We start from the raw sequence: 288,358 nt of genomic DNA, 5'->3' as shown, positions 1-288,358 counted from the left end.
ATCAGTCTCTATCCTGAGCAAGATTAATCCAGTCCTTAACATCATCGATGGCCCAGAACCAGACTGTTCCAAGTCCATTTTACATTTTTTTTTTTTTCCAGGAGAGCTATTTTAAGCTCCTGACATTCAAAGCTTCATGAAACAATTTGGAATAGCTTCATAGCAACCTTATGGAGGGGAATATTTACAATTTTGTTCGATTCATATATGCAGATAAGAACTGGAACACAATGAAACACACGATTTCTTTCTTATAAAAAGTTGGACTTAGAACAGTTTGGTTCTCAGCCATCGATATGTTGTTCCATTTGGTTATGGAAAGAAAACGCCATCTGAAATCTGATTAGTGTAATATGTAGCTAGTCGGTGATGATGCAATGGAGGGGGAAAGGAACTGGGCACTCTACCTCATCTCTGGTCTAGTTGCCTCATGAGTGGTGCTTGTTGATATCACTTGTGAGGTTCACACCTGTCTTTGGACAGTTAACTAAACAACAATGCACGACAATGCTCATCTGCATCTCTCAATTTCTGGACACTGTGGGTGTTCAATGCATGGTCTGGCCAGCTTTCAGCCCTGATCTCAACCCCATTGAACAAATATGGAACACATTGGAGAAAAAAATTCGTGCTCGATATCTGCCAGAGCTTCAAAGGGCACTTCTCTATGAATGGGGAGAAATTGACCAACAGGTGGTCAGAAACCTCATTCAGAGTATGCCAAGAAGGATACAGGCAGTAATTGACACCAGGGGCATGTTTCTCAAAAATACTAGTTTAGTAGTTCACCAGTTACTAGTTACCAGAGTATATTTCACCAGCTCTAGTAGATTCTGTTTCTCAAACTATTTTACCAGTCTAGTAACTTGTGACAATTTTTCACTAGTCACATGATCTCTTTCACTAGCCAGCTGTGAGTTCATTTGTTTATAGTAATTGGTAGGTATTGTTATTTGAGGTTAGAAGGCTAAGTTTTTTGTGTTTTGGTTTTGATTTCTCTTTTCGGTTAAAATTCTATCAATTGAAAGCAAATTAACTATACTCAATATGATTAATGAATCAAAAGATATACTATTCGGTGCTTTTTCAAGCACAATAAGAAAAATTATAAAGCAAACGAATGGACAAAAAATGTTGTAATGTGTGAGGCTGTGGAACTGATACCTCAGAACAAAGATTATGCATATATTAGGGACACTTACTGGCCCAACATTAAGAAAGCAACTTTGATGAGTACTAATTCAAGTTCACAATATCATCACAGTCTAGTATATACAGTCACGAAGCTTGAGTTGTGAGGGTGCTAGGAACAATAGACTGAGCGGGTACTATTTTGCATGGTATGTAATGAGGCAATATTAGCGACCCTAGTGGTTAGCAACTATCTATGGATGCATATTTACTACATATTGAGCTTCGTGACTGTATATACTAGACTGTGGTATCATAATATAAACATATTATGTAGTTAGTGGGTCTACTGCCGACATGAATGCCACTTATAACTTAATGAAAAATTCAGTTTTACATTTGATCTATTCATAAATTAGTGTAGTTTTATATTTAATTGACAATGCCAGAAGAACTGGCAGTGGAGGAGAAAAGCCAGCAAAATTTACTGCAGTTGATGAATTGGTATTAGATGAATTGCTGGTCTAGGACAGAAAGACCTGATGGCATTGGAAAATAATCAACATCCCAATTTGTAGAGCAATTTGTATTTGAAGCTTTGCTGATAATGCATGACTTCTATTATATGTCTTGTTATAGCAGGTTCCACTATATTTAACAACTCTCCAAGCTTTTCAAAATTCAAATTATGGTTTATTTAACGATGCTCGCAACTGCAGAGGTTATATCAGCATTGCCGGTGTGCCGGAATTTTGTCCCGCAGCAGTTCTTTTACATGCCAGTAAATCTACTGACATGAGCCTGTCGCATTTAAACACATTTAAATGCCATCGACCTAGCTTGGGATCGAACCCGCAACCTCGAGTATAGAAGGCCAGCGCTATACCAAGTACGCTACCGAGGCTGACTCCAAGCTTTTCAGCACTTTACCTAAACTGTTCATTATATTTAAATAAATGCTCCCGTAAAGGAATAATAATTGTTCTTTCTCGATATAGTTTTAGCTCTTCTCACAACAGCTTCATCACTTCAATCGGAATCACTAAACCACATGTATTAAAAAAATAAATACAATATTTGTTTTGATTATCTGAGAAAGTTTGTCACTGGTAACTGATAATATAGAAATCACCAGTCTTTAGAGTCTTGTAGGAATATTCCTGTTGAATACTAGTATAATCAACTAGATTAGCATTTTGAGAAACAGAATCACTTATGAACTGGTGAAATCGACCAATATTACTAGTCTGTGAACTGGTAACTACTACTTTACCCTTGTAGTTTCTAGAAACACAGACTTGTAAAATAAACTAATATTACTACTGTACAGACTAGTATTACTAGTCCATGAGTTTTGAGAAACAGGCCCCAGAGGAGGAAATACCGGTACTATTTGATGTCAAAGGAGGAAATACATGGTACTAAGTGCTGTATTGTTCCACACAGTTAACATAACAGTTCATGTTTCTGTTGTTGCAATGGTAGCACCAAAGTTTTGTTTCCCCTCTCCCAAAAAAGGGGATTTCAACAGCTCTAAAACTTCACAATTGTAATTGAGATTGTAAAGAGTGTAAAATAATTAATTATTGTAATGTAAAATAATTAATTATTGTAATGTAAAATAATTTACTAAGATTCTTATTATAATTGTTAAAAAATTATTCATCATTCTAATTTTTTTTTTTTTTTTTTTTTTTTTTTGCATCTTAGTATATATTCAACAAAGACATGAAGGAAAAAATAATAATAGTACAGCACATAAATTACATTAAATTATTTCACCCTCAATCATATTCACACTCCTTATAAATAAGACTCAATTCATTAAAAATCTAAATATCACAATAACATCTAACTCAGATCGTAAATGAATACTACTGTGGAATAAGGATATATTATGTATCTGAATAGAGAAACAATGTACTTTATATATTTATTCCAGGGATGGGGGTATTCAAATGAAGGGTTTGTGGGAAAAACGATGTCACATTCCTGTTAAGGATAAGATAATGATCTAATTGAGTCTATAACTGCAAGATGTATTGCTGTTTCTATAGAAAATAAAGGAAAGGATTACTGTATTCGTGGTGGTAATTCTCCTTTTTACCAGTTTTCATAACAACACTAAATTTCGTAGTGATCCATTGAATTAGATAATTACATCAACCTTAACAGAATTGTGACATTCATTGTTTTTCCCGCAAACCCTTCAAATGTTTCACACAATTACAGGGATCCTATGAATCTCTTGTCACTTTATTTATTTGCTATATTTTAAGTGGACAACGAAAATCGACGAGGAAACATGGGATAAGAAATTGGGATGAAGGATTAGTAAAATTACAGAAGAAAAGCAAATAGCTTTTAGACAATTTCTAAACACAGGGAAAATTGAGGGTGAGATAACCTGTAAATACAAACACGAAAGAAGTTAGAGAGTAAGTTTGTTTCAGATTAGGTTAACAAGATCTAATCCTAAAACATACAGATATCACATTAAAAAAATTTCAATGTAAACTGTTTATGCTCGAAGGTTAATTGGGAAAAAAAAAAAAAATGTTAATAGAAAATTCAACATCTGATGTCACTCTCTTAGAAACAGCAATGAGTTACATCCACTGCCTGCTGGGTCACATCCTGTGGCTGCTTACACTGCCTACTCAATCAATGCTTATGTGCAAGTAGCCACTGGGTGGCAGGTAGTGCAAACCGTTATTAACATTATCAGTATATGCATGTATTTTAGGGATGTTAAGTGGTGTGCACTATCTGCCACCTAGTGGCAAAATAACTTTGATTGAGCAGACAGTTTATGTAGCCATAGGATGCGATCCAGCAGGCAGAGTTTACATCACACTGTTCTAATGTACTTGCTTAGCAACAGATAGGACTCTTACATTAATATTGTTTTCAGTAGAGGGATAAACTTACTTTCTTGCTTAAATTATATTTCTTATTTCTCTTATCCATTTTGACCATATTAATGACTTTCCAACGAAACACAGTAATTCCATTGTAAATATTTGTAAAGATATATGATACAGTCTATTCAAATAAAGAAATAAAGGAAATATAATCAATAATACAACACAAATTATATTGAATTTATTTCGCTCTCAATCATATTCACAATCCTTATAAAAAAAAGAACCATTTTCTTAAAATCTACATATCACAATAACACCCAACCGAGAACATAAATATTTCACGCAACTGCAGGAATCCTATGAATTCCTTGCCACCTTTTAATTCTGATGCTAGAGAGACAGTCGAAACTGAGGTAATCGATAAAATCATCTGGATAGATTATTTGAGCAATTTTATTATGGAAAAGTGAGACTTCAGTTGATAATTGTAAAGTGTTCACAATATCAAATAATGATACTGTGAACACTTTACAATGAACGAGTTAAATAGTTTTCTGAAGCTATGCAAGAATACTAAAGCACCAGGTATTGGTGTGGTCAACATGAAACTTCGTAGATACTAGTAATGAATTCAAAACACAACTTTTGACATTCTATAACAACATTTTTTATGGCAAAAGCCTTCTTGTTACTTGACATAAGGCTCTAGTGGCCCCAATTTATAAAAAAGGAGATAAAAACTGTGAAAATTACAGAGTATCAGGCTCTTAAATTCTGAATATAAAATTTACACAAAACTCTTAAAACAAAAGTTATGTTCATTCCATAAAAACAAATTAATGGAAGAGCAAAATGGATTCTATACAGGAAGATCATGTGCAGATGGGTACCTTACACTAAAAATGCTAATTAAAAATACAGAATTTAATACGGAAACATATCTGGCATTTATCGACTTTATAAAGGCATTTTATGAAGGTAATAGGAAAAATTTACTAGGAATTCTGACAGAGGATGATGTTCCAAATCAGTTAATAGAAGAAATTTAGAAATTATATTGTGAAAATTACATTTCAGTGTGTGTACCAAACATTCAAATCAGAATGGAAGTCAATAAATCATGGTCTTTGCCAAGGTAATACTCCATCTCCATCGTTGTTTATTATATATATATATATATATATATATATATATCTCATATAATAAAAAGAAAGGTGGAAATCAAAAAGACATGGAAACATGAGCATCAACAAGAGTTTAAAGATACATACATACAGCAGCCTATTTATGTTTGCAGGATGTTGATATTACTGGCAAATACTGAAGATAGATTCCAATATTCGGCTTTTCAATTATAACTTATTTATGAGGAATATGGGATGGAAATTTCAATTGATAAGACTAAAGTAAAGGGGTTTTATAAGAAAAAAATCATCATCATAGTAAAATCTGTATTTACAATAAACCTTTAGAACAAGTGTCATGTTTTAAATATTTAGGCTACCATTTGATTTATGAATTGAAAAAGTATACATCAATAAAACTAAATAGTTTTAATTATGAATTGAATGCTATTAATAACATTTTCAAGCTCACACTTATTCAAAAACATACTAGAATTAAAGCATACAAAACATTGGCCAGACCAATTCTCATTGATGGTACTGAAGCTTGGATCATACATAAATGTGATGAATACCGAATCATTGACAATGAAATGATGTCTTTAAGAACTGCAGGCTATGATAAATTAGACACAAAGAAAAATTCTGACAATTTGGAAGAATTAAAAATCAATCCAATTTTAGAAAACATTCAAAATCATAGAACTGAAGTCCTTAGAATGACTTCTAAAGATACCATGCGAAATGCTAAACTATCGTCATCATTCAGGAAGAAAAAAAACTTTGGATTGTCCTCTAAAATGGTGGAATGAGATTGTAACAGGGCATTAGGCCTAAAACATGGAAGGAAAAAGAAATAATAAGTGTAATTTAATAGGATAGTCGGTTATTGTATGGTATAAGAATATGAACTTTTATTGTAACATACAGTTCACACGTTGTGCATATGTTGGCATGCGTTCATGTATAAAATTAAGAAGAAAATATGGTCTATATCACACTTATATTTGTTGTATGAAACTCTATTGTGACAAATGTACAAAACTAATATAGGCCTACTGAAGCAGAAGTGAAATAATGTAAGATCTTTGTTATTCATGCCCAGCTTTAGATCACTTAATTCTCGCTAGAGGGGTAGCCAGATTTTAATTTCCAGAAGACCTATTGCATGCACAGTGACTATAAGCAGCTTTCCTACAAGTTCTTCAGATTACTTCATTCCAATTTCAATATTACGTTCACTGTATCATCTCAAAGACTTAAAGAATCTAAGTTTAAATGGGTAGTTAAGTAATAACCAGTCCTGAAATATAGTATAGTGGTGAAGTATTTTTATTATTACAAGATTTTCTCCGGACAAAATTTGCGTGGCAATTGCATCACTTTCTAAAGACTCACAACATTTGTGGGAGAGAAAAATGAACATGTAACTATTGTGAGAAGTAATTCACTACATTCTCTTATTTCTATTAAAATATAATTAAATATCAATATATAATACGATGTTTAGCTTGGAAGATAGTTTAATAATTTTGTGGGAATAACATACACATGAGCGTACACACACACATCTGCACACACAAAAAAATTAAATATCGATTTTAAGTTCACCGAATTGTGCGTATGAGTTATTCCATATCAAATCACACAAAATTATACAAATTTTGACCTTCATATTTCTGACTGCGTTTATATTTTTTTACCAACTGTATGGGTCTAATAAACCAACAAGTATATTTTTATTTCCTCCTAAGTCTATATGTTTTTAAAATATTGCATGTTAAAATTCGTTAAAAATGTTGCACAATGCAACATTTAAAGTGTCATATTTCTGAGGATGTTGATGTTAAAATTTTTTTTGAAAAAAAAAAATGCATTTAAAAGCTTAAAGTACTATCTTTTGTTAAATATTTACTAACTAATTTTAATATAATTATTACAAATATTTTTTTTTTATGATTCAATTTTTAAAAGTTAGATATCAATGTGAATTAGCCGTATTAAAAAATAAAAAAAAAAATGCCTACTAGGTGCACTGCACACAATGGAATCTCCAATAGTTTAATGGAAATTTAATTACTTACACGCGCTGGGAGGTTTACTGGCACTGGATGATCGAGTGAACGTTGCAACATTACATCCAGTACGGATCAAGTCACTTGAGAAAACACTGCTAATTTACTTATTATGATATCTTCAAATATTTGTACATTATGCTTTTTAAATGTTTGTTTTCATTCACACTACACTATAATTTTCATTCACCTATCTTCTTTCTAGAAAGAAAATTGTTTTACTAAATCTTCAGTTTTTGACAATGAAATGAAAGAATGTAATTTTAATGTACCAGTTATTGGTTTTAAATTGTGATATCTGGCCTGCAAATTTTCATTGTGGTTTTTGTGCTTATTCAATGGACAAAATATAAATGACACATTAGAAATGTTTTTTGTGACCAATCAAACACTTTTTTTCTTGGTGTTGTTATACGATCTTGTATAGGCTGGCTCTCGTGGCATGTCTTTTAACAGTTCCTCCAATGCCATCACATGGACCTTTACCATGTGACATTGCAAAGAAGTGTCATTCAGCGCTAATTCCATGATTGTCTTCATGTAAGCAATTATTTTTGTTTTTGTATTGTGAACTTGAACCATTGGAAATGTAGATGATTTTTTTCATATCATTGAATTCTTGCTTTAAGAAATTGATTGCTTCGGATTGAAAAAAGTGAAAGGAATCAGTGTCATGTTTCATGCTTTATGAGATGACAACAAAACTTTTGTGACGAATTTCTGTATCTTTTTTGAAATATACTATGAAAGGATGTATTGTGGCTTGGCATTTGTTCCAATGCACACCTTGTACTGAATCTTGTATTACAAATGAATAATTTTCAGAAAAGTTTGCAATAACTATGTAATTTTCAGGTTGTACATTTTCTTTGCATTCCTCAAAAATAAAATATGGCTGACTTTTGAAGGGATGATGATGATGATGATGCATCTTCTACATAAAAAAACTTTACTTGCTAGGGAGCCTTTTACTTTTTTAAACTTCTCACGGGAGTATCGTTCTTGTTGTAGTTTTCTTTTCTTGATAGGGGATTCTATTGACATCAAATTTTTGTTTAATTCCTCAATATTACTGATTTCTAGCGCTGTATCCATAGAACTGCTAGAAGAAGAACTGGGATAATCACTTTCTCTGTCTGCACTATCATTTGATTCATGTTTATTAATATCACAAGAACTACCAGCTTCACATATAATTTCACCTGACTTATCCGGAAGTTGATAGATTTTTTACGGAACGAATCACATATTTGCACATTCAAAGACTCCTTTAAATTGAGCTTTATCAATAAATCGCGACTTATGCATCTTAGTATACTTTTCTTTTTAAAATCGTGATTAGGAAGGTCAAATGGATTTAAACACAATTATGCGATCTTTACCGTCACTCATGTTGTATAGAAGTCACGTCACTCCATGAAATTCAAATCCTGACTGATTATTTTTCTCTTCTATATTTTGTCTCTTGCCATCTGTTTACTGCCTTACCCAGCCTTGCTATGTTAAACACTTGGCTATATTACAGTATAAACATAGAGCATTGTGAAGCGCTCCCCCTCTTAGCTGAGCTGACAATAATAAAATAACTTTAGATAAGATATTTACCAGGGGCGTATTTTGCGGACTACCAGGGCTACCGGCGGTAGCCCAAGAAAATTACAAAAGAAAAAGTTTATAATATAACATAATGTAATAATTTTGTATTATTAGTTTTACCATAGTAATTAAAATTAAAGTAATTGTTAGATTTATATGCACTCTCTGCTCTCAAAAAGAAACAAGTTGTCAAGGCGGCATCGCTGGAGAAACCGCTTGCTACGTGAGGTAGCCTGTGACCATTTCGCTCACGCTGTTCTGTAGCACAACTGCCCGTCCCCCCCGCTCCCTACTGTTTCTATCGTGCAGTGTAGGCCGTGAGTTGCCGCTCTCGTGATCGGTTTCTTCGCAGGCGCGAAGCAACAATGCGCTTAGTACGCTAGCTCTGAATGTGATTGTGTTCTTGCAGTGCATTATTTTAAATCTGTGATTTGTTCGAGTGTCTAAGAGTTATATTAATTGTGAATTATTAAGTTTTTAATTTCCCAATTAAGTGATATTGGGAAAAATATGGCAGATCAAGTTTCTGGAGAGGTTTGTGTTGAAAATGACTGTGTAATAAAAGGTTTATTAAAAGTGCCTTTTAACCGTCGTACATAACAACGAGAAAGTTGAAATGTGAAAATGGAAAGACCAACTCCTGAGTTAAATTTGTCCATGGACGTAAAAGAAAAACAGCGTGAGTACACACGCCATTTCACTTCAACATCATATGGTAAATGGAATTGGTTGTGTGGTACTTCTAAACTGTCTAAACTATTTTGCTGGCCATGTTTGTTATTTAGCCGCGAAACTAATGTGTGGTCAAAAGAGGGGTTTTCTAATATGAACTCCCTTCGAACAGCAGTCCTAGAATACGACAAATCAAAAGCTCATATTTGTAGTAGCATGAAATTTGCAAACTTTGGAAAGACAAGAATTGATTTACAGCTAGATAAGCAAAAAGCTCTCACATCAACCAACACAATGCTCTTGTGAAAAAAAAATTGGGAGATTTTACTGCGTCTTATTAACACAGTCTGCTTTCTAGGAAAACAAGAATTGGCTTTTCAGGGTCATAACGAGAGTGTGAAATCAGACAATATAGGAAATTATATTGAATATTTAAGTTCCTTAAGTGAATTTGACCATTTACTGGCCAATCATCTTGAGAGTTCAACAGTATTTCGTGGTACTTCTCCCGCAATTCAGAATGACTTAATATTTGCTATAAGTGGGGTTATGATGAAGAAAATAAAACCTTTTGTGGCCATTGTTGTTGATGAAACAAGTTACTGCTCTAATCAGAGTCAATTGTCCACTGTTTTAAGATACGTCGACAGTACTGCCAATGTTCAAGAATGGTTTATAGGATTCACAAATGTCAGTTCGGACAAAACTGCTGCTCCTTTGTTTCAGCATGTGGAAGGTGTTACAGCAGAATACAATGTCGGCAATAAGTTAATTGCACAGACATACGATGGTGCTTCAGTTATGGCGGGAAATATTAATGGCTTGAAAACAAAAGTTCACGAAAAATACCCTCAAGCACTATTTGTCCATTGTTACAGCCATGTTCTCAATTTAGTTTTGCAACAAACTACTTCATCCATTCCAGAATGCCGCATTTTTTTCAAAACACTGTCGGGTTTAGCTGCATTTTTCTCATCATCACCTAAAAGATCAGAAAACTTAAGGAATTTATGAACAAGAAACTCCCAAAAGTAGCACCAACTAGATTGAATTTTACATCTCGGCTTGTAAATACAGTAAAGGAATACAGAGAAAAACGGACTGCTTTCTTTAAAAATATAATTTGTAATGACTCTGAAGAAAACTTGGATGATGCTGTAATTGTGCAGGCTCAAGGATATTAGAATTTTTTCACACAGTTTCAGAATATATTTCTTCTTGAAGTCTATGCTAGAGTGTTCCCACATACAGATGTGCTCTACAATATACTTCAGACAAAAAGTCTAGACATAGCATACTACTTGCAATACTTGCAAGAGGTATCAAAGTTAAAAAAATACTATATCCGAGTTCAGACGTAGTGGGTTTCCGTCCATATGGAGTAATATGGAAAATGAAAATTCTTCAGCCAATACAATGGAACCACCATTAAAGCGAAGAAAAGGAGATGATGAATTGAAATACAGGCAGCTGTACTACAGCATACTAGATCGTATGCACATGGAAATTACTGACAGATTTTCTGATTATGGAAAGCTTCAGTTCACACATCTTCTAGATTCTCAAAAATTTTCTGCTTATAGAGAAAACTTCCCGAATGAGGCACTAAACAAATTATTTCAGTCCTATAACAGTCACTTTGATCAAATACGTTTGAAAAATGAATTAAGTGTAATATATTCAGCAGAAGTCTTTGATTTTTCGAACAAACCTATCCATGAAATATTATCTGCCATATATGAAAACCAGCTGAACCAAGTTATTCCTGAAGTCCTTAAATTGGCAACATTAATTGTGACAATACCAGCTACGTCAGCATCGGTAGAAAGAACATTTTCTGCGTTGAAGAGAATAAAATCCTACTGTAGATCAACTCATACACAAGAACGTTTATCCGGCTTGGCACTGATGTCCATTGAAAAGTCATTTCTACAGAAACTTTGCAAGTGGCCCAACTGTAATTTCAATGACGAAGTCATGAAAGTATTTTCGTCCCAATCAAGACGTCTGGAATTCACATATAAATAGGTAAGGAATTTTATTATAGGGATTTTAAAATATATTTTGTGTAATAATAGGGTCAGTGGTAGCCCAAACCCTTTAACCAGTATACGCCACTGATATTTACTGATCCTTAAGGTATTAATCATTTGATGAATGAATGCATTTGTTTCGTAGTGTGGCGGCATCAGTTATTATATGCAACAGGGGATTTCGTAAAACTTTTCACGGGCAGCCTTCTAGCCTATGGCTGCAAGCAGTTCATTAGCTGGGAATCGCGAGCGCATACATGCGTCTGGAAAATAAATTGTTACAAATGTATGGGTGCAGATCCTACATTTCTAAATGTAGTAGTTTACAGATAATACATCAGGAAACAAGTCTATATTTTTTTCAGCTTTTTAACTTGGCTAATTTAATATAATAATTTTGCTTTGAAAAAGAAATTATAAAAAAATTAGGCCAAATTTTAAATTTATTTGTGATAGGCCTAAAATAATAAAAAGTGTTGTATCTGGTCTTTCAAATGCGCCAAACTGCAAATCTCAATTATATGTACACACAGAGTTCCAAGTGAGTTTATGTAACAGTGCGCGTATAATTTGCGTAATTTCAAATAGTAATAACTACACAAAGTCTGAAATTCATGAAAAAAATTCGACCATTTACGAGAAGGTCGTGTTTTATTGCTCTGCGATTTGACATGGAATGACTCTTATGTATCTTGTATTTTTAGAGTATAAGCTGCACTCTGAAAGCATATGAACATATCTATTAACTATTAATGTAAACAAATTTATCCAGTACTGTAAGCACTACATTGATTGCATTTTCCCATAAAATCATATGTAGTCAAATCTCCATGTTATAAAGACTGATATAAATTAAGCTCAGGTAATGCAATAATTTCCCAGTCTCGGTGTATTTCCCATCTGTCTGATGTTAAAACCTTTCAGTATGGTGACAAAGCAATTTTAGAAACACTCTTACAATCACATGAATTTTCCAGTCCCACATGTACATGTTTGTTACATTTTGGTGGAAACTAATGAAATTTCTACAGGAATAATGTGAGCTGCTGAAAAACTCTTCATTTCGCCACTTTGCTTGTGAGTTCTAATTTTACAGCAAATCGAGGAAAGATATGATAACGTCTACAAAGTGGCAGCTGGGAAAGACGAACTGCTCTCATTGTGTTACTAATTCTTGGCTTATAAATACTGTAAAGTGAAATAAATCTTGAAAAATAAAGTCCTAATAAGATCTTAAATGCTGAAAAAAAGAGGATTATTTTTACCAAATAGTGACAGGGAAAAATATGACTTAATGGGAGGAAAAGTGCAATTGAGAAAATTAAGTTGCACTTTACAATTCTACACTGCATAAATCTATGTGGACCAAGAAGTTTACTATTAGTTACTGGCTCATTATCAAAACCTAGATGTTTAAAATCTGTCAAGGGCTTACCAAATCAGGAACATTTTAAATGCATATTAAATAATGTTAATTATTCTACTTCCTTATTGAGTATTGTTTCTCCACATATAATTTAAAGTTTTCAATCTGTTATGTTGTTTCAGTTGATTATGAGAGAGACAAATGTAAATAACTGAACCTATTTAGAAGAATTTTTATTGCTACTATTATGTTCAACACAAAATCGTTTAAACATATTACATTAATTTTCTTCTCCGTGTAATCACGTTCAATTATGCTGTATTAAACGTGAAAATTACCTGAAATATCGTAACCTCTCCCAATACAATAACCTTCCTATAGGGACATCATTGTATCTAGTCCCCATAACATCGTTCTAGGGATGTTTGATTGTATAGAAGTTCCCGAGGTAAACTCAAAACTGGATTTAAAAAAAATTAAAATCTCTTTATACCTGCGAGAAATTTGCAGTGATGTCTCAAATATAGTACCGTATTTACTCCAGCTGTAAGACCTCACTTTTTCCTCTATTTGTAGTTCCGAAATTGGGGAGGGTCTTATAGGTTTTGAGGAGGATTAAAAAGACGTTATTTTATTTTCATATGATATTTATTTAAAGCAAAAGTTAAATCTTTAATATTAAAATTCACTGCTCTCATCGCAAAAGTCTGCTGGAGTCTGGTAACATCCTGTGGAAGAAGCTTTCGTCATGTGACCAGTAGATCAAGGATCATATACATTATAGCAGTGGATGCTAGTCTGTGTGGTTACATGCTGGTTAAATACAAAAAATGGCTACCAGAAACACGAAAATCTTTGTTTTCAATATTAGTATCTGTTCATGTTTCACCAAAATAAATTAAAAAAAACTCTTTCTGTAGTTAGAATCACAGGCTATTTTTATTTTTGTCTTCACTGCTGTCATTGTTGCTAGACAGGTCTGGGTCTTCAATTTGTTCATGTTCTTCCCATATAATACTGTCTTCAGAGACATCAAATGCACACGAGATTCCAGTCTTCTTAAAACTTTTTTCAACTATTTCAGGAGTGATCAGTCCCCAAGCATGCATGATCTAACCGTAAATAAATTTTAGCAATGGTTGCTTGACTTTTTTGGTTTTTGTTGTCTAATGCACATTGTCCAGCATCTCAGTCAGTATAAAACATTTTCGATATGAATCTTAAAGGGTTTGTGCTTATGGAGAATCTATACTACTATACGGAAGTGAAACTCTGATCACCACCATAATAATAATATCTTGCAAAAATTATAAATAACTCAAAATAACTCTCTTCGACTCATAACAGGTGTAGTCAAATCTACTCCCATAACTGTATTGCACATCCTTACTGAAAATAATCCAACAGCCCTGTTACAATATGAAAAATTAGTAAGATTCCCACATGATAATTACTGTTAAATTATCAGTATAAAGAGAGAAACCTTGAAACCCAACATGGCTTCATAAAGAAAGCAATCAAGCTACAAGAACAATATAACTCAAATCAAAAGCCAAAAAAACTTCTCTTATCAATATCACCCATGAAATGTTAAAGTTAAATGTTATTTAACAACGCTCGCAACTGCAGAGGTTATATCAGTGTCGCCGGATGTGCCGGAATTTTGTCCTGCAGGAGTTCTTTTACATGCCAGTAAATCTACTGACATGAGCACACTTAAATGCCATCGACCTGGCCCGGGATTGAACCCGCAACCTTGGGCATAGAGGGCCAGCGCTATACCAACTCGCCAACCAGGTCGACTCACCCATGAAAAAGACTGATATCATCTATAATACAAATTTAATTGAACATATCCTAAAAAATAATAAGACTCCTAATGAATTAGAATAAATTACATTGGAAATGATTCACAGTCTATACTCTGAACCACAATGACTACATATTTATACAGATGGAGCCAGACTGGAAGTAGAGGATGCAGCTGGAGCTGGAATTTACTCAAAATTATTTAGCTTCAATGTCGCAGTTGGAAAAAACTCCATCCACTTTGATGGTGAAATTCAGGCAATAGAGATGGCACTAACACATCTTCTCTATAGAATAAATTCATTTCAGTGCGCAGTTATTTTAAATGATTCAACTTCAGCTATACAACAAATAATTCTCCAACTAACAAGTAATTCTCCAGTCTCCAGTAAGGTGTTAGAAATAAAAAAGATTATCAGATTATTGTTCAAACAAAATAAAATTATCCATTTTCAATGGATACCCTCCCATTGAGGGATCCACGGTAATCATATTGCTAATTTTTTTAGCAAAAAAGGCACCAAAATTTTACAGAAACCAAATCAAACTTTACCCCATCATTCTGAAAAAATTACAATTAAAAGAAACTTCCAGAAAGAACCGTTGGAGCACTTCAAAATTCAGTGTATTGACAAATCATGGACAGCTATATTGCAAAATAAATACTTAATTCCCAAACATTCAAGACATGATGCTGAAGGAACATTTAGATTGGTAACAGGTAATGACTACTAGGCTGCACACCTTTATAAAGTTGGAATCTTCAACTCTTCAAATTGTATTCTATGTCGTGAAGACAATTCTACAATGAATAAGGATCACCTTTTGAGTTGTTTAGCTCTCAAGACATCACCTTCAAGAACGCTGATTGGACTTTATTGGAAAACAAGAATACAAATTAAATATATCCAAGGATTTGGGCATTAGATTAGTACTACTATTTATTTATGGAGACATCTAATGATTGCAAAACTGACATAAACCCTCCTGGAATAACCACTGAACAGGTTTTTGTTAGTGCCTTAGTGCCATTTCTTTTATTTTTTTACATCATCAACAAGTATCAGAGAAAGTTTTCCAATAGAGGCATGGATTTCTTATTAACCAGGGCTCCTGAATGTTGTTCTCATATAGTTTTGAAGCAGTCTTTCTTCAGATCCGCTTCCATCCACCATTTTTCATGTACACGAAAGTCTCCTTTAGGCAGAGTTTTTCTTTCAAATACACAATATGGCAGAAGTTTTCTGCCATCTGCAGTCACAGCATGACTGTATACTATAGCTTCCCAGGTCCACAGGCTTTCACTAAAATACTTGATGCACCCACTGCATTTATCATCGGGTTTGTTGACATGTTGAGGAAAATGGGTGCTTAGTCAGCAATACCCATTAATCTTCTTTTCTGAGTCTTATCACAAAATTGTACAATTCTAATTCTATCACTTTAAGGTATATGTACACCCACAAAATGCAAAAAATGATGAAAAATTAGAATTTTCAAAATATAACTATTTTAATAGAGAATTTTCTCCCCTTTAATTTGATATAAGGATTTTCGATTTATGCCTTATTATTAATTTTCCAAAATTCTGCATCATCAGCCGCGGTCACTTCTACGAAGATCACTCCAAGAGTAACGCACAACATTTTTTTTTAATTTATTTTTTATTCTAAATCTTTGCAATTTATGGAGGTCATAGATACATCCTTCCCCTTTATATTCAAATTTAATTTAAGTTGTTCCCGTGAGTGGCGCCATGATGGTACTTCTTCGAGATAGCCGCTGTACTTGGATGGACAACACTGAAACATCCGCTTTACAGTCCTGATCTGGCACCATGCGATTACCATCTCTTTGGTAAACTGAAGGAACGAGGTTTGAAGATGATGACTCCCTCGTGCACACTACTAAAGATAGGCTCAGACGTGTTGGTCCAGACTTTTATCGTGCAGGTATACAGGCCCTCATTCCAAGGTGGCGTAAGGCAGTTGAAAGGTGCGGGGATTATGTGGAAAAGTGACGTATTGTTCCTGAAGGATGTATCTACATTCTATGAAAATAGCAACGCTGTAGGATAAAAATGTAATTTTTAAATAAATATTTTGGATTACTTTTGGAGTGATCCTCGTAGCAGTCAATCCCCTCATCCAGCATTGCTTGTAAAATGAACTTCTTTCTAGTATCAAAATAGATGCATAGATATCAGGGCATGATCACTAGATTGAAAACACGTTTTTACATAATGAAGTAATTTATAATCTTTTACTGTTGTTCATAAAACTGTAAATTTGTGTGTTAGTGATGTTGTATGTCATTTTAATAAGAGTCCAAAAGTAGAAATTAAAATTCTGAGGAGGATGGGCATAAAACCTGGGACAAACACCATCACAGGATTTGTTGCATCAATGGAAAATAAGGACAAAAATGCCAAAAAAACACATTCAACACGTGAAGTTAAAACAAGGAGGAGGTATTTGAGAGGCAGAAAGAAGCTGAAACTGAACCTACATGAAGCTGCTGAAGGGGTGACATATGATGATAGAATCTTCTAGGCTCTGAAAGTTTGTGGCTCATTTCCTGTAAATAGTAATTTTAGAATATTTAATTCTTTTAAACATGATATCTCAGCCAACTATGGTGATACCAAGAAGATATTGGTGTCATTTTGAAGCTTGAAATGTCTCCTAGTGCCTGACAATGAGTAAAATAACATTAATATAGTTAATAATTATCTATGGATTTTTTAAATGACATATGCAACATAAAATATTAGTATAAGTTACATATATGGTAATATTTAATTAATATAAATGAAAATAAAAAAATAGCTCTATGTCAGGCACTAAAGAGTAGTTTTAGCTATAAAACAGTGAAAAAAAATGTGGCTCTATCTTAAAAACTGCATGAGCTATCATGTTTCAAGTTGTATGTCAAATTATAAACAAAATAATTTTTATAAACAATTTAGACATAATTTCATGGGACCTGTTCACTTCATTCTCTTTCTCAATTGTATAAAAATTTTAAAGAGCAAAATTATGCAAAACAAAATTTTTTGTATGTTAAGGTGTACATATACCTTAACTGTGAAGTCAGCAGGAAGTCATTGACACAGTGAAGTTCTGTTCCTCAAACTTAACATGTTTCGGAGCATAAATCATACTGCTCAGCCTCTACTTGCTTTAAATTCAGTTATTGAAATCCCTTGATTTTTTGCAGTTTCACGTGCTTTGCATTGTAGCCACTTCATGTACCACAGTGTAACTATTGTTTGTTTCAACAATCCACTTTTTATCCACAGTTTCATATTTTGCTTTCTGCTTTCCATGAAAAGAGTTACAGTCTTTCTTTGCTGACATTAGTTGGTCCTTGTGTTTATGTAGATAATGAATAATTTTAGGTTGTATGTAGAATTTATGAGCCGCCACTCTCACGCCATTTTCGATTGCAAATGCAACTGTAATTATTTTAAAGAAGGCCATAAAACTCATTCTTCAATTGCCGATACTCATTTTTTTGCTTTTGACAGTACACATCTAGGTTAAAGACTGAATGTATGAATAAAAGATGCAAACTAAATGATGAATGAATAAGTGGGTGGGTGGAGGTAGTCACCCTTTGTGAAGTATGTCCAAAATCTGGAACTGGGGAGGTGATGGGCTTTACTATTATCTTGTAAGAATTTTGTCACAAAAGCCAAGGACAGGCAGTGTAGCCAGATTTAGCATACCAGTAACAGTAAAAAGGAATTCGTCAATTTTTACTTTAAAAAATTAAGGCAGATACCAATACTACAGGATAGGTAATGATCCTACAGCCGAATAAATATGGTTTTTCAAAAACATTCCACCATGTATTGTAACGGGGACACATGCTTAACTATTTGTCATCATTATATAAAACTAAATTAAATCAGATATACAGAAATATATTCCATAAATTCCGTAACACCAATTTCATCAAAGGAATTGGGACATATGGAACATACTACTACTGTATGTACAATTTTTTAAATGTACTTATTAACATTTGTATATCACCTTACCGTTTGCAAACGCAGTAAAAGGCAAAGAGAACAGAACACGAGATATGAATTCTTCTGTATGTTGAAAAATTTTTTCAATATCAGATTAAATTGATAGTACAAAGACATCAAATTTAAATAAATTAAGATGTTGTTTGTAGTTCGCTTAATGGATCCAGAAACCTGTCGCACAGATATTACGTGAAGCACAACGTAACTACTTTCACTATAACAGTAACACTTCCGCATGCATGACGGCATGTATGTAAATGCGTATACTAACGTGTATGTCCAATAATTGCTGAACATATTATATAGCATTCACTGTCTTTGGTTTTAAAAAATGTTCAATGGCATGTATCTGTATACTACTATTAACAAAAGGATAAAAAAATGGTATATATACAAATATACTTCATATCACATAAAAAGTTGATTTCAAATCCCTTGTTAAATGGACGATGAGACAGAAAAGTAATGTGTACTTCCAATTAAATAGCATTAAACGTGATGATGGTGATGATGCAGAAATTTAATGTACTTATATTTTTGTCTACATCCACATCAATAGTTCAGAATGCTTTTTTATTTCGTTGTGGAAGAATAGAATCTTTAGCGTAGTTGAACAGAGAGAGCAATCCATACTTTTTGCCTCTCCTTGAAAAGTAATTGCTTACGACATCGTTGTCATCTGTAATAAAGGAAAGGTATTATTACTAGCATTATTTAAACGGGAGAAGAGTTTGGGGCAGAAGAAGATATCAGATGATAGACAACATTATGATATAAGGATCATGTGAGAAGACAAAGAGGAAGGCAGAAAATAGGGAAACTGGGCTTGCAGTGAAAGACCTGCCCTTGGGCAGAACACTGAATGAATGAATGAATGAATGAATGAATGAATGAATGAATGCATTATTAACACTATCATATAATTTCCTGTGTAATTAATTAATTAATAACCTTGTTCAAACATTATTCATAAATCAGACCTCTATGGAAGTTGTATTAATGAGATTACGATAATAACAGGAGCTATGCTCGACATTGGATGTCAAGCTCAAAGACAAATTAATGTGAATATTAATAACAAAAGCAATGTAATGTAGTAAGGAGAAAAATGTATTTATAATAAAAAAAAAAAATTAGCAAGTAATCTATACTAAAAAGAGTGCATGGCACTTCAGCAAATGAAGAACTTTTAGCAGGAGGCACTGAAACTGAAAGTACTGCCACACGATAACTGAGATTTCAGTGGAAGAAAACTTGCAGAAGAAAAGTATTTCTGGTGACATTTCAATGTGAAAACATAGATTTCTGAGGGAATTTCAACAATGTGATTCTGACCAAATAATTTGGCTTGGCAAGACTGGGTGAATACTAGCTATTGTCCAACAAAAGACTGGACAGATGGGACACCAGAAGAAACAATGGAATTGGCAGTTTGGAAAGGAAGGTATTTAATATTGCATGTTGGATCTTATGCTGGTTTTGTACTGAAAACTTTCATTGTTTCAGTTAAAATAGACATAAGATTATTATGAGATGTCTAAACAGAGATTTCTGAAATGGTTTAAAATGCAACAAATCTCCAGAGTTCTTGAAAACACTGTCATTGTTTTGGATAGTGTATCAAACTGAATAAGGCTCTCAGTACCTACTCAAGGAAAGACACTACTATTCAATGGTTTCACTAAAACAATGTTTCAGATTGAAAACAAGGAATGTCAAAATCAGAGTTGATCATCATTAGTGAAAATGGTAAATTTAAAGAATCAATTTAAATTATGATATATTGGTGACATAAGTTATTATGTTATAAGCTAGCGGTAATTAATATGATCGATAGACCAATAGGTGGAGTCATGCAGTATATCGCAGTCGTTTTTACATTTGTAAGTTCTTTGGTTCAGAGTTCGACATGGTATGTGATTGACCAATTACTTGGTTCAGTTTAACTCATTATTACAGAAGTGTGGAGAGTGTTTTACTTTTTGAAGGCTCTATGGAATTATTGCATGGTAGTATGTGAAGGCTTTTGTAGTTTGTGGAATGAAGTGTAAAGTAAAGATCTGCAATTAATCTGAGAAATTTATTATTCCTACCGATTTGTGTTGTTTGTGGAAAGAGGACAGTCATTACGAAAAATATATGGTTTGGTTGTTGGATGTTTTCTATTCAATAGAATATTACATTGATTTATGCGTAGGTGCATGGCTTAGTGTACGTTGGAAGTTGCATGTTCTGAAGTTGTTTTAAATATTAATGCAGTTTGTGATTATGCCTATGATTTTGAATTTTGCTGTGGCTGAATAATTTTTCTTTATTTGTGTTCCTTTTAGCTATTGTGTCGTGTAAAATGGATAGCCGTGACTTTATTGTTGACATTGCGAACGTTTTTGTACCCTATACGGTAGTCATATTTGATTAATTCGATATGGTCGCTATTTTCATACGAAATTTTACGAAAACCACAGGATTTTTTTTTTTGTGTGTGTGATGTATGATTTTTTTTATTATGTTGTGGTATATGATGTTTGGAAGTTTCGTTGGTGGAGTGACCATTTGAGGATTTAGGGTAAATTGGGTAAATCTGTATATTTTATATCCCGTGATTTTCATAAAATTTATTACGAACATGGCGATTATATTTAACCCAATATGACTGCCGTATTAGTTACAAGTACGTTCGTGATGTCATCAATGATGTCATGACTCTTCCATTGATTCTTTAAAACTACCGTGAAAATGTATAAATTGAAGACAGTGTAGGCCTAATATAAAAACGAAATTGTAAAAGAGTACAGATATAAAGTAATAACAATATCACCTTATCATTGCCATTTCAACTGTATAAAACTGATAAGGCCAAGTATTAAAGGGGCTGGGACATCGAGTGAGACTGGTGAAAGGTGATGAATTACACTTGGAGGGTAATTGAGGAAAAATGGGAAGTAGAAGGAATCATTGAAAATACAGTGAAAAATCCTAAAGCAAGAGTGAAAGCAATGATAATGAAACTGATGACACAGTTGAAGAATTTGATAATGATATTGGAACTATGGTGGATCAAATGATCGAGGATTCTGGTGATGCCTTTATGAAGGAAGAAGAATGTTGAGGTACAACAGAAACAGTAATTTCATTGAACAATAATATTGACCTTTCTGTTGCAAAAAATACGAGCATGTTACACATAGTACAAGTCGTATTGAGTATTACAATATGCTGTTTAACATTATTTAGTAATAAAATAATTTTTTTTGTGTTAAATTCTATTTCTCCATTTTAATCTCGTTACAAACTATAGCTAATAGGTTACATTCTCAGTTATTAAAAAGTAAGAATACAAGATTACAGAAATGGGTGTAAGGAAAAACTTTGCTACATGAAGATGATTTAGATAGAACATGCATGTTAAACATGGGCCCTTTCTCCTACCACATGGGTTATGAATGTTTGTTTTTTTATCATTTTATTTTATGTATGTTCTCTTTTGAATATTTGCCATTTTAAATGTAATTAGAAATTGAAATGTGCAACTTATTATGAGGTAAATTTTTGTTCACTCAATTTCTACAGAGTGTGACAGAAACATTGACTCATTTTAAACATTAAATTTCAGCAGTACATATTATAACTAATTTTTTATTACTATACACTGTTAAGAAGAACACTTATATATACACATACATAAGTATTCTGTCCATGGGCAGGTCTTTCACTGCAAACCAGCATTCTGCAATGTTTCCTATTTTTTGTCTTCCTCTTTGTCTCTGCTTATGATCCACATATCTTAATGTCGTCTATCACTGATATCTTCTTCTGCCCCGAACTCTTCTCCTGTTCACCATTCCTTCCAGTGCATCCTTCAGTAGGCAGTTTCTTCTCAGTCAGTGGTCCAACCAATTCCTTTTTCTCTTTCTTATCAGTTTCAGCATCATTCTTTCTTCACCCACTCTTTCCAACACAACTTCATTTCTTATTCTGTCTGTCCACTTCACATGTTCCATTCTTTTCCATATCCACATTTCAAATGCTTCTATTCGTTTCTCTTCATTTCGTCGTAATGTCCATGTTTCTGCTCCATACAATGCCACACTCCGCACAAAGCACTTCCTCAGTTCTTTTTCCAAAGGTGCTCCTTTTTCTATTAAATGCTTCCTTGGCCATTGCTGTCTTCCTTTTGACTTCCCAGCTGCAGCTCATGTTATTGCTTATAGTACATTCCAAGTATTTAAAGCTGTTCACTTGCTCTACTGCCTCATTTAGAATTCGCAAGTTTATCTTCTTTATTTTTCCGTGACAACCATGGTCTTCGTCTTGTTTGCATTTATCTTCATCCCATACTGCTCACAGCTGTCATTTAGTTCCAGTAGTATATCCCTTAGTATCACCTCCTCTTCTGCTAACAACACCATATCATCAGCAAATCTTATCCACTTTTTTCTTCTTCCTCCTACTTTTACCCCTCCCATGTTCTGAAAACAGTTCTTCACCAAATCCTCCAAGTAGATATTCAACGAGGTATATGATAAGGGGCATCCTTGTCGTACTCCTCTCCCTATTTCGCTTTCTTCAGACATTTCTTCTCCTATCCTGACTTTGACTCGTTTCATATATAGGTTACTGAACAGCCTCCTGTGTTTTCAATCCACACTTATTTTCTTCAGGATGTCCACCAGTTTGTTCCAATCCACTCTGTCAAACGGCTTTTCTAGGTCCACAAATACTGTATACACTTCTTTATTCTTCCCTAGGTATCTTTCGCTGATTGTTCATAATATCCAATTGCATTCCTTGTACCTTTTCCTTTTGTATAGCCAAACTGCTCTTCTTCCAATTGTCCTTCCATCTTAGAATACAAACGTCGATTCAGTATTCGCAAGAGAATCTACACCAAATGCGATATCAGGCTGATAGTCCTGAACTCCTTACATTTCTTGTTATTATTTTTCTTTGGTATTGACAGCAACACTGTCTCTGTAAAATCTTCAGACCATTCGCCTTTCTCATATATTTCGATGCATAACAATAGAATTTCCTTCTTGTCTTCACCCAAGCATATCACTAACTCAGTGGGGATTCCATCAACTCCTTTTGCTTACACTTGAAACAACTTTTTACAATAGTCACTTTTTGTAAATTGCGTCCTTCAGACGACCAACATTGGCAATGCAATCTTCTGCATGGACTTCCACATTCTCCATAACCTTTTGCAGAGTTTCTTGTGTTATTGCCTCAATTTCGGTTTGAATATTGTTATTCAATTATCGGATGTTTGCTGGTCTATTTCAATAGACTTTGGATTTAAGAAAGCCCCACAGAAAAAGTCACAGGCTGATAAATCAGGAACCAGAAAACATTGTTGTGCGGAAACATTTTCTTAAAGTCATCAAGGACGTTCTTGATGTGTGAATTGTTGCAGCATTCTATTGAAACCATATTGATTCCATACTGATATCTATTCGTCACAGTTCTATTCATATGAATTGTTGTAACATAGCCTCATATCGATCTGCTATGACTGTGACAGTCCTACTGGCATCATTAAAAAAAATAGGGACCAACAATATCCTGAGAACACACTCCACACCAAGCAGTTACTTGTTGATTATGAAGTGGTCTTTCGTGAAAGTGACGAGGATATTGCGGAGCCAAATTCCTGAAATTCTATTTCTTGACATAGCCATTTAAATGGAAGTGTGCCCTGCCCATTATCACAGATGGTTAAGAAAATTTAATTGTTAGTTTATCATCACCAGAAGTGAATACAGAAAAATGTTTCAACAGCAAGCACACGATGTTCATTCGACCATTGCTCCATGCTGACTGCAATGCTTTGAACTGCACTACCCAATGGAACAAACATTAGCACTGTAGGACACAGTAATCGAGAATGGTGCGAAGTTTATATTGATCATTGTTTCTGTTGCACCTTGCAGAAGAACAGATTTTGGAATGATAATTAAAATATAGGCTTACTTATTATGCAAATACATATGAATGAACTATCATAATCTTCTTTTATATCGTACACAGCATAAATACAAGAGCAAAAGGAATTTATATTATTAAAATAAAGCAACCATGTAACTTACCTAATAATGGTTTAGTTTCAGCAACAGTTGGTAAAATGTTTTCATTTGCTGACAGAGACACAAAAAGTGCAAATGGAACCAGCCATAGGCAGAGAGTGAAATATGAAATTACCTGGAATATAAATTCAAATATATTTAAGGACATTCACATAACTCTAAAGAAAGCAGAAATAATTTACAAGCATCAAAATAACACTCATTATGCTCGATATTATATTATTTCCAAATTAATATTTATAACATCTACAATTAACATTTCTTACAATGTACGAGGGATGTTCCATATTGAATTACACTTTATTTTTTTTACACTGACCCAGAACCTCTATGGCCCGGCAGATACATCCACTTTCTCAATATAGCCCCCATTAAGCTATACACACTTGCGCCACCGATCTGGCAACTTCTCTAAGCCCTCCTGGAGCCATTTTTCAGAGTTTGTTGCACCGACTCAGGACAGCTGCTTTCAGTTCCTGCAAGTCAGTGAAATGAAGTCTGCTCAGAGGTTTCTTCAAAGCCTCGAATAAGTGGTAATCAGAAGGGGCCAAGTCAGGAGAATACAGTGGGTTTGGCAGCACCTGGAACCCAATCTCAGTGATAGTAATTGTGGTTGCCCGACTCATGTGGGGACGAGTTTTGTCATATTGCAAGAGTACACCTTTCACTTATTTTCCTGGCTGTTTCTTTTGAATTGCATGGCGCAAGCTCCAATGGGTTGCCACATATGCCATGCTGTTAATGGTGGTCCCTGGTTTCAGTCAGTCAGTGATGATGATTCCATCATTGTCCCAAAAGACTGTAGCCATGCATTTGCCTACTGATGGCACTGTTCTAAACTTCTTCGGTGTGGGGGTGTTTTTATGCTTCCACTGTATTGATTGGGCTTTGGTCTCTGGCTCATGGTAATCGAGCGAAGTCTCATCGCCAGTCACGAGTTTGGACATGAAGCCTTCTGGATTCGGACTGTGTCGTTGAAGGAGATCACTGCTCACATCCTTGCGCTGTTTGTGTGCTGCAGTCAGGGACTAGGACCCACCTGGCAGACACCTTCCCCTTCTTAAGATGTTCATGCACTGTATAGTGCAATGAGATTCTGGCAAGTCCTGTGGCCATCTCCAGTTCCGAGAATGCGATGCATCTGTTCTCCAGAATATGCGTCGCTACACTCTAGAGATGTTGACTGGCTTTGTCACAGTCAATTTCCTTCCAGAACTGGTTCTCTTCTCCGTTGATGTGCGGTCACATTTCCAGCCATCCACCCAGTTGTACATTGTTTTTCGTGACAGTGCATGTTCACCACACACTGCCACCAATCGCATGTGAATATCTGCAATGTTTACACCCTCTTTCCACAGAAACCACGTCGTCCAGCGCTGTTCACAATGATCACTCTTCATGCTGTCCACTCATGTAAAATGACAGAAGTTGGGGAAATGCGCTGTAGTTTTCAGGAATTACATTCCTCTGTACTACACTGCCACCTGCGAGCGGACTAACGTACTACATGCTTGCAACTGTAATGACAAGCCAAATGCAGACCATAAATGGTGAAAAATTTGAAATCAATAAATGTAAATCAATATGGAAAGCTCTCTCGTACAAAGTTAATCTTTACAAAAATTCCTCACGAACACGTTGTATGAATAGTGTTTATTATAATAATTATACATGACAAACTTACCTCTGAAAAGGAATAGTATACGGCTGCAAAGTACTGAAATGCTAAATAATGATTTATAAGCAGCATAATTACTGCTATAATGAAGGCAGGTGATGCAATCATTACATATGGAAAAGTCTTAAGAATTAACAAATGTGCCACCTGACTAATGATGCCACATATGATTATTGAAGTTGGAAAGTCTTCAAACAAGAAAAATCCTATGTAAAATGATAAGGTCATCTGAAATACAAAGAGAAGCAGACATGAAATCAAATTACTGGTCAGATGTCTTTGACATTAGGTACAGGAAATCTTTACTTACTCCATGACCTTGTGATAACACTAATTTAATAGATTTCAGATTGTGGGAGAGATGGGGAAGAATAAAATTCTCCATAGAAATTGTAATCTGTTTTTGTTACTCAGTGGAAAGGGGGAGTTAACATGTTGAGAACACTTCAGTTAATCTTCATAGGTTTATAATGTTTACTTTAATCTAATGAAAACCTAATACCAATAAAGCCCGAAATTAAGACAGATCAGATTGGAGAAAGCTGGGTTTGCAGTGAAAGATCTGCCCTTGGGCAGAACATTAAATGAATGAATGAGATCACTTCATTCTCTTGAACCTTATTTGATTCTGATCATGAAGAAATGTAGCTATCCATTGTTACTTATTTTCAATTAACATTAGGCCTACAGTCTTCAGGAGTAGCTCCGGTATTTTTCTTTAGCACATGCAGTATACGAATTCACCCCTCCCCTGCCCCTGTGATCTCTGCTGTGCATACATTGAGAAAAGCACTGTTTTCTGTGATAATCGCAACTATATGAGTAATATCCATATAGGGTATTTGGGGCTCTTGGGCGTCGCTGCCACAGTGGTCTAGTGGCTAGAGAGTTGGACTTATAATCCTGTGGACCCAAGTTCGATCCTCCATGTACCCCTGATTTTAACTTGTGTTGGGCAAGCCCATGGTCCAGGTAACACAGGGGTTTTCTCCAGGAGCTCTGGTTCCCCTGTGGCATCCCAACAAATCTCCATCATTACTTCATCTCATCGCAGGTGTAGTATAGACCAGCCTCCTATGGCACACCTTGGACAATGACTCTGTTGGTAAATTAGTTTACACAACTGGCTTCACATGGGTGAATGATGAACATTCAAGTACCCACCATTAGTTAAAAGAAAATTATACAGTATGTACAGTATATTTGAAGGTCAGAAGCAGAAATTTGAATTTGCTAAATAAATCCAAGCTTAACTAGAGCCTAAACATATGCAATCTTCGTATAAAAAGATTAGAATAGGCCTAATTAAAACCAGAATTTATATCTAACAAGCTATTACTGGAATATTAATAACAGTAATAATATTACTTGACTGTTCGTCATTCACCCATATGAAGGCAGTTATATAGACCAATTTGCTGACAGGGTTGATATTAAAATATTAGACTGCACAAAATGTTAAATTGCCTGAATGAGAACTATTTAAGATAATTTTAAATCATAAGGATACTTGTCAAATACAGTGCTACATGGACTTAAGTGGAATATTGTTTAGAATAGATATATACTGACTGGCAAAAAAAGTGGATCACTTCGTAAAAACCAAATCATTGTCAATAAACTACCACTTTAGAGAGAGTAAGTAGGTTTTATGACTAAGGAAAGACGTAATCAACATTTTTCTGGAGATGGTTATGATGTTAAGACGTCATAAAATGCCAGCACATGAGCCACTTCTAGCCCTAAGCGCCAGGTTATAAAACCTTTTAAGTTTACAATTGTGTAGTGGCCGCTATTGATGAATTATCAATGTCTGGTACATTTTCTGCCATAAGTAAATATTTTTCTTCAGTTTCTGTTTTGAATTTGATAAGTTAAGATGCCTCTTAATGTTCGCGTTGGTTGAGGGTGGACGAATCTTTTGTTTTGCGGCTAATGACATGGGAGTGTCTTTTGGAAGCATCCAATGTGCCTTACAGCGATTCTGTGTACTGGGTACCTACCACAGATGACCGGAATCAGGCCGACGTACGTCTACATCCACCAGGGATGACAAGTTTCTGATTCTCTATGTCTTACGATATCTCCACATGACTGCAGTTTAGGCCAGAAATCGTCTCGAAACAGTGAGGAAGGTCATTGCGAGAGGAATGTTAGACGAAGACTCCGGAAGCCAATTTGACCTCAAGAAGATCTGCAATTACTCCATAGCTCACCTCCAGCACTGGGTAGTGTGATTACAGTTCACACGTCAATACCGGAATTGGACTGTGGACCAGTGGTCAATGGTGCTGTTCAAGGATGAGACGCAACTTTGCTTCTGTCACTTGATGGTAGGGACAGAGTTCGCCCTGCAACTGTTCCTTAAGAATGCTGTTTGGAGATGACTCTGTCATGATATGGGGCAATATCATTTTGTAGCCCAAACGAAGGTTTTTTTCGTCGATGGACGTACTCTGAATGTGCACCGATACATATGTGAAAGTGTTAGCAGATTATGTAATACCCTTCACTACATTCTTATGCATGTCAACACACACCCTCATGTTGCTCGCTGCATGACAGACAACTTTCGCGACATAGGGATACCAACTCTGGGCACGCAGCCCAGACTTAAATCCTATTGAACATCTATGTGATATGCTCAGTTGAAGCATCTGACTTCGCAACTTTGACACCCTGAACAAAATGCAGGCAGTATTGTAGGATAAGTGGAATCTCACCCCTCAGAAAACGTTGCAGGACCTGGTGGTCAGCATGGCATGACGAACGAAGGACATCCTCACCACTAGGGATGGTAACACACAATATTAGGGCACGATAGTGCAGTAATAGTTTCAGTAGCATAATCATGTGTTAATTTCAGTCATTGCCTCAATAACTCTATGAATGCATTAGTTGAAATTTTACATAAATTACAACACTTTAGTCTTTAAAATAAATTGCAGACAAAAAGCATTTTGGTGACGGGAATGAAATGACAGAATACATGCTTATTTTATTTTACAATATGCCTTTGTCAGAATGTGGAAAAAATAAAGAATAAGCTATAAAATTACATATTAGGTCTATAGTTCTTAAAAAAATTAAGTGATCCACTTTTTTTTTGCTGATCAGTGTAGATTGGACTTCCACCACATTTCTAAGATTGGCTCTATCTTCGTCTTGTCTATTTTTGTCTTCAGGTGAATAAAAAATGGAATGAGAAAGATATATATTGGGGTTTTTACAAACTTTGCTTGCCTAACTATAGCCTAGTAATTAGTCAACATTTAACCGTTGATAACACAATCTCAAGGGAAAAATGGAACTCTCTGCATCATAATCCACAGTTAATTCCCGATTTACCACGAAAATCGTCTGTAGCTGCATTTAGATTGGCAACAGGCCATGATTGTTTAGCCAAACACCTGCATAGAATTGGAATATATCAGTCCCCTAACTGCCCATTGTGCAACTCAAACCAAGAAATGGATTCGGAACACCTCAAAATCTGTGCTTCAGTGGCTGACCATGATAATATCTTTGAAAAATATTGGAGTGCAAGAGGTCAAATGACTTTATTGTCAAATGCCTGGCATTAGAAAACAACAACAACATTTAACCGTTTGTAGCAACTCCAATGAGCAGGACACTTTCCTTCTTCACTTGGTTATTTAAAGACGGTATATCAACTACTAGGTTATTTAGTGATTGATGATAGAGAAATGGTATTTGACGAGATGAGGCCAAGGACTCGCCATAGATTACCTGACAATCATCTTATGGCTGGGAAAACTTCAGGGAAAAAAACAAGTAATCAGCTCAAGCAGAAATCGAATCCATGATTGAACACAGCCCCAGATCAGCAGGCAATCGCGCTAACTGCCTGAGTTACGTCGGTGGCTGATACCTTTTAACCCAATATTACTGTTCACCTCAAAAAGAAGATACAGCCAATCTTCGAAACGTTGTGATTTCCATTATTCCTTACCAGCAATGGGAGAAGTCCAATCTACACCTCTTCTAAATAGACCACCAATGTTTTACCAATGCTTTCTCTCTCATTTTGAACGTAGCTATACAGTGTTCACCTGTTGGACAATGAATGTAATGCAGTAGGTATATTAGGGTCATTTACTAATATTACTCTTTGAGAAAGAGAAATGTGTCTAGACAATTCTCAACGTTATTTCTATTCCGTGTAGTGATATAATGTAAAGCACCCTCAATTAGAATAAAGCAGAGGCGATTCTAGGCCAGCGCCGGGAGGCCCAGGTCCCCCCAGTTTTAATCAGATATAATTATTTTAAAATTCCTTAATTACTTATTGCTGAATAAATCGCATTTACTTGAAATAAAGCAAACTAATGAAATTAATGAACTTAATTTCACGTTAATTTTAAAGTTTTATTTATTCTACATATCATTACCTTAACTTCAAAACCTCGTAACTCGCTTGGATAACCATTTTCACTTTTTTCAGGTTCTGAAAGTGTATTCACAGAGAAAGAAATTAAGTGATTTCGTGGTAACCCAATATTAGCGCTGGTATTTTAAATTAAGCTTCACTGCTTTGTCAGTAGATGGATCTGTGGATATACTTTCAAAATGCACAAAAAGTGAAAATCGACACCCAAGCGAGTTACGAGGTTTTGGAATTAAGATAACGATATGCTACTTTTAACATACAGTTTATTTATTCTGTTTAAAAATATGACAAATGAAATAAAGTTTAAACATAATATTTTTAACATGCATAGTGCATCCAGTACAATCAACATTTTTAGATAGTTCTATACAACCAACAATGCTGTCTGCTTTTTTTTTTTTTTTTTTGGGTGTCTTGTCAGTCTATTTGAGTTGTGTTTATATAAAATGAAGAATTGTGACGGTGTCGTGTATAATTCCTGGGGTAGCTCAGACAGTAGAGCATTCATGCACTAAGTGAAGGATCCCGGGATCGATACCCGGCCCCGGAACAATTTTTCCCTTGAAATTATTCAAGCCTGCTTCACAGGGAGCTTCTATCTGAAAGCCAGATTTGCATAATATAGTCGTTACTGTAGGTACGTTAACAGAAAGCCACAATTTAAGTCACACAGAATATTGTGTGCACTCAAAGTTGGGTTTCTGGAGTCTTGTCAGCCCATTTGAGTTGTGTGGATATAAAGGGAAGAATTGTGACGGTGTCGTGTATAGTTCCTGGAGTAGCTCAGTCGGTAGAGCATTCGTGTGCTAAGTGAAGGGTCCTGGGATCGATACCCAGTCCCAGAACAAATTTTCCCTTGAAATTATTCAAGCCTGTTTCACAGAGAGCTTCTACTGAAAGCCAGATTGCAATGCTGTCTGCATTCAAAATATGGCATCTGACAGTGTAGACTGTCAGTTACTCTAACAATCACAGAAAGAATTCGTTTCGCAACAGTTTTCAATAGCAAATGATTAGTCGCTGATGCTAGTAGTGTTCTTATATTAGTTGCGTTTTGTCTAAACAATGTACTGTAATATTTTGAAGCACAGGTGCGATGAAAGTGTTTGTGAATCAAGTGAACCGAAATGTCTTAAACTCCCTCAAATTTTGTGACATAAATGCAAGTTCAAATGTTCCTAATGTAGACAAACCTCCATGTGGTATAAATGCATCAATATCTTTCCAACTCCGTGACGTAAAGGTGAGTGCAAATGTTTCTAATATAGACGAACTATTTGATATCAGTGCATCGATATACAAATGGTCCATGCAACCACGTAAGCCAGTTTACAAACAAACGTTACTTTATAGGCCTAATAAGAACATAAGTTTTAATAGTAAACGATTTGATAGGTATAAATTCATTGAATACTCTTGCTGCCATTTCGTTCAATCTGATTCTAGGAATGATGAATATGTTTTCACAAAATCTTGATTTTGCAATTGGAAAAAAAAAATTGCAAAGCATGCTGACAGTGAATGTCATAAATCTTCAATGGTAAAATGGAACAGTTTTCTGGAAAGTGAAAATAGCGGAACAGTGATTTCAAAGCTAAGCGAGAAACACAAAGATGGCATAATTGCGTAACTGCTCAGCTGTGGCAACAATGGCCCCACTTTGTGTTCGGCAAGACATTCAGCTTAGAGGCCATTGCGAAACTGTTTCAGATGATGATAATGACAGATAATAATAAAGCGAATATTGTTGAAATTTTACAACTTATTAACCCTCACAACTTCGCTGCTCTAGAATTTCATGCTACTTATATGGGGTCTTTCTGACCCCAAGAATATTTGTTGTTAATAATCTTATTAGAGATGGTAGATTTTCGCAGTCGCGATAAATGCGAAAAGTTTCCAAATGCTACGTAATCACGTTAATTGTGCCTTAGAGAAGGAATTTCATGTCTTACGGTGGTTTTCCAATCCGCGATAAATTGCGAAATTGAGTACAAAATGCGAAAGTTCCTGAAAGTGCGAAATTATAATTTCATGATTTTTTTAAATTTTACATGCACTTTGACCAGACTTTAAATTTTTCTTGCACTTGGACATCTTTTGCTTTCTGTTCCAATCCGCCCCCCCCCCCCCGGGTTTTAAGCATCTAGAACCGCCACTAGAATAAAGATCGTTAGATTAATGGATACATCTCGAGAGTAGGTTTAATACTGACCAAACTCAGTAGTAGTTTTCAAATAAGATAATCATCATAATGTTGGTGAGATTCATATGCAATTCCTAAAAAAAATCACAAGCGAATTGCTGCTTGTCGAAATAATTTCACTCCACGATTCAGACGCTTCTGCCACCGGAAGGGGAAACTTAAAAATGTATGTATGTATGCACAGTGTTCTGCCCAAGAGCAGGTCTTTAACTGCAAACCCAGCATTTCCCTTTCTTGCTTTCCTCTTAATCTCCCCATATAATACTTTAATGCTGTCTATCAACTGATATCTTTTACCCCGAACTCTTGTCCCGTTCACCATTCCTTAAGCATCCCAAATTAACAAATTAGGCCTAGGCCTACACCAAAATAATTAAAACAAAAAAAAAAAAAAAGTAAAAAATAAAATAAAATAAAATAAATAAAAAGCCAATCACCGCACTCACACACCTACTGGCACTTATGCCAGAAATAGTGTATAAGGATGTAAATATATATTTATTGTTATTTATGTACAATGGCTGGAGAGGGCATCCTGCGCGTATAAGACCCTAAAACGGCCTCTGGCTCAAAGCCAGTAAAGTCAATAAACATCAACATCCTCAGTCTTTAAAACGAAGTGGATCTACTGGTAACATGCAATGTTAAATAGTTTGTTTCTACAGTGCTTACGGATGTTAGAAAATACATAAGCAAATCTATCTAAATGCTTAAGTTTGAAAGCACTAAACAATTTTAAATACTTTTATTTACCACAGTCATCCACCATATCACCCGCTTTGTCATGACAGTGTATTCTTCTACCAATTCTGCTAGGTAATACAAACCGGCAGCTGAAAAATAAAATCAATGTAGGTGAACATACTTCAGATTAAACAACCTGGCATAGTAGAATAAATAAATAAATTAATTAACTTACCTACTGCTATGGTTATAAAGCATACTTGTATCAGTAATGCTATCCAACTAAGTATATACAAAAACCACATTTCAAGATTTTATCTTATACTATATGAGCTACAGAAAGTGTTGTTGGGCAATAAACGTGAGAGTTTTTATTTATTTATCATTCTTTGCCTCTTTTTAACAAGTAATTTGTTCGAATAATATTATCATTATAGATCACTGGGAATTCTTAACACCGAATACGTCCATTACCGCTCAGTAGTGCCTACAGCGGCAGACTGCAATCGACCAGTGTTGCCAGGTTTGGTAAAATTTCACCAGATTTGGTGATTTAACTACTCATTTAAAATCTGGGAAAGCTTTTCTAAAATGAATATTATCTGGTGACTTTTAATGTTAATTATTGAGTTTTCCATAGAACAATTACCAATGACAGTACAATTTGTCGGTTACAATCAGTGTTGCCAATGCAACGGTTTTCTCGCTAAACCTAGCTTTTTTTTGGATAACCGTCTCGAGGGTAAAATTATATTATCCCACTTAGGGGGGGGGGAGGAATACTAGCGGTTTTTAATCTTTGAAGTTTGTGAAATGAAATTCATATTAGCATTATTGTTGTCTTTGCAAATTTAATACCGGTCGATTCTAACAATAATAATAAGAAGAAAAGCGCACAATGTCCAACATTTATCGTGTAGGGACAAGACAGTCCGATTCAGTCACCGTTGCAAAATTTTGTCAATGACACAGCTCTGCGTTTGCACGTCATTACGTGATATCGGTCACACAATTCACCGCAAAGTTCACACACACACACACACACACAGTCGGCGTCTGGTTGGTGGGATTCTAACAATCGGACAGTAATAAAATGTAAGTGCGGCGGTATTCTAATCAAACGTTAAAAATCGAACATCGGCTGCCGCCGTGCACTAGTACTTCACATGACCAACAAAGACATGACATATATATATATATATATATATATATATGACAGATTAAATTCATTTTGAATCTTGCGTACTCTTGAATATAAGTAATTTATTAACTAGTGGACTTACTCGTGTTATTTATATGTCTGTGCGGCTTACAGTTGTTTCAGTGTATCATCACACCATCTTCAGAGCCTACTAGATCTCGGCGTCATCTCGAACTTCTCTGCCTGTTATGTGGGTGCGTTTGATTGTTGATTCAACCCCTTTCAACAATCAAACGCACAGACAGAGAAGTTCGAGATGACGTCGAGATCTAGTAGGCTCTGAAGATGGTGTGATTATACACCGAAACAGCTGTAAGCCGCACAGACTTACATAATTAACACGAGTAAGTCCACTAGTTAATCAATTAGATTAAATTAAATTGCTTAAAGAATAATATTTGTGTAAGACGTGTACTATGACAGTGTTAACTATTACTCGTTTTATAAATATACCGGTACAATATCGTTAAATCTTTTTCTGTGTTATTTATCCGTAATTAATTGAGATATGGGACCGCAATATCAGCAACGATTTCGTAAAGAGTGGCTACGTGAAGTGCAACTTAAAGACAAACACAATTGAATTCTGGAATGAAGTAGCCAGTTATAGGGACGCATCTAATATAAATCCTTTTCAAGATTTGGTTGATTTTATTGTGTTGTCTTGGTCTAATGCTCAAGTGAAGAGAATACAGTATTTAGTATGATGAATGTTGTGAAGTATACGAAAACAGATGGGGACAGAATTAATGAATGCAATTCTGACAATACGGGCAGGTCTGGGTTGGGTGAACAAGTGTTGCAAGAATTATCAGGTATTACCAGAGGTTTGTGAGAAATTAGGTACCTTGACTACATACAGAAATGAAAGTGGACAGACTATAATAGGAATAACTTACTCTACCCCGGGACCTCACAGTCACAGCATTATATTCCTGCATTAGAAGATTCGGATGGAGATGATCCGGAGGAGCTGCTAATTTGAGTGAGTGAGTTTTAAATTACATGTTTCTTATCAATACTAATTGCATGCATATAAAATTGAATGTCTTACATTGTGCCGAAACGAAAAACTTCATTGACCAGCATCTGCGAAAGTTGGCCTAAACTTGTGCGCTATACGCTATACCACTTATTTTATTATTATTATTATTATTATTATTATTATTATTATTATTATTATTATTATTATTAGTATTGTGAACGTTACTTATGTACCTGACACTAACTGACATTGCTAAAATACCTTGCAAATACCTTAAATTCAAAGTATGGAGTACTGGAAATTACATGTGATTACTGGGAGAGCTATATGTCCACCCAACTCGCTCCAAATACATACCTTACTTCAGGGTGCGAATTAAGATTTCTGATGAGGGTGGGGATAAAATCCTAGACAGAGAATACCATACATAAAATTATTATTATTATTATTATTATTATTATTATTATTATTATTATTATTATTATCCTCATTCAATACAGCTCAACGCTTGGTCACACTGAGTTGCAGTGGCGCGTGGTGGTATTTTATACTGGGTAAGCAGTAAGCAACGAGAAATTAAAACATTAATTTACGGTACAAATAAATAAGAGTACAGTAATAAATGCAAGTTTTGTGTAGTACAAAATTGAATGTTCCTAATCTTTAATGAATAATAATAATAATAATAATAATAATAATAATAATAATAATAATAATAATAAAAGAAGCGAAATTTCTCTCTATGGAGGCACTTGTAACTGGAATTGATAGAATAAGTTCACAGAGTTTCACTACATTTCCGAATGCTGTATTCAGATGGTTTGATTTGATGAAAACTATAGTTTATTAACATTTTTTACGCAGGTCGTCGGAAATATGTGTGACCGTTTATTGGAATCGAAGGGCAGGAAAGTCAAACATGTTGGGATAACTGTCTTTAAGGGAATCGAAACCGATCTCGGGGACGGGGAACATACTTTTATTCTGATCTGAATTAACGGGATTAATGAGTTCCAAGAAGCGTAGGGAATCGAGATTGTTGAGCTGTTGCAAAATAAAATTGTATCAGTATAATCTAACAAAACAGGTATTTATAGGATGTCTTAATAAGTTATCAAGTATTATACACTTGCTCTTTTTTATCTGGTTCACTTACATCTCCTCTTAATTCTATCGCGCCCCATATTTCTTAAAAGTTCTCACGGGTGGGCCAGGTGGGCCCAGGCCCATCCAAAGAATTTGCGAACTTTTGCGTTTTTTAGAGAAAACACTCAACATTAAAAATAAACCATGAATTCAGAACAATAGTTACAATCGATAGATTAAGGTAAGAAGTCAAAAATGCGTTGAAAAGTGTAATTTTGTTTTGTAGATTGTCGTTTCCAAACTCCCGATACAAGGAGCCCGATTAACTATCATCCACTATTTAAACCTTGTTTTATTTAAGTGATAAGCTATGAGTCACTGACTAACCGATTTTATTTAACTTGGTTTGCTGCATGCGGTCGACAATCGCTAACGTCAGACGGTCAAACCAACACATTGTTGATGCATATTCTCTTTCTCTTTTGTACAGTAGTGTGCTACAAAAACATTAATATCTTCCTTTAATGTTATTTCTTCATAATTATGCTATATGTATTATATATATACAGGGCCGCCGACAGAATTTATGGGCCCCTATCCAATACTGTACTCGGACCCCCGTTGAAAAAAGTGACAATTGCAAGTTACCAGTTATTCTAACCATAATAATTATTTGGAAAATAAATAGAAGATAACCCCATACACAGATAGGAATCTAAAAATATGTACTTTTATTACGTTGAAAACTTTTAGCAAATCTTTACATTAGCACAATATATTATATTCATAAAACATTATTCTTAAACACCTGTATTTTCTAACTTGCAGTCCAACATCAACAAACAACTCTCCTTGACTTCATTGATCCAAAATCATCAATTATATCATCAACATTTAAAGACCTAGCAAGATCGCTCTCCAGACTAAGGCGGCCAAAGTTACTCAGTCATTCTAAACACAATGTTTATCTGAAAACATTTTTTATTTCCTTCATTTTGCTGAAGAAGCTTTCAGCATCAGCAACTGTCACAGGAATTGTATAGAATATTCTAATGGTTATACAAATATTTGGAAATAAAATATCCAGTTTTAATTCCCTGAGACTATTTAGGAGATTCATAGGTTTCAGTGGGTTGGCACTAAATTAGAGGTATGAAATGATTTTAAATATTTCGGCTCATCACTGATCTCTTTATTAATATCTTCATAATATTTTTCACGCAGTCTAGCACCCATATTAATATATTCCAATTTTTTCTGCCTCTCCTTGTGCTTCTCAGCTCCCGACTTATGCCTGTACTCAATAGCGGCCGGTGATCCAAATCCTCGGTGAGGCCAGATGCAACTAGTTTAAGTGCTTCCGATAGAAAATGTTTATTTATGATATTAATTATTATTGTTATATTATTAATATCATTATTACTATATTATTATTATTATTATTATTATTATTATTATTATTATTATTACTAGTAATGAAAAATAATAATTTCACTCACCAAATAAGCTGTTATGCTGCGAGTTTCAGTGATTGTTTCAGTGTGATGAAGCAACCCATATTATGTGTTGAAATTTCCCTTTCTTTCTTTCCTTTTTATTTTTTTTCTTTGACAGCAACAAACAAGGCCAACAAAGAAGTTCATTTTGCACCACATTACCACTTAACCATTTATGTTGCCCATACCAGGATGCAGGGGCGATTTCTTCGGGCATTCTATGCTTGCTGCGCAAGCCCAATATTTTCGTAGAATGTATATTTCTCAAAATGGCGTTACGTATACTAAAATTTATTTTGATTTTTGGAATACTGTATAGGCATAATACCATCCGCAGGTTGCAAACCGCAAGTATCGCAACGCTTGCTCGTTTCTTGGAGCTATAGGAAAGACGTAGAAATAGCGAGAATATGATGCGCGCGCAAGTGCCTTCCTCCTTAGTCCGTCCTAGGCGCACATGCTTCTGTTATATGTTGTTTGAAGCTCTGGTCCGAGAGCTACACCAACGACTATTTAACGTTACACAGACCAGTATTGACAGCGGGAATGTGCTGTGATTTGCGAGTGCAATGTAATATTGTATAGGCGGAATGCATATGTTAGCTGCTGCATGTATTATTAACTCTTAAACATTAATTTGAAGTATTGCAATGAGTTCGGAATTGTGTGTTATTGAAACCTTATTATTAAATCCATTTTCCCGAAGGACTATTCAAGAGAAGACAGACATTATAGAGAATATGTGCTCAATACAACAATATGCATTGGTTGGCAGGGTCGAAAAAACTAAATAAAATGTTTTGTTGGCCATGTTTGTTATATTATATCGAACTTCTACATCTGATAAGCGAATGTGATCCATGACTCATAATGATTTCATAATTATAAAATAAATTATTTATGTGGGTCTAATAATTTTTATTAATTATGAATTACGATATCCTCCCATCTTCCCCTGTGAATAAAAGAGCAAGCTTAACTTTCGTGACTAGCATTCGCCCCTGCTAAATAGCACTGTAACAGTAAACAGTATTACATATTTAATTTTAACACTGTATATAAGTTCACTTTTCGTGAGTACTACAGTGGCGTATACTGGTTTAAGGGTCTGGGCTACCACTGACCCTATTATTACACAAAATATATTTTCAAAAAACACTATAATAAAATTCCTTACCTATTTATATGTGAATTCCAGACGTCTTGATTGGGACGAAAATACTTTCATGACTTCGTCATTGAAATTACAGTTGGGCCGCTTGCGAAGTTTCTGTAGAAATGACTTTTCAATTGACATCAGTGCCAAGCCGGATAAACGTTCTTGTGTATGAGTTGATCTACAGTAGGATTTTATTCTCTCCAACGCAGAAAATGTTCTTTCTACCGATGCTGACGTAGCTGGTATTGTCACAATTAATGTTGCCAATTTAAGGACTTCAGGAATAACTTGGTTCAGCTGGTTTTCATATATGGCAGATAATATTTCATGGATAGGTTTGTTCAAAAAATCAAAGACTTCTGCTGAATATATTACACTTAATTCATTTTTCAAACGTACTTGATCAAAGTGACTGTTATAGGACTGAAATAATTTGTTTAGTGCCTCATTCGGGAAGTTTTCTCTATAAGCAGAAAATTTTTGAGAATCTAGAAGATGTGTGAACTGAAGCTTTCCATAATCAGAAAATCTGTCAGTAATTTCCATGTGCATACGATCTAGTATGCTGTAGTACAGCTGCCTGTATTTCAATTCATCATCTCCTTTTCTTCGCTTTAATGGTGGTTCCATTGTATTGGCTGAAGAATTTTCATTTTCCATATTACTCCATATGGACGGAAACCCACTACGTCTGAACTCGGATATAGTATGTTTTAACTTTGATACCTCTTGCAAGCAGTATGCTATGTCTAGACTTTTTGTCTGAAGAATATTGTAGAGCACATCTGTATGTGGGAACACTCTAGCATAGACTTCAAGAAGAAATATATTCTGAAACTGTGTGAAAAAATACAAATATCCTTGAGCCTGCACAATTACATTATCATCCCAGTTTTCTTCAGAGCCATTACAAATGATATTTTCAAAGAAAGCAGTCCGTTTTTCTCTGTATTCCTTTACTGTATTTACAAGCCGAGGTGTAAAATTCCATCTAGTTGGTGCTACTTTTGGGAGTTTCTTTTTCATAAATTCCTTGAGTTTTTCTGATCTTTTAGGAGATGATGAGAAAAATGCAGCTAAACCCGACAGTGTTTTGAAAAAAATGCGGCATTCTGGAATGGATGAAGTAGTTTGTTGCAAAACTAAATTGAGAACATGGCTGTAACAATGGACAAATAGTGCTTGAGGATACTTTTCTTGAACTTTTGTTTTCAAGTCATTAATATTTCCCGCCATAACTGAAGCACCATCGTATGTCTGTGCAATTAACTTATTGCCGACATTATATTCTGCTATAACACCTTCCACATGCTGAAACAAAGGAGCAGCAGTTTTGCCCGAACTGACATTTGTGAATCCTATAAACCGTTCTTGAACATTGGCAGTACTGTCGACGTATCTTAAAACAGTGGACAATTGACTCTGATTAGAGCAGTGACTTGTTTCATCAACAACAATGGCCACAAAAGGTGCTTCTTCTATTTCAGATTTTATGTTCTTTATCATAACCCCACTTATAGCAAATATTAAGTCATTCTGAATTGCGGGAGAAGTACCACGGAATACTGTTGAACTCTCAAGATGATTGGCCAGTATATGTTCAAATTCACTTAAGGAACTTAAATATTCAATATAATTTCCTCTATTGTCTGATTCCACACTCTCATTATGACACCGAAAAGCCAATTCTTGTTTTCCTAGAAAGCAGATTGCGTTAATAAGACGCAGTAAAATCTCCCGATTTTTTTTCATAAGAGCATTGTGTTGGTTGATGTGTAGAAGTCTTTGCTTATCTAGCTGTAAATCAATTCTTGTCTTTCCAAAGTTTGCAAAGTTCATGCTACTATAAATATGAGCTTTTGATTTGTCGTGTTTTAGGACTGCCGTTCGAAGGGAGTTCATATTAGAAAACCCCTCTTTTGACCACACATTAGTTTCGCGGCTAAGTAACAAACATGGCCAGCAAAATAGTTTAGACATTTTAGAACTACCACACAACCAATTTCACTTACTATATGATGTTGAAGTGAAATGGCGTGTGTACTCACGCTGTTTTTCTTTTACGTCCATGGACAAATTTAACTCAGGAGTTGGTCTTTCCATTTTCACAATTTCAACTTTCTCGTTGTATGTACGACGGTTAAAAGGCACTTTTAATAAACCTTCTATTACACAGTCATTTTCAACACAAACCTCTCCAGAAACTTGATCTGCCATATTTTTCACAATATCACTTAATTGGGAAATTAAAAACTTAATAATTCACAATTAATATAACTCTTAGACACTCGAACAAATCACAAATTTAAAATACTGCACTGCAAGAAGACAATCACATTCAGAGCTAGCGTACTAAGCGTATTGTTGCTTCGCGCCTGCGAAGAAACCGATCACGAGAGCGGCAACTCACGGCCTACACTGCACGATAGAAACAGCAGGGAGCGGGGGGGACGGGCAGTTGTGCTACAGAACAGCGTGAGGGGAACGGTCACATGCTACCTCACGTAGCAAGCGGTTTCTCTAGCGATGCCGCCTTGACAATTTGTTTCTTTTCGAGAGCAGAGAGCGCATATAAATCTAACAATTACTTTAATTTTAATTACTATGGTAAAACTAATAATACAAAATTATTACATTACGTTATATTATAAACTTTTTCTTTTGTAATTTTCTTGGGCTACCGCCGGTAGCCCCGGTAGTCCGCAAAATACGCCCCTGCAAAATACCACTTCATTATGTAAATGTTTAACTTTTATGTAATAGAATATCGGTTTCCCACGTTAACAATCATCGACACGACACTTGAGGACTCCGGGATTTGCCTCAAATATGTTCCAGTCTCTTGTACCGAACACGTTCAATTGGCTTGTCCTCTTAACTAACAATCCTTGCCGGCCCACCACAATATGCTAGTGGACTCTCCCAAATCCAAGCCGGAGGATTTTGTTTCCTTTTCAGTAGGGCCTACATAGCTTGTTTCGTGACGAAACTTTCGTCTTTTCGTTGTTGTTTTTCTAGTAAATTCTGTTCATTAGTGTTACCAGTGGACAATGGACAAGTAGAAGCATAAGTCGGGAGCTAAGAAGCGCAAGGAGAGACAGAAAAATTGGAAGATATTAAGAAAGGGAGTAGAACTTTCTTTGAAGTTAGTGTGAAATTGAGCGATCTTGGAAAACTAAAAAGTAGCAAACAAATTGTGTCATTGAATGTGTTGTTCGAAAACAAGAACCTTTCCAACAACAGTAATACAGTATTTTCAAAACTCAAGAATGGAGAATGTGTTCCCAGAGACTGGAGTGAAACAAATGAGGGAAAACAGTGCAGTGACTGATTTGTTTCACTCCACACTAGCCAGTCTCTGGGAACATATTCTTCATTCTTGAGTTTTGAAAATAATAGGCCTACTGGAAAGTCTCTTGCTCCGTCACTTAGAAGGTTATTAGGCAGGTTGGGGGTAGTTTTTCGAACAACATATTCAATAACACAAATTGTCTGCCACTTTTTAGTTTTCCAAGGTCGCAAGTTACTTGTCCTGACTCAGAGTTAGGAACTGGTGCGTGTAAATTTGTTTCACTTGCACATATGAACACATCAATTTTACTATTGTTTGCTTGTTCTGATTCAATACTACTGTTATCAGTATTTTTTATAGACAGCCACAACCATCAGTATTCACTTCTAAGTATGAACTGTTTTCATTTTTGACAACCTGAACAGACGGCCTTGAGATTGGTTTATTTTCTGCACCTTCACTAGCAACGCTCAATTTCACAGCAAATTCAAACAAAATGAAGGAAATAAAAATGTATTCAAATCGTTGCTTACGAGATTATACAAGCTGGCGCATAGCGCTTGAAATATGGGTCTGAAGTGGTTCCCTCGTAATGCCAATTCCGCCGCTCGTAGCGCTGTTCCATCCTAAATATTCATAGCAGAACACTTAAATGACATTGACATTTGGGACATTTGAAGGACACACCATTGCTTATTAAATGCTTCGTACAATATTTTACGAATAATAGACGTAATTTTCAAACTTCTACGTCTCAATTATATTACAAAAAAAGGGTGTCATTCTTGATATTAAAAGATATTACATATTATAAACTAAGGTACTACCTTCCTGTTGTTCAATTCATACGCCCGCCGTACCTTTTCGAAAATAATGAAAGAAACTTAATATATTTTACATGAACACTGTAGTCTATCCTTTTCACGTATTTATTATTATTATTATTATTAGTATTATTATTATTATTATTATTCCAGTGAATTAAGGTACTGTATTATCTTCCATTTCCCTGACTTCATAATTTAATCATTTGTAAGGGGGCCTAACTTATCCTTTTCTTTTTTAAAAATATATTGACGTTGAAATGTTATGATTTTTACTAATGCAAACAGCAGTCACAATACATGATTAGTACAATTGTGCGATTTTTCTTGCACGCCTTGCAGTGGTGAAATAAATATCTAACAGGCCTGCTGATTAACCTGTTGCTTACTTATAAATGGCTTTTAAGGAACCCGCAGGTTCATTGTCGCCCTCACATAAGCCCGCCATCGGTCCCTATCTTGTGCAAGATTAATCCAATAGTGGGTAGTAATAGCAAATGTTATGATATTTTAGTGTGTGTAAACAGTTTTTAAATTAGGAGTTAGAATTAAATTAATTAGGAAGTTAGACTGCAATATATGTGATTAGGAATGGTTTTCAAATTTGACCATTTCCCAAAACATAAACAAATATCTTAGGAATCTCAGGGATGATATTTTTTTAGAATTTGCCGCCTATAGGCACACGCGCATCTGCTCTCCCCGATCCCCATTTCATTTTTAGAAATGTCTGAATCTCGCTCCCCCGAGCTGTTTTCTGTCGTCACTCATGACATGTCAATTTAATGAAAACATAAAGTAAAATTTTCGGTACACCATGCAGTGGTAATTGAACTTTATCACAACGATTAATTGTAGTAATTATTTATTTATTTATTACTCGTAATGTCGTAATAATATTTGATTTGGCTTGGAGGATGAGGGGAGTACGTTACACTAAACTCTGCATTCTCAACATTAAAATCGCATTGCTGTGTATGTTGTATCCTAAATAATGCAAATCGTATATGTGTCAATATTCAGCAGTAATAATTAACCATTCTCGTGGAATATTTCGCCACTATAAATGATGATGGTAAATCATACTCTTTTCCTCGAATAACGCTACTGATTGCCTTAAGGCAAGACAAACCTAAGAACTATATTAGTTTGATTTTGATGATGATGATGATAATAATAATAATAACAATAATAATAATAATAATAATAACAATAATAATAATAATAATAATAATAATAATAATAATAATACTAATAATAATAATAATGTCTGGAAGTATCAGAAACTGTAGTTCACTTTCAGCAATGATAACAATTTAGAGGAAAAGAAATCTGAAGGAAAAACACGGAATTGAAAACAATCAACTCGCCAAAGTAAATGAACCAGATGAACAATGTAGTTTAGAAGCAAACTTTTTAATTCAACAAATTCAGACTTTCGGGAAACAGAATTGTAAATTCCATTAAATGACGTTGAAAGTCTGCATACTGATTTAACAAGTCATCAATAAATCTCAAATAAGACTGTAATATACTTGTTATATTTATAATCTTCGTACTCTATCAGTAACGCAAAATTAATCAAAGAATTTTCACGATACACAATGCTCAGTAATGGAACTATCATCATTTAATAGGATTGCGAGGCGAACCTAGCGGCAGAAATTGTCATGACGCTCAGAGACCCACTCTCGATCGTGCTATGCGGCAGCTTGTATAATGTCGTAAGCAACGATTCAAATTAACAGTGTGTCAAGAAAGACTGAGTAACCTTGATCTCTTAGTCTGGACAGCAATCTTGCTAGGTATTTAAAGTAGTCAAGGAGAAGAGTTTGTTGTTGTTGGTCTGCAAGTCAGAAATTACAGCTGTTTAAGAATAGTGAAGGCGAAACGAAACAAACGACAACGAAAAGACGAAAGTTTCATCACGAAATATACTATGCCTAGGTCCTACTGAAAAAGAAGAGTGATGAATATAATATATTGTGCTAATACGAAGTTTTGCTGAAAGTTTTCAATGTGACAAAAATGTATATGTTTAGATTCGTATCTGTGTATGGGGTTATGTTTTATTTATTTTTAAAATATTTATTATGGCCAGAATAATTGGTAACTTGTCATTTTTAACTTTTTTGTTCAACGGGGCCCGAGCACAATATTGCACAGGGGCCCATAAAACCTGTCGGCGGCCCTGTCTGTATGTGTTGTAGCAGTGCAACTTCAAGTTCAGAAACATAAACTGTTTCGATGTATAAAATTAATTACTTCTAGCGTGTTTTGAACTTTGTTCATAGTTTTTGTTACAGATTCAAAAATATCTCCTCCTCCTCGAGTTCGATCCTTTAGTGAAATGCCATCTACAAGATATCAATGAACATTGAAATCTGAATCGACACTTCTTATGAATATACTGTAGCTAGCTGCACCGTATCTTTCCGGTCGGTACTTTCATCAAGAGCTAGTGAGTAATAAGTGAAAGTTTTTATTCTTGCTATCAGTTGTTCCTCCAAGTTATCTCCCATTTATGATACGCGCTTTGCAACAATATTACGAGACAAACATATAGATTTAAAATCATTAACATATTCCGGACATATCCCTTTTGCAACAGCTATGAGAGAGCCTTTCACAAATTCTCCGTTAGTAAATAGCTTTGAAGCCGTTGCAATAATTTCACAAATTTTGTAGCTAGCACGAATCAAGCTTATTCTACAGTTTAATACATACAGTCACGAAACTTCAACACTTTTTCTGTCAACATTCGCGACACTAGCGCCCAAGCGGCAGGCAAGGCACTGGTCATAGTCTCGTTCAGCCAGCACGTGCTTTAAAGGGATGAGATATGTTATAATAACGTTTTAATCATGCATCGGAATAAAGGCAATGTGTGCAATGACGAAAATTGCAGTAACAAGTTTAAATCTCCGAATTTGTCGTTCTTCAGATTCCCTAAAGACCAAGAGAAAATCATAACTCAGGAATAACTAATAATTCACGTTGTAGGTAGCCTACGTATTGTGTTCTATAAAACGTTTATTAGTTATCAGTTACCTATTTGTATGTCAAGAAGGAGAGTTTAAATAAAAACAAAGTAAATACCTGTTACAGTATGTGTAAATGTGTAACAATTCCGATTTTGGATAATGTATCTACAGTTTTTAATGCAAGTAATTCCATACTTTTTGTATTCGTGTTTTTTTTCTATATATTTTTCAAAAGTTGAACGTTATATTGCATTCAAGTAGGGATTATTGTGTTAATTTTTCAAGAATTCAGGGAGTTTTGTAATCCTTTCGCAAAATATTCACTTCTTCAATAAATCCAGACTGTGTCGATAAATTTATGATGTGTTGGTGTAGATTCATGTGGCAGACGTATTAAGTTCTCAAGAGCCTTTTTAAATTTAATATAAAAAGCAATCTTTTCTGTAATGATTTGCATGACTGTTATTGGTGTTGATTTTACATTCCCAGTGATTATTTGAGCCGTTCAGAGCAGAAGTGGTGTAAGCCAAAATTAGGTAATGAGATTTAAAGTAAATATTCTGTAAAATATAGCGCAAAGTAGCAATTAATATATCCTTCGTGCTATTCACTGACTACTAATAGTTTAAATAAATTCAATATTAACTGCTACTTTGCGCTGTATTTTAAAGAATGTTTACTTTGACCCTCATTACCCATTTTGACTTACACCACTTCTGCTCTGAAAATAAAATTAGGCCTACATTTTCTGAGTTAATTGAAGTCACAATTTTTTCAACGAAATTGTGTGTTCATTTATTTGTTCTCACCTACGTCATATTAACAGTAAGGGCATGTAAATTACGTATTATATAGGTAGGATAAGTTAAAATTAAACTTATGTGTGAAAACTGGAAATGTAATGTAAAATGCGGTGAACTTGCCATAAACATTTAAACCATAATATCAGCACTATTTGTGACTCAAAATAATAAAGGAAATACCGGTTCTTAAGAAATGAAAAATAATGAACTGCATAAGTCAATGTCTGTCATATTAAGGTTTAAATCTTCCCCTTTCTTTTATTTTCAAGTTTACCTCAGCGGCCGAGTTTACCCCAATTTGCGGTATGGAAAATAGTTAATTACTCAGGAAATAGGGAGAGGAGTTCACCACGCAATGTACCCTACAATTTTGAAGCTACTAATTTTGACTCTTCTCAAAGGAAATATAGAGATCTAATGATTCACAAATATATTCAGGAATGAATTTAATTAAGCATCCACGTACGAACAATTATATTATTTCAAACCATGATACGTGAACAGTTCCATGATTCAGTTGTAAGGAGCAGAAAGAATTACGTTTATTCTCAGCTTCTGAAACTTGTAGATTAACTGCATGTGAAATTCTTCTTGGGTTCTAAAGTAAAATTAATAAGAATCATATACACTTACTGTATAGCATAAAAATATAAAACAAATTACCCAAAACCCGTTTTCTGATGTGTTATCATATGTCGTGTGCACACTTTTAACTTACCTGCCGCTAGAGGGCTACTGTCGCGCCAGCTGTCAAATGTTGGCATATTTTATACGTATGAGTTGCGTGACTGTAAGTATTAGACTGTGCTTATTCTACTAACACCCGATGATGATGGAAGGTTTTCTGAATTCAATCTTGATTTTAATTCTTCTACAGCCTGTTCACGAGTGAAACCGGATAACTTTTCTGTTCATAAGCTTCAGCAGGACGTGTAGAATTAAAATGCCTTTTAATATATTATGGTGTCTAATGTATCCAAGTTCTTTTCTACATATTAAGCAAAGTGCCTTTCCGTCCTTTAAGATAAATAAATATTTATCTATCCACTCACTATTGAATCGTCGTTCCATATCCATACCAGCCGCCTGAGTTAATAAACACACTGCGTACAGAACACTGCTACAGCGAGCTGACTGACTGTCTTTTCAGCTCAGCTAAGGTAGGAAGCAGTATTAATCGTTTCACAGTTTGAGAGCGCTGTTCGACATCCCTGGTATAAGACAAGCACAAATAACAAAAATGTCGATCAATTTATGAATATATTATTATTTAACCGAATTTCGGAAAATATCTATTCATTGCCCACGAGATATATATTATCCTAGATCATATATAAAACAGATCAGCCAAGCTTATATTAAATTTGGACGCAACTGGAAAATAACGGACGCTATGCGTCGCTAGTGTCGAGAAATGAGCTTGCGATAACAAACACTAGATGGCAGAGTACCTGAATAGTACATAGAGTAATACGACTGTGGGATGACTTTTTTACGTAATGCCACCTCCAAATTTCTTTCTCATTGTAATGTGAGGTTATGTTACAATAAGACTTTGATGTGTCGCTAAATTGTAGCATACAGAAGCTTGTTTTACCCAAATTCATCAACACACATAGATGACATTTTGGTACATGGCTGATATAATGTTGTTTGCGTTCAATATATAATCTGTCATCATTTGATGTACTAAATCTAATTGTTTTTAATTTTCAGTATACAATACCTCACTAGCAACAATGAACACAAAATACTAAAAAGAGCAGATTTGTCTGCGTTTGTTGAATGCACATCATGATGCTCACGAAAAGGCACTAATTTATTTTGTGTGCACAAGATTACAATTTTTTAATATGAAGGAAAAGCAGGTATTCCTCTTCTGAAATTTATCCGATAGGGGAAGAATTACAACTCCCTCCCCCCCAAACATGTTTCCTCTTTGCTAGGCCTACATGTTTTCATTTTACAGGTGTATTATATGATGCGATATGGAAGCAGATAAATAATAACTGTCCGTTTCTCGTCCACATTAAATTCAAAGTGTTCATAACGTAGGCCTGATATCATAGAAAAATAAATAGAAAGACCCCCAACTCAATGCATTACCTTCGACACGCTATTGACGCGACGTCGAGACACTTGGCGGCAAAACATCGGAACTACATCTCGTTACACATAGCGGCAGAATGCGGAACTACATCCCTTGTTACACGGCCCGATCGGTATTACAGGTATCCGTTATGCCAACATTAGAGCACGATCGGTACTGCAGATACCTATTATACCAACACATACTGGTATTTTTCATATCGCCCAAAGGAGTGACTAATGGTTTATCAGTTTAAATAACATGTTTAACCACAATATTTATATCACATTTTTGTTTTAACATGTGAATATAAATATAATGGTTGAAGATGAAACTGAAAACCTTTAACACACTCCCTCTTTTAACACCGTCATTTAACCCTTTTATTAAATTAATTTATCAAATTTGACTAATAAAAGTTTTTGCATCTTCTAGATCAAATATGTAATTGAGATACAGGATGCGAATAGGATAGGATACTTCTCTCCAAAACACCTTAAGCACTATTTTTAAATAATGTTATGTATCATGTATTGGAAGATAAAAACAAAGATTGACTTTGGAATATTGAATTCGAAGTCATTATTGGTCAGTTATATAATTATAATTCGCTCTTAATTTTTTTATGTCAAACATTAGCTTGAAAATAGTCATAAGATGTTTTGCTGTGACATAGTACAACGCACGTTCATAAACATTTATAAAACACCACTTTATTTGTTTTACACAGTCAGAGCTAAACATCCATTTTTAAAAGTAACTGCCATTAGTTTAATATATGGATATTAAAAATCTAAGTAATCAATAATCACCACTGATAAAGAATACAAACAAAACTATTTGTCTACAACAGACATAAAATTAACTTAGACTTTTAATAAAAACACCATTAAGAAATACAAGTAAAAATTATTTTTAATTCTCTGATGTATAGTTGATTAAAAACACTGAACATATTAGAAAAAGTGCAATACAATTTATTAGAGATAAGTCTATACTTCGCAACATTTCCTAATTTTGAGCTTTGATACTGAGTGTTTGATTTGGTTGTGGCCCCATTGCTCAAAATATGTTGTTGTATTCTAATGCCAGGGGTTTGACAAAGTCATTTGACCTCTTGCACTCCAATATTTTTCAAAGATATTATCATGGCCAGCCACTGAAGCACAGATTTTGAGGTGTTCCGAATCCATTTCTTGGTTTGAGTTGCACAATGGGCAGTTAGGGGACTGATATATTCCAATTCTATGCAGGTGTTTGGCCAAACAATCATGGCCTGTTGCCAATCTAAATGCAGCTACAGACGATTTTCGTGGTAAATCGGGAATTAACTGTGGATTTTGATGCAGGGAGTTCCATTTTTTACCTTGGGATTGAGTTATCAAATTTTGTTTGTTGAAGTCTAAGTATGTAGATTTAATAAATCTCTTCACAGAGTAATACTTACATTTAGTAACAGATCTGTAAGTAGCAGCGCTGCCCTTCTTTGCTAAAGCATCCGCATTCTCGTTTCCCAGGATTCCACAATGGGATGGTATCCATTGGAATACAATTCTTTTATTGAGTGATATTAATTGAGAGAGCATTTTAGTTATTTCTGCTGTTTGAGATGAAGGTGTGAGTTTAGAGACGATTGATAGAATAGCTGCTTTGGAGTCTGACAATATAACTGCATTCCTAAATTTATTGATGTGGCATAGAAGATTCCTGAGACTTTCACTTATTGCAATGATTTCACCATCAAAACTTGTTGTTCCATATCCAAGAGATCTATAAAGTGAGAAGAGACAAAATATTGTACCATATTTACTCTCTTCTTAGCTGCTGTTATACAAGCATTCCATTATAAAAAATTTAGTTGCTTCTGTACCATTAAAGTAGTCGCGCCACAAATCCGATTGGGGGACTATTTTGCTGCATACAATTGGAATATATCAATCTCCTAACTGTCCATTGTGCTACTCAAACCAAGAAATGGATTCGGAACACCTCAAAATCTGTGCTTCAGTGGCTGACCATGACAATAATTTTGAAAAATACTAGAGTGCAAGAGGTCCAAATGACTTTATTGTCAAATGCCTGGCATTAGAAAAAAATCAACATATTTACTTTGGTCATGATAATATCTTTGAAAAATATTGGAGTGCAAGAGGTCAAATGACTTTATCGTCAAACGCCTGACATTAGAAAACAACAACATATTTACTCTCTAAAAATTCTAAATAATGCACCCAAATCTCACCAGTTGCAGAAGCTGCAGATTCGTATCGCTGCCACTGGACTCCCTCCTATGCCCTATAGATGACACAGCTGAAATGCTCATTGTACTAGTAATTATTATTTGTATTTATATTACTATGTAATGTTAACTTAGGGTCTTAAAGATCGTTAGATTTATCATTGCCCTATATATTACAAAAATTATATTGCTCATAATGTAGAAGTCAAGTACTCTACTTTTTTTTTCAGACGAATGAATGAATTCCCCTTATTTTCCTTCAATTAACTGAAGAAATCAACACAATAAACGAAATGAGATAACAATGATAATAATAATAATAATTCATTCTAGTACCGAGGTCATGGAAAGCATGAGGCTCTACCTCCATGCCCCCAAATGCCTTCTTGGCATGTTACGGGGATACCTTTACCTTTCACCTTTAATAATAATAATAATAATAATAATAATAATAATAATAATAATGAATGAAGTCCATTACCATCCACTTGTCAACAAAATTAAACACAATTTTGTTAAAAGATAAAGACAATGAATGAATCACTTAATGAAAGAGAATACAGGTTCAAATTGATGCCACAGTGAAGTGCAATGAATGAAGCAATTATGTTAGGTGGTGAAAAAGGTTAATGTAAGTAGGCTGGTGATGAAGTGGGTCGTAGTTCTTGAGTGGGATACCAAGCATCCCTTGAGGGAATGGCCCCTCTTAGTAAGTTATATCTGAAGTCACCGTTATACTGATTACTGCGAAAATGACTTGCACATATATAGGCCCTTCTGTAAGGATGAGGATTTTCTGCCACAGCTGCCCACATGTGGTACCTGTTACAATCAAAATTCTATTATTATCTTAAAAAAAATACACAAACCAGGGTTGGTATTAATTTAAATTAATGATTTAATCATGATGTAAATAAAATAATTTTCGTTTTATTTACATCAAATAATTGTTACTACTTAAATCACAGATTAAAATTATATGCACCTAACATGATTAAGATGAGAAATTAACTTCCTGAAAAATAAATAAATAAAATAAAATAAACGTTTTTACATATGACTGTTCTGCTGCTTCTTAAAATTATTAGCAATATATATGAGTAGCAAACTTGCATCTCTGCAATGAACAAAATATTTTCTATGGTGAAATATATTTTTATTCCTATGAATTCATATAAAATTTCACCACAGAAAAATCTTTGTTTATTACAGACATATAATTCTAGCATTTTCTGAAGAAACGGACAGGTTTTGAAAGTTTGCTTCTCATATGTCTTTTCCCAACTCCTAATTAAGGAGCAACAGAACACATGGTACAGGTAGTCAAGTAGAGCCTACTTTCGGAATCACCACCTAATTAAAGCACAGTATGATGCTGAGGATTGAAATGAATAGTTGTAGCTCATAACAATATTCAAAGCAAAAGTTGCACAATGCCAAATGGACTACGTATTTATTCTGAAAACACACAATGCTAAGCTCTTCTGATAAATTTATTTGTAAATATTAATCTCCCTAAATAGTTTTCTTTTCTAATGAATAACAAACTGAGCATAATATCTTGCCTAAGTCTAAGCTAATTATTATTATCAAAAAGTGCAGGTTATTAGTGCTGTATCTCTTCATGTATTAATAATGAGGCCTATGTGTAAACATAGTAAATTATTTTTGAAGCGATGTTGTTAATTACTTAAAATAACACATTAAAAAAATACACAATTATGTAGGAACTAATGCACAAATTAAGTTTAAATGAATTACAAAAGAAGGCAAAAACTCATTTTAATAAAAAATATGAATTTGACAAATAATTCTCACTTAAATTTAAAAATTACTACAGTTTATCAACCCTGATTATTTACTGATGATATATAAGGATATCTTTGCATTGAGCTTATGCCAATGCCATTGCTTACCTTTTAAGCTGTGCTGCATTACTTGGCGCAGGAAACAGGAATAACCAGGTCTTCTCATTACTATCCGATTTCTGACAGTACACTGCAGCACATTCACAGTGTAAAACTCCGCCATTTGTCTTTCTATTTACTGAAACAAACCAGCAGTAGCCTAGTATCATATAATGCATTAATAACACTACATTTCATAGAACAATTGAAGGATTGCAGTATAATCAACGTTTGTGAAATATTCCTGGAAGAATTCTATCCACGAGTCTATAAAAATAATAAATATCTCCGGCAATTTAACTCTTTTTATTTTATCAAAATTATTCCAGTAAAGGTACTACTGTTAACTGTAAAGTCAAATTTCTAAAATATATCTTTTCGGGAACAACACTTCTTTACTATTGCGTTACCAAGTTAAGATACCCCGCCATCCTTTGGTAACGCAACTGTAAAGAATTACACCGGGAACAACATATTTAGTCATATCAGATTCTGTCCCACGAATTTTAAGATGTCTCACCAACTTAACTTAGCTATATACAAAAATAAGATGTTCGTTCATACCCAAAGTGTATATTAACTCTGTTAGCTTACCTTTAAAGCTCTTGGGGTAATTGCAGTTAGGCCTAATACACTGTTGTAATTCAACACAGAAGTCAGTTCATCATGTGGTAGTGGTAGAACGAAGGTAATCGCGTTCTGAAATTTATCCCTGAAAACAATTACAGATCTCAGTTTAATAAACGTTTAAGATATGATGGAAGAATTCAGTTTAAATTAGAAAACATGACGGTGCAGTTAAGCTGCTCTACACGGTTCAGTTTTTTATGCTCGTACGCACGCAGTCTGGGAAGAATATTGAAAGAATCAAGTTTAAAGCGCATGTTGAATTAAGATACATTAAGATTTTCTATCTACAAGGTACGCCATATTAATATTAAAATACCATGTGATGGAGTGTAAAAACCGATTATAGTTTCACTGACCAAGTTCTGCAGCAGCGAAAGCTAAAATAATATATTATCCTGCACATTGTGTGCACTTCCGTTATTATTAAATACCAATCTTGCAGGCATTGCTTGAATGTGTGAAGTTGAAAGAAAAGTTGAACCGTGTAGATGTAATCTCAAACATATTTCTTTCTTACCTTTAACATTGCGAATTATTTCTTGTTGCAGGAAAGCGCCAGTAACTTCTCAATTAACTCGAGCTGTTCAAATTTCTTCCTTAAGGAGCCATGTTCGTCCATTCCATAATTTATACAAGATTTAAACAGAATAGGAATGCCAACATCCAACAATTGATCAACTGAACAAATGAGATCAATAGGTCATACACAGTACACTAATATGGCTACTTTGACCTCGAATGAAAATGCAAATTAGCTATATAGTATTAGTAATAATAATTCGAATATTATGAAACTGACACATTCTGCAAATAATGGATATTAATAATATCTGTTTAAAACTGTCATATTGGCAAAACTTATAACCAAAGAAGTTTCGAAACCAAAGAGTTTTGTACTGCTAATTTTACAAACTCTGTGAACGAAATACAGCCAGCGCTGTCCTGACCACATGCGGCAAACTATGGAACATCTATGAGCATCCAACATCTATCATTTGAGTTAAACCCCCCTGCCTGATATATTGCTTCATGTAAGCTACACAGCTGGCAGTGTTCTTTTTACGAATAAGCGGTGGTACTAATCATTTTCTTTTCATCTGAACTATTGCTAGAATATGCGTTTGTGTTTTTATTTGCTCTGTATGTTGTTAAATAACTACTGAACATCGTCTTTGGTTAACAAATTGTTCTAGTATTCGTTTCATATCAGTCTTACGGTATTGAATTATGTCCATAACGTGGGCGAGATGATATCAGTCTGGAAAATTCGCTCTGAATGCATTTTTTTTACATAATTTTCTAATTTTCAGCAGATTTACGATACCCTGTGCGGTTTCTCTGCCAATGCAGAGTTAATTGCAATATACGGTAATTCTGTTATTTTCCTGACACTTTTATATCCGTTCTCATAAATGTACTGATTTAGATTCTTTACCCTACTGTAGGTATTTTGCTCTCTACAAATCATCGTTAGTCAAATGAAATAGTCTATAATAGTTGTTTGTAACGAATTAGTAGACAACCTCAATCCCTCCTGATCGCCTCCCTTACGAATTTCTTTCTCACTTTAATCAAATTTCATTTATACTGGTCCTTAAATTACATAAACTAGTGCTGAGGTAGTTACGGTGATTTCTGAAGTGAAAATCGTTCAATTTATAAGGCTGAAATCAAAAATAATTTTTGTAGCCTTTCCTTGTCCTTAATTGAAAATTTGAGTAACTTCATATTACGACAATATTTCTTCCTTCTTCTGCAGTTAACACAATCGCAGATGGACATTTCTAAATGAAGTTTGTTACACAGAAACCTTTGAGACAATATTGACACTTGAAGTTCTTTATATATATATATATATATATATATATATATATATATATATATAGAGAGAGAGAGAGAGAGAGAGTTCATCTATAAGAGTTAAACTAGCGCTGTACCATGCCATGCACCCCACCCCTTGTTTTCTCCCTTGAAATATATCGGTGCCGGGTAGAGTTCCTGGGTAGCTCAGTTGGTAGAGCGTTGGTATATTAAACCAAAGGTCCCAGGTTCGATGCCCGGCCCCGGAATAATTTTTCCCTAGAAATTATTCAAATCAACTTTGCAGGGAGTTATACCTGAAAATCTTGATTAGCGCTGAGGTAGTTTCCTTCATACTCAGCTTCTTCAACTTGCATACATGAGTCTGTAACAGGTTAGGTTTGGTCAGTGCTGTCATGGTAATTTTTTTCTTGGCCATGCACCCCACCCCTTGTTTTCTCCCTTGAAATATATTTTACTCTCCTCTCTCTATCTCTCCAATTGTCATTTAATTTTTTTTTAATATTAAAGAAGAAGTAAAATTGTTTTGCTTTACAATTTAATTGTACAAGTTTGATTTAAAGAATACACCATGTAGCACCACCATTGATGCACACTTGTCTCGATGAGTCCTGGAGTGTATATTTGCAGCACTTCTCGTTTTTCAACCATTATTTTATATAATTCTGGATTCCAGTGCTGAAAAGATGTGGATAATTTTTTGTTTCTGAACATCAAACAAAATACCGGTAGGTACAGTAGGAACAGCAAGAGATGATCTAAGATCTGTATAGATCTCCACGTACAAAACTTAGGCACCCATATGCCGTATGGCTCCTTACAGACAAAATTTTCATTTCCCCATACGATTAATTAAAACAAATTGTAGGTTCCATACGATATATGGCCTCGTGTGGCCTCCATGACAGCACTGGGGTCAGTTAGTTTAGGCACTTTTACACCTTGCATATACAATCAACTGTATCTCCACAAAAAATTCCTTATAAATTGAACGGTTTTCACTTCAGAAATCACAGGAACCGCTTCAGTGCTACTTTCACCCAGGTAGTAGTTAGCAGTTAATCATTTCAAAGCTCTTGTTATATTATGAAATAGCATCACACAATGCTACCAAAATAAATGTTCCCAGTGTTAAAATTACAGAGTGTAAATTTCGCTTAGGACAGTTTTTGCTCTGGAAAATTAAAGGAAACAAACAGTATATCAATGGCAAAATTTGGAATCCCTAGAAAGTTAATTGCCTTAATCAAGATGACCTTAATGAATACACAAAATAAAGTTAAAATACAGAATAAATTATCAGAAAAGTTCATAACTCATAATGGAATTAGACTGGGTGACTCCTTATCAACACTCTTATTTAATATTGGTCTAGAGCGAGTTATTAGAAAGATTGCCATTAATCCAGGGGGCACCATATTTCATAGAATGTTTCAATACTTTGCTTTTTCTGATGATGTAGCTGTATTTGCACGGAATGTGTCATCCTTAGATGATGTCATCAATCAGATACATAATGAGACAAATGCTTCGAATTTAAATATTAACAGAACAAAGACCAAGTATATGAATAACATAACCACGAGAGACAATACTGTAAAAACTGTTGTCTTAAATGAGGTTACTTTTGAGAAAGTGTCAAGGTTCCGATATCTCGGCTCGATAGTCACCGAGGATAACAACATATTAACTGAGATCAAGGATAAAATAGCCATTGGCAATCTAAGCCTCAGAGCATTAGATAAAATTATAAGAACCAGATATATCTCCAAAAAAATGAAGGTGAGGATTTATAAAATAATTATTAAACCTACAGTGACTTTTGGAAGCGAAACCTGGACTCTACCTGAACGAGCAATAACTATCTTAAATACGTGGGAAAGGAAAATTTTAAGAAAAATTTATGGCCCTATTTATGATAAGGGAGAGTGGAGAATTCGGACCAATTCTGAACTACAAAAACTATATAAAGATTCAAGTATTGTCACTGATATAAAAATTAGACGGCTGGAGTGGCTGGGCCACATTATCAGAATGGACAATAATAATATTCCTAAAAGATTACTAGATGCCACGCTAAGTGGTAAAAGAAGAGCAGGAAGACCTAAACTACGATGGTTGGATGATGTTCAGGATGATCTAGTTAAAGCAGGAATTAAGAGCTGGAGACGGAGAGCCCTAGAGAGGGAAGATTGGGCGGTAATTCTTAAGGAGGTCAAGAATAAACTAAAAGGGCTGTATGACCACAGATGATGATGATGATGATGATGATGAACAGTATATCAAACCAGCAGCTGAGACACAAAGCACCTGAAATTCGAAAGTGGTTAAAAATTTTTATATTTCGTTCTTTCTTATTTACCAGCAACAGAAGTACCGGTATCAGATTTTTTGCAGAGCTAATATCAGAGGCCCCTCCTATTAGAGAATGTTTTGAATATTATTATATTCTGGAAAACTACATTGGCACATCAACCTCCCCTCCCCCCGAATGAATTCTGAGCTGAAGCACGAAATTTCAAAATGTACAAACTAGAGATGCGGCAGAATGTTACCACAGTGGTCTTCAGCAAGAATTTTGTAAGACATATCCAAATAACTTCATGGTCATTATATGTATTAAAGTAAAACATATACTACATGTGAAGTACCTACTAAAAATGAGAGAAATAGAAATGGGAAGGACAATAAAAAAAGTGGAATGGACAAACACTAAGAAACTATTCATCTTGAATCAGTATGAACAATAGGACACTTTTTTTTTTTGGTGCCAGTGGTATAGAATATGAAATTAAGTTGCATCAATAAGTTTTCGAGTTTAGCATTACTTTAAGTATTTATTGTCCCCCTATTGGAAAGATGGAATTACTTTGTTTGAAACTTGATGAAATTTTATTGTACCTTAACTCAATTTATTAAGGTACAATAAATTTCAAAATAATAACTGCAGGCCATTTTAAAATAAATCTGTTGGATGTAAATTATTTCTTAATTTATTAGGACCATAAAGGTATTTTTACAAGCAATAGATTGAATCATTTTTATCTTAATAATTTAATGTAGGATGATTATTTCGGGAATTGTTATGCTCTAAATTGTGAGGATATTTTAATACTTTTTTAAAATATAAATTTGGAATATGTTTCCAGTTAGTAAAGAGTAATTCAGAGAGACAGAGGTCTCAAGCATATTTATTGACACATGCCAGAATTATTAAATATGAAAAAAAGAGTTCTTGCACTAACATACTGTTTATAAAGTAACCAAATCTTAAGAAATACAGTATATGTACTGGCATTCTATATAAAGGCATAGGAGTGAATATAAATCTGTTTTAAGGAATTCCTATTTAATATTCCTGCTATAGGAACATGACAAAATAAATACAACGCAGCATGGAAGCTAATTCAACTCTTTATCGAGTATTGTTGATGAGATGTGTTATGAAGGTAGACCGAATCATTCAATATAAATGTATAAATAGGACGAATAATAATAGATTAATTTCAATGTATGTAGTATCAAAACTGAAAGCGGTAACTAGTCTATGAATGATGTCTTAACAAGTATAAATAAAATGGACTCTTGACAAGAGACACACGTTTGGCTTCAGTAATAACTAGGACTTCAAGGAATTTATGGTAGCTCACCTGTCAGGCAAAACTCTGAATAGTCAGCATTGTCGAACTATAGAAGCGAGATTAAAAAGTATTTTTTTCCCCACCCATTACATATGATTGCTTTTTTCAAGTCCCGGTAATAACATTATTAAATTAATTATCCCACATATTTGGGTGGTGCCTTTCTTTGTTTCTGACATAATTTATGAGAGTTTCTCTTTTACACTTCAATAGAGAAATACAACTTTCAGTGGACAATGAACGTGTAACTCTAATGGAACTCTAAGAACCACAGCATTAATGTTTTCTTCTTTTCTTTCTTACCCTTTAGTTTTTGTTGCAGATAACATCATGCTATTGGATAATTATACATGCACCTTTGTAATAAAATTGGCATATATTTCACTGGTCTCAGAAGTAAAATTAAATGTATAATAGCTTCTCGTGAAAAATATTTACTGAAAATTATTGTAGGATTTGAATAGAAATGCCACTTCTCAGGCAAGGTTATTCGTGGATGACTGTATGATATATAGAAGAAATTAGTGATAAATCTTATATCACCACCTTGGAAAACTAGCTTGACGTTATTGAAAACTGGACTACAACAAATAAAATTAAAATCAATGTGAGCAAAAGTAAATCAATATGTATCCTTCTGTAAAACACAAAATTAAATTCGTCTCACATACCAATTAAATGGATCACCAGTGCCACAAGTAAACACTTAGGTACTGTATATATTTTAGTAACAAACTGGTTGAAATAAGTCACTAATATTACAAGGATAGCCTGGAAAACACTACATTTCTTTATGAGTATTCTTAAGAAAGCTAACCGAAAGTCAAAAGAATTAATGTACAGTTTCCCTGGAAAAGGATGAGGCGATTGAATATTCCCCCTCCAAGTGTCAGATGTAAGAAACTGCGCATGATCGGAGACCAGAGCACTGATACACAAGATAACGAATATTGAGTTACTTAAATGCAGGCTATTTGGTTTGTTACTACCATCGTTCCGAAATTCACTTCAAATACTGCAAAACATATTATAATATTACGTAAATAAAATATAAATATATACGTAAATCGTGTAGTAAAATCGACAATGGACCTTCATGACTAGATCGACACTCCACAAAGAAAGGAAAGCTTTCGTGTCGTTTCAATAGCTCAGACGCTAAGACTTCTGCCTGTTGTGTAGAAGAGAGCGAGTTCGATTCTTAGTCTACGTCAACGATTTTTTTTTGTCTAAATAATGTTGAAATAGTTAAGTAACGTTAAAATAGAGTTTTACAAAGTCCTGAAATTAAAACTGATCACAGACAATACAAAATTACAAGTTATAATATTATAAACGTTAATCTAGTGAATGCATTTACATACACACACATATACAATGTAAATCCATATTGTGAATTTTATTAGTAACAACAATGTAATTTATTCGTCACAACAATGATTTCTTTCTACAATTCGCCTTGAACGCTCTCGTCAACAATTGGATTTTCACTCAACACAGTATTCGTTATAGCACTCCACCGACGACAATGACAATTTACTTGGACTAGTACGAACAACAATGAACTGTTAATCTTAACTAATATTTACAAATCACTATTTACAAATCAGAACTATCAGTTCACAGTTCTTCTAGCTCAGTCACTCGAGTTCACAGTATCTCGAACCACAGACCTTCAGAGACAGTCCACTGTACTCGAACTCAGGTCCCTCCAACTGCGGTCCACTGCACTCGAACTCAGGTCCCTCCAACTGCGGTCCACTGCACTCGAACTCAGGCCTTCGGTTGCTGACGCAGACGCGGACGCACACTCGAGTCGAACTCCGGTTTGCTTGACTGGCTTGCTTGCTCTGGCTTACTCACTGACTGAATAACTGAAAAACTGCTCGAGTTCGCTGGCGCTTCTTCTTTTATAGCAAAATCATAGTTGCGAGAAATTTCTACAGGTGTGTAGAGAATTATCTGGATATCTCCACTTCGACGCACTTCTGGAATAGTCGGGAAGGTCCGTTCCCCATTCACTGCGTTAAGTAGCAGATGCGCGCGCAGCTTCCCCTCGCGTGTAGGCCCCTTTCCCCGTGAAGCCCGCGCGATATGCTCTCTCGCGGGACGCTGGTCGTGAGTTCGAATCTCACGTCGCTGTCACAATATATATTAAAAACTAACAATTAAAATGAAATTTAAAAATATTCCTAAGCCACACAGACAAACTTTTACAAAGGTTTAGAGTCCTAGGCTATGTCATTTGCTGAGTAATTATTACAATATTTTATTAGTAGCTTTCCCATATGTGTAAGAAATGCACTCGCACAAAACACTTTTTGTTAAAAGTGTGGTTTTGGATTATTTCACTCTCACCCCTTCAGTTGATTTTAACTATTTTATCTACGTGTTTCCAATAGTGTTTAATTTAATGTGCATTCAAGTTTATTCATGTTATGATTGAATGAAAAAGCAATGTTGCAGTTATTGACTAATTACATATATTAATACTAATTATTAAATGCAACTGTTAAGTAACCAATTGCAGTATCTTTTGCAAAATCTTTAATGTTTAAGTTGTCAATAATATTGCTGTACCATATACTATAAGACGTTAAAAGAGTTTGCAATAGATTTGGAATCCTCTACTTTATAATCACTTGTTTTAATGAAAAAATATTTTCTTTCTTAGAATATCTACAAGTTTAACTTTAATAATATTATGAATAGCTTTAATTGCATTATCTGAATTTTGTACTTTTCTATTCAAATATATTCTATTTCCCTCTTTCATTATTTTTGATAAATTACACTGTACTTCTTGTAGTATTTAAGAACACGAGGATCATTACATTTCAGCTCATTACATAGAGATCCTTCTTTTTAATACATTAGATTTTTAAGTCCCTGCGTTATCTACATTTTTTTACTTTTGAATTTTTTCACAACATTCGGTGGAGAACATCCACTGAAGTGATTCTGAAATTAAGTGAAAGATACAATACATTTACCCTTAATACCAGTAGTACCAGTATCATATACGTTTTTCCAAGATTCATGTTGTAGACATAAATGTAAATAATCACTAGATACTTGAAATTGCTCAGTGACATTGGAAACACTTAGGATTTGTTTATCATATTCAGAAAAGCCATTGATTATAGATTCTGTCGAATAGAAATTCAGTCTAATTCTATGTACAAAAGTTTTATCAATGGCTGTGCTACTTCAGCTTGTATGCTGGTAGGAAAATTACGCTACAACTAAGGTTGTCAGTTTCAAGGAGTGAATTTAATTTACTTTTACGGAAAAGTTCCGAGAGATAATCTATGTTTATGTCACTACAGAGTAGCCACCTATGCCCACCGACGCCCTCGAAATCGAGACGAATTGTGGAATCAAGTTGTTGACACCTGGGAAGATCTCGCCGAGGATCAGAACCTGTTCCACAATCTCGTGACATCCATGCCGAATTGACTTAGAGCTGTAATAGAAGCTGATGGCATGTGGACAAGATTTTAAGTTAACAGGTCTCGTTTTGTTTCTTATGATTATTGTTTCAGGAAGAATACTTTTAACTTCCAAGTAAGATTTTTTTTTTGACGAGGTTCAGCCCACTTGTAAGACCCAGAATTTGGGCATAAATTATTCCATATTTTTCGACAAATTAGACAGTCGAGGAACTGTGAACAAATTAATTACACCTCAATAAAAAAAAGTTTTATCCGGGATCGAACACGAGACGTTTCGGTTATATAGTAGAACCGACACGCTACTATATGAGCTACCGAGACAAGACAGTGACAGCAGCAGTCCAGAATGTAGATCCCATAGCAGGCATTTGCCATTCGGTACAGAGGAGCAATGATATTTTGTGACTCGAGTTATGTTGTGAAATCGTGGCCTTAAATCGCTATCTTCTTCGTGATTCTTATTCTGGTCCTTGTCCTTGTTGTGGTCCTTGTAACAGTTCTTGTTGTATATGTCATGGTATTTATTGTTACGTCGATATCGGGTGAACCGCGCTGTAGAACTTTAACTTCCGACGACCAAGAGTCGTCTCATTCCTTTTAAGGGTAACTGTACATAACCCATGTGCGGTCCACTGCTGTGGAGTAATGGTAGGCACATCTGACCGTGAAATGAGTGGGCCCGGGTTCAAATCCTGATTGGGACAAGTTACTTGGTTGAGGTTTTTTCCGAGGTTTTCCCCAATTGTAAGGCGAATGTCATGTAATCTATGGCGAATCCTCAACCTCATCTCGCCAAATATCATTTCACTATCACCAATCCCATCGAGGCTAAATAACCTAGTAGTTGATGCAACATCGTTAAATAATCAATTTAAAAAATACGTTAGATAAGCAGAGGAAGTTACAAAAGCTTGTGGTGGCGAAGAATTTAAAGTTTCCGTGATGTTCAAGAAAGGAAAGTACTACAAATGGGAGGAAAAGTAGATAACCTATATTGGTGTATTCATCACATGATATTACACAGGAGATATCACCACATATGGTTATAAATAACCAAGCACATTTTAAATCTGAATGTGTATTTTAGTGTAATCAAGTGTTGCTTTGTATAATAAGAACTGTAGGCACTGCGTATAAATCTCGATATGCATCTGAAAAAAATAGTAATCAACTTGGCAGAAATGTTCGTGTGTCACAATATAATTCGTAATATTTTATTTGTTAATGGCACTGTTATTTTTATTAAAGTACGTCAGCAGTTACATGTACTACACAAGTGTCTTAATTGTTTCGAAAACAACTAAATGCATTTATGACATTTGGCACAATAATATGAACATTTTCCATTTTGGTAATAAATTAAGTGGCAAGAAAATGTTTATATGTCACACCATATAATATTTCATATTTTTTACATTATTAATTATTCCTTTTCATTAAGATTTACTGTTAATATTTTGGAATGCTTACGTTAAAAGACAGTGATGTCTCTTTCATAAACTCTTAAGTATTTAATTAAATATCCTGTGACGATCATAGTTACTTCGAAAATGTTATGTGTGTCACTATGGAATGACCCATCAGTATTGATAGTATTGTTACAAATTACAAAACCTGAAACTGTTAGAATGGGATCAGGAGTAGTGACAAAAAAATGTAATGTTGTAGGCCTACATGAACATGACTATTTTAATCCAGTGTCTAATAAGGTGTGAAGGTAAACATTATTGAAAATGTGAGGGAAGGGGTATTCCTTGGTAATGGATTAGGCCTGTATATTTTATAATATTATTAACTATATATTGTTAAAGTACATAGTAAATATCGTAATATGTATATTATATAGTACTGTAAACGAGACATCACAGGCTGCAAACTAGATTATTCTTGTGTTTGTATAATTATACGAACATGTATGAAATAAACAAGACTACTAATGCTTAGGTTAGGATAGTATTATTTATATATTGTAATCAGGCTATATGCACAAATTTTCCAATATACTACTATCATAACTAAATAGGTAATGTTAACATTAATTTTCATACGCTTTTGTGGTACAAGTTAAAATAAATCAAAGTAAAGTATAACAAAACTCCGACAACATTATAATCATGAACGTCAAATTCTCTTATTTTATTTATTTTTCAGTGTTTAGTCCCTTATTTCCCATTGTTCTTTGGATTTATCATTAATAAATTATCAATTAACGGATAAATTATGTTATACACTCAGTTGATAATATAAATAATATTCACGACAAATATATAAAAACAGAAGAGATAACGAATCATATTATTGCGACCCGATACAACATGGTCTACATATTCTGTTTACCGGTACATTGCTTTGCCTGGCAGACTGGCAGAGATTCTGAATTATATTCAATACAAAGGCGTACTTTATCTTATCTCTTCGCTTCGCCCACGTGACAACTATAAATAGCTGCCTCGTTCCGAACTTGCCAAGTTGCCAAGGTCATATAGGCCAATAATATTTATCACTGCCGTCGTGATCTAATACAGGCCGTAAGGAAGACCACGTGACTCGCTTAAGGGGGTACTGTGGTGAAATATGGCCATTTTTGTTAAAAAAAAATTTTTTTCTTACATTAAAATATTCTCCATGTCCTTTTTAACAAGTGTGGTAAGTTTGGTGACCTTTGCGCAACTCGAACACCTGTTATTACAGCCATTTTTAAATGCCTGCATTGCTCAAGAGCCACACCCCCGTCCTTTTAAATCTCCTGCTCCCTCCTGGAGCAGGAACACAGTTTAGGGATGGAATTCTCTACGTTTTTCATTGAACTTTGTGTTTCATTATCTACTGAGACACTGCAGTTGTTCAAATAGTTCCAAACTATTCCCTAGATGTCTCTGAATCCGACTTTCAATTTTTTTAGAACCTTTCATAAACTCTTTCTTGAAAACATGTTTTCATGGTGACCACAACAAATGCAGTAGGAAATATTAGTACAGAAAGCTACTCATTCCGTTTGTAAACATTGCCATGTGCTATTTTCTGTCTGGAGGCTATATGTTTTGCAAAGTAGTTTAGTTTAGTTCTCAATTCTAGAACTTTTATTTCCTAGTTTTTACATTTATACAGTTTAGTTATTTCGTATTGCGCATTATATTTTAGGTAGAATAGATATACTTTAGTTAGGGTATTTTTTTAGTGTAGACCATCATTAATAATGCCTAGGAAGAAGCTGCATACAATTAAAAGTGCAGGTGTTTCAAAACTGCAAAAAAAGAAGTTGGCTAAGGCAAGGATTCAGGCAAGATGGAAAAAAAGTGATGTGGTAAGTACAGCTGAATCTGTTCAAGAGGAACATCCAGTGTTAGATACTATGCCTACATCACAACCAGGTCCATTTGGTGACTGTGACGATACAAATGTAAGATTACGTTCCCTGGAAGACAATGTAGATGGTGTATGTTGTGAACCAGACAATTCTCCAAGTTACGTTATAGTAAATCTGAAGTGTTTAGATGAACTTTTGCATAATATATCTTGTGACATGTGTGGGAACAAGACACTAGCTTTCCGTACAAGAGATTTCCAAGGTTTTGCTTGCAGAATTTCCATGAAATGTACAACTTGTGATGGTGAGAAAAGTTCAGTATTGACATCGAATAGAGTGGTAAATAGTGAATCATCGACTAAGGCACCATTTGACATAAACAGGAGAGTAGTCCAGGCATTTACAAATATTGGGAGAGGGCATTCAGCAATTGAACAGTTTTCAGCAGTGCTAAATGTGAACAGTATATCACTGTCTTCTTACAATGATCACTTAAAAATTATTACTGCAACAAACACTACAGTAGCCCAAAATTCAATGCATGCAATTAGGGAAGAGGTAAAAACTGTATATAGGGAGAAAAACATAACAGATGACAATAGAAATGAGCCAGTGGATATTGCTGTAAGCTTCGATGGCTCTTGGCACAAGAGGGGACACACATCCTTGTATGGTGTCGGTTTTGTAATAGATATTCTCACTGGTTATGTTGTTGACTATGCTGTAATATCTAAATACTGCCATGCATGTCAACTAGCTACAAAAGATCTTGGTGTTGATTCCCCTGAGTTCAGTATATGGAAACTAGGTCATAAATCAGAGTGTCAACAAAATTATAGTGGATCATCTGGTGGTATGGAGGCATTTGCTGCAGAGTTACTGTGGAAGAGATCTACAGATTATGGACTGAGATACACCACCCTGTTGTCAGATGGCGACAGCAAAACTTTCAACCATCTTCAAAATCTAAAGATTTATGGCCCTATTAAATTGGTGAAGGAGGAGTGTGTGAATCATGTGTCAAAACGACTAGGTACAGGGCTGAGACAAGTTGCCAAAGAATTTAAATTGGGAGGTAAAAAGCCAGGGAGTCTTACAAATGTTACAATTCAGAAACTCACCCGCTATTATGGAAATGCCATACGAGAAAACACTAATGATGTTACAGCAATGAGAACAGCAGTACTGGCCACTTTACACCACTGTTCCTCAACTGATGCTAATCCCTTCCACTCAAAATGCCCTGCTGGCCCTGAAAGTTGGTGCTTTTACAACAAAGCTGTGGCTATGGGAACACAACCCGGCACGCACCGACAACATATTCACACACCAATCTCTCCATTTGTCTTGGAGAAAATTATTCCTCTTTATCAGAAGCTGGCATCAACTGACCTCCTGGAAAGGTGTATGAGAGGAAAAACACAGAATGCCAATGAATGTCTCCACAGCATGGTGTGGAACAAGTGCCCAAAGGAACATTTTGTATCGAAAAGGAAAATTGACATAGCTGTAGCCATTGCAGTCAGTGAATTTAATCATGGATACAGCAAAACTATGACAAGAACTCTTCAGCAAGCTGGTGTTTCTCCTGGTCATCAAGGGATGAAGACTAGTATTGCTCGGGACAGGAGACGCGTCAGGAACAGAATCCTACGTTCGACTCAGAAGTTCCAGCACTACCGAAAACAGGTGAAGATGGCCAAAATAAGAGCAGAAGGAGCTCTTAAGCAGCAGGAAGGATGTAGTTTTGCTTCAGGAGGATTCTAGCAAGGTCAGACTTCAAAACATAACCTTCTAGCTATTTCTGATGAGATAATCACTAACTAAACGTTCAACTTGGATTATCTGTAAATTTAATTTTTCTCATTTTTCAATATTGGGATTCATTTTATTCTTTATTGCCTTGGACTAGATGCATGAAATTTGGCACACACGTTCAATATTATGTTATGCAATAACTCAAGTATTCATTTTGTTCTGTCTGATTATTTTAGTATTGTATGTAATTTTTAATTCGAATATTTGTACTGTAATGAAAGATAAAAATTTTTTCTGGCTAAAAAAAGTGATGTTAACGAACAATAATCAAGGAGTGCATAGACCCATGTTGTCTCTATATTTTGAGCTCAAAAACATGTCATCACAATTTCAGATACACATGCAAAATGATTCCCAAGATTTTATATAATTTATATGAAAATATTTTTTTAACGGCACAATTCTTAACCAATCAATCTGAAAATTTAAACACATAAGTAAGTCTATGAGAGTTGTTTGTGGTAAAAAAATGGAACGAAAATATCCATAGGTTTCTGAGATATAAATTTCACCGCAGTATCCCCTTCACTTAACCACATAAGGGCGCAATATTTAATCGAAATAAAGGCAGGTATTACACATACGAACTTTGCCTGCAACAACGTAATTTTCACACCAAAAATAATATTATACCTTAAATTGCAAGTAAATTGTGTCTCAAGCGTCTCACAATCACTGTTTAAATTTTACTGACGCAATTACACTGCATTTCAGAGAAATATATGTTATTCTTCATGCACTGCAACTAATTCATATGGTTGAAAGACCGCCTTTCGCGATCAGCTGTTATGCGAGTCACGTGGTCTGCCTTACGGCCTGTATTAGATCACGATGGCAGTGGTTAGAAAGAGAAAGTATAGAGTGGTCATTGCGCCGCCATGTTTGAAGAAAATTGAACGACCGTCGGTAATGAACTTATGCGCCCAAAACAAAGTGGGCGTGGTGATAACTGACATTAGAATCGTCAACTGTCTTAATTTCGTTTGCATAAATCAGTTAAACTGAAGTGGAAAAACCTAGTATTTCGTCAAATACGTGCTAGGAACTTAATCTAAACTTATGTACGCTAAATTTAAAACACTTGAGCTATTCCTAGAAGGAATGCTTAAAAGATTAACCTAAGCAAAATTGTCATGTAGTATGACAAGAAGTCCTAGCAAATATAGTGAAGAAAATGTTAATATTCCTAGGTTCTTTTAAATGCGACCTGCAAGATTGCCTATAAAATGAACGAGTATGATTCGGATGATTTTATTAAATTGTTTTCCCAGTCTCTACACGTTGCAAAACTATTTACTATACCATAAGATATAGAATGAAAGTAGGCCCTAACTGTAGTAAACAACCTTTACTCCAAGCTTGTAACGTGGGTGAAACATGACAAAACACGCTTTCAGTTTTTTGTTACAGTAAAGTATAATTATTATCGAAATGTGAACGTGAGGCCAACAGCCGGCTGGTCTGTCTGAGTCTTTCAAGGGCTGTGGCACCACAGATAATTATTAGTATGTAATTGAGCACCCACCTACAATAATGGGGTAAGTAGTTACGAAATATATTCATACTTACACCATTATTGCACGTGTGTGCTCAATTATGTTCTTTCATGTCCTTCCAGTCAAAATACTAACAACAATACGACCTACCCCAGAGTTTTGCGTTATTTTGGATGCGAGTGTCGAAATACAATTTTAATATTTCATTGCTATTACTAGGTTTGAAACGGAATTGTAGCGGTTTTATCCGTATTTAGTTTAACTTTATTACTAGTGAACTATTTATTTGATTAATCGTTTGTCTTCGAAATAGGCCTACTTATAAGCTACAGCTCATCGTCTTCTTCTATAAGCAGTAAGGGCAGAAAGAGCAGAAATAAAGTATGCCGGTGTCGAAATACAGTTTTAATATTGTATTGCTATTTGTTTTTCACTGGGTCTGAAACGGAATTGTATTGGTTTTATCCGTATTTAATGTAAGTACATTACCAGTGAACCATTTATTTTGTTTATGCCGGGCGTTGTTACACATTTATGCATGAAAAAAAATGCTGCTAATTAACAAAACTATGGACTTAACTTCATAAAATTTACATGAAATATGATATATCAGTTGTCTTTTTCCTTTTGACATTGCAGTTATATGCAGCACACACAACAGGCATGTTTTTTCTTCGTTTTTCTTGTACTTCTTACCTCCGTTATACAACATTGTAAGCAGACGAATTTTTACAAAGGTGGGCGCTTAGCTCAGATCTGCCGTGTTTCGCGGTGGCACCGCAAAGAGCGCTGTACAGGACAACATGGCCACTCTATAGTCTTCTCTTTCTAACTCGTTGGTGTCAACCAACCAACCAACCAACATCTTGTTGCACTGAAAGTTTATATGACCGGAGATCAAGCTGACTTGCTTTTGACTCCTCCTTTAATTTATAACACTTTGAAATTGTTCAGTCTAGTTCTTCAGTCCCTGATGTTAAACCATGATGAATTTGTAAAAGATATGGCTGGTATAACTTGGATTTTATTATTTATGTTTGATGATTAAACTTCTGTAGCAGAGTATTTGGATGATTTTTCAATGTTTGTATAAATTTGAATTTTAAATTTTCCGAAAACTCTTCAATTGATGCTATGTCCAAAACTTCATGTAAAAATTTATTGGATGTTGTGTAATCAGCTCCAGCAATTGTACGCAGAACTGTTCTTTGTACACCACGCAGTCTTCTCAGTAGAGACCCATTGACAGATGACCAAGCTGGATATGCATATAGGAGGCTAGCTCTGATTATTGTTATATAGAAAGTTTTCTTAGTCCACAAACTTAGCGATGGCGACTTGAATAGAGGATACAAACGTTGAAACATAGCATATCCTTTGGCAGCAATTTTATTCATGTGAGGCTTAAAAGAAAGTCTATGGTCCAAAAGTATTCGCAAATAAGTTGTTTCTTTTTGATTTGGAATTACTACATCAAAAAGTTTCACTTCAAATGGTTCTTGCGGTCTTCTTTTAGTGAAAATTACTACAGAACTCTTAGAGGCATTGATTTTTATTTTCCAATTTATGAGCCAATTTTCTATCTTGTTTAAGTAATCCTGTAAATTATTATATGCAATGTGAATATCCATGTCTGAAGTGAATATAACTGTGTCATCAGCATACTGGGCGAAGCGACAGTTTTTGTGGCGAGGGAAATCTGCTGTATAGATATTAAAAAGTGTAGGTGATAAAACTGCACCTTGAGGAACACCTGCATTTATTGTTTTTTCGGAAGTAAATGTGTTATTGATTTTCACTTTGAAGGTTCTTTCTGTTAGGAAGCTCTTTATGATATGCACATAGGTATCAGGTAGGTCAGACGTTATCAGTTTTATAAGCAAACCTTGAGGCCATACAGTATCGAATGCTTTTTCAACATCTAGGAAGACACAAACTGTGTGTTGACCACTAATTATAGTGGAATTTATGTGATTACATAAACGATAGAGTTGATGTGTTGTACTGTGGTGTTCTATGAATCCAAACTGTTCATTAGGTATGTAACATTTTTGTTGTGAAATAAATTTTAAGATGATTCTTTCCAGGATTTTACTCATAGTATTTAATAAAGTAATTGGTCTTAAATTTTCCGGATATAATGGGCTCTTTCCTGGTTTTGAGAGTGCAATAATAATTCCTTTCTTCCATTCATAGGGAAAATAATTTAATCGAAGACAAGAGTTGAAAATCTTTGTGAGATATGTTACAGCTGGTAAAGGAAGATTTTGTAATAACTGATTATGAACATGATCAGGACCAGGTGATTTCGTAGGGTTTAGGTCTTTTATTATGTTTCTTACTTCTGAAGGACAACTAATTTCTGGTGAACTTTCTGGACGTTTACTGAAATAGTTTTGAAGTATGAATTCTACATCACGAGTGAAATTATCATTACATTTTGCAAGACTGTTTGTTTGAAACCGTGATTGTAAATCTCTGGCAATAATATCTGCTTTGCCTTGATCGCTATACACAACTGTTCCATCACAGTTCTTCAGCGCATGGTTTTCAGGTCTGGTTCTTTTCCCTGTCAAGGCACGACTAATTTTCCACAATTTTGAAGGTTCTGATTCACAAAGAAGAAGTTTTTCATCAAAATTATCCTGTCTGAGTTCTGTAAGTAAGTTCTTGACTTCTTTTTGAATTTTGTTCAGTGCAGTTTTATCTGCACGAATCTTGTATTTCTGCCATCTTCTTCTGAGTACCCTTTTACAACTTAGAAGTGATTCAAGTTCTATATTTTTCTATTGCACTTGTTTATATGACTTGTAATCTGTAACTCTTTCGATGGCATCTTTAATTGAATCATTTGTTTCAGAAACAGCACTTCTCCCTCCAGTAACATTTTTCAGGAAATTGAAAAAACGTTCTGTAAGGCATATTTTATTGTTCACACTTGTGGTATTTTTTTCATTTGATCATTTACTAAATACAAACATCCTGACATCTTGGTTATTTGAATGAGTTCAATACCCACATCTACAGAATTTGTTTAATTTGGAGGAGATGTGCTGTTTCTGAAACAAACAGTAGGAATAACAAGAACAACAAGTAGATTCTCAATGTTAATAACCTTAAATTAATATAGAAATGCTAATATAAGTTAGAGAACATGTTTTAAACCCATTCATTCAAACTTCACAGCATAACCTGCCTAATAATCACAACTTAAAGTGCAGAAAATATTACTTGCAAAGAAAAAGAAGTTCACTAAGATTCTGTCAAAGAGGACATTTTTAATTATGTCAATAATAAATTCATGATGGCATCAAAGCATACACACAACATTACTCTTCCTTAGTACGTTTTCTTGCATCACCATGATTAGTCATCAGTTGATGTCGTTGGCCAAGTATATAGTTCATTATAAAAATCATGATATTCTGTTGGAATGTATGGTTCCAATTTCTTAATGTCTGATAATTTCTTTTCATTTAAAGCCACATAGCCATGTGGATAAGCAGGAACACTGGGCAGCATAGGAAGCACACTTCTAGAAAGGAACAACTTGAAAGTATGAACAGTCAATCCATCAATAAAATTCCTTCCTGAGATATGATCCACTTCATATTGGAACTCCATAAAGTCATTCACATGAAAAGTTACTTTCTGATCTCTTTTTTTTCCTCTTCCCATGGACTCAATGGACAGAACAGACTTCTTGAAATAGGTCTTCCACCAATGGTTAAAGTCCAAAATGTCTGCAGTTTGTATCATTTGAGCAGAGAATCTGTTGTTCTTATTTGATGCAACTATTAACTCTATGTATTCTTTTATTGAATAGATTCTGTCTGATGTGCGAATCTTCCCCTTTATAACACCAAAATCTCGATCACAGGGCATGAAGGAATGCCCACGAATCGGAAAATAATGGTATATTTTTTTTCAATCTGCCAGTAGTAACAAGAGTTTGGAGAAATCGAACAACTGTGTTATTCCTATTCTGACCTGGGCAGCTATCAGAGAAAATGTGTAGGTATTTTGTTGTGTTTGGTAACTCGATGCTTATGTAATCTAAGATAAATTAACAGACTTCATCTGGATCTTTTTTTAGCCAGTCCCTCGTGATATATGTACAATTTTGCTGTGTTATCCCTCAAGTTATGTATATTAAATACATTAACATTAAGTTACCTGAGATAGAATGCTTCCTGCATAGGTATCTCTGGCAGATGCAAATTCTGCATATAATATATACATATTGAAGCAGTTTCATTGTCTTCTTTGCAGAGATTAGAACAATATTCCATTTTTTGGTGAACTTTTTGGCTCTTCTTTTAAGGACAATAAACTCTACTCCTGCTACACGTTTGGCGTTATCATTCAGCGATGGACTTTTCATCCTTACCGATAGTTGTTCGCATGTACAGCAGGTATCAATTTGTGGCCTCCCAAATGATAGACTGAATCGCTCCTTAAAAATTTTGCGGTATAACCAGTAGGATACCTGTTGGTCAGGATACTTCTCCATAAAGGAGGCATGCATTAATGTGATATTTAACCTCTCGCTCAAATATTCTATTTCTCTTGATGAGTAGTGAGATTTTTTGGTTGGAATGAGCGTATGTGATCTTCCACTAATATACACACCTCCCCAGAAGTTGCATTTCCAGAAGTGTTTTTACCCCTCAAATCCTTTGGAGATCTTCCAAGCAGTAACAAAGATGTTAGACGACGAATGCGACCCTTTGTCACACCAGGCAAGTTTAGAAATGCTTTGGCACACACTTGTTGTCGTCCAGAACTACATGTCACATAATACTTGAAATTACGCGAACGTGGCTTCTTTGGTTCATCTCCCTGCTGACGTCTCCTTTTAACTTGCACTACTTCCACTAATGCTTGTAAATACGAATCCTGTTCGTCTTTAGTTTCTTTGGCATAAAAGTTTATAAATATTTCTTCTCGATCCCCCTCCAATAACCTTCCAAAGCACTTCAATTTACACCTGAAGGAAAGAGAGATTATGTTATGTGACGAAAAGTATAACAGGAGTAAATATGGATTTAAAATATTATGAATCATGTTACATTGCCAAGTATGATTTTCATAACAGCAACGCTATTGAACAGGTAAACATTAATACTGTGGCATACTCACTTGCAATCATTTCCAATTTTCTTCTTTGCGACCACCTTAGGAGCATAGTTGATATGTTCTAACCCCTTTACTCTTCCTCTTTTCACATGTTCTCGTTTGTATTCAACACTTTTTAATCCTTTCTTTCGTTTTTTCACTACGGACAAAACAGCTCCCTCATCACTACTAGACGCCATGTTGGAATAGTACTATTGGGGGGAAAATAGCAGCGCTCCTTGTGGAGAACAGAAACAGCACCTCTCCAGGATAAGTGTTGTTACTGCACAAAACGGAAACTTTCGACTAAGTTTGCAAGCAGCAGTTATGTGATGGAAGTGTTGTTTCTGCACAAAACTGTAGCATTTCAGTCGGTAATTGCGATTGTGCTAACAACTCATATACCGTCAAACAGTGGAGAAGTGTTGTTTCTGAAACAAACGATTCAATTGTATATGTGTATATTTGTATAGCTGTATCTATATCACTTTTAGTTTGAATTGTTGGATTTCCAGGGATATTGGTAAGAATTTCTTTGTATAAATCCCAATCCGTAATTCTTTCACTCCTCGTGAAGAGTGTGTGACCTTCGCTCGAATTAATGGTTAGTAGTACAGGATTGTGATCAGAATTTAAGTCAGCTGTTGTTGTAACAGACAGTATGTTTGCAGTATGATGAAATAGGGCCACATCTAGAATATGAGGTGCAGATCTAGCATTATGAGGGTAAAATGTTGGGATGTCAGGAGTTACAATTGCATAATTATTTTGAGTACTGTGAATCTGTAAGACTTTCCCTCTTGAGTTCTGAGTTAAAGAGTTCCAACTTTGTTGTTTAGCGTTTAAATCTCCTAAAATAATGAAATTTTTGGTAGTATGTATGAGCTTATCTAAGTCTGATAAGAGCAAAGGTTTTGTAGGTTGGTTGTACACAGCTGCTATTGTTGTTTCACGATGATTGAGCAATATAGTTATGGCAGTACATTCAACATTTTCCAGGTTCGATATTTTAATAGGATTGTGAGAAATAGTTTTCTTAATTAGTATTGCAGTTCCACCACCTATCCCTATCAGTTCTGTAAATTTTATAATTCTTGATTTTTATATTGTCTGTTCGATTTAAATGTTTCATTTACACAAGCAATGTCAACAGTGTTGTCTTGCAAGAACTTTGTAAATTCTAATAGTTGATTTTTCAGTCCGTTTGCATTGAAGTTTAAAATAATAAGTGGTTTTGAAATTACTGATTTAGGGTGAGCAGCCATCTGCAGTTGAGAAGGTCAGTACACTTTCTATCAGAATAATAATTTTAGACCATGTGTCATTACATTGTCCAAGCTTTTGTGAAACTTCACTTAATTTCTTTAAAATTTGTTGCAGGTTTATGTTTTTTGAAAATATTCAGAATGGATTTCAAATCCTCCATGGTGGACGAAGTATTTGATGTATACATGTTTTGTTGGCTTTGAGGGAACCTTCTCTTTGGCAGTGGAGGAAATTCTTTATTATTGAGTGTAGGTGGTATTGATTGTTGTACAGGCTTACTTGATAATCTCATGTTGAAAAGGTCAATATGTTTTTTAAAAACTGGACATTCTCTGTAGTTTGAGGTGTGCTCTCCCTGACAATTTGCACATTTAGGGGTATAATCAGGCCCTTTGAATGGACAATGAGCTATTAAATGTTTATCCCCACATTTTAAGCATCTTGGTTCTCGTTTACAAACTGAAAATACATGTCCAAAAGATTGGCAATTATGACATTGACGTAAACGAGGTTGAGGATTATAAGCCTCGACTTTAATGATGATGTTGTTTATGCTGTTTAATTGCAATATTTCTCTTGATTTTGGATTATTTTCCAATGTAATTTGAAAGATGGGTAATCTGTAAGAATAATTCTCATCATTTTTGTTTTGTATCCATTGTTGAACATTCAATACTGGAAAGTTGAGAGACTTAAGTTCGTCTGAAATTTCCGCTTCTGTGATATTGGGTGGAATATTTTTAATCAGAACTCTTATCGGACGATTGTTGGTCGAAGTAAAAGAATAAAATTCATATTTGTTAGCACTGAAAATATCCACGAGTCTATTGTAATCTTTATCGTTATCGCACAAATATTTGATACCTTCATTGGAATAAACAATTCTTAGGTTGCCCTGTAGGTTGGTGCGGAATTTCTGATTTTCGGAGAAGAAATTGGGTAGTTTTGTAGTTTAAACAATGGGTGGAGGTTTCTTTGTTTTTGATTGTACAGAGTTTGACGTTGTAGACATTTGTGGATTGGAATTGACATTTAGTGAATTTGTCTCTGTTGTTTTTACTACATCTATACTATCAGAGTTTGACGCCATTGAAGAAGCAGTGGCTAGTACTTGAGATTTATTGTTAGTGGGTATGCTTGTTTTTACCATTGATTTAGCTATTTTGTTTGCTGAATAAAATCGTAATGGTCTTTTTGGATGTGAATACTCATCATCATCGCTGTCATTTGGTTCTTTCCTCACCTTCAATTGTTTTATTGTTGATTCTGCAGATATGTGTTGAAAATTATTTATTGCATTATTCGAAGTTTGAGAGGTTTCCATTTCTTCATTTATAGTTTCACTTGGATAGAGGGATTTCTGATTCTGAATTGAGATGCGTGGTAAGTCTGTGTGTAAATCAAATTGTTCATTAACTAATGTAGTGTCCATGCTTGAGGATCAAGATCACTCGAAACACTCGCACAAAATACGAAAATATATATACTGTTCACAAAGAAAATAAGTATTAGTATCAATAATAAAATGTAAAATAGTAACACTAAGTATTAACACAATTGGAACACTTCACTTTAACACGTTAAAATCTGACAAACTATTTGTATACTCATCAAATTACACCAACACAATCACGTAATTCGAATCGTCCGCCATTCCTGAGTTCGTGTCTCGTGATGGTGTTGGTCATTGTGCCATCTGTTGACGATTATTGAACTATATCAAGCCGGCCTCGCCTGCAAACCCTAAAGCCTATATAAAAGGGCTATCTGTTAGTATATATGATCTAGGATATTATGCACGCCATGGTCTAGCTGCTGGTCTAGCACACTCTATCTTTCTGATGTTGGCAACGTAGAACGTTTTTTTTTTTTTTACTACAACATGTTGAGATCATTCACTGCCATCGGATCACTGCAAGAAAGTCAGATGAAAAATTATAAGAGTGAAGGTGAAGGGAAATTCAATATGGTGGATGGAAGGAGGGACAAACCTGGCAAAAAGAGATCCCTCTTGTCCCTCCTTCCCTCTGAAAGTGGAATTTACGATATTTCAACCCATATTAATAACTATAACATGGGTAAATATAATGATTCAACCGTGACTATAATTTTAAAAGCAGCTTTATATTTTAATAATTTTAACATCGATTCATTTGGACGTTTTGTTATGTTTGAGGGAAATTCGAAGTGCCGAGACTGGCAGCACTGTAAAACAGCTGAAGTGCAAGAGAGTAGGAGACGAAGAGGCGTTTCGTTTTGAGCTTGTTTGTGTATGTGAACTGTGTTGTGTGGTGTGTAATTTGAATGAAATAGGTATTGTAGTTGTTTTTAGTATATGTAACATTTTACAGCAATCTGAAAAAGAAGCTGTAGCATATGTGCTGTTTTTTACATTTACAGTGCGACATAATCATATGACGCACTTACATAGGCCTACCTATATTTAGTTTTTAACTATATCAGAAACGAACAAAACCTAACCTAATTATTGTTGTATTAGTTTAGGAATCTATCGAAATTGTCTTTCCTATTCACTGCGCTCTGGGTAAGTGACATTGAGGATTCCCGACATTGATATTTTTGTCAAGCGAAACCCTTTGCAAAATGCCGGTTCTCACTGTTGAATATCTGATAACTTTGTGTTCAATGTTGAACACCGTTGTTTGGGGGTAAATTATGTGAAATGCCATGAGGGTTTCAGCCTCAACCCGAAAGGGGGAGTGGGGTGAGTCCACAGTCCAATTAACACTTCCATTGCTGCATTTTTCCAAGTTAATCTCTTGTCCAGAATGATAGGCTAGACCTATTTAACTTGTGAAGAGTTGGATGTTTTCTCATCAAATAGAGTAGATTCCTTCTAGTTCCCTTTAGACCTCATTCTAGTGAAAGGTACCTACTGTTTTGTTCTGAATAACAGAGTTTAGTTCTTTTGCACCAGGCCTTCAATCTTTTTCAGTGCACCTCGAAGGATGTATTAGAAAATTTTTCTGTGACAATTACAGCCATATCATTTGCAAATCCAATAGTCAAAAAGCTCAATATAGGGCATCCACCAGCCACTGAATGAATATTGCACACTTTTATCACTGCCAATGTGGCGCTATAAACCAATTTTCAATACATTTATGGCACCCACACATTTCACCCATTTCAATTCTTATTGTGCTCTCTCTCTCTCTCTCTCTCTCTCTCTCTCTCTCTCTCTCTATATTTGTGTCGGTTGCCATTTAGTGGAAGTGAATCGTATTAATTCCAGGAAGTAAATATGGCGACTTTCATAATAATTACATTTTACATGTTTCGTGATATATTAAATGCGTTAATGCAGTAATAATTATATATATATATCAGGGGCGTATATTGTGGGTGTTCAAGGTGTGCGCTGGACACCCTGTAAATTCGATAATCTCATTTTTTTTATTTTAAGTTGTTTTATATAATGCAACAATAATTTTAATTTATCACAATTTGAATGGGTGGTAATCCCATTGGAAGTTGACGTATATAGTTCAAGACAAATTTTAATTTATTACCATTTAAATATTTTAAATGCCTGCTGGTTGAATGTGCACACCATCCCCAGAACAGCTTTCATTTCATAACGTAGACTACGCTCTACCTGACGAAGTGGGATGAGGTCTGGTCTGGTTGTGCAGCCCGGAGAAAAGAACAGAGAGTTACTGCTACAATTCTCTGCGCGCGCACAGTGGCATGGTGGGGATACTCGAATCTCTCAAGCTTGCAGGTTGTCCTGTATACCGGCAGCTGAACTTGTCAATTGTAGCATTACAAAATATTGTGTTTGACGTGTGTGTGTTTACTGTTTGTGTGAGTGAATTTACTGTGTTTAGGTTTTACTAGTGTTCATAGCTGTGTGCCAGCACAGGTTAACAATTTAAATTACTTATTTAATGATAATAGCACTTGGAAATGTACACTGTAAAAGATCTTTTGCAAAAGCCATTCTCTTCTCGCCCACTAGGAGAGAAATTACATATAATGAATAAGGGTAGACCTACCCCCGCCACTTCCGAATTTAGTGCAACAATATAAAACAAAAAGCGAACAATACACTAGACATTTTTCTATTTCACAATATGGAAATGTAGAATAGTTAGCGGGTTGTGGAACTTCAAACAGGTTATTTTGCTGGCCATGGTTATTGTTTGATTATAAGTAATGCAATTTTGAATAACGTTATTTGTAGTTGCCTCCTTTCTCCAGCATTTGCAGAGCAGTCATTGAAACAAAGTGATTAATTTTTAAGAAGTTGTGGTGCGAGTACTTTGAATAATATTTAAATGTCGTTTTCTTTTAATTTTATATCATTTTTCCACTAGTTTAAGGGCATTTTAATGATCATTTTAAGTAGATTTTTAGGTCATCAACATCCGCCCCATAGTCATTAAATATAAATAATACTAAATTATATTTAAAAAATGGCAGTTAATGTTGACCCGATATTTCACCTTGGCCTATAATAATTGTGCGAGATAGACCTAACTATATATTTTTAACAGAACACCCAAACTCCAGGTTCAGCATACGCCACTGATATATATATATATATATATATATATATATATATATATATAATTATTACTGCATTAACGCATTTAATATATCACGAAACATGTAAAATGTAATTATTATGAAAGTCGCCATATTTACTTCCTGGAATTAATACGATTCACTTCCACTAAATGGCAACCGACACAAATGGCAGGGTTGGCAATACATGAAAACGAAATGATACTAAATGTGAGGAATGTTACTACAGATGTGTAGTATTACGTGACAGGTTAGGTTAGGTTTGATTAGGTGTGTAGTATTATGAGAGAGGCTAGGTTAGGTTTTATTAGGTATGTAGTATTATTACTATGTTGGCGACACTGAAATCTACTGTTACATTAACGAAATATGGCCGAATTCTTCGTTCACGCATGACGATTTTGGTATGTAAGTATGGTATGTATTTAGGGCGGGTCGGGTGAGTTTTACAGCTCTCTCAGTGATCACATCAATTTCTACTAATCAATACAGTAAATCCAAGGCATTTTCAAGATATTTTATCAAGTTTTTATAGTGGCTGGGAATAAGAACTATACACCATGAATATAACTTAATTGTTTTATTTTCCTATGTCGCGTTGAGAAGTTACACAAGGATTTAGCTGAAGGTGTGACGTGATGTTGCTTCTACACGCTATTCCCTCTCCCAGCCAGCCAAGATAATTATAGAAGCTTGTATCATGCAGTCAGCATTGTTGTGTGGCGCTGTGCTGATATTCTTCACTCCATATTCTATGTTAATTTAATAAGAGTTTTCTTAATTAAAATGCCTTGTTGCAGTGCTTACGGTTGTACCAATTCAAGTATAAAGGAGGAAGAAAACAAGAAGCTAGGTATATCTTTCCACAAATTTCCTGATAGATCGACATCGCCTAAAAGGTTTAAAATCTGGACAGAATTCTGCAAGAGAAAACAGTTTATACCCTCATCTAATGCTGTGTTATGTTGCTCACATTTTAGTGAAAAAGATTTTGAGGTGTCTCAAAAAAAAAAAAAAAACAATGAAAGACGAGAAGTTTAAGGGTCCTAGACTAAAATCAGGGGCAATTTCTACTGAAAAAATAGGAGTAATTGCTGGTCCATCTTCTTCAAAACAATCGCGTATTGAGAGATATGAAATGAAGAAAACGAAAGAACTTTGTTCGAGACATATTGGCAACACATGAAACAAGTAGTAATATACCGGAAGAAACTGTAATAGAAATGACACATGAACACAACACACAACATTTTAGTGTAGGCCTAGAAGTACAATGTGAAATTGGGGTGCACTTCCAAACAGGGGCAGTGGCATTTCCCCTAAGGTTAGAGCCTAGTTTAGGTGTGTGTGTATTAATCGAAAAGAATGTCATATAAACATACGTCTTAATCTCAATATTTTCTAGCCCCTAATTTTCGATAAATACACACACACCTAAACTGGGCTCTAACCTTAGACGAAATCCTGTTGCCCTGTTCGGAAGGGTTCCCTGAAATTGTACTGAGGTGTTCAGAAATTATTCTTCATTGCCCATGCTGCAGTCTGTTAGTGATTCAGATTTCAATGGTGATGACGAAGATGACAGCTTTCATCTTGAAACTTCGCAAGAAGAAAGCTATAGTGAGCGTGGTGATGATGATGTAGAGAGTGACGTTGAAAAAAATTATGACTACTTTATTGTAACATGAACTAGTTTATTATAATTATATAAGTTTGTGCTGCATGTAGAAATAGGGTTAAAACTATTAACCATTATGCATAGGGTACAATACTTCATATTAAAGCAGTTTGTGTGTGTGGTGAAGTGTTTTCTTGGTCTTCATAAGCAATGGTAGGAAAGCGATCACATACTAGTTGCATTGGCATTGTTACTTTCTGGCATCATATTTACATCGTTTCATTCATTATGTAGAACATTGAACATCACAATGATGTGCAGAACAGTGTTTGATCAAATTGTGAAAATATTTATTGCCCCATTATTAAAGCACCATTGGAAAAATGAGAGACAGGAGAAAATAAAATGTGTAGAAAATTCTGGAAAGGATGTTATGGTGGCTGGAGATGGACAGTGTGATTCTCTGGCATATTCTGCAAAATATTTTGCTTATTTAGTCATGACTTACATACGGGTGCCATAACAGATTTTGAAATACTACAGAAAGGAATGGTAAAAGAGGAACTGGAGAGGCCAACTTGTGAGAAATTACTGAATAGATCATGAAAGAAGAAAAATCTGATATAAAAGTGTTTCTTTCGGACAGATACAGAGGTGTTCGTTATTTTCTCATGACACAATACCCTCATATAGGACATGTTTTTGATGTGTGGCATTTATCTAAAACTCTAATGAAAAAAATTAAAGCTGTGGGAAAAAGGAACCCTGAATTAGAATAATGGAAAAACAGCATAAACAATCATTTATTGTGGACAGTCAAATCATGTAATGGAAATGCCTTCATATTGATTGAAAATTTCATTTATTTCATCGCATAAAAAACGAACACAAATGGATGGAAGATGACAAGGAGAAAAAATGTCAACATGATCCGCTTATTGAGGAAGAAAAGAGAAGAAAAGCCTTGTTCAAACCACAAAGTGATTCCTATGCAGTTTTGAAAAAAATATCCTACACAAGTATTTTTCGAATGATTTGGAGCATGCAAAATATTATATTCATACAGGCAATCTTGAAAGCTATCACAACCTTTGCCTTAAATATACTAAAAGAATTCATTTTCCATACAGTGGTATGCTATTTAGATCGATAGTTGCTATTCTTGACCATAACTCGAATTTAAACAAACAAAAATCAAGGTTCAAAACACACTACTCAAAGACATCAGGTTCTTGGATCATGAAACAAAAGTACTCATCTAATGATAACAGCTGGAAGCTGAATGTAATGAAAAACATATTTGACTATTTTGAAAAGCATAGGCCTACACCTGAATTACCTGAAGAAGAAGAAGAAGAAGAAGAAGAAGAAGAAGGTCAAGTTGAAAACTCAAACTGATAAGGTTTTATGTCATAGAAAACCATTTCATATACGTGAAGGAACTGTCAATCCCCAGTGTAATAATGTGCTCTCATGACAAGGGAGTGAGTGAAGGAGCATTGTGACATCACTGACTGTTTTGTTTTCCTTGCATAGCGCACACCCCGTTTGATCAGTTTACCTCGCACTTGACCAGAAGAGCATTGTATTTCATAATCCACCATAATCTACTCCCAACTAAATTTCGATTTTTGTGTTCTGATCCCCTTTAAAGCAAAACATGAAGCACTGCAGCAAGACTGTTCTTTTATTACATTTGCTTTATCTTCGCTGTAGCAGCACTGCAGCAACCATGCAGCAAATCCAAACACTGCTTTATGAGTTTGCTGCATGATCCATCATTTCAGAATATGTGTTTTGGTCTTTTGCAACATCATCTAGTAATAGTAATTTCATGTCATTATCATGAAAGTCCAAACTATTTAACATGTTCGTTTCTTTTAAGGTTAAATTTATTACTGAAATAATAGAAGCCTATATTAATTGTCCACCATTTTGCAGTCATCTGGCTGAATTGAATTTTTTCGACTCTCATTTTGCTGCAGCAAAGTCTTGAAGCACTTTACTGTAGCACTTAAAAAAAAACGCAAGGTACTTTGCGGACAGTCCCTGGTTGTAGCCGCCTTTAGCATTTCCCCAAATAGGCTCTTGATAATTTGCCTTTTCTCTAGCATAAAATGTATCCATCTACCATCTGGTATATTATCGTCTCAAAGGGCTTTCGACACCACTTCACATGAAGTTTATCAAATGCACCTTCAGTGGCTAAAAATGCTCCAATGGCAATTTCTTTCAAAGTCAGCGTCTTCTCAATAGATGAGACAACATGGTGAAGCACTGCTTCTGTGGATTTACAAGGTAGATAGGCAAATTGATACATGTGGAAAGGAAAATCCTTCAATACTTTGTCTCTAATGTACCTATTCACTAATCTCTCCATTGCTTTAAGAAGAAAGGAAGAGGGGCTTATTGTACGATATGTCTTGGCATAGCTAGGTTGCCCAGGTTTGAGTATAAATGTCACTTTGGTCTATCTCCAAGGCAGTAGAACTTTACCAGAGGCTAAGCAGACCTTGTACATACTGCAAGGTAGAGGATTTATGGTTCAAAGAAATTAATGGCCTATCTTGTTTTAGTCACATTCATCAGATTCCAATCCTCTTTTCCGGTTTAGTTACCTCTGATCAGTCAATTAATCATTGTCTGCTACTTTTGAGTTCGAGAAATGTACTCTTACTAGTTGAATCAGTGTTTCCTTACTGGACTGTGTGTGACTACCATCATGTAGTTTAATTATGCTTACTAAGGTGAGCTCCTTGGCCAATAGCTTCATAAGTCTTGCAGTGCTAGGAATGTTTTCCATCCCCTGGCAGTGCTGCCTACATGACTGTCTTTTGGCTTTATGGATGGCTTTATCATTACTGGTGAGTAATTTTCAGTAGGTGGTCCAACCACCAATTCTTATTTGCAAGTTTAAAAAGTTTTCTTGTTTTTTGCCTAAGTGTAATTAGGTCTTCAGACCAACAAGAAACTTCCCTTGGTGAGCCAACAGCCTTAGCTTGGCAATTATTGTGGTAGGCTAGGAGAGTGAACTGTTGCAACTGGTCAACTGCCCCTCTATGTCTACTCTAGAACGAATATTCCTGGAAATACCTGATACCAATCACTGGATTAGTAATCTGTGATTTGATTCTAAAATAGACGTACCAATGATCGTAAGCTGAAGTATCCAATGATACATGCCAGTTTGAAACTAGATCCTCAGCTAATCTAGTTCCTGGCATTATGTTGATAACTTCCCTTCTCTGCGAAGTAGCAAAAGTTGATTCGCTACCTTTGTTAAGAATATTTAGGTTAGTACTAACCTAAATATTCTGCCAAGTGTTCGCCTCTTGGACTGATGTCAGAAATTAAAAATGTCTTAATTATAATATAAACAACAAGAATACTTTTAACACAAATAAATCACTTCACAGCACATGGTGAGCATTGACATCAGTTATTCCCATCTCTTTGCAATGTGCAGTTAATCTTCTCACCATCTCCAGATGAGAACAATTAAGTCTTCTGTCTGCCCCTTCCATTATCGATGTTTCAATTGTTGTCATATCCCTGGAACAGAACTTCACTTGGAGCAAAGCATTAATCCAATTTCTAACACAAATGCAAATTCTTAAATTTTCAGTAGTGTTGTTGTTGTTGTTGTTTTCTAATGCCAGGCGTTTGACAATAACCTCTTGACAATTGACAATTGACCTCTTGCACTCCAATATTATTTTCAGTAGTGTGATTATGGAGTAAACCCCATAGTGCAGTTAACTCCCCTGTGTATCCAAGTTCTTGAATAAGAGCTATGTATATATTTTCCTTAGCTAGCTTTTTGCTCAATAAGGCAGATGCTCCCTTACAATATTGTAAATTAATTTGAACTATTTCATAGTTATTAAATTAAAGTATTTACCTTACACAGCCTCTTGAGAGGTCCCGACAACCATGGACTCTGGAGAATTTCTCTTCCTCAAGTGCTGCCTCCTGTTCTTTTTAAGCTGCCGTTTTACTGGGGTCAGATAGGATCTTAGGGAGATCTCTGTCCATCTCAGTAAAGGCAATCAGACCACTTCTAATGATTTTGGCAGCTGATTCTTGGTCAATCAATAAGATTAGTCGCTGTCTCATAGAATCAGTTTGCCTCTACTTAAGCAGTTGTATATGTTTAAGGAGCACTTTCAGATCACCAGTTGTTAAGTCCTGGGTTCTAAATGCCACCTTAACTGGCTTAGAATGGTCTTTTGCCTCCACCACCTTCAAGACAAGGTTGTTCTTAAGTTGAACTCCATTGAGATGTCTCTGGAGCCAGTTTCAGTACTAATTCTCACAGAAATAGATCAGGACCCTATCCTGAAGTGGAAACATCCTAAGAAGAGATAGAGATTCACCAGAGTGTGCCTCATATATTCCCATCAAGATCGCTGCCTGAATATGCTTGATGTCATTGACAACAAACTTGTCATGATAAGAAACCCTAATAATATCCATTTTGTATGAAGCTAAGACTTCCCTGTAAGAGACTCCAGGTTCAGTGCCCCTGTGTCTCTTAACAGGTCTAGTTTTAACCAAAGGTCATGTGTCTGTACTGGTCCTAGTTCTTTTGGAAGTCCCTGGCCCAGCTTAGGTCACACCACTGCTAGGTTGAGGAAAGGGGTCCGGTTGTATAGTGCATTCAGTTCCTTTCTCTTTAGCTCTAGCCCTTTGTAACATTCAGTAATTATAAAGATATGATGGAAAGGTATGATGTCATTGATGACATCACAAGTTAGTTATAATACATATACACCGCCATGTTTTTTAATTCACGATTTGATTATATATTATAGAGTTAATGAGATTAAATTGAGTGTATATAATATTTAGTACTCACCATTCTGTTTTATTCATCATTCATTTCGACTATTCCTCGAGTAGTATAAGCACGTATAAGCCGTTGTACTTCATTTCTGCTTGCCATATCCTGAGTACACTTTGGGATTGTCTTGTAAGAAACTCAGTAAAATTTGAGGAGGCGTATTCAAATCATATGATCATAAGGAGTCGAATTATTTGTATCTCTTACATAACAAACGTCTCTACTAAAACCGAAATATTCACATACAGTAGCTATGCTTAAGTTAGTTTCACTACTAGCTATTTCTAAAGTCATTCCATGAAGCCAATAATATAGTCTTTAAGAACGATGCTCTGCAAAATTGAAAATTTACACTCTTCCAATCAAGTATTTTTTGTGATAACAGTCTTTTCCTTACATTTACTGCAATGTAGTTCGAAAGGAAAATTCACTTTTTACGTTCATTTGTGAATTTTAACTGTTTTTCACAACACACATGATTCTTTGGTTCTTCTGATGGAAGTAAGGTGTATTCTCTACAAAACTGAACACTTTTTTCTACACTTTCTAGTGATGATATAATATTACCTATCCATGTTAAATTCTGTAGTATATTTTCCTCGTGTTGCACTATTCTACTATCACTCGCTTCCATACTGGTACTCGAAATAATGTCTGCTATGTATGTCAACCTTTTTAGTACTACGTATTCTGCCATCTATTGTTTTGTTTATAGACTATTATCATAGAGATAGAAATAGTCGTTATAATTTTACAGATAGATGATTTTGACCATTGATTTGTAACTTGTCTTTTTGGCTTAATGACTAAGGTGTCGGACATATAATGAGATGTAAAGGTTCTTGGATTGAATCCGACTGTTGGCAATGGTGAGTAAATAAATTGTAGAATTGTAATGTAATGTATATAGAGTGTAATTATAAAATTGTAAACATGTAGGGCCTAAGATATGTAAAGCCGAAGAACAGAAAAGAGAAAGATAGGAGTAAAGAGAAGGAAGAGAGACAAAGAGAGAGGAGATAAGAGAATAATTTTAATTAAATACTAATGTTTTGGTAGTAGTGACGTCATCAATGACATACATTTCCATCGTGTCTTTAAATTTACCTAATTTTCTTCTTTTCTGATAACTTTTTAGTGCTCAGGTGCAACTGGTTTATAGAAGAGGCAGTGATGTCCATTTCCTTGTCAGGTGATAGGTTTCTCTCAACTGGAGAGTGCCAGTCACCCATCTTTGTTTTAGTTTCTTTAGAGTGTAGTTCGTCCATTTGGGTCCATGAGTAGCGGGGAAATAAAGGTCACCCAACTCAGAGTACCGATTGTATTGAGAAGGCTAAATACTATAGGGTTTCGCCTGGTGCCCTGTAGAGATTATTAGTGACACTCTCATTTTACTACTCCAGTGTTATACAGCCCTCAGCACGATGCTTTTACACCTTTGATTTGGCAGACCAGAGCCCATATAGTAGCAGTGCTCCTACTGGAAGTTTCTCTGAAGTTCTCCAACTGGGACTTCTTCTAGTTGGTAAGCTGCTTCTTTGTCTGGTATCTCCACCGTGACTTCTCTGATATGAGTATCTCTGCCAGTACAGCTCCTGGTTTCATAGGATACAAACAAGCCCCTGCCACACCAACTTCAAGGTCATGAGGCTTCTATGAGTGTTACAGACTAAAGTACCTTCTTAGAATTCTCCAAACTGTACTATAACTCATTTGAAGATACTTAGGCACCTGACTAACACTCCTAATTTGATTATAATTGTTTTTACTTCATTACTTGTCTGAAGTATTTCAGCATCAGTGACATAATTTATCACCTTTGGTCTTTAAGATTTCTTCTTATCAGCAACAGAACTAGTTTCCTCAAACCTCCTGTTTAAATCTCTTCTCTTAACTTGTGAAGTGTTCAGACCTTGAGAAAAACTGCTCTTTCTCTCATAATAGCACTAGGAATGACTCTAGAATACAAGTAAGTAGGCCTAACTAAAAGCTGTGCCATGACTGTGCCAACTGTCCTGAAAAGTCTCTGAAGTAATTGTGCAAGATTCCAATATTCAGGTAGGTGCGGAAGGTCAAGTTGTGGAAATTGATGAAATGAAGTTCGAGAAAAGAAAATACCATAAAGAAAAACGTGTTGAAGGTCAGTTGATGTTTGGTGGATTGACACTACCAATAAACAATTTTTTTCGCCCAAGGAAAATGCTCGCCTTTCATTTTTTTTTGTAAGGAACTATACAACTTTTTGGTCCAAGAAATATTCGCCTTGGATTTGGTGATTGTTTTGGTGCAAGGGAAAGTATAATTTTTTGTTCCAGGGAAAATACTCGTCTTTATTCGCCAGTCAAACATGCTACTCATTTCAACATGATGTTAGTCATCTTTAAATTATCTTCTTGTTACTGGAAAAAAAAATAATAATAAAATCACGTGCCACTCTTTTTTTCTTTCTCTACTGATCAGCATTTCTTTTTGTTCCAACTCAATATGAAATGGTCATTAATGTTAAACAGTTTGCTTATCTAAAATCTAGCCTTAGCATTGGATGCGCTGTAGCTTAGCATTTGATGATAGAACCATGGCTTTAAACTTCAACATTTTTGTAGCAGCAGGCTACTGATAAAATCATTAATGTTTCAATCAGAAAAATGTAACTATGGAAATGCAAAAAATTGCAAATGAAAAACCCCAATGTTTAAGCAGCACAGTGATTTTTTTCTACCTCAAATATTATAATATTTGTGATGCTTTGAAGTTTGAAGGACTTTTGAATTATCTTATTAGTAAGGCATACAAGTACGTGAATGCATTTTATATGAAATAGCAAAAGCTATGTTTAATTTCCGTCCATATAGGAACAGATCATTGAGTCATCCAAAGAAGGAGTGAGCTGAAAATTCAGCACTGAGGCCATCAGAAACAGACCATTGGTACTTACTCTTAATTGGACGATGATGATGCACGTCTATCCAGTCATTCTTTGTAAACATGTGATGAAAATAATGACTAGTTAGATCGTAAATCCTAACTAAAATCTCTAAGCTAATAACTGATACTTCTTAGCCACTTGAAAAATTAAGCTCTAGCTTAATTCTAAGCTAACCAAATTTAACCTAATGTAATAATAATAATAATAATAATAATAATAATAATAATAATAATAATAATAATAATTTATTTAACCTGGCAGAGTTAAGGCCATATGGCCTTCTCTAACACTCAACCAGGAGTAGAAAAATTAGTATGCTTACAGTAAGAATAATGTTACTTGCACCTGATCATGTGATGTCGAACATAAGTTTATGGCGGAATAATGTTGCCAACAATGTATGGTCCACTGTTGTGGAGTAACAGCATGTCTGATCATGAAACAAGCGGGCTCGAGATCAGATTCTGATAGGGAGAAGTTACCTGGTTGAGATTTTTTCCGAGGTTTTCCCCCAACCCATAAGAGCAAATGCTTGGTAACTTTCGGCGCTGGACCCTGGACTCATTTCGCCGGCATTATCACCTTCATATCATTCAGATGCTAGATAACTACAGCAGTTGATAAAGCATCGTAAAATAACCCACTATAAAAACAATGTATGGGGTGCATTGTCAATTCATAACATTGGAAGGGTCTTGGACTGCATTGGAGATCTAAGCGAAAAATTAGTTTTCATATGATGTGACTGAGTATTTTTTGTAATTTGTTTTTAAGAGAAAATGCTGAGTAACTTTCGGAGCTGGACCCTGGACTCATTTCACTGACATCACCTTCATCCCATTCAGATACTGGATAATCATAACAGTTGATAAAGCGTCATAAAATAACCAATTAAAAAAAGAGTAGTTTTTCACTCTTGATGTTCCTGGAGCCTGAAGTGTAATCTTTGGTATTATATTTGTAAGAATAAAGTGCAGCTGACTTTCGAATTTACAGTTTGGATTGTGTATTGTGTGATTTAAATATATATATATTTTTTTATTTCAGATTACATTGTTTCATTATGTCAGATGATGAAGATATATTGTATATAAAAAAACAAAGGACAATTCATTATGGATCCTTGGAGGAACAAGAAAGAACACGTTTGTCAACCTTGGCTGTTAAATCTGGAGATAGTGACGATGAGGGACCATCAGTTAGTGCTGGACAGCAGGTTTCTGAAGCAGGAAATGTTAACATTTCTGATGGTATATATTAGTAAATGTATTTTTAGGAAGATTACTTGCTGTTATATTAAAAGTAGAAATGGACTGGCTTTCTCTTGATATCGTTTACGTTTAGCAGAAGTTAAAAAAATTGCACAGTATTCTTATAATAAAGGAAATTTATTAATAATGGACTTTCTTTTATTTAGTAGTAGTGTTTTGATATTTACTGTCTTCAACTTTTCGAAGTTACTTACTGATTTCATCTTTAGAGGCGTGTCGCTTGAATATGGAATGTTTGTCTGCTTAGTTCGAGTAACTAAATAATTGTAGCCTTTAAACTATTCGTCAAATTTTATTCATATTACTTGAATACATATCTGTTTCCTAGAATACTGTAAACAGTATTTGTGGGCAGGCCCCCCAATCAAATTCTGGGCCTACGTACCAAATCCAATAATGGGCCTCCCATACCTTGTCATGGTCAAAATCGTATGTTCTTGGATGATCGTGTAAACTAGTAAACACCACATATGTTTTCTCCCTTTTAAACGTGCAACTCAGTTTTCAGCATTAATTTAAAAATGAATTCATTTAACTCTGACATTAAATTATTCCAGCTTTACGAAGAAGTTTAGATTAATAGTATTTTATCAACTGACATCTTCAGCTTTCTTCATGGCTGCATTTTCATAGAGGGTAGTGCTGGCTATACTTTATGTATAATATAAACATATTACCGATACACTACACTTACAGTAGCCAGTATACTGTATAGAAAACTTTTCCTATAATTTTTTATTGTATCCTATGTTTAGAATATATGGAACTGGAGGAAGAGATGAATCGTGACCGTCAGGCTCTGTTGGAAGAATTTGAAAGACGGAAAAGGGCACGACAAATAAATGTTTCAACAGATGATGAAGAAGTAAAACGGAATCTAAGACAATTGGGAGAACCAATTTGCCTGTTTGGTGAAGGACCAGCTGACAGACGGAGTCGCCTTAGAGATTTACTAGCAAGGTAATACTTTGTTATACTGAAGTTTGTTGTAGGCTTAAAAACAAATTTACAATAATTTTTTCTGTGTTTAAAATTAAACTTTTACAGAATAGAAGAAAATGTTGTTGTTTGTTTGTTAATGCTGAATTTCTGACAATGAAATCATTAATTCTCTCGCTCTCCAGTATTTTTCACTCAAGGACACCAAGTTAATAGTGGCTGGGCAGTGTTGAAGATGATTTTGATCCATTTCCTCTTGAAGATCACGCAAGGGGCAGAGTGGTGAAGGAGATATTCCAATCCTGTAGAGATGCTTGGCCAAGCAGTTGTGGCCCGTAAATAGTCTAAAAATTACAACTGCATTCTTCCTTGGATATCCAGGGACGTTTTGGATTGAGGCAGATTCCCACCTTTTATTTTTGGAAATTTGGAGATGATAATTTGTTATAATTTTGTGGTATTGTGAAGTAATTAGTCTTTTTGTTGTATAATAGGATAATTGTATAGCAGGTTTTTGAATAGTACCACAGCCCTTTTTGGCAAGATAATCAGCAGCATCGTTGCCAGTCAATCTGCAATGTGTTGGTACCTATTGAAAAACTATTTTTTTTTCTTTAGGTTGTTGAAGTGAAATAGACATTTCCAGCACTCAAGAATTTGTTGAATTTTTGGTGTTAAAATGGATGTTATAGCTAAAATGGCTGCTTTTGAGTCAGAAAGAATTACTACTTGCTGGAATTGAGCTGTTCTGTATAGAAGATTTTGAAGTGTCGTACATATGGCCTCGTCATATCCATCAAAATTTGTAGTACCAAATCCAAGGGGTTTGTAAAAGGAGAACAGATGGCATGTAGCTCTAGCACCTGCTCCAATTTGATTTGTTAGCAAGGAGCCGTCAATAAAAATATGGAGCCATTGTTGTTCTAGGAAAATGTATTTCTATGAAGTGTTAACTATCTAGATTACAGAACTAGTGAGAATATTTCAACAGGATAACTTTGCATTGAAAAATTAGATCTAAAACTTTGATTCGTGACCAGGGCTGTATGCAGTTTACGACAAATAATATTCAAATTGATTTTACATTACACATACAGTTTATGCAGAGATTAAGGGTGTTTGAGAATAAGATTCTTAAGAAAATATTTGGGGCTAAAAGGGATGAAGTTATAGGAGAATGGAGAAAGTTACACAATGCAGAACTGCATGCATTGTACTCTTCACCTGACATTAGAAACATTAAATCCAGATGGGCGAATCCAGAAATGCATATAGAGTGTTAGTTGGGAGGTCGGAGGGAAAAAAAACCTTTGGGAAGGCCGAGACATAGATGGGAGGATAATATTGAAATGGATTTGAAGGAGGTGGGATATGATGATAGAGACTGGATTAATCTTGCACAGGATAGGGACCAATGGTGGGCTTATGTGAGGGCGGCAATGAACCTGCAGGTTCCTTAAAAGCCATTTGTAAGTTTTGTAAACATACAGTTTATGACAAATAATATTCAATTTGATTTTACATTACTAATGCAGTTTATAACAAATAATATTCAAATTGATTTTACAGTACACATACAGTGTATGCCAAATAATATTCAAATTGATTTTACATTACACATACAGTTCATGACAATATTCAAATTGATTTTACATTACACATACAGTTTATGGCAAATAATATTCAAATTGATTTTTTGTTCACAGTAAGAAAGAATATCCATGATGCAATTGCAATATCTTGTACCACACTTTTATTAATAGTTAAGATCGCAAAACTGATTTAAAATGCAGTAAATATTTAAAATTGTATTGAAAGGAGCATATAAGCAATAATTGGTTATTCTCAGTTATTTTCAATACACTTTGTTGACAAAGACGTAGTTTTGGTAAATTTACTGTGGTAATGCTCAAATGTCACTGTGTAATGTTATTCCAAGTACATCATCGATTTAAAAATGTGTCACATTAATAGCATTATTGATAAATGAATAACATGCAATATATATATATATATATATATATATATATATATATATATAATATAATATAATATATAAACTGCATGTACACACAACAGCTGTTTGTTTTGTTCTTCGAGGACTGCAGCGTGAATTAGCGTGCCGCTGCTGCTTCCCAAGTGACGACATATGCAGTAGAAAACGAGTTTGAGACAACCGTCTGCTACACCATTATATTCCCACCAGTCCACACCTGTGGAGTAACGGTCAGCACATCTGGCCGCGAAACTAGGTGGCCTGGGTTCGATTCCCGGTCGGGGCAAGTTACCTGGTTGAGGTTTTTTCCGGGGTTTTCCCTCAACCCAATATGAGCAAATGCTGGGTAACTTTCGGTGCTGGACCCCGGACTCATTTCACCAGCATTATCACCTTCATCTCATTCAGACGCTAAATAACCTAAGCTGTTGATAAAGCGTCGTAAAATAACCTACTAAAAAAAAAAAAAATTCCCACCACGGATTTACCAATGACAACTAGGTCATCTGCAAAGGCTGATACAGTAAGACTGTCTAAATCTGAATTAATTTGGTGAAGTGGTGGCAGCAGTAGTAGTGGGAGTATTACTTACTTACTTACTTACTTATGACTTTTAGAAAACTGGAGGTTCATTGCCGCCCTCACATAAGCCGGCCATCAGTCCTTATCCCAGTCTCTATCATCATATCTCAGCTCCCTTAAATCCATTTTTATACTATCCTCTCATCTACATCTCGGCCTCCCCATAGGACTTTTTCCCTCTGGCCTCCCAACTAACACCCTAACTACAGTAGAACCCTGATTATCCGTCATCCTATTAATCGATTGGCGGATTATCCAACTGTCTTTCTCTTGCTCTTTTTTTTTTTTTTTTTTTTTTTTTTTTTTTTTTTTTTTTTTTTGCTAAAGAAACATACGAAGTAGATTCTATTGTACGTTGTATTGATATATATATATATATTTTTTTTTTTCTAGAGAGTGTTATTACAAGCATTTACACTTACACAGTTTGGTGTACTGTTTGAGTTGCCGTACTCTACAACTTCTATATAAAATGTATTCCACGAGCGTTAAAAGAAATGTGTTGTGCTAAGTAGCCTGTCGAACAAAATGCAAATAATTAAGTGGTTTGGTTGGTGAAAGAAACTGTGGGTCATCTCACATCAGAATATGAGACTGTTGTTACAACTGTGAGCAATTGAATAAAAATCAAAGATAAAGTGTATACAGTATGTAAATCTACAAGATGAGACCTCTACTATTTATATCTTTCCACTGACAGCAATTAAAAGGAGTTTTCTTACCCCTTAAAAATACGTTGTTGACAACCGAACTTAAATTAATGAACTTCTGACTCACTACCAAACGTGTTAAACATAAGACCATGGAGGAAATGACGAAAATTCAAATGTTATTCACTTAATTTAGGAAAATATTTTATGGTATGGATTATCCGATTTTTTCGATTAACAGTTCCGTCAACCCCCTTCATTACCACGGATAATAGAGGTTCTACTGTAAAAGCATTTCTGGGTTCGCCCATATGTGCTACATGCCCTGCCCATCTCAAACATCTGGATTTAATGTTCCTAATTATGTCAGGTGAAGAATACAATGCGTGCAGTTCTGTGTTGTGTAACTTTCTCCATTCTCCTGTAACTTCATCCCTCTTAGCCCCAAATATTTCCTTAAGCATCTTATTCTCAAACACCTGCAATCTCTGGTCCTCTCTCAAAGTGAGAGTCCAAGTTTCACAACCATAGAGAACAACCAGTAATAGAACTGTTTTATAAATTCTAACTTTCAGCTTTTTTGAGGGCGGACTGGATCTTCTTCTCTTAATGCTGAACTGTTTTTTTCCTAATTTCTTCTTGATACATGAATCCAGCTATATTTGCGGACATCTCTTGCATATTTCAGCAGCCGATGTTCAGAAGATTTTGTTAGTCAAAAGTTTTGTACATTACACTCTGCTGATTCATATTGTTGTTCAATTTTGCAATTAATTTATTTCGGTCATCTTGTTCAGATATGCAGTTTAGAAGAATATGAGTTAAGGTGTCTGGTTCATGTTGACACAGCTTAACAAATGGGTGACTTATGTTGAGCTTATGGTTATAACTTCTTTGACTATGTGTCTTGCACCAAACTCTGTTCTGAGTCTGGAAGTTCAAGATCTAATGCTGATATCATTTGTAGTTTTATAAATTTGCAGTTAATTTTCATTTAACAAATTTATGGGTCGAATTATGGCTTTCTTCTGATAAAGGCCAAATACTTCAAAACATTCAAAAGAAACCTAATGATTTACAAATGTTCTGCAACATTCCCAGACACATACAAACTTTCTTAGCAAGAGCCAGGAGAGGCCATATTATCACTCAGAAGTATCTTCACTGCTTTATTCTTGTTGACTCTAGTAGTTGTTGCTGGTGCAGCAATAACAAAGAAGATTTGGAACATATTGTGACAGCGACGTGAGATTCGAACTCACGACCAGCGTCCCGCAAGAGAGCAGGTTGCGCGTGAGTCGACACGGGCTCCACGGAGCACTGGGGGACGGCACACGGTGGGGAGAGGAGAGAGGAGGTTGCGACATGCTGTTCCGCAGCGCGAAGTGAAGGGGAAGAATAGCAGCGTGATAGGTTATTCTCGAATTGTCCAGTAACGGAAATGTCGGGAAGGCCCGCGAAGCATTGCCTAGCAAATAAAAAGGAAGCCAGCCTCCGAGAGGAGGGCAGATTTGGACAGTAAGCGAGTTAGTCTGGTGTAGCAGTGAAGCCAGCTTCGAGACCAGAGCGCGACTTGAGTTGTGTCTGTAACTGTGGAGCCTGAAGCCCGGAGTTTCTTGTGCAGTGGACCGCAGTTGGGGGACCTGAGTTCGAGGCTCAGCGGGTCGTCTCTGAAGGTCTGGAGTTCGAGATTCTGTGAACGCGAGTGACTGAGCTAGAAGAACTAGCCAAGACAAACGAGCTGTGAACTGAGAACTGACAGTTCTGTGTTGTAAATAGTGCTTTGTGAATATTAGTTAAGATTAACAGTTCATTGTTGTTCGTAATAGTCCAAGTAAATTGACATTGTTGTCTGTGGAGTGCACTAACGAATACTGTGTTACTGTGTGGAGAGCAAATCCTATTGTTGAGATAATAAAATTACATTTTTGTTCAGTATAAAAAGTTTACAATATCCTCTTAAACTGCCCTGTCACAAACATCCATAGAACTAATCTAAAATCTGCAATCCCTGTAACCTTGGACAATTCTCTCCAATATATACTGAATACACCTCATCTTTGGAATGTGGCTGCTGAAATATACAACCAGCATCGTGCTTTTTATCCATTATTTGTAAGAAGAGGAAGTTCATAGTGAAATACAGTGGAACATGTGTTGTCAGCAAATAGCTGGATACACTATGAAGATAGATAAATTTTCCTTAGTGTGTTTCCTGTTCTTTTGTTTCTGCTTTTCTAAACAATGTTGTGGCACTATGTGGTATGGCTGGTTCAATGGAATTGTTTCTTTTGGTTTTGAATCTAATTTGGAATAGTCAGTAGAATTTGGTTTATATGTGCAGTCTGACGGAAGTAGTGCTTTGGTGTATAATTTACAATTGTTTCCATTGATTTACTGTCTGTAAAGATGCAAAGGTTTTTTGGCGCATAATTCTGTATCAATGCTTGAGCTGAAAATATATGTTGAGAAAGGTATTCCTCGCCAGTTTGTGCAATGAAGCATGCTGCTCTAGATTCGTTTTCTGGTTGAGACAGGAAGCCATCAATGTATACTCGTATGTGGACATAGTCTGAGTAGTCCTCTCTGAGCTGTCTCTCTATTTTTTATAGATTGGGAGAAGATGCTATTAAAAAGAAACAAGAGGAAGAGGAAGAGAGAATGCAACAAGAAAAAGATCAGGAAACCACATGGTATCATGAGGGACCAGAAGCTCTTAAAGTATCACGATTGTGGATTGCAGGTATGAATATGTATATTTCGTATTGTGAGTGCAGTTGTGTGTAGTTATTGTTAATATTGGACATAGATTAGACCAGTGGTTCCCAAATGTTTTTGATTGCAGGTCCCTTTCGACTCGAAAAAAATTCACGGATCTTCAAATTAAATTAATTTAATTTAATCTCTAGATTAATCTATAAAACTGAGTACCGGGTCTTTCCTGGGGGTAAAAGGCGGTCAGAGCGTGGTGCCGACCACACCACCTCATTCTAGTGCCGAGGTCATGGAAAGCATGGGGCTCTACCTCCATGCCCCCCAAGTGCCTTCATGGCATGTTACGGGGATACCTTTACCTTTTTACCTTTAATATACTGTGACCCGTGGAATCACTACCATAAAGAAATATAAATATCTCGTCACTCAGTGAATTTAGAAATATGTTTTTCATCTTGTCTTATGTAGAAACTCTCCAAGTTTGGTAACAATTAAAATTATGACTCTAGTGCGCATGCACGGAGTATGACAACACATAGAGTTAAAATGACAGAATTCACAGTACAGCAGAAAGTGAAATGTTGTTATGGTTAGCCGAATTGAAGTTCCCAATTGCAGTGCAAAGACGATTTAGGCAGGAATAATGGTGCAAATGCTCTAGAGCGTCATATCATTGTGAAATGGTATAATCAGCTGTGTGTTAAGGAAGAAGGGAAGCAGCAAAAAAAGCAGTGTCTGCAGTTAAGTTGAAGATGTTAGGCAGGCATTTCAGCGTGGCCCAAGGAAATCAATTTGACGGGCCAGTTCAGAGCTGGGTATTTCGAAGTCGATTGTTCACAACATTGTCCATAAAAGATAGCGACTTAGAGCATACAAAATCCAACTTGTGCAAAAGCTGCAGCGAAATGATAAATTCAGACGGACCAAGTTCGCTAATGCTGTGTTATCCTGGATTGATGATGACAATGGATTCCTCAACTACGTCACATTCTCAGATGAAGCAACCTTTCACATGTGTGGTAAAGTGCACTGCCATAACTGTAGAATATGAGGAGAAGAAAACTCACGTGTCATAATGGAATATGAACGTGGTAGCCCCAAAGTTAATGTGTGATGTGCTTTGATTTGTTGTGATACTATGAGATAGTGTTGACAATGAAGACATTTCATAATTAAATTGACATTTTCTTTGTCCACACTCCCATATGTTACATATTTGTTCACTTCCTCCACAAACCCTTGTGTCTTCTGACGAATACTATGATCTTCTTGTATGTCCTTACGTGTGACGAACGTAGTAATATGCCTGGAAGAAATGCCATATCCAGCCTTAAGTTTGTTAATAAAATTAATCAAAGCTGTGAAATTGTCCAAGCATTGTCCCTTGAAGTGAGCACTTTATAGATGCTTCTAGTGCCCACATTTGCAGATTCCAATAGTGAACTGCAGATCTATATGCTCTTGACCTATCAGATTGTGACAGTACATATTTTTTTTTAAGTTTTTAATTGTGACAGCCTGTTTCCCTTGAAGTGAGCTCGACCTCGCCTTTTGCTAGTCACATAATCTAATATTAACTTGCAATTTGATTTACTTCGAATGCACTTACAGCGCCTCATAAGTTTGCTATAGGAGTTGAAGCCACGGTTGTAATATTTAATCTTCATAAATGTTCTCCAGTATGTCATCATCAATATCTTGTAATACACTGGACCTCGACATTTTGCGTGGAGATAGTTCATACTCACTTTGACTTGAAGGTTCCTGTTGGAGATGAAAGTGTTGTACTGCTGGAAGAGTCAACTTCAGGTACGGGCTCTTCCTGTCCTTCAAAATCACTATACTTATCCAGCATATCTTATTGCATTTCTGTGTCATCCCCATTGTATTTGTATATTATTATGCTCATATTCGCAAACTCCATATCCTATATTCAGCATGTCGCAACTTTGCCTCTAACATTTTGACAACATTCATGGGATTAATTTGTTTCATGATACCGATGCACACTGTTTACACTCTAACCCACAACTGAACACTCCAAAAGATGGCCTCATACTGCAGCTATACTATTCACACTAGAGTAAGTACTTTCAGTGCAGGTACAACATACCACCGTCGAATGGTGCTAGCAGACAACAGCTGAGTTTTGCATGGTAATGACTCATACCACTGTTTTTGGGATGAGTGATTTATATTCTGAGCACATTTTCGTGCGGTTCTGAGCGTTGAGGTCATGCACATCCCTTGTCAGAAGGTGAAACATTGTATTTTAGACCCTTATCCTGGAGGGATATTCATTTGGTTTCTGGTTGAATTTAAAAAAGGAGCTCCAAGTGCTAGTGAATAAAGCCATTATACCTTTGTTTTCTTACGCATATTTGTGCGAGAAATTCTTTTCTTCATGTGTCTACTAAAAAAAAAATACATGCAACTAGTGTAGCTCAGTCAACAGGCGTATATGCCTACTGATTCAAAGCTTCGCTCAGGTGTGGATTCGATTCCTGCTTGGGCTGATTACATTGTTGGTTTTTTTTTCGAGGTTTTCTCCAACCATAAGAGAGTATTGGGTAGACTGTGGCGAATCCTTGGTCTCATCTTGCCAAATACTATCTCACTATCATTAGTTATATTAATGCTAAATAATTTAGTAGTTGATGCAACATCGTTAAAGCTAAGAAAAAAATTAATAGAGAAACAAAAAAGAGTGTTGTCCCCATTTCTGACACCAACTTTTTGTTATACTATATTAATTCTGACACCAATATTTATTATACCATTTCTGACACCATAATTTATTGTTAAGCTCTATCATATCTGACACCAGTAATTTGTCGTGGCGCTTGCCGCGACAAGGGCGGATGGCTTATCTTCGAGATAATCGCGAGTTATAATCTCTATCAAAATAACACAAATGAATCAGACACTGCGTTATACTTTATAAACTGTTCTTTCTTACGGATAGGAAGGATTCCTACTTAGAATGTGATCTCAGATTTTCGAAATAATCACAAGTGTAGAAATTCACTATTACTAAGTTTATTAATAAAAATATCAATTTACTACAAATAAAATATTGAGTATTGAACGATTTGGAAAGTATGAAAATTTCTGTTTATTCTGAAGTACCAAGATAACTAGTTAAATGAAAAGTTTAAAGAATGATCTGATGATTTTACTTACAATAAATAGTAGGGCGAACCCTAATGCTGGTCCCAGTTGATGCCATATTCTGGATTTCTTCCTGGACGTCGGGAGCGCTACTCCATGACCACTGTCTTGACCAATAAGTAATGACCGCGTTTTGTACATTTCATGTCCTTTTATAAATTCTCGAACTGCGTCCTTTGTGACATAACAGAGTGACGCTATTTTACCCGCGAATCTTCTGAAAAAACAGTATTGCATTCACTAAACACCACGCTTCTGATTCTTAACCATCCTTTCAAATCGGCGTTTCCGGTCATTACTTAAAACAATATGGATTCAAGGAACTTTCACGACTGAATCTGTTTTTGACTTGACCAATGGAAATTCAGAATTTCGGAATCATCGCCAACTAAAATGTCTCACGAGAGACGCTATATCTTCGCTATAAGTCAGCTGTTACTAAGTTGAGTTCGCGATAAAAATGCAAAATGCAAGCGTACGCATTTCTGCATGTTCAAGGACTGGACTGTGCTGAGTTGCTGACGAACTGTGCTCTGTAATCTGTCGAAACAGGAAGCGAGCTCTTTCGCATTTAAAGCATGTATACATGTATTAATAATACGATTTCATTACTTTAAAATAAAGTGAAAATATATTACTTATGGTCATAATCCCTGGGCACAACAAGAGGAAAATCTTTTGTGCGCCTCTGGAAAAAGAAGTAAGAAAGAGGCTAGTGAAGTGCTTTGTGGGGCATGAGTCATTGTATGCGGCAGAAACATTGATATTATGATGCAGTAAAGAGAAACGACTGGAAACATTTGAAATGTGAATGTGGAGAAGAGTGGCGCATGAGAAATGGACAGACAGAGTAAGAGATGGAGCTGTGCTAGAAGAAGTGGATGGAGAAAGAATAATGCTGAAACTGATCAGGAAGAGAAAAAGAAATTGGCTGGATCACTGGCTAAGAAGAAACTGTCTACTGAAGGATGCACTGGAAGGAATGGTATGGAAAGACTAAGAGGAAAAGGGAAAAGAGATTGGAGTATGCTGGATATGCAGTGAAAGATCTGACCTTGGGCAGAAAACTATGAGTGAATACTCAGTGCTGAAAGTGTTTTATAATTTTAAATTATCTTTTGTGGTTCCTAACTTTAAAGTGTCATTCAAACCAAGTACATGCCTCACACTGAAGTCAGGTGAAGAGGTGAGGAACTATTTAAACTTGTAGGTTGAGAGATTAAAAATTTTGAGACTACACAGTAATATAAAAGTGCATGGAATCTTGTGTTTACAGAAAATATTTCAGCGAGGTCAAAGCAGTTATTTTAAATATATAACATGACAATATTGTGGCATTAAAAATAAGAAAATGTTACTCATGTACTATTTTGCTTATTTAATTACAGTTTTAATTTATAAAATAAATGTGTAATCACTTGAACTTTTACTTAAATAGTTGCAATATTTAAGCATTCTTGCATTATTTTTGTTGGGATATCCCAAAGTACTTACCGTAACTATAGTAATTTTAGGTTAATTACAATTATCAAACAATCTTCTTAATGTATCCAACTGTTTGCTGACAACATAAAGTCCACTATAGTCCACTGTAGTCTATTCAGTTGTTGTTTTTCACGAGAAATGAGGGGTATTTTGATCGGTGTTCATTATAGATGCCTGTTGCTAGTAGCCATAGTTGGGGTGTAGTCAATATATACTGTAGGGCTGTGTCTTCTGCAACTAGTACTGATGATTTTAATTTACTTCTGTTTGGTTTATGGATGGACAGTATAGAAGAAAGTGTTCCAGATCTTCATCATGATTATTGCACCACAGACAAGTAGGATTATCAGAAATGTGAAATCGTGTAGGTACAATTGAGTGACAATGTGACCTGTTCTGGCTCTTGTTAAAAATGTTTGAACATGTCTGGGCAAGTTTTTGTACATTTTCAGGTCATTTGGTTTCTTTTGTACAGACTGTAAAATTTTTCCTTTGTCAGAAGAGAGCCAATTGTTGATACATAGGTTTGTAAAATGAGACTTTACTGAAGCAAAAGCACTGGATAGAGATATTACTTGAAAAGGTCTTGGTTGCAAATATGTTGCCTCTTTTGCAATATTATCGACTTTCTCGTTTTCAGGTATACCACAATGACTAGGTATCCATTGAAATGTTATTTCCTTTTGGAGTTCTTTTAGTTTACTTAGTTGTTTCTGAATTGGAATAATTCTATGTGCATATAGGTTTGGTACATACTTAATTATACTAAATATAGCCCCCTTGGAGTCTGTAAATATGCAAATAGATTTTTCAGAAATTTGAGTAACACACTGAAGAGCAGCATCAATAGCTAGCAATTCAGTGTCAAGACTGGAGGAGGATGAACATGGTATGAAATAACTTTCTTGATATTTTGGAATATAATACCCTGCTACTGATGTCCCATTATTAGGATTTAGAGAGCCATCTGTATAAATTTGAAGATGATCCTCATATGGGCTGCAGAGTAGTTCCATGACATCTAACTTAAGAATGTATGGAGGATCATTTTTGGAATGATTTCCTGGAATTTGTGTGCTATGTTCTGGAATCACCCATTTCCATGGAGTAATTTCGTTCACAACTGGAGTTTTAGCAATGAGTGTGTCTGTGATATAGATTGGTATTTCTTCTTTTTTTATTTTATAGAAATTACACAGGATATCATCTGACAATTTGAAGAACATCTGAGATCTGGATGAGGTTTGCAATTTTAAATGTATTTTTAGATCCTTTTGTAATATATAGTGTCTGATTGGTTGAATATTGCATTCAATTTGTAGGGCAACAGTTGATGTGGTTTTTGATATTCCTAGGCATAATCTTAAGGCTGAGTTTTGAAGAACAGAAATTTTTTTGTAGATGAGTTGCTGATGCTCCTCCCCATATTTCACATCCATAGGTCAATTTTGATCATATATAAGCATTATAAAACAGACGCATCGTCGAGATATCTGATCCCCATTTCTTTTATTAAAATTCTAAAGGTATTAAACCTCATGATTGCAATTAATTACTAAATTTTCTAAAAATCAGGTGTGAACTTATGTGTGTGGCTATGGATGTTTATAAATGGTTCACTTACTTGATCTTTGTGAATGGGACTTGTGAGTCGAGTTTGGGAATCACTTGAATAAGAAAATATTTTGAGCTACATTCTATAATTGGATATTTTATAAGTAATCTTGCATTATTTTTGGTGAGATATCCCAAAGTACTCACCGTAACTATAGTAATTTTAGGTTAATTTAAATTATAAAAGTATTAAACCTCATGATTGCAATTAATGACTTTCCTAAAAATCAGATGTGAAATTGTGTTTAGAAATGGATGTTTAGGATGTTTAGAAATGGTTTGCTTACTTAAATCTTTGTGAATGGGCCTTATGAGCCGAGTTTGGGAACCACTGGAATAAAATATTTTCAGCTACATTCTATAATTGGATATTTTATAAGTGTATGTGTATCTAATGTCTACCCACTTCACTTGCGTGATTCGGGTTCCGCATATTGCAGATAGATGGCACAACTGACCCATTTTCAAGTTGTACACCACTTCAGTGGGCCATGTTATGCACGGTGTGTATTTGTGAAGAGTTATGTCACATATTAGGGTGAGTGTAAGTGTAGTGTAGGGAATGGGTGAGGATGAGGAAGGGAGAGGGGGAAACCCGGTGCCGGCATGTAGCCTACTCCTGTCAAATAGCACCAAGGATGCTGCCAGGCTTAATGTCTCATCCGACAGATGAATCATTATCGATAGTGACATATGCTTTCTCATCATATACACTGTGAAGAGTTTTGGGGTTTAACCCAGGCATATTGGTGCACAATTTAGCGATTGAAGTTGTGCACCACCATGTCTCCTAGTCCCGAGGTAGAAATTTTACATGAAAGTTTCTGACCTCACCAGGAATCGAACCTGGGCCGGCTAGTCTGGAGGCAGACATGCTACCACAGAACTGACTTGGCAGACCTTATTTTATAAGTAATCTGGCATTATTTTTTGTGGGGTATTCCAAAGTACTTACCATTACTATAGTAATTTTAGATTAATTTAAATTGTAAAGGTATTAAACCTTTTGATTGTAATAATTGATGACTAAAGTTCCTAAAAATTATGTATGAAATTATATGTGTGGCTATGGATGTTTATAAGTGGTTCACTCAATTTAAGTCTTTTTGAATGGACCTTGCAAGTTGAGTTTGGAAACCACTGGAATAAGAAATATTTTCAGCCACATTATGTATTATTCATTGTATCAGCAAGTGAATTGCAGTCACATGACTGGGAAAATGCCATATTTCATATTCTGAATGAATTTTGTTTGTGTTGCAGCTTATTCTTTACCACATGCAAAGCAACGTTTAGAAGAAGCTCGAATAGAACAGGAACTTCCTGAAGCAACTCGTACAGCTAGAAGACAGGAATTACAGAAGAAATTACAAGCTGTGTCAATATACTGTAGTCAGATTGGTGATACAAGACCCATTTCTTATTGTCACTTCAGTCCTGATTCTAAAATGCTAGCCACAGCATCTTGGTAAGTATTCTGCTCCTAAAATTTTATGAATGGTCTGGGAGAAAGAAATTATATATGCAAAGACATTGAAATGTATAATATAATACAAGGAAAAGAGCATGTTAAAGAAGTGGCAATGTAAGAAACAGAACAAACAAAATTATTACGATATTTGTGTTAGTGTTCACTTTCCTTTTCTGAAATATACTCCTTGATGGACTTCTTTCCCATAACTTTGTGTTTGAAAGAAAACAGTACTCTTTCCACTTTCACAACACTGTGTCTTTTGTGTCGCTCATATGTTATATGTGCAGAAGACTTCACTTTCTCGAATGTAGCATAAGCTTTTAGGCTTAGGTTTGTACTCTTTGTTTTCTTTACTGCTTCAAAATCCATCTTGTTCATCAGTCATCACAGAAGTTGTTGATACTCTAAATATTACAGGTGAAAAGATTATTGTTTACGGATGCATATATAGTTCATTTAACAATAAATTTTATTCTGGAACAGAATGCATTTCAAACCCATCCTATGCACATGCACTGCATGCTTGTCAGTTGTCTTGCTTAATCGGCTGTTTAAACGATATCCTGCAACATTAATAGCACACATCAGTAAATTAACTACCTTTATTTTATTATGATACCACGTGGGTTCCATTGTTCTTTAATAACAGTTCCTTCTTTTTCTTCCAGTTTCAGATGCAACTTTCACTTACATCAAATTTATAGGCTGTAGTATGATTTCCATGTTCCTCCATATCTTTGATAATTTTAAGTTTTTTTTGCTACAAGTAAAGGATTGCAATCTCATACCTTTAGTGGTACTCATTTTCAGAATTGAAAATATAAGACGCACAACTTATACACTAATCACACTTGAACTTTATTCTGCTACATGTACTGCTTATTGCTAATCTAAATGCCATTTAACAACATTAGCAATTGAAATACCTGTGCAGGAAGATACTGGCATGTGCTACCACCTTAGTAGTTGTGCAGGAGGAAAATCAGGTAATGTTGCCAACTTCATTTTGAATAAGCCACGCACCTGTAGTTTTTACTTTTATATTTCAGAAAATAAGTGCGTGGGGTCTTTGACAAAATACAGTATCTTCAGAACATACATTTTGACACTCACATTCTTCCCAGAGTTTGTAAGAAGACATTGAAACCATGATTTCAATCAAACACTTTTTCCCTCATGTGTGGGATTTACTTGAATATCTGATCTTGTCGACCTGGTTGGCGCATTGGTATAGCGCTGGCCTTCTATGCCTAAGGTTTGCGGGTTCGATCCCGGGGCAGGTCGATGGCATTTAAGTGTGCTTAAATGCTACAGGCTCATGTCAGTAGATTTACTAGCATGTAAAAGAACTCCTGCGGGACAAAATTCCGGCACATCTGGCGACGCTGATATAACCTCTGCAGTTGCGAGCGTCGTTAAATAAAACATGACATTTATCTGACCTTGATGCTCTTTGATGTGGGGCAGTCATTCATGCTATGCTGGGAATTTTCAATTGCCATTCTGGTGACTGTTTTCTATACTTTTTCTTGCAAGGTATTGTTATCTATTGACATGTTTATGTCTAGGCTATGCTTGCTGGTATCAAGAGAAAAGTATACTTTGAAGATCACTGTATGTAGATTTCGTTCCTTTCTTTTATTCCTTGCTAGACTTGCACAACTTGTTAGTTTTATCTTCAATTTCACTCTTCTCCGCCATAATGAAGTTCATCTACTAATTTTCAATGCATTATTTTTGAGTCATTGGAAAAGTTTCATAGACTTGATCAGTCATAAAAGGGCAGTATTATCTAATATTCGTCGTCATTTTCTCTCACAAATAATTTTTCATCATATATGTGGTTTGTGAATTTAAAAATATGATTTCTTATTTGAGTGTGAATGGTGTTACAGGATTTTCGAGCAGTATTTAAGTTTTTCATAGTCACCCCTCATTTTTATTACTTTGATTCTTCACACTTCTCTTCTAATGCAGAAGGTAAATTATTATTCTTGCCTGTGTGGATTTGTCTTCCCTCCACTTACAGATCCTTCAAATAGACATTCACCTGTGAGTGCAGCTGGGTGTGGCAGCTGGAGGCATGCTGTTTGCTGGCAGAGTTGGATATCTTAGCCCCTTAAGTCAAGCACATAGATTGGTCATGCAAATTACGATTATAATAACTATTTATCTTTGTCATAAAATATATTGGAAATGATGTCCTTGTGCTGCCACACATCTCTAACACTTTTAAGAAAATTTGCATTAACATGTATTAGTTCTTCTTCTCAAATTGAATTGTCAAATTGAATATTGTCTTTCACATCTTCTAACTATTCAGGTGATTACAATACACTTCATTTGATTTATTTTTTAAGTTCCCCCATAAATAGAAGTCGCATACTATATTACAAGAATATTCACTGTAAGATCTCGAAATTAGTGTATCTTATAAAAAAATAGCTAAGTACTGGTACTACTTTATTTGTTCAGGAATTGCAGCCACGTGATAATGTGAGTAGAGTAAATTTCTGCAATTGAGTGTTGGATAACATTAATAATGGCTCTATTGATCCACATTTAGTTTTTTTTTTTTTTTCTTCATGGATGAAGCATGATTTTATGTACATGTTCATGTAGGAACACAGAACAACAGATACTGGAATGCAGAAAAACCCGATCTTATACACTAAATGCCATTGCATGACCAAAGAATTTCTGTATGGTGCGCAGTGAATGCTTGCAGGATTATAGGACCTATGTTTTATCAAAATACTGTGAATGCGCAGAGGTACAGGGATAACATAATCACCTTATTCCTAGAAGAATTATCAGACATTGAATGTACACAGGCATTTTTTCAACAAGACTCTGCTACAGTGCATCTCATGTTAGCATAAATTGCGGAAATTTTTTAAGATACGGTCATCAGTAAGGAAATGTGGCCAGTGTTATCCCCAAGTCTTCCAGTATGGAATTTCTATTTATGGGGGACTCTTTTTTAGTTGGTTATTTAACTATACTGTATCAACTCCTAGGTTATTTATCATAGATGGATTGGTGATAGCTAGATGAGGCTGAGAATTCGCCATAAATTACCTGGCATTCCCCTTATGGTTGGGGAAAACTTCGGAAAAAGCTGAACCAGATAATCAATTCAAGTGGGAATTGAACCCATGCCCGAGCTCAACTTCAGATCAGCAGACAAGTGCCTCAATCAACTGAGCTATGCTGTTGGCCTTATTGAGAATCTTAAAAAATAAATAAAATAAAGTGGAAGAACTGAAAGACTATATAAGAAGGGAAATTGCAACAATTTCAGAAGAACTAAGGTGTGTTAATGCAAATTTTCTTAAAAGGTGTGAGAGATGTGTGGCGCCACAAGGACATCATTTCCAACATCTTCTATGACAAAGGTAAGTGATTATTGCAATTTTAATTTGCATGAGTAATCCATGTGTTTGACTTACGGAGCTATGAATATCTGACTCAGCCAACAAACATCATGCTTCTAGCTACCACACATGGTCGCACACTCACAGAAGGGTCTATGTAAACCTTGACAACCATGTTCATCAAAACTCAATCCGTTAAATTTTGTCTTAGATAAAGTTTGAAAATTTTTTAGCATATTCAGCTCCAATTAATAATGAAAGATTTCATTACATTTTTGGAGCCATGATCATGCTTACAATTATTTAGGTGGAGGACATTTTTAACATATACACTGTATTGTGGACATGTAAATACAAATTGTGCATTATTAAAATTAATTTTTACATGTCACTGTGTTATGTTCCTGAATTTTTTTCTTTGTTTTAATGTGAATAATAACTCATGTAGTATTTCATTTACTAAGCTTAGATTAACTCATTCCCACTTACATTTATGTATTTTTCATGTTTTCATATTGTAGTCTCACTCCCTAAGTTTATCTGTTTGTATAAAAATGAATTTGTGGACGAAACTTTTATTTATTTATTTGTTTGTTTGTTTATTTTTGGTGTGATATAAGGAACTCCAGAAGATTATCCAGGCATTACAGAAACACTCCTTATGTAACTTTTGTCCCACAAATGATAAATACATGTGTTATGTCACATTTTCATTTTTATCTTTAGTAGACATTTTTGACAATAATTGTTTGGTGCAAGTAAATGTGGTGATTGTGATACTTGTACATTCTCTGTCTATTGCTATGCTTTGAGAATATTAAATTAGCCTACATGACAATGATTCTGTTAAATTACTTATTATTTACAACATTAACGATTGTCTTAAATACAGGGACATCATTTTATTTTTACTTCAATTTTTATTGTACCTGGGTTTTTTACTGTACTTCACTCTCACTCCCTCTACTAGTAAACTTAAAATCGTTCTCCACATAGAATCAAGGCCGCGTATGGAGTCAAAGTCGTCTTACGGTCATAGTAACCACTACTGAGGTAGTGAGCATCGTACGTTCCAGAAATAAGTTCAGGTTTTCCAGTGACAAAAGAGCTTTCAATATTGAATCATATTTTTGCACAGGTACTATCATCCGTTTGCCTACATCGCATCCCAGTTTCCCCCACCCGCTTCTGCTCGTCCCTCTGTAAAGACTAGTGGCTGGGCTGTCTTAGCTCTTTTCTGAAAACATTGATTTCTGTTAGGAATTGAACGTCTACGTAATATTATACAACTGTTTAAAATAACTTAAATAAAAGGGCCTCGTTAAGTAATTAAATGTCACATGATTTCCCCCCTTTCTACGACCCTGCAACATAACCACTTGGATGGACAGTAGATAGCATATCTGAGTAAATTTATCTTTTCGGATCGGGCAGAAATGAAGATTGAATTTACATACATAAGGTAGTCTTTTATAGAGTAGGTACAGAATTACTTCAGAGTTACTAGTAGGAAGGACGAAACTGAAAATTGGAATTAGGTACAATAGTCTATAGTGTGATAATATGCAGAAAATAACTGAAGCCTGTATCGAAATGAACTTCATTCTCTATATTGTACACTAATGTGCTGTAGACAGCATAAAATACACTGCATAATGAATACGTTCAAATGGATAGGTCAGTTCGTGAGTAAAAACACTTATTGTTAATACAGTACTGTATTTTGATTAAACAAAAACCTAATGCAAATGATCAATCTCAAAATCGCGATATTTCTTAGTTTACATAAATGGAAGAACTACTTTTCTTCCCTCCCATACCTAGTAAAGTGATTTGTTTGTATTTTACGTCAGTATCATTGAACTCCAGTCATGGAAGGGGGTAGCAAATGGTGTTTCCGGTTCTCAACTATTAATCCAAAGGTATAGCCAGGTTAATATTAGAAATGTTAGTAAAAATAAAATGATATCCCTGTACTTAAAAATTCAGTTTATTTTACCTTCTCGAGAACAAATTAGTATTTGTTTATAGTAGTTATTCACTATTTCTTGTTATCTTTATGATACGTTTTCATTCACACTTTTTGGTTTCTGTTAAATTGGTTTTACATAAGTTCTTATATGTTTTTTCAATATATTTCTTTATGAAATTTGATTTTGTTTTGTTGTGTTGTAAAAATTAAAGTCATTAACAAAGTTCAGTTTTGATTCTACACAGCTTTTATTTGAGTAGACTGAAGAGTAACAGATTCGAGAATACAGACAGAATTTATTTTGAGAGTAATTGCATCCAGCAGTATGAAAATTCTTCAGCTTATTCTGTTTTTAAACATGTTATTGTTTTCAAATGTGTGATTCTTGGAAGGTTTCTGTCCGAAGGCTTTACATAGTTGAAATTATGTTTGCTATCGACTGTATTGAAATGTTCGAAGGAGCATGGTTTAAATGCTCCCAGCCTGATGCCATTGCAAAAGAAGAAGAAGAAAATGTTTACTATCCATGAGCTATGGTGGAACTATCAGTACAAAGATTGCATTTTCGTAATTCGAAAATCCCTATTTCTTACAGATGAACTGCCATGCAATGATCTTAAGCTTGGTTATTGTAACCAGAAATTGTTTGGTGGTAATTTTATTAGTTGTATTTTCATTTAATTTAGAAATTTTAAATTTAATTTAATTTACTGTAATATGATAGTACGGGAGTTTGTGTATTTTCTTTTATTTCTGACCCTCATTAATCTCCTTCTTGCTGGTCTGTCTGCTTTCTTAATCTCATTAACTCCAAAATATCCTGGAATTCATTGTAAAACTGCTCCTTTCTGTAGTATGATTATCTTTTTGTAAGTTTATTATTTTCTTTTTGTGAGTTTATTATTTTTTCTTTTATAGGGTTTGAAAAAGACTTTTCAATTTAGTCCAGATTTCCTATCAGACAGGATGATTACTTTATTGTATAGTTTATGCAAAGTAGCTGCATAAGTGAAATTTTTACAATTATTGTTTTTTTCTTCATCAAAATATGTACTCTTAGATTCAAGAGATAAGTACAAGCTGTGAAATTCTTTGTGTATTTTCGCTCTTGCACTACCATTGTTGTAAGATCTTGATACCTGTCGTATATCTGTATACGTCGTCATCATCATCATCATCATCATCATCATCATCATGTAGCTTTTAAGGAGTTGGGCCACAGATTAGTCTCATATTAGAGGTCGAGAAGTCTCTTCAGTGGTCTTCCAGGGTTTCTTGTACCCACATTAAAGGTCGACATGACCTCGGGAATAAAAGATGCTAATAATTGTATTCCAAAAATGAAGTAAAGTTTTCTGCACTATCAACTGCAGCTCTGTTGATAAATCGTACTCCTACTCTCACATCCATATCGTGATTTCTGGCCAATGCAGTTATCTATAGTAGACTGGAGAGGGTGAGGGCAAGCGTCTGGCACCTTAAAACTAGACCTACTCAGCAAGCATGTCCAGAGGCTTCAAGGTGGCAACCCCATCACTAAACTTACCCTGTTTTGGACTCGTAACTCACTCAGGGGACATTCTTATCACTGACTGGTCTCATAGAAAGAAGCTTGATGGATCTTCAGTATATCTGTATACTCAGGATTTTATCTAGTATTTGAAACAATCTAATATTAATAAAAATATAAAAAAAGATGAAAGTAACAAAATAAATACACAAGCAAAATGCGTTTATAAAACATATGATTTCAAGTTTGGTGAAACAAAGTAATGACAGTTTTTGTTTGTAGGAGTGGATTGTGCAAAGTATGGTCAGTGCCGAATTGTGAACTTATGTTGACACTACGTGGACATAATTGTAATGTAGGAGCCATAGTTTTTCATCCACATGCATTTAAAGAAGGAGAAAATTCAGTATGTACACTTGCCTCCTGTGCAGCAGATGGCTCTGTAAAACTGTGGACAATGGAAAGGTAAGTCGAATTCTTAACGTATAATGATACTTTTAAGACATTTTCACTTCAACACTTTAAATATTCATGTTACCATGTGCTGGAGGGTTTTAATGGATTGAGAAGGAAGGGAAGGAAGTTAATAACTTTGTCAGTTTTGAAGCTTATATAAATATCAACACTACGATTTACTAAGTGGCATATGTGATGTTGTGTTGCTATTTGCTAATTGTAGCGTTTTCACTCTCGAACACCCCCAGTAAATTTTCCAATATTTGGACAGTCAAACTGATGCTGTACTTATGTATTGCACAATTGTCGGTTCTCCTCAGGTGATCAGCTGTTATCTCAGTGAAGGTAAGCTTTGAGACAAAAAATACAGTGTGGAACAGCACATGTTATTATGTTATTAGTGAATAATTTTCCCAAGTATAGATTAAATCGATGTCAATTTAAATTTGCGAGAAAATTATCTGTTGTAAACATCCCAAGCAAGTCAGATATAAAGAGATTTGTTATAAGTTCGGTGTTGAACAATAAAACAAGAGAAGAACCGTTTTAACAGCAGAGAAATTGGACGAAATTGGAACAGGATTAGAAAGAAGTTCAAGAAAATCTCTCATTCGTCTAAGACAGGCATGCAGAACTGGGCAGCGGTTGTGGCAGACGTCACAAGCTGGAATACGTCATTCATTCCTTCCTTTAACCCCATGTGTCATTGCCATGGTAGGGTAGAGGGGATTTGTATTCAGTGCCTAGTGCTACATGGATGCGGATGGATCATGGAGACATCATTCATTGCCGGTGGAATGTGAAAGGGGAACCAATGTTTTCCCCATGCTTCCACTCCCTTTCTCTTCCAGTTCTGCATCCCTGGTCTAGGAGCATAGTGTACAGTTTCACATGTATCTGCATACTGCAACAAAGTTACTGAAATTGTGACTGTATAAAGTTTCATTGGTTCATAGACTGAATAATCCCAATAGCAACATTAAAATCCAGTCTTATAATTGGTTTCTGCAGTCTGTACAGTGAGGTCACAAAGTGGGCGTACCCCCCATGTATTACGATACAATGATGGGGATGGTTGATTGATTGATATGGACATGTACCTGATATTTTAACGATCCAAAACATCGATATGAAGACTTTCATTTTCATAGCACAGCTGAATTCTGTGCCATGTCTTGACATGTTTTGTGAAGATGATCAAGGTTCACTTTGTTGAAGGCATCTGCCACAACTGCTCGTAATTGTGCTGTTGTGTTATTGCGGTGATTTCACACTTTGTCCTTGCTAAACCCCCAGAGAGCATTATCAGGTATTGTGAGGTCGGGACTTCTTGGAGGCCAGGCAAAAGGAGCTTGGTCATCTGCAGATTCTCTTCCAATCCTCTTCTTTGAAGGTTTCGTTAATGGGCCAGCCTACCAGGACAGCTTAGTGAATGCTTGTTGCCACAATTACAACAAGCTGGTATCGAAGACACTGTGGTTGATAATTTCCCAGATTGTCTGATTATATTACCCATGAGTATCTTTTCAATTCTTGCCGCCAATTATGATGTGACATTTTATTGATTTTAACTAAAGTATTATTTGAAAATCATTATAGAAAGAGTCAGTTACTTTCTTTTGTTCTTCTGATGCATATATAGCTTGGCGGTTGATTCTATATTTTGGTGTACGTATTCTGCTTTTTTTTCTAGCTATTGCCGCACTTATTGATGTGTAAATATTTACGCCTCTATTATTATTATTTTTTTTTTGCAATTGTGATGAATATGAATCCTATTCTGAGGGTGGGGCACAGTTTGCTGATGTTCTTTATTTGATATGAGAGAGAACGTCATGCGAATCTGGAAAATGGCTAAAGATGAAAACTCAATGGATGCAGTGCTTGAAGACCACTACCGGTATATATTTTACAGGTATAATGTTATAAGCTCAGAGCTAACTATCATTGAAGAATTAATGTAAATAACATAATTTTTATGCGGCATATTTTTTAATGTTACTACTTTGTTCCACTGTAGTCAAAAAGTGGTATTGTATTCCATGTCACTATAACCATAATTGTTGATGGTTATGATGGCTACACAGGTGTGCATGAACTTCATGTTGCTTATATGTTAGTTACTGTTACTAAAATTTGTCTACTACTATCTGTCTACACTCTAATAATAGTTTATTTTCCAATCGTGACAAAAGCTGTTAATATTTATCAATTTATGTGAATGGCAAGGAAGTTGAATACGACAATACTTCTCATATTACAGAGACATTATTATGATGTGAGGCGAGAAAACGGTGTGTTACTCGTGCCCCACTCCCTGCGCAGTCTGTTAGAGGTGCGGCATGTAGAACCTTAATCAGCATATGACATTCACTGTAGTCACAAGTCATGTTACAAAAGTCTTGATTCTTCAAGTATACAAAAAGGTATAAAGTTGAGTGATTATTGTGTATTTAGGTAATGCCTTCCAATAAAGTCTCATTGTGTATCCGTATCAATGAGGGAATTACGGTGTATTTTTGGTACGAGACTAATAAGTAATCATTTGCGGGCTTCACGAAGCCCAGATCTAACACCCTGTGATTTTTATTTGTGGGGTCAATGTTGTGGAACTGCAGAGTGTTGTTCATTTGTTTATCAGAAGATGTCACTTGTGTGTGGCGACAAGTGGGGGGCCATTTTCGGCAATGACTGTGAGCATGGTAAGTCCAATTTATTTAACATTTATTGTTAGTACTGTTATGTATTGTAGAAGTGCCGGAGAAATGGTTACGCGGTCATTGGAAATCATGCTAGCAGTGGGCCATGATTTACCCACCTTTTCTCGCCTCAGGTCATAATAATGTCTTTGTATTATCAAATAAATGGTTAAGTTGACTGAATAAGTGCAATAAATGCACGTTACTCAATTTACATAATGGGAATGCTGTTGCATGTGAGTAGTTCAGTTTCAGTTTTATGCAGAAATGGAAATGAGAGATACTTCGTGAGCAATGCTCTTAATGTGGTTGAAAAATAGGGCACTGTTTCCATAAGCTGGGGAATTTATAATAACAATCTAAAGCAAATTAACTCAAAACTGTGAGAAATATGTAATTTAATCCAATATAATGGAATATATGCAGAAAATTTAATTGGCCAGATAAATTTATTGTACACATTACAGCAAAATATCCCACACACACTGACAATGCCTATTTATCTACTATAGGCCTACACTAATTTTAAAAAATTGTGTAATAACAAGTAGTTTCATTTGCAGTCCTTAGCAATATTACAAGTATAATGCATATTCAGTGCTACATTGTAATGAAACCTTGTTGCATTAGGATTGAATGAAATGATAAGACAGCACGTTATAACTGTCCATATAGAAGACTATCTCAAGACACAATAGTTGATGTTGAAATTTCCTTAATAACAAATTTAGAGAAAACATTAATTCATCATTTTTATAGGAGTCAAGAAGGCATTAAAAGGCATATAATAGTCCTTATTTCCTTATACTGGTTAGAATGTTGATATAGTTGAGAAACATAAACATGTTACTGCGAAAAAACTCAAATACCACCAAAAATATAACAAAAAATTAACATTAAGTTTTAATAATTTAATAAAAATATTGGTCTTGGAAACCAAAAATAAGGAATACCTTTCAAAACTTCAGAGAAAAAAATATAAATATCTTTCCATTAATCCCCAAAATTAATATTTTAGAAGAATGCTGAGCAGTCATGACAAGTGTATGTATTGTGCTTATATGTTACAGTCTCGTCATTGTTTGTAATCTATTTCCTGTTTTACTTTTTTCCAGTGAAGATCCATTGGCAGATGTAGAAGGCCATGCTCCACACCGTGTTTCACGACTTGCCTTCCATCCTTCTGGACGGTTTCTGGGTACATGTTGTTTTGATGGTTCGTGGAGATTATGGGACTTGGAACAGTGTCAGGAAGTATTGCATCAAGAAGGTCATTGTAAGCCTGTTTACTGTATCTCGTATCAGATTGATGGTTCAGTTTGTGCTACAGGGTAAGATCATAAAATAACATTAAAAAAATCTACTCTTATCACTCCACTATTCTCCTAATTTTCGCTTACTCCAAATAATCATTTCAGTTACAGTAGTAATGATGGTGGTAGTGATGGCGACGGTGACAACCTACACACTACCATTTTCTCTCTCCCTACACACTAATCTCTGCCATTCATTTGTATCGTTCCCGTTCTCTTTCCTCATATTTTTATTCCTTCTCTTGCTCTTTTCCCTCCAGAAACTGCCCCCACCCCCACTATTGGTTTTCCTGTTCTCTATAGATCAGTTGTGGAACTGTTTCGAGAAATAAGTTGTTTTCTTCAAACAGCATACGGCACATCATTCTTGACCCTGCTACCTTCACCTCCTATCAAACAAAAGCAACAAAGAGGACCAGAACAGAAGCATAGTCAACAAGCGACTCAGCAACAGAAGCAGTGGCTTCATTGACACCTTCAGGCTTGGAAGCATGACCAATCTCACTCAAACTTTCCCACCTATCAAGTATCTGGTCCCATTAATCAGCCACTCCCCCTCACTCATATCTCGGCCCATGTCACTGCTGTCCCTGATACCCTGAAAGAGATGACTTGCCAACGGCGTTTGGACTGGATGCTGAGTCCAATCCAGGTCAGACCATGGCCACCCTTTCGAATGCCACCTTCTACCCCTGATCATCACTCTTCAAGGTGGCAAGGTGGCTACACTGCCTCCTTATGAGTGGCCAGATCCCCACTGAAAGGCCTTCTTGGATTCGGTTATGAAGGAAGTATAAAGTCTTTCATTGCTATCAAAAAAATTAATCACAATATAATAGTAGATGCAGTAGCAGCAGCCTTTCAGTTGTACAGGTGATCCAGAAACTTTCCTCTTATGTTGTGAAAATTAAGTTATGGTTTATTTAACGATGCTCGCAACTGCAGAGGTTATACAAAGCTATTATTATCATATATCCCACGTCAGCCGTGCCCTGCGTGGTTTCCGCCGAGTGCATAACCATTTCTCCGGCGCTTCTCCAATATATAACAGTACTAACAATAAATGTTCAATAACTTGGACTTACCATGCGCACAGTCGTTGCTGAAAATGGCCCCTGTTTGCCGCCACACACAACTGACATCTTCTGATAAACGAATGAACAACACTATGAAGTTCCACATCATTGATAACTTGGATTTCTTCTCGTATATAGTCTTTTAGTTCATCTATAGAATGAGGATTTTTCTTATAAACCCTACCTTTTAGTGTCACAGGATGTTATATCTGGGCTTTGTGGAGGTCACAAATTATTACTGATTAGTTTTGTACCGAAAATACGTCTCAATTCCCTCATTGATACAGCAGCTGTATGAGTAGTGGCAGAATCTTGTTGGAAATAAACTGACAGTCGTTCTGTGTAGGAACACTACTTTTCTATTTGATTTTCGATTCTTCACTGAGCCTGTTTCTTTAAATCTTTTAGCGAGTCGTCTAATTGTTTTGGCAGAAGACACAAGTCTGTTTGGAAACTTTATTCGAAATTTTCGTCTCGTTTTCGCACACGACCTTCTGCCTTTTATGTACGTATTGTACACATACACACATTCACACAGTAAGAATTTGTTGCTAGGCATTACCTAAATACACAATAATCGCTAAACTTTATACACTAATGTTGTACACTTGAAAAAAAACCAGAGTTTCGTTACACGACTTCACACTGAATGTCATATGACTATTGGAGCTTGATTGTGCGGGAGAAACAGCACCAGCGGATACCACGCAGGGCGTTGCCAGCCAGCTGCTCTTTTCTGGAATGTATGATAATAACAGCTCTGTATCAGTGTCGTGGTGTGCCGGAATTTTGTCCTGCAGGAGTTTTTTTACATGCCAGTAAATCTACTGACATGAGACTGTCGCAATTAAACACACTTAACTGCCATTGACCTGGGCCGAGATCGAACCCTCAACCTCGAGCACAGAAAGCTAGCGCTGATATGTTGTGAAATTTTGTCTTGGTAGTGGTAGTGATAGTGGTGATTAGGGTTGCCATCTTTCAAGGACTGCTGGGCTGGACAAACTCCCCATTCATAAGTATTGAGGGACAAACCGATTCTTCTAATTCGGTCTATTTTATATCATCTCAACAAATGAATAAGAGTCAATTTAAAATCAATATTTCCCATTTAAACATGAAAGTAATTTTAAAATGAAATGTTAATATTAATAACTTAAGCCTGAAAAATGCCTTTTATCACACTTGGGGGATTTAGTGAAGAATTGTTTTCAGAAAATGGGAAACATGGAGATACTTGGTAGGTGGGAGGGGTTGAGGGAGATTGGAGGAAGATACCCTGAAAGAGATGACCTGGCGGCGGGATTTGGACTGATTCCAGTCTGCATAAGATTTACTGAAAAAAAAAAAATGATACTAAGGAATATGCTACTGGAGTTAAATCACAGCTGTGAGTAGTTTCAGATGAAGATAAATGTGAACAAGACGAAGATTATGGTTGGCAGAAGAAAAATAAAGAAGTTACTGTAAATGTGCAAATTCAAAATGAGGTAGTGGAACAAGTAGAAGTTGTTTTGTATACTTGGAGTGTACTATAAATAGTAACATGAGTCAGAAACTCCAAAACAGGAAAGCAAAGGCAAAGGAAACTTTGAGTAGGAAGAGGAACATTTTCTGCAGAGCTTTGGGGAAAAAACTAAAGAAAAGACCAGTGAAGTTCTTTGTGTGGAGAGGAATTGTATGGGACAAAAACATGGACGTTAGAATGAAGTGAAGAGAAATGACTGGAAGCATTAATTGAAGTATGAATATGGAGAAGAATGGAGCATGTGAAATGGACAAACAAAGTAAGAAATAAAACTGCTAGAAAGAGTGGATGAAGGAAGAATGATCCTGAAACTGATTAGGAAGAGAAAAAGAAATTGGTTGGGTCACTGGCTAAGAAGAAACAGCCTACTGAAGGATACACTAAAAAGAAAATGGTGGACGGGAGAAAAGTTGAGACCTGAAGAAAATAGGAGTCATTCCATGTCAACTTAACCAAAGGGTGTTGCTGAATCATCACCACCAAATTGGCCTTTTTTTTTTTTTTTTTTTTTTTTTTTCCAGAAAGTTTGTTCAAATTAAAGAACTTGTAAACCCCACAGGAAAAGTATTAATTGGAATTAGTTTAGGAACCAGGGCTGTTAAAACTTCTAAAACCCATATTTTTCGACTAATATATAATTTTTTGTTAATGACAACTGTGTCATCAGTCATTGCATTAATTTTTATATATTTTATCGCTAAGTGTTGTAGTTCCTTAATGAAAAAAAAAAAAAAAAAACTTGTTTCTAACACTGCTTATTAGACATATAATAGGCAAGAAACTTTTCCAAAATTTTGTGAAAATATTGAATTTTAGACATTTATTTTCTATGTACGAACATAAAGTCTAGTTTTTATTTCCAATGCAATGGAATCTATATACTGTATTGTACAGTACATGTATTATAGGGAAAAAAACTGTTCTAATAAAGGTAACCAGAATGGAGATAAGATGCTCAGAAACTGGAAAAAATTACAAAAAATCATAAAATTGGCTTTCTAAACTGTTAAAAAATCAATATCTGGTACCTTCAACGAATATCATTTTAATATAATTCTCACACTTACGAGAGTCTTATGTACATAGTTTCATCTTCCATCTCAAGTGATATAGGTACTTGCTACATTTTTTTTTATTAACAGTGTTTTTTAATGTATTGTAACTAACTAACTTCAGAGCATCAAATTCTGAATGTTTTAAAACTCTGGAAATTACATTATTGATGATGAAGAAAACACATACAATATATTACAATTATAATTGATAAAAATGTCACTACATTATGTTTCCTGGTGATATTTAACAGCGATGATGTTGGCTCACAAACAACATAGAATATCTTTCATCAAGTCTTTCTACCAGGTACCACCATTTGATTCTGAAATTGTACAGAGTATATATTTAAATCCAGCATGTATCTATACTGGTAGGCCAGAAGAATGAAGCAGTTGAAGCTTTTGCTATCATACACATATGCTATGTTATGTTTTCTTCTTTAAAAAACTGGATGCCTGTTATGTGTTCATATGCATATTGAAAAATTTTCAACTGGACATTGTAAATTCGTTTTAGCTGCAAGTTGTTTGACTGTTCCACAAATTCCATCATATGCGCTCTTGCCATGAACTTGATGCAAAGAAATGTCTTTTAACCTCTATACTAAAGAAGTCTCTTTTTATGGATCAGCATACTTGTGAAATTCTTAGTGTTATTATACTAGCAGCACCGGTTGGGAGAGGTTGTATTCAAGTATCAGCGAACTATTTAATTTAATAATGATGTATTTAATTTTTATCTATCTGCATTTTGCATTAGCTCCTGATGTGTGTAACTTGTTTGTGTTGAATAATTGCTTTTATGGTCCAGCATACTTATTAAATTCTTGTTGTTATACTAGCAGCACCGGATGGGAGAGGTCGTATTCAAGTATCAGCAAAATATTTAATTTTTATCTATCTGCATTTTGCATTTGCTCCTGATGCGTGTAACTTGTTTGTGTTGAATAATTGCAAGTCATTTTTTTGTTGCTGGAATTTTTATGGTAAGAACAGCATAAAAATATTGTTTTTTCAAAATATTATTTTTTTATCGTTTGCTTTATATAAGAAAAATGGCTATGAATAATATGGCATCTTTTCTCGAAATTATAAAAATAACAAATAAAAAATACCTTTCAAATCTTAATTTTTTTTTAGATAAAAGATGTAGTGTTAAAAATATCTGTATAATTTAATAGACCTAAATAATGTGAAGTTGGTCACAGATAAATCTGGAGTGACCCAAGTTCTCTACTCATCAACTACTGAGCTAGTAGAGGTTCTTTATACATTTAGTTAATTTGCCAGTCATTTTTTCCACTGACGTCAAAAGTTTGCTTTACTCATTTTCTTAATATAGCTTTAGTCGTTTTTTTTCATTAAATATATTATAAAGTTACAGTTTGAATTACACATTTAAATACTTTTGCAGTGGATTGGATGCCTTTGGACGTGTATGGGATCTGCGCACAGGCCGTTGTGTCATGTTTATGGAAGGTCATCTCAAGTCTGTATATGGAATAGATTTCTCTCCAAATGGGTAATTAAGTTTTTTTATTATTTGCAGTTTTCTGTATTAATTGTTGCTGTGTTAACTTGGTTGGATGTCGATGCATGATTAACAGTAAGTATTCACATTGACATTGGCATGTTGTAGTGTGAGTAATTCACTCCATCCCAGTTGCAAAAATGTTTTGTCTATCTCTGTCTGAAAACAACTTATATTGTTTCATGAAAGTAAATCCTTTCGCATGAGAAGATATTGGTGGAGTGTATTGAACAAATTTTTCAGTGAACGTGATATTTAGTGTAGTACTCTGGAATATGAAGAGAAGTAATAGGTATTTTTCTTAAAATAAATGATGTGAGTCGCATGTATCTGTTGCTTTCTTATGTCCAGTTTGTGAATTACATCATGTACTCTGATTTAACATTTTTCCTTAGAGACGAGACCTTTTAAGGCTTATTTTTTATATTTTACTATGTGTAACATAAGTGTAAGTGTTGTTTCCTGCATGTATGACCTATATTGAAATATAAAATTTTGGGAATAAGCAGCATAAAATTTAAGGGTTTTTAATTACAATTGGAGAACTATTTTTTTCTGGATATTTGCGACACTACTTTCGAAGTGCATTGTTTAAGAATAGAAAATAGAAAACACGTAATATTTTTAAATTGCAAATGAAATGGAATTTTTCTTGTTAAAATGATATTAGTGACGCAGTTGTATTGCATATTAATGCAAATAAAATTAGTTCTAAATATATTTTCCTGCTGTTCCCTCTTTTCGTATTTTTATACTACTTATTTGTATAACTGCTGTATTGATAAACATACTGTACTACTAATGTGTTTATATTTCAGGTTTTTTTTTCCCCCCATAAGTTATATTTTCTGTTGTGATATTTGTTTATCAGTCAAGTGGAGAAGTGTGGTAACTACTTATGCAGTACTGATATGCATTTTACTAATGCATTTGTATAGTTAAGTGCTTTTATAATGTTGTTGTTGTTTTCTAATGCCAGGCGTTTGACAATAAAGTCATTTGACCTCTTGCACGCCAATATTTTTCAAAGATATTATCATGGTCAGCCACTGAAGCACAGATTTTGAGGTGTTCCGAATCCATTTCTTGGTTTGAGTTGCACAATGGGCGTTCTTTTATAATGCGAATTCATTTTAATTTGAATTTTCTGCCTAATATTGAATATCTTTATTGATTATGCTTTGGTTTCTAAGAGATGATATTATAAAAGCAGTTTAAACCTCAGATAGTAGTTGACTTCTAGTTTTCGATATTTTTGCATATTATAAATGTTAATGAAAGGTTAAAGTTACGATTAACTCTACTCTGAATGCAGATAATGGATGTATTTGAAGAAATATTAACAGACGGTTTTGTGGTACATCAAGATCAGTAGTAAATCACATCAACTTCTTGGACTAAATTATTTATGATATGCAAGAAAAACATATACTGGTAGAGTTTGGACAAATCTATTTTTTCGGATCTGAAGGAAAAGGTTTTGTCTACTTGCAATTTAAATAATTCATTATGAAATGAATTGAAATATAGGGATCACTCTTTAGATTTATTTTACTGTATAAGATAAATTAACTTTTGTTAACTCTGGGTATTCATAATGTATTGTCTGCAGACAACGAAAATTTTCCCGATGTGACTATTAATAGATGGATATGTGTTGAAGTTATTGTAGAACTAAATGTTTATTTCATATTTTAAAACCAAATGCATATACTATATAACATTGTCGTATATTGTTGTCACTTGTAACACTATGTAATCTCATTGAAGTCAACTAACTTTAAAAGAATTGATAATTTCAACAATGGATCTTTAATGATTTGGTGTTATCTTATTGAGAATTTAATATTTATTTAATTTGACCAGCCTCATGGGCTAGTGGTCAGAGCTTCTGACCACAGTTCATGAGATCCTAGGCTCGATTCCTGGTTACAACACAGGGACTTTTTCTTAAAGGGGAATGTTCCTGTGTTTGTCCACAGTCTGGAAATTAGTTTGGTCTCACATTTAAGACCTCTCCTGGCATTTATAATCATCCTATCATAGTATCATAGGGGCAGCATAACTCCCTCCTTCCAGGTGCCCCAACCTCAGAAGTGGGTTACAAATAAGCCATTGCCAGGAGGAAGCAGAAATGTTAAATGACAATCTGATGGTATTGGAAGGGGGGATTAATTTTATTGTTAATAATGTTCTGACAATTTTAATATTACAGACTATCATTAATAAAATGGTCCTTTGCAGAATTACACTACACTTTCAGATTGAAAATCTATTGTATCGTTATCATCTATTGCTTAGAAGCCCATGCAACCTACTCCGACCATTTCTGTTATCAAAGAATCTATCTGTGTTACGTTATCTGTATAGGATTAGCAACACCACTTCCTGTTTTATATGTCTCAATTTTCTCTGCAGCATATATCTTCTTCGCACACTTCTTCATTTTATCATACTTAATTTAAGGTTTTTTGTTGTTGATCATAGCGTACAACTACTGCTGCTGTTGATTTCGTTATGCAGTAGGCCTATATTCCATATTTCCTCATTTTGTCTCCACGTGGAGACATCAGTCTTCTTTCAGTCTACTACATTGTTGCATTACTTCACTGAATTTAATAACAACTTATGAATAGTTTCAGCCTCTGAGAAAGGAGTGCATCTCTTTGTATCCGGCATTTTGTTAACAAAACATGATTTGTTTCTTATTAATAACTACAACAATGTTCAGTTTAACTTCACGAAATATTTATGACATACACTCAAAAGTTAAACTCTTAGTAACAGATAAATTTACGAACTGTTAACTTTTCTTTATAATACCAGTCATTATAAGGTAACTGTTAATGAGACCATGTTAAAACCTTCCATGAAACTGCGTGCATAGGTCTCCACAATAGATAGAAATATATAAAAAAAAATAGTAGCCCATAGAAACTGTAAGGTTACGAAATTTAATTTTGAATACAAGATTATAAAAAGATTTGGTAGCTCTTGGCTTTGCCTAAATTTCATTCACTCAGTTGGTGTTGTGTAGTGTGTTCACGAGCTTGGTTTGCATGTCACGTGACATGATAGGAATTTACGGAATGTGGCAATTCAGTTACTCTCCCAAAGTGTATACTATTATTTCTTAATGCAGTACATCCTTACAGTTATTATGAGCAGCGAATTTTTTTATATTTGTTTCTCTGTTATGGAGATCCAACAATGCACGCAGTTAGAGAGGAGATTTCACATGAACTCATTAACAGTTTCTTTGTAAGATTTCAGTATTACATTTGTAATAGTAAACCAAATTCCATTATCGTAAATTATCTGTCAAGCACGTGAGCCATCAGTTGAAATATGATGGAGAGTAGAAGTGATAAGTTATAAGCTTGTACTTACTATTTGTGAAAAGGAAATTGTACCAGAACAGTGAAAGGAATCCATAATTGTACCTATCTTTAAGAAGGTGGAAAAGACTAAACTGTAGTAATTTTCGAGGAATATTACTTTTATTGATGTCGTACAAAATTTTGTCCTATGTTCTTTTGAGAAGATTAACTCCTTATGTAAATGAAATTATTGGGGATCATCAATGTGTTTTAGGCATAATAGATCGACTATTGACCAGATTTTTTTTCTCGACAAATTGGAGAAAAAAATGGGAGTATAAGGGCACAGTACACCAGTTATTCATGATTCAGCAATGATACAAGTTAATAATTACAGTCTAATATTTAAAGAACATTCGAAGATTGATGTAATTATAAAAACACAAGTTGAGTGAAATGATGCAAACATACCAATAATAATTACAAAATAATATAAGGCTCAGAAGTTACACTTAATGAATTTGTAAGTGGGCATGATAGCTGTACATCACCCCCATGTGGAGCAAATAGTGTTGTGACAATTGATATTAGATCAGTAAGATTCTTAGAAAATGATACTTGTTTGGAGTGTGTATTGACACAACCATCAAAGGTTAGAGAACTTACAACTTCCATTTGATGAACTGATAGCTAATGATAATTCTGAGTGAGCAGTATGTATGGAACTTTTGAGGCTGTAAGCAAGAGAGCTAAGAGAGAAATGATTTGGTCAGGCTGGAAATTTTCCGAAAAATATACAGAAAAATTTTCCATTCCAGAAAATTGTTCTTTTCATGTCAATAGTTGTATGTAATTTGATGTCAGAGAATTTAGTTTTCTAACTTCGATTATTATGTCTATTTTAAATGTTTTAGGTATCATATAGCAACAGGTAGTGAAGACAATACTTGCAAAATCTGGGATTTACGACGCCGGGCATGTCTTTACACAATTCCCTCGCACATGAATCTTGTGTCACAAGTGAAATACCAGTATGTTGGAGGGAATTTCATCTTGACTTCGTCATATGACAATACAGCTAAGGTAATATTACATTATGCAGTACCAGTATTTATAATTGCTTCTGGAGGTATTTGTGGTCAGTGTAGTGCTTCTCTAATTACACCTTTTCCATTCTGTTGTGACAATAGAAAGTAACTGACTATCTTTGTGTCTCACTGAAAAGTCTGCAAATTTCATCTCTTATTTTTATTTGTTTATTGCAATGTTAATAAGTAGGTAGTACTTTTTGGAGTTTAAATAACTAATATGTTTTACGAAACTGCCACTTTTATACATGATAATATTTCAAGTATCAACCTTGTTCCGTGAATGCAAAGATTGTAACTCGTTCAGAAAGTGGAAATTGTCAGTAAATTAATACATTTATTAAAATTTTGTATGTGTGTTATAAGTCACCGTGTAGTTAATTAATATAAGACGTACATTAAAAAGAGGAATTATGTGAGTGAGTAATATAGGAATATAAGTTAAGTAATGAACTTTTACCTATCGAAAATAATTTGAGGAACAGTTGTCTTCAAGACCAGTAAATATAATACATCATATAATATGTAGGGACACCATAAAGTGGTGAATAAAATATATCAAAGCCAGTGAATAAAATACTATAATTCGTGAAAAAAATTATCATTTAAATATGTAAGTCGTAAAAAAGTCGTTATTTAAACATGTAAATCATGAAAACAGTCTGTATTTAAATATGTAAATCTTGAAGAAAAAGTCTGAATTTAAACATGGAAAACACTTTTAAAAACTTGGTAATAAAACACTCATTCTCCTACAGGCTTCTTCAGTATTAGTGAAGTTGGTTACACACGGGATAGAGAGAAATGTCACGTGAATATAAAAAAAAAAATTATTAGGCATATGTTCATTTGCACACTGTGATATGCCACTTGCTCTGAATTATCAGAATATATTATTCCTTAGTCTTCGTTGCATACTCTTGTTGAAAATGTGGAAGATATCTTTTACACATTTCTTCTTATTGTATGGTTGTCGCAAGAAAAATAAAGAAGGCAAACTTGCGAATTCTATATGAGACAGTAGAGCAAGTGAACAGCTTCATATACTTGGGTTGTACTATAAGCAGTCAGATGAGCTGCAGCCAGGAAGTCAAAAGGAGGATAGCAATGACAAAGGAAGCTTTTAATAGAAAAAGGAGAATCTTTTGCGTACTTCTGGAAAAAGAACTAAGGAAGATGCTAGTGAAATGGCTTGTGTGGAGTGTGGCATTGTATGGAGCAGAAACATGGACATTACGACGAAATGAAGAGAAATGACTAGAAGCATTTGAAATGTGGATATGGAGAAGAATGGAGCATGTGAAGTGGACAGACAGAATAAGAAATGAAGTTATGTTGGAAAGAGTGGGTGAAGAAAGAATGATGCTGAAACTGATCAGAAAGAGAAAAAGGAATTGGTTAAATCACTGGCTGAGAAGAAACTGTCTACTGAAGGTTGCATTGAAAGGAATGGTGAATGGGACAAGAGTTCAGGACAGAAGAAGATATCAGGTGATAGATGACATTATACCTGTTTTTTTTAAAGATGAGACATGACAGTTAAGCAGCCAAACTTGGAACTTCAAAGCTATGTTGTCAGTATGGACTACCATACTGCCAGTTGATGGAAGCTAGCAATTAACATTAAGGTGGCTGACATTAAAACATTAATTGACAATTGACGTGACGGTAAGAAAAAAATACAAAAATCGACAGAAAATCAAAGATGAAATGTACCAATGCTAACATTGTGTGCACAATAAATGTCGCCAAGAAAGTTATTAAGCACTCGCCATGTGGGAATGGTAAGTTTGGCAACTCAACCGTAGTTATCATAGCAACAGGCCTACCACGCTATGTGACATTCAGTTGTTTTTCCGATCACAATGCTCCTGTCATGTCCCATCTTTAAAAAAAAAACAGGTATAAGCTATGTGGATCATAAGTGGAGACTAAGAGGAAAGCAGAAAATTGGAAAGATTGGAGAATGCTGGGTTTGCAGTGAAAGACCTGCTCATGAGCAGAACACTTATGTATGTGTGCTTAAATGTGGCAGGCTTATGCCAGTAGATTTACTGACATGTAAAATAACTCCTGTGGCACAAAATTCCGGCATACTGGCGATGCTGATATAACTTCGGCAGTTGCGAGCATTATTAAATAAAACATAATTTATAATTTTTTATAAGATCTTTAGACTTCTTGTAGATTGCACCCAGTCATGACTATTGACGAAAGAAGGAAAGAACTAAAAATGGAAAGGTTGTATTGGTAGCTCAATTGACTTAACAATGACTACAGACCTGACAATGGCAGAGTTGTATTTGTGGTGAATAAAGCGAAGTTTTCTGAAGGATTTTCTTGGTATTCTGCCATTTCCCTGCATTATTGGATAGATGGACGGATGGATGGAACATGAGAAAAAAAATTGGAAGAAATATTTCTTCCTCTGCAATAAAATCTGCCAATTAATAATCTTTTATACATTACTTTTTTATACGTGTTCTACTGTTAGATAATTCAGATATTCAATTTAAGATGTTGCAATTAAAACTTGACTGAAAATAGTGATAATTTAAGTATAAGGATATCTTTAAGTAAGTATGATAGTCTGCTTATAATTCTGTACCAAGTTAGGAAGACCTGAAATAGTTGGGCTATAAGTTACTATTTGGCCAGTTATACTTAACATTCCAATTTTATATCTGTTTGCTTCATTTTATACAGATCAGTTTGCTATTGAAGCACTGTCATAGTAATACATAAGGTGACCATCTGTCCCGATTTTTTCAGGACGGTCATGAATTTAGATCACTTGTCCTGGAAATTTTAAGACATTTCGGGATGGCAGTTTGTGCCGGATTTTGTCAAGACGTCATGATTTGTTCCGATTTAGATTTTTCTGCATTCATAGTCATGTTTTTAAGGGATGTGAACTGTAAAGTTGGCAATATAGTCAGTTGTCACTACCAGTGTTGGTAGTATGTCTTATTTACTTCAAAATTGAATTGAATATGAGTGGTAGCCAATGAAAGAAGCAGGCAGTGCGAGTATTCCAACATTCTGTGATTGGATTGGGAGAGATTTTATGAGCCATGTGATTGGCTAAGTGACTAACGTTTTCATTCTGCGTGATGTAGTAGCCTGCCACTGCAAGTTTGCATTTTCATATGACTTATATAAGTACTCTCCTTCTCATCAGTTGCCATTCTAAGAAAACATCTACTGGTAGAATCAACAGTTACACTAACAAAGTAGAGAAGCCAACCGTTAAATTCCCACAGTCTCAAAAAAGCTGTATGGAACACAGCTAGAAATTGGAAAACATGCAACTGACGAAGCTTTAGTTCTCTTTAAAAAGGACCAACTATAGATCCGCCTTGGTTTGATGCTGAGTGCTGCAAATGAAGAAAGAAGCTATCAAACTCTTGCTCAGAGTACGAACAGATATTTCCGAGTAAAATCTAAATCTCTATGCAGAGAAAACGAAAACATTATTATAAAAAAAGAGTGCTAAACACCAAGGAAACTAATTTCATAGAAAAATAAGGAAAAACCCAAGCTCAAGAGGCTTTAACAGATACACCTTTCATGCCTTTAGAAGGAAGCCAACCAAACTGCCACAGAATTCCCAATGGAATCTTGCAAAAAAACATTTCTCCCTTTTTCTCAACAGAGGCAACCTAGCCATTGCAGACCAAATAAAAGAGCCGAAGTCATACGACATAGGGGAAGTAAGAGCAGTAGAGCTGATAACCATAGCGGAAGTAAGAGCAGTCATTCTCAAGGCAGAAGACTGGAAAGTAACTGAAATTTTTTATAAAAATCTGAAGGACATAGCAGATCAACTGACTTCATTCTGGAGTTTTTATATTATTATACTCATGTACTTCAATATGTTTTTATTGTAGTTCTGTTTATTTTTATTGTGCATTTATATTTCTGACGTAAATGTGTGAATTTTTACAGTATAACATAAAGAAATTGCCTGTAACACTAATAGTAATATAATATAAAGAAATTGCCCATTACACTTAACAAGTAATTTGTAATTGAAGTTATAGTCAGTTTGCTGGAAAGAATTATCTTCTGCAGATTCATAAATATGGGTTCTAGATTAAATATGGTATTTTGCAGGTATGGTCAAATAAAACATGGCAGCCACTGAAAACTCTATCTGGACATGATGGCAAAGTGATGTGTGTGGATGTGTCCCCTGACTCGCAATACATTGTCACATGTTCTTATGACAGAACATTTAAACTTTGGGCACCAGAGTGAAAAATTCAATGTAATGTAAGTAATTTTATAATAAAATGTCTTTATTCAGCTAATTTGTTTTCTCCAAATGTATATATGATGACTTAGTTATAAATAAATATATTTGTCATAAAATATCTATGTTAGTGGAAAATGTGTTGACTTACTAATTTATAACAATACATGCATGCAGTGCCTTTTTTCTAGAGGAGAAGGTGGTAGAACTCTTGTAAAATTTATTGGAGTGCACGGTGAGATGATTACATTGGAAATTCAAGGCCTAAACAGTGTTAAATAAAAATCATGTTAAAACATTAATAACCCTTATCTATTTTCACATTTTTAATGCACCTTTCAGAAGGAATACAAATTAAGTCCATGTTAGTATAAATTGACTCAGTTTGGGTTAACAAAGTAAGAAGTTGATTTTCATTTACCAAACTACATATCAGTATCCAAAATATTAGAAGATTTTTCAGAGTGCAGTCATTTCTTTGGTATTTTTTATCTTTCCTGTTATGCTCTTTCCTTATGACGTCTGTTGCAGCATGATGGCCTTTTAGCAACCAAGATTTAACACTGTTTGTCAGGGTTGAAGTTGATCAAAGTAAGCCCAACAATTCTAATAAGCAAGTTCCTCATGGTGTTAGCAGGATTGATTTCAGTGGAGAGACAATTAAGTTGAGTAAAAAGAAGTCTCACAATATATTGACGGCGCGAAATTCGAATATTTCTCGGTTGTCTGATAGAAAATATAACAAGAAAATGTGGGTAAGCTGCATCGGAGAGACAGACGCAAGTTTTATGTATGAATACATTGCTGATAAAATTGCTGTTAAAATAAACGTCAGCAGTGACAACATCTCTTCTTTCCAGATACACTATATCTTTACTGTGCTGGGACTCTTGGGAGTAGCCATCTTGTATACATTGAGAGTAAACATGTTGGTTGCTATAATAACCATCGTGCTGTATCATTTGCTATTAATTGCTTATATTCCGCTCCCATTTGCGCTGCATATGCCTCGACACGACATTGTGAATTTCCTCACTTCATTCAATTTCACTCGCGAATTTTTCCAATTGAACTTCTCGACTGCTGTTTGTTGCTCAATTGAGATTGTAGCCTGGTTCATTACAAATCGTTTTACACTGCTGTAAACTTTCTATCATTTTACATTCTCGAGTTACACTGCATTGGCTGCCGCATGATCTGCCAATTCGTGCATCAACTTCTCCTCTTCCATGTATTGCTAGATGACATCACCTGCTCCAATTCAACGTCACATTTGACACAGTAATCCTTCTGTCGATCACCAATTACTTCATTGAAATATGTTATGTAGTTTAGAAACTATAGACGCGACAAAACTGGTCTGAAAATGTGTCAGTCGACTTTCTGGGATGGCACCCTAGTACTGGACTGAACTTATTCACGTTCCATCAGAAAAAAAGCAAAGCATGCATGTATAACCTAATACCTATGACAGACTAGAAGCATGCTGTGAAAACAGTTACATCATTGAAAACAAATGCATGCTATTCAAACTCGCTTGTAGTGTGAAGAAAGATAAATTGGAACAGTAGTATATTCGGCTGGTAATCACCAATGTCATTTTTGCGCGAAGCACACGTCACTAATCCATCACAGAATTTCAAGATGGCTGCACACTAAAGCAGCTGAAGTAATATGGACACTAGTGAGTTCCAATATTTGTGAGACTATGGAAGAGCAGTGGAACATACATAATGAGATATTGAATTTGGAAAAATTTAACTCTTGTAACACTCACATTGATAATACTGCATCCGTCCATCAGCTTCTGTATTAGTGTTGAATGTGATTCCGACACTAGTGGAAACAGTGTCACAAGTCATCAGTTAATATTACCAGCTAATGTCCTAATACCAATATTCGACTTCTTCCACAGCAATCAGTGACAAGTAGAACATATTTCGGAACATGTAGTCTACCAGAAAGAAATCGTACTTGACCTATCTGTTGTATGGGGCCAGTATTACTTTAACGTGCCACCACATGCTCTCTCTAGTATTGGTGTGGGCGCCAGCTGTCTCACCAATGAAAGTAAGTGAATGATTGACTGTCGGGTGCATATATCCCTCTTCTCTCTGTAATCACTGTTTTACCCGAAAGTACAAATTGCTTAATGACAGGAAAGAGTTTCAGTGGACCAATCAGGGACAACAAGAAATATCTTGCCACTTCCTCTTTCGAGCCTCCTCAAAGACCCACGATTTTATTTCCTCGTACCAATTTACTGTCTCTGATTTCAATGATCTCTTTAATATTCAAACTATTAACAAATAATAATAGATCACTTTATCTCATGGATGTTTGGCAACACTATTGTGTGCTTCAACTTCTGACCTGACTACTGCAGGATGTAAGGGTAGGGACATCGTGAGAAAGGTCTGATATTGACATTGACTACATAACTGCCGTCACTGCTGCAGAGAAGGAGTGTTTTTGTGCATTGGCAAATGCTACTGTATTTACTGCGATGTTGCAATTTTTTTCTAGAAACAAAGTCAATTTCGTACTAAATAAAAAGAAATAACACAAAGTGACAAAGGAAAATTCTGTTCCTTTTGTCTTAAGAATTTACTCTGTGAATTTACTCTGTTATTGCATACCTTTCATTCTGTGTATATTATTATATAATTGGTTTTTTAATGTAGAACAATCTTCTGATAGTCTTTTCTGTTCCTTATTGTAACACTTTAGTCTTTTCTGTTCCTTATTGTAACATTTTACACTGATCCTCTTCTAGATTTAATATATTCATTACTGCTTGTACATTATCCTTCCAAGTTATAGGCCTTTCTCTCTTACACTTCCTTTGGGGTATCCATTCTAAAACACTTCTTAGTATTCTATCTTCTTGCATTCTTTTACATGCCCATACCATCATCGCAGTTTTTTCTCATCCAAAATTGTGTTGTAGATTTTATTCCCATCATTTATCTAATTGTATTATTACTAGTTTTATCTTTTTTCGAAACTTTGACTGCTCAGTGGCAAAAGCATATTTCAGTTGCAATGAAATCAAATTAAAATCGATAAAATACAAAGAATTGTATAGTTAACTTTTAATCTCAGTATTATTCTCTTAAATCAGATTATTCCATTAAATTTGAACAGTGAAATGCAAGTTAGAAAATGTTGAGCATGAAGGATTAATAGATTAGATTAAAAATGTAATCTTTGTTTGTGAAACTGGCCCTGAGTGATATTTAATATGGTGATGATAATGATGATGATGATTATTATTATTATATTATTATTGCTGTTATTATTATTATTATTATTATTATTATTATTCACCATTTGATGTCTTTCTGCCTGATGGTTGAAAAACATCCTGTTAAGACAGTTGTATAAATCAAATATTTTTGCTCACATTATAATTATTTAGCTTGAACTTGCCTGACAATTGACGTACAGTAGTCGATTTATTAGTATATTACACAATTCATTTCTTTAAATTAATTTCCAACAGGGTGTTGTTACATCTTTCAGTTTCCTGGAAAGGAAGTTCTTTTCAGATAAAAGTTTCAATTGACAGTTCATTTGTCAGTCACTTCGTAATGGTTGTTTTCGATCATGTATTTAAGTGAACCAAACAAGTGCAACAGTCCAGAAAAAGAACAGCTTACCCCATCTTTACTGTGAACCTAGTTCACCTACACAAGTTTACATAGTTATAATGGATAGCTTTGAGTTGCTTCGCAAAAATTTACACAGTCAATGTTTCTCTGCACATGAGTTAAATTGGCATTTTTCAGTTTGAGAATAATTCTCAGAAAGGTGAAGTAAAGAATCTGTGTACATATGGATGGAATCTGGGCACTAATCTTCTCTGAACTGAAGGAAAGGCTGGTGGTTACCAAAATGAATGGATTCGTCTGCAGAGATCAGTAGTCGGAATTAGTTCTCTGTTTATTTATAAGATATAAAAAAAAATAAACTCTTGTGAGGTACAACATCATTTCGGCCAAGTTTACTCTCACCAACAATGGAAGCAATATGGGACAAGAGTAATTTAAGTTGTAGTATTGATTTAAATGAGGGAAAAAGACATGATGTTTAGACGAGGTTTTGATCGGACTTTTCCCATTGCTGGTGATTAAAAAAGAAATCACAACTTTTCTAAGATTAATATAATCTCCCCTCCCCCCCCCACCCGCACTGCTCTTGTGTTCTTGATTCTCTCTTGCACAACTACATGGTAGCACTCATCCCAGTACCCTTGTTACGTATTTTTAACTAATTTACTCTTTCTTGCTTATTTTCATTGGTAATATACATTGACGCTTTACTATATCATCTTTCCATGTCCCATTCTATTTTTCTCTTGATATTTATTATATTCATATTATTCTGTCTTCAAACCCTTATGTGATCTTTGTTCCTTTACCCCTGTACACTACAATCTCCAATGTTTTGTTGGTCAGTCAAGCAGATTAGCTGTTTGTAACAACCCCAATGAATAGGAACCCCTTCTCACCTCATTTTGATCACCTGAAGACGAAGATAGAACCGATCTTCAATATGTTATAATTTTTTTTAAATTGAAGTCTCATACACTTCATCTAAGTTGGAGAATATTAAGGCTGTAACAAGTAATGATGAAGATGAAGGTAGCTAGTTGCTCTTTACTTATGGTATGCCTAAAGGAAGTGGCTTATAATGACACTCACTGCTGTTACGATTTGGAAAAAAGTTTCAGAGTCCAAACACTGAATTTTGTGATGATCTGACAAATTTAATATGGTCAGCAGGAACATTACAGTCAGTCTGTTCAACAGAACTGTCTTGCAAGTCACTGGGATCCAGTGTGCACTCATACTGAGAGATGCAAATCATACAGCCAACTTCTTGACAGTTTATGTGTATGCTGTGCATGCCAAATATTTAATGAAAAGTTGCTGAGGATTCAGAATGTCTATTTTATATTATTTAATTTGTTAGCATTACACTTGCAACTAGCTCACGTCTTTGAAACTATATTTCTCTAATTCTTAGTTGCCGTACACGTTGCAGCAATGATAAATGATAAGAGAAAAGTCCTAGCGACACTTTGGTATTATCAAAGAATCAAGTGTTCATATCGGAGCAACGAGTATGCGGGAAGTGAACATTTTGATTTAACAGTAAAAGATATTCTATACATCCACTTAATGAAAGAAGATATATAGAAAATATCAGCTACTAGGTTCAAGGTTAACATAGCTTAATATAAAATTGAACCCATTTCTCATCCCAAAGCTTATGTAATATAAATCCATTGTGATGTGATTGATGAATAAATACACAATTGATCAATTTGTCAATATCCATGATAATTTAATATGCCGAAATGATTGATTCTTCTGGTTCCATAACATACTTACTTACTTACTTACTTACTGGCTTTTAAGGAACCTGGAGGTTCATTGCCGCCCTCACATAAGCCCACCATTGGTCCCTATCCTGAGCAAGATTAATCCAGTCTCTACCATCATATCCCACCTCCCTCAAATCCATTTTAATATTATCTTCCCATCTATGTCTCGGCCTCCCCAAAAGTCCTTTTCCCTCCAGGCTCCCAACTAACAGTCTATATGCATTTCTGGATTTGCCTATACGTGCTACATGCCCTGCCCATCTCAAACGTCTGGGTTTAATGTTCCTAATTATGTCAGGTGAAGAATACAATGTGTGCAGTTCTGTGTTGTGTAATTTTCTCCATTCTCCTGTAACTTCATCCCTCTTAGTCCCAAATATTTTCCTGAGCACCTTATTCTCAAACATCCTCAACCTATGTTCTTCTCTCAAAGTGAGAGTCCAAGTTTCACAACCATACTGAACAACCGGATAATATAACTGTTTTATAAATTCTAACTTTCAGATTTTTTGACAGCAGACTGGATGATACAAGCTTCTCAACCGAATAATAACATGGTCCCATAACATATGGGAATACACAATTGATCAATTTGTCAATATCCATGATAATTTAATATGCCGAAACAATCATAAATCGATTAATACTCAGATATATTGATAACCATGATCTTAATCAGAGATCATATGAATGATAAGAGCGAAGAAAATGAAATTTTTCTTTTTCGTCGCTTTCATCATGTATCTTTGCTTTTATCGTTATTCCAGTATGCACACTAATGTCGTGCATTTCGTGCTCTACATTCGGTTCAAGTTTGTCGAGCATGACATGAACCAAAATCTGCTTTGAAAAAGTGGAATCTGTCTTGCTCCCTCGGTCTTGTCCCTTGTATGATCTGTGCCATTTAAATGTGCTGGCCTCTCCTACACTCCTCTTCCAACCCTTCATGCTTTTAGCCAAGTAAGGATTTTAGAACAAATCTTGTGAAGTTTTATTTAGATGTAAGGACAGGTAATTTTTATTACAAGAATATGATTAAACTTCAACAGAAATATATGTAGATATAGGTACATCACATTATGCTTTTAAAATACATGACAATTGTTACTATACCATTACCGAAAGAAAATAGCTATAATTACATTCTTCACATAATATTCAAATAAATCACAGTTGCTTGGTAACAATAGACCTATTTGAGTTACTATACGGATGATGGAAGTATTACAGACCCTATATTCGATTCAAGTTAGTCGAGTATAACGAAGTTCGACATTCGTCGTCGTTCACTCTACAAAAGAAGACCTGTCGTGTTTATTCCAGTTTGCTATAAAAATATTCACTGTCCTCTACTCCCACCCCTTCATGTTTTAGCATAGACCTTGCGATTAGTTTTTCATATAACATAAAACGAAGTTTGTAATGTCTTGGTTACCTCTCTCACATTCGAACATTGCAGGACACTATTTTAAACCGCTTAAGGATTTGAGCACATAAATTGTGATTAGTTTTTTCATATGGTATAAGGTGAGGATTGCAATGTTAGGTTTCCTCTCTCATGTTCGAACTTTGCACATACTGGTCGGTACTTTGAACATATGCATTTTCTAAATATATTTTGTTTGATTTATTTATACATATATTTGTGTGAATGTTTAGTCATATTAATAACAAGAAAAATTACTTATAGTCATTACTATGTGTAACATCGCAAGATGTGTCTGATATCCTTATGTAGTTAAAGCATAAAGGCGCAGGGAGAGAGAAACTAAGAATAAAGGCACTGAACATATGTAAGGATAGGGAAAAATTGAACAAACGCAAAGGGAGCTTCAGTTCTACAAAGACTCGGCAAACATGAACCGACCATAAGGCCTCTTACCGGTTTTTAATGGACTCTGTTATTTTAGTTTGCATGCTTCACTTCCATGTACTGTTGGGATGTCTATGGAGTAGGGCGAAGTTTGTAGTATCTTGATATCCCCTGTCATGTTCGAACATTGCACGACACTAATGCACACCTCAATGACAATACATGCTTCAATTTTCTCTGATGTCCAAGCCACTACCCTTGATCACATCATTCTCTGCCCATTGCCGAATTTGTAGATTATTAAAAAAATACAGTGCTTTAAAATAAAACAAGGCCTTGATCAGATCACCCATGGCCTGTACCCGAATTTGTAGGTTATTTAAACAATTGAAGTTTTAAAGTAGAACAAATGCTATTAAAATTGAGTAATATGCTACGGTTTCTCCAAAAATTCCAACTAGATTGTTTCCAACACAACTGTTATGGAATTCTAGAACCATCCTGCTGCTTGCACATTGTAATCGGTGTTGCTCTTCCCCAAGGACAGTAGACTGCCGACTAAACTCCAGAGCATAGTCCTCTCTTTGATTTTTTCCAGTCTAGTAATAAGTTTTGATGCTTGTATGTCTAATCCCCCAGTTTCTTTGAAATCATACACACAAGTTCAATAAATCGTGCCAGATTGCACTTTCAGTTGGATATTTTCTAATTTGCTTTTACAGAACTTTTATATTCTGAATTTCACTTTTCGACACTATGGAGAAAATTAAGTTCCACTTGCAATTAAAAATATGACCATTCATTCATTCATTCATTCATAGTGTTCTGCCCAAGGGCAAACTCAGCATTCTCCAGTCTTTCCTATTTTCTGTCTTCCTCTTTGTCTTCTCATATGATCCATATATCTTAATGTCGTCTATCATCTGATACCTCCTTCTGCCCTGAACTCTTTTCCCGTTTACCATTCCTTCCAGTGCATCCTTCAGTAGGCAGTTTCTTCTCAACCAGTGACTCAGTCAATTCGTTTTCCTCTTTCTAATCACTTTCAGCATCATTCTTTCTTCATCCACTCTTTCCAACACAGATTTGTTTCTTATTTTGTCTGTCCACTTCACATGCTCCATCCTTCTCCATATCCACATTTCAAATGCTTCTAGTTGCTTCTCGTAATGTCCATGTTTCTGCCCCATACAATGCTGCACTCCACACAAAGCACTTCACTAGTCTCTTCCTTAGTTCTGTCTCCAGAGATCCACAGAAGATGCTCCTTTTTCTATTAAAAGCTTCCTTGGCCATTGCTATTCTCCTTTTGACTTCTTGACAGCAGCTCATGTTACTGCTTATAGTACACCCAAAGTATTTGAAGCTGTTCACTTGCTCTGCTGCCTCATTTAGAATTCGCAAGTTTATCTTCTTTACTTTTTTTCCTATGACCACAGTCTTCGTCTTGTTGGCATTTATCTTCATTCCATACTGCTCACAGGTGTCATTTAACTCCAGTAGCATATCCCTTAGTATCATCTCCCCTTCTGCTAACAATGCCATATCATATCAGCAAATCTTATACACTTTATTCTTCTTCCTCCTACTATGACTCCTCTCATGTTCTGAAAACAGTTCTTCACTAAATCCTCCAAGTAGATGTAAAATATGACAAATACATAAAATCACAGATTATATTGGCAGAAAATAGTGTGACATATTTTAAACTAACCAATCTCAAGTAACCTATTACAACATCTGACTTCAGTTTGGTTTTAGAGTTTTCATTATAGACCAACCTAACTGTTGTTCAATAGTGTTTACTTGTAAATTTCGATTTGCAGTGTGTTCTCTCATGTTGTGGCAGTGTTTGTGAGTGGTAACTTAAGGAATTTGTTCTTCACTACTGTTAATTTGTTGTTAATAGGTGGTCATTATGACTTTTAAATGTAGTAACAAAGAAAGAAAAGTATCGGATGAAGATAGGTAATTTCGAATAAGGTGAACAGATTGGTACTTTTCTATTGAAATGAGAAACAAATCAGTGTGTTTAATTTGCAATGAATTAACGAAACAGTTTCAGTTACAACATTAATCGAATCAAACATGACTCTTCATATTGTAAATTTGAAGGTAAATTTCGTAATGACGAAGCTTTGAACCAGAAACTTTCGGAACAGCAATAATGTTTTACGAATGTTTTCACTGAAATCAAATAATTGGTTAAAGTGAGCTATGCAATAGCAGATATTATTGCAAAGAAATAAAAACCCTTTTCACATGGCGAATCTGTGAAAAAAATGCCTTCAAAATGTTCCTGCTAAGTTAAGCTTATCGTTACAGACTATAGCTTACCATATAGATGAATTATCTACCAATGTAGAAGACATTTAAAAAGATGAGCCACATTTTGGAGCTCTGTTCTCTGGTGCTTGATGAAAGTTGCGATGCTAGCGATACTAACCAATTAGAAATATTTGTAAGGGGAGTTGATAAATATTTCAGTATTATGGAAGAATTAGCTGTTATTGTCCCTCTTAAAGGTACAAAAGCCAATGATTTAATGGCACTCATAAGTGAAGCCTTCAATTGACTTGGCTTGGAATATAAAAATCTGTCAGTTATAACAACTGGCGGGGCTCCTGTGTTCTCAGAAGAGCGAGAAGGACTAGTTAAATTGATCCAGATAGAAGCTGTAAGGTGGGAAATACTTCTGTAATGCAGTATTGTAGGGCTGCGATAAGTAGCGAGCTGAGCTCCCTAGTCTGAGAATGATCCCTGATCACATATGTATGACATAATCGCGATAACAGAGACGCCTTGACAGCGTTCTACAATAGTACTACCTTACAAAAACATTCGCTCTACAGATGAAGTGAATTTCCGCAAATTATAACAAGACAACTCTCTATGGCTATAGTGGCAAACTTTTATTTATGCTCATAAGCTCATTACTGAAGCTAGTGTGTACTGCACAAATTCCTTATGATGTTATTAAACATTAAGCAATAAGTAAGTAAAATACAAATATATACATAGACTGGCAACCTTGAATATTTTAAAATGGCACTTTCTTACCGAAAGTACAAGGGTGGAAAAGGAATGCGAAAGATAGAAACAAATGTTGGAGCACTGTAGGGGCAGTCAAGGTCTGCAATAGGCTGTGGTACCAATGTTGTTGTTGATATAATTATGGTTTATTTAACGACACTCGCAACTGCAGAGATTATATCAGCGTCGCCGGTATGCCGGAATTTTGTCCAGCAGGAGTTCTTGAGCCTGTCGCATTTAAACACACTTAAATGCCATCGACTCGGCCGGAATCGAACCCGCAACCTCGAGCATAGAAGGCCAGCGCTATATGTTGGTGATGATTTAATTTATAGTTTATTTAACGACACTCGCAACTGCAGAGATTATATCAGCATCACCGGTGTGCCGGAATTTTGTCCAGCAGGAGTTCTTTTACATGCCAGTAAATCTGCTGACATGAGGCTGTCACATTTACACACACTTAAATGCCATCGACCTCGGCCGGGATCGAACCCGCAACCTCGAGTATAGAAGGCCAGTGCTATACCGAGGGCGACGTTGTTGTTGTTGTTGTTGATGATGATGATGATGATGATGATGATGATGATAACTTCATTATTTATTCGAAGCCTTCAAATATAAATCTGCAGTTGGATGGTTCACTTTTGCAGATAATTTGACAGATGTTATTTGTTTTTAAAACCATCTACATTGTTCAGTATATAGCTAATTTACCAAATTATTTCAATGGAAACTAGCTTGTAAATCAACTCTGAAATTTTTGAAGTACGAGTAATTAGGTGTACTATCATTGTAAAATTTCCTTACAGGAAAAAATAAATAATCGACTTAAAATTTATTTTTAAATAATGCGAATTATTGATGAAACAGCAATGAGCTGTAATGACAGTAGAAATAAACTCTTAACTCTTTTTACCAGGAGTTGTTTCAATATCATCTGGTCACTCGCTAGCCATTTTCCGGATTCTTATGACATTTGCATTACTAACGCTGGCGTATTTAGCAGCTCTGGACGTAGCCTGCCTTAGGGGAGCGATTAGCCTCTTGCTTCGAGCCTCTTCGTCACAACATTCTATTATATTCTTTATAATCTTCCTCTCTCTACTGTGTATTACTTGGCCATGCCGTCGAGTTGATCTTAGTTGCTCCATTGCTAAATACAAACAGTGAGGAGGTAATGTTTTCGTACTGGTGATACTCATTGTTATCTGAGGTCCGCAGAATGCACAAAGAGGTGACGAGGTTGTCTTCTCTTTTCCCCACTGCCCCGCTCTCAGAAGTCGCTACTTATCGCGGCCCTACAATATCACTGTTTAATACACCAAGAAAACCTTTGTGCCATATCCATAAATTTAGATAGTGTTTTGAATGTTGTGGTTAAAGTAGTGAATTTTATTCTTTTGCAAGGTTTGCAACATAGACAATTTCATGATTTTTTTTTTAAATTTCGATTCAGAATTGGAGATGTTGTTTATTACACGAAACTCAAATGGCTCAGCCATGGCAAAATGCTGAGGCAAGTTTTTGGTCACAAAGACAAAATGCAAATATTCATGGAGGGAAAGGGAAAGCTTATTCCTCAATTTAAAAATTCAGAGTGGATGTGTGATTTTGCCTTTCTAATTGATTGATACACCAATACATCTGAATAAGCTTAACACATGTCTCTAAGGTAACAATCAGTTAATTACAATTTTGATGGCGAAGTTGAAGCCATTTATACATCACTTCAAAATGTATTTGTTTGGCTAAACCAGTGCAAAAACATAGTCATCCTGTCTGACTCCAAAGCTGCAATCCAGTCCATCAGCTCAACTACATCCCCTAAAATGGAAAAAGTAAAAGAAATTCATTGCATGGTAAAACAAATTCAAATGCTAAATAAAAAGTGGTCTTTCAATGGATCCCGGCCCATTGTGGACTGAACGGTAACGAGAAAGCGGATATGTTAGCAAAGAAAGGAACTAAAATCAACTTAAAAACAAATTTCATGTTCCCATATGAATCAATAAAATGAGTCATAAAAAGAATAAGTAACAGCGAACAGGCAAAACATCAAAATTCAAAATGGAAAGAATCATTCAAAGATCCAAAATTAATTCCTGATCTACCTCGAAAATCTGCCGTGGCCATGTTTAGATTGATTACTGGTCATGATTGCCTCACTAAACACCTCCATCGTATTGGAGTACTGAATTCACCTAAATGCTTACTGTGCACCAGAGAAGAGGACATGGAGATGGAGCACCTGGCTAATTGAGAAACTCCTAGGACATATTTTGTGGACCTTCTATCAAAATATTGGGAAGCAAGAAGGATGATGACTTCGTGTTAAATCCAGAGCATTACACACACACGCACGCACGCGCGCGCACACACACACACACACACACACACACACACACACACACAGACAGACAGACAGCTAGACAGACTTCAAAGAGAATATGGCAGGTTTCAATCTCATTTCTTTCCCTTTCTCCATTAACACAAACAATGTCGCTTAGGATTTATAAATGGAGTGTGCTGAGTTTGTGTGCATCAGACTTGAATGGAATCCTTCTTATTCTTCTTCTTCATTCTTCCAATATAGGCTTTTTGCCTGTTCTTGCTTCGGTTCTCGTTGCCTCATTCCAAGTCATAATACCACCATTTTCTGGGTCGTCCTTTTTTACTTCAAACAATTTCTGATCCTTGTTGTTAATGATATTTATGTTCCTTGTTACTATTCTTAATATATTTCTGTTTATCCAAGTCTTGAATCTCTTCTTTGCCTTTGTCATTATAACATTATCTGTCCTGATCTGAGGCTTAGAACTGGTGCTCTGAGTAATTGGGTTTTTACATTCCAAGTACTGGCTCTTCGGTATGGATGCTGTTTAGTCTGGCCTTTCCGTACAGACCTGTCCGGCAAGAGAGGCCCTAGCTGTAGCCTCACTACATCCCGCACAGCTCTGTAAGTCCCTAAGGCACACAAGCCACACCACCACTACAAGGTATGCATCCCTCGGGTGGGAATTGAATCCTATAAATTTACATTCCCCTATATCCACTTTCACAAATTGTTGAGGAAATGGCTTTTTGTTTTACAATGTATTATTTAAATGTTATTATAAATTGTTCAATAGCAGAACATACATTTGGGACTTACAAGCACTTACAAGGAACATATATTCGTCATTGTATATTAACATACAATAAATCAGAATTAAATATGCGCAGAGAAAATTTTGAACCTAAAATACTGACAGGGGATTTTGAACTCATAATATCTTCGGACAGTTGACAATGATGAACACTCTTGGATATGGAGCATTTTGAAACTTATATGCTGAACTTTTTAGATTTTATAAGAATAATTTTAAACAATACAGATTAACTGAATGACTGTATTTAAACTGATTTGCATTTATTATTGATACAAACATAGAAAATAAGTTAAACAATATAATTCCAATTACTTAATAATCTCTTTTGCACTCTTACATATTAATACAAGAAGTCAGAACTACATTGCACAATTATTGTTGGAACATTATAGCGACAATCTTCGTCACATTCAATGGTATCACTCTATTTTACTATAAAATGTGAGGGTGACATCTCTCCAATTTTGTCCATAATATTTTGCAGGTAACTAGCCTACATCTGGTACATTGTTTGGGTTCAGTTAAATGCCTTACTACTGTTTGCATTATGGTATTAGGGAGGAAAACTAACAGAATATCTGACATAAATCAGTCAGATATTGAATAAGTCGACATTTTATTATAGCAATGTAGAACAATGCTCATCATGTGAACAATGAAAAAAAAAAATACGATTTAACATTCTCTATAAAATCACCAAAAATAACTTCATTTTGTCGCTTTTCCCGAGATCTTTTCCAAGTTTTTGACTGCTTCATTCTTTTCGTCCTCTTCCTGAAGTTGCTTCAGCAACAAGAGAAGTTTTGTCACTCATTTTAAAATTAAACCCGCCAAAGAAAAACTCGCTGAACAAATTGCTTCTACTTATTGTAGAATGCCACTCACCATAATAGAAGCAAAGATGGCCATACTTCCTGCTTTGAACTTTCCCTAGATTAAGTCAAACAAATGTAACATTATTATCTTTTATCCTGTGAGTAAACCTCTAACGAAATGCAAAACCTTCAGAAAAATGTTCAAACTACCCTCCTTATATATTATTTCTTCCTCATGATGTGCATTCATGAAAGTGGGAGATTAAGAGAAGACCATTGGAGTTGGTGACATTGCGAACAATATATGACCACCTTGTTTTGCCAGTAAATCTCGATGCTCTCATTGGTTAATACATGTAGAGGATTTTGAAAATAACTGGTGGTAGATAAAGGGATTTGGAACTTAATGGTGATTTTAACAAACCTTTTGCATGAAATTTAGTAGCTTTTAGAATCCAAAGATATATAAATCCTTGCTGTGCATAATTGAATTGCGAAAAAAAAGGTCTTTAGGGGGTTTTGAAACTAGAGAATTCAATTATTAGTGTTCTGTCACAACTATGTCCTCAGGGAAATGAATCCTGTCATTAATAGAGATGCAGTTCGTTTTGCATCACTTTTCAGCAGCATATATCTGAGCAATGTCCTCCAGAATGAAGAATATGAAGTTTGTAATGACAGTCTCCTGGAAAGTTAGCTTCGAGTTGCTACAACTTCTGTCAGACCTGATATTAGGAGTCCTGTTCGTGAAAAACAGTGCCAAGTCTTGCATTGACAGGTAATAGTGTATTATGATCAGACATCGGATTCTAGGGCAAATGCCTATTTTGTTTCTTTAGGAGAAAAGTAAAAATAATTATTAATATTTGTGTTTCATGGAAATTGAAGGGTATTCAAAGAGTTTTATAGTGCCCTAAAATGCCCTAAAACGGTTATTAGAGCCTAATTTGTTAATATTCGCCTAAAATGCCTAACTCACTGTAAAGTTTCGCATTTTACTCTTACTTTTTATAATTTATACATGCATTCACTGCGAAATTTAAGGCATTTAAAAAGTGGAAAGTTTGCTTCACACCGGCCATGAAACCATTGATAAAGGAAACAAAATGTTTTGAATCTCACGACACTCGCAATAGATTTCACCGAATTTAACATGTTTGGAGGCATAAATGCCGACAAAGAACCAACCTTAGTTTTGAAGCAGGCAACAATCACAACATGTGCTGCTACCGATTCAGAGATATACTATACTATAAAAATGACTGTTTTCGGTCTGAAACCGATTAGCTGTACTGTCCTTCAGAGTGTCATAAAATCACAATTTTTGGAGAAAGAGTGTTTTTGAAATATTTATGAAAAGTCGTAAAACTGCGAATTAGTAGGGTAAACCGTTACAAAATATTTAAAAGAATGGCCCTCCTAGTGTTAACACTACCAGGAAATTCAACAATAAGTGGAACTTTGTATTTTTGTCCAATTGAATCTCAATAACAACGGTTCATTTGAATGCTCGTTAACAGTTGCTCTTTCCCTCACCTTATTTGTGTTGAGAAGTTTTGAGCAGTAGGATGTTTTCCTGTGAAGTTTCACGCGATAATGCCGAAAAATATAAGTGCAAAATCTACATTGATCCGGCAATGGCAAACAGAATATTCAGAATTCACTTATGATGGAAAAATAATATTCTGCAAGATTTGTAGCAAACAGGTATGTAACGATAGTTGAAATATATAAATTCTATTAATTTTAATGAGTAGGCCTATAATATTTATACATTGACTGAGCTATCCTGAGGTATAATTCTTTTTAAGACCACTACACTTTAACCTTTTAAATTCCGATAGTTAAAGTATTTGCAGGTCATTAATATTTTGATTGTTCGAACCCACTAACTTTGTGATAGAAATACGGCAATACAACAATTAGGATTTTATTTTAATTCAGTTTACTTTACATTTTTAGATTTCGCAAGAAAAGAAGTGCCACCTAAAGCAGCATGTGCAAGGAGCGGCTCATAAGGCTAAAGCTCAGCAGAAAAATCAACTGCAACAAACTTTACTAACACAGCCTACTTCATCCAATCTCAGCAGCAATTTCTATGCTGATTTAACCAGAGCGTTTGTTGCTGCTAACATTCCCTGGAATGCAATTGAAAATCCGGTTTTAAGACAGTTTTTACAAAAATACTGCAAACAAAATATCCCATCTGAGTCGACCCTAAGAAAAAATTACTTAGACAGAATATACAATGAAACTTTAGCTTCCATCCGGGAGGATATAGGTGATTCTTACATATGGGTCTCTGTGGATGAAACCTCAGATCCTATGAATAGGTATATAGCAAATATGGTAGTAGGAAAACTTAGTCCTGATGGACCTTCGATTCCACACCTCGTATGTGTTAAGGAACTTTCGAAAGTGAATAGCCAAGCCATTGCTTATTTTGTAAATAAAGGCCTACAGTCTTTATACTCAGGTAATATAGACGATTCTAAAGTTCTGTTGTTTTATACTGATGCTGCCTCATACATGGTTGCTGCAGCTCCACTTCTTAAAACATTTTATCCTAACCTCACGCATGTAACCTGTCTAGCACATGGCCTTCACAGGATTTCTGAAACAATCCGGAATGAATTTCCTCTTGTCAATTCGTTTATTTCTAACACAAAAAAATGTTTTTGTAAAGCCCCATCCAGGATTTCAATATTCAGAGAGAACTTTCCAGATATCCCACTCCCACCTCAGCCGGTTGTTACACGATGGGGAACCTGGATTCAGTCAGTGGTGTATTATTCTAAGTATTTTAAAGAAGTGGTCACAGTTATTGATAAATTACCTGAAACTGATAGTGCAGCGTGTGTGAAAGCAGTGAAAGATTGTCTGAATGACTCACGAGTGAAAAACGATATTGCCTACATAACATCAAACTTTTCTTTCATACCTGCAAGCATTGAACAATTAGAACGTGAAAAACAATCTCTTTGTAGGCAAATAGCAATAGTAAAGGAAGCTCAAGTGAACATACATTCTGCTTTGGGCGAAACTGGGAAAAAAGTTAAAAATAAGTGGGACAACGTATTAAATAAGAATGTAGGATTTTCATTGTTGGAAAAAGTATCAAGAGTGATATCGGGGGAAAGTGTAAATGTTCCAGTAAGTATTGATGTTTCTATTGTACCTAATTTAAAATTTGCGCCTCTCACATCAGTTTCGGTTGAAAGAAGTTTTTCTGCTTTCAAAATGATTCTCAGTGACAAAAGGCAAAGGTTAACTGTGGAGAATTTAGAAAAAATTCTGGTGGTGTACTGTGCAGATAATTATAATAAAGTCTGAGCATGGAACTGAATTTCAATAACTTAAAATGAGTAATCTTGATATCAATAATCATTATTTCATTAGTTTCAATATATTAAATTTGTGCAGCTCTGTTTATAAATATAATATAGTATTCTTTTTTAATGTTTAAACATACTTTTTTGTGCGTATTTTAGTGTATAACTAAAAATTTCAGTGAAAGAAATAAGTATGATACCTTGATGTGCCTAAAATGCCTATTTTCATTAAAATAGAGCCTAATTTTACAAATTTTGAGCTTATTTTAGGCACCTAAAACTGCAATTTTTAGTGCTTAAAAATCCGATGTCTAATTATGATACAAGGTTAGGAAGTGCTTTTTACAAAATCTCGGAAATTGAAAAACTGTTAGACCTGATATTGGGAGTCCTGTTCATGAAAAACAGTGCTAAGTCTCGTATTGACAGGAAATTGTATTGTGGCAAATGTGCCGGAAGGTTCTCGTTGCCTCGGGAGTCGAGCGGACGTCCAGCAGAAGGGAGGGCGCAGGAAGGCGAGCTTTAGTGGGCACTGAGGCGCCAGGGGCTCGGGCTTCGGCGGATGCTGAAACGCGGCGCGGCAAGGGAAGCTACGGCCCGGCGCAGAGTGGAGAGGATGGACGGAGGGGGAAAACGTCTGGAAACAGATTGTTCCCGAAGATCGAAGGTACGAGAACGTGTGATTTAGTAAATAAAAACGTGAGCAGCCTTCGAAGTTTCAGTCGGTTTAGTTTGGTCAGTCAGTTTGTGAATCAGCAGCGAGCGAGCAAGGAAGCCAGCCTTCGAGATAGGGGTTCGACATATGGAAGCAACGCGTCCGGAAGCCTTGGATTCGATGTGCAGTGAACTTGAGTAACTGTGGCAGTGTCTAGGCAGAAGCAACGCGTCCGGAAGTCTTGGGTTCGACGTGCAGTGAACTTTATCCGGAAGTCTTGGGTTCGACGTGCAGTGAACTTTATCTGAAAGTCTTGGGTTCGACGTACCATGAACTTGAGTGAGTGAGCTAGAAGAACTAGCCAGGGCAAATGAACTGAACTGAGAACTGGCAGTTTTGTTTTGTAAATAGTGCTTTGTGAACATTAGTTGAGATTAGGAGTACATTGTTGTTCTCCTCAATAATTCACGTGAGTTGTCATTGTTGTCCTGTGGAATCCAATAACGACTACTGTATTGAGTGGAATATCCATTGTTGACGGGTGTGTGGTTGAAAGCTAGGAATAACAGAAACTTGACAATCTAGAACAATATGAAATATACAAACATACAAAAACACACCCCCAGCACTTCCTGAACACTCAACTCAATTTTAAAACACACATGCACATTATCAGTTCTCACAAATTAACAATTCTGGCCAAAAAAAGTTCAGTAAAGAAAGTTACAAGAGGATACTTTATTCTTTGCTGTAAAAAGTAATAATATTTATACAATTACAACATCATGCATGTTTTTATAATTCACAAAAGGACTGCCTTATGTTCCAGCTTTATAAATATGTTAAAAAAATAGTTGATTGCTTTTAAACATTGGTATTTTATTATATGTGAAATAGGTAGTACAGTGAAATCGCAGCATAACATACATAAAAAATACTATTATTTATACTTTATTTTGAAAAGTATGTTATAATGGGAGAAAAAAAAAAGAGAAAGTTTTATTCAAACAAAGTTGTTTTGATTTGACATTTGATAATGCAAAGCTATTCCACAACATATCTTACAAGCAAACATTGTCATGGGGACAAATAAAAAAGTCTAGAAAGTAAAATTTCCTGGGGCCATTTACAGAAAGAAAACACAATTTCACGGAAAAATTTATTGCAACAGATACAGCAATTGATGAACTATTTTTCAATATATTCACCACCAGAATTGAGATATTTTTCATATCATGGGATCAACTTTTGTATCACTGTGTCGTAGAAGCCTGCTGCCTGGGTTCAGAACCAATGTGTGACAGCTGTCTGCACCTCTGTTGATCCCATGATATGATAAATGCCTCAATTCTGGTGGGGAATATGTTGAAAAATAGCTCAACAATTGTTATATCTGTTCCAATAAATCTTTCCATGAAATTGTTTTCTTTGTTTTCTTTCTGTAAACAGCCCCAGGGAAACTTACTTTTGGGGCGGCTCATGTAATCACGCTCGAGTGGCCAAAATTTTTTTTAATATTATTAACATGGTAAAAGAAAAAAAAAAGGATGTTTGCTTGTTAGCTTTCATTACTGCAGCTGTGTTTACAGTCCGTGTATGGTTCGAAACACTCTCAAGAAACCCACTACACCTATACAAAATATACATATCACTCAATTTTAAAATTATAACACAAAGAAAATATTTAAGTTAAAAAAAAAGTTATTATATACAACAAATAATATACACATGGTACCGCAGTAGGATCAACAGAATTTGAAGTAGTGCTTAAGTTTACTCTGGTTTGTTTTCCTCACTAATTTACCTTCTACAAACTACACTGGCTGCTTGAACGCATCCGATGGCTGTTTATACTGCCTGCTCATAAGACCATTCTAACAATATTTTCGCTGAAATGGTAGGTGGCAGCACCAAATATACTGTGTTCATCCGTATATCTATTCTAAACTATGAAAAAAAAACGATGTTTTATCTATTTTGTGCCAGTGTGACATATTGAAGTGTGTTAGGAATAATAACCATCAGAAACTTGTGTCAGAAACTCTTGTGGATAAATTCGTGAAACCTCTACTTAGCGATGTAAGTAAGTTCAATACAGAAAAAGTTTTCTGATTTTCTTGTTCTTTCAAGAGCAAAGAATATAATGAATTAACGAAGAGGAAGAAGAAGCTATTAGAGTCTTGAAATAAAGTAATATTTTAATCACATACTACAAAGATAAAGCATAGAACCTATATCCACAAGTGATTTCACTAGTCATTAGGAGCTGCCATCTAGCGACAATTTTTTTCTATTCATGTTACATGTTTGACCATTGAGTAGGCAGTATAAGCAACCATGGAATGCATGGATGTGTTCAAGCAGGCGGTGACAAACTATTGAACTTCACCCAATGACATGAGAAAATAAAATTCAACGCCTCTAAAGTTATTGCTCAACTCACTACAAACCTGAACCAAATTGTGTCATCCCCCTTGCTGATTCCTGACCAAAAGTTAAACATCATTAATCAGATATCTGGCTGCAGCTCATATATCCCCTGAAATGTGTATCATTGAAGGATCTAACTGCAAAATTTCTAGCTAACATCGATAAAATTACCTGTAGCTCTGTTAAAGAAATCATAGGATTACCAACAGACATCCCTGATGCCATGATATATGCACTGCAAAAGTTAAGAGGTCTAGGAGCTTTTAGAGCTCAGTGAGAAGCATTTCTTCAGCACATAAATGTGTGTCGGCTGCTTATGGATGAAAACAGTCCTTATATTGTTGTTACCTGAAACCTTCAAATTGATCAGAGTATTAGTCACTTACTCCTTTGGCCGGACTAAGTTAAAGATTTTCATCCAAAATGTTTGAGAAGAAGACTCCTTTAAGAAATGGAGTGAACTGCCTGCCACTGTATTTCCAACAAGAAGAGTCTCTCCTGCAGCCAAAGGACTGAAGCGATCAAAATGAGCTGCAACGTTATGCCAGTCAGAATCTTCCCAAGCAGAAGCCTTGGTACTATACATTGCAGAAGATGCGGTGAACAAGAAACCTTAGCTCATATACTGATTTTTTGCTGGAAGGAAGAATTACTAAGAATTGACCGTCATAATAAAATTCGCTCAATGATTGCCAATGAACTTTGCTGTGCTGATATGTATGAGGTGTACGAGGAAATTGGGTGCCTATCAACTGAAAGATCAGATATTGTTATAGACTGAAAAAATATCGACTTTAAAGATAGTGAAATGATCACAAGTAATGATAACGTAAAAATGAAATATCTTTGCATTATAATGTATGGGATTTTAGTGTGTTTAAAAATACCGTAATGTATGCAAAACTGAAAAAGTATTTCCGATAACGAAAAAGTGGTTTCTGGCATGCTGTCGTGTATATACATTGTGTGTTTGTATTTTCTTCTAATCGTTTCTGTTAAAGGAAAGTTATTCGTGAATAAGATACAGTAAACCATATATACCCTAAATTATTGTAGAAAAATTATTCTTATAATGTAGAAATGCTGGTAAAATCGTGAAGTAGATTCTAGTTGATGACGATTCAGAAGAGTTTATTTCACCCACTGAGTGTAGCAAAGTGAAAAGATGATTTTTTTCAACTGATGCAGTGACTTAACTGTGAATTTGCTGGCATTACAATTACATAGCAATTATTAAATTTTTGTCTTGAAAATTTCACAGACTTATTTCATTTCAACATCAGTTTGGACGGTATGATGAGAGTAATCTGTACCTACATAACTAACTATTCAGTAACAAATCAAGATGCACTGTTTGACTTACAAAAACAAATCCACAATGTTTCTAATTTCACCATCAGGAATAATTAATTTTAACAGCAGCAATATTACACTCAACAATAGATTAATTTTTTCTCTTTTCTGTTGTAATGTTAGTATCAGCATCTTCTGGAGTCGTATTCATTTCTTTTAATGATGCGATTTTTGTACTTTTTGCTGTAGAAGTTGCAATTTCTTTCTTGGTCTCGTGTGCTTTTTTTGATATGTCTGTCAATTCAAATATTTCCTCAATTTCTATAAGTGATTTACCCTTTGTTTCTGGAACTAGGAAATAGACAAAAATGCAACTGGAGAAGCACACAGCAGAGTACAACATAAACGTTCCATCCTTTCCTATAGAAGTCATGAGATCATGATAAGTTTTTATAACAATAAATGTCATTCCAAGATTGAGAGATCCAGCAATTGAACTGAGAAAGCTTCTTTGCTTCTCTGGAATCAGTTCTCCCATAAGTAGAAATGGAATACTGCAGTATCCTAAGGAGAAGCCTACCATGAATACCATAAGACTGATGAGTGGTAACAACCCCAGACCCTCAGCCATGTTGTTCTCCTGCAAGTAGAAGTGTGTACTCAAAGCTGCAAGAGCCACACACATGAGTGCTCCTGATCCAATGAGCAGTGGTTTCCTTCCAGCACGATCCACAACAAAAAGAGACAGGAAATTTGCAACCAATTGTACCAAACCAACTATAATAGTAGCTAAATGATCATTCACTTGACTTCCAGCTGAGTGAAAAATAGATACAGTGTAGAATATTATAGCATCAATTCCACTGACTTGTTGGAATATCAGTAAAACGAAGGTAAGTGCAAAAGGAAAAAGAACAGGGCGACGAAAAACTTCATTTATGCTGAAAGCACCTTTCTGATTGGAAACAATTTCTTCGGAACTGATAATATACACAGGACTTTCTGTTTCAGGATTGCGTGGTGGGTGATGTAACCACTTCATTGACTTCTCTGCATCTTCAATTCTACCTCTTGAGAGCAGCCATGCAGGAGATTCGGGTAGTGGTATCATAACGATCAGTAGAAGAGCTGGGAAAATTGCTGATGCCCAGGCCAGTTGATTCCATGGCAACCAAGCACCCATTACATAAGATAAGAGAATACCAGTTGCCATGAATAAAGCTGGCAGGCATCCAAGAACTCCGCGGATTTCGGCATGTGAACATTCACTGACCTGAAAATAAAGGAAGAAAATTTTGTATGATTTCATCTTGCATAACATAACATGATTTAATCTGTGAGACCTTTTTCATTTCTAAAGCAACCACATGTATATGTTGAAATTGTGAATTAAAATTGTTGTACACACCAAAATAAAATATAAAAGCATTTTGAATGTAAAATTCACATTTTCGCCATTTTGAGTCTTTCAGATTAATTTCTATCAAAAGAACTATACAAGGTGTGATAAAAAGGTATGTCACAACTTTAGGGAAACATTCCTCATATGTAGAGCATGTTATGTGAACATGGGTCCAGAGACACTTTTATTTCCTTGTTAGAGATGTTTTTCTGCAACTCTGCGTACATTTTATGATGCACGAGGTAGTTGATGGAATGCTATCATAGTTATTGTGTAACAACCACCTCATACCAGAACAGTCTGATTACATGTAGGCACTCTTATTTACCTTTGATTAAAATATAATTACATTATTGTAATTATTATTATTATTACATTATTGTAATTATTATTAATGAATTTAAATACTATTATAGTCACAATCATGCCATGGTATAAAAGAAAAATTTCACAACCTCGAGCGGGAATCGAACCTGCGACTTCCTGTTCTCCGGTCAGGCGCGCTACCACTGAGCTATCGAGTTCGTCTCAGCTAAAGACTTGGAATTATCCTTTCATACTGGCGACTCTGTTATAGAGTACTGTCCATAGCGTCTGATCTAGTCAGCACTGCTTATGGGTTGAAAGAAACTTTTACAAATGTAATCTTCATCTTACGCTGTTTGGTGACGTATACACGTCCGTTGATGTGACATATTAATGAATTTAAATACTATTATAGTCATAATCATGCCATGGTATGAAAGAAAAATTTCACAACCTCGAGCGGGAATCGAACCTGCGACTTCCTGTTCTCCGGTCAAGCGCTCTACCACTTAGCTATCGAGTTCGTCTCACGCCAAACACTTGGAATTATCCTTTCATACTGGCGACTCTCTTATAGAGTACTGTCCATAGCGTCTGATCTAGTCAGCAAGCCTTTGGCGTGAGACGAATTCGATAGCTCAGTGGTAGAGCGCCTGACTGGAGAACAGGAAGTCGTAGGTTCGATTCCCGCTCGAGGTTGTGAAATTTTTCTTTCATACCATGGCATGATTGTGACTATAATAGTATTTAAATTCATTAATATGTCACATCAACGGACGTGTATACGTCACCAAACATCGTAAGATGAAGATATAGTTATTATTACGTTATTGTAATAATTATTACAAATGGGTGTGAAAGTAATGTACCGGACATTCTGTTTCTGTGTGTTTCCCACAGTTCTGGTGCTCAGTGTATGAAGTGCAATATACATGATAGCTGTGATGACATTCCACACAAAAGCAAAATAGCTTGCATATCATATAAAGTATAAGCAGAGTTTAGAAAAACAGCTCTAACAAGGCTATATAGCATTAAGCTTTGGTTTTTAACAGCCACACAGTACCGCCTGTGTGAGCACGATGCAGCACAGCGTGAAACCAGAAGATTGATGTGTGTGTGTGTGTGGCATGCACTGTTGTGATTTTTCACAGGCTGTCATTGTGTGCATCTCTCTAGAATATAATGTAAAATTGATTTATTGCCACTATTGAAGTCATTACTCAAGACAGATTTGTGGTACCGGTATTGGCTGTGTTGCTCACATTCTTCATAATGTGGTGCAGGCCATCTGTGATGTATTATTGGTTCATATTGAAGCTATGTTGGATAAAATACTTCCCCCCCCCCCCACATTTTTGCAGTTCGGTTAGAACAATTTGAAATACCTTTGTAATTTCGTGGTAGTAGAGTACCAACAGATACTTCATAGCATGAAAACGAGATGGCTATGTTAAAAGCAGCAGTAACAAGAATAATTGGTATGTATGAAAGACTGAAATCGTATTTTCTTTCCTAGAAAATATGCCCCATTCTCTTGAAATCAGTCATTAGTCTCTTATGGCTTACTTTTGTCCTGAGCCAATTAAAACATTTGCTTTGAGTGTTATGAAAATAGAAAGAAAAATCTATGTGATGCCTAGTTCTTCAGCAACTAGATTGCCAATATATGTACCAAGTAAAATTAGGAGCAGAAAATTACAGTGTTTTCAAACACTGAGCCCACAATCACTTGAGAGAACTCGAAGATGAAGAGTATTTGAAATTGGAAGTAACTTTTATGACACTTTTATTGAATATTTAGAAAAATTATATACGTTTTTTGAAAGTTTTACAAAGTTTCAGCTGAATTACATTAGAAATTCGCTAAGTTGGAAAGAAATACAAGTGTCAGTTCATAGGCTGATAGTGTGGATCAAAATATTGTGAATGTTATATCAGAATATAAACTATTTGATGATGTCAGTCATGTTATAAATGTGTTTGAAAGAAGAAAAATGAATGGAATTCTGATACTGATCTTGGAGAAAAATGATCTGGCATATTTAAAAGTCTTAGTAGTGAAAATATATCTTTTAAACTTTCTCTTATGTTGAATCCGAATCACGTTAAGTGAAGTGGGTAGGCATTAGGCACACACATGTTAGCAATTCTAGGAATCAATACTGGAGTGGAGAGGATATTTTCGGTAATAAATTCTCTGTGGACAGATAAAGAAAAGAGGTTCCATATGACACAATCAAAGCCATTGTCGTATTGAAAACTAATTTTCAAGATATTTCTTGTTACGAATTCCACGAAATTCTATTACAAAACCCTAAGCTCTTGAACGAAATACACTCAACTGAAAAATACAATAATGCAAATGCCTCATCTCACATTAGCTTCATCTTGCTAAATTAGTAATAATCATGTTAAACAATGTGTTGATGTTTACGTAAGTATTTCTTTCTTGTGAAATTAAAATATTTTTTTATTTACTGTGACTTATAAAAGAAGCAGATTATGTAATAGTGCTAATATGTAGATTATGTAATAGTGCTAATATGTTTTATTCATTATTTTGTCCACACCTGTGGAGTAACGGTTAGCGCATCTGGCCGTGAAACCAGGTGGTCCAGGTTCGAATCCTGGTCAGGGCAAGTTACCTGGTTGAAGTTTTTTCCGGGGTTTTCCCTCAACCCAATTTGAGTAAATCCTGGGTAACTTTCGGTGCTGGACCCTGGACTCACTTCACCGGCATTAACACCTTCATCTCATTCAGACACTAAATAACCTAAGATGTTGATACAGCGTCGTAAAATAACCTACTTAAAAAAATTCATTATTTTCTCGCCATTTTCACTAGAATTATGATATAGTATGTATTTAAATCATTTCAAGGAAACATTTCAGGAAAGTGTCTCGTTTTTTGAGATTCTAAATTAGATTACCCTAACTTACCCTCCAGTTAAGCACATTCTCCATCCACACCAGGTGACTACACTAAGGTTTCCTGAGTGTCCAGATTTTGAGCAGACAACCCCACTCATCCCTAGATCAGCCCCCTCTGTGAGTCACTATCTGGCAATTAGAAAATGCTATGAAATGATAACGAATAGAAATTAGGTGGAATGATGTGACGCCTAATTTGAGGAAATGGGAAAACTCCAACTGCGACCTTGTCCGCCAATTTCCAGGCATGACTTGGATTCGAATCGGTACTGCATGCGCGACCACTTATAAGGGAACCTTCTTTCATGGTGAATTGAAAAGACGGTAATGCCGTATATTTTTGGAAAGAGGGGGTAAAAATAAGTCAGTAGGTGAAATTTTTCTGCCTGCGCTCCATAGAGACAAGAGTTATGGGACTGTAAATTTAACATAAAAGTCTGTGGGAAGTGACTCAATGTGCACACTTAAAGGTTAAAATGAAGTTGTTTTCGAAGTCACTGCATTGCAAACGTGATATTACAGCTGTTGTGCATTTGCATTGAAACATTATGGACATCGATCTTCGTGAAATGAAGAAATGCTGGGCGAAAATACTTGCGAAAGCATATCCATCATATCTGTCTTCCGCATATTTGATGAACCAGAAGCATCTGATTTGATGTTGTATGGGTCAGCAGGTTTATATTTAAAGAACTTTCTCTGTCATTCAGCTGACACGAGATATATTAGGGAGAAGATATGTCCATCCATGGAAATGACTGGAATAATCATTTAGGAGTGTGTCGTAGCAGCCTCTGATCCTAATGTGGCATAAATCGTCTTCCTTCATTTGAAACGCAGAGTTCGCCTGGAGTGAATCTCTATTTCAAATCGACTTTGATCAGTGTTGAGGATCTGGCGAGGACTGAAGCCACGATCGATGTACAACTGCTTCATCTTCAACACAAAATTGTCCGAATTCTACTTCACCTCTGCCTCTTTTGATGCGAAATTCCTGCTCACATTATATGTCGCAGAACGAGAAACGATATGATTGCGCTGCTTGAATCTCCATACCCAGGAGTCAGAAGCTCTGAAGTTAAGACGGTTATCACTATCAATTTGAGCCTTCACCTGTAGGCCTGATAGTTCTGTCATGAATGATAGCATTTGTACTTCACAATTGTTTGAAATGCTGCAGAACCATGGCATTAATGTCAGCTATTCCAAGTTTCTTCTTATTCTTCTTTTTCTTCACTTTTGCATCGTAATCGTAAAGAATCTTCTGTGTGATGAGAGGGAATCGATTTTTTACAGAAGTGAAGAACCGTCTCTTTCTGCTGACTGTATCGTCGAGCGCTTTTTGCTTGTAATCATCGTCTGATTCTTTTAGGAGAGGGAGCTTAAGAAGACGTGGTGGTTTGCGAAGATGTTTTCATCTCTTCAGCGTCCTCTGCTTTCTGGCCATCTTATTGGCGTTCCATCATTGGTTCATCTTCGATGTCACCATAAACTTGCTGCTCGTCTTCCACGTCCAAATTTGGTGTCTCGTCAATAAGGAGCGACGTGTACGTTTCCACGCACTCCGGTTCGACCTTTAACTCATCCCTCAATTGATTTAACATCCAGATGTCTGCGAATGACGGTTTAACGTACTGGTCCCAAACTCGCGCACCAGCATCCTGTATATGATACAGATGGCAACAATTACTTGTCACGCACCCCAACAGACCACGATTGAGAAATAAAACTTTAGATTGGAGCTTTAATGTGTAGTAGCGTCAACATGCATACCCTTCCGTGAGAGGAGAAGAGCTGGCTTACGAATTCGTACGATGAGAGGCGAGGAGTGTTTGATCAGTGATCAGTCACACAGTCTGAACACAAATCAGACATAAGAGTAGCTACAACAGCAGAATTAGCTCGAGCAAGACCTGTCTTTTTGTAAGATGAAAGTAGATGGCTGCCTCCTAGAGATAATACGCAGTACTATTTAAAACGCACAACAGCTATTTCATCTCGTTTGCAATGCAGTGACTTCGAAACAACTTCATTTTAACCTTTAAGTGTCCACATTGAGTCACTTCCCACAGACTGTTTCGTTAAATTTACAGTCCCATAACTTTTGTCCCTATGGAGCTTAGGCGGAAAAATTTCACCTACTGACTTACTTTTGCCTCCTCTTTCCAAAAATAAAGTATACGGCATTACCGCCTTCTCAATTCACCATGATAGAAGGTTCCCTTGTTAGACATCACAGGGATACCAACTACAGTAGTTAACTTAGCAAGGCTCTCTTTGATCACCGTACTTCACAAACGTCGGGTTCAGAAACTGAGCTGCACACGTCACGAATTTCATTATGCCGTATTTGGCAAATTAAAATATACTAGGGAGTTTAATAAGTAATGCAAATATTTTTTTTTTCTCATTCAAAGTTTGTTTTATTACAAATTCAAATATACCACATTATTCCCCAATTAATTGGCTACAAATAACTATTTTTCCACATAGTCTCCATTGAAATCTATGGCCCTATGCCACCTATGCTGATCTAGGGACGAGTGGAGTTGCCTTCTCAAAATCTGGATGCTCAGGAAACCTTAGTGTAGTCACTTGGTGTGGGTGGAGAATGCACCTAGCTGGAGGATAAGTTAGGATGACCTAATTTAGAATCTCAAAAAAGGGACATTTTTCCGAAACGTTTCCTCGAAATTATTTAAATATGTACTAGATCATAATTCTAGTGAGAATGGTGGGAAAATAATGAATGAAACATATTAGTACTATTACATAATCTACTTATTTTATAAGTATTTTCACAGTAAATAAAACTATTTTAATTTCACAAGAAAGATGTTAGAGCCTGCATGGCATCTCAGTACCATTCAACTGGTCTTTCTCTCAGCCACGTCCTGACGTCTCTTATGACCTGCTCATCATCATCATATCGCATCCTTCAGGGGACCAAACAAATGAAAGTCAGATAATGCGAGATCCGGACTGTAGGGCGAGTGAGGAAGGACTGTCCACCCAAGTTTTGTGATTTCTTAACGATTGCGCACGCTTATGTGTGACCTCGCATTGTCATGGAGAAGGAGAATTTTGTTGACATCTTTATGGGGATGAACACGCCTAAATAATCTCTTCAACTTCTTCAGAGTCTTGATGTAAACCTCTGAGTTTATTGTTTCACGAGCTGGCAATGTGTCAATCAGAATCACTTCTTCAGATTTCCAGAAGACTGTAGCCATAACCTTCTGGCTAAGGGTCCTGATTTGAACTTTTTCTTAGGGGAATTTCTGTAATGCCACTCAATGGATCGTCTTTTGGTCTCAGGCTCAAAATGGTGAATCCGCGTCTCATCCCCTGTGACAATGTTGGATAAGAAATCAGTTTCAAGCAACTCTGCACAAATAGTCCTTCTTTGTTCTTTATTGTCGTCAGACACTTAGGGACCCACTTGGCACAAACCTTTGAATAGCCTAAGTGGTGGATAATTGTGTGAACACTACACACAGAGGTGCCGATTTGTACAGCAAGTTGTTTGGATGTTACTTGTCCGTCGTCCGGAATAAGTCTATCTGTGCTTTCAACTGTCTCCGGTATTACAGCAGCATGTGGTCATCCTGACGAGGAAGATCTGACAGACGCTTTACCTCGTTCTATTGCTGACACACTGCTAACCCAACAACTGACAGATTCCTATCCACTGCTTGATCCCCATAGACATGTTGTAAGCGCCTGTGAATGTTTGCAATGGTTTCCTGCTCCACAAAGAGAAATTCAGTCACAGCTTTCTGCTTTGTACGTGTTTCACGTGCAGTCGCCATTTTAAAACTATACTACATCACAGCCATCTAACAGGAAACGGCGAAACTATATGACGAAATGCAGGAAGCTTTAAAGCTGTAAAATTTCGTTATTTTCCAATGAAAGGCAGCCGAGAAAAAAATGATATGCATTACTTATTGAACCACCCACGTACTTTCATTTATAGTAGATGTACGACACATATGCAGAATAGTATATAATAATAAAATTTGGACAGTTAATAAAAATATTAAGCAACATAGCTCGCTAATAGCATAAAAACAATTCTAGATGTTATTTTAGAAGTAATAAAGAGTTAAAATTCAGTCTGTAGAAAATTATAAATATATGGATTGAATACTTGCAGAGAATAAAAAATAATAGAATTACAATATTGACGTAAGAATATTAGTCCGGTAGTAAGATAATGAGGCTCGTCCTAGGAAAATGGAATCTTTGAAGTTGGAACAGACATTGGGCCTATTATTTCATGTTGATGATTATGATAATGCTGACAATGACGAATTTTATTTATTTTCTCAAATTGTCTCTGAAGACGTCAGAAAGATACTTGTAAGTCAAGGAATACTGTTTATGTCAGAAGTTTGGAGCAGATAGGATAATTATGCCTACGTCGTATTATAGCGTAATAATAATAATAATAATAATAATAATAATAATAATAATAATAATCCCACACTTACATATACAGCAGTTGATGGAGTTACAAGTCCAACACAGAAGCCGGTAAGAATTCTGGCAAAAAGAATAATCTCATAAGTGTTTCCAAGTGCAATGAGCAACCATCCTGTTACCCATAGTGGGGAGCTCAACATCAGGGTTCGTCGGCAGCCTCCTAATTGCATTAGTGGGCCAGCACATAAGCTTCCAACGAAAGCACCAACTGGAGGTATAGAGCCTGTAACACAACAGAAGAAGCACACGATTTGATCTAGCACTCACATCTCTGTCTCTAAAATTATAAGTTTTGTTATTTTTAATAATTATTACTAAGAAAATTTACGCATAACATTACTTATTTTCTTTTTTTTTTTTCTTTTGAGCCCTTTTTTTCTGAAAGAAACATATATACGGGGATTACTTAAGACAGAAATTTTTTATCACTGTTAATAATATAACTGCTGGCACGAAACCGTAACAGATCCACTGGGATCTAATACATAAAGGCTCATGATGTTGGTAATTAATGATATAGCTTTGCTATTTTCACACTCCACCCTTTCGGAACAACTCCACCCTTTCGGAACAACATGTCCATTTTATACAAAATGCCGATCTTTCTCTGGAGCTTTAGATGACATCTAATCAAGAATTTGTATGTAAAACTTGGAACTTGTGTTTTTGTGTCACTTTTTGCGACTGCTGCATGGGAGCTGTCATTGTACAAATATCAAACGCTATAGATCAAACAATGATTATAAAAGTTGGGATGATTTATGATGTGATGTTCGTGTTTATGATTATATATTTAAATTAATTACTTAATAAAGAGTAGGGCCTATACAGTTTTTAGATTATCACATGCGTCTGTGTGTTTTGGTTGCTTAAATTTTGAACTCGTGAGTCATTTTGAGTGAAACGTAAAGGGTTACCGGTACCAGATGTCCCCGAGTTCGAGGACAGTTTCTTATTTTTTGTTGTCTCCGAAATGTTTCTGGTTTTAACTTTTTAAAATTCGAACTTTTTTTTAGTTATATACACATACCCAAAAGAATGGAGAAAATTACACAATGTAGAACTGCACGCATTGTATTCTTCACCTGACATAATTAGAAACATTAAATCCAGAGGTTTGAGATGGGGAGGGCATGTAGCACATATGGGCGAATCCAGAAATGCATATAGAGTGTTAGTTGGGAGGTCAGAGGGAAAAAGACCTTTGGGGAGACCGAGACGTAGATGGGAGGATAATATTAAACTGGATTTGAGGGAGGTGGGATTTAATGACAGAGACTTGCACAGGATAGGGACCGATTGCGGGTTTATGTGAGGGCGGCAATGAACGTGTGGGTTCCTTAAAAGCCATTTGTAAGTAAGTAATACACATACCCAAGAATCCAAACCAACCTGAAACTTACAGAGGGAAATTTCATGTAGCAACTAAAGATAATGATAATACGAGGTACTTTTGGCCTGGCACATAGATGACAATGAAAACATATCAACAACAGAGCCCATATCCACAGACTAAGGTCAACAATGCCGCCGTTGTTCGCGGCCAGTTTACATTATTTCAAGCACCAAAAACCATAATTTTCAGTTGACTACATTTAGTGTAGTTTAATTTTGAAGTTAGTGCGCTGAACAGAGTGGCAAAAATGGAAAGTATTGAGCTTTATGCCATCATTAAATACAGTGTGTTCGCTTCCCCCTGCGACCAGGCGATGAACAGCAAGCACGCAGAGCAGCAATAATATAGCCTACCAACGTACTGCCACCCATGCTTAAGAATCACTCAACAGCTGTCCATCATTTTGCAGTCAGCTGACCTAATTGCGTTCTGTTTCAACACTCAGTTTGCTTTACTGAAGCACTTTAAAAAAACGCCTCAAGTCCACGCGTGGTGGTTTCCGTGAGCAGTCAGAGCTTCAGCGTGTGAATGGAAATTTTATCAGAAGATGTGAAGAATGCATCAATGCAGATGGACACCACTTTCAGCATCTTTTGTAACACGGTTAGTACTCAAGTGATAACAATAAATGAGTAGGATAAGCTTGAGGATTGATATACGTCGCTAACTAATGCTCCGCGCTTGCTGGCCCGGCGCAGGGGGAAGCGAACGCACTGTATATCTTAATAAGGGAATAAGTCCAACAGAAATTAAAGCAGGCATGGATGTTACACTAGGGGAATCCGCTGCAGTGTTCTCGACTATGAGAAAATGGGCGGCACGCAACGAGTTAGAAAGAGATTCTCTTTCTAACTCGTTGGGGGCACTATTTAAACATGGGCCAGAGAGTGTGGAAGACGACTCCCGCAGTGGACGTCCAATAACAGCATCAAGTGAAAATAGTAGAAAAAATCCACGATATAGTGTTGAATGATCGTCGGCTGAAAGTTCGGGAAATTTGCGAGTTTATGCGCATCTCAAATGAACGGGTGCGCCACATCTTAGTCAATGTCCAGGCCTGCAGAACCCGTAAGTAGGGGAAACATGACGTCAGCCTCACTCCACTTCTATTGGGGTTGATTGACTTCTACGTAGAGTTGTTGACATTCTTCGGATGTGGGAAAGTCTATCAGTGGCGGCACTGTAATTAAAAAAAAAAGATTGTAATGAAGTCATTGTATTTATAATGCGTTATGTCGTTTCAAGGTTTACGATTATGCTAGATTTTCTGTCGGTAGTTTCATTGAGATTTCTTTGCACCTAGCCTGCTTTAGATTTTCCAAAACTTTCCTCCTTTAATCACCTACGGAAACATAAATTTGTAGCACTTAAGTAATGAACCTTGAAAGTTAATATAAATGTCATCATTCATTTCAATACAAAGTGAACACAATGAGTGATATACTTAATTTAACAATATATAAATAAATAATCAATATACAAGAGATAGGTTTGGAAATCCCGAAAAAATAAAGTAGGCTATATGAGCCGTTCAGAGCAAAAGTGTTGTAAGGCAAAATTGGCTAGTAAGGTTTAAAGTAAGAATTCTGTAAAATACAGCGAAAAATAGCAATTAATATGACCTTCCTATCCACTGACTATTAATAGTTTAAGTAAATTGAATATTAATTGCTACTTTGCGCTGTATTTTACAGAATGTTTACTTTAACCCTGTTTACCCATTTTTGACTTAAACCACTTTTGCTCTGAACGGCCCATATGATGATGTCTCGTGACTAGACTATTGTACAAAACGAAAATATAAAAATTGAAATTTATCCTTTGAAAAGGTGGAAAAATTCAAATATCTTGAAGCAGCAGTAACAAATATAAACGATACTCGGGAGGAAATTAAACGCAGAATAAATGTGGAAAATGCCTGTTATTATTCGGCTGAGAAGCTTCTGTCATCCAGTCTGCTCTCAAAAACCTGAAAGTTAGAATTTGTAAAATAGTTATATTACCGGTTGTTCTGTATGGTTGTGAAACTTGGACTCTCACTTTGAGAGGGGAACAGAGGTTAAGGGTGTTTGAGAATAAGGTGCTTAGGAAAATATTTGGGGTTAAGAGGAATGAAGTTACAGGAGAATGGATAAAGTTACACAACGCAGAATTGCACGCATTGTAGTCTTCATCTGACATCATAATTAGGAACATTACATCCAGACGTTTGAGATGGACAGGGCATGTAGCATGTATGAGCGAAACCAGAAATGCATATAGAGTGTTAGTTGGGAGGCCGGAGGGAAAAAGACCTTTGGGGAGGCCGAGATGTAGATAGGAGGATGTATAAAAATGGATTTGAGGGAAGTGGGATATGATGGTAGAGACTGGATTATTCTGCTCAGGATAGCGACCGATGGCGGGCTTATGTGAGGGCGGCAATGAACCTCCGGGTTACTTAAACCATAAGTAAGTAATCAATATAGGCCTACAGTTCGTAATAATGAACTTACCCGAAAGTTTGTCTATTCCATAATTCTTAATATGGACTTTGTTGAAATGCCGTTTAATATCGAAATGACGAGTAGAAATAAATTGGATGGGACACAGTAAACAAACAATTCTTTCGTATTCTTCAACAACAAAATAATGATATTCCCATTTCCTTTGGAAGTAGTATTTTTTCATGGGTTTAGATTTTGCTATGTTCCAGTTCTCTTCAAACTGCAGTACGCGTATTGTATACCTGCCGCCGCTAGGATGAATGTTGATAGGCCTATATCTGAGCTCAACTAAAACGTGGAACCACACTGGTAGAAAAAGTGGGTGAGGTAGAAGGGGGTAAGAAAGCAGTCGCTCTGAGGAGCTACAGTTCTGCAGGTCTGGTCAATGTCTTAGGCCACGGTCGACTCTAGTCTACTAGAGTAGACCGTGCTTGGGCATGTTCAAGGTCTCCACAAAGTGGGTTCTGTGTTTGTTAACACCGGAACAAAAGCTAGTCCGATGTCAAATTTCGAGGGATTGTCTAGCTCGATCCGAGAAATATACACCGAAATTTTTAGGCTGTTTGTGACCACTGATGAAACCTGGATCCACCACTACATACCAGAGACAAAGTAGCAATCTAAACAATGGAACCACAGTGATTGCCCGTCTCCAAAGAAAGCAAAGGCTGTAGTCGGCTAGGAAAGTCATGGTGTCCGTATTCTGGAATTATTTTAAGGGGATAGTCATGAGTGACTATCTAGAAAAGGGAACAACAATAACCGGAAAATATTATTCAAATCTCCTGCAGCAACTGAAAGGAAAAATTCGCGAGAAGAGGCCGAGTACAGTCAAAAAGAAACTTTTGGTTTATCATTAACATTCTCGTCAAATGAAGAAGTTATCGCAGCAGCAGAAGGCTTTTTTTGCAGACCTGAGGAATCTGTGTACAAGGAGGGTGTAGCAACATTGCAGCACCGGTGGAACAAGTGTGTGAATCTCAGGAGAGATTACATTGAGGAATAAAGATTGTTTCAGAATAATCCTAGTTTAATTTCCATGTCAGTGTATGAACTTTTCAAAGAATCCTCGTACAAGCAGTTAATCGAATTATTCGTTATCGTTAATCGAAATGTTATGCATCGGTATATTGAAATATGTCAAGTTCCTGTTTAGGAATTTTATTCCGATACTTTATCCCAGACGTAGCTGAAGCATCGCAAGCGTGTGTTTCTAGGAGTTTGTTACCAAGCGGAGCAGTGCATACTGGAAGATGTCTCTATCCAAAAAACAGAAATGTATTATTTCAGATACTTTTTTGAGAGTTTCCATTCCTTTACCACGATGCAAATAATTACTCTTACATTGTGTGCTGTATGTAATTCTTCATCCAGCGTTGCATGTAGTGGAAGAACATTGAATATTACGCTATACAGAAACAAAAATGCTTTGAGTTCGTGAGTTCTTAAAAAGTGTCTTGTTTTTAAGTCAGTTTTACCTAAAGCTGAGGAACTATAAATCGCTTTGGCAGGAGGAAAGTTCGCTTTTCATACATAAAAAAGAACATTACCTTACTTTCAAATCAATGGATTACACGGTTCTGTATACAGTATATTTCTTCTGTATATATTTCAACTAGACTGTGGCTATAACTGAGACTTTATAGTACTATTAAGATTTTTTTCTCGTTTGACATGTTCCATATTCTAGCTGTGAAGCGATGTACGAATGCATGAATACTATGGAATATAAATAAATACAAAGTCTTTCATAAGTAACGAATCTATCGAAAGAAATAACTACTTTGGATAATTTTTTGGAATGATGTTCATCCTCACGAGAAAGAACTCTTCTCGATACCGTACAGTCGAGAGAAAGCTACTTAACGTTATTTACAAGAGAAAAATTGCTGCCTGGTTTGAACTTGGAAACAGTGTCGCTCAAATTAAGCGTTTATTCCGTAGATGAAGTGTTTCCAGGCAGGTGGATCGGTCGCACAGATCCAATCCGTTGGCCTCCACGATCACCTGATTTGACTTCTTTTTCTGGGGATTTATCAAGGATCGTATCTATGCGACTAGGCCACTCACTATTCCTGAATTAGTGGAACGAATTGAACACACGATACAAATGGTTATGCCTGACATGCTCAGAAGAGTCCATGAAGTGTTGATACATCGCTTACATTTGTGCATTCAGCAGAACGGAAGATATTTTGAAAATTATACATCATAATTTGTCAACAATTGAAACTGTTTTTACATTTATGTGTTTTAATAAAAGTTTAAAACACTAACCATTTTTTCGTTTAATAGCTCTGGTGCAAGGGGAGCGGGTGTTTGTTTCCAAATCGACTGTACGGCACAGGGCAGATTTCTTCCTCGTGAGGATGAACTTCATTTCAAAAAATTATCCAAAATAGTTAATTTTTCGATAGACTCGTTACTTATGAAAGACCCTGTACAATGCAATACAGTGTAAAGAGATTATTTACAAAAAAAAAAAAACCTTATTAATAGAGGAAGTATTACAAATATAGAATACCATTTTATTTTTTTCGTTTGGAACCTATATGTTTTGAATACTGAACATAAAGTATCGTCCTGTTTATTGATGAATGTCCCTGTGAATGGTACTCCGGACATGTAAGTTCGTAAGATGTTATAAAATGTTTGAAAAAATAATAATTTCCGCAAAATGTAACATATTTTCTTAACAAAAATGGAGGTATAGATCCAGAAAAAAAATGGGCCGCCTAATTTTACTGAGTTCCAGATACAACGCATTGCGCATGATTAGTAAACAAGAGCGCCTAAATGTATGCTATTTGTAGATAGTCTTGCGAAGCTTGTTGCCTACATTCAGGAGGACTGCTACCAAAAGTCAGTCCACATTTTATTTCCGTATCTGAACAAATATGGAATACTATTAACAAGTTACAATATTAACAAAACTGCAAAGTCAAAATGGCCTCTACTAAGAAAAGCACAGAACAAGTATTCAGCATCTTCATTAGAAGTTATTTTCCCCAACCGTAATACTGAATCCAGATGAATAGTCACTCACACCTTTTCTCGAACTTGTTTCATGGCTTTTTGCATTGCCTTTTCATTCCATTGTTTTCTAAGTTTGTTGGAAGGTGAGGTTTACCCTCCTCGTAAAGGTGCCAACACTAGTAACGAAACAGAAAACCAGGGTATAAAGATGAAATACTAGATTTCATATTTGCGACATACTGATGTTGTAGATCATAGCCTCAAAACATGTCATAATTTAAAAAAGAAATCAATTAAACATACTTTGCTATAAACGTAGATTATTTCTCTTTAAGAATATATTATATAATTAATATTTCTAACATTTAGGAGTAAGAATGAATATTCATTCAAGAAAAGAACTTGCCGCCAAAATTTTCACTTTCCTCGAAAACGCAATAATGATAAACGTTTCAACAGTTCAGCTTCTAACTGCGAACTAACACATTCCCGCGAAAGAAAGTATCAGTGCGTAGGAGAATACAACTCGTCGCAGGTCGTATATCACACTATTTCATAGTTGTACCCCTATGTCATAATTTTAACACTTACTCAATACATTTATATTGTATTCAGAAACATAAAACTCAGAAAGACTGAACATAAATAAATTTACAATAATTTTATATTTCCATTTCGTACAATGTTCTGGTCACGAAACATAATCATGTACTTTGTTTTTTTTTTTTCGTGATTTATTTGCAGACTACCGCGTTACTTGCTTCAAGTAAAATTCTCGTGTTTTCCCTAATAATTTTTTAATTTTCTCCTAATAATATTCAGATCATTTGCATAGAGAAGCAGCTGATGTAACCCGTTTAATTCCAAACCCTCTATTATCCTCTATTTCCTAATGCAGGCGTCTCAAGGTCAACGCATGAAAGTTGTTACAGGGAGCAAATGTAGATAGCGTAGTCAACAGAAGAGATAAGCGCAATCCCGAAGATAGCCGATCGTTGATTCATATTACAAGCATGAGCGAGCTAAGTTGTAACTGTCGCGGGAGAAATGCCACAAAGCTGCACTTTTGAGTTGTACTGTCACAATAGACGGTTATTTTCGGAAGGAATAAAATTTCTTAAGGAGTTTGTCTGGTCTCAAATTCTTTTCTCAAGTCCTTCAGTACTTCATTACATTTGTTACACTGGACTTGATTCAAATTAGGTAACAATTTTAGATTAATAAAGTGGTAACAGTTACCCACTCCCACAATTTCACTTTCCCTATGAAAGCTTTTATTTCTTCATACATTTGCGGTAATAAGGACATCCTTTCCTCGGAGATGGACACAACATCGTAGCGGTTGCAGATGTTTATTCAAACGTCGCGGTCAATGACGTCATCCGGAGATACACGAACTGCTCCCGCATCTTGTTCCACTTTTACATACAAAAAATAGAGAGAGGAGGAAGTGCTCCGAGGAGGCCCTATTGAGACGTCTGTCCTAATGGCATATTCAAGAGCATAGTTAAAAAGAAAAGGTAATACTACATCTTCTTGTTTTAGCCGCATGAATTTGAAAAGCATCAGACAGAAACTGGTCTATACAAATTCTGCTGTACGTTTCACTGAGACACATTTTAATTAATCGAAATAATTTCTTGGGAGTACCAAATTCAATAAGACTATAATATAAAATTTCTATATTAACTGAGTCATATGCCTTTTTGTAATATATGAATAATTGAAGTGCTGTACCCTTATTTTTTACTCTCATTTTTTCTCCAATGTCTGTCGAATGCAAAAAGTCTGATCAGTAGTCGATCTATTACGTCTAAAACCACACTGATGATCCCTAATAATTATTCCACCTACATATTATAGAGTTAATCTTCTAGAAAGAATATTGGACAAAATTTGTACGACAACAAAAATGATATTCCTCGAAGGTACAATAAAATTATGGACTCCTTCCAATGTTCTCGTACAATTTTCTTTTCTCAAATAGCATGTACAAGCTTATAAATTTTACTAGATAAAGCGTTTCAACCCTCTTGTATTAATTCTGCTGGAATTCGATCGATACCTGGAGTCTTGTACTTTTTTCGGTTTTTCTATCGAAATTTCGACTTCAGAAAGTGTGGGTTCGGATGTAAATGGCTCAGCAGTTTGTATTTGAATGTCTCCTGATCGTTTTATTTGGCCTACGTACATTTAATAGTTGCCCATAATTATGGGCATAATTATAATAGTTTTTCCATCTGTTCAGGATGGAATGAGAGTCTGCAAGCAAGTCACCATTCTCACCCTTGAACACGTTTAACCTGACCAGATATCCTTTCTTAAATTCCTTTGTGTCCTTACATAAATCTCTAATGTTTTTATTCTTAATATTAATTGTTTCTACCTAATTCAGTTTTTACTTCAAGTATCTATCTTTTTTTGTTCTTACATGTACGTCTTGCTTCCCTTCTTTCATTGAAATAATTAGCTCTTTTCGCCTGGTCTGGATCCTGTAAGAATTTCAGTTTTTCCTCTTTTCTTCTCTCTATTCCCATGGAACAAGCTTCACCAATCCACGGTTTATTTTTCTTAGTTTCATAGTAACCTATAATAACCTGTTCAGCTGCAATTTTGGTATTATCTCTGATATTTTTAAACACGCTATTAATAGTCTACTAACTCCTTCTCAACTTCGTTAGACCTTCCTAAAGTGGCAAACCTATTTGAAATTTCGACCTGATAATGTTACTTAGTTTCCTCGTCTTTTATTTTCGGAATATTGAATATCCTAATATTAACTTGTTGCTCTACTCGCTTGGCTATTGATAGTCTTTCTTTTAATTCTCCGATTACCAAATAATGGACAGAATCACAGTCTGCCTCTCTGTAGGATCGAATGTCTACTTTACAGTATGTCTTCGCATATCTATCAAGATTTGATCTATTTGATTGTGTGTCAATCCATCTGGAGAAGTCCAACTATATATATGTATGGGAAAATGTTGTACTTTTCATATTATAGTTTTTGATGTGGCAAAGTTGAATAACCTAAATACAATATCATTACTACGTGTAGGCTCTCTTTTCCAATAGTTGGTTTAAAATATCCTCCCGTCCAACTTTAGCATTGATATCCCCAATAAAAATTTTCTTGTGATACCTAGATAACTGATCAAAAGTGTGTTCCAATTCCTTATAGAAGCTATCCTTTATACCCGCGATTTTTAACCTTTTTCAACATATATGGCACAGTAAAGGTGTTATTTAAATTTTCGCGGCACACTCATATAGGCTAATAAACCAATGATTCCCAACCACTAGGAATTTTGAGGGTTTTAGAAAGAACTGTGTTTACTAAATGTTGACTCTTGTGTACTCACTTTTTTTACTACTCTTTTCAATTTCATTTGTCCAATTTTTGCAACGATTGTTGTTTATTTATTCAATTGCCCGAAGACAATTCTGAACCTCACAAGTGATACCAATATGGCACCACTTATGAGGCAACTAGGTCAATGGATAATGGGGTAGGATGACCAGTTCCTTTCCTCCTCACTATTTTCGTTTCCTCACGGCACACTAGCGGATCATTCACGGCACACCGGTTGAAAATGGCTGCTTTATATGGTCGTCTTCCTGTTCTGTAGGAGCGTGAACATTTATAACTATGATATCACACCATCTACCCTTAAGTACTAAGTATTGCTGATTTCATTCTTTTATGAATAAGAAATGATATTCCTAAATTGGTGATTAATGTTTCCTTCTTAATGGTACAACAAGTAAGTAATCTCCTACCAAATAATGTCACGCCCATCTAAACTAACCTCCTATACTCCATCTCCCATAAAGTCTATTCTTTACTGAATTATTTATAGGTCATAGATTTTTAATCACATGAACCTATTCTATTAGCCTCGCTTCATCGTAAATTTCAGAAACTGAAATATCACTACCACCGTATTATTTCAGTAAATACGCAGAATTAAAAAGTCTTTTTATAGTTGAGTTGGAAGAACAGTTGAAGAGTTATAAGAGGTGATGTTGAGTTAAGTTGGTTAAAATGTATGGAGAAACGCATTTGTATTAATTTCCCTAGTTAAAGCGTTTAATGAATTTGAAATTATTTACACTCCACAATTGACTTTTTTCTGTTTGGAACGCTCAGCAACCTGAAGGATTATTGTGCTTGTCAGTGGAATTGGTGATAGTGAAATGAATCTAAGAATTTGTATGAATTTGCCTGGCATTCTCTTTAGAGTTTTTAAAACCTAAAAAGAACCAACCAGGAAATCAATTCAGACGGATTTGAACCCGCACCCGAGCTTAGCCCCAAATGTCGAGTCCAACTCACTATCATGACATAATTGACTTCGATATAAACTGCAATCTGATTATATTGTAGGCCTATGTCTGTGCATGGAGAGCTAGAATTTTCTAGATTGAGTTCGACAACATAACAATGCTACTTCCATTAATACTTACTGATCCAGGATACTGCATTGTCGTTTGGCACAAGATGAGGAGATATCTGTTGCATAGATGGCACGCCAGGAGATGAAAACCCTCGTACCAGTCCGGTTGTCATGTAGCCCAAAGACGCTGCCATTGCCAGCAGTAGCTGTTGGCCAATATATACATTTAAACAATTCGCTCAGCTGCTCCAGTTCCTTCGATTTATCATTCCATTATTGTTTTGGAAGTACTCGCAACATTGTTATGAATAATACGCTTTGGTTCAGTGCCTAAAATAAAAGAATTTTTCTTATACCCCATTGTACCGGGACATCACTTTATTTTTACTTGCATTTTTATTGTACCTGCGTTTCTGAATGTACTTGACTCCTACCCCTTTCACTAATGTTCTTGCTCCCGTCAGCCACACAAACTTACGGCCGCTGTTGCATTCGAAGTCTGCTAGCAGTGAAGTAAACAGTCCAGAGTATAGTGTGTTTCAGAAATATGGTTGCTTTTTCTATAGAAGGAAAAGCCTATATTACTGAAGCTTATTTCCAGGGGCAGGTATTTATGGAGATTAATTTTATCATTTGTGTTTTTTAATATTGGTGTCGGCGGAGATTGTTGGAGATTGATTTGTACTCTTGTTGGATATTAATGGAAATTTTAGAAAATACAATTATTTTGAAATTGGAGTATTAACTCAGTATGAATATTACTTTCCAAATAATTAACATTAATGGTTCGTTGTATTCTGGTAAAGGCGCGGTATGGCCAATAGACAATAGTTGTTGGATTGAGACTGTATTTAACACACATTCATTAAAACGGGGGGGGATGGAAACTTGCAGCCCTCAAATTAACACTTTCAAATTATTAGTGAAATGTTGAATTCGCCATCTTTTGAGTTCACTAATGTAATCAGAACACCTGGAATACCACGTAATGTAGCCTACTTGGATGTGCAACAAATTCAAATGAAAAAAAGTCCGAAAAAAGAACTCATAATATGAAATTCGCTATAAAACGACACAATAATAATAATTCGCGAATGTGTTCATATTTCGCTATTAGAACTTTATTTCGCGATTTGTCGTGATTGTTTTATCCGCATATTATTAATCAGAATCACTTAATTCGTAAAGATTAGTAAAAATCTATTTTATATCTATTATGTCGTGATTTTCGCGATCTCCGTAAATACCCTCCCCTGCTTATTTCGCACAGATACGGTGTGTAACATGACTGAATAACTTTATTTGTGTGGACCGAGCAGGAGTGAAGATTAGAGTTACCGAAAGTACAGTAATATGCTGAATAAAGTAGCCATTTATAATGAATAAAACCGCCTGAAAAAGTAAAATACCGTAAAAGTAATGATCAAACTGAAAATCCTAATATCGTATTTCCCTGTAACATAAATGGATACACTACTTTTCTCTCCTCCTATAACTAGTAAAATGATTTGTTTACATATTGCACTAGTAACACCAAACTCCTGTAATGGAACGGGGTAACAGTGTTTCCGAGTATAGCCAGGTTAATGTTAAAAATGTTGGTAAAAATAAACTGATGTCCCTGTATAATATAGTAAGTGTCACAGTTTTTGGAATGCCACATTGCTTCTGGATATGATACGGATACAGGACACAAGATAAATGTATTTCAATTAATCTGTTGTTGCAGCAACAGAGAAATGACAATATGACGATTTAAAGTTACACAACGCACAACTGCATACATTTTATTCTTGACCTGACATAATTAGGAACATTAAATCCAAGCGTTTGAGATGGACAGGGCAAGTAGCACGTATGGGCGAATCAAGAAATGCATATAGAGTGTTAGTTGGGAGGCCGGAGGAAATAAGACCTTTGGGGAGGTCGAAAAGTAGATGGGAGGATAATATAAAATGGATTTGAATGATGCGGGATTTGATTGTAGAGACTTGATTAATCTTGCTCAGGATAGGGATCGATGCACAGTGTGCCATTTTCCCAATCTAGGTAGACAAAAATCAAATTTCGACTTGTTTAGTTAGGCAAAGGTGAATATTAATTTATGTTTCTTAACATTTGGAGAATGTTATAAGGAATAGGTTTTACTGTTTTATCAGCGGCAAGTTATTTTTACAAAGGTCTGAACAATGAGTTATTTCTAACATTTCTCGCTTCTGTTCCGTCGTAGTCAGGCTTATTATGCGGGTGAAAAAGAGCCAATTGTTAATGATTTATCGTGTTGTGAGACATGGAATCACTTCAGATACTGTAGGTACGTTCTTACTAATGTACCTTCAATTTCAAGTTTATAAAGTATTTTTCTTCGTACAGTACGACTTAAATTATACAATGGAAAAAAAAAATTTAAAGTTCTTCAGATATGATGTAAGTTTTAGTATAGCCAGTCACGTCCGGTTATGACAATTCGTTTACCATTTAATACAGCATCATTTAAAGTGTTGAATCCTTGTTTTAAAGTTTGCGAGCTCTTGCGCATTTATCAGTAGGCCTAATTAATTTTTTTCAGTAGTGGGGCATACAGTATTGCCCCATGTTTGGCATAACAGCAGAAAATAATTATGGAATAAGGAAGTTTCTAATTGCTGTGTAAGGTTTTAGGCCTGCAAAATTATTCTCATGACATCGAACATCAGATTAAAAATATATTGGACACATTTTTATGTAACCTTAACAAACATACCGTGGATGAGAACCCAAATCTAGTAGCAGGACAAAATTAATAACTTCTCTGCATTCTAACGGATTGTTATGAAACTTTGTACAGACCTTACAGGCGATACATATTGTTTGTGTACAAACTCTGATTACGTTTGCGCAAGAAAAACGATCCCCTTTGTAACGGGTGCATTTAGACAAAATTAATAACTTCTCTCCTATCTATCAATTTTTTTAAACATTGTACGGAAGATGGAGGTACAATATATGTTTATCTACGAAGTCTAATTATGTTTCTATGAGAGAAACTGTCCATTTAGGAGTGATGCATTTAGACAAAATTAATAACTCCTCTCCTATATAACATATATTTATGAAACTTTGTACAGTTGTCAAAAGAAAAAGTGGCCGCTCTTCTGAAACAAAGTTCCCTTCGGGTATCTTCGCTACAATTCGGAGACAGGCGATGTTACATGTTGTTGGACCACGTTGCCTGATATCTACAGTTATAATTGAAGTATACTGTGTTTTATTCGATAGCGTAATGGTAGCGTTCAGGCCTCTTATTCATGAGGTCCTGCGTTCGACTACAACCTCGAGCTTTTTATGTTCTTTTTTGTTCTGTTTTTGAGAGAGACAAACTATACATAATGGTTCCTTTCTCTTTTACGATTATTTTAGTAATTAACATCAGGTTCATTAATATATTATGCCATGACTTTATCATTATGATATTGTGGCTGCAAATGGAAAGAAAAAAGATTTTATTCTCAATAAAAATATCTTTCGTGGCATAAACAAAACAAATTTACTGGCGTCGGCCTTAAAACATTCAAACAATTAAGCGTTCAAAAAACAAAACAAAAAGCCACAATTCAATATTTAGTCTATCTTCCTCTTATCTCGATCATCTTGCAGTCGAGTGGGCATGGAATCGACTAGGCTTTGCAAATAGCGACTGTTCTTAGACACGATATTCCAGGCATTCTGAACATACATACATAAGTGTTCTGCCCATGGGCAGATCTTTCATTGCAATCCCAGCAATCTCCAATCTTTCCTATTTTCTGCCTTCCTCTTAGTCTCCGCATATGATCCACATATCCTAATGTCGTCTATTATTCTTTTCAACCAGAGACCCAACCAATTCCTTTTTCTCTTTCTAATCAGTTTCAGCATCATTCTTTCTTCACTCACTTTTTCAAACACAATTTTATTTCTTATTCTGTCTGTCCACTTCACACGCACCGTTCTTCTCCACATCCACATTTCAAACGCTTCAATTCGTTTCTCTTCATTTCGTCATAATGTCCATGTTCCTTCCCCATACAATGCCACACTCCACACAAAGCACTTCACTAGTCTCTTCCTTAGTTATTTTTCCAGAGATCCGCAGAAGACCCTTCTTCTTCTATTAAAAGCTTCCTTTGTTCATTTTTGCAGTTTTTCTTGGGAAGGATAGGCCTAAATGCGGTAACATCCCGTTGCATTCCGCACACCACTATCTCTTTCGCATCTTATTAGATTCCAGGGGGCCCAAGCGTGGAGATGAGGAGAGTGGATTTGACTAATTGGGCCCTCCGGACTTCACCGAAAATCACGGCAGGATGTTTGACCCTATCAGAGACCGGGAAATCCCAATTAGCCTTTGCCCCCCGCATCCTGGACTAGCTTCTACGAATCATCAGAAAATCTTAGAGTGTGATTGGGCCAATTTTTCCGAAAATGTTTCCACACTTTTGCCCTCGTAGCTCAGCGGACGAACGTCGGAATTTAGATGTCAACGTCTCAGGTTCAATTCCTCGTTACTCCTTTTCATTTTATTGTGGTTCAAGATAGTATAATGTAATAATAAAAAAAGAAAAAACTAATACCAGTATTATGCAACTGAATTTTTTCAAACCTAATATTAAATTTGTTATTTATATCGCTAAAGAACGATTACAATATAAATAACTTGAATATTATTTATACAGTATCACTAAAGAACGATAACAGAATATAAATGATAAATATCGGTTTGTTTAATTAATGTAAGATATTATATAATACGTATTCAATTATGTAAATAAAATAACCTATTTTAAAAAAGATAAATGGTTATTTGTGTTATAATAATTACTTACATAAAATACAGAATATTTATATTGCGAAAGAACAATAACAATATAAATAACTTGAATATTATTTTATAATGCTAATGAAGGAAAACAGAATTTAAATGATAACTTGAATATTATTTATATCGCTAAAGAACGATAACAGAATATAAAAAAAACGTGAATATTATTCATATCGGAATTTCACAGATTTATTACAAATGTATTTAAGAAATTGTAGAAGAATAGTAATTAGTAACAGTGTCCTATTTAGTCTTCTTGGAGCCAAATTTGTAACTTTTAAAAGTGTGGTTACTACCTCTATTTATTTGTCTATGGTTACTACGTTGAAGTGTATGTGTTGTAACAGATGCTTGATTTGTTATGTATGTGAGTCAGTTATGGGATGCTTGATGTCGTCGCAATGTCGTAATTATAGTTTGATTGTGTTTGTGTGACTATTGTGTATTAATTTATTATGTATGGTACGGAAAGCTGCATATTTGTGTTATAGAAGTGTTACGTATGTGTGTTGTTAATGTTTTTGTATGTTTCAAATTGATACCTGATATTTGTTTTGCCTAATTTACGGATTGTTTATGTTTTGTTTACATCGCGTAAGCTAATTTAATTTTCTTTTCCATTTCTCTTTATGCTTATCTTTTTTTGTATAAAACTATAGCCCTAACATACATATGTAAAATAGGGCTAACCCCCATTGGAGATACAATAATAATTATTATTATTATTCATATCGTTATAAAACGATAAGAGAATACAAATGATGACTTGAATTTTATTCATATCTCTAAAGAACGATAACAAAATATAAATAACGTGATATCCATAAAGCACGATAACTGAATATAAATGATAATTTGAATATCATTTACATCGCTAAAGCACGATTAAAAAATGAAATGAAAACTTGAAGATGGCCCGAACCAACAACCTTTGAATCATTAAACAAGCACTCTACCGCTGGTCTACGAGGCGCAGATATGGAACACTTTCATAGTTCCGGAACTCCTTGTACAAGCACATGCATCGTGTAACATCGCCGCGACTCGAAGTGGACTTTGAAAATATTCGCTGTTCACGAGTGCGGCCACTTTTTTTTGCCAGCTGTACAAAACAAAACTGTCAGTTCTCAGTTACAGTTCGTTCGCCTTGGTTAGTTCTTCTAGTTCAATCATTCAAGTTCACGGTACATCGAACCCCAAGCCTTCCAGACACAGTTCACTGCACTTCGAACCCAAGATTTCCAGATAAAGTTCACTGCAATTCGAACCCAAGACTTCCGGATACGCCGCACTCGCCTGGACGTTGCCACAGTTGCAGACCTACTCAAGTTCACTGCACGTCGAACTCAGGTTCACCTCGCTTCAAGGCTTGAAGACTAGCTAGCTTTCTCACAGCTGACAAACTAACTAACTCGAACTCAGATCCACCTCGCTCGCTGCCCAAGGCTGGCTCGCTCCCTCGCTACTGATTCAACTGACTCCTAAAGGCTGCTCGCGCTTCTATTTATTAAACCACGCGTTTCGATTGTTCTGCCTCGCGAACGTTCTGGGCCTCCACAACGCTCGGCCTCCAGACGTTTCCTTACGTCAGTTCCCTCCACTCCGCGCGGGGCTGCTCTCTCCCTTGCCACGCCGCGCTGTCCCGTAGCCTTGTTCCTCTCTCCGCGTCGTGTCCCAGCGCCCACCGAAGCTCGACCCTCGCCTCCCGCGTCTTCCTTCCCACTGGACGCGTGAGTACACTCCCGACGCGGCCAGAATGTTCCGGCCTGCCGCCACATTATGAATTTAAATACAATGATTTTATGACAACAACAATGACAGAAGATAAAAACATATGAACGCGATTTTTTTTAGTTTATGAATTAGCAAGGGAAGGGATTTTAGCAAGGGAAATAATGAATTTATTATGACGATAATAATGACAGAGCAAAAAACCACAAGAATGCAATCTGTTTTAGTTACTGAATTAAATAAAGCATTTTCACGAAATATATATATATATATATATATATATATATATATATATATATATATATATATATATACTGTATATATGTAAGTGACAGAAAGCGAGTGGATTTCTCAAGGGGTCATAAATAGACGAAGTTTGAATTAGTTGGTGTACAAATTGTCGTCGAATTCGTAGGTTGTACCTCGTATGTGTTGGTTTTCATCATCATCATTATCATCATCAATCCATTGACATCAACATCAATAATAATAATCATCAACCTAGAACTCAGCCGTAACTTGTCTTTGAATTGAAGGCTCTCAGTAGGAAACCCCGGTTCGATCTTCGGAAGATCATGATAATTGTGACAGTTAAAAACAAATTGAGTTATTCACTCTCCGTTATCTTCGTCCATCATGTCAACAATTGAATAGCTAAACGCAAAAAGTTTCAAGCGCCAAAATAAAATTTTACAGAAACTGAAAAAGAAATACTTGCTAGTGTTGTCAACTGCGGAACTACAGAACATACCAGACTGATAGTAAAAATGAGTTAAATTTCAGCTCAAAGGGGCTAAATATTTTCTATCACCGACGTGCCTTCGCAGCAACACTACCATCACCACAACCACCACCACCACCACCACCACCACCACCAATCATAATAATAATAATAATAATAACAATAATAATAATAATAATAATAATAATAATAATAATAATAATAATATGTCGTGTATGATATCTCGATAAGACGGAAGTTGTATTATTGAATTGATGAGAAATATTAGGCCTCATATTATATTTTTAAGCTCTCTGACCTGTTCATTTGCGCGGCCATTTCGTCGTAGTATCTGTTCTAGTGTGGTTACGATTTGAGGTGTGCCTGTCTTCGCTAATTTAGATAAGATAAAAATTTAGGAATTGTTGTATATTGTCCATATCAATTAGCTATAAATTATTTCTGGCGTAATTAGACATAATAATAACATTGTGAGAATAATTATATACGTATTACGTTAAATTCGATCGCACGTAACTGAGTAGGCCTACTTCATTATTGTTAGGCCTATCAGTTGCTACGCATATCTAAGTTATGTAATGCTAATTCTAATTGTTTTGTAATTGTATTTTTGACAACTGTGCTTTTAGTATGAAAATATAAATTCGGAATTAACTTAAAAAATTAGTTTCCGAGTTCATTCGCGTCATCTTGTGAACCCCGTTGAGCATTAGGTCTCGCATAATATTTTTAGCTCTCAGTTCACAGTGTTGTCAATTTAGTGATTTTGTCGCTAAATCTAGCTATATTAACTGTTTTTCGGCGACAATTTTTGTTATATCTTTTCTATTGCTTAAATAGGGATTTAGCGACTTTTTCAACACTTCCTAGCGGCAAATATAATACTTTATCTATTGATAATAAGGAATATAGCGACTTTACAGCTACTAATGTTTGGCGATTTACCGGACCTTCAGTTGGCAACACTGTTCATTTGAGCGGTCATTTCGTCGTGGTACCTGTTCTAGTATGGTTGCGATTTGAGACCTGCCTTTTTATCGGTAATTTAGATAAGGTAAACATTTAGGAATTGTATATTGTCAATATCAGTTAGCTAATAAATTATTTCTGGCGTAATTAGACATAATCACATTGTGAGACTAATTCTTTTCAGAATATACGTATTACGTTAAATTCGATCGCTCGTAACTGAGTACTTCATTATTATGTTAGGCCTATCAGTTGCGACGCATGTCTAAGTTCCCGTTTAAGTTCTAACATTTGTATGTAACGCTAATTCTAATTGTATTTTTGAAAACTATACTTTTAGTATGGAAATATCAGTTCGGAATTAACTTTATAAAAAATTAGTTTCCGAGCCTTTCGCGTCATCGCGTGAAACCGTTACTCTTCTAGTGAATTCCAATTATGTTTATTTTCATTGGTAACTAAGGCCATTTTCGCGAATCATCCTTATTAAAATTAGAATTAAGTTTATTTTCCGTAGCTCACAAAGCTTATTCTAAGAACATTTTTTATCAGAATCGTATAACACAAGACTTGCATCAATGCGTAGTTGTCTTTACACCAGTGGCGGTGCGTCAATAAGAGCACAAGAGCACGTGAACACCTTGTTTCCATCGATGCATGACTAGTTTTGTTATTTAATACCGTATTGGCTTAGTGGGGATGTATAATATCAGGATCGAGTATTTTAAACTTCCCACATCTTGCATAAACTTCTTATGTAAACTTGGCAACATCCGTTCACGTACAAGCCGTGCTCTTTTCAAGAAGGTTACAGAAATTTCACGCATGCGCGGGAGAAAATTGTCTTTCGCTGGCCGCTTATGACTCTTCAAGAGCACAAAGCGTTAAGTGAACAGTGAATCTATCCTACAGATGTCAGGTGCATCGATGCCTATCGTTTACGTGCTATATCTCGAGGAGAAAATTTAATAAGTCTGTATTTTAGTCTGTAGGTGTCAGGATCTCACTGTCAGAACCAACGAGCACAGAATGCATAGAGTAGACATGAACAGCTTGGAGGTGAAGCCGCTTTTGTGGACAGTCGCCATTATGATGATACCAAAACATTGGGCTCCCGGTTAGCACATGGGCAGTTGATTGTGACGTTGCATCGTTGTTTTAATTAATAAATGAACTAATTTCAATATGCCTACATGTGCTGCGTATGGCTGCACAAACAGGTTTTCAAAAAAAAAAATCCTGGAATAACTTTTCACAGGTAAATATGCATGTGTGAAATGTACTTATTACCGGTAGATAATGAATGATTTAGCCTAGGTTAGTCGGTTAGATTCGTATTGTTCACCTATTAGTTTGATTAAGAGAACGGATTAGTGTATTGATATTATTGTAATTAATTTTTATAATCACTAAATCAGACTTACGCTTTGTAGACTTAGCATTTACGAGCGAAGCTAACCTAACAACCCAAGTTGGAAGTTTGTGTCGCGTGCTATAGAAAATGGGTGTACCGAGGTTTCTCTTCAACCGAATGCACGTATTCGTTTGATGAAAAAGAAATAGTGTATTAATATTATTGTAATTAACTTTTATAATCACGAAATCAGACATGCTTTGCAGACTTAGCATTTACGAGCGAAGCTAACCTAACAACCCATGTTGGAAGTTTGTGTCGCGTGCTATAGAAAATGGGTGTACCGAGGTTTCTCTTCAACCGAATGCATGTATTCGTTTGATGAAGAAAAAAAAAATAGTGTATTAATATTATTGTAATTAATTTTTATAATCACGAAATCAGACTTATGCTTTGCAGACTTAGTTGCTTCATTAACTCGGTCGTGATCTAACTTGACCCACTTGGTAATAAAACTTCACTTTTGTTCGCCGTTATAATCTAATTATATACTATAAACGAAGAGCCTATCAAATATTATATGGCTAAGAGCATTCCACGTTTTCTCTAAACAAAATCGGGACATCTATGCGAAATATTGGCAAAAAGAAGAGAATGATAATTTGCGTTAAGAAGCAAGTTGCATTATTAAATCTAAGCAAATGGATCAACCTATAAAAGTAATTATTATAGGCTAGCATTTTTATTGGACTAGTAGCAAAATGTAAATTGTTATCTTCCTTTTTATCATTATTGTTTGTTTAACCTTCCAGAGTACCTATTAAATACCATACTCCAATTTGAAGAACTGTTAATTTAAATATGCATATAAGTGATTTATCGATGAAGTTTTGCAATTTTTGCTAAAAAAAATACGTGCCTATCGATTCTGTATTACGAAAGAAACAAGAAAGTGTGAGTCCTCCAAGAAATTAGGGACATATGGAATTTCTATTATCATAAGAACTTCTATAACGTAAGAGCTATTTTGCAATGTTTTGGTAGCAACAAGATGGCGTCAGGTCCATCAAACCGGCTTCACTCCGTCCCAAGCCCCTACAGTCTCGGCTGCGCGAAACGAGGAAACCGGGGCAAATTGAACGCTGCGCTTGCCGCCATATTGTTGGAGAGCAGACAAATAATAGCAGTGCGTAAATCACGCAATTTAACGCTGTGATGATCTGAAATTGACATATTATGGCCATTTTCGACGTTTAACGTAAAATTAGGACGAAATAAACATATTCAAAGTTTCATTGATATGTGTTAGAACATTAAAGAAAAGAAAATACGTACGCAGCAATTTATAGAAAACATACTGATACATCCATAAATAGGCCTACACAATACACATTAAAGATTGTATAATTTTACGATAATCAGCAAATTGTTAGGTTTCAGAGAATCTAAAATTATATTAACATATTAACTCTTAGATCACAAGACATAAATATATGCACCTTGATTACACAAGTTCTTGTTATAATCAAATTCCTAAGTGAAATAAATATGCGATAATCAGTACAGACTTGTTAAGTTTTAGAGAATCAAAAATTATATTACCGGTACTTTTAGACCACAGGACATAGGTAATCTGGCAAAATATAATGTGCGAAGGTAGCCGAATTACATTGAATTCATTCTTCAATTAATAAAGGGAATGCTGTCAATTATAAAAAGTATCGGTACCGGTACCTAATAAATTGCAAACAATAGGTAACGTGAAGACCTAAAAACTAAACAATCACTTTATGCAAGATAAAAAAAACCACATACTTTTTATGTGTGGATTTTTTACATATTGTATTGTTATTTTAAATAAATAAATAAAATAGATATATTATCATTGCTTGCGGAGTGATGGTACATAATTTTTATGCACATATGCAATATCAATAAGATGCCATTCCTTGCTTTTGTTAATAAAATATATCCGGCAAAATGTAAAAGAGTTATTTATAGGTGAACTCTGAATCATAAATTCACAAAGGAGGCTTAGCTATTATAGCTATTTATTTATTTATTATCTGTATATTTATTTATCCATATATGGATCTTGAATGAAAGTTTATTATCTTGCAGATAAATTCATTTACATAATAAAAACAAAAAGTTATCTTTCCACTAATGTTTTAACATCTGATGTGTAAGTCTAAATAATTCACTCAGTGGGATTTCTCTACAGTCTGATATACCTGTACTAACAATTAAGTATTCTTTATTGTCGTAAACTACTGATTGATTTTTAATGATATTGATATTGTAACAACAGAGATAATATTATATCGTACCTTTTGCAAATAGCTTGGAAAATTAAACAGGGATGGTATTATCGCCGCGCTCTCATGGTTAACATTCGGAAGGTCTTTGAGCGGCCTCATGCGTTCGGCAGGTCTTTGAAATTTAATTGTATTATTGTTTTCAATTTCTTGTGTCGCCGCTCCAATCACTCGCCTCAATTTCAATAATGCAACCAATAAGCTGCTTCAATTATTATTAAATGACACTTACTTGTATAATACACGTAGACTAAACCCGAGGTTGCAATGTCTTGTGCTGAGGACGAACATTAAGGTATATGATTAAAAATTATTATTAAAGAGTTATTATTAAGAGTTAAGAAAGCCAACGTACTCGTATATGAAATAATAATAATAATAATAATAATAATAATAATAATAATAATAATAATAATAATAATAATAATAGCCATTTAACAATATAACAAACTAGTGCTTATTCTTATCGAGAAAGTAGACGTGACAACGTGACGCTTAGAGTGAAACCTACAAAATTATTTTTTTAAACCACACCGCACGTTATTGTACGATGCAGACATGGTAAGCATGAGTCCGCGGCGATAATATATCATCTTTCAAAATCATATTGCCATTACTTTCACACTATTCACTAAAAACACCCGAGACAAAACAAAGGACAAGTATGACAATCGTGTTTACCGCTCTATTTCTACCAGTAGCATGGCGGCGTAAACATGCGCAGACTGGTTTCAATTTTGGACAGCATACCAGCGCTCTGTGTGAGTCTAGTATCACAGTCTAATACCACAGTCTAATAGATACAGTCACGCAACTCATACGTATAAAATATGCCAACATTTGACAGCTGGCGCGACAGTAGCCCTCTAGCGGCAGGCAAGTTAAAAGTGTGCACACGACATATGATAACACATCAGGAAACGGGTTTTGCGTAATTTATTTTATATGTTTATGCTATACAATAAGTGTATATGGTTCTAATTAATTCTACTTTAGAATCCTGGAAGAATTTCACACGCAGTTAATCTACAAGTTTCAGAAGCTGGGAATAAACGTAATTCTTTCTGCTCCTTACAACTGAATCATGGCCCTGATCGCGTATCATGGTTTGAAATAATATAATTGTTCGTGCGTGGTCGGTTAATTCAATTCATTCCTAAATATATTTATGAATCATTGGAACTTTGTATTTCCTGTGAGAAGAGTAAAAATTGGTAGCTTCAAAATTGTAGGGCATATCTCGTAGGGTACATCGTGTGGTGAATCCTTCTCCCTATTTCCTGAGAAATTAACTATTTTCCATACCGCAAATTGGGGTAAACTCGGCCGCTGAGGTAAACTTGAAAATAAAGAAAAGGGGAGGATTTAAACATTAATATGAAGTTCATTATTTTTCCAAGTCTTAAGAACCGGTATTTCCTTTATTATTTTGAGTCGCAAATAGTGCTGATGTATGGTTTAAATTTTTATGGAAAGGTTACCGCATTTTACATTACATTTCCAGTTTTCACACATAATGCCTAATTTTAGCTTATCCTACCTATATAATACGTAATTTACATGCATTTATTGTTAATAACACGTAGGTGAGAACAAATAAATGAACACACAATTTTGTTGAAAAAATTGTAACTTCAATTAACTCGGAAAGTGTAGGCCTAATTTTATTTTCAGAGCAGAAGTGGTGTAAGTAAAAAATGGGCAATGAGGGGTTAAAGTAAACATTCTGTAAAATACAGCGCAAAGTGGCAGTTAATATCGAATGTATTTAAACTATTAATAGTCAGTGAATAGCACGAAGGATATATTAATTGCTACTTTGCGCTGTGTTTTACAGCATTTTTACTTTAAACCTCATTACCTGAGTTTGACTTACACCACTTCTGCACTGAACGGCTCAAATAATCACTGGGAATGTAAAATCAACACCAATAACAGTCATGCAAATTATTACAGAAAAGATTGCTTTTTTATATTAAATTTAAAAAGGCTCTTTTATTTCTTGAGAACTTAATACGTCTGCCACATGAATCTACACCAACACATCAGAAATGTTTCGACACAATCTGGATTTATTCAAGAAGTGAATATTTTGCAAAAGGATTACTATACTCCATGAATTCTTGCAAAATTAACACCATAATACCTACTTGAATGATATATAACATTCAACTTTTCAAAAATATAAAGAAAAAAACACGAATACAAAAATTATGGAATTACTTTCATTAAAAACTGTAGATATATTATCCAAAATCGGAATCGTTACACATTTACACATATTATGATCTCTGCAAAAAATAATATACTGTAACAGGTAGTTACTTTGTTTTTATTTAAACTCTCCTTCCTGACATACAAATAGGTAACTGATAAGTAATAAATGTTTTATAGAACACAATAGGTAGGCTACCTACAAAGTGGATTATTGGTTATGACTGAGTTATGATTTTCTCTTGGTCTTTAGGAAATCTGAAGAACGACAAATTCGGAGATTTAAACTTGTTGTTACTGCAATTTTCGGCATTGCACACATTGTCTTCCTACGCATGATTAAAACGTTTTTATAACATCTCGCATCCCTTTAAAGCACGTGCTGGCTGTATCAAACCTATGACCAGTGCCTTGCCTGCCGCTTGGGCGCTAGTGTCGCGAATGTTGGCAAAAAAAGTGTTGAAGTTGCGCGACTGTATATATTAGACTGTGGTAATAGGGTTGATACAATCTCGTTCAGCCAGCACGTGCTCTAAAGGGATGCGAGATGTTATAAACGTTTTAATCATGCGTCGGAACAAAGGCAATGTGTGCAATGACGAAAATTGCAGTAACAACAAGTTTAAATCTCCGAATTAGTCGTTCTTCAGATTCCCTAAAGACCAAGAGAAAATCATAAATCAGTCATAACCAATAATCCACGTTGTAGGTAGCCTACGTATTGTGTTCTACAAAACATTTATTAGTTATCAGTTACCTATTTGTATGTCAAAGTAGATACCTGTTACAGTATATTATTTTTTTGCAGAGATCATATGTGTAAATGTGTAACCATTCCGATTTTGGATAATGTATCTAGAGTTTTTAATGCAAGTAATTCCATAATTTTTGTATTCGTGTTTATTTCTTTATATTTTTCAGAAGTTGAACGTTATATTGCATTCAAGTAGGGATCAAGGTGTTAATTTTTTAAGAATTCATGGAGTATTGTAATCCTTTTGCGAAATATTCACTTCTTGAATAAATCCGGAATGTGTCGATAAAATTTCTGATGTGTTGGTGTAGATTCATGTGGCAGACGTATTAAGTTCTCATAACTCTTAACTGTTATTGGTGTTGATTTTACATTCCCAGTGATTATTTGAGCTGTTCAGAGCAGAAGTGGTGTAAGTCAAAATTAGGTAATGAGGGTTAAAGTAAAAATTCTGTAAAATACAGGGCAAAGTAGCAATTAATATATCATTCGTGCTATTCACTGACTACTAATAGTTTAAATAAATTCATTATGAACTGATACTTTGTGCTGTATTTTACAGAATGTTTACTTTAACCCTCATTACTCATTTTTGACTTACATCACTTCTGCTCTGAAAATAAAATTAGGCCTACATTTTCGGAGTTAATATTGAAGGTACAATTTTTTCAACAAAATTGTGTGTTCATTTATTTGTTCTCACCTACGTCATATTAACAGTAAGTGCATGTAAATTACGTATTATATAGGTAGGATAAGTTAAAATTAAGCTTATGTGTGAAAACTGGAAATGTAATGTAAAATGCGGTAAACTTGCCATAAAAATTTACACCATAATATCAGCACTATTTGTGACTCAAAATAACAAAGGAAATACCGGTTCTTAAGAAATAGAAAAATAATGAACTTCATAAATCAATGTCATATTAAGGTTTAAATCCTCCCTTTTTTTATTTTCAAGTTTACCTCAGCGGCCGAGTTTACCCCAATTTGTGGTATGTAAAATAGTTAATTTCTCAGGAAATAGGGAGAGGAGTTCACCACGCGATGTACCCTACGAGATATGGCCTACAATTTTGAAGCTACTAATTTTGACTCTTCTCACAGTAAATATAGAGTTCCAATGATTCATAAATATATTTAGGAATGAATTGAATTAACCGTCCACGTACGAACAATTATATTATTTCAAAGCATGATAAGAGGACCAAGATTCAGTTGTAAGGAGCAGAAAGAATTACGTTTATTCCCAGCTTCTGAAACTTGTAGATTAACTGCGTGTGAAATTCTTCTAGGATTCTAAAGTAAAATTAATAAGAACATATACACTTACTGTATAGCATAAAAATATAAAATAAATTACGCAAAACCCGTTTTCTGATGTGTTATCGTATGTCGTGTGCACACTGTGAACTTGCCTGCCGCTAGAGGGCTACTGTCGCGCCAGCTGTCAAATGTTGGCATATTTTATACGTATGAGTTGCGTGACTGTAAGTATTAGACTGTGCTAGTATACTATTATAACGTCTTTGCTCCGTCCAATGGTATTAAGATGCTAGTGTCTACTCTATGTATTCTGTGCTCGTTGGTCAGAACGTTTACTTTAGGTGGATAAGTGTACAGTGCTGCTACGAGTGTGTAGTTTGTGAATTACTATACTTCAGTGTCAGCATAATAGCATAGTTTGGCTTTCAAAGACGTGCTGGCTGAATGTGATAGTGGTATGAATTTAAGTATCAGTATGGTGGTGTATAATATTTAAGAATAATATTTACTGGCATGTATTTATACTAATCAATCTATGCGAATGGGATTACAGTACTGATATAGGCTATAGTGTATCAGTGTGTTGTGAATCAAAATACAGTATATTACTGAACACACGCTTTTGTAAATTGTTTTATGTATTAATTTTTAACAAACGTAAACAATGAACTCTGTTCAAGTAATTTTGAAGAGTAAAGAACTGGGTAAACTGGCTTTCCAGGAAAAATTGGAAATAAAAAGACTAGGTTTCATTATTATTATTATTATTATTATTATTATTATTATTATTATTATTATTATTATTATTATTATTATTATATTATTATATGTTGTTTTGAATTTATATACGGTTTTTTCGACAGTGAAACATTGGAATCATGACATTTCATATTAGGCTAAAAATGTACGATTTCAAATTCTCTTCGATTTTGGAACACAAAATAATTGTGAACATACATAATATTTTATCACGAGCCGCCACTGCTTTACACTATCTTCCATGTTGGATTCTTTTAAAGTGGTGTCAGTATAGTAACTTACCATTTGTATGGTAATTACCCTGCTCATTTGGTAGCCAATAATTTATTATTTTTAAGTACTGTTTGTATCTCTATTTATTTGTCTATGGTTTGTATTATGTCAATATTTTCATATCTTTAGGAAATAGTCTCTAAGCCTTGCAGCATAATTTTTTATGCTTAACGACTTTTTCAACACCTTTTAGCGACAAAAATTATATTTTATCTATTGATAATAAGAAATCTAGCGACTTTTCAACTAATCTTTGGCGATTTTCTGGACCTTCAGTTGGCAACACTGTCTTCATTTGGGCGGCCATTTCGTCGTGTGGTTGCGTTTTGAGACCTGCCTCTCTTGGGTAATTTAGATAAGGTAAACATTTAGGAATTTTATATTGTCTATATAAATTAGATATAAATTATTTCTGGCGTAATTAGACATAATAATCACATTGCGAGAATAATTATTTTCAGAATATACGTATTACGTTAAATTCGATTGTTCTTAACTGGGTACTTCATTATTATGTTAGGCCTATCAGTTGCTACGCATGTCTAAGTTACTGTTTAAGTTCTGAAATTTGTATGTAACGCTTTTTCATTTCAATTTCATTTCATTTATTATATTCCATAGATCTTACATGAGCAATGAAGCTTTAAGATGTGGAACAAGTCAAAATTTTACAATATAATTACAATTTTTACAAAATTTTATAATATTTTACAATTTTTACAGTTTTACAATTTTGTAATTCTCTACATTTTTTTACAATTTTCTAAAATTGTTTACAATATTTTGGCGAGATGTAGTGAGATGAGGTGAGGCCCGAGGATTCGCCAAAAGATTACCCAGCATTTGGCTTTTGGTTGAAGAAAACCTCGGAAAAAACCCAACCAGGTAATCAGGCCAAAGGGGTGAAATGAAGTGAGGCCGAGGACTCGCCATAGACCATACGACTTCAGTCCCACGGTTGGGGAAAACCTCGGAAGAAACCATTCAATGAGACCAAAGGGGGATTCAACCCAAGCCCGAACGTAGCTCCGGATCAGCAGCCCAGTGAGTCTGCCGACTGAGCTACATCGATGGCTCTACTAAAAATATACAATACATAGCCAATCAGATTATTAAATTTACAAACGCAAACGATCATTCATCAGTTGAGCTATATGTATAATACAAAACAAGTAAGTTAATTCAATTTAAGGCATAAACAATTCAATTAGTTGTGATATACAGAAATTGATAATACATATCATGCAAATTACTTCAAATTACAAGCATAAATAATTCATCAATAGAGCTTTAGGGCCGTATTCATAGACATTTTTAGCGAGGGCTTTCGGTGGATTATCAACGCTTTTCGTATTCATAAATCAGTGTCAGCGATAGGATATAATTTGAATTCTGTACTAGTAACCAGTGGATAGCCGGGGCTAGCTTAGTACGCTCGTAGCGCATGCTGCGAAATGTCTATGAATACCACCCATACAGATTACTATTCAATTTACAGCATATATAATTCATCAGTCAAAACTATACAAACATATACAATACAAAGTAAGCAGATTAATTCAATTTACAAGCATACTTTCATTAAGCTATACAAAATTGTAGAATTCATATCAAGTAGATTAATTCAATTTATAATCATAAACAATTCATCAGTTGAGCTATACAGACTACTATACAATTTACAGCATATACAATTCATCAATTTAGCTATACAGACTACTATTCAATTTACAGGATATACAATTAATCAGTAGAGCTATACAGACTAATATTCATTTTAAAAGCATATACAATTCATCAGTCAAACTATACAAACATATACAATCAAATTAGTTCAATTTACAAACTTATTTTCGTTAAGCTATACAAAATTGTACAATTCATATGAAGTACAGTAGATTAATTCAATTTATAAGCTTAAACAATTCATCAGTTGACCTATACAGTCTACTATTCAATTTACAGCACATACAATTCATCAGTTATGCTAAACAAAAATATAGATTAGATTAGATTAGATTTATTTATTTAACCTGGTAGAGATAAGGCCGTCAGGCCTTCTCTGCCCCTCTACCAGGGGATTACAACTATAACATGAACAATAAGATTACAATTAATATTAAATTTACAATTACAATTACAATAAAAATTAAAGTACGACAAGAATACTTGATTAATGAAAGCTAGACATTTTATCATAGAAGTTAAGAACAAAGAATATTTTTGTATTTACTAAATTACAAATTAAATATACAATGCATAGTAAACAGATTAAGTCAATATAAAAACATATTTTAGTTGAGCTATATAAAGTTGTACATGTTATTTTAGAATAATTCAATTCACAACTATAAACAATTCATCAGTTGTGTAGAAGGTATGAGTATGTAGAAATTTGGTTAATTCTTTTCTAAACCTTTTCTCATGGTTCTTCAAATCTTTAAGATAATTAGCAGTACATTGAAGACTGTAAATCATGAATAGCGAATTCCTTTTTTATAACAGCTTAGACTAACAGAGGGTAGATGAAGATCTGATTTATGTCTTGTATTAAAATGATGAATGTCTTGATTAGTAATGAATTTGTCTTGGTTTTTAATATACAGAATCATTAGGGAAAGAATTGTATTCACAAAGTAAGGTCAAGATTTCTAAATTTTTGAAAATATTTCACATGATTTCCTTTTATGCACACCAGCCATTATTTTTATAGCTTTCTTTTGTAAAACAAAAACGTGTTTAGCTACAGGCAATTTACCCCAGAATATTAATCCATATTTCATGACAGAGTGAAAAAATGCAAAGTATGGCATTTTAAGTAAGTTTATATCACCAATAGTAGATAAGGATCTTAATGCAAAACAGGCAGAGCTCAATTTACGAGTAATACATTCTATATGCGTTTTCCAGTTCGAATGATTATCCAATTCTAAACGAAGAAACTTTGTGCTTATAGATTCTTTGAGATGAGTTCCATTTAATCGAATATTGTAGGAAACTTGAGCACTATTGTGTGTACTAAATTTGACTGTACTGGTTTTATTAACATTAATTGCTAGTTTATTTGCATGGAACCATTCATTCATTAGATTCAGCACTGTATTGGAAGCATTTATAAAATAATCGTATTGTTTGCTTGAAATAATCATACTTGTATCATCTGCAAATAAAATTACATGAGATATATTGTTTATGGTCGAGGCTAAATCATTAATATAAACTAGAAACAACAATGGACCTAAAATTGACCCCTGCGGAACATCATGTTTAATATTTCTAAATTCTGAATTAGTAACTTTATGACTATTTGGTACATTTATTTCTACTTTTTGTGTTCTATTTGATAAGTACGATGTAAACCAACCCAACGTCTCATCCTTAATACCATAAAACTTCAATTTTTTTACTAATATACTATGGTCTACACAATCAAATGCTTTAGCCAAGTCACAAAAAAATCCTACCGACATGTAGTTTCGAATTTAATGAATTTAGTATTTCATCCACCAAATTAAAAGCAGCATTCTCTGTCGATTTTTGTTTTATAAATTCAAACTGTTCTAAAACAAATACATTGTTGGACTCCAGGTAATGATATAATCTATTATACTGTACATAACTTTCTCAAACACTTTTGAGAATGTTGTTAATAATGATATGGGTCTATAATTAGCAATGGTACATTTATCTCCCTTTGTGTATATTGGTTTTACTATTGAATATTTGAGTCTTTCTGGAAAAATACCACATTGCATTGACAAATTGCATAGATAGCTTAACGGAGCAGATATTACAAACTTTCAGAACTTTATTTGGATTGTCATCATATCTCATTGTTCCGTAATTATATTTTTGAAAGCTGTACTTTTAGTATGAAAATACCAGTTCGGAATTAAATTTATAAAAAAATTAGTTTTCGACCTTTCGCGTCATCGTATGCTTCTAGTGAATTCCAATTATGTTTATTTTTATTAGTAACTAAGTTATGTATTCAGGGCCATTTTCGCGAATTATCCTTATGTAAATACCGGTATGAATTAAGTTTATTTTCTGTAGCTCACAAAGCCTATTCTAAGAACATGTTTTATCAAAATCGTATAACATAGACTTGCATCAATGCGTAATGTTCTATACGTTATCTTCCACGTTGCATTTTTTTAAGTGGCGTCAGTATAGTAACCTACCTTTTGTATGGTAATTACTCTTTGCTCATTTGGTAGCCAATAATTTATTATTTTTTTAAGTACTGTTTGTATAATGTCAATATTTTCATATCTTTAGGAAATAGTCTCTAAGCCTTGCAGCATAATTTTCGGCGCCAACAATATGCGGCTATTTCGTCGATTTTTTTTTTACAATATCCTACATTCCTACTATCTGCCTGTCTTAACAAACTGAATTAAGATTATTATTATTATTACTAGTGGCTTGTGCAGCAAATACTGCAAACTAAGTCCACAAGAAGTTTAAATAAAAATTGTTCAAATTTATTTTCAGTGAAGAATACCAGACATTTTGAAAGTTATTTGCTTCCATAATAGTGAAACATACTTCCTCTGAATGTTTTTTATATACCAAATACTTTTCCTTGAACCTATCCGTCTTCAGTTCTTGAGTTTCAATGCGAAATCGCAAGCAACAATGTCAGGACCATCAGCGAGTTTTTCATGTGGGAGTAATGCAAGCTATTTCAGGTCACTGCGGATTGTAGGTGAAAGTTAAGAAAATGTAAGGTTTGTCATGGTTTGAACAAAAGACTTGGCAGCAGGCGCGGTTCCTGTATATTCGCATGGTCGCATGTGCACACCCTAAATATTTTACGCTCACCATCTGTTTTAGGATTCGATTAAAATTTTAAAATATTTTTCAACTTAACATTTTTACAATATTCCTCGTTCGATTCCACGCACTATAGCAGGATCCATTTCTATTCCAGTCACTATAGGGCTCGCAACTTAGGACTATGCGAACATGTTTTGGTATGTTTGCGGGCAGTGGTAAAGGAGGGGCAGTACAGCAACAATCCTCATTCAATCGCATCCCTTGCCAGAATCTCTTGCGCGTACGCAGATTCTCAGACGCGTTTGGCATGTATTCCCTTCTCCCTACACTCCCCTCACCCACATTCACGTGTTTGAATTTTACACTTTCTATGGTTCGGTTGGCAGACATGGCTCCTTGCTTGCGGAAAGTAAGAAAAAAAAAATCACTTTCATGCTTTCTTCAGTGTATTGGAATAAATCTACAGATATTACTTCGTGGCCGATTGCACTAATAAAACTACGCTTATTTATGTAATAGAAAATGTTTAAAATATACTAGTGAAGTTTAGATGTCAGACGAACATTATATTTTCTTTTTAAATATAACAAGTTTTGACGAAATAATTGTCATAGCCATTTCAAGATGTCAGTGTCACAAACTGACAAAAAATAATCAAGTCACATGTAGCTTAGCGTGGTGTGTGCTGGTGTTGTTTGATGCTTTCTGGCAAATAGTATTGTTTACATTGTGATAGTTTTACGTGTAATAAATTAATAATGAATTCGGTTCAAAAATTGAAGAAAACAAATTTCGGTAATTTAAGTATGGAAGAAAAGTTGGAAATTAAAAGTACGAGAAAACCCCAACCTTTAATAAATTTGATTCAGACGAGCAAATGCAATGGTAGAGATATTAATAGAAAATTCAATCCTGAATTTTATAGCAAATACGAGTGGCTCTGTGGTTGTGAAATTACGAACCGATTGTACTGTTTTCCTTGTTTGATGTTCGCGAGTGAGAAAGATGGCACATGGACAAATAATGGTTGTAGCGATGTCGGGAATTTGAAACAGAAAATTACAAAACACGAAATGTCTAAAGCGCACAAAAATGTACAGCTAGAATTGAGTGTTTTAGGTAAATATGACATAAGACAACAATTGGACACTGCGTTTCGAAGAAATATTCAACATCAAAATGAAGAAATAACAAAAAATAGATACATATTGTCAAAAATTATCGATTCTATAAAGTTTTGTGGTGCTTTCGAACTGGCTCTTAGAGAACATGAGTCAGAGGGGTCAGTTAATCCTGGCATTTTTCGGGGACTAGTAGATTTTACTTCAGAATTGGACTCTGCTTTAAAGGAACACTTGAAAAATGCTACAGTATTCAAGGGTACATTGAAAGAAATTCAAAATGACTTACTGCAGTGCATGTTTGAAGTCTGCCAGGATGAAATAAAGGCCGAAATCCAAAGTGCTGGTTATGTTTCGGTAATTGCTGACGAAACGACAGATGTTTCATCAATGTTTCAAATGGTGATCGTGTTTCGATACGTACTATCAAATGGCAAACCTGTAGAAAGATTCTGAACCTTTCTAAATCCCTCGGGACAGAACGCACCAATTTTGTCCGCATGTGTGAAACGAACATTGGGGGTTGTTGTTTCTGACAAGAATAAAGTAGTAGGACAAAGTTATGATGGAGCTAACGTCATGAGTGGTTCTCGGTCTGGAGTTCAAACTCTAGTAAAGCAGGTTATCCTTTCGCTTATTATGTGCACTGTTATGCACACAAACTCTACCTCATCATGTCCCATGCTACTAGTCAGAATAAGGATGTAAGGCTATTTTTTTGCTGACTTGGATGAAATTCCAGTTTTCTTTTCAAATTCGCCCCAAAGAGTCGAAGTTCTGAATGAAATTGTAGGGAGAAGACTTCCTAAAGCTTCGCAAATAAGATGAAATTTTCATTCTAGGACAGTTGAAGTAGTACATGAACACAAGGACTCTTTAATTGAGTGCCTTGAAAAAATCGAAGAAACAAGCAAACACAACCCTACAATAACACAGGCAAGAGGAATACGACTGAAAATGGAACAATCAGTATTTCAGTTTTGGCTACAGATTTTTTATTTAATAATGCCGCACGTTGATATGCTTTACAGCCAACTACAAAAAAGAAACATTGACCCAGTGTCAGTTCAGACAGCAGTATCTTGTTTCGAAGATGCTATAACGACCATCAGGGATAAGATTGACAGTGTTGCCAGCCAGCCTGAACTCCAAACAGGAGCAGAAAAGCGACGCAAAGAGGATGTTAAAATAACAAGAAATGTTGCTGCTAAGGAAGTGGCCAAAAACGTTTCTTCTTCACAGGCCATATTGCAGCATCAAATCTATACGCCTCTGAAAATTTTTCTAAATTCAACCATGTATTTCCAGAAAGATGTCTCCAGGAGTCCTGTGACGCATATCCTTTCATCGAGAAAACAAGGCTAAAAACTGAATTGGAAGTAATCTATATGCGGGAAGATTTCCGAAATGTGTCTGGTGCTGTAGATTTGTTGGTATATTCTTAATTGAAAACAACGTGCAAAGAACATTCAGTGAAACTTTCAAGCTCCTTGAAGTTCTCATGACTGTGCCTATGGCAACGTGTGAAGCGGAAAGATGTTTTTCAACATTAAGTCGCGTTAAAACTTTTCTTCGCAGCACAATGTCGGAGGAACGTTTAAGTGCATTGGCCATGTTGTCGATCGAGAAGGAGCTAGTGAGGAGTATGAAAAATTTCAATGAACGGGTGATCGACAAATTCGTTGAGAAGAAGGACAGGAGGATGAACTTTATTTACCGACACCTTATGTAAAGGTATGTACTACAATCATTAGTTATTATAATGTTGTATAGAAGGTAATACATATGTGCACACCCAATGTGAAAGCTCACGAGCCGCCACTGCTTGGTAGCTTTGTATAGCTGCTGCATGTTTCGTGAACTACCCTGAAATGTAGAGGTCAGAATCACTTTTCCCACTAAGAGATCTTCCTGAGGTGATCAAGAGACTACAAAATCTTGTAGGCCTCTTATTTTATCAGTAAGTAATACCCATGGCGCAAACATAGTAAAGGTGTGGGATTGCGCATGCTGTTGCGATAGCGGCTGAGGCGTGTGACGTCATCTTCACTGCAGACAGCGATAGCAGCTCATTGCGTTGAGTACATTTTCTTTAATATAACTAACTAGACATTAATTACAAAACATAATGAGTAATTGTGCAGTGTACGGTTGCAGTAATCATTATAGAAAAACCAGAGACAGTAATATTAAATATTTTCCCGAAAGATAAATATCTTTGTGAAAAATGGGAGAATTGTTGCAAACGCCAAGACCCTCTACCAAAATCAGACGCTCCACATTTAATGAAATTACACAGGAATCACTTTCTAGATCATGGTTTAAACTTGAACGGATTGAACATTTCATCAGAACCCATTCATGAAATTTTACGTGCATTCTCGTCCTTCCATACAAAATTAGCTTACAAGTTAACTAATTCTTTTACACTTAAGTGTCCGTGGTACCCAAAGACAAAAAGTTAGTTTGGCAGCACAACTATTTTCGAACAGGGTAGCAAAGGCTTTGAAATGGTGTGGTGAAAACGAGCTGTTGAAATCAAATGAATGGAAAGAAACTTCAAAGGCAATAAAATTGACTAATGATTGGTTTGATTTATTTATTTTTTATTGGGTTATTTTACGACGCTGTATCAACATCTTAGGTTATTTAGCGCCTGAATGAAATGAAGGTGATAATGCCGGCGAAATGAGTCCGGGGTCCAGCACCGAAAGTTACCCAGCATTTGCTCGTATTGGGTTGAGGGAAAACCCCGGAAAAACCTCAACCAGGTAACTTGCCCCGACCGGGATTCGAACCCGGGCCACCTGGTTTTGCGGCCAGACGCGCTGACCGTTACTCCACAGGTGTGGACTTGATTTATTTAATAGCGTTTCTAAATTCAGTACCCACCGTGGGCTGCATAGTTAGGAATAAACCTTCAAGATCAGATATTATACTCTCAGAAATGAATGACTTCATGACCACAGTTAAAGTAGGAGAAGCAAACAGGAAATTACCTTATCAGGAGGGGATTATAATAAATAATAAATCATTAACAGGGTTGTATGAGGCAATGAAGTGCAAATACAAAATTGAATGCATCATCACAAGAAAACTTAACCAAGATCTGATAGAAAACTTTTTTTCGGAAATTAGAAGCATGGGTAGAACAAACGATCATCCCTCTGCTTAAGATTTTAAACACAGACTGACGTGGTACATACTTGTTCGAAATCCATTATCTCAGTTTTGTGAGAACAAAAACACCTCCGATTTGCTTTCGGAAGAAGAGGCATTAATAGTGGATCCTAGTATAAGTCAATCAGAAGTCAATGATGATCTGCAGAAAGAACTGTAAGCAACGGCAGAATTTCTTAAAGGCATTCTGAAACCTGTTAAGTTTACCAACGATGGAGATCCTGAAGAAAATATAGGCCTCCCAGATAAAATATATGAAATCTCTGCAAGACAGCGGATATCCCAGGAAGGATTAAAATACATTGCAGGATATAATACACGAATCTTGGAATTCCCACAAAATTGTCAACTTATGCTAATCAAAAAGACTGAATTACTACAGTGTCGCGTGGAAACTTAATTCTCCCTTATAAGGATCTACAATTAGTTGCCATGCTTGTTGACCGTATTCTCAGATGTGCACGGAGATTTCGTTTCTCATGGGAAACTTATAGTAAAAAAGACTGTAAATTGAGTTAATTCTGCTATGACAAACGAAGCAGAAATCAGTTCTCTTCCGCCTGAAGTAATTACGACATTGGTTAGAACAAGAACATTTATTAGAATTAAAGAAATTAATAAAACAATAAAAATGTCTGGAATCTCAAAGAGAAATATTATAAAGAAAATGAAAAAGATTGCATAAGAATAAGTATTTACTTAACAGAGTGGGATTTAGAATGATGAAATTATATTATGTCTTGAGTGGAATAGTAAGGTAAATAATGTAGTAGACTATATTATATTATGTCTCCAATAGCCTAAATATATAAAAATATTTGTTTACTATATAATGACAAATTATTCCAAGAAATGCATATACATATACGTTAATGAAGGTTCAAAAGTATTTGAATTCATGTATAAAATAATGTATGTTATAAATAACTGTATAGATCTAAGTATGTATATATTTATTGCACAGTGTATTGTAATTATTACAAAAGCATGTGTATATTAGCTGGCATTCTATGCCCAAGGTTTCGGGTTCGATCCCGGGCCAGGTCGATGGCATTTAAGTGTGCTTAAATGCGACAGGCTCATGTCAGTAGATTTACTGGCATGTAAAAGAACTCCTGCGGAACAAAATTCCGGGACATCCGGCGACGCTGATATAACCTCTGCAGTTGCGAGCGTCGTTAAATAAAACATAACATTTGTGTATATTACAGTAGGCAATTAATTATTAATGACACACTCTCATGTTACATTGTTTCTTGAAACTTGGTTTAATAATATGTAATAGATCATAATTTTATTACGTTATCATTTCAAGGTAGTCCCTATTGTACTTGAATTATTGTGTAATATAATGTCTGTGTTATATGGGCCTAATTTTGCGCATATTTGTAGCATAATGTATTATAATTATTATAAAAGTACATATATATTACAGAAGGCAATTATTAACGTCGCACTACCATATTACATTATTTCTTGACTCTTGAATTTAATTTATTGTTCACTAATTTATAATGTTATCACTTCAAGGTAGATCCTATTGTATATGCTGTAAATATTTACTGAATACACAAACAATGATTTTTATTTATTCATTTAAATCTATGGACGCAGATCTAACCATCAACAATCTGTTGTGTCATTCGAGTCCGGCCTGCAGTGAAGGTGACGTCATGCGCAGACTGAACGAAAACACGCACAGCTTGTCCCACAGCTCTACTATGTTTCCACCATGGTAATACCGTTTGGTCTTTTCTTAGGAATTGTAATTTTTGCGCTTCCTCCAGACAATACTGATCTACCTAGTACTGCTAGATTAATCTGTGTAACAATGAATGTTATCCCGTGTATTCTCTGTAATATAAGCTGTTGTGAGGAATCTATTGCTAAGATGTGGAAAATGAGTCGAATGGGTTATTTCCAAGAAGTCGTCGCTGAACGATTGACATCGTTTATAGTTCACTTCTTTTGTTACACAACAAGATGGATGCACTGAACGATTCACATAATTTATAGTTCACTTCTGTGAACGATTCCATTGTCTACTGTTACACAACATTTTCAAGATGGATGCCACTATCGAACGTTCTCAAGTTGAATATAGTAATTAGGTTAATTCGCTACTCAAAAATACCCCATTTTCGCAGCAATGGAGTAGGGGAGATAGGAGTTTGGAAGGTCCCCCCCCCTTTAATAACAAAATAGCACAATCGCAACTAAACGCAAACTATTATAAATTGTACACTAATGACAGTAGTATTGTTTTAATGTGCAGTGGTTGTCGTAAAAAAAAAGTCAGAGTTGTAGAATCCTATATGCGCCCTAAATAAAATTGTCCATCGTAAATTGTTAGCAGTTTCAGTGTTTCATTTGCGTTGCTGGTTGCGGGAAATAAACTTACTCATCACGGTAGCAAGAAGTGAAATGGAATGCTATTTTCCCTACAACAAAATATGCTTGGCAGCGATCACAAATCTAATCGATTAAACCAAAGAAATAGGAAATTAATTTTGATGTAGTTTAAAGATGCAGCTAAAATAGGAAGCATGACTCAATTACTACCAGGGAAAATTAGAGAATCAGACATACCTATAAATATTTATATCACACTGCCATTAAATCTATGAAAAAGTCCTGCACTACTTGATTAATAATTATAAAAGTATTTCATTTTTAATAACAACGAATTTTCTTCTATCTTCTCACCTTTAGACATTCACGTTATTCTTATCTCCGAATCTTGGTTACATCCTAATCTTCCTTCCACTCTCGTAAACCTTCCTGGCTATACGCTTTGCCGTAATGACAGAGAGGGCAAGCGAGGCGGAGGGGTGGCTGGTTATATTAGATCCGATTTGCGACCTAAAATTATTCATCATTCTCCAAGCCAGTACTCTGCCAAACCCGAATTCATGTTCATTGAAATTTGCACCTTATTTACAAAATGTCTAGTGTGTGTCGTATATAAACCCCCACATATATATGACGTAGATGATTTCGAAACCTCCTTACTAAACGTAACGCCGCAATATGAGAACGTTATAATAATGGGTGACTTCAATTCAAACTTACTTGACTTACATGCTAGTACGACTAAAAGACTTCAATCATTCTTTCAGTGCCTTGATATGGTAATCCTACCCCTAGCTCCCACACATCACACGGAAGGTACAGACACATTACTGGACTTGATAATTACTAACAATGTTGACAAAATACTGACGCATGGACAGTTGCCTGCACCAGGACTATCAGGGCATGATATCATTTATCTATCGTTTAATCTGCAGTGTCATAAATCGACTCCTAGAGTAATTACTTACAGGGATATCAAAAGAATAGATGATATTGCACTGAAAGAAGATGCTGCACAACTTCCCTGGCACATGATCTGGACATTACGAACTGTAGACGAGAAAGTAGACTTATTCAATACGTTAATACTTCAACGTTATGACAAACACGCACCATTAAAGACCAAACGTACCAGAAAGACCCCAGCCCCTTGGATGACGACTGAAATACGTAGCCTGATGTCCGAGCGCGACTTAGCCTATAGGAAATACACCCGCAATAAAAACGACGAATATTTTAACTTATATAAACACCTAAGAAACAGAACGACTCAACTAATAAGAAACGCTAAACTCAAATACTCCTACAAACTTATAGAGCCCAACACAACCCCTTCCGAGTTATGGAAAAATCTGAAGATTATTGGACTTGGAAGGGCTAGTGAACAAGCAGATATACCCATCCCACTTGACCGATTGAACAAACACTTTATAAAGGACCCGACCTTAAACAACACAACGAAACAAGACACAGTTTTGCCTGACTCAACTCCCCCAACTCGAGACAATTTCTATTTTACTGACGTCACTCCTATTGACGTAATGAAAGCCATCCGACGCATCAAGACGAAAGCTCAAGGGCCAGACAACACTAGCATATTACTCATACAGAAAATATAAGACATAGTAATACCTACAATTGCACACATATTCAATAGCTCCTTAATCACTTCAACTTTCCCTAAAATATGGAAGCAAGCTTTCGTTCTTCCTCTTCCAAAAGTCAAAGTTCCCACCGACCCGAACGACTATAGACCAATCAGTATCTTGCCAGCCATATCAAAAACACTGGAAAGAATCGTACACAGACAAATTACTAACTACATGAACGAACACAAACTATTCGACAAATATCAGTCAGGTTTCAGAGCTGGACACAACACAAGCACTGCTCTACTTAAAGTGACAGAAGACATTCGTGAAGCAATCGACTCTAATAAAGTAACAATACTAACACTTCTTGACCTTTGCAAAGCTTTCAACTCTGTAAATTTTGACATGTTCACCCATAAATTAAGAAATCTGCATTTGTCAGAGAATGCTGTGAGGTGGTTCGAGTCCTACTTACGGGAAAGACAACAATGTGTTGTATCCGGGAATCGAAGCTCTTCCTGGCTTAACATAACATCAGGTATACCACAGGGTTCGGCACTCGGACCATTGTTGTTCACAATATATGTCAATGATATTACATCTCATGTAAGGCATTGTAACTATCACTTGTATGCTGACGACCTTCAATGCTACATCTCTTCCCGCTTAGATCGAATAAATGACGCTATAGATAAATTGAACGAAGACATTGACTCGATTGTGACATGGACAAAGAAATTCCATCTTCATATCAATCCTGGAGAGACACAAGCAATCATATTAGGACACAAACGGCAAACCGACGCTGTAAAGCACCTCGATATTTCCCCCGTTAAAGTAAGTACAGTGCATACCCCTTTCAGTTCTTCGGTAAAAAATCTTGGCATTCACATGGATAATAATCTCAACTGGGACATGCAAATCACAGAAACCTGCAGAAAAATATATTCTATTATCCATGTGCTAAAAAGGATAAATGTTCATTTCCCTCTTGCTTAAAAAAGTCCCTTGTGCAGACCCTTGTATTTCCCTATTTTGACTATGCTGACATTTTACTGACTGACCTTTCCAGCGACAATAAAACGAAACTTCAACGTGCTCATAATTTGTGCGTACGTTTTGTAAGCAATGTTCGTAAATATGATCACATTACCCCATCCCTGGAAGCAATAGGTTGGCTTAAACTAGATAAGAAAATAAATTTACATTCACTTCTCCTTCTCTTCGAAATCTTGAACTCTTCTATTCCTTCGTACCTGTCGTCTCGCTTCACTTACCTTTCTTCCCACCACAATCTGAACACACGCTCTCGCCATGAAACAATACTAACAATACCATGCCATCGCACCTCCTCATACTCATCCTCTTTCACAATAGCCCTGCCAAGACTCTGGAATTCGTTACGTGCTAGCATCAGGGACTGTCGAAATAAAATTCAATTCAAACGCAAACTTACTAGGCACTTGGTCAATAATTGAGACTCGTTCAGACATGGTTTCTTGTAAATAGTTCTCTTAATCTATCACAAAATATTTCAATATCCGGTAATTTCATCACTATAGAATTTTGTTATTGTAGGTTTAATTTGTAATTTAGTAAATACAAAAATATTGTTTGTTCTTAACTTCTATGATAAAATGTCTAGTTTTCATTAATCAGGTATTCTTGTCGTAGTTTAATTTTTATTGTAATTGTAATTGTAAATTTAATATTAATTGTAATTTTATTGTTCATATTATAGTTGTAATCCCCTGGTAGAAGGGCAGAGAAGGCCTGACGGCCTTATCTCTACCAGGTTAAATAAATAAATAAATACTAAATACTAAATATTGTTACCTTACGTAAGTTTTATAGTTTTCAGTAACATATACAGAGTGTTTCAAAAATACGGGGCATAATTTCAGATATGTATTTCCCATATGTAGACAATCAAAATAGTTCATTACAACATGTGTCCGGAAATGCTTCATTTCTGAGTTATGGCCTTCACAACATTGAAATTCACCGGAACGTTTTTCTTTCCGCAGGTCGTTGTCATTACAGAAGATGTTCAAAATGTCCACCTCCTGCTTGAATACAGACCTCACTTCGATGTCTCATTGACCTGCGAACACGATCCCAAACTCCAGGAGTATTGCGTATGTCCTCAGAACATGCCACAATTCGATTCCGAAGGGATTCCAAATCAGGCACCGGAGACGAATAAACCAATGATTTTAAATGACCCCACAAGTAGAAATCGAGAGGGTTCAGATCAGGTGAGCGTGGAGGCCAAGCAATTGGGCCACCTCTACCTATCCATCGATCAGGAAACCTTCGATCCAAGTACCGGCGAGCCGTACGACTGAAGTGTGTAGGAGCGCCATCATGCAAGAAGTGAATGTGTTGACGATTGATCAGTGGAGTGTCTTCTAAAACATGAGGTATGGTGTTTTCCAGGAAGTTTGTGTAGGCCTACGACTGCCCCGTAAGTCTGTTTACAAGTACATGGGGTCCAACTAATCGATCACCAATGATACCGGCCCACATGTTGAGGGAGAACCGCACCTGGTGATGAGATGGAACAGTTGCACGTGGGTTTTCATACGCCCATACATGCTGATTGTGGAAATTTGTGTGAACTGTGCTTCATCTGTAAATAATACTAAGGCAGGAAAGTTCGGATTTACACCACACTGCTGCAAGAATCACTGACAGAACCTAAGTCGTGCAGGGTAATCTGCTGGTGACAGGGCCTGTCCACGTTGCAAATGATAAGGATACAATTGATACTCTTTCAACAGTCTCCAGACAGTCGTATGAGGAACATTGACTTGCAACGCTACCCTTCGTGTGCTGATAGAAGGAGTCATGTTCACAGCCTCCAGAATCTCCTCCTGTACTTTTGGAGTTGTAGATCTTGGTCGTCCCCTTCCCAAACCAGAAGAGTTAAATTTTCCATACTCGCACAGACGGTAATGGAGACGTACAAATGTCTTCCGATCTGGACATTGTCGCTGTGGGTACCTCTCCTGGTACAAACGACGAGCCAGCGCAGCATTGCCGTCCGCCTTACCGTACATGAAGTGTATCTCTGCCAGCTCTTGATTTGAATACATGTCGCACAGTCTAACGCCTACACAACACTGAATGTAACCTTCGCCTCGGAATGAACTGTCAGAGTGCCCTCTTAATGTCTCCTTTGACGGCAACGACCTGCGGAAAGAAAAACGTTCCGGTGAATTTCAATGTTGTGAAGGCCATAGCTCGGAAATAAAGCATTTCCGGACACATGTTGTAATGAACTATTTTGATTGTCTACATGTGGGAAATACATACCTGAAATTATGCCCCGCATTTTTGAAACACCCTGTATATATAGCCGTTACTCAGTAAATTATAGAAATGGAGATCTAATATAAAATATTCTTTCTCTGCGTCTACTTACTTAGAGCCTCAAAAGATTTCACTTTCATAACATCAGTATACCATTATGTGTTGCATTAACCAGAATAATATTTAATTTTTAATGGTAATAATGTGGCTACTTCCGTCATTGACTTCTAGTAGAATGTGGTGCCCATAAGTGGCGAGGTAACATGTTAAAGTACAAAGTGTCCAACATACCCGACTGTCCAACAGACCCTAATTTACTCTACGTATTGCTCCAAGATGTACTTAAGGAAATGGGAACTTAATAATAATAATAATAATAATAATAATAATAATAATAATAATAATAATAAAGCACGACACGAGTATGATTTTTTCTGTTTAGGTACAATGGCTGCATGTAAGTCGTGAGTTGCAGGGCTGTACGGTACATCATCCCTCCTATACGAGGATGAAGACGATTTTCCGAAGAACATAGAGCCCCAAAGTAATATAAATTTTCCATAATTTAGTGTATATTTATATAAAATTCTCCAATTCCTAAAACTGTATAGTTTGTATTTCAAATTTGGAAGTGATGTGTTAAGAAAAATCTGGAGTTTTTAACTGCAATTTGTTTTTTTTTATAAGCTTGTGCAGTTTTAAATCGAATTCTAAGTTGGCAACACTTCTCGTGATTGTTTATGTTTGTAGTTTCGTCCACTGCGGACTGCACAGTGCAGTCCAACACTTTATCAACGTTTCGTTACATAGATCACTTCAAGTGAAGTGTAAAAACCTGGTGCTTCGTAAAAAATTTGGCCATTTGCATATTTAGAAGACACTTAAACATGCGTCTATGCCACAATAGCTTAAACATAACATGAAACATTATAATAATGGCTCTACAAACGGCAACCAACTGTCACAGAAATATCGGTCAGCGAACCGCACCAATCGAATTTAAAAGGGGAGTAATGCAGGGTGCAGCACTTTCACCAGAAATCTATAATATTATGGTGACGGATTTTAGTTTGGATGAGCTATCAGAGAATACGGTTGCTGATAAGTAAGCCTACGGTTATCAACTGGTTAAAGGTCTATCTAAATTCACAGTGCTTGGTTTCACGGATGATATCTTTATCCTTGCAAATAATGTGGAAAATGCACTGTTGCTTATTGATACAGCTCTACAAGGTTTTAAAGAAATTGGATTAACATTGAATGGCTCTAAGTCAGTTGCCTTCAATATAATTAATGGCAAACGTAATGGTTCACCTTTGTCCATTAACGCGAATTATTGTGAAATCCCTCCATACAAATTAATGAGACAGTTCGATATCTTGGAGTAAACTTCTCTGACCAATTGATATTCGACGAGCACCAAACAGCATATGAACTAAAAGAAAGCCAGAATCTTCTTGTCGGTAACCCTCAGAACAAAAAATTACAGTCATTAATCAGTTCATTACGCCATCTCTGGTATATCGCTTTCAAAATTCTAACAAACTGAAAATACTAAAAAACGTTTCTTATTACTCTTGACAAGATGATAAAAAGTAATATAAAAATTGTGCACCTTCTAACAGATACACCAGATGCCATGCTTTACCGCACTCTTCAAAAAAGATCAAAGGCCTCGGAGATTGCAGAGCTTAAAGGAGAAGATGTAATTTCAACAGTTCAATTCTTGTTGTGTAGACCTACTTGAAAAATCGCACAGTGATTATAGAAATACATTACGGGACCTGCATGATGATAAATTAAAATGTTTCACCTTGCTGAAAATTGATGAAAAAGAACATTTTATTTCTAAAAGTCCTCAAGTTATAAGAAAACATTTACGGCAAAAAGTATTCTAATAAATGGTGTTGTTTACGAACTCATGGCAAAGGTGTGGCTCTTTATGAACAGTGTTCTTTTGCAACAGACTCACAGTGATCCAGAATCCATATTTAGGAGGACAAAAGTAGAAAAATGACATGTAAAAAAATGAAATAAAGCCCTTAAATTATTTTTCCTATATAACTGAGAAACACTGAATTGATAATCTTAAACAGAGGAGGTGGCTGCAGAGTGAGATAAGAAGCCGGTAACATACCACATTTCGCCACCCAGCATTCTTACTCAGCAAGTGCCGCGAGTCTGCCGTTTTCATGTGCTATAACTCTGTTGTAAGTGGTCGATTCCATTCATATTTGGTATCAACATGTCAAGTAGTTCTTTAGGTATGTAACACTGTTTTTTTTTGTTACATTTAATGTTATTATAGCATGTCACATTAGCATGAATGGACACGGGACAAAATATAAATGTAACCATTGAGCGCAGACTTGACTAAGGTAGAGAGAAAAAAAAAACACCCTTTGTTCCGTCCCAAAATATATATATATTTTTTCACTTCCTCGAGTATTTAACTCTATTTTAAATGCAGTCTTAAGGTGCGCAGATTTGCGGAAGTAATAAATTATGCGCACTCTTCTTTCCAGTCGCAGGAGTGCAATTTTTCTCGATTACAGTTATTTAAATATCTGTGAACTGAATCTGCTTCCGAAGTAAGATTTAGGGAATTCAAGGTGGCAGCTTGATAATTATGTATCAAATAAGCTTCCCGAGTGCCCAAAAAGTGCAACAGTACCTAAAATGATACATTTTTTCCATAATTTATCGTTGGAGAGCAAGAGGATAAAGAATATGAGTTTTCTTTTTAATGAAATGAACATTGTCTTAGCGAACTACTTACTAAATTAGGTTCTCATCATGATAGTAATGAAAATTTAGACAAAACTTACCCTTGGAAAAAGTCGTGGCTGCCCAAGAAAGCGTTTCCATTATAGCAAGTATGAGGTCGAAACAAAAACAATCCAGACAATTAGAGCTTGTATACAAAACAAGTTTACTACCTGTAACTACTGTATAAAGTTTCATGAAAGTCTGTTAGACAGAAGGAAAGTTACTAATTTTGTCTAAATGCATCCCCCTATAAGGGGCAGTTCCTCTTACACCAACGTAATCAGAGTTTGTACACAAAACAAATGTACTACGTGTAACGACTGTGTAAAACTTCATAAATATCTGTTAGATAGGAGAAAAGTTACTAATTTTGTCTAACTGCGCCCCCCCCTATAAGGGATAGTTCCCCTTAGACCAACATAATGAAAGCTTGTATACAAAACATATATGCTACCTGTAAGTACTGTGTAAAATTTCATAAAAATATGTTATATAAGAGAAAAGTTTGAATAATATAGATATAGAGGGAAAAATTGGATCGGTGTCGGTTAGAGTTCCCGAGTAGCTCAGTGGTAGAGCGTTGGTACGTTAAACCAAAGGTCCCGGGTTCGATACCCGGCTCCGGAACAATTTTTCCCTCGAAATTATTCAAATCAACTTTACAGGGAGTTATACCTGAAAATCTTGATTTGCATAATACACGTCACTGTTCGTCAACAGAAAACCACAATTTAAGTCACACGGAGTTAGTGTGCACTCGAAGTTGGTTGCTTGACGGTTGTCAGCCCACTTTGAGGTCTGTGGATATAGAGGGAAAAATTGGATCGGTGTCGGTTAGAGTTCCCGAGTAGCTCAGTGGTAGAGCGTTGGTACGTTAAACCAAAGGTCCCGGGTTCGATACCCGGCTCCGGAACAATTTTTCCCTCGAAATTATTCAAATCAACTTTACAGGGAGTTATACCTGAAAATCTTGATTTGCAAGAGAAAAGTTACTAATTTTGTCTAAGGAGAAAAGTTACTAATTTTGTCTAATTGCGCCCCCTATAAGGGGTAGTTTCCCTTATACCAACGTAATCAGAGTTTGTATATAAAACATATATGCACCTGTAACTACCGTGTAAAATTTCATAAAAGACTGTTAGATAGGAGAAAAGTTACTGGTTTTGTCTAGTTGCGCCCCCATATAAGGGGTAGTTCCCTTTATGCCAATGTAATGAGAACTTGTATACAAAACATATATGCTACCCGTAACTACTGTGTAAAATTTCATAAATATCTGTCACGTATGAGAAAAGTTACTAATTTCGTCTAATTGCGTCCCCTATAAGGGGTAATTCCCCTTATACTAACGTAATCAGAACTCGTATACAAAACATATATGCTACTTGTAACCAGTGTGTAAAATTTCATGAAAGTCATTGAGATAGGAGAAAAGTTACTAATTTTGTCTAATTGCGCCCCCATATAAAGGGTAGTTCCCCTTATACCAACGTAACGAGAGTTGGTATACAAAACATATGTGCTACCCGTAACTACTGTGTAAAATTTCATAAAAATCTGTTAGGTAGCTGAAAAGTCATTAGTTTGTCCCGCTAAATTTGCATTCTGGACCACTGTGAGACGGTTGGAAACACAAAAAGGATTAAATAGTGCTGAATGGCGAGCCGCTATAAAGTTACAAGTTATTGTTGCCCCGGTTAGATCACTCCATGGACGTAGTCAGGATGGAATCCATTGCAGTGAGAAAGAAACGTTGGCACATGTCGTCGGCTATTGTCCATGTGGTGAATTTCTGGGCAATTCAAAACACCATCGTATAAGAAGTAAAATCGCAGTCCCTCTGTCTGGTAAGAAGTTCGAAGTTTTTGAAGAAGTGCATTGCCTTGTTACTGACGGAAGCACACAGAGGGTCGATATAATTAAGCCGTTGAGAGCAGAAGTGGTGTAAGTCGAAAATAGGTAATGAGGGTTAAAGTAAACATTCTGTAAAATACAGCGCAAAGTAGCAATTAATATTCAATTTATTTAAACTATTAGTAGTCAGTGGATAGCACGAAGGGCATATTAATTGCTACTTTGCCCTGTATTTTACAGAATTTTTACTTTAAACCTCATTACACAATTTTGGCTAACACCACTTCTGCTCTGAACGGCTCAAATTCATTGAGAAGATGAATAGAAGAGGCTTCCTCATAGACCCTACAGTGAGATTTGCAATAGGTGTGGACCAGCCGGAAGCTGTTGACTTGGAAAAGAAAACCATATAGCCTATGAACCAACGGTACCATACTTCCAACAAGAATATAACATTGACAACTTCTCCGTCTTTCGGTTGATATAATTGGAAGTCGTGGCACCGTTCCAAGACAGTTTTCAAATTTTATTAAACATTTCGGCATTCCAAAGCGAACTGTTTACATATAGTCCATCTTGCGTTGAAAGGTTCTATTGAAATATTAAACAACCATCTATATAGTATAAACTGAAGACCAAATTTTATAGTCCTGTCAGAGCGGGTAGAAGACAAAGTGACGCAACTTCCTCTAGTTCAGTGGTTCGCTAGCTCTGTTCTTCGACCGCAGTTTCAGGATCGCTATTCGAGCGAATGCAAAAGGTTTTAAAAATAACTCATTAGATAAGAATGTATTGTAGAGCACTTTGTCACATTATTTTACTTATTTAAAAAATGTAATATTAACTACATTAACAAATTGTGAACTATAATACACTCCTGAATAGTAAATATAATAATTAACCGAAAATTGGAACATTGTGCCGGCTTTAACCAGAAATACGCAAAAAAGAAATACAGCTTCGCAAAAATGAACATTTTTATGGCATTACAAGGTACGCATTGACATGAAATTATGCTTTTTATACACAAGAAAGAATGTAATATAATGTAGGAGACACTTCATTTTCACCAATAGTTTTTATCTACTATTTACACATTAGTTGCAGTTGTATCTGGTTTATACATAATTCAGGGGGAACTAGAAATATTACTGCAAATCAGACTTACAAATTAAGCTTCGATATTATATCTATGATAATGCAAGTTTTGATCTTTTGAAATATCTAGATTATTTTGTGTTTTGTAAAATTAAAACAATTTAGTAGCACTGTATTAAGTAGTTGTATGCTACTTATTGGAGAATATTAAATTAACGACTTTTCCATGAGTCCTATTTCTTTCTCATATGCTTGATCAGAAATCTCTTATGATGTGGAAACGTAATAAACATATGCAATAAAATTGTAAATCAGATTAAGCTGTAGCCTATATGCTGTATTTTTGTTACTGAAATAACTTTTTCGTTAATTACGACTGAAGTCCTATTATTAAAATCAAAATAATTAATTAAACATGTACATTTAATGAAGTAGAAGCTAGGTGCTTGGGTTCAATTAGGGGTTCACAATTAGCACTTGCATACAGCACATATTTTAACTGGCACAGAGACTGAAAAATGTTCAGATATAGAAAGTCTATGGTGTTCATCACAAGATAATCATTTTCTAATTCCGAAATGTCGCTCTAGAGGATCCTGGTTAAATTTATTTTCTGTCAGAATGTATTTAAATCTGCTATCCCACAAGAACGAATATATTTCGTGAGTGCTCTGAATTGTCACTCTAAATAATTCAAGGGTTTTTTCTTAGGCAAACGTGTTTTTTGTATTTCCAATTAAGTGTAATATATTTTCTAAAATCGTGTAATGCTAGAATCCTTTGTACAGGGCAGAGAAGGGAGTTCTTTGAGTTCATTTTATCTGCAAGGCCGTTCATTCTTATGAATTCTTTTGTATTTTCACTTCCCTCGAACCCATTACAGTTTATGGCTCTAAAAATGTATCGATTTTGAAAAACTCGCAATAAACAACTGAAATACTGGTCTGGCGTTCATTCTCTGGAAGAGATTACGGTCAAAGTAACTAGACAGTTTTGTACATCCAGGTGTGGAGTAACGGTACATACATGCACACAAGCGCAAGATCAGCTAAGGTGTTGTTCTGATTTTCGGTTGTCACGTCCAATTATTTTTTACTTGGTTATTTAACGATGCTGTATCAACTACAGGGTTATTTAGCGTCGATGGAACTAGTCATAGCCAGATGGTATTTGGTAAGCGTGCATTGTTATGAGAAATGATTGGGTGGAGATTGTCTCGTCTTTTAATTTTTTAAGGTATCGAGGCAAGTTCGGGAAAATATGTGGTATGGTATCCGGTTTTGGTCACCAGTTATTCCGTGGAAGTCCTACCACCTCTTTACTGTCAATAATAAATTTATGGTTCTTACTATCAAAACCGCAAAAAAATGGATGTTACAAATATAAGAACGAGCATACAGTTTTCTGTCTCCGTGGAATTGCTCTACACCACTTCTGATAAATAACCTAGCCTTTGTGTGGAAAAAGAAACGTCTTACTCCCTTACAGATTACGTAACTGGATTTAAACCAAGAACAAAACAATTAGGCATATTACTACTCGCTCACATAAACGGCACAATAAAAATCACCCGAACACCACAAGAAATATCTGTTTAATTCCATACCAGAGCGAGTTCTATCTGTTCTGTCCACAGTATTAAGAGGAGAATTGGAGTCTTAAAACGATCCCCACGCCAATGTTTCGCTCAGTTGCCGTGGCGACACTAGAGGGTTTAAAAGTCCCGTTAGACTCTCGCCGAGTTACCACACTTTCTATTCTAAACGCTCTGGCAGGGCTTTAAAAATTTATGGTGGCTCACCAGTCAGGAAAAAAAATCACTAGTCATCATGGCGCAATAATTTTTTTTTTTCACTCATCAAGTAAAGATTTTTCACTCGTCACATGCAAGTAGACAAATGCTTTGTTCAAGCCCATAATATAAGTGTTTATAGGGATGGGATGTGAATCTCACCATCATCTATACTTCTCGACAAAGCTCCTGCATATGATCTTCACTGGTTTGATGGCTCCCGCAAATCAGAGGAGTACAGCATTGCCTAGTCAAGAGCATGCTATCAAGGGAGACAATAAATTGGCGCTCGGACAGATTTTATTCAGAAATTCATTAGGTTGCTAGGTGTAACGAGAAAGAATTTCTAAGTACTCTCGAAAAAACAATTTTAGCTCAAACCGTTTCCTTTGCACACTTATTTTAATGGCCAGGGTTGTAGAGCAGGAACGAGAAACTACAGTCGCGCTCAAACCTCCTGACGTTTGCAGGTGTGTCCGCTTATCGACGATAGCCAATAGCGGCAGTGCTGCGTTGCAACATACGGGCATGCAGACTCGCTGCATATTTGCCGCTTAGAAAGTCTCACGCTCAAATAACAAGTGCACTCGGAAAATTGATATGTTGTAGGGACCCTGCATGTATAGGCCTATATGATGAATGTTTAATGTTTTTTGAACACAGAGAAACAAAAATCACATTTCTACCCAGTGGTTCCAATTTTATGGGTTAATAGACTACAGTAAAACCCCGATAAGACGCTGTTCAAGGGCCCGCGTGTAAACCCCATATTAACCGGGACCGCGTATTACGCGAGTATACTAATTTTGACATATATACAGTATCTATTAGCATTTTTTTTTGTATTGAAATACATGATTCATGTAAGGTAATACAGTATTACTCCATTATGTAATTACTGTACTGTACGTCAAAGACATTTACAATACCGTCATTTCCCATAATTATGGCCCAAGCGCCCAACTATGGTTCAAAACGCATTATGTACTACTTAGTCCGCCAAAAGTTCGGTGTTTGCCATTTGAGGCGCCACTGTGATGGAATTATGTTCCCCATAGTGTGCTTCCATCTACCATTACACATGGCAATGATATGGATGCTTACCATGGTCAGTGTGCATCGTTGTATTGAATGTTTGAAGACGCGAAATCATTCAGTTTGTGTTTCTTTTATTAAGCTCTCCTCTGTAGAACTGGTAAGTTATACATATATGATTGTTTGTACAATTAAACCTAGCTATATAGTGTTTACTTTCACGTAATAATTAGACTGGCAGAGGTTAAGGACTCTGAGTGAAAAATGTTTAACCTCAAGGCTAGAAGTCAACTATGTACCACAATTTTTCGTGGAGCATAGTTGTATTTCATTTTGAAATATTTGTTTTAATAAAATGTGATCAATGTGATTATTTACTTTTGCAAATACGGTATCTCAGTATATTCTAAAACACCATTTAACATTATGGTCCAGTAAATAAAGAAGCAGGCTGTTCCAGCATCAGTGGTACTAGCACGAATGATGGTCCGGTAAAACGAAAACTCTCGGTTAGAAGGAAAGCAACCGTCCCTGTGACTATGAGAGCGATGAAATTGAATTGGATACAGATTATGATGTTTCCGGTGTTCTCCCCATATTTACAGACAGTGAGTCAGATATGGAAAAGAAGACGACATCTGTTAAATTAATGCTAAAGGGACATAATTATTTGGTAGTTAATTATGAAGAGGAATTGTGGCCAGGGAAAGTTTTGGAAGTTAAGAAGAATGGAGCTGTTGTTTCATGTATGTAAGAAGCGGCAATTACTGAGGTGGCGAGAAATGGAAGACATTTTATTTTGTAGAAAGGAAGACATAATAAAAGAAATTGAAGACCCCAAATGCGTCTCGGAAAAGAGAGATCTATTTTCAATTTCAGAATTACAAGGAATTGGATATTGAAAGGATTGAAATAGGCCTACGGAATGTAGTTCTCAGTATGGTAAATAAACATTATCTCTGAATTTATGTGCATAATTATTTTGATAAGAATTTATTAGTTTATTTTGATACCGTACTTTTGTTCTTTAATATACACTCACCGGCAAAAAAAAAAAAAAAAAAAAAAACGGCCCACCTACATTTTCTTTAAAATTTTTTAAAATTGTAGGATTCTTAAAATAATTTGTAGGTGTGCTGAAGTTCATTTAGTCATTCATTTATTTTGTGATATGTAACAATGTAATACTAAATACGTAATAGGCAACAATAATCTGAAAAGAAGATTCGTTCTTCTTGCAATATTGTGTCTAAACTTCTCGGACTCATTTCAAGCTAAGCTGAAGAAGTCTACAGACTGGTAAGCTATTTGGGGGCAGTATTGGATTACTTCATTGTATACAAATGTCACTAAGTCCTACCGATTCAGCAAAAGTGGTTGCATTGCTAGAAGATGGGAATAGTCAGCGTTATGTGGCTGCAGTTCTTGGGATTCCTCGATTGACCGCACAACGAATGTATAATCGCTTTAGAGAGACAGGAGGATATCCCAAGAGACCCGGTTCAGGGAGAAAACGAGTAACTTCGGCTCGTGACGACCATTTGATTGTCCTAAACACATTAAGAGATCGCCATTCCACAGCTGTTGAGACCAGAAGAGCCCTCCAGGAAATAAGACAAGTTAACGTGAGTGAGAGAACAGTAAGAAGACGTCTGGATGAATGTGGACTGAATTCCAGAAGAGCAGCTAAAGGCCCAGAATTGCTCCAAGTAACATCATGTTGAATGATTACGTTTTGCTCACAATCATGCTAATTGGAACCTGGGGAGTGGCGACGAATGCTCTTCATACATGAATCGAGATTTAGTTTACAGATGGACGTGAAATAGTGTGGAGAAGAGAAGGAGAACGTTTTTCTCCATGTACCTTCAGTTCATGTGTCAGTTTCCAAGATGGATCAGTTATGGTATGGGGTGCCACCATATGCCCCATTTATTGGTGAAAAGTTTCTGTTAATGCTTGACAATGCTAGCCCTCATGTTACAAGAATCGTGGATGAGTTCCTTCACAACGTTGACTGAATAGGATGGCGTGGCCAGCAAGAAGTTCTGATATAAACCCTATTGAACATGTGTGGGAAATGCTAGGGAAGCGAGTTAGAAGTCGTCTACCTCCTCACAACAACTTACAGCAGCTCCGAAATGTTCTAAGTAAAGAATGGAATAGAATCGACCAGACTGTCATCCAGAATCTGATCGAAGAGTTGAATCGGCGATTGGTAGCAATCATACAGCCACGGGGAGGCAATACCCGCTATTAGCAACATCTGGGTGACCACAAAATCAATTGAACATTTGGAAGAAAATTGATATAATTTGTAAGTTTTTACACCTTTTAATTATATCCATTGTTTGGCGTTGAAAATAATAATGCAAGTCATAATAAAAAAGAGTTTTCTTTTCTGGGAAGCAATGTTTTCTTCATTTCATAGTTTTCTGATTCTCACCCCATAATAAAAAAATTGAGAAACTTTTTTTCTTTTCTGGTGAGTGTAGTTGTTCATTATTGCAGGAAAATGACTTTCAGATTTCACTTGTTTTTGTGTGTTTATGCAGTGTGTACTAATAAAAAGAATCCATGTACTCTGCATTTATTTTTAATATTTCTGTGCTAGATTATGTTTCTACCCTTAAATTAGAACTCAATGTATTGATTTACGAATAATTACAGCCCCAGCTATAATCCATTCATGCTTTCAAGCATGAATATATGAGTGGACCATAGTTGGACAACTCAGAATACAACTATGTACCAATGCTTACTATTTCTTTAATACGTGTAATTAAATAATTTCAAACACATATATCAATATTTATTTAATACACACTTACAAGACTCCGAAGCCAAAATTTCACTTAATCTGGATGAATAGTACTGAATATACAAATAAAAATGTGGACCATAGTTAGGGAAACTAAGGTATGTACTATACTTAATTCTTTCGAAAAAAAGTCATTTATGGCCTAGTTTGCCGTGTGCGTGTTTTCCAAGTCCTTATGTTTACCACACTTCACTTTCCTCCGCTTACATCCTCCCGACGCACAGTGGTTCCAAATACAAATCTAGCAGGACAAAATTAATAACTCTTCTCGTTTCTAACAGATTTTCATAAAATTTTATACACAGGTTACAAATGACATTTTGCGTTTGCATGTAAACTCTGATTACGTTTGGATAAGATAAACCACCCTTTCATAGAGGTTGAATTTAAAATATTAATAATAATAATAATAATAATAATAATAATAATAATAATAATAATAATAATAATACTGTAATAATAATTTTATAAAACAGATTTTCGCGGGGATTGAAACGAAATCGCAAATGCTTTATTCACTTTCTATTTAATTTTACTGTGTGAAAGATGTTAAAAATACAGAATAGTCGTACATATATAGTCAAATATTATTTCATTTTTTTTAAGAAAATAATCTACATATTAATAGAATTTTAACAAAACCGCTAACTCTGGTTAAATAAACTTACATTTGAAATATTTACAGATATTTTAGAGAGATGTAATTCTATTAATTTTCAAACATCATCATCAGAATCATCATCATCATCATTGCTGTCGTGATCCTGGAGCAGTAGGCCTACATCAGAAAATACACTTTTTCTTCTCTTTTGGCGTTTGATACGAAGACCGCTTACATCGTGTCAGAGGAAATTACGACCATGTGCATAAGATCCGTCATCGTTATCGGCTCTACAAAATTTGCGCGTGTTATATTCCCTAAAATTCTTGTAATCTTTATTTCGGACTTCTTGGGCTTCCTCGGACAATATCCCAACAGGAAGTACGACTTCCTTTATGAACTGCGCACCGTGGATAAGTATTTTATGCACACTTTGGAGCATATAGGCCTAATACCACTTATATTTCTGTATATAATTCTAAAGTACCCTAAATACATTTTTCAAACTCTCCAACATTAATTCTGTACCCACTGGCGATTGTTTTGGCAGTGATAGGCAAAGATTACGTCATATAAAATGCAACCCGCAGTACACAGCAAAGGAGAAGGTAGGAGAGGAGCAAGGCTCATACATACATACATACATACATACATACATACATACATACATACATACATACATACATGCATGCATGCATACATACATGCATATGAGCCTTGGGAGAGGAGGATATCCAAATTGCTTAACGTTGAATGAACAAGTGCTGGCTAAGGAAGGGAGATCATACCTTACCCCTCCTCCCTGCTTGTATATTAAGGGGTGACTCGCAAGTTACAAAATGCCGACCACTGGTTTTAAAGATGGTTCCAAATCGCCGACTCAAGTCTTCATCTACGCTAGTAATTTCTGATGCCAAACCTGGATCTTCAAAGAACCACCGTGCGCTATTCCCGTCATTGGTCGTACCAAATTATGGTTTGGGAATGTCGACAAGAAGTACCATTTCTTTACGGAAGCGATCGTATATACTTTTTTCTTCGTTCATTTTCATGGCCCTTTCTGGGTAAAAACTTGACACTTGCTTTACCATTTCTGTTGCATCATGCCTGGACGTTGATCTCAAACCTATTCTGCGACAAGAGCAATCTCATAAACCAAGCGTGTTTCCAGCAAAGGCTTCAACTTCCTCTTCTGACTTTTCTCAGCACATTCATGAAACGGCTTTTGTCGACCATCTTTGTTTTTCCTATTTCATTGTCTTACCCCTCCTCCCTGCTTGTATATTAAGGGGTGACTCGCAAGTTACAAAATGCCGACCACTGGTTTTAAAGATGGTTCCAAATCGCCGACTCAAGTCTTCATCTACGCTAGTAATTTCTGATGCCAAACCTGGATCTTCAAAGAACCACCGTGCGCTATTCCCGTCATTGGTCGTACCAAATTATGGTTTGGGAATGTCGACAAGAAGTACCATTTCTTTACGGAAGCGATCGTATATACTTTTTTCTTCGTTCATTTTCATGGCCCTTTCTGGGTAAAAACTTGACACTTGCTTTACCATTTCTGTTGCATCATGCCTGGACGTTGATCTCAAACCTATTCTGCGACAAGAGCAATCTCATAAACCAAGCGTGTTTCCAGCAAAGGCTTCAACTTCCTCTTCTGACTTTTCTCAGCACATTCATGAAACGGCTTTTGTCGACCATCTTTGTTTTTCCTATTTCATTGTCTATTTTTTGTCTATTTAAAAAAAATTATTTTAACACTTCACCAGTCCTTGTATTTCCTTAAGAAGAGAGAAAATTAGTCCATCGCTCTTTAAGCTTCATTCAGAATTCAGAACTTTTTTTTGCACTAATTCACGATGATGTCCCTCAGGATCTTTTAAACCATTTTAATTAATACATATTCACACAGGCGTCACACAGGCTAATCTTCTTAAAATATTCTTCTCTTTCCACCAAATGTCAAACAGTTCTCTTCTTAGAATTCCTTCTACAATCACTAAAATATAAATAAAAGGAGAAAGTGATTGAAGTTGGTTATAAAACCTTTATAATTACATACCTAAATGACTAATGTAAACGCTGAACTTTCTTTGACAATTTGACAATGGACTTTTATGGCCTTTGTTTTTGCGGGCCTGCTACAGCAAATAAATTTTTAAAAATTTTCATGGACCACTGCTCTGGGTATTAATGAGTATTATAACTAAATAAAACAATGTTAAAGTTTGAAAATACATTAAAAATGTAGGGAAATACCTGTAGTTTTATTCACCGGAAGCTCGAAGACGACTGGCAATATATTATATCTTCACACATTAATGTTCCGAAGGTAACAGCTGGGCGATGCTAACGAGAAGAGAATGTCTGTGCTGAACACATGACTTCTACCTGCTCCTGCGTAGACCACAATAATTCTTATGAAAAACTGAATGCGAATCGTAGGTACACGGCTATTTAGGATTATAGAACTGCAGTATTTATGTTGTTTTGAAGCTCAAACATTTATACCTTTTGTCAAGTCAGATTTGAGTTTGGAACCACTGTGCGACGTCGTAGCTCAATGATTGAGTCGCGATTTTTTATTATTGTTCTTAATGTCCATGATGAGATTCCTAATGAATCAGAGAGTTGCTTCTGATTAAGAATACTATTTTCATCGTACTTTCGTAAGATTTCCAAATTTTCCGACACAGAAAGCGCTTTTTGTATAACACTCGTTATAACCACATTCACAGGCACTTCAATACACTAAAAGACAACAAACTGACCAGCAAAAATTTTCACTCAATGACCAAAATGTTTCATTGCTGTTGCAGTACTTTGGTGAAAATTACATCGAAAATATTCCACCAAAATAGCGTATTATGCGGGAATTGAGCGCAACAAACGGAGTATATGAAATGTGCAGGTATATAACAATAACAGCTCTTTTTGAAAAATTATGCTTTGACAGCATGGACATAGCCTAATGCTATTTAGGGCCATGTCAATTCATTTGCACAGAAAATTAAGGTAGGTGTCCCTGATATGGCCATGCTAAGGTTTGAGAATTTTTCTAGCCGCCATTTTGAAAAAAACTACAAAACACTTTTTTCTTACTCGTTCTCAGTCTAATGGACTTTCTTAAAACAATTTCCTTTCCCCATAAAAATAGCTTTAACTGTACAAAAAATACCAAATTCCAAAAGTCTACCTAGTGGCCATATCAGGAACATGTGCACATGATATGGCCACCCTTGCTCCATGTTCTACAAATCGTGATTGTTTTCAGTTTGATAGCGCAGCTGTGCTAAAATTAAATAATTCTGGTGCAAAATGAATAAGCATGATACTTAATAATCTTTTTTTATAATTCAAAAGTGTAGTCAAATCAGGTTTTCCCATCAAAAATTAAGTTTTTTACAAAATTGACATACCAATTTAACTTCAAAAAACAAAAATGAATAATCAGTCAAGAGAAGAGTACTTACAAGACAAAAATAAGATTTTGAAAACAAATTACTGATCGCAATTGAGACAAATAAAAATGTCTTTGTCGCAGCAGTGAGGTCAACGCACTCTTCGTGGTAGAAATTCTCACAGACTCCGCAGAGTCGCATGTCCTTGACTTCGTCCTCCTGACAAACACTGCAGTAGGTCTACCAATTTTCAGCTTGTGTGGTTTTCTGAGGCTTTTTCTTGCTGGGTTGCTGTTTTTGTTCTTTGGCATGTTGGTCAACGGTTTTTTCGAGGTTGGTCCCTTTTTCGGTTTAGACGGCTAATCTTTTAGCTGGAAAAGAGTTTTTTCAGCTCGATCCCACGCGAATTCATGGCTGGTCTTATGATCCTTGTTGTTCTTCCCTTTCTTTTTGGCGTTGGCAGAAGTTCACCAAAACTGGAAGATGATTTGCTGCTGAATGATTCATTGCCTGTCGGAGAGTCGTCCGTACGCAGATCATCATCAGGCGATGACGAATCAAGATCGACAATTCGAGGACGCTACTGAAGAAGCTTTTGTCCAACGTTGCAAGTAGTGAATTGTGTTGGATGGCAAGCAATAGGAGGCAATGTCATGCAATTCAGCCTCTTCACAAATTTTGTAATCGAGGTGGGCCTTGGCTCCGTCAAAAATCAGAAGGTATGGTCCGTTCGGTTTGAATCTGGAAAAATGTTGCAAAAAATCAACAAAAGTTTGAGTTGTCTTACTCCCTTCTAGAGTCATTTGAGTTGATGATTCCAAACTTTATTTTTTCTCACTCCTGAGTATAAAATCATTGGAGGATCACTGAACGCACAGTTTTCCCACAAGCCACTACTGTCACGCTTTCCCCGTGCTCTTTGACCACAATATGAACTCGTGAAGCCCCCTTTGAGGCTAAAACTCTTGGATCTTTATGGAGGTGGAGGCGGCATCCTTTTTCACCCATATTAAACACTCGTTCTGGGAATTTGAAGAAATCGTATTTTGTAAAGATTTCTTTTAGTTTCGCAAAGTGATCAGCAACTATGAACGTATTTAATTTCTGAACCCGGGCTGTGTTCAGTCTTTGAGCTTTCCGTCGTGCAACGTCAGGGTTTCTCTTCAAAAAACTGTTGAACCACTTACGACCAGCAGTCTCTTTAAAACTGTTTGGAATGTTGTTTTCTTGACAGAAACGAAAAACATTGAGTTTAAGGATGTTAGGAGTCAATGGATAACCTACAGAAGACAAACGGAATATTCTCTGGCACAGCTGTTTTTCTTGTTCTGGTGTCAATCTGGCTCTCCCACCTAACTTTGACTTCTTTAATGCGCCATGTTTCTCCAAATAACTGCGTAAAGTACGTCTAGGTACACAAAAGTTTTACTTGCGCCTTGCACTGAGACCTTTCCACTCTTCATACCGCTCATTGCCTTGGGTATGGCTTCTTCAACCCACAATTCCCTCTTCTTCATGTTGACAGACATTATTTTCTATTTGAAACAAAATTTCTAAAGCTTCCACTAAATCGAATACTTAAGTTATATGGACTGTATTGTCTACTATTGACAAACATTTCCAGCACATTTGCAAAAAGAAGAAAGTTTCCACTACAAGGTAATGTATTTTCTATTGATTCAGATTAAAAACACGTGATTATGACGTTATTTTTTCTTACAGTACAAAATTTTTGCGTAATCCCAGCTATAAGGCATGTAAATTTGCCAGAAGAAAAAATAAAAGTGAAATGAACTTGATATGGCCATGGTGCATTTGATATGGCCATATCAGGGGCAGGTAAGCTTTCACGAAAATCGTAATTACGAACAACTCGTAAAAGATTCGCCATCAACGACAACACCAATCAACAGAACATTAAAAACTGAATGAAGTACGATGGTTTTCATGAAAAAAAAAACAGGCATAAAACAAAGGAGACTTACCAGAGAAAAATAAGAAGAGGTCACATGAAAAACGCAAAACAGGCAACTGACGCCATATTGCTCAACCTGACTGGATGGGAAACGATCAAGTGACGTATCAGGATGCCCCTTTACTGGATGCTGCTGCCATTTAGCGAATTTTTTGGTTAACTAACTCACAATAGGGGGATGGCCATATCAGGAACATGGCCATAACACGAGCACCCACCTTACTATTTCAAATTAACTCTATCATTCAATTTATTTTATGACACTGTGCCTTTGTGTTATTCGACAACTTTATTAACCGTAATAAAAATAAAAATATTTCAAAAATTCCTATAAACTCAGCGAGTATGATTATTTACGTCTGACTCAACTAATTTTTCTATATTTTGTGACTTTTAATTTCATTGGATGCAGTCTGATGATAATATTTATTATTATTATTATTATTATTATTATTATTATTATTATTATTATTATTATTATTATTACCATTATTATTATTATTTTTAGACTATTATTATTATTATTATTATTATTATTATTATTATTATTATTATTATTATTATTATTATTATTATTATTAAGCCTTCTGCATCTCCCTATCAATCCAATCTCAGGTAGTAAAGGATAGCGTTCCACAGTTTTAAAACTACTGCCGCTGAGAGACAGAGACGGAGAGTGTAGTTGTCAGAACAGTGTAGGCCTATATTCGCATTTTTTTAATCCGACAAATGCCGACGCGGCGGCCATATTTACTCCTGCGGAGACTCAATACAACGCAAGACTTGCGTAGAAACAGAGGTTTCTAGTGCGATATTTCATCGTTATCTTGAAGAATGCCGTGTTGTTGTGCAGTTAATCAATGTGTAACCAATAATTGTCGTTGTACAAAATTAGCATTAAGTCACAAACAAGAGGAGGAATATACTTCAATGATTAATTTTCTCAACTACTTATTTTCACTTCGGGCTAAAGCAAGGAGATGCACTATCACCTTTACTTCTTAACTTTGCTCTAGAATATGCCATTAGGAAAGTTTAGGATAACAGAGGGTTTGGAATTGAACAGGTTACATAAGCTTCTTGTCTATGCGGATGACATGAATATGTAGGGAGAAAATACACAAACTATTAGGGAAAACACGGAAATTTTACTTGAAGCAAGTAAAGCGACAGGTTTGGAAGTAAATCCCGAAAAGACAAAGTATATGATTATGTCTCGTGACCAGAATATTATTCGAAATGGAAATAAAAAAATTAGAAATTTATCCATCGAAGAGGTAGAAAAATTCAAATATCTTTGGAGCATCAGTAACAAATATAAATGGCACTCGGGAGGAAATTAAACGCAGAATAAATATGGGAAATGCCTATTATTATTCGGTTGAGAAGATTTTGTCATCAAGTCTGCTATCAAAAAATCTGAAATTTAGGATTTATAAAACAGTTATATTACCGGTTGTTTTATATAGTTGTGAAACTTGGACTCTCACTTTGAGAGAGGAACGGAGATTAAGAGTGTTTGAGAATAAGGTAATTAGGAAAATATTTGAGGGCTAAGAGGGATGAAGTTACAGGAGAATGGAGAAAGTTACACAACGCAGAACTGCAAGCATTATATTCTTCACCTGACATAATTAGGAACATTAAATCCAGACGTTTGAGATGTGCAGGGCATGTAGCACGTATAGGCGAATCCAGAAATGCATATAGAGTGTTAGTTGGAAAGCTGAAGGGAAAAAGATCTTTGGGAAGGCAGAGACGTAGATGGGAGGATAATATTAAAATGGATTTGAGGGAGATGGGATATGATGATAGATTGCACAGGATAGGGACCGATGGCGGGTTTATGTGAGGCGGCAATGAACCATCGAGTTCCTTAAAAGCCATAAGTAAGTAATGACATAATATTTATAATTGAAAATATCAAGGTGGGCAAAAGCGGATATTGGAAACCATTCCAAACGAACCCCCTACAGTCTCGGCTGCGAGGAACGAGGAAACCGGGGCAAATTGAACGCCGCGCTTGCCGCCATGATGTTGTAGAGCAGACGCATAATAGCAGTACGTAAATGACACAATTTAATGCTGTGATGATCTAAATTTGACAGATTATGTCCATTCGACGTTTAACGTAAAATTAGGACGAAATGAATAGCCTATATTCAAAGTTTCATTGATATGGGTCAGAGCATTAAAGGAAAGAAAATACGTACGCAGCAATTGATAGAAAACATGCTCATACATCCATAAATAGGCCTACTCAATACACATTATAGAATGTATAATTTTACGTTAATCAGCATATTGTTAGGTTTCGGAGAATCGAAAATTATATCAACATGCATTACTCTTAGATCACAAGACGTAAATACATGCACCTTGATTACACAAGTTCTTATTATAATCAAATTTTTAAGTGAAATAAATATGTGATAATCAGTATAGACCTGTTGTTAAGTTTTAGAGAACCGAAAATTATATTACCGGTACTTCTAGACCACAGGACATAAGTAACCACGCAAAATATAATGTGCAAAGGTAGCAAAATTACATTGCATTTATAAGTAATTCTTCAATTAATGAAGGGAATGCTATCAATTATAAAAAGTAGCCTACCGGTACCTAACACATTGCAAATAATAGGTACCATGAAGACCTAAAAAAATACATAATCACATCATCTTATATATAAAAGTGAATGTGGCTATGTATGTATGTGTGTATGTATGTTCTCTATGTACGACCTATAAATTTCGGCTTACGATGACACCCCAACGGATTCAGACTGGGAACAAGGGAATTCCCTAATTACCATCAGCTCTCTGAAGTTCAAGTGAAAGCACATGTAGACATAAAATTACGTGAATTGTATGTTCAGCACAGCTTCAGATCAATGTACAGATCTTATAATTATTTTATCTCTCTCTCAGTACAACGTCACATTTGTGGTGGAGAGGAAAGGAGACGGCAAGAAAAATTATTTAATACGCTGACAGCCACGACTAAGATAAGGCACTTGAAATTTAGCGGTAACTGACCGGTAGAGATAAAATGTAAGATCCGTAGAACATTGAGTCAACACTAAGAGCGCGTATAGAGATCGAAGGGTGTGTTTTTGTTTTGCTGAACTTCAAGACAATGTTAACTCATTTAAAGGTTGTGTGACTGTAGCCTGTATATATTTTCGTTGGGTTTTACTTTGTTTATATTGTAGTTTGATTTTTCTATTATTTTATTTGTATTTCTGGCGGTGTGGACGAGAAGGCCTAATGGCCTTATCTACACCAGAATACATAAATAAACAAAACAAATAAATATGTAAATTTAAAAAAAATTAAATGTGAAGCACATGATGAAATGTTTTCTTCTCGGTGTCTGATCTAAAACTGTTTTAAATTTAGTTAACCCTAGCAGGCATTTGGCTAAGGAGTTCATTAATTCATGTAAGTGAAGTTAAGTAACGATTCATCTTTATGGACGAGAAAAGCTTAGTAAAGACAATTTGTTATGGTTGTCTATAGTTGGGTTTTCGAGATTTCCGAAAATTTAATAACCAGTTCAATTAAAAATAGAAGCAGAAAGGAAAACCTGCGCAACGCCGGGTACTTTCAGCTAGTCTTATAAAAGTCAATGTGTCTATGTATGTATGTACTCAATACAAATCTACACGCTTTGACCGATATTTGCCAAAGTTTGCACATTTAACCTTCATAATACGGAAAAGAACATAGGTTACATTCAGTGGCGTATACTGGTTTAAGGGTCTGGGCTACCACTTACCCTATTATTACACAAAATATATTTTAAAATCCCTATAATAAAATTCCTTACTTATTTATATGTGAATTCCAGACGTCTTGATTGGGACGAAAATACGTTGATGACTTCGTCATTGAAATTACAGTTGGGCCACTTGCGAAGTTTCTGTAGAAATGGCTTTTCAATGGACATCAGTGCCAAGGCGGATAAACGTTCTTGTGTATGAGTTGATCTACAGTAGGATTTTATTCGCTTCAACGCAGAAAATGTTCTTTCTACCGATGCTGACGTAGCTGGTATTGTCACAATTAATGTTGCCAATTTAAGGACTTCAGGAATAACTTGGTTCAGCTGGTTTTCATATATGGCAGATAATATTTCATGGATAGGTTTGTTCAAAAAATCAAAGACTTCTGCTGAATATATTACGCTAAATTTATTTTTCAAACGTACTTGATCAAAGTGACTGTTATAGGACTGAAATAATTTGTTTAGTGCCTCATTCGGGAAGTTTTCTCTATAAGCAAAAATGTTTTGAGAATCTAGAAGATGTGTGAACTGAAGCTTTCCATAATCAGAAAATCTGTCAGTAATTTCCATGTGCATACGATCTAGTAAGCTGTAGTACAGCTGCCTGTATTTCAATTCATCATCTCCTTTTCTTCGCTTTAATGGTGGTTCCATTGTATTGGCTGAAGAATTTTCATTTTCCATATTACTCCATATGGACGGAAATCCACTACGTCTGAACTCGGATATAGTATTTTTTAACTTTGATACCTCTTGCAAGCAGTATGCTATGTCTAGACTTGTTGTCTAAGAATATTGTAGAGCACATCTGTATGTGCGAACACTCTAGCATAGACTTCAAGAAGAAATATATGCTGAAACTGTGTGAAAAAATACAAATATCCTTGAGCCTGCACAATTACATCATCATCCCAGTTTTCTTCAGAGTCATTACAAATGATATTTTCAAAGAAAGCAGTCAGTTGTTCTCCGTATTCCTTTACTGTATTTACAAGCCGAGATGTAAAATTCCATCTAGTTGGTGCTATTTTTGGGAGTTTCTTTTTCATAAATTCCTTGAGTTTTTCTGATCTTTTAGGAGATGATGAGAAAAATTCAGCTAAACCTGACAGTGTTTTGAAAAAATGCAGCATTCAGGAATGGATGAAGTAGTTTGTTGCAAAACTAAATTGAGAACATGGCTGTAACAATGGACAAATAGTGCTTGAGGATACTTTTCTTGAACTTTTGTTTTTAAGCCATTAATATTTCCCGCCATAACTGAAGCACCATCGTATGTCTGTGCAATTAACTTATTGCCAACATTGTATTCTGCTATAACACCTTCCACATGCTGAAACAAAGCAGCAGCAGTTTTGTCCGAACTGACATTTGTGAATCCTATAAACCGTTCTTGAACATTGGCAGTACTGTCGACGTATCTTAAAACAGTGGACAATTGACTCTGATTAGAGCAGTCACTTGTTTCATCAACAACAATGGCCACAAAAGGTGCTTCTTCTATTTCAGATTTTATGTTCTTTATCATAACCCCACTTATAGCAAATATTAAGTCATTCTGAATTGCGGGAGAAGTACCACGGAATACTGTTGAACTCTCAAGATGATTGGCCAGTAAATGGTCAAATTCACTTAAGGAACTTAAATATTCAATATAATTTCCTCTATTGTCTGATTCCACACTCTCATTATGACCCCGAAAAGCCAATTCTTGTTTTCCTAGAAAGCAGACTGCGTTAATAAGACGCAGTAAAATCTCCCGATTTTTTTTCACAAGAGCATTGTGTTGGTTGATGTGTAGAGCTTTTTGCTTATCTAACTGTAAATCAATTCTTGTCTTCCCAAAGTTTGCAAAGTTCATGCTGCTATAAATATGAGCTTTTGATTTGTCGTGTTTTAGGACTGCCGTTCGAAGGGAGTTCATATTAGAAAACCCCTCTTTTGACCACACATTAGTTTCGCGGCTAAATAATAAACATGGCCAGCAAAATAGTGTAGACAGTTTAGAACTACCACACAACCAATTCCACTTACCATATGATGTTGAAGTGAAATGGCGTGTGTATTCACTCTGTTTTTCTTTTACGTTCATGGACAAATTTAACTCAGGAGTTGGTCTTTCCATTTTCACAATTTCAACTTTCTCGTTGTATGTACGACGGTTAAAAGGCACTTTTAATAAATCTTCTATTACACAGTCATTTTCAACACAAACCTCTCCAGAAACTTGATCTGCCATATTTTTCACAATATCACTTAATTGGGAAATTAAAAACTTAATAATTCACAATTAATATAACTCTTAGACACGCGAACAAATCACAAATTTAAAATACTGAACTGCAAGAACACAATCACATTCAATTGCTAGCGTACTAAGCGTATTGTTGCTTCGCGCCTTCGAAGAAACCGATCACGAGAGCGGCAACTCACCCGGCCTACACTGCATGATAGAAACAGAAGGGAGCGGGGGACGGGCAGTTGTGCGACAGGACAGCGTGAGCGGAACGGTCACAGGCTACCCCTCGTAGCAGCGGTTTCTCCAGCGATGCCGCCTTGACAACTTGTTTCTTTTCGAGAGCAGAGAGCGCATATAAATCTAACAATTACTTTAATTTTAATTACTGTGGTAAAACTAATAATACAAAATTATTACATTATGTTATATTATAAAATTTTTCTTTTGCAATTTCCTTGGGCTATCGCCGGTAGCCCCGGTAGTCCGCAAAATACGCCCCTGGTTACATTAAAATTGTACAGATGGACGTTAAATTATTGAAAACACTAAAAATTAGAAAGAAATACGCCGTGTACAATATTAAAATGGCCGATTCAACAGTCAATTGTCTTTTATTGACGTCATTCTGTCACCTCTTCTTCTGTTGTAAAAGCGGCCATATTGTTATTGAAATACAAAATAAAATAATACTAAATTAAAACTACGTAAATGAGGGAGGATCTCTTGATTGGATGTATCACGGGCAATAATATACAATACAAAATGGCATAAAACACATTTTTGTTTGATTTTTTAAAATTCAAAATCAAACATAATAGCACATATGAAAGCATTCATAAGAAACCTTTTCATAAGGGAAGCTAACTTTCTTCTTCTTCTTCTTCTTCTTCTTCTTCTTCTTCAAGCACTTCAATACGTAGCTGTCTGTAGCGGTGTGGTAAGGTGAGCGACTTTAGTGTAAAGGGTTACAGGTTCGAACCTGAGCTCAACTCTCTTATTTTGATAATTTATTTACATTATTTTAGATACGTTATTTTATTTTAACCCGCCATAAAGGGAGTTTTACTACATAAATAATATATCCGTAGTATTTTATTTATGCTGTCTGTCTCAAACAAAGTTACCATACAATTATACTGAAATCTTAATATATAAAATTGAATGTGGGTATGTATGTATGTATGTATGTATGTATGTATGTATGTATGTATGTATGTATGTATATATGTGTGTGTGTATGTTCTCTATACAAATCTATACGCTTTGACCGATATGTCCCAAAGTTTGCACATTTAACCTTCATAACCTGGAGAACAACATAGGCTACATTAAAATTGTGCAAATGGAAGTTAAATTAATTAAAATTGTAAAAAATGAAAATAAATGGATCAAATATTAATGTGTAATATTAAAATCCAAATCTTCTACAGTCAACTGTTTTTATTATTGTCTGTTGTATTCAACGTCGACTTTCATGAGGCCATGGAAATGTTAACACGAAATTAAATTACATTGTTGTTACAGACCATGAAGGCAAAAACTAGGTAATTCATGCAATATGTATCTTTATGAAGTCCAGGACCGTATTATGAATTCCTCGATGCAGTTTTGTAGATAGTGAGCAAACTGTTTTACACAACTGAATTCTAGAATTCTTTGAAACTACAAGGATTGCTACCACATAATTTACTTAATATTGAATAACCAATAGTACTATTGCGAAATATTGACCCACCAAAATTATGCACGAATAAGAATTGGTGTAAAAAACTCATACGAAATGTAATAGAATTGCTAATATTAACTGCAAAAATAAAAGGAGATGTTTTTATTCCACGTATTGCTAGGATACTCATTCAATTTTAAGCAACTGCAATTTCAATGCCACTAGCATTTGTAATGGGCATATTAAAATGAAGCTCAAGTACAGTCGCTCAAAGTTGCAGACATTAACTTAAAAACTGCGTGTTTTTCACATCCTCAACTATATTTTATACAAAGAAGTAAAAAAAAAAAAAAAATATTTTACACATATCAATAAGCAATTCAATGATACTTTTGTCATGTTGCTAATGTAGTATGTGAATGTACATAAGCCCACTGAAAATAACATTCTATTAATTCTCAAAATATTGTTGTTCACGTCCCAAAAATGTGTTGCTGCGATATTATATCTGTATAATCACGTTGCAAATTTAGAATGTTAAGCGTTGTGGAAATAAAAATCTTTTAATTTCTAAAATACCGGTAGGCCTATACGTTTCTCAGAATATTAGCCTTTATGTTACAAAATGACTTATTGCGAGTTTATATTGTATCTGTATTCTGTGTACAAAATTAGAATTAAAACAGTATGTTTTGAATTTATGAGATATAGTTTCAAGTTATATTAAAAAAAACTGGGTATAATATAAGTGAATGTACAACGGCCCGGTCAAGAGGTAAAAAAAAAATCTTCCAATATAAATTAAATTATATATGTATATACTGATTCGATGCTGAAACTGATCAGAAAGAGGAGAAGGAATTATATTTTCGTTGGGTTTTACTTTGTTTATAGTTTGATTTTTCTATTACTTTATTTGTATTTCTGGCGGTGTGGAAGAGAAGGCCTAATGACCTTAACTACACCAGAATAAATAAATAAATAAATAAATAAATAAATAAATAAATAAATAAATAAATAAATAAATAAATAAATAAATACATAAATAAATAAAAACAAATGAATAAACAAAAACAAATAAATAAATTTAAAACAACAGTTTAACGTCAGGCACATGATGAAATGTTTTCTTTTCGGTGGCTGATTTACAACTATTTTAAATTGAGTTAACCCTGGCAGGCATTTGGCTAAGGAGTTCATTAATTCATGTAAGTGACGTTAACTAAAGATTCATCTTTATGGGCGAGGAAAGCTTAGTAAAGACAATTCGTTTTGGTTGTGTACTGTTAGGTTTCCGAGATTTCCGAAAATTTAATAACCAGTTTAATTAAAAATAGAAGTAGAAAGGAAAACCGGGTGCTTTCAGCTAGTATATGGTAAAAGTGAATGTGGGTATGTATGTTCTCTATATAAATCTACACGCTTTGACTGATATGTGCCAAAGTTTGCACATTTAACCTTCATAACCAGGAGAAAAACATAGGCTATATTAAAACTGTACAAATGGACGTTAAATTAATAAAAAAATATAAATAAATACGATGAAACATTCATGAGTAATATTAAAATGCTATCTTCTATAGTCAACTGTTTTTTATTATTGTCTTTTGTATTTAACATCGACTTTCACGAGGCCATGGAAATTATAACACGAATAACATTGTTGGTACACATCATGAAGGCTAAAACTAGATAATTCGTACAATTTAATATCTTTACGCAGTCCAGGACCGTATTATGAATTTCTCAATGCAGTTGTAGATAGTGAGCAGGCTGTGTTTTGTCCAACTGAATTCTAGAATTCTTTCAAACTACAAGGATTGCTACCACATAATTCACTTAATATTGAATAACCAGAAGTACTATTGCGAAATATTAACCCAACAAAATTATGCACCAACTTGAATTGGTGTGAAGAACTCATGCCAAACGTAATAGAAGTCGCAATATTAACTGGAAAAACGAAGGAGTAGATGTTTTTATCTCACGTATTGCTATGATACCCATTCTATTTAATGCAATTGCAATTTCAGTGATACTAGCATTTGTAATGATTAGACTTCGTGGAATTGCCACGAGAATCGCAAGGTTTACTGTGCACGCGGTATAGACTGTATGAGAAGGGGGCGTGCAAAGAATGGAGTATGCCTCTGATGTAAGTACTGAGCAGTATACTGCAGTTACAATAAAACCTGTACCCCGCATTCAAGAAATATAATGAATGGTCATTGAAGTAGGAATGTCTAAACATGTAAATACACAATAATTTTATAGTTAGATATATTAACTCTTAAAATTTAATGTAAGATACTCACATCATCCTTGAATAGCTATGTGCATTGCAGTAAAGAGTTACGTACATTTTGAGCGACTGCAAAGTAACCTCCTCCGATGGTCACTTAAACAGTTTTTATTTTGGGAAAATGTACGTTCAACATCACACGATGTAGTACGTACATATTTGAAGAACGGAAAATCACTACTTTTTGGTACACCAACTTCAGATGTCTTGTCGTGACCTTATAGTATATCATTTATACTACGAAGTTGTGAATAGGCAGAATATTTAGCAATAATGTTTCTCAACTTACATTTCATTTTTTCTGAAATTAGTGAATTGTTATTTTGGATAACGGTTTGTGATACTTTTTTCACTACATTAAGGGCTTCTGAGAGTTGTAGTTTAGATGATTTTAACAGGATGATGCTTTTGGACACGATTTTAAAATTACAATCAATGAACAGAATATCTTCCAATAGCTGTTCAGAAGGCAATGATTTATGGCTGCAACAGCGGAACTGTCTGTGCTATCCAATGCATCAATTACCTCCATTATTTTGCCGTAATGTTCTGCATAATAATGAACCACGTTCCCCAACGTGTCAAGACTGGCTGCGGGGGTAAGGGTATTCCAGGGGCAATTATTTGGAACAGCAACACTCTCATTGTAGTATGTTTGATTTAATTCTTGTCTGCACTGAACAAATGTTAAGCTTTGACTATTCCAACCACAGTCGTGCAAAAACAAGTGCTTACATAGGTATACATTAGCTGTAGCTGCTCTATCTATTTGGAGCGGTCACAACTCTTAACATGAACTGCTTATACTACGAGACCGGGCGGTCGCTCACCTCTTCGATACTACCGTACATCGGCAACCTGATAGCATGCTGCATGTGGCAATTCAACGAAGTCTAGTAATGACTATATTAAAATGAAGCTCAAGGACAGTACCTCAAAGTTGCAGACATTGACTTAAAATTGCGTGTTTTTCACATTCTCGACTATTTTTATACAAAGGAGTGGAAAAAAAATATTTTACACATATCAAAAAGCAATTCAATGATATTTCTGTCATGTTGCTAATGTAGTATGTGAATATACGTAAGCCGATTCAAAATAGCATTGTATTAATTCTAAAATATACGTCTCTCAAAATATTCTTGTTCACGTCCGAAAATATGCTACTGCAAAATTCTATTTGTATAATCACGTTGCAAATGCAGTATGTTATGCGTTGTGAAAATAACAATCTCTTAATTTCTAAAATACCGTTAAGCCTATACGTCTCTCAGAATATTAGTCTTTATCTTAAAAAATGACTTATTGCAAGTTTATGTTGTATCTGTATGCTGTGTATAAAATAAGAATTAATATGATATGTTCTGAATTTGTGAGATATAGTTTTCCAAGTCATATTTTAAAAAACTGGGTATGATATAAGTGGGTGTACAGCGGTCAAGGGATAAAAAATCTTCCAATGTAAATTAAATTATATATTATATTGATTCGATGCTGAAACTGATCAGAAAGAGAAAAAGGAATCATATTTTCGTTGGGTTTACTTTGTTCATAGTAGTTTGATTTTTCTATTATTTTATTTGTATTTCTGGCGGTGTGGAAGAGAAGGCCTAATGGCGTTAACTACACCAGAATAAATAAATAAAAACAAATGAATATATAAATTAAAAAACAACCTTGAACGTCAGGCACATGACATGTTGTCTTTCCGGTGCCTGATTTAGAACTGTTTTAAATTGAGTTAACGCTGGTAGGCATTTCGCTAAGGAGTTCATCAATTCATGTAAGTGACGTTAAGTAAAGATTAATCTTAGCTTAGTAAAGGCAATTCGTTTTGGTTGTCTATAGTTAGGTTTGCGAGATTTCCGAAAATTTAATAAGCAGTTTAATTAAAAACAGAAGCAGAAAGGAAAACCCGTGCAACGCCGGGTGCTTTTAGCTAGTGCAAAATAAAAAAAAAACATACTTTTTACGAGTGGATTTCTTTACATAATATAAGTTATTGTTATTGTAAATAAATAAATAAATATATATCATAGGTTGCGGAGTGATAGTAGGCCTACTTAATTTTATGCACCTATGTAATATAAATAAGATGACATTCCTTCCTTTTTTAATAATATATATCCGGCAAAATATAAAAGGGGTATTTGTATATGAACTATATTTGCTGTTAAACGCCAAAAGATGGTTTAACAGAAAATATAAACTTTTCTCTCCCTCCCCACTCCTAGAATCCCAATAGTGATATTTAGTTCCCACAGGAAATTATGTATTCATTTCCTTACATCTGAAACATAGCATGTTCTCCAACAAGATCAAATCCACGGCTGGCTAATTTATTAGTCTAGTTAGGCCTATACACATTGATCATGAACCCTGAATCACAAGTTCACAAAGTAGGCTTAGCTATTATAGCCATTTATTTATTTATTTACTTATTTATCCACATATAGATTTTGAATCGATTTTTATTATCTTGCAGATAAATTAATTTACATAATAAAAACAAAAAGTTATCTTTCCACTAATTGTGTTTAATGTCTGATGTGTAAGTCTAAATAATTCACTCAGTGGGATTTCTCTGCAGTCTGATACTAACAATTAAGTATTCTTTATTGTCGTAAAGTAATGATTGATTTTTAATGATATTGATAGTGTAACAACAGAGATAATATATCGTACCTTTTGCAAATGGCTTGGAAAATTAAACAGGGATGATACAGCATCATCTTTCAAAATTCTATTGCCATTACTTTTCCAAAAATCTGTGTCTTTAAAATGAGCCGAACACAATCTTACGTAAGGTGAAGGCACGCATTTATCTCTTTTAATAGCAACAAGCCACTTAGCAAGTAGCTCGGGCTTCGTCAAAGGGAACCTGTAAAGATAGATTGTTGCCTAGTTATACAGTTTTTCGACTACGGTATCTAAGATATACATATGTTACAGTTTCAATGTAGCCTCCAGAATTCAATTTATTTTAAAGCTTGTGTACTTACTTGTGTACTTATTGTACTTGTACGCCGCACAGGAAACTACCATTTTACACTATTTACAAAGCACATCACTTCATATCAACTTTAATAAGACACGTATTTACAAGACATGAAATTTCATACTGTTATCACAACAATTTACATCACTTTCACAGTGTTCACAAAAAACACCCGAGACAAAAACACAGCACAAGCAGGCCACTACCGTGTTTACCGCTGTTTCTACCAGTATCATGGCAGCGTAAACATGGGCAGACTGGTTTCAATTTTGGACAGGACATCAGCGCTCCGTGTGAGTCTAGTACACTATATAACGTCTTTGTTCCAAACTGGTCTAATACTGGTAACAAAAACAGTTCTTGATTTTCAACAAAGTTGTCTTAATAAAGCGAACTTCAAATATCTTGTGCTAGATAGATCCACGCAGCATGCGTTAGAAAATTTATTTTCTACTGTCCGTTCCATAAATCCAATCCCGGATGCAAAAGATTTCAAAACTGCATTACGATTTCTCAGTTTTTCTCAAAAACGAATAATGAAATTACGCAGTTTACGATTCTGAACATTTAGTTGAGTTTAATAGGTACAGATGTAAGTAATCCCGAAACAAAAAGGTCTAGTGAAGATGAATGTGAGCAAAAGGAAATTGATATAGGCTAAATTGTAATTAAACTGAAAATAGAAATATTGACTTCAGTGAACAACAAGCTCTTTACTATTTGTTGGGACCAGTTCTGTACAAAATAAAACAAAAAATTGTGAAAACAGCTTTTCACCTCTAATAACTGATAACAGGGATGAATATATACATTTTATTAACACATTAGTGACTCTTAAGTCGTACAAGGAAATGTCACTTGTATACCCTTGTAAATTCGTGTTTGATATGATTCTAAATGCAGAAAAATGTGAAACGTTGGTAAAAAATGAGTTGACACTAAAGGATTTGAAGTCTTTATTCATTAACACTTCAACTCATACGTTCCCAACTTGTCATAATATTTTTGAAAAAGTCTTATCACTATATTTTAGGACTAGAAAGTGTTTATTGTTAAGAAAATTGTCTGTTATAGCAAATGCACTACAACATGCTAAATGTCGCAGTCGAAGTGTTGGTATGAGAACTGCAGTAGAAAATTGCTGATGTTATCCATGTTGAAATGAACATAACATAAATAATAAAGTGTTATCTCTAATGAGTCATTTCACTATGACAATAATGTATATTAAACCTTGTCTCCTGTATTCAATAAACCACAACAACTATGATATCGCCTTTAATGACCTTCCTTCTAGCATTACTCCTTATGCTACGTTTACACGGCGACAGTTTAGAGAAGAGAGCTAGAGATTATAGCTGAGTATCACCGTGTAAACGGTTGTGAGAGCAGGTATCTCGTTGACTCTAATATCTAAATAGAGAGTCTAAATAGAGCGGCCTTGAAATCTGCTCTCGCCGTGTAAACACCCTGAACAGAGAACTTGCATATACTGTCAGCTCTCATTATAGCTACTCTAAATTAGTCAGCTAAGTTGAACTTTTTCATTAACTCTCGCGACTGTTGCGTACGAGATTATTCAAGCTTGCGCAGAACTCTTGAAATACAGGTCTACGTTTGCACGGCGACAGTTCAGAGCGAAGTTCTGAAGAATCATGAGAGCTCTCTAAAGGAGTGTTTACACGGTGACAGAATATAGCTTCTCTAAACCCATTAGCGAGCTCTCATGAGATTTATATAATTCTGAACACTAAGTTACTCTCCGGACCGTTTACATGGTGCAGACAGTTTAGAGCATACATGGGCATCGTGCCTCACTTGAGAATTAGTGCCTCACTGACCTTCACAGAGCTTATCGCTCTGAGTGACATCATCTTCACGGTCTCCGTTCCTCCCTCACGTAGCTCCTAGGCGTGGGCAGGTTCTATATTAGTTTCATAAGCAATATCTGTGGTGGCATAATGGCATTATCAAAGCAGTGTGTACGCGTTAGAAAACGATTATTTCATGAGAAATGGGAGGAAGAGTTCTTTTGCTGTTTAGAAGGGGAGAACATACGATGTATGTTATGCTCGAAAATCCTATTAGGCATTAATAAATTTAATATACGACATTACTCCTTATGTCATAAAGAACATGCTGAATTAGAAGCTAAGACAAATTAAATGTTATACAAATCTGGCTTTCAGGTAGTAGCTCCCTGTAAAGCAGATTTGAACAATTTTTCCTTGAAATTATTCAAATTAAATGTTATTTTTTCGTACTATTCCGAAGAAAATCTACGATCTTAACATTTGCATAGTATACCAAATACGACATTATACCTTAAATACGCTGTATTAAAAGGTACGAGGAATTAAATGTTGTTTGCACGTGTTATTTCCAAAATAAAATTTATAAAAAATATATCAAATGTGCGTAGAAAACGAAATATGATTTTCTGAAATTATTTTAGGTCGAGAACGTGCAAATCTATTAAGTAATCTTGATAAACGCCAGAATATTCAAGAAAATAAACGTAGACAACGTGATGGAATATTATTGGCTAGTTACGCAATTTCTCGGCTGTGATTTAAATCAATTCAGCGACGGAGAAACAGTAAAGAGGTTTATGATTAAAGCTGCCGAATTAATTTGCCAAATTGAATAAAAGTTTTCGAGAGTCTCACGTTAACCATGCGCTTTCCTAATAATTCGCCACTGACCGTCTTAGAGATTACGATAAGGTGACGCAGGTCACATCAGTTTATATTTCCCATCCTACTCTGCAGTCTCCTCTCCTAGTAAACAAACTATTTCAAATCGAGTGCCTCACGTAACCGAAAATTGTGCCCATGTATGGTTTAGAGTGAGAGAAAGTGTTGAGAGATAGCATTTAGAGAAGAATAGGCTGGTCAGTGCGTTTTTATGACATCATCACCCATCTAACTTCTGAGCAGTGTGTCAGCAGTTGTGTAACCTGACCGCGCATATCACTTGCGTTACTAATATTGTTGGGTGAGTCATTATTTATTTTTTTTTCGTATAGAATACTATAATTGCACGAAGGACGGAGTTGATAGTCTTGATAAAAAATGTGCAAATTATAGCTCAAGTCGGCACACATGTAATTTACATTCTATGAATCAGAGATGCATGAAAATAGTACCAATGGTAAGAGAAACTCAAAAAGTTTAGTTATGTTAACATTGTTTCCCTACTTGATAACATGCCTCATAATAGTACATATAAACAAATTTGTTCATTGTTGAGGCGAAATGGCTGCTATACACGACAGAAGAGCTTAATTTTCATGTGAATCAGTCGGTTATTAATGTGCAAAAGCATTACAGAACAAAGTTTGGTGCAGATCCACCCAATGGGCCTAATATCCGTAAATGGTACACAGATTTAAAGGCACGATTCTTCGCAAGCGGTTGCGACTCCATCCATACCTATAATCTTTTCGCTGTAAGAAAAATCCTAATGTAAACAATAGCACGTGACTGAAGTGAGGCTTCATTGGCCGCTGTTTGGCGCCATAGATTCTCAGTACGTGTTCCCGCCTACTGTTGTACAATCTGTTCCATGTTAAACATTTCCCGTTACTCGTCAAGTAGGTCTTACCTCGCTACTATGCATTCGTTTGCTTGGGAAACATTTACTTTGTAATTACTGTAATTCAATTATTTTTAAGTCTTATGTCTTCACAATGGACGGTTGAGGATGCAAAAGCCATACTTCAGTACCACGTGCTTAAGTGAACAACAACGAGCTCAAGTGACGCCAGCTTGTTACAAGTTACAAGAACAGACTACCTCGGTATTACTGTTGGTATTCATCCGCGTTCATAGTATATAAGAAAATATAAAAGTAGCTTTTCTTTTACATAGCGTTTTACATTTGAGTAAAGTTAAATGTTTCATCGTATTTAACAACTAGAATTCAATGTTTTATTTTCAAATAATACAAGATTGTGGTTTCCAAATACGAACTATATTTTCCTGCGTCATGTGAGTGTTTCGACTGGGAGCCAATCATGTGTATGACAGCAACGTGCTTATGTTACATTAGGATTTTTCTTACAGCGAAAACAGTATATTACAGTTGCTGCAAGCCCTAATACCAGAGGACAAAGTACTACGAAGAAATTTTTGCACAAGTATGTAGACTTTAATTGAAAACGATGATGAATTTATTCGTTCCGTGGTGTTTTCTGACGACGTCACTTTTCAACTTTCTGGTAAGGTGAACAGACATAACCTCAGAATCTGAAGATCGGAAAATCCGCGTACCTACGTGGAACTTGACTATAGGCTTGATGTGTGCCGTGTTACTAAGGAGGGGGGACACATTGAACATCTTTAAGTCAAGAAACTAAACGTTTGGAGTTTCTCTTTCCATTGGTACTATTTTCATGCACCTCAGATTCATAGCACGTAAATTGCATGTGTTCGAAACCGGAAAGGTCTTTTGTAGGAACCCTGTATAAAGACAATTTTCAGGCTTCCTGATGAAAGAAAGGCAACGGATGCAGCTGAAGAAGTGGTTCTTGAGAAGAAGAAAAAGGAGAAGCAGAAAGAAGATGTGCTTTGTGCCCCTCAAAATTAAAGAGGAAAAAAATATTCTTGCTACAAGGGCCAAAGTCCAATTTACCTCCAATGTTAAAAAAAAAAAAGTGTGCAGAATTTGAGATGAAAATGACTGATTGCGTTTCAGCTCCTCAAAGGAGACCGAGTGTTCAAAGAAAAAAAAAAACAATAATGTTTCACATAACATTGTTAATCTTCTTTCATTATGTTGTGTTTATAATGGTTCTACTAATACAGTGTAATAGTTGTGCCTATTTCGTTTTTGTTAAATTATAACTATATTCTTGTTAACAGATACCGGTACAGACCCCATTGTACCAGTTACTGTATGTGATTTGTTCGTAATGTACTAGGTGAGCGTTATTATTATTAATATGATGCATTATCAATAGTATTAAAGGAATATAGAAAATATTCCACATCAAGTGAATGGTGATAATTGCACAGTAATAATAATAATAATAATAATAATAATAATAATAATAATAATAATAATGTTTTTATTTTTTATTTTTTTCTTTATTTACAATATTAATGTGCGAAACAACAGCACAAGGACAATTACAGTTTAGCACAAGATACAAACAGAACAACAAATGATGATGAGAATGAATGATAGAAATGGCAGTGAGATGAAATACAATCGATATAATAGTCTACATTAATCAATTGACCAAATGCAACAAAATAAATAGCACAAATAATAACTATTAAAATTAGTTCAGTGAGATAATTAAAAATAATGGCAATTGAATAGAGTGAATTACAAATGTATTAATGAAATCAAATAAATGAAGACTGGAATAATGTAAGTAATATTGTAAAGATATGAATTGGCAAGAATAGTATAATACATATCTTGACAATGGCATAAATTAATAAAACTGACATAAAACTCAAAAGATATACTACACATTAAATGGATCCAAGTTCAATCCATGCAAATTAGCATATTTAATATATCTGCAGACCGGAGACAGAGATATAGAATTCCTATTATAAAATATTTTATGAAATAAACCCTTAGCAGGAATATGAAGACTGATATTGCTTATGAAAGATTCACAATCAATATCACCCTTAATGACTTTACAAAAAAATAAATAATCAAGATCCTGACGTATGGTAAACAAACTAACGCAATTAAAATATTTGCAATTAGTCTCATAGTTATAATCGGAATTTGGTAAAAATCTATAAGAACACAAGGAAATAAATTTTCTTTGAATATTCTCCAATTTAGCCAAGTCAGTGGAAGTAATGGAGTTCCATACAACAGATGCATATTCAAGCTTGGATCTAACCAATGTATAGTATAAAATTAGTAAACACATAGGAGTAGAAAAAGAATAAGTTATAGATCTGATTAGACCAAGCATTCTTAATGAATGGGTATAAATATATTGCACATGATCATGAAAATATAATTTTGAATCAAGTAAGCCACCAAGATATCTAATACAATCTTTCTTAGTAATTACGACATTACTAAGAGAATAATTAAATTTTTGGGAAGTAGTTTTCCGTGAGAAGGAAATAACAAAAGTTTTGGATTGATTAATTTTCATTCCATTTTCAACAGACCATTGTAAAATTGAATTAATGTCATTTTGAAGAATTTGACAATCAGCCGAACTATTAATTTTACGAAAGATTTTGAGATCATCCGCAAATAAAAGGCAGCTAGAACTTATTCTTTTACTTATATCATTTATGAATAATAAAAATAGGAGAGGTCCCAATGTAGACCCTTGAGGAACTCCGCATACACTATTAAATGGAACCGAGAGAGAATTATCTAGTCGAACACAAGACTGTCTGTTAAATAATTTTCAAACCAATTAACATAGTTAGTGGAGAGACCAAAATTACTTAATTTATTTAATAAAATTTTGTGAGGAACAACATCAAATGCTTTGCTAAAATCAAAATAAATTGAGTCAATTTGACCTTGAGTTTCGACAACAGGCATAATGAGATTGAGATAGGAAACTAAATTTGTAGTAGTAGATTTCCATCTAGTAAATCCATGTTGGGCCGAATTGATCTTATTTTTGACATAAAATGAAATGTGTTTGTGAATAATTTTTTCAAAAATTTTAGAAAAATTGTTTAGGATAGAAATGGGTCTATAATTAGTAACACTGTTTTTATTACCATTTTTAAAAACTGGAATAATGGATGCTTCCTTCCAAAGTGATGGATAAGTTCCTGTTTTTAAACTAAGATTGAATAAAAAAGTTAAAATGGGTATGAAAATATTAGAGCAACCCTTGATTATAAAATTAGGAATGCTATCTGTACCTTTAGATTTATTAGGCTTTAGCTTTTTAATTGCTTTAGTTACATCATCGGATGTAATTTTAGGCAGGGGCAAACAGTCAGTAATATTAGAATCATAAGTAATGAAATTAGAGTTACAATTTTGTTGAACAGATTTAAATTGACTAGCAAATGCATTTGCAATTTCTTTTTCATCTGTGATGTGAACGCCATTTATTATTAATTCTGTGGGATTGCTATTAGTTTTTCGAAACGTTTCTACATATTTCCAAAATTTATTTGGTTCATGCTTTAGATTATCATCAATTGATTGTAACCATTTGAATTTATCGGATTTAATCATGGCTTTGACTTGTTTTCTAAAATTAGAAAAAATTTGATAATGATGATCAGTTTTATATTTTTTGTAATTTTTATGAGCTTTATTTTTTTTTTCTTAATAAGCTGACGTAATGCGTTTGAAAACCATTTAGGATAGTGCGATTTTTTAAAAAAGGTGACAGGGACACAAAGAGATATAGCATTGCTTATAATTTGAGACAAGGAATTTGCAGCAGTGTTTACATCAGTAGTCTGATATATGCTAGTCTAATCATAATTGTATAGAATAGAATAAAGATTCAGATAATCACCTTGAGAATAATTTAAATATGAACTGATATGACAGTGTTCCGGTAACGATAAATTTACTTCAATATAAATAGAGATAGATGGATGATAAATATCCTCTAAAACTAGAGAGTGATCGGCAAGTTTAACTGTACTGTTATTGACATTAGTAAAAACCAAATCAAGAAGATTTTTACTTGTAACGGTAGAGTTAATTTGATTTAATCCAAGAAGGCAGGATGAGGAATATAAATCCTTAGCCTTAATTTTAGAGTAATAATGAGTGTCATTAAGATTAGAACCAGTTGACCAGTCCATACCCGGAGTATTGAAATCACCAAGGATTAGGCCTACTATTCTAAAATTATGAGTGTCAAGATTTTTTTCAAGAAAATTAAGATAAGATTTTAAGTGATTGTGATCTGTATCAGGAGAGAAATAATGGTTACCAATTAATAGATTAAAACCATCAGCCTTCTAATTTCAACCCAAACGCATTCACTAATCATTTCTAAGTCAAAACGCCTTCTAGTAAAAGGTAACTGGTTGCTAATCGCTGTTAGGACACCGCCACCTCTTTTTTTGTTAGTGTCTTCAAACAATGTCTGCACGAAACACAGTATAATTATTAGGAAATAAATCTGAATTAATAACTGACTCAGATAACCATGTTTCAGTGAGACAGATAATGAGATCATTATTACTCATTATATTTTGAAAAATTTCATCAACTTTAGTATTAAGTCCACGAACATTTTGGTAGAAAATCTCAAGATGATTAATAGAACTGAACATTGAAAGTGAGAGCGAGCAAGACTAAGACTAAGAGGCATTTCCCTGAGAATCAACGGAGTTCGAATTGGCAGAATGCGCAAAATGCTGCTCAGGCTTTAGTTTACCATAAAAAGGAGCAATTAGGCAACCTGCAGGCCAAACTTCAGGATTGTTAATGGGATCAAAATCCCTCACATCAACAGTGATGTGAAAGGAAGAATATGATTGATATTTGGTTTTTAGTTTAGTTACAGCAAGAGATCTGAGCTGAAGTTGATTCTTTAGAGAGTCCACTATATTGTTTGAGTTGACTTTGGAACTAAATCTCGAAACAAATAGAGATTTAGTTTTAATTCTCTCAGGAGCCATTTCAATATTACTCGAGGCCATAATAATAATAATAATAATAATAATAATAATAATAATAATAATAATAATAATAATAATAATAATAATAATAATAAAACAAAAGTGATAATAATAACATAATAGTGATGATAATAATAATAATAAAATAGTGATATTATTATTATTATTATTATTATTATTATTATTGTTATTATTATTATTATTATTATTATTATTATTATTACAATTCGCACTTACTGGAGGTTATGGACCTTTCGCTGTACCTCCTCCAGCAAATAAATAAGCAAGAATAAAACCCACAAATTAAAAAACTAAAACAATGGACCTTGCTAAAATTACGCCCAAATTACAATAAATTAACAAAACTAAAAGCCAAATTCAGACGCCTCAACAGCCTCAGCTAATTTTGACAATGCCTGATTTCTCAAGGTCCTTATTCTTGTAATTCTTGTTAAACACATTCCACAAACAACTTTCCAATTTATATGCTTCAATCAATCTTCGTGTCTTCGACACTCCATTGTTTTTGGCCGTCATTTATACTGCTTCTGTCGCGAGAGTTTATGAAAAAGTTAAACTGAGTTGAATAATTTAGAGTAGCTGTAATGAGAGTTGAGAGCATATGCGAGTTCTCTGTCCAGGGTGTTTACACGGCGAGAGCAGTTTTCAAGGCCGCTCTATTTAGTCTCTCTAATATCTAATTAGAGTCAACGAGATACCGACTCTCAAAACCGTTTACACGGTGATATAGCTCGAACGGAACCTGGTGAAGCTTGACGTTGATGGATGGAGAAACCAGTTCTACGGGCGGGCGGTTAAGAGTGGAGGCGGTAACGCTTGTTCAGTCTCGCTTGCATCTCGTCACATAACATCGGTCGGTAGTCGATCCCACACCACAATACTGTTCTCTCCCTCCAAGTTTCACCAGGTTCCGCACGAGCTATACTCAGCTATAATCTCTAACCCTCTCTTCTCTAAACTCTCGCCGTGTAAATGTATGCATGTATTTATTTACACTGCAAGTGGGCAAGCACCCGGTGGCAGTGGTATATACAATATTAACAATACACAATAAAATGATAACCAATACACAATAAAATTTACAATACACAATACAATTTTACAACACATATACAATTTTACACACAATACAATAATAATACACAATACAATTTAACACAATAATAATAAAACATAAAATAAAATACCTAATTTTACAATACAACCTACATAATTATCTATAGGTCCTACATAAGTTTCAATAGTCTTTCACTTTACTCTCATCTCATTCCCTGTAGTGGCACAATGACGCATTTCACTGACACTTTAGCACACATTTCACTGACACTCTGTAACTCATTTCACTGACACTATAGAACACATTTCATTGAAGCTATAAATTATCACTGATCGGAACTGTTCACTGCACTGTAAAACCATAACTTCACTGACTCACCTCGCTTCACTGATACAACAGTTCAAATAAGTCAAATAATTACATCCTTATGCATACTTATAAACAGAACTACATTTAAACTAAACATTTCTAGTCTAAGGCCCTCTTACACGCTAGTTTTAAATAATTTACAATTCAAACCAAGGAAGTAAACTCGTCAGCCTAGATAAATACATGTCACCTTAAAAAAATTAAATGTTGAATGTCACCTTAATTTTAATTTTCACTTTATATACAACTTTTAAAATTATTCTTGAATCTCCTTAAGGAAGGACAGCCCTCAAAGACCGCTGCAGGTAGATCATTCCAATCATTTATAGTTATATTTAAAAATGAGAATTTACCTACATCCGTTTTCTGTTTCCTACATTTGATTTTAAAATCATGATCGTTCCTACCATAGTTACGTTGGCTTTTCTAACCGAGCCGTTATGTCTACCCATGCTTTCTGACCTAGATGTGCTCTATACAATGATGTTATTCTAGTTTTCCTACGTCTGTTTTCCAAAGTTTCCCATTTAAGTTCTTTTATCGTATCGTTTCCATCTTCTCTTTTACCTTTAACAAATTTCGCTGCCCTATACTGGATTCTTTCTAAGGAATTTATCTGGTATATTCTATAGGGATCCCAACATGTAGTTCCGTATTCCATTAACGGTCGCACTAACGTTAGATATGCTATTTCCCTCGATTTGGGGCTAGCCTTTCTCAAGATTCTCATAATAAAGTGAAGTGTCCTCCATGCTTTACCCGTAACATTATCAACATGCTCTCCCCAAGAAAGTTTGGAGTTTAAATACACTCCTAGGTATTTACAACATTGTTCTTGCGGAATTACAACACCACTGAATTCGTAATTAAGACTAGTTTCCTCTCGGGTTTTACAAAATGTTATAGATTTACTTTTAGAACCATTTATTTTCATCCTATGCTTTAACGCCCAGTTATAAATTTTATTCAAGTCTGTTTGAATAGCATCTACATCTGAAATATTTCTAATCTTTCTATAGATAATGCAGTCGTCTGCAAATAGCCTCATATTTGATGTAATATTCTGGCATAGGTCATTTACGTATATTATAAAGAGTAATGGACCCAGAACGCTGCCCTGTGGCACCCCTGAACTTATATCACAGTCTAATAGATACAGTCACGCAACTCATACGTATAAAATATGCCAACATTTGACAGCTGGCGCGACAGTAGCCCTCTAGCGGCAGGCAAGTTAAAAGTGTGCACACGACTTATGATAACACATTAGAAAACGGGTTTTGCGTAGTTTATTTTATATTTTTATGCTATACAATAAGTGTATATGGTTCTTATTAATTCTGCTTCAGAATCCTGGAAGAATTTCACACGCAGCTAATCTACAAGTTTCAGAAGCTGGGAATAAACGTAATTCTTTCTGCTCCTTACAACTGAATCATGGCTCTGATCACGTATCATGGTTTCAAATAATATAATTGTTCGTGCGTGGTCGGTTAATTCATTCATTCCTAAATATATTTATGAATCATTGGAACTTTGTATTTCCTGTGAGAAGAGTAAAAATTAGTAGCTTCAAAATTGTAGGGCATATCGCGTGGTGAACTCTTCTCCCTATTTCCTGAGAAATTAACGATTTTGCATACCGCAAATTGGGGTAAACTCGGCCGCTGAGGTAAACTTGAAAATAAAGAAAAGGGGAGGATTTAAACATTAATATGAAGTTCATTATTTTTCCATTTCTTAAGAACCTGTATTAACTTTATTCTTTTGAGTCACAAATAGTGCTGATGTTATGGTTTAAATTTTTATGGCAAGTTTACCGCATTTTACATTACATTTCCAGTTTTCACACATAATGCCTAAGTTTAACTTATCCTACCTATATAATACGTAATTTACATGCACTTACTGTTAATATGACGTAGGTGAGAACAAATAAATGAACACACAATTTTGTTAAAAAAATTGTAACTTCAATTAACTCAGAAAATGTAGGCCTAATTTTATTTTCAGAGCAGAAGTGATGTAAGTCAAAAATGGGTAATGAGGGGTTAAAGTAAACATTCTGTAAAATACAGCGCAAAGTGGCAGTTAATATTGAATGTATTTAAACTATTAATAGTCGGTGAATAGAACGAAGGATATATTAATTGCTACTTTGCGCTGTATTTTACAGAATTCTTACTTTAAACCTCATTACCTGCTATTGACTTACACCACTTCTGCACTGAACGGCTCAAATAATCACTGGGAATGTAAAATCAACACCAATAACAGTCATGCAAATTATTACAGAAAAGATTGCTTTTTATATTAAATTTAAAAAGGCTCTTTTATTTCTTGAGAACTTAATACGTCTGCCACATGAATCTACACCAACACATCATAAATTTATCGACACAGTCTGGATTTATTCAAGAAGTGAATATTTTACAAAAGGATTACTATACTCCATGAATTCTTGCAAAATTAACTCCATGATACCCACTTGAATGCTATATAACATTCAACTTTTTAAAAATATAAAGAAAAAAAACACGAATACAAAAATTATGGAATTACTTGCATTAAAAACTGTAGATATATTATCCAAAATCGGAATGGTTACACATTTACACATATGATCTCTGCAAAAAAATAATATACTGTAACAGGTATTTACTTTGTTTTTATTTAAACTGTCCTTCCTGACATACAAATAGGTAACCGACTACTAATAAATGTTTTATAGAACACAATACGTAGGCTATCTAAAACGTGGATTATTGGTTATGACTGAGTTATGATTTTCTCTTGGTCTTTAGGGAATCTGAAGAACGACAAATTCGGAGATTTAAACTTGTTGTTACTGCAATTTTCGTCATTGCACACATTGCCTTTATTCCGACGCATGATTAAAACGTTATTATAACATCTCGCATCCCTTTAAAGCACGTGCTGGCGTATCATCCCTATTACCAGTGCCTTGCCTGCCGCTTGGGCGCTAGTGTCGCGAATGTTGGCAAAAAAAGTGTTGAAGTTGCGCGACTGTATGTATAAGACTGTGCTTATATTTCCAATTTCCGATATTTCATGACCTACTCTAACTCTCTGGGTTCTACCGTTTATGAATTCTTGGATCCATAGCACCACTCTTTTATCTATTCCTAGCCTACTTAACTTATCTATTAATATGTCATGTGGCACCAAATCAAATGCTTTCGAAAAATCAATCACAACTGCATCGATTCTTCCGCCTCTATCTACCTCTTCAGCTAGATCCTGAACCAGCGACGTAATTTGACTATCACATGAGAAGCCTTCCCTAAAACCATGCTGGCGGTTGTAAAACCAGTGTTTCGCATTTAGAACATGACGAATATAATCCGATATCAAATGCTCCATGACTTTACATACGACAGATGTAAGGCTAATCGGTCTGTAGTTTCCGACATCTAATTTATTTCCACCTTTATGTATGGGTACCACTATAGCTGATTTCCAGTCACATGGAATAGCTGCATTGTTTATGGAAACATGAAATATACGCATTAAGTATGGAATTATAGCCTCGGAACCTAATTTAAGAATCTCTGTAGCAATACTATCTGGTCCTCGAGACTTCCGATTTTTTAATTTCGTTATTCTCTCTCTAACCCCTTTGGAAGTTATTTTGAAAGTCGAATGTGGTTCACATTCATGGTCTGTGACACAACCACTCCTATCAGCGGGATTATTATTATTATTATTATTATTATTATTATTATTATTATTATTATTATTATTATTATTATTATTATTATTATTGAAAACCGAAATGAAATAGGAATTTAATAAGTCGGCCTTTTCTTTGTCTTCAGTTATACTTTCTCCGTTCTGATTTCGTAAAAGCACTACTCCTTCGTTTTTTCCTTTTCTCCTGCGTACATAATTATTATAAAACTGTCTCCAATTGTTACTTTCATCTTCTTTTAAAATAGTTTTTAGAAAATTTTCCTGAGCTAACTTTTTTTCACACTCAAGTTTCTTAATTAATTCGACATATTTTTCCCCAATGCTCATGGCTTCGTTTACGTTTGCTAAATGCGCGCCTTGTCTTTTTCTTTAAGTAGCGAATATAATTAGTGTAATATTCTGGGTCCGGATTTTTCTTAATTATTTTAGAAGGTACACATTTTACTAATGCCTCGAAAATTATACTCTTAAATTTATGCCACACATTTTCCATATTTCCTTCAGTCCTTAGAAAGTCATCATGCTTTTGTCGTAGAAACGTTTGTAATTCATGGACATCGGTTCTGTTAAAATTTCAGACAGACAGTGGACTTGACCTGGGATTTACTGTGTTTTCCCAGAAGATTTCTAATAAGACACTATTGTGATCACTTATTTTATGAAGACTTTCAGAGTTGACAAAGAGAGAGACAGGTCTTAGTAGGTAAACATCTAAGAGGGCATTGTCACGCGTCGGACCATTTACTACCTGCGTGAAATCTTTACGCCAGATCAATTCATTAACAAGGGTCTGTGCATCTGAATTTGTACCTGAAATCCCGTTCCAGTTAATTTTCGGGAGGTTTAGATCCCCAGCAATTACTACGTTTCGGTCTTCTGATACTGTATTAAGATATTCATTTAGTTTGTGCAAAGTTAAATTGTTTAATTCACTGGGTGGTCTGTAACATGCTATTACATCTAAGGTTTCCCGCCCATTTCTTATCTGAACATTCAATATTTCAACTTCCTCATGTATCCACAGAAGATTGCTACTTATTTCTATTTAGTACAAACGAACACTCCCCCTCCCTTTTCACTTCTATCCTTTCTGAAGACTCTATAATCCGACCTAAAAATTTCCGAGTCATTTATGTCTTCCCTAAGCCATGATTCCGTCCCAATTATTACATCTGGATTATAAACATCGACCAAGTTCCAAAACGGAATAAGTTTATTTCTAATACTTCGGCAAATGCAGTAGTCTTAGTAGGCCTGCCCTTACTTGTACATTCTGAATCCCCGTGGCACCTCGCCGTCACTGCAGGTCTACGCCGCCCGCGGATAGGTCTTCGACCGCACCGCCCGCTGGTAGTCCCTCGACCCCTCCTCCCGTAGGTAGACTCTCACGCAGGTAGAGACGCAATTCCGCCGATCAGAGCGCTGTTCGGTTCTAGATATTTGTAGCAGAACACTTATTGACATTGATATTTGGGGCATTTAAAGGACTCATCGTTGCGTATTAAATGCTTCGTACAATATTTTATGGTCAATAGACGTAAGTTCAAAACTTCTACTTATCAATTATATTAAAATAAATGGTTGTCATTTTTTATATGAAAAGATATTACATATTATAAATTCAGGCACTAGGTACCTTCTGTTGTTCAATTCATACACCATACCTTTTCGAACATAATGAAAGAATGAATTTAAATACTATTATAGTCACAATCATGCCATGGTATCTGACCGGAGAACAGAAAGTCGCAGGTTCGATTCCCGTTCGAGGTTGTGAAATTTTTCTTTCATACCATGGCATGATTGTGACTATAATAGTATTTAAATTCATTAATATGTCACATCAACGGACGTGTATACGTCACCAAACATCGTAAGATGAAGATTACATTTGTAAAAGTTTCTTTCAACCCATAAGCAGTGCTGACTAGATCAGATGCTATGGACAGTACTCTATAACAGAGTCGCCAGTATGAAAGGATAATTCCGAGCGGTTGGCGTGAGACGAACTCGATAGCTTAGTGGTAGAGCGCCTGACCGGAGAATAGGAAATCGCAGGTTCGATTCCCGCTCGAGGTTGTGAAATTTTTCTTTCATACCATGGCATGATTGTGACTATATTCATTAATATGTCACATCAACGGACGTGTATACGTCACCAAACATCGTAAGATGAAGATTACATAATGAAAGAAACTTAATACATTTTACATGAGCAACGTAGTCTACCATTTTCATATGTTTATTTATTATTATTGTTATTCATCATTTATTCTGTTAAGAACAATAAAATAATATGTTTAGGGTACAAACCTGTTGCTAGGAAGCGTAATGTGACCAACAGCCTTTCCTTTATACTAATGGCAATCCTCATAGTTGTGTCTTTTTTGCCAATTACAGGTCCGATGTGTAAGCTCCATGCGTGTTCCGGCGAGATATCCAGGGCTTTTCCCACGTAGATCTACTTCTCCTCTGCCTTCTTCAATTCAGAAGAATTGCACACTACAGCGGCCGAAAAACGTTGTGTTTCTGCTGTAGTTGTAAACGCAGTGACCAGCCTGTTCTTTTCTATATGCTCGCAACAATTTCTCTCACTCTAAACTGTCTGCATCATGTAAACGGTCCGGAGAGTAACATTAGAGTTTAGAGTTATATAAATCTCATGAGAGCTCACTAATGGGTTTAGAGAAGCTATATTCTGTCGCCGTGTAAACACTCCTTTAGAGAGCTCTCCTGATACTTTAGATCTTCTCTCGCTCTAAACTGTCGCCGTGTAAACCTAGCATTACGCTTCTGTGCCGAGCCAGGGGTAAATATGGCCGCCGCCGCGCCGCCGAGAATGCGGTACTCTCTCAATGACGTTACAGTTACCTACCTAGACGCACAGCGAGCGCTGCTGTGCTGTACAAAATTGAAACCCTTCGCGCATCGACATCATTGCGGCAAGTGTGGCATTTAACAGGTAGTTGTGATAGTGACTGCGAGTATATCCAGTGTGCATTTGATGAATCTATCATAATGATGCATTTTTGTAAGGCTTATAACTGCACAAATCGCTTCAGGAAAGGCTACGGCATCACTTTTCTTGTATAAATAACGATATTCAAATGCATGTAATAGTTTAAGGTGCAATTAATGCAGGCAATAAATGGCACTTTTATGTAGATTGAATTATTCTGTTAGCTTACACTAAAACTATTTCGGCAAACATATTGCTGCTATTTTTTTTAAATATGACAGAAACATTATCATAAAATGTGTTATTTCTAGGTTTCCCCCTAAAAAAAAGTAGAACTAGTGTTGCGATTGGTTATCTGCCATTAGAAGAGATAATTTTATTCGAAAAAATTATCGCAACATAAATTGTATTCCGAACATTTCACAGAAGATTGCTACCGGAAATCACATGAAAAAAAAAGGAAAGTCGCGCGATTTCATTCCTCTTTAATTTTTCAGAACATCTTATGCTGATAGGTTCATTGTTAAAATAAAATTAAGTTCACATAGACCTAATTTCCATTGGCCTGAACTTCATCATTTGAAAGAATAGGCTATTTAGTAGAATTTCTTTTTTTCGTGGTATAATTTTATTTTAGGTAGGAAAACATCCTACGAGGATTCTGAAAAGCACTGGAGTCTAAGAATGTAACTGCTATTGCGGATTGTTCACACGTCCCTGATACTATTAGTGCGGAACACAATTATACGCTCGGCTTAAAAAAAAAAAAAAAAAAAAAAAAAAAAAAAAAAAAAAAAAAAAAAAAAAAAGATTGAGATTAATGGAAAAGTTCAGCTATAGAAGAAGAATGAACAGATTAGGAGTTTGAAAAATGAAAATCTGGCGTGTAAAAGAAAATGTGACAGATTGTTGTTTAGTCAACTGTCCGAAGACAGGTCTGAACATCACAAGTGATACGATGAAAGAGTAATGGAACGGAGAAAAATTCTCTCCGAGACCGGGACTTGAACCCGGGATGGGTATCCGGTGTGGCTTAGTGGATAAAGCATCAGCACGTAGAGCTGAAAACCCGGGTTTAAGTCCCGGTGCGGAGAGAATTTTTCTCCGTTCCATTACTCTTTAATCGTGTGATGACGCAGAATATCTGCATGGAAATATCATATGTACTTTGGTACATTAAAATAATATAATTATATCACAAGTAATACCAAGACGGCTCCACTTATAAGGCAGCTAGGTCAGGAGATAATGGGGTAGGATGGCCAGTTCATTTTCCCCTCCATTGCATACATCGCCGACTAGCTACATATTACACTAGTCAGACTTCAGATGCATACAAACAATTGTTCTTCCTCTGACACATATCGTCAAGTGAGATGTACTGCCTAATAATAGATGTAGGCCTGCATATCAGCCAGAACCTCAATCAGAGGATGTGACAGAAATGCAACTATAATATCAAACTTAAGAAGCTTGACTAAAAAACTGAAGAAAAAACAGCCTGATTAACGAAAACTTGCATGACATTGTAAACAGTAAATTTTTCAGATCTGACGCTTGATTTAATAAAGAGAGCTAAAATACCCCATAATAATAATAATAATAATAATAATAATAATAATAATAATAATAATAATAATAATAATAATAATAGTAATAATAATAGTAATAATAATAATAATAATAATAATAATAATAATAATAATAATAACCTGTAGGGGTTGGGTATGCGCATAGCCCGAGGATACAATTTAATATAGTGCGTAATTTAAAAAGTATATTTTGTGACACTGTGCAAGTGTATAGTGTACACCTGAATATTTTTTACTACGAAATATAGCTGTATAATGTCTTGAAGGTTATAATCAGCCTTTGAATAGTTTTAAAAGTTGATTTAATATAAATTTTCCCATTACAGTATCTTGAGAAGTTTAAGATAACACAACAATGGAAAGTTTCACTTAATGGGATATCTTACCTAAGAAACCACAAGAGAGTACTAAGTCCAAAATATCCATTATGAGAAATGGTGAGATGAATGTTCCACTTTGCATATAGCTTTATGACTTACTTCCTTTGAATATCAAAATACAGGGACATCATTTTATTTTTACTTCAATTTTTATTGCACCTAAGTTTTTTAATGTACTTCACTCCCACCCCCTCTACTAGTAAACTTCCAACCGATCTCCACATAGAACCAAGCGTAGGCCTATACAGTCAAAGTTGGCTTACGGTCATAGTAAATACAAACAGTATGAGTTAGTGAGTATAGTACGTTTCAGAAATATGTTCGCGTTTTCCAGTGACGAAAGAGCTTTCAATATTGAATCATATTTTAGCACAGGTACTGACTGTTGTCCGTTTGCCTACGTCGCATCCCTGTTTCCCCCCACCCGCTTTTGCTCGTCCGTTTGTAAAGGCTAGTGGCTGGGCTATCTTAACTGTCACGTGATTTCCCTCCTTTCTACAATCCTGCAACAAAACCACTTGGACGGACAGTAGATAATATGTCTGAGTAATTTTATCTTTTCGGATCGGGCAGAAGTGAAGATTGAATTTACAGTACGTAAGGTACTCTTTTATAGAGTAGGTACAGAATTATTTCACCATGAGTTACTAGTACGAAAGACGAAACTGGTAATTGGAATTAGGTTCAATAGTCTATAGTGCGATAATATGCAAAAAAGAACTGAAGCCTGAATCGAAATGAACGGCTACCATTTTCAAAATTGTGTTTAAATATCCATATTATGATTATTTTTCAACTTAACTTTATTTTCTACATTGTACGATAATGTGCTGTACACAGTATAATGTACACTGCATAATGAATACGTTCGAATGGATACCTTAGTTCGTGAGTAAAAACACTTATTGTTAATACAGTACTGTATTTCGATTAAAGAAAAACCTAATGAAAATCATCAAACTCAAAATCCTACTCAAAATATTTCCTACTTTACGTAAATAGATGAACTAATTTTCTTCCCTCCTATAGGCCTACCTAGTAAAGTGATTTGTTTGTATTTTACGCCAGTATCATCGAACTCCAGTCGTGGAAGGAGGTAGCAAACGGTGTTTCCGGTTCTCAATCGTTAATCCAAAGGTATAGTCAGGTTAATATTAGAAATGTTAGTAAAAATAAAACGATGTATATATGCAACTATCCATCTCTGGAACCAGGGCCAGATTTAGGTAGGCTATAGTGCCGCCTCTAGGCAGTGCCAAAATTTGCCCCCCCCCAACTTCCACAAACAGTTCATGAACATCTATTATACATGTCATCTTTAGTTTAAATTAGTTTTAAATGAAATGTTACAATTCAGAAAACAATAAATTACTAGAATAAAAATACATTCCTTGTTTTTTTTTACTTCGTAGAAAGGAGGGACTTGAAGACTTACACTGCAGCCTGAGGCTTATTGTGCTTACCAAACCTATTCTGTGAATTATAAAGATTTACTTCGCACTTTCTTCACAGAGAAAGCATTGATTTCATCAAAGTCGATCTGACGAAGCACATCAGACTCGATGCAAAGAAACATGTTCGAACTTATTCATTGTTGAAACAAAATTGATTTGTGAAAGCTAAGCTGTGGTTTATTTTTAAGCATTGGTTTTGTTAGTGGTACAATTATTATTACCAGTATTTCTTACTTCGATAGGAAGTATAAAGTAAGTTGAAAAATAAACTCCAACTCTTTGCAGAATAAATCTTTCATATCGAATTATATGTTGCACATGCTGGAAAGTGATTAAATAGTATTGTTGACATTATGTTGTAAATGTAACTGAGAATTCTGGTTGCTATTCATAACGATAATTAATAAACACACATCCAGTTTGATTTTCAAGAATGATTTCTTGTTTATACAAGCAGTTAAATTTAAGCAGTTTCATAGTATAATAACTTGATACCGGCATTACAATATAATTATGTAGCTGCACACTTTCCTTTTACTCTCGCCACGACCGCCTCAATGCGATAACAAAACAATAGCTGACTTCCACAAGATATTCAAGAACAAACTTCAGAAAATATTTACCAACAAGTGTTTTAAAAACAAATTTCACTGTAAAATTAAAATGAAAAAAAGAAAGAAAGAAAAGAAAGGAAGGAAGAGAAAGAGAGAGAGAGAGAGAGAGAGAGAAAATGCCACCCCTGGAAATTGCCGCCCTAAGTAACTGTCTAGATTGCCTGAGAGTAAATTCGGCACAGGGCACTGTCTGGAATTCGGGAATACCAAAATTAAAACAAGCATAAAATACTATCTATGAATTAACTGTAACCAGAAAATTCATGCTTTGGTGCTTATTTCCTTTTGCATTTTAACGCAAGATATTGGTGATCAGTTCATTGTTGCTCACTCAATTTGCAGCATATTTGTATTGTGTCCAGTCGTATAGTTGGTAAGTTGGTGCATCATAATTTTCAAAGTCATTTTCTGTTCAGATAAGTATTGTTGGAACAAAATTTCTTCTTAAAATATCTCAGTCTTACTTATAAGTATGTGAAGGAAACGAAAGAGCGGATACATTAGCGAAGCAAGTAGCCTCATCAAACTCAGAATATAAATATTCCATCTGTCCTATTTCATACATTAAGCAGAGAATCAAGCACATAACTGCACTCAAGTGGAATATATAATGGAACTCTAGTGTTAAAGGCTCTGTGACCAAGAAATTATTCTTTCCTAATGTATAAGACAGACTATGTTACAGTCAGTTTTCACCCGACTTCTTTTTCACTCAATTTATGATCGGCCATGGAAAATTCAGTTCCTACTTTGAAAGATTTAGGATCAAAAGTGCAGAAGAATCTATGTGCGTATGCAAAGACAGTCAGACTGTTAAACATTTGATTTTTCACTGTCCAGTTTTCCAAAGAAAAATACATTTTTTAAGATATCATATCTCGGACTACAATTTAAATTACTGCACATCCCTTTACCATTTAGTTAGGAAAAAACGTTGTTATGGGCCTAAACCAGGCCTGCAGAACTGTAGCTCCTAAGAGCGATTGCTATACTCCCCTTTCTTACCCCACCCACCTTTTCTACCAGTGCGGTCGTGACGTTCTAGTTACGCTCGACTGCATTAACATTCATTCGCGGCGGCAGATATACAATATGCTATCAAGAATTACAAATGAACAGATAATAATATCCTTAGGAACATACCTTTAGAAAGTAAGAGAAAAATGAATGAGGGAAATAAATAAATTAAAAGAAATGTAAAATAAATTATTTTAAAATGTATGTGTGCATATAATGTAAGAAGGTCTACCTATGTATATATCGTCCTATTACTAGTAAAGACGATTAAATCCAATTTTTGTGTAAAATAAGTTCAGTCCCCGACTTGTCTTTCCGTGCTCTGTATTCTACTAAAATGAAATAAGTCCGAAATGTTGCTTGCAGGCAACAAACCAATTACCTTATTTAAAGGATTTATTATGATTTTTCGTGCATTAATAAAGTTTTAATTCCTGTTTCTACAAAACTTGTATTACTGATCTTAACTTGTTTCACTAGTAATAGGACGATAAATAAATTGTACGTTGATAAGTGAGTGATAGCTATATGACCGGATGTCAATACTGTCATTCAACATTGTAACGCACTCCAGAATAAATAAATAAATAAATAAATAAATAAATAAATAGATAGATAGATAGATAGATAGATAGATAGATAGATAGATAGATAGATAGACAGACAGACAGACAGACAGACAGACAGACAGACAGACAGACAGACAGACAGACAGACAGACAGACAGACAGACAGACAGACAGACAGATAGATAGATAGATAGATAGATAGATAGATAGATAGATAGATAGATAGATAGATAGATAGATAGATAGATAGATAGATAGATAAATGAGTGAATGAATCAATGAATGAGTGAATGGATGAATGAATGAGTGAATGAATGAGTGAATGAGTGAGTGAGTGAATGAATGAATGAATAAAGTTAAGTTAAGTTAGTAAGTAAGTAAAGTTAAGTTAAGATAAGTAAGTAAATAAATATATAAATAAGTAAATAAATATATAAATAAATATGTAAATAAGTAAATAAGTAACTAAGTAACTAAATAAGTAAAGTAAGTAAGTAAGTAATTTACCTCCATCGAACAAGTGTAGCATCTAGAAACCTAAATATGATTTTCTGAAAAAATGTTCAAAGTTTCCTCTGTGTTCAAAGTAACCCCAGTTTACGGTACTTACTTTCTACTTTCTTACTTATTTACTTACTTTTACTTACTTACTTAAGTAAGTAAGAAAGTAGAAAGTAAGTACCGGTAAGTAAGTAAATAAGTAAATAAATAGATAAGTAAATAAATAAATAAGTAAATAAATACGTAAATAGATAAATAAATAATTAAGTAAGTAAATAAATTTTAATATATTTTATGATATATAATTTAACTTTATTTATTTAGCAGTAATATGCTCAATCATAAATACAATATGGACCTGATGATGATAAATATAGCGAAAACGTTTGTCCAAAAAAATATGTAATATACTGAGATGCAATAAAAAAGCCATTCACCTACTGATAAATAGGACTGAGATTTTTAATAAAAATTTTGGTGAATAATAGTCTTTAGTCTTTGTGTTTTGTATTATTATTATTATTATTATTATTATTATTATTATTATTATTATTATTATTACTATTATTGTTATTACTATTATTGTTATTATTATTATTATTATTATTGTTGTTGTTGTTGTTGTTGTTGTTGTTTGTGCGTAACTTACGTGTAGTTTCTTATTGCATAATGGTAATAAATTAATAATTACATAGGAAACAATACACAAACTTAATCACTTTATAATATTTAAACGGGGACAATTAAACAAGAATCCTGATCTTCAGTGGGATTGGTAGGCGTACGCGAGCAAAATAAAAAATATTAACTCTTCCAATAGCAGTTGAGCATAATATTTCACTTGAGGCAAAATATAAAGTGTAATGGTCCATTCTTATGGCTCATATTGGAGATGAGATCAAATAGTGTTCGTCCACCAACATATACAGGGTGATTCATGCAATAATCTAGGATCTGATTCCTGACATATTGTGAAGAAAAAAAATCATGTGGGGTCGTTTAGGGATATCTCGATACGCTAAGGAAAAATACTAATTTTGGGACCAATTTATGCAATTTTTATTCTAATTTCTTTCCCTAATATTCATGGACATATTTTCCTTATATTTTACGTATCTGGTGCCAATGTGATCATTTTATATCTCTGTATTTTAAAAAATACAAATCGGTAACGAAGTGTTGACTTCTCCCAGAATGGGGCAGATTTCGACGTAGTATGACAAACACAGGAAACACTTTAAAACTCACCAATTACAACACAAATTTTGCTCCTTATATATAGGCCTACCTAAATATTTTATAATACTCTTGGTCATATGTGAATTTTTCATTAGTGCCATTTTCCACTCATGTCCCTTGAAACAATTTTTGGTTTTCTCTAACACACTGAATACAAAGTTATCTAGGATTTCCATGGTAGTAATATTCATTATAGTGGTACAATAGTTTTTTTATTTATTTTTATTTATTTATTTATTTTTTATTATTTTTTTATTTTTTATTTTATTTTATTTATTTATTTATTTATTTATTTATTTATTTTTTTGGATTGTGCAGGTTATTTGATGAACTAAGCTTCCTTCCCATACACGTTGAGCATTAGATGGCTTCCATCTGTTGGAAAGCCTAACTTCTGTTTGGTGGGCCTAACTTCTGATTGGTGTTCAATCTCCTTCAGCTGTTACCTATAGTTTTCAAACGTTATACCGGGCAGCGCATTTGTGTTCTCAAAAGTACAGCGGATCGAGTAGTTTCTTGTTGTTGATGTTTATGTAAAATACCAAGTTACGACTACATTGTGATCTAATTCTAAAACTGAGTAAGTTAAATTTTCATTCAGACTTTTGTGTTAATATTATTTTAATTTATCAATCTATGTTATATTGTGTTTAATTTTGGTCTGTATTTTTAAAATAATTTTCTAAGTGAGCTCGTTTTTGAACACAAGTTTGTCCCATTCCAATGTCGCTAGAGCCCAAATAATTTAACTTAATTGATAAAATACACAATATTTATTTCTTCTTTTAAAAGAATACCTTCAGCAAGATTTACGTTACTGTTGGTTATATTCGAATTTCGGAAGGACTATTTCAGCATAATAAATCGAAACACTGTGATTTATGTGGCATTCGTAAAAGATTTTCATTCCATAACTTCAAAATGTATGTTTTCGTTCACTGTAACGCATATAAGTTTTCATAAATGAATTATTTGTATATATTGTGTAAAATAGAATTATTGTTAATTTGTATATAGATTTTTGTAATTATAATTGTGTCCATGTAACGTCATAATATAACGTAGGAAGAACACTTTCTTAGCTGAAATTTTTTACTGACCATTGTAAAATATATGAATTTTATAATCTCAGAATATATGTTTTGTTCACCGTAAAGGAACTGATTTTGTTACATATATTGTATATAGAGTATATACAGTTAAAGTGTATCATGTTTACTATTATGTTCTATAATATACAGGGTGTTTAAAAATACGGGGCATAATTTCAGGTATGTATTTCCCACATGTAGACAATCAAAATAGTTCATTACAACATGTGTCCGGAAATGCTTCATTTCCGAGTTATGGCCTTCACAACATTGAAATTCACCGGAACGTTTTTCTTTCCGTAGGTCGTTGTCATTACAGAAGATGTTCAAAATGTCCACCTCCTGCTTGAATACAGACCTCACTTCGATGTCTCATTGACCTGCGAACACGATCCCAAACTCCAGGAGTATTGCATATGTCCTCAGAACATGCCACAATTCGATTGCGAAGGGATTCCAAGTCAGGCACCGGAGACGAATAAACCAATGATTTTAAATGGCCCCACAAGTAGAAATCGAGAGCGTTCAGATCAGGTGAGCGTGGAGGCCAAGCAATTGGGCCACCTCTACCTATCCATCGATCAGGAAACCTTCGATCCAAGTACCGGCGAGCCGTACGACTGAAGTGTGTAGGAGCGCCATCATGCAAGAAGTGAATGTGTTGACGATTGATCAGTGGAGTGTCTTCTAAAACATGAGGTATGGTGTTTTCCAGGAAGTTTGTGTACGCCTGTAAGTCTGTTTACAAGTACATGGGGTCCAACTAATCGATCACCAATGATACCGGCCCACATGTTGAGGGAGAACCGCACCTGGTGATGAGATGGAACAGTTGCACGTGGGTTTTCATACGCCCATACATGCTGATTGTGGAAATTTGTGTGAACTGTGCTTCATCTGTAAATAATACTAAGGCAGGAAAGTTCGGATTTACACCACACTGCTGCAAGAACCACTGACAGAACCTAACTCGTGCAGGGTAATCTGCAGGTGACGGCCTGTACACGTTGCAAATGATAAGGATACAATTGATACTCTTTAAACAGTCTCCAGACAGTCGTATGAGGAACATTGACTTGAACGCTATCCTTCGTGTGCTGATAGAAGGAGTCATGTTCACAGCCTCCAGAATCTCCTCCTGTACTTCTGGAGTTGTAGATCTTGGTCGTTCCCTTCCCAAACCAGGAGAGTTAAATTTTCCATACTCGCACAGACGGTAATGGAGACGTACAAATGTCTTCCGATCTGGACATTGTCGCTGTGGGTACCTCTCCTGGTATAAACGACGAGCCAGCGCAGCATTGCCGTCCGCCTTACCGTACATGAAGTGTATCTCTGCCAGCTCTTGATTTGAATACATGTCGCACAGTCTAACGCCTACACAACACTGACTGTAACCTTCGCCTCGGAATGAACTGTCAGAGTGCCCTCTTAATGTCTCCTTTGACGGCAACGACCTGCGGAAAGAAAAACGTTCCGGTGAATTTCAATGTTGTGAAGGCCATAACTCGGAAATAAAGCATTTCGGACACATGTTGTAATGAACTATTTTGATTGTCTACATGTGGGAAATACATACCTGAAATTATGCCTCGTATTTTTGAAACACCTTGTATATTCTATATACTAGTTCAGTATTATTATCTAATTATATTTTCTTTCATGTTTAGCACTAATATTTTGTAGAGCGCTATTTTCGAAGTTTTAGTGCGTTTATGTGGTTAAAAAGCAGCTGGACAGAACATTTCAATTTAGTAGCAATCCCACTTACAGTTATCATGGTCCATTATTATTATTATCCACTGAACCTTACCTTTCGCAGCTCCTTGACGTAAGCATTTAGCGTCCCTGAAGTAAGCATTTAGCGTCCCTGACATAAGCATTTAGCGTCAGAGTTTAAACTCTGAACGGCCAGGATGTACTAACCGATAACTTCCCTAACTTGTTTGGGAATGAAAATGTGTTGCCTGGTTGTTAGTGTGAGTCTTGCAGTTTTCTTACTGTTTTGTCACCAGATGAAAGTGTTAGCAGCAGAACTGGCGACAGCTCCTTAAAGGAAGTATCTGTAGGTGAGGAATTAGGCAGATGTTCTTGCGCAAATGGTATCTGTGGTCTTCTTGGAGGAGTGGTAATGTCTTCTTTAACGCGAATTTCACATCAATTTTCGGCTACAACCAGTTCGTATTCAAACATGTTATCGTGTAGTACGTCAGGATGTCAAAATCTCTTACGTCATTAAATGTTAATCCATATAGCTTTTACAAACAAGTCGAAGGATATGCCGAACTAATTGATCTTCTATGTTTGCATTGAGAGTTGTGACTTTTCCTATTTGTCCTGTATCAATGAAAATTAAAATATAAAGTTCAATTAAGATTGATTTAATGGAATATGAGTAGTTTCACACATACAAACAGACACACAGAGACAAAACCAGATAGACGGATAAAGTGGCACTAAACAGCTCTATGAAGGACTGCGAACTCTCATAAGACAAAAATTTTGATAGACAAAGCCCCACAGGTCACCTACGAAAGACTACAAGCGAAATCGATACATGTCGAGATCTCCTCAAAACAAAGTGTCGAAATCTCCTCGAGTTACAACTTCAAAAGACGACAGTACACACGAAACAAAGATAATCTTTTTTAGGATAAGCACTTTGGCACCTTCACCAACCTGTAAAATGTAGTATGTACAATAATTTGTGCATCTACTAATATCACGCACATCCAGTCAAAGTACAATAAACTAAAGATGGTATCTTATATTTTATGACCGAAAGAAAAGTGTAATTCACATGTATTGTGTTTATTGCCTTCTGTGAACGTACAACTTAAGTTGGAGCCACGGGATTCACTACACGCTTCACTTTTGTCGGCTTCACACACATCACTAGAAGCTGAATGACCTGTTGACACAACATTAACTTGCGATTTTGTTAAACCCTGTTTCCCTTTCAAACTTCCACTTTCCAACCAGTTATCCATTTTAATGTGAACGGAAACGATTCTGATATACAACTGACAACTTACTGCATTTACCACAAGGAAAGAAGAAGTAGGCTATTGTTGAAAATACAAAATTAAATATAAGTTTGTTGAAATTCCACATTAACATCTAAAATCAAAGGCCTGACCATGTAACCGTTTCTTAGTCGGGTCGCGGTATTGTTGTTAGTATTGTTAGAACACAAAGAAGCTGGCAGACTAAATTTCTATTGTAGCGAAATCAAATGCATTCCTAACGTTGTTACATACGCACAACCCCTTGGGGGTTCGCGAACCACAGGATGGGAAACGATGGAATATCTATTCTCGTAAATAGTAAAGTTATGACACGAAGAGTTACCTGAATTTCTGCGAAATTAATTACTTACATATGCTTATGCCGTGAAAGCACAGCAAACGAAAGATAGGCAGAAACACTCAAGGAATTAGAAGAAGAGGTCGACTGAGAACAGAAGAAGAGGAGGCCTTAGAAAAGGGAAAGAACTGGAGAGAGATGAAGGCAACGACAATACGAAGGGTGAAATGGGGTTGTTTTACGGATCCACAGGGAACGAGAGTAATGAAGGAAAAGGAGGCTGAATCTGTACAATTCACAAATGACGTCAGGTGTCTTACTTCTAGGATTTAGAACAACGATATTTGTGCGTAATGAAGGGGACGAAAGTTTATCCTGTTATTCCAATGCAAAATAAATATAATGATTCCATTTCTGTATGTCTTTTGAGTAATGAGTCAAAACCATAAATTTCAGTTAGGATTATCAATAGTGTTATAATAAAAACTATAAGACACTGAAGACGGGTAATGGAAAATGCGTGTCATCTTCATGATTCCGATTATTTTGTTTTGGTTTCGATATTTGTCTGTAACAAACATTATGAAATGCTAGAAAAACACGGTATAGTAACTGGAGACATAAAAGAAATATGGCAGTTAATAATGACGTTTCAAGCACTCATAAAACTTTGTTATCAAAGAATGCAATAACTTAAGAACATAGGTACTGTACGAGTGCAGTTCCAAGTAAAACACGTGGCTGACTAGTATTACATTTCTTAAGGCGTATTCTCCATTGAGCGAGACAGATATTCGGTTTGAGAGGTCACAAAGAAGTAAAGATTTATAATTGGTTTGAAACTATATAAAGTGATGTCGAACATCATTAAGGTATTATGAAGATGGAGAATTACAGGGAACTGATTAATTTTCTCTGTCTTGAAAAGGAATCACTGGATACAATCTTGAAAGTTGCCTCAGAACGTAAAATATCTTTATGACACGCAACATAATAATGTATTATATACTGTGCTCATGAATATGCATACATACATACATACATACATACATACATACATACATACATACATACATACATACATACATACATACATACATACATACATACATACATACATACATAAGTGTTCTGCCTATGGGCAGGTCTTTCACTGCAAACCTAGCATTCTCGAATCGTTTCTATTTTCTGCTACTTCTTAGACTCCGCGTATGATCCACATATCTTAATGTCATCTATCATCTGATATCTTCTTCTGTCCCGAACTCTTCTCCCGTTCACCATTTCTTCCAGTATATCCTTCAGTAGACAGTTACTTCTCAGCCAGTGACCCAACCAATTCCTTTTCCTCTTTCTGATCAGTTTCAGCATCATTCTTTCTTCACCCACTCTTTCCAACAAAGCTTCATTTCCTATTCTGTCTGTTAGTGGAAAGACTCATCACGCCATGTTTGCAGTTTTTCTTGGGAAGGATAAATGCGGTAGCTTCCCGTTGCTTTCCGCACATCACTCTCTCTTTCGAATCTTAATAAATCCCAGGGGGTCCCAGCGTGGAGTTGAGGAGAGTGGATTTGACTAATTGGGCCTTCCGGAATTCACCGAAATTCACCGCAAGTGTTAAATACTGTATGAGTTCTATCAGGGTTTTTGACTCGATTAGAGACCGGAAAATCCCAATGTATCTAATGCCTACCCACTTCACTTCTATATGATTCGGGTTCCGCATATTACGGATAGATGGCAGGACTGTGACCCATTTTCTAGTTGCACAGCACTTCGGCGGGCACGCTGTACATGATGTGTATCTGTGGAGAGTTACATCCCGTACTAGGGTGGGTGTATGTGTAAGTGTTCGTGTAAGTGTAGTGTAGGGGATGGGTGAGGATGACGATAGACAGGAAGGGAGAAAGGGAAACCCGATGCCAGCACGTAGCCTACTTCTGTCGAATAGCAACAACGTCTCCGTCCGACGGACGAATCGCTATCAACAGTGACGTATGCTTTCTCTTCATATACACTGCGGAGATTAATAAAATAAATATTTACTTATATTTTTGTAGGTTATTTAATGTTAACAGAATTGGTGATAGTGAGATGGTATTTTTGCAAGATGTAGCAGCACAATCGTCGTGAGATTGCCAGACATCCACCTTACAGTTGGGAAAAATCTCGGAATAAAGTTCAGTCAGGTAATCTACCAAAGCGGGAGTCGAACCTACGCCTGAGCATACTCCAGGTCATCTTGCCGTCTGAGCTACGTCGGTGGCTCTATAAGAAATATTAATTATTCAGTATTCAGGATTAATAATAATAATAATAATTATTATTATTATTATTATTATTATTATTATTATTATTTATTTATTTAATCTGGCAGAGCTAAGGCCAGTATGCCTTCTCTTCCGTCCAACCAGACTCTAATTCTAATCGAATACAATTGGTTACATAGTTATTACATTAATATCTAGATCATAAAATGTTTTTTTCGTCACTCTGTTTTCCTTCCTATTTCTTATTTACTTATTTTTCTTTTTATCTTATTTAATTCCTGTTTCTTTATTATAGATGGTGGGGTTTTGGTTTTGTTGTTTACCGCTAGGTTGCGTTTTGGTATTCTCGATTATTCCCGATTAAGTATATTTAGAGACCCTGGGTTTGAGGTTTGATTTGTGATTGGATGGTTTAAAAGCTAACGTACTTTGGTGTTTTCCTGTTTGGTTCGGGTCCCCTTGGAGTTGAGTCTCGCCTAGAACGCCAAGGAGTGAACATCGTAAGAGTTACGAGTGAATTTAATCGCAGTGGAAACGACTCTCGCCCGGAACGTCTTGTAATGAACATTCTTGGAGTCGTCGACTCTTGCCTTGACGGCGAGCGAGTTAACGTTGTCGCAGCGAGTAGGAAACTCGCAAAGTGCGTCAGATAGTTAATCTCGTCGGAGCCATGGGATACTTGCCCTGAGAGTGGGGCACTTAGCATCGCCGCAGTGATGGTTTTTGTTCCTGGACTTGTGTACAAAAACATCCTGGTTGTGATGGGAGTACCATCCAGGAAGTTGGCTGGTTTACATCGGCGGAGTAATGTGCATCCCAATATGGCGGCTTGGCAGCCGGCGTCGTTGGAGCGACGCCGATTTATTTGCCCTCGTTGTGGGGCAGTTCACATGGGGCAGAAAATGTAGCAGTCAGCAGTGCATTGTGGAGTGCATTGCGTTGCTGGGACTCTGTGGAGTCCTTTACATCGCCTTGGGTTCTTCTGGTTTCAGAGTCGGCGTTAAAATGATGTGATTTCCGAGTTACGACATTTTGGGTGTATGTGCAGCGACTTGTATGCCTAGGATTTTGGTTCCGGCATCCGGAAGGGTTCCGTTCGCCCAATACCGCCCGGACTGTATTCTCCGGCGAATACATACTGTATTTGTATACTGTTATATAACTCATGTTTTTCGGCATTTCATTTTGTGTGTGTTTACTTCATGTGGCATTATGTGGCGAGATGGAGATTTTATGGTTGTTATGGCACATAGTCCGGCTTGTAGCAGGTATATTGTATGCGCAAGTGTTTTAGGAAGTAATTACAGTATATATTGTAACCAGAGACAGGCAAACTGTCGATCAGGCTTGCCCATGACTGGTTACGTCCGTGAGCGGGCTTACGCTTCGTATCGTTCGCCTGCCTGCAACCTTCCCTCTCAAGCAGACAGGCAGTGTGGTTGCACGTGACTCCCAAACAGTCCTAACAGTGACCCGAAAGGACTGTTGGGTTCCGACGACTTGCGCCAGACTGTTGCTTTCAGATGCATGATAAATATGAACCAAGTCATTCAAACCTGACAAGAAGTCTATAGATATAGACAAACTACTGAAAACTTAATTTGTTGTCTTCTGAAACGTACCGTTAATAAAGACAAAGAAAACTATTTCTCGTCAACATAATATCCATTAAATGACAACAGTTAGTATAAATTACTTGCACTTTCCTTTTCATCGTAGTAATATAAATTTAATGCAAACCATTCAAATTTTCAGCTTCATAAGTAAAAAGAAATGTCCCTCAGAAGTTAAATAGCAAATCAATATTCTGAAGAACGAAAAACTTTTATACATTTTGTTTGTACTTATTCACACTGCAATGGGTATATACCCGGTGGCAGTGGTAACTAATTACACTCAATAATGACAATAATAAACTTATTAATTAAAAATACAATTAATAATAACACTAATAATTAATACTAACAATAATTTATAATAATAATAATAATAATAAAAATAATAATAATAATAATAATAATAATAATAATAATAATAATAATAATAGGGAATATCCTAAATTAAATGAAGCACGATCACTTAAAATAACATTTAAAATAAATCTAATTTGTATCTTAAACCTAAGTTCGAACTAAAACCCACGAGTATGATATGTTCATATCTGCACAAGTACCTTTCAACACTACACTCATTTCGCTGTCAACTCACTCACTGCACTGGAACTACGACACATTTCACTGATTCTATCCTGATTTCACTAACACTTCAAAAACATTTCACTGTTCAAATACTTTGCACTGCTACTATAAACTATAAAGCTTCACTGACAGGAACACGTTTCATTTACACAACACACTTCACTGACACAACATAATTCTTCACTGATACAACACTTCAATAACAAACTATCATTTACACCCTTTAAATACTGTGTATAATTACCGTCTATTAGTAAAGTCCTTAAGCCTATTTTAAATACATTTTTGGTTGTTGGTAAAGCCTTTAGTAAGTCTGCAGGTAAAGCATTCCAGTTCCTGATAGTACGATTGCGAAAAGAAAACTTTCCAGTGTCCGTCCTCTGTCTTCTTTCCCTCAATTTATATGAGTGGTCGTTCCTTGAAGAGTAATTTGGCGGCTGCAACCTATTTTTTATTTCTCTCCAGGCAGGCTCACCTCTGTATGTTTTGAACATTGCGCATAATCGAATTCGCGTTCTCCTGTCCGTGAGTGTGTCCCATTTTAATGATGAATTTTTCCGACAGCGCTTGAGAGCCCGTTTTTGAATCTTTTCCAGTATCTTAATATGTTCTAATCTGTAAGGATCCCAACATGCAGCACCATATTCCATTACTGGACGTACTAGTGATTTATATGCAATCTCTTTGGATTTATCAGAGCCTTTTCTTAGTACCCTCATCACAAAGTGTAAAGCTCTCCATGCTTTTCCCGCTGTGTCTGTAACGTGTTCCCCCCAGCGAGATCGCTGCTAAATGTTATTCCGAGGTATTTACATTTCTTAACTTCCGGAATGGTTTCACCCCCTAACGTATACGATGCGACTATTTTATTTCTTTTCCTTGTAAAGCTGATGGCTTTGCTCTTTAGAGAATCTATTTTCATTTTGTTGGCTATTGCTCAATCGTTTATTCTATTGAGGTCATTCTGAAGAAGAGTAGTATCTTCATAACTTTTTATTTCCCTGTTACAGTCATCCGCGAATAAGCGAACCCTAGACAAGATATTAACTGGCAGATCATTTACAAAAGCCATGAATAGAAGAGGCCCCAAGACACTCCCCTGTGGGACTCCGGAAGTAATTTCAATTGGGTTCGATAATTCTTCTCCTACCCGTACTCTCTGAGTGCGACAAGTTAAAAATTCCTTGATCCACTGGAGTACTCTGAAGTCAATCCCCGTTGATTGTAGTTTAACCAACAACATATCGTGTGGGACTACATCGAATGCGCGTGAAAAGTCAATAATCACTGCATCTACTTGGCTACTGGAATCTATTCCGTCTTATAAATCCTGACATACAGTTACTAATTGACTCTCACATGTAACCCCCCCAGAAATCCATGCTGACAGTTATGTAACCAATTTGAGTCGTCCTAATGCTGCCTTAGATAAGTTGAAATCAAGTGTTCCATCTGTTTGCAAACCATAGAGGTGAGGCTGACCGGTCTGTAATTTTTTGTATCTGAGCGAGACCCTGACTTATAAATTGGTACCACTATTGCATCTTTCCAATCTCGCGGGACAGTACCATTGTTAATTGATATTTCAAATATACGCACTAGATAGGGAATCATGGCTTCCCCTCCCAATTTTAGTACGTATCCGGCGATACCATCAGGTCCTACTGATTTATGAGTTTTCAATTTAGAGATCCTTCTCCTTATATCCCTAGGCTTGTTAGAAAACTGACCCGTATTTTCCACAGAAGCTAAGTGTGGTATTACTGTCCTCATCCCAAAAACAGTGGCATAATAGGAATTTAATTTTTCTGCTTTTTCGCTGTCCTGTACGATAAATTGATTGCGGTCATTTTTTAGGGGGAGGCTCGAATAGTTTTCCTTGCGTCGTCTCTTCACATATTTATAAAATTCCCCCCATCCGTTTTGTTCACCTTTGAAAAGTTTATTTAGGTAATTTTCCTGCGCTATCTTCTTCGCATTAAGCAGTTCTTTCGATAGTTGTGTGAATTTTGTTTGCTTTGCAAGGCTTTCCTTGCGCTGTCTTTAGGATTTCCTGGATTTCCTTAGTCTTCTCTTCAGTTTCCGTATGTATTTATTATAATATTCCGGATCGGGATTGTTTGATAAGCGTTTAACCGGGATAAATTTCTGTATTCCTGTTAATATAATCTGCTTGAACTCCGCCCAGCATTCTTCTACACTACAGCCCTTTACTTCCCATAATGAGTACTTTTCTCTAAGATAATTTTGGAAGCCTTCTCTGTACGCTTTGTTATATTGCAAGATATTTTTATTCTTTTTTCCGCTTTGCTTGTACTTAGCATTCCATAATATTTCAAGAATTACCGCATCGTGGTCACTAATAGGCTACCTGGAATCACTTCAGTACCTGCGACTAACTTCAATACCTGCGACTACAGGTATTCATCAGGCTTTTAATTGTTGATAAGGAAAAAGTTAAAATGAAATATTTTTCTATAATAGTTGTTGATATTCATAATAATTGTTACCAACATCTTTTCAACATATTTCCTTCTCTCTCCTCCCTCCTCCCTCCTCCCTCGTCTCGTCTTACCTTCCCTTCCCTTCCCTTCCCTTCCCTTCTCAACTAGTCACAAGTTACGAAATATTATTTTGTTGAGTCAGATGCACGTTGCAGGAATATGACATGTATAATATTGTCTTACTACTTTATGAATTCTGTAGCGCAATAAATCGTAAAACTGTGTTTCTTTAATCAAGAAATATCTGCCGTGTTGGACCATAAGATAAACATTTTTTGAAGTGACTAAATAGCCAACGAACTTAGATTTCAAACTAGTACTGTTTCATCTTAACCAGCGTGAATGCAAGTCACTCCACCTTATAATACGAGCAAACAGGCAGGCTTTCTTGGGTCCCGCCTGGACTGAATCTATAAAACCCGGGCTCAATGGGTTCAGGCTAAAAGTTTACTTGCTTTGTAGCGTCACTGGAACCCAAGCCTGACGGCAACCGGGTACGGGCGTGAGTCTTGTGTGATTTTCCGATCTCTAATTGTAACCGGTATGGGTGGTTATGTAAGAGTGGGTTATGCAAGATGGCTGTGTGTTCGGTCAGATTGTATCACACAAGGTTAACCGAGAGTGGTTGCGTAATATAGGTATATTATGGATGGTTGTAGAAGAGTCTAGGTTTTTCTATGAGTATACTTTCTAGGTTATTGTGAATGTTATCCGGGGCAATAGATATAGGGAATTTTGGATGGCTGTGCATTATACTTGTAATATTATTTTACATTATTTATTGGTAGGCCTATATGTTATTATTATTTATTTTTCTTTATTGTGTTTGTTATTAAAATTTGTGTTAATTATTAACTTTGTCTCATTTATTCGATAATACAACTCGAGAGTTTACGCAGAAGGTCCATGGTAGCCGAGAGAAGGATACGTTAAACTTAAATTAAGAAGGCGCCCGTTGCAATAATAATAATGAGATAATTTAAATATTATTCAGTATTGTGAAACCTGAAACAGCTATTATTGTCAACAAGAATTGTTTGAAAAATATTTTCTCAGTCTATCCTTAAATTGGTTTGACGACTGACAGTCCCTGACATTATTAGGTAGGGAATTCCAAAGTTGAGGAACAACCACAGTGAAAGAAGATGAATATGAGGATGTTCGGTGGGAGGTAATGGATAATATTGAGTGTTGTGATCGTGTGTCTAGGTTATGATGGGTGGATAAATTTTGAAAACGAGACGCAAGAGACAGGAGTGGAGAAATGCAATACGTGAAAGAGAAGGGAAAGACAGTGGATTTTCCTACGATCTTCTAGACGGAGCCAGGATAACATTTCGAGGGATGGTGTTACATGATCAGCCCGGCGAATATTGCAGACGAAACGGACGCAGATATTATAAACACGTTGTAGTCTCTGCGCCGAAGTAACGCTTAGGTCAGTAAACAGAATATCACAGTAATCGAAGTGGGGCATCACGAGTGTTTGCACTAACATTTTTTTTTTTCATGGAAAAGGGTAGAAAATTCTTCAATCGCCTAAACGAGTGGATTAATTGAATAAAACTAGATATGAAGATCATAAACAGCTGATTCTCATTGTTCTTCATATTTACGTGTATTGTCAGGCTACATATTTTACGTTTCACTGAGTTACAAAAATTTAAAGTATTGCCTTTAGTATCTTAAAATAATAATCTTTACTCCCTTTCCATACATACGCAGAATAAATAGAAAGCAATGTGAAGCTATAAAATCGATTCTGAGATATGCCTGAAAATACACGTCACTGAAAATAGTGATTCGCTTAAATCCATCCGCAATCAACAGCAACACAACTTCGATTGAGATCAACCAAGGAAGGCGTGACATGAGCATATGATCCACATATCTTAATGTCGTCTATCATCTGATATCTTCTTCTGTCCCGAACCCTTCTCCCGTTCACCATTCCTTCCAGTGCATCCTTCAGTAGACAGTTACTTCTCAGCCAGTGACCCAACCAATTATTTTTTCTCTTTCTGATTAGTTTCAGCATCATTCTTTCTTCACCTACTCTTGCCAATATAACTTCATTTCTTATTCTGTCTCTCCATTTCACACGATCCATTCTTCTCCATATCCACATTTCCAGTGCTTCTATTCGTTTGTCTTCACTTCATCGTAATGTCCATGTTTCTGCCCAAAACAATGCCACATTCCACACAAAGCACTTCACCAGTCTCTTCCTTGGTTATTTTTCCAGCGGTCCGCAGAAGATGTTTCTTTTTCTATTAAAAGCTTCCTTTGTCATTTCTATCCTCCCTTTGAGTTCCTGGCTGCAGCTCATGTTACTGCTTGTACTATAGTACATTCCACGTATTTGAAGCTGTTCGCTTGCTCTACTGCCTCATTTAGAATTCGCAAGTTTACCTTCTTTAATTTTCTTGCGACAACCATGGTCTTCGTCTTGTTTACATATTTCATCTTCATTCCATACTGCTCACAGTTGTCATTTAGGGCCAGTAGCCTATCCCTTAGTATCATCTCCTCTTCTGCTAACAACGCCATTATCATCAGCAAATCTTATGCACTTTATTATTCTTCCTCCTACTTTTACCCCTCCCATGTTCTCAAAACAGTTTTTCACCAAATGGTTATGAAGAAACAATTGTAGTAAAGTCGAAACAGGTTGAATAACATTATTAACAGAAGCACATGATAATGATAATGATCAAAGCTCGGAACTTGGGGACTTGTGTCTTGTGCATGAGTAAGGTTACAAGTACAACGTACACAAAGCTCACGCTGCAAGTGCTCAGGGACAGTCGTATGTACTAAGAAAGTGGCCACAACTAATGACAGGATGACGGACGAAGAAACTGTTATCTCGAACCCAATGACATTCAGAGAATTAAAGGTAAACGGTCTGTTTGAAGAAATAGAAAATAAGTCATTTCGAATGGGTATTATAGAAGTTTGAAAATACATTATGTTTTAAATTTAAGATAGAATTTCGTGGAGAATTCGGAGGAGATACATTATTTTTTTCGAATGGAGAGTTTATAGTTTGTAAGTTTGCCACACACAAACTAGAGGCTGGAAACGGAATTCATTGAAAGACATTGCAGTCCCTCAAATTGGAGAAAAATCTGTTCATAGCCATGGATCGAGACGTAGAGGGACCTACCCCAGTAGTGACACAAAAAATGAAAACTATTTTCGAGAAAAATTTAGGATATACTTATCTTTCTCAGATACGAGATCAGCTAGCAACTGCTGAAAATAGAACAGAAAACGGTAACAGTGAAAAAATTCAGTATTTTAAGTCTAATACCGAAAAATCTCCGAATGTAGGTAGTCATACAATGTAATAAAATGTACACAGCAGAACAGTAAATTTGATATATTTTTCATGTTTATTTTTATTATATATATGCTATGAAATTACGTGTAAATTTGATATATTTTTCATGTTTATTTTTGTTATATATATGCTATGAAATTACGTGTTTCAACCTACCATAATATTATCAATATGTTGTCGGAGCCAGAAACCACTTTTGTAGCAGACCTGACAGTACCTCCGTGCTGGAAGCGGGAGTATGTTGACATTGAAGTCCGGTCTCTTTGTCACGTGCAAAGACACAAGTCCCCAAGTTCCGAGCTTTGATAATGATATTTCTCAGAGGATTGAGCTCTTACCCTTTAAAACTTTATTGTTCTGGGTATTGTGAACAAAGACTAAAAATTGAACTAATAATGGTGGCCAGTTATGGCGCCAAACTATCGTTAACCCTCTGATGACCAAGAACACCCCAGCCTTTGTTTCGTATACAAATTATACTGTCAGTTAATAAGGTAATTGTCCACCGCTGTGGAGTAACGTTTAGCATGTCTGACCGTGAAACGAGCGAGCACAGATTAAAATTCTGGTTGGGACAAGTTACCTGGTTGAGATTTTTTCCGGGGTTTTCCTTCAATCCATTAAGAGCAAATTCTGGATAAATTTCGGCACTGGACCATGGACTCATTTCGCTGGCAGTATCATCTTCATTTCACTCAAACGTCAGATAAGCATCGCAATTGATAAAGCGTTGTAAAATAAGTCAATTAAAAATAGGTAAATACCCATACTTCATTAATGTGCATTCTATTTTTCCTATACGACGTGAACTCATTCGTTCCGATTTCATTTCCCAATATAATTTATTAGTGTGGAGTATTCCTGCACCTCTGTGTTTACTATAATATATTATTGTTTTTAGGTTTATTTTTCAATTGTTGACTTCAAACTAACAATTAATTGTTGTAACAAACCCATTGTTTTATTCATATTTAACTGTTTCGCAACCCTAGTACTGAGACACAGTCTATCGTGTTCGTTGTAAAATTTAGTAAATATGCCTAATAGGAAGGGAAGCTTTGTCGAAGGCAAAGATAACAGACTTTGCAGAAGAACCGAATTTGTAACAGAGTCTCAAAAGTGACAAAGAAATTGAACTAGGACGATATCACAGTCTAGTATATACAATCACGAAGCTTGAGTTTATGAGGGTACTAGAAACAAATAGACTGCGCAAGTACTATTTCGCATTGTCTGTAATGAGGCGATAGTAGCGATCCTAGTGATTAGTAACTATCTATGGATGCATATTTACTACGTAAGTATTGAGCTTCGTGACTGTATATACTAGACTGTGACGATATCCTGATCCTGGACAACTACGATTCAGATGTAACAAAAGATGATCACATACAAATAGAAGAAGAAGAAGAAGAAGAGGAGGTGGTATGTGATGGAGAGGAGATTGTAAATATAAGTGGAGGAAGGGGTTCTGGTGTTGCTGATAATTTATCTTATCACACAGTAATGGAAGTGGCGCAGAAATTGATCTAAGTGCAATTTATAGTTCTGTCTACGGAAAGGATTGTGTACGAGTACTGTGGAAAGCAAAGTTGCCATATTTACGTCTATAGTCGTACGCATACGACTATTTTGACTCAATGTACGAGGTACGACCGCACTCTGTCGTACGCAATTTTGTATGACTATTTCACTGAAGGGAAAAAAATAATTGGGAACTTATAATGTTGATCTATAATTAAAATGAAATTTATGGTCAATTCGTCCCTTTTAGATAAGTTTTCTTCATTTAATATGTCCTGGACTAATATGAAAGAAACATGCTTTTAAGGGGGGGGGGGATGCTTTGAAAATTGATCTGTAACTATGCTTGCCATGCAAGTTATAATTTATCATCTTGAGCTCTAAGTTTCACGTAGACGGCGCAGTTATATCAAAATAATACGAGTTTAATTTTATTAACTTCCTTGTTTGTTCGATAAAGAAAATCTTTTATCAATTAAATAGTACCGCAGTAGCATTAAGAAGTCTAAAACGCGCCGACATTATAGAGGTGTCGGGTTTGAGTCTACTGTAGATGAATTAATTTGATATAATTTTCAGCCGGCGCATTTATTGGCCTATCTGCCGCCGCGCCGGCCAAAGATCAAATTCTGCTGACTTTAAATATAAGAAAGTTGTTTCTAACCAAGCGTCATCGTGCACGCCTTACTGCGATGACAGTGTTGATGATGAAGAAATGGGTGGTGATTTGTTTCAATGCTGCATGTCATTGTGGATGTGAATTAAAATTAGTAGTATTTTTAATTGGAACTAAAATTTACTGGTATTTATTTTGCGATTCTTTATCAACTGCGTAATGACATGAAAGTGATAATGCCAGTGAAATGACTCCAGCGCCGAAAGTTAACCAGCATTTGCTCTTATTGGGTAGAGGGAAAACCTGGAAACAACGTCAACCCGATAACTCGTCTCATCCGGGATTTCAACTCTGGCCCGCTCGTTTCACAGTCAGACGTGCTAACCATTACTACACAGCGGTGGACTAGAAGTATATTAGGAAGTTGAGAAATGTACGACAATTTTATGCTGAAGAACACAATTTTTATAAGTTAGTACGACGGTTTCGATTCCTTTATCTGGCAACCCTGGTAGAAAGCGTTTCCATTGTTCAACTAATGAAATTTTCGCTTGAAAATACCTTCTACAGAGCTCTTAGAGTTTATTTAAAACATGTATAATAACAGTAACATTATGAAATAAACATGTTTTTGATCATTCTCTGAGGTGTTGGCATCACCCCCCCCCCGGAAAAGTAGACCTTAACGAGAACTCCGCTTGTTTGCCAGAGTTAAGAGAATAGAAAACAAACAGGCGAACGAGACAAGGGCTGCACAATGCACATGAAACACTGCTGTAAATCGAATCCTGATTGACTGTTTTAGTTAAATATGCTGCAAGCATTAAATAAAATAACTCAATTCATTAAAATTAATAAAATTATGTTGTATAATTGAAAATTATGCACTATACCTGATTTTGGATGTATTTTTTGTCTTCTTTTATCACTGAAAATGTGGCGGTGTTCAAATTACGGAAGATGTCATCATTCTCGGTTGGACCTTCTCCTGTCTTCCTTTTGCAACACGAGAAATGCGACACACATCTATCCCACATTATACGCAAATCAGCACTGGTCTTGGAAAACCACACACAGCCACCTGGCACACGTCAGCAGTGCGTCGCTACTAGCCTTGTATTGTAACAGCTGTTCTGCCGAGTTGGTGAACACCACGTGCTTTGTTTACGCCCGTTTAGAAAACATACGTGCGTATATATGCTTGAATCCAGTAAAATTACGTGCGTTGCTTGATGGATGTATGTTTTGTATGCTGCATTACTTCGCAATGCTAAATAATTTAGTACTGTATCTGTCAATTGTGCAGTAGGCTATATTCTCGTCCATAATTACATGTAACATCTTCCAATCTTTCTTTCTGCGAAGTTGTTTCACTTTATCGTTTATTTTTGTATTTGACTAATTTAAATCCATTCAACGGCTGAATCATTGGCTTTCCATTCTGAGCTTCGAATTTAAATGTAGTTAAATCCTGCACTAGAATACATTAAATTTGTGGTAGATGAAGACGGCGATGAAGCAGGTCTTCTCGGGATATTCCTATTTTTCTTTCTGTCATACCGCCACTCATTTCTTACTTAGTAATAATCATCATCAGCGGCGGCTCGTGGATATTGAATTAAGGGGGGCTGCATACAAAAATAAACCAAGCAACTTGCTTTATTTAAAGATTAGTTCCATGCGCCTTATCTTGTAAGTTGTGTTTAAATGAGACAGGCTCATGTTAGTAGATTTACTGGCATTTAAAAGAATCCTGCGGAAAAATTCCGGCACACCGGCGACGCTGATATAACCCCTGCAGCTGCGAGTGTCGTTAAATAAACCATAATTTAATTTTTTATATGCAGATTTTAACCTTAGAAATATCTAACTGGCGATGTTGTAGTTGGTTGTATGATATATCTACATGATACACCAATAAATGAAAAAAATAACTGAGCCAGAAATTGAATTCAGGATATTCAAGCACCAGGGCGCTTGCCTCATTTATTGTGATGTTAGATGTTTCAGATTCCATTATGGTTTGAAAACATACTAGCAATGGCTCCTCCTTCTCATGAACAACATTTACTGTTCTTATTTAAATCCATCTTGTTGCCCCAGCTGATGGTATTGTCTTTGAAACACATTAATCTAATGCAGACTGTGTGGAGATCGAGAGAAGAAAGTAGGATTACTGGATAAATTATCAAAAAATATGCGAGCCTTTGTATTTTGTTTAGCGGCTCTTTCCATTATGAGATTCAACCGATGGGCACTTAATTTCACATTTCTCCTGAATTGATAAGGTACTGAACTGAATAGACTGTAAATATTGTACAGAATTAAACATTGTCGCACTTGTTATATTCACAACATTAAAGAAAATGTATTTAAAACTGCGTGCTACTGACAAACTGCTGCAAATTTTGCAGCGCCTGGAAACTCTGGATTCAATGGCAAGGGGCAGCAGGGGGAGGGGTAAAACTAACGCGCAAACAAAGAGTTTGTAATATATAACTAGAGAGACCAACGGCGCTAGTTTCGCGTACAAAATTGAACCGCTGTTCGGCCGCCATTAAAGGGAGTTGATGCTTCGCCGGGAGTGCAAGCAGTTCATGCTTATTGAGGAGTACGAATAAATATAAGTACACTTGAAGGGAAATAATAAGAAAATGGTGAAATACTGCGCCGCAAATAATTGTTCGAACATAGTTACTATTGTAGGATGCTCAGGAAAGCATGGATATCTTAATATTTGGAAGAATGTTCCAAATGCAGTTCCTCCTTTGAATGTGTTTACAGAATGTCGGAATATTTCTTGGATAAAGTTTTTCCAGAAACACATTAATCAGGTTTATAAGGTTGGTTGCAACAATGTACCGGTATGTAAGGGTTAGGTGCCATTATATTACAGTGGATTATAATAGCAGAATGCATAAGAAAATCCTCAGACTATATCTGTCTAAAACTGTTTCGTTTCACAATAAATGAATTAATCATGTAATTTCCGTATTGTACAGTATGTACTTCTAGTTTTTGGTTGTATTAAATGCAAAGAAATTAGTGAAAATATAGCTGATGGCCTAGGCCTATTATTACCACTACTACTAGGTCTACTATGACCACTACTACTAGATCTATTATTACCACTACTAGTAACTAGGTCTCACTACTACTAGGCCTACTAATACCACCAAAACCAGGCCTACTATTACCACTACTACTAGGCCTATTATTACCACTACTACTAGGTCTACTATGACCACTACTACTAGATCTATTATTACCACTACTAGTAACTAGGTCTCACTACTACTAGGCCTACTAATACCACCAAAACCAGGCCTACTATTACCACTACTACTAGGCCTATTATTACCACTACTACTAGGCCTACTATTACCACAAAGAGGCCTACTATTACCACTAATACTAGGCCTACTATTACCACTACTACTAGGCCTACTATTACCATAACTACTAGGTCTACTACTACTAGGCCTACTATTGCCACAAAAACTAGACCTCTACTACCACTTCTACTACACCTACTATTACCACTACTACTAGGCCTACTATTACCACTACTACTCCTACTATTACCACTAATACTACGCCTACTATTACCACTACTACTCCTACTATTACCACTAATACTACGCCTACTATTACCACTACTACTAGGTCTATTATTACCACTACTACTAGGCCTACTATTACCACTACTACTAGGCCTACTAATACTACCAAAACTAAGCCTCCTATTACCATTACTACTAGGCCTATTACCACTACTACTAGGCCTATTATTACCACTACTACTAGTTCTATTATTACCACTACTACTAGACCTACTATTACCACTACTACTAGGCCTACTATTACCACTGCTCCTAGGTCTATTATTACAGCTACTAATTGTATTAAAAAGTCTGTACTGACCTCTAACTTGGTGGTCATCAACTACACAATGAATAGATTGTTTCATGATAAAATTTATTCTCATATTTTTAATCAGTTTCCAGAATTTTTATGATCTCATATTTCAACACTAAATATTTTCTAAGCACCAAATACCTTCCTCTTCCTTTGCATGAGAGGACTGAAATATAGATCATTTTAAATATTACAGTAAATATCCATTATTATGTCCTTAAAACAATACTAGTAATACTGAAAATTATTAATGTTGACATTGTCATTATTCAATATTAAACATACTTATCCCGAGTGTATATGTGTGATTTAATTTATTTTTCTGAATATCGCCAAAGATGAATTATTATAATACTTTAATAAATATAGCGCTCCTCACGACTCATACTTTGTAAAAGATGTTTAATATAGTGTCTATCACTAGGCTACATCAATGTATTGTGGTACTGTTTTCGAATTTCGAGCCGCAAACACTCCCTTTAATGGCGGATGCTAGCCGATTCAATTTGTGACATTTTTCTTGCCTGCCACTCACGGGTATGTGTCTCTAGCAAAGACGTTTTATAGTTTAACCTAGACTCACTACGAGCGCTGTTCCTCGACCAAAAATTGAACACTTTCGCGCATCTCCATCTTGAGGGTGAGTGTCATGTGACTACAATATGTTTACATCACGACTCCGCCTAATTTGAAATAACATAGAAGGTTATTCAATATTATTGAATGTGTTAGGAGTAAGTGCGTATTAATTTAATCAGTAGTGTGTGTATATAGTGTTTATATAATTTAAATGAATCGTTCTCCTGTGATATACGTGAAATCACAGTGTAGGTCTACTACCGGTTCTGTGCTACATATGAGGGCTATACAAATAGTAGTATTTTAATCATATTTCTTTGTTATAAGTGAAACCATCGTGTGCTCTTGTGCTGCACACAACTGTACAAATAGCGTTCTTTTATCATTTATTTTCATCGTACTCCTATATAAATTCCGTAAGTGGAATCATGGTGCATAGTTGTGCCGCATACAACTGTACGAATCGACGTAAGAAGGATTCGGAAATTTCTTTTCACAAGTAAGTTAATTACATATATTGTATTAGGATATTGTAAAATGACTGAGAACAGTAGTACATATTTATTGTGTTAATAGAAGAGAATGTTTTATAGGAGTAAGCGCAAACGTTTTAGGTTTCCATTGCAAAAGCCTGAGCTTCTCAGTAAATGGTTATCTGCTGTTAAACGCGATAAATTTATACCATCAATTCATCATCAGTATTGCTTTGCACAAGAAGATAGTTACACAGCATCTCTCTAAATCAATTTTATTTATGAATCAATAAGTGAGTGCAAAATAAATCTGGTTAAGTATGTTCATACTATCTAGATATGGCCAAGTTACAATATTTTGACATTCTTGCACATATTCGATTTAATAATAACAGTTGATCCATATCCTTGTTTATTGAAATATTTATTATTAGGCCTAAGCAAAATACACACAGTGTGCAAGATTAAGTTAATGTTCTAACTCGATTAATTAAATATTTCAGGAACTCCATCGGTACAGATTTGATGAATTGTGTAAATATGAATAGGCCTAATCACGAAGACAAGAATTTTTATTTGACAGTTTTAGCATAACAGCTTAATATTTGTTGTTCACAAAGATGACGATTACTGACTGACAGTTCCAGTTTCTTCAATTATTTGCTGTTGTAGACTACTATAGGATTGCAGGTGATTACGTTTCACCGTTTATATTTGTTTTTATCCTTGTTACTCTTTTAGTTTATATTTGGTTGTTTTTTTATGGTATAGTAACAAATCTTAGTGTCTTTCGCGGTTGCGTTCTATCAGCATTACTTTTCGTCCGCTATTTTCACGACCGCAAGATGCACACAATGTGCAAGATTAAGTTAATGTTCTCACTCGGTTATTGAAAAATATTTCAGGAAGCCCATCCTACGGATATGATGAATTATGTAAATATAAATACCCCCAAATGACAAAGACGACGAAGATTGTTGACTGACAGTTGCAGGATTAATATCTTTGATTATTTGATGTTATACCACAAGAATGCAAGTAATTACGTTTTATGATTTATATTTGTCTTTATCCTTGTTACTGTTAGGCTCATGTTTAGTTGTTTTTATGTTGTACAGTAATAAATCTTAGTTTGTTTTACGGTTGCGTTCTATCAGCATTGCTTTCCGTCCGCCTGAAGATGGCGGCGAGCGATCGCTTCAATTTGGGTCCAGTCGTATCTTCTGCGCAGCCGGCTGTGTGGGGACTTGGTCTCTAGTAAATATTACAAACTCTTTGCGCGCAAAGCATCCGAGACGAGACTGGCAGCTCCAGGGGAGGAAGTGGCTTCACCCTGTAGTCCTTGTCTCTGGTTTCGCTCTGGCAGCACCAGGGGAGGAAGTGACTTCACTAACGATTGCGTGCATGTCATTGAGAGCGAAATTAAAAAAAAAAAATTCGAGCCGCTAAATAGAGACTGTATAATAAATGTTTTTCACAACATAAAACGAGACAAGAGCCACAAATGTCTGGGGGTGCTGCAGCCCCGCAGCCCCTCTTCGAAAGCCGCCCCTGATCATCATCATCGTCGTCATCTTAGTCATTGTCAAACATCAACGATGGTACAAAGTTTATACTCCATGAAATGATGTAGGCCCTACCGTGTGCAATGTCTCTGACGATAAAGTGATTTAGAGCTTTGACGAACGATACACACAGTTAATTTAGTTCGTCTAAATATAAATAACCGACATTACGAATATGACACTTTTCATATATTTTATGCGTTTCGTATGGTCGAATTAATTATATTTCTATTTCTGTTTTATTTTGTTGACCTATCGTTCAAGAAACTTACACAAAATAAATAATTGTAAAGGCACAATTTAAACATGTTATGCGTTTCATATGGTCCAATTAGTTTTACTTCTGTTGAGTTTATTTTTGTTAACTACATGTTGCTCAAGAAACTTATATAAAATAAATAATTTTAAATGGCAAAATTTAACTGAAGGTATATTATATTTTTACAAGTTCTCAGAAAACAGTATATAGTAATAATTCTAATATTATTTTGTTATTCAAGAAAAAATTGTTGATATTTCTATCAGAAGTAAGAACATCAATTTGTGTGCACTAAAATTTATTTTATTCCTAGAGTGGGATTCAGCCTTTATCGTTTTTGCAACCAAAAAAAAAATCGTGAAGTGGAACGGCACGATAACATACAGGAGCACATGACAATAGAGAAACACAGTACGTGATGTCATCGGGATATGAGACAATGGATATGTATATCATGAGTTCAGACCGGCACATTATGAAGATAGTTTTATGGAAATATGAAATAAAATAGTTTATTAACTTACTATCACAGAAATCAAATAAAACATAAATCTAATCGACATGAATATCGTACTCGAAGACAAAAGTCTACTTTGAGCCTAAATGTCATAAAAGTGCAGCACTTAAACATGGTGCTAGTTTCGGCCCAAGACTTTATAATAAAATTACAAACCATTTTCCAAATTTGAAATATTTTAAAGTTGAACCTTTTAAAAAATAAATTTATAAAATTATTCATGATATATAATATTAACAAATGTGTGTATTTTTTACCTTTTTATTTCTGTCGACTATATTCATGTTTTTATTGAATGTCACTGGCTTCTGTCTGATTATCAATTTATATTAAATGTGTTTGTCTCTCTTTTTCTCTTTCTTCGTCTTCTTTTTTTGCTCTTGTGTGTTATTTATAGATTTGAATTAAGTTAATTACTACAGTATATTTAGTAAACTGTCTTTGTAAATGTTATGTTATATTATTGGCTAAGACTACACAATACATGAGCCTGGCTCTTACGATAGTGGCTAGAAACATTTTTGTTTTATAATTGTAATTTATACTCACTTTGCCTACTAGCTAGCTAGCTAGCTAGCTAAATAAATAAATAAATAAATATATATATATATATATATATATATATATATATATATATATATATATATATATATATACTGTTAAAATAGTGTCATAAAAATCGCCAAAAATAATATTTCAATGCTAAAATATCTTCGTTCCTAAATCATTTGAAGCAGGTTTACATCGTTATTTGCAAAATAAGCCTTTAGAGATTAACAGTTTTGCATATATTTGAATAGTTCCTTTCCAAAAGGGCTTCAGTCCATTTTTTTGGCAAAACGAGTTTTCCGTTGGAATTGGCAATTTATGGGCCAACGCATTATTTTACAATAAAAGAGCATCAGTCCAGTTGATACTAATGTGTGAACTGTAGGTGTGGGAATGCTGTTCCTTTACAAATGGACGTCAGTCCTGGACTGTGGCCCGTTTGGAAAAAAAAACTGTTGCCAACTATGGTTTATGTATGAGATTGATTGATAATTATAATCGAAATGTATCTCATGATTTGTATTGTAATGTTCTGTTGGTAGTACTTTGACTGTTATATCGTTGCTGAAAACATTCCTGGTCCATTTTATAAGTAAAAATGGATCAAGATAATGCTTCAAGAAAGAGGAAAGTGAATACTGTAAATTACACGAAAACAGGAACTTTAGCAGGATTGAGAGAGTTTTCAAACAAGAAGATCTGAACATATGTAAATTTTCGTTTTGCAAAGGAATCTTACAATATTACATTTGTTCGGATCAAATTTCTGCATATTTAAAGGGCAAAACTAAAATTCTTTTAATAATTTATCATAATACATTGCTCTCTTAAATTGACTGAGCATATTGGGAATTAAATCAATGGCTTTCCCAAAACGCGATGAAATATTTCATATAGTTGAAACAATTTATATCTCGAAAAGGAAACAAAAACCAGCAAAATTGTATTAAGAGTTTTTATATTAAATATCTCAAAGAATAAACCCCTGAAATTAATATATACAGATATATATATACACACAGTATATGTAAAGATTTTATTGTGATTATGTATCAAGTTGTCGCAAACATATTCAGGAAAAGAATTACTTTTTTTTTTTTTCAAATGGGCTTAAGTCCAGGAATTTGGGAACTTATAAGCATAAAATAATTTTTAATTGTCATTTCTACGTTATATGGATACATTATCATCATTTATCACATCTACGGCATCACAATGCTAATAAAGTCATTTATTGAATATGTGCAACACAGAACAGTTTTTTTTTCAGCTTTTCTCAAATTAACCATTTTAGGACTATCGCCCTTCTATGGAAAGGAGCGATTCATTTAATATGTTACCAAATAAAATACAATAAATTCCCATAATTCTATTAAGAAGTTTATCAGCAACATCAAATCCTTACCTGAATGCAAGCAGTAGATGACTCAATTGTTACACTGAGAACAAAAAAAAAAGTTTTTAAATTAGCTGGTTACAATACAACATAATACTTTTTATATTTTCTGGCAAAAGATTAGACTTTATATCAGTTAATATTGTTTTGTACAATGAAAAACCCATGAAGTTGCAAATAGAAGAGAAATTACGTAGAGAACAAAATGATTGACGTTTGAAACCCGATTAAAACTTTAACTCATAAGTAGTTATGGCTACACTGAAAGGACAGCCACTGGATTCGAAAGAGTAAGTAAAGGTAGAATAAGAACTACTTATTTTGTTTTTGCTTCTCGAATTCATTGACACCATGAGTTCACTACCTCTAAAGGGGAATTTAGAGATTTCACTCTTCATTGGGAATTTCGGAATGCTGGATATTTCGAGTTTCCTGGAAAACATTTCTATTAACCTAGCCCTGTTCAGTTATAGTTATAGCTAATTATATTAACCAAAAATTGTGCAAAATATTGAAAAGTATTACGATTTTTATGAAA

General features: G+C 35.2%; 3 protein-coding genes, 1 long non-coding RNA gene and 1 other non-coding gene across 10 annotated transcripts; 2 read left to right on the top strand and 3 right to left on the bottom strand.

Annotated features, from left to right (window-relative positions):
* Positions 1–4,221: 4,221 nt before the first annotated feature.
* LOC138703287 (protein TEX261) lies at positions 4,222–34,299 on the bottom strand. Its single transcript, XM_069831040.1, has 5 exons — positions 34,010–34,299; positions 33,844–33,923; positions 26,480–26,701; positions 24,799–24,910; positions 4,222–19,388 (listed from the first exon to the last, which is right to left on the bottom strand). Exons 1-5 carry the CDS (start codon positions 34,077–34,079, stop codon positions 19,270–19,272), a joined length of 603 nt encoding a protein of 200 aa, XP_069687141.1. The 5' UTR covers positions 34,080–34,299; the 3' UTR covers positions 4,222–19,269.
* A 17,341-nt stretch (positions 34,300–51,640) lies between these two features.
* LOC138702715 (uncharacterized) lies at positions 51,641–54,585 on the bottom strand. Its single transcript, XR_011332871.1, has 3 exons — positions 54,434–54,585; positions 53,849–53,978; positions 51,641–52,754 (listed from the first exon to the last, which is right to left on the bottom strand). It is a non-coding gene; the product is annotated as an uncharacterized lncRNA (long non-coding RNA).
* Positions 54,586–56,465: 1,880 nt separating this feature from the next.
* Positions 56,466–56,538, top strand: TRNAN-AUU (transfer RNA asparagine (anticodon AUU)). The gene has a single exon. It is a non-coding gene; the product is annotated as a tRNA-Asn (tRNA).
* Positions 56,539–78,583: 22,045 nt separating this feature from the next.
* U4-U6-60K (U4-U6 small nuclear riboprotein factor 60K) lies at positions 78,584–154,767 on the top strand. Of its 6 annotated transcripts, none has more exons than XR_011333072.1 (12): positions 78,584–78,704; positions 91,377–91,579; positions 92,356–92,560; positions 98,380–98,510; positions 106,016–106,220; positions 113,368–113,550; positions 117,356–117,571; positions 122,627–122,734; positions 126,978–127,146; positions 131,268–131,426; positions 153,677–154,214; positions 154,333–154,767. XR_011333072.1 is itself a non-coding variant. In XM_069831035.1 (11 exons), exons 2-10 carry the CDS (start codon positions 91,393–91,395, stop codon positions 131,409–131,411), a joined length of 1,548 nt encoding a protein of 515 aa, XP_069687136.1. In that variant the 5' UTR covers positions 78,584–78,704; positions 91,377–91,392; the 3' UTR covers positions 131,412–131,426; positions 154,333–154,767. The 6 variants fall into 6 exon arrangements, 2 of the variants coding, with proteins under 2 accessions (XP_069687136.1, XP_069687137.1); XR_011333073.1 differs by lacking the exon at positions 153,677–154,214 and adding an exon at positions 149,403–149,610; XR_011333071.1 differs by adding an exon at positions 149,403–149,610 and having other exon boundaries at positions 153,677–154,767.
* Positions 150,317–279,681, bottom strand: LOC138703283 (facilitated trehalose transporter Tret1-like). Its single transcript, XM_069831034.1, has 4 exons — positions 279,458–279,681; positions 173,777–173,912; positions 162,460–162,674; positions 150,317–154,594 (listed from the first exon to the last, which is right to left on the bottom strand). The coding sequence occupies exons 1-4, from the start codon at positions 279,599–279,601 to the stop codon at positions 153,473–153,475; spliced, it is 1,617 nt and encodes a 538-aa protein (XP_069687135.1). The 5' UTR covers positions 279,602–279,681; the 3' UTR covers positions 150,317–153,472.
* Positions 279,682–288,358: the final 8,677 nt, after the last annotated feature.

Source organism: Periplaneta americana, chromosome 7 (assembly GCF_040183065.1).
Source record: "Periplaneta americana isolate PAMFEO1 chromosome 7, P.americana_PAMFEO1_priV1, whole genome shotgun sequence".
Classification (NCBI taxonomy): Eukaryota; Metazoa; Arthropoda; class Insecta; order Blattodea; family Blattidae; genus Periplaneta; species Periplaneta americana.
The sequence above is the reverse complement of the archived record's forward strand: the minus strand, read 5'-3'. Positions and strand labels throughout refer to the sequence as shown.

What these genes read in the sequence shown, in the direction of transcription:
- LOC138703287 (XM_069831040.1), bottom strand. Translation starts at nt 34,079, where the DNA reads ATGTGGTTTTTGTATATACTTAGTTGGATAGCATTACTGATACAAGTA. An exon ending in TGATATGGTGGATGACTGTG is followed by an intron (nt 26,702 to 33,843) that starts GTAAATAAAAGT and finishes TTTGTATTTCAG; the next exon opens with ATGACCTTATCATTTTACAT. An exon ending in TGAAACTAAACCATTATTAG is followed by an intron (nt 19,389 to 24,798) that starts GTAAGTTACATG and finishes CCTTTATTACAG; the next exon opens with ATGACAACGATGTCGTAAGC.
- LOC138703283 (XM_069831034.1), bottom strand. Translation starts at nt 279,601, where the DNA reads ATGTGGGATAGATGTGTGTCGCATTTCTCGTGTTGCAAAAGGAAGACA. An exon ending in CAATGCAGTATCCTGGATCA is followed by an intron (nt 162,675 to 173,776) that starts GTAAGTATTAAT and finishes GTTGTGTTACAG; the next exon opens with GCTCTATACCTCCAGTTGGT. An exon ending in CTCCATCAACTGCTGTATAT is followed by an intron (nt 154,595 to 162,459) that starts GTAAGTGTGGGA and finishes CTTTATTTTCAG; the next exon opens with GTCAGTGAATGTTCACATGC.
- U4-U6-60K (XM_069831035.1), top strand. Translation starts at nt 91,393, where the DNA reads ATGTCAGATGATGAAGATATATTGTATATAAAAAAACAAAGGACAATT. An exon ending in AAATGTTAACATTTCTGATG is followed by an intron (nt 91,580 to 92,355) that starts GTATATATTAGT and finishes TCCTATGTTTAG; the next exon opens with AATATATGGAACTGGAGGAA. An exon ending in AAACTGTGGACAATGGAAAG is followed by an intron (nt 113,551 to 117,355) that starts GTAAGTCGAATT and finishes ACTTTTTTCCAG; the next exon opens with TGAAGATCCATTGGCAGATG.